Here is a 277,943-nt window from a genome sequence, read left to right as displayed (position 1 = left end):
CGCCAGCCTGCTCCTTCTCACACACACACAACCCCCTCAAATGGATGTCAGGATGAGCACAGATGACCTGTTGACGTTTCCTAAAGCCACCCTCCGAGCTTCCGGGCAGACCCTCCTCCTGCCCACATGGCACCGCTACCCTCCCCCTCAGCCACAGTGGCCTCCTTGCTCTCCTGCAATCCCATGGAACCTGGTCCCTCTCAAGGTCTTGGCTCCAGCTCTCCCTCACCTGGAACGTTCTGCCCACCTCACCCCTGACCATCCCAAAGACAGCGCCCACTTCATCCCAGTATTTGTCAGTAGCCAAAATCTGAAAAAAATCCCGTGTGTTGGTTTTTACCTATTGTCAGCCCCTCTCCTCTAGAATGAGCTCCTTGCCAGCAGGGTCCTTGTCTGTCTTGTTCTTCGGAGATTCCCAGTGTTAGAATGGTGCTGGGCACATAGTAGAGGTCAATAAATACTAAAAGAATACATGTTCCAAGACCTGGTTGGAGACTCCGAATTCAAGCAGCAAGATGACACCCACACACTCTAAATACTGGCTTGCAATCTTGAGGTTGCTGACTTTTTTCCTAAAGCAGATGGGCAGAGCAGAACCCAGACCTGTGAACTGGAGGACATCTGTTTTCTGCTAGCCAGGATATTTCTAGAAATGCATTGAAGACCACTGCCGTCCCCAAACAGAAGGCCACGGGGTCTGGCAAGAGGTGCCTTGAGACTCCATCTCAAGCTTCTCATCCCACAAAGACTAGGGAGACTGGGAGAGCCTCAGCTTCACACAGGTACCCAAGGCTTTCCATTCTTAGTTTTAGAGCCTCCAGTACTCCCAGCCCCCACCCTGCCAGCTTCAGTTTCTTTATCAATAAAGTGGGTTGAAACCTGATGGTTCCTGGGGCCAACCAGCCTCAACACCAGTTTTGGGAAGACCCCAAACAGTAATTCAAATGGAATCAATAATGTATTTTAAGAGAAACGGCTTAAAAATAATAATAAACTCAGCCGGGGGTGGTGGCTCACACTTGTAACCCCAGCACTTTGGGAGGCCAAGGTGGGTGGACCATTAGGTCAGGAGTTTGAGACCAGCCTGGCCACCACAGTGAAACCCCATCTCTACTAAAAATACAAAAATTAGCTGGGTGTGGTGGTGGGCACCTGTAATCTCAGCCACTCAGAAGGCTGAGGCAGAAGAATCACTTGAACCCGGGAGGTACAGGTTGCAGTGAGCCGAGATCACGGCACTGCCCTCCGGCCTGGGCGACAGGGCTACACCACATCTCAATAAACAAACAAACAAACTCTCAGTGAGGATGAGTCTTTGTCCTGTGATATAGTATGTATTTCCTAACGGTTATTAATAACCTACTACTCTCACTCCTACATTTGGCATTGTTTTTAATCCCTCAGGAGAAAAAAATTACCAAAACTTAGGTGGTCACCACTTCCGGTGAAATCAACTACCTGTTTAGTAAAAAGACTCAGAGACATTTGCTGAACACCCATCATATGCCAGGTGTTATGCTGGGTGCCTTAGAAGGAAAGCCTTCCCAACTTCCAGCCAAGTTGGGTGGGCAGACACATGCGTTTAGCTCCACTTCCTTGTTAAGTCCCAAGAAATTATGGGAAAGAATTAAAGGGCACAAGATCACATTAATAAACAGAAAAGGAGATAAGAACATAAGCCTACAGGACAAGTCAGCAAAATTCTGGAATCTGGAAAGCTGATGGGTAATTTATCACTGATGGGAGATAACAGAAGGTGGAAAGGTTGGCGGAAGGGGCACAGCTCAGAAGCAAGTCCACTTGTGCCATGAATGCCCCCTAGGGCTTAGGAAATGGTGGCCCCAGGCATGGCAGAAGCCAAAAAAACAGTAGGGCTAAAACAAGGAGGAATCTTTGAAATATTTTACAAGCGTGGAAAAGGAATTCTACTCCTAGATCCCATCCCTAACCACTGTAAGAAACCAAAAGTTTAACCCAAAAATCTTTGAACTTAGGGACAGCCCAGGGCAGGGTATCATGCTAAAAATTTAGATACAGGTTAAGTATCCCCAGTATGAAAATTCAAAATCCAAAATGCTCCAAAATTCAAAACCTTTTTTGAATGGTGACACAACACTCAAAGGAAAGGCTCATTGAAGCATTTTCAATTTGGGATTTTCAAATTAAGGATGTTCAACTGGGAAGTATAATGCAAATATCCCAAAATCAAAAAAAAAAAAAAATCTGAATTCCAAAATACTTCTGGTCTCAAGCAGAATATGCAAAAAATATAGAACAACAACAAAAAAGAACAAAGCAACAAAGAGCTATAATATCTTCAGTGAACACACACACACACACACACACACACACACATCTTGGAGCAGGTTGCTATAAACAGATTAACTGGAAAAGATGTCTTAAAAATTATAAATATCTCAGCAGAAAAATATCAAAAGAAGGTTGGAAATTAAAGTCAAATAATATTCCCAGAAATAAAAAAAAGAATTGAGAATTAGAATGCCATTCAATTTCTTAAAGGCAACACTAGAAGCTGGAAATCAGTGGAACAATGCTTCCAAAATCCTCAGAATGATTTAAACCGTGTGTTTTATACCCTGTACAACTATCAGTCAAGTGGAAGAGCAGAATGGGACATTTTCAGACATGTAAAATTCTCAGAAAAATTATGTGTCACACACTCCTTGTTTAGAGACCTGCTAAAAGATGTGCTCCCCCAAAATGAGGTAGTAAAACAAGAGAGAGGTAGCTAGAGATCCAGAAAAGAAGGGATCCAATCCAGAAGAGAGCAAAAGGAGTTCTGAAGATGAGCGTGAGTGAAGGTCCTGGGATGAGAGCTGTGCAGTAGGCTTAGACAGCAGTCAGTCCAGAGAGGAGCAGGAGAACAGAGAGCTCCAGGAGTGGTGTAAGAAAACCATAAAAATAAGATTGCCTGACATGTTGTGATTGTGCTAAGGAGATTGATAACTTCTATCAGGATCTGGGCTGAATTCATGATAGATACATAGGAAACTAAGCAAACAAAACGCTAAGATTTAGTAACTCCAGGAAAACAAAGGATTACACATAAAAGGGAAATATAATCATAGCATATCCAAGGTATAGCTATAAATATCTTAGTAGTCTTAATCATGCAAAAATATACTGATGTAGCCAAAAATTATGACATGACTGAAAGGGAGAGAGAAGGAGATCTATGCTTGGGATGTGGTTGGGAGAAAGATTATTAGAGCTAAATCCCTATCTTCCTTAGGAGGAAATCAATAGATAATATACAGAAGTGAAAAATCAAGAAAAAGTAATATAAGCACATTATTAGGAAATGTAGATGTTAATATCAGAAGAAACAGTTCAATGTGCTAAACTGGCTACCTCTGGGAAGAGGCAGCCCAGGGCAATGTGGACCTGCTGCTTTTCATTATAAGCCTGTTATAACTGTTCAGCTTTTTATATTATGCACACAAAATACTTTGGCAAAAAAAAAAAAAACTGAAAACATCACAAAGCCAAACCCAACAACAAAAAAACTTTGAACTTCCCCTCAAATTGCTTTCAATCCAGTAAAGGGCAGACTGTGTTAAGAGAGGTTTCTAATGCTCTGAGAGGCGAGGGTGGTAGAGTGCAGAGGGCTGAGCAGAGCAGCCCAGCCCACTCATGGGAGAACAGGGCAATCAGGAGTCTGAGATTCTGAGAAACAGGAGGAAAAGCAGTGGGAGCATGACAGGGCCATAGCCGTGGGCAGCCAGCCCTTTCTCACACATCAGCTGGATGAATATTCTAGGGTGGTTTTCTTATTACTAATGGAGAATATTTTCTCCAGTGTGGAGGCACTTTTAGGACCAACAATGTGACTGCATGGTGGGGTTAAAATTTAACAGTGGGTCTGGGCTTCACTTAAAAAGCCTCTTGTCTTCCCTACACATTTCTTTGGCATTTTTTGAAGTGGCATAAAGGTACATTTTTCAGAAAGTCCGTAACACTAATTTTGTGTTTCTCCAAATTTGTACTGTTTTCTTCTTTGAAGTGATTTTAGCAAGCATTGCTAACAACAGAGACAAAAGTTCTACTTGGAAAAAAAGAAAACTCTAGACTCTCAAGTGCAATTTCTGAGGGTGTTTTCAGTTTCTAATCAGGCACGTCACTCCCATTACTCCTTGGCAAACGATCAGGTAGCAGGTTTTGTCTCCTAATGCACTAACCAGAGATAATGGCAAACCAGTGTAGTCACTTCTTCAAAACAGCTCCTTGTGGGGCTGTTTAGAAAACTCCTTCATGGTTTGGATTTTAACGCTTTAATAACCACCACCATTTTTCAGTCCCTCTTACAGAAGCTCTCCTTGGTCTGGGATGCTGACATTTGCCTCACCTGCACACTTTGTGAAGGCCATGGTCAAAAGGACCCCAGGAATGGGAGAAGGACATGAGCACAGCCACATGAGAGCAAGTGAGGTGGCTAGCACAGGTCAGGAATCAGATCTAGTAGTTGCCATGAAGGGCTGTTTATTTTCCCCCTGCCCAATCCACTTCTATACACTTTGCTGCAAGCACTTTTCCTGTTAGTAAGACCAGGTAGATTCCTATTTCCACATTCATGACTATGTGCCCTTAGCCTCTTCATTTCTGCGGCTCTGCTGTCGGCCCTTTGCGAGATAAGCCTTTATTCCCCTTGACCTTACTTCACTCTGGGTCTTCATGTGTTTTCAAATGGCCTTTACATCCATCAACAACTGCTCAACCTCATGCAAACAATCAGAAACTAAAAGTAAGACACCATGTGCATTTTACAGGTGAACAAACATCAAAAAGTTAGAGGGCGCAAGGTGCTGGCAAAGAGTAAAGCAGCAGACCCTGCGAGGACTATGAATTGGCACATCCTCTTCGGATGGCAATGTGGAAGCCACCTAACAAAATTTTAAATGCAGGCACCCTTTGACCCAGTCATTTCTCCTCTGGAAATTGATTCAGAGATATTCTTCCTCATTTATAGGAAGATTTGTTGTAGCACTGTCTTCAGCAGCAAGACTAGAAACTGCTTCAACATACCTCAACAGAGTGGTTAAGTAAATTAAGGGCACATCCATTCAGAGGAAAATTATAGAGTCATAAAGAATGATGTGGACTAGCATGAAATGATCTCCAAGATATAGTTCAAAGTCAAAAAAACGAACATGCCCACCAGAGAAGGAAGTGTGTGCTGTTGTAGAAAACACACAGTTGGTCAGGTGCAGTGGCTCACGCCTGTACTCCCAGCAACGCTACAGATGGCTGAGACAGGAGGATGGCTTGGGCCCAGGAGTTTGAGACCAGCCTGGGCAACATAGGGAGACCTCATCTCTACAAACATTAAAGAAGATAATCAGGCATGCTTGTGCATGCCTATGGTCCCAGATACTCGGCAGACTGAGGTGGGAGGATTGCTCGAGCCTGGGAGGTGGAGGCTGCAGTGAGCTGAGATCACACCACTGCACTCCAGCCTGGGTGACAAAGTGACACCCTGTCTCAAAAAGAAAATACAAGGCTGTATGTACACAAACATGTAAGTGCACAGGAGATCTCTGGAAAGAGTCAACACATGGAAAATTCAGAGTATTTCTGGAGGAAGATCAATTTAGGGATGAAGGAAACCTGACTTTGTACTGTGTACCTTTTGGTCTTGTATAAAGTCTTAACATTTGCCCATCTTACTTTTCCAAAAGAAGTTAAAATTGTTTTCTTAATGTTTTAACAAGGTAACACTAAGATGGGGAACTGTCAGGCACTGCTTAAAGGCAGAATCCACCCACCTTTCAAAGCTGGAAGGAATTTACAGAGGTGGGTACTTTTGTAAATCAATGATGACATATGTTTCCCCGCAATAGGAAAACACTGGCATGCAACCTGGTCTCTGTGCTTAAGCTCTCTGGGCAAAAATTTCCTTATCAGTAAAATAAGGACACTGACCTAAGCGATCTCTTAGATCTGTTTTCTGGTGCAAAATATCTATGATTTTAATTTAAACGAATTTCATGTTCCTATGAAGCAGTGAGAGTCGAGCAATGGACTCTCATCCATACTCCAAAGCCTATCTCAATGCAATTAAGCCAGCCATTCAAAATAATTTTACACTGAAGCATCCTTTAAATATATTCAGAGCACAGAATTTATTGAACGTAACATGGAGACAGCTAGTACAAAAGTGTATGCCTTGGCAGGGCAGGCTTCATCAGGCTGATATGGAACATGGGAGAACATGCTGTCAATGGGCTCTTTTGGTCTGGACCCTGGAGAAATACATCTCCTTCCCTCTGGGAAACATCATGTGAGCTGCCAAGCCATGAATTTATTATGTATCAGATAACCAAAATGTGCAATGGTAAAGAGTCCTTTCCTGCATCAACTTTTTAAATGACTTCCATGTCAAAACAAAATACAATGAAAAATACGTAAGGGAAAAATTATGAAAACTAAAGCATTCTAAGACATCTCTTAAGATACTCAATTCCTGAAATGTTAATATACATCCAAGGTGATAAACGCACATATCAGAAACTGCAGGAATCTTTTTTCAACATAGGTAGAAAGATGCAGAACAGGGAGAGAACAGCATGGATTACTGAAACCATTTATTCACTCAAAAAGGAGAGAAAAGGTGAAGGGAACACTGAAACAGATCATTTTTAGTTTCTTATAGGAAGTTCCAAATGACAGCAGTTTATATACAGTCTTTTAAAAGGGAACGACAGCAACAGAAATGAGAACCAAATATATTTTGCATTTTTCTCCCAGTGTGTAAGCCTGCATCATCTTACTTAGGCTACAGGCGAAGGAAAAATATAAAAAGTCACTCCCATTGACTATTTTCTCAGCACCTCATACAGTAGCAAACACAGAAAGGGTACTTATAAAACATTTGTAAGGAGTGAGTGAATGATAAAAAGCAAAAAGCAGTTCTTGTGTGCATAGTCTCGGTATTACAGACAATAAATTCTGACCTTTGAATTCACATAAAAGATGCAATGGAAAAACAATTTAACATGGATGCTGCACTAGAGGCTTAAGAGCTGAATTCAGTTTATTTCTTAAAAAGAAAAGAAAAATGGGAATGCAGGCAGCCAGTTCAGAGAAACAGCCAGGGCTTTTTGGTATGACATGGAAAAACCAGCAAGTCAACGTGTGAAACGTGCACACTAATTTCTCATCTTCTTAAACTCTAAAAAGCCCCGCAATCTTGTTAGCACTAAGCCTGGATGAAATCATGTTAAGATATCTGATTAGTCTCCCTTAGTTGGCATTTTCCAAAGGAAAACGAAAAGTAACCTGTTTTATTTCGGTCAGACACGGCTTTGCGTATCAGAGAAACGCAGCTCTGACAGCAGCTGCACCTGCAGAAGCCCAGACATGCTCCTGCGGCTCATCAGAATGCAAGTGGGAGAGCAGGCCAGCAAGCAAGCATCCTCCTGCACCACATCCATTAGCCAAATGATTACATCTCTGTCAGCCGGGTGGTGTAATAAAGCAATTGTAATAGGGCATTGTTACAGGATCAATGTTTCCTGGCTTAAAAATAAACATCAGCATTTATCTAGCAGCAGAAAGCGATTCTCCCACAGTACTGTTTTATTCAACTGACATCTTTTAATCAAAGCAATCCATATCGTGGCAACATTCCAAGGTATCATAATTGCAAATATTTATGGCAAGTTAGATAATAGCTACATTTTTGTTGCTACACTTTTCTTCCTTTTCTACAGATTTGATGCAGACATTTTCTACTAAGTTAATTCCATTAAAAAGATCTCAAGTAATTATATTCATCAAGACAATCTCTCATCCCTGCCTCCATCGGTTTCCCTTTTAACTATTATCCGTAACTGTTTATGTGAGTTCATGTCTTTTAAATTTTTCAAAATAGCTCTGTAATGAAGATAAATTAAAATGAAGCCCCTATTGTTAAGTGCCACAGATATCGTTAAAAACATGGCATGCAGGGAGGCCCGGGCCCCTCGGCACAGGCATGGGTCAGCTCCTGCACCCCAGCTCATGTTCTTGGTGGCTGAGCCTCGTGCTAAGTATGTGGCTAATGGGATTCAGAGGCTGGAGGAAGAAGTCTGTGAAGCTGGCAGCAGACCCATTCCCACAGCCTCCCAAGCTTGCCTCTCAGCTGATGCTCCTTATCAGGGGCTCCTATTACCTGCTCCCTTGGCTGATTTCCTGGAGAAACGCAGTGCTAATTCAGAGAGAGGCCTGAGACATCAGAAGCTCAGCTGTTTTCAAACCTCAGCAGGCCACTTCTGTAATACCAATTTTAATGAACTGCCCTCATTCACATTTAATTTACAAATTATGTAAAGCCTCCAAGTAAAGTGCTTCCATCATCCCCTTGCTGAGTCAGAATGGTAATATTCTTTCTAAAGCCCCCAAAGTCACTCCCCAGGAGCACTGGGCACAGATCTTCAGGCAATGAGAAAACGGAAAATGCACTTTTTTTCACTGTCTGGAGTGTGTTGTTTCTCAAAGAAAAAGAAACTGAACTACAGTCTGAATTCTACTTACTTTAGTTTGAAAACAACTCGATAAAGTATGGAGGCAGGCATATAAAAGGTGTACAGATGGGCAGAGGAGCTAAGGCAGGAAGGGTTTTTAGACTCAGTTCCCTGGAGCAGATTTTCAGAGCTGAAATGGTGTCTTAGCAATGCAGGCCTTACAGAGACTGATTTAGTTCTTAAAAGTTGCCCAATTTCACCTCCTGAAGCCTTGTATTTCTTCATATGCAAAACAGAGCCATCAACCCCCGCACCCCAAGTCACAGTTGTAAGGATTAAGTTAAATGAGCCAATGTATTGGAAATGTTCTATACAGGTAAGGAAAAAACAGAAACTGTCTTGAAAAGGTTCGTATCAGGACAGATCTGAGGAAGGTGGCTGGTGCCGAGGCTTTCTCCAAATTCAATCAGGTCACAGAAACTTGAGGGACCCAATTTGCGTAGGGCACGCATGATCTCAAAGCTGCTCTTGATGTTCCAGAAGAGTGTGCTGGCCTTATGGGATTTGTGTGTCATGAACTAGTCACCCGTCTGTACTCTGGAGGGGGCTTTCTGAATACAATTCCATTCCTGCTCATCTTTGAGAAGACTCCTACTCAACAACAGCAAACATGGCCCGGAGCTTAATTCAGAGAGGTCTCCTCAGAGTGGTAACTTTTGATTCACTCCATAGTTTAGCTTAGTTCTCCTTCTTCTGGCCAGAGAGCAGGAGCAGGGGCAGGGGAAGCCAGGATGAGAGGCCCTTGAACGAAATGCCATCTCCAGCAGGGAGAAGCAGTTGCCTCTACACTGAGAAGGTCTCGGGTTAAACGTTATTCAAGTGTTCAAAGTGACACTTAGAAGCCCAAGACCGCTATCTCTGGATATACATATTTTCAAACTACAAGAAGAAATGGACCAGTCCTTTAGAGAAGGAGCTGAAAATAACAAATGGCATTGTATTTTGGCATGGATTCTGATTTGCAAATACAAAAATGTGTGTGTGCACAAAATTATAAGCACAATTTGAAAGCTGTCAAGCTACTGACAATACGGCACATATGCTACACATGCATGCACAAACTCACGTGCACACACACAGCCTGTTTTCAAATTAATTTGAAAGGCTCTTCAGCTCTGAGCTCTCACTACATCCAGTTCTATCTGACTCAACACAGCCTGCAAGCCGGGCACTGATAGCTTTTGATAGCAATTCTGTTCCTGGGATTTGTTTGAAAGCGTTTAGGTTTTCACGGATCACCAGAGGCTCTTCATTTTTTCCCCCTTCTGTGTTACGGAGGTATAAGCCATCTCTCTAGGCATAAACTGTCCACTGGTAAAAATCAATTTTGATTTTATCAGTATGTATTGCTGCCGGTGCCAGCAGTTTAAGAGACTAGAGAGGGGAAACATGCAAACTAGGAGGAGAAAAACATTCAAGCCAGTTCCTCACACCTAGAAATAATACAGCCTGCTGCTTTTAAGAGGTATTTTGTATCATGCCAAGGAAGCTTAAATTAGTAATTTAAAAATTCAATCTATAAAAACTTTCAGGATTCTGTCACTGCTTCCGTCTCTTCTGTATTTGTGAGCACTATGGCTGGAATTTCTGAAGCCAGGGCCATCCTCTCTGAGGTGCCATGGAGCCAGTAACTGCAGGAGCAGAGTGGAGGGCAGCCTGGCTGCAGCTCCCCCATGCACACTGCCTGGTGGCACCTGACCCAGCCTCGCTCTTTCCATGTTTCATCCCGATTATCTGACTCTTAACCTCTTGGGGCAGGGAAGGCTTTTGTGACAGGCCCCATATTCACCTTCTCTTTGCCTTCCTCTCTTTTTACTTATGTAATTCTAGGAAAGACACCCTAAATGTGCATGCATCTCCAAGTTCTCCAGAGCCACACCTGCTCCACATTCTTTCTTTTCCTGGCACATTTCTGGCTGCCAGGATGACTGAGAAATAATCAACATTCCCACTACTCACCTGCTTCTCTTCCTGAGGAGTTTCCTTCTGCCATTCAGTCAACAGCCCCACAAACATATTCACCAAGTCCTAACCTCTAGAAGGAGAGAGACTTCAGAGGATGATCAGCCGCAACCAAAATACCCACATCCTCTGAGAAGCTGAACACCTTCTCCTAGATGTACACAGAACTCTTAAATCCTGTTCAAAGGTCTAAAACAGAGTAGTTGCCCAGATAATTCTTTTCAAGAACTGTCACAGACTCAGGCCAAATCCCATGACCTGGCTGTTTTGTGAACAAAGTTTTATCAGAACACATGGCCATATCCTTTAAAAATAAATAGAGCCCTGATCTAGTGTAATGGGGCTGTACTGCACACCTAGGCACTGGCGGGGGCCATCTAAGCACTCTCCTATCAAGGACATGAGGGCCTGGAAGCTACAGAAACACTGAACTGGCTGCAGCACCTCCAATTAGCAAATGTCAGTCCCCTCTGGGAAATTAGGTGGCAGAAGGCGTGTCTTACAGCTCAGTCTTTTCACTCCCATGGGGGCCCACGTGGGAAAAATGCTAGAGATGAATTCATATTGGGGTGTCCTCCTGTCTGCATACTCACCGCAATCCATGGTGACTGGGTAAGAACTAGGTCTGTTCACCACTTCTGTGAGTACCTGGGATTTAACGTTAACTTTTTTCATGAAGACAGGAAGTTACTTAACTCAGACCAACCACAGACGTCCACTTCTCCAGTTTCAAGAGCCTTGACCCAACTTGACAGAGCCAGGCTTAGGAGCAATGTGGCTCGATGTACGTGACTTCTAAGAACTGCCTTCCTTCTGATGTACTTTTCCTCTCAAGCCTGTGCACACAGTAGGACTGTACCCAGCATGCCTGTCACTAGTCTCAGTGGCATGGTTCCCTGACCTAGCAGAGAGGCTTTTTACTGAAGGCCAAAGCAATGGAAGGCCAAGGGTGACCAGGTGCTTAGATATTCAGCAGTTTTATTTTTCATACTGTCAGCTGAAAACAACCAAAAAATACACACACACACACACACACACACACACACACACGCGCGCGCGCGCGCGCAGAGTTAAATCATTAAATAAGTATTTCTCAGTGAAAGGGCTTATTTTAAAATCAACCTTCCAATGGCAAAATAATAAAAACAGTAAAATAATTCCCCCCACACAGCAAATGTGACAAAATGACAAAAGAACTCTTAATTTTGGGGCTTTATTATAATTTTTCTTTTCAAGATACTACATAGTCAAACAGAACTGGATTGGTCTTTTATGGCATAAAATTAATTCACAGTCAAACTCTCAACTAGGTACTAGATGGATTTGCTGAAGAGTCTCTCTCCCACTGCTCCCACCCGCAACTGCTGGTGCCCTCGCTTCTAACTCTCTGCAGCCTGATCCATTCGCCCTGACTCCAAGCTAGGGCCCCAAGGGGAGGTCAGGATCAGACTTGGACCTGGGTGCTGGAAGTTTAAGTAACGGTTGAGAGGTGGTATAGGAACAATCTAGAAGACTTGAGTACTCTTCATTTAAAAAGGTAACCTAGAGTTGACTGTCACTACTGAGAATTTCCCTCCCAATGACAGTTGTTATTTACTGACCCAGAAAAACACTTCCTGGCAGCTCTTCTCCAACATTCCAATAAACCCCACCTCCACATGGCCAGGCTCTCCAGAGACAGAGGAGCCCACAGTCCTCCAGCAGCAATACCAGTTCACCCACCAGAGTTCGGCAGCACGCAGCATTAACTGTACTCTTGTGACAATAAGAAAACATGAGATGAAATACATTAAATAAGTTAAGTATGCATTAAACATCTCTGAATAACAGTATTACTTCACTACATGAACCAATAAAAATTTAGCTTGGTCCCTTTAAGAGAACAAAGCATTGCCATTTATTTCCAAAGCACTGGGTCAATAAGTCAACACACACCTCTCACTCATGATGGGTACATCTGATGCTGCCACAGTGCAATTCCTTTGGGCTTCTGACTCTGTTCATCAGTCCCAAGGAGCTGATAGCTTAGACAGAACTGAAGACACGGAAAGCAGCCTGGGGCAGGAGTGGGCCACGTGGGGACTACTGTGTGGAGCTGACCGCACTCCCCACCACGCTGGGCTCCAGCACTCCACGGGCCAGCACCAACAGGCGAGGAAGAGTGTCTTGTTTTAAGAGAGGTAATCCAGCATCACGTACCAAGGCCTACCAATATTTAAGATGACGTTTACACTATGCCACTGTGGCATTACTCATGATTTCCCTCGTCATTAATAAAGATAATTCTTCCCCCCCAATCATTTACTATACATTTTTAACTTTCTAAAAGATCGTTATATTATATTTGTGTGTGTGTATTTGTGTATGTGTGCGCAGGGAGGGGTAATTTAAAGGCAAGACCTGTGAGATGTCATCATACATTAATTTCTTTTTACACATGGTTATGATAAATTTAAATCCCATGATATGGTGGATCCATCAATCCAATTTACCATCCTGTGCATGCTACCTCTACAAGGCAATCTTCCCAATAATTACACCAACGATAAAGAATAAAACCACCAGAGCCAAGAGCCGGGTGCTAAGGCCTTCTTCCTTCCCAGTTGGGGCTAACACGGAAATGGGGCTGTTGCTCTGCACTGTCTTCCTCATCCGCAGTCCATCTTCTTCCTACAGGAGCAAATGCACATTTCAAAGACAATCCAAGGCACCAGAAAGGGGAGTCAATTATACAGCTTAGCAGGATGGGCTGTTTATGCCCAGTGTTGGAGGACATGATACGGTCCAACCTCATTTTGCAAATGGAGAAACTGCAGGCTACAGAGCAGAAGGGACTAGCCTGAAACCACTGAGAAACAGTCCCGTCTTTTCTTTCATACATTCCACTTGATGCTGCTAGTTATAACACAAATCTAAGCAGGGTGCTCCTTGGTTTCCCATGATTTACAGAAAAAAAGCTTTTAAATGGGTCAACTAGGCCCTTTGCACCCTCAGCCCCATCCACCCTTATGGCCATATCTTCAGATGCTTTTCTTCAACCCCAACCTCTCTGTCCTTCCTGCCTCTAATGAATAGCCTTCCTTGATCAAATCATCAATTTTTAAAATCATAGGCATTTCCAAAGACATAAATATACAAATCATAAGAATCTACAAGTCAGCTGGTTACGATGGCTCATGCCTGTAATCCCAGCACTTTGGGAGGTTGAGGCGGGTAGATCCCCTGAGCTCAAGAGTTCGAGACCAGCCTGGTCAACATGATGAAACCCCACTTTTACTAAAAATACAAAAATCTGCCTGCCTGGGGCAACACAGTGAGATTCCATACCAAGAGAAAAAAAAAAAAGAAAAAAGAAAAAAGAAAAAAAAAAGGAACCTAACAGTGGGACATCTGGAAGCTTTCAAATAAAGAGCTCTGTACTCTATAGCTGGTACTTGATGAGTTACAAACAGACTGCTGGATCAAATGATATTTGGAATATTAAAATGTGGCTGGCCTTGGTACACTCATCTCAAACAGTTTCTACTTAATGCATAGATTTATCATTGAAGAAACAACATTCTTTTTCATACATATAAAGATACTTGACCATATTCCCCACCCTCCCCTTGTCCCCAAACTATATGGATATGTAAGAAATGAAAAATGTTTTCTCCTTCACCTCCACTGCCACAACTGCCTTGCACTTTCCTAAGAATCTGCAAGTTACCATGTAGATCTACGATGCCATTTCCATGCCCTCAAAGCCACGTCCACACCCCTGAAGAGGGACATGCATCAAGGCCATTTCTATTCTGGCCCAGACTTACCATGGCTGCCAGATCTCTTGCTAATCACCTCATCTACTCACCCCTAAACCCCACACACCCACCGTACTTTCTTTTATTTCCTTCCATTCTCTCCCATCCACCCGAATACCTAGCAGGTCCTGAGGCAGATGAGTCCCATGGGGCTGACTCTCCTTGCAATCTGTTGCTCTCTCTGTGGGACATTTATCACACTGGCTAGTAATCATTTCTGTCTATGTCTCTCCCTGCTATCCCATCACCAGAGAGCTCCCCAAGGGCAGGAACTGTTTGTGTTTGAATCCACAGTGCCAGGCACATATTAGACCCTCAGTAAATTTGTTGGAGAGATGACAGAATAAACCAACACAAAACAAAAAGCAGCGTTTGGCAGGATAAAGAATCTTCTAATGTCGAGATTGGTCTGATAACATTTTGAGGATATTCTGCTCTTGGGGCATGGCCAGCATCACTGCACAATGATAAACAACCGGTGGTGTTCGACTGGCTTAAAAAAATGGGCACTGCAAACTACAGCAGTATTTTATTGGGTTTATATAGAAGCTATTTCTACCGATTTATCTCTTTAAACAGCACAGAACTCTGTTTCTAAAGAGAAATACACTCGAGGAGAAGCTTTAGGTATGGCTTAGATTTTTAGCCAAAAAGTAGTGTCAGCTTCACAATTTACTCCACACAAAAGAAGTCACTGATTGAGCCAAATCAAGATCACTGCAAAGGAAGACAATACTCAGTTCTCCTCAATCTATCATTGTCAGAATAAAAGAGAAGGAAAAGTCAAGTTATATGAATTTATTGTATGTACCTGGCTGTACGGTGGTTTAAGAATGAAAGCCTATTACATGCTTGGGTGACATGATCAAGATTAAGGAAACAGGCCTAAAAATATAAGCTGCAACAAAAGTTTCTATCATCTGATGTTCAGAAATGTTCTCTTCAATGCCATGTCTAACACAAACTCATACTTTTAGAGCTGGAAGGGGCCTTAGAGGTGTTTAGCAAACAAAGGCCTAAGAGATGCTGTGACCAGCACAGATTCAGAGCTGTTTCAGATTGGATGAGAGCAACTTCCACACCACCACAGACCTCTAAGCCAAAAGAAGCATCCCCTGCCTCCCTCCACCACTCAGTAGAATTCAACCTTCCATTGCCAATGCCAACTGCCTCGCCAACGAGCTAGAGGCTCAGGTTTTCCTTCCATAATCCCTACCTCCTATCCACTGTGAAGCATCCCACCTCCAATCTCATCATGACACCAATCAACAGTTTGATGAGCCACGACTGCCCAGACCTATTTAGAGTCTTCTAAAATCAGAACTATACCTGCATTAAAACAGAATATAGGTCAGTATTTACCCTCTGAAAAAAAAGAGATTCTGACTCAAGTGAATGGGGATGGCATGGAGTTTTAAAATGCATATTCAAAATAAAAACTGCTATTTTGGTCTCAACATTTATTTTCAATTTCTAATGGAGAGTGTGAGTTTTTTGTTTTGTTTTGTTTTGCTTTGTTTTTTAAAGGGGACAAGGGCTTAAACAGTTGAGAACTTCTGATCAAGGGACAGTGACTCTTAATTTAGGCAGATCCAAGGACCCTTTTGAGAATCTGATGAAAGCTATGGAAATTTCTTCCCGGGGAGGAAAAAAATAGGCAAATGCCAAAAGCAAAAAGAAATCTATATATTCACTGGTTCATCAACTTCCCCACCCAAGGTCCTAGTGAAAATGCCCTTGTTCTCTGTAGATTACCAGAAAATAAACTATTACCTTGAACTGCTTGTTCTCCTCCCGTAGCCTCTGAACTTCGCTTTGCAGCCTCTTACATTCTTCCATAACCTTCTTAACTTCGGCGTCATCCAAAGAAGAACTCAGAGACTTAGACACCGTTGGTGTTTCTGTCTTTGATGCAGTTGTGGATATAATTTTATTTATTTCTACATCATGCTGTTCAAAAATAAATGAAAACCTAAGTGTCACCAACCATGTAATAAAGGACTTTTTTATGCAAAGCAGTTGCATACACCAAATGTGGTAGCATTTCATCCACACTGTAAAATGTCACATTTACTTTTCAAATGGATCACTTTATCTAGTATCTTAATAATCTAAAGCAACTGGGTTCTAGAAATTATGGATAAGGGCAAATAATGAAGTTCGGCTGAGACTAATACTTCAAAGAAAGAGAAAAGGGGCTGTGTATATTGCACTATCAAATTCCTGCCATGCAAAAATTAGCATACTGTAATTGTGTAAGCTCAGGAATTATTAGCCAAAATTATTGTCACCATAAAGATGTGAACATCCCTAAGACTGCCTTGGTGGGGATAGGTGGCTCGGGAGAGCGTTACGCCGAGGGCGATTTATTTTACCAACTTAGCATTTGGAAGCTGGGATTAAGGGGAAACAAGCTCAGTGTCTGCAGTGTTCCATCTTGAAAATGTACACATTCCCCTCGTGCCCCCTGCCAAGACTGAGCTAGGAGCCCCCTCTTGAGATTTACTGGGATGAGAGCCAGTCAGTAGAGGGAGGGCATGGGAACATGCAATTTGTCCAGGAAAGAGTAACTGAGGATCACTGACCTGGGTAGCAAACTGAAAACCAGGAATCTAGCTCTACCCATCATTTTCCAGATGAGAAGAGTGGGCCCTGTAAGGCAAGGCCCCAGGCTACCAAGTCAACCTATCACAGAGCTGAGGCCAGAATACAGGTTTCACAACTTCCAAACTGACCTTCCTATGACAGGATGTACACTGGGAAGAGGGAAAAATGATCACTTAAAGAAATGGGGTAATGATAGTCGTAAATGAGCAGAAAGAAAATACCAGGTAGTTTGACACACATCGACAACACCCCTGCAGATCGACATGGATGCTGTTAACAGAATGGTTTGGGACACTGCTATTCCCAGCTCCAGCTACTAACCTCTAGGGTAGTTTCATATGCTGCATGTTTTCAGTTTTGGTGTTTTTATCACAATTAAAATGTTTCTGACTATGCTGAAGGGAAGCCCAAATGAGCATTTCAGTTACAGTCTCCTTTCTTCAACTGATCACAAGTGAGGACTGGGAAAGAGACCATGGGCAGACAGCCTAGAGGATGGGGCTCCTGCCTCCTCCCAGGTAGGCAACACAGGAGTGGGATCATTCTCAATGGGGGTTGATATTGCGTTCCAGGACACATGTGGTAACATCTGGAGACATTTTTAGTTGTTACAACTTGGGAGTACTCCAGTATCCAGAGGGCAGAAGCCAGGGATACTGCTATTATTAAGAGACCTTGCAGTACATAGTGCAACCTCCACCACCAAGAATTATCCACCCCAAACGTCAACAGTGCTGAGATTGATCCTCACCTAAAAGCAATCTTTGACTGAAGATGTAGATAGGGTAAAAGGGGTAGGGAGGCTGACAGGGCACTCTGTAGAACAAGAGAATATGAGAGTTTCCCACCTGTCCATCAAGCACCACAATAAAGGGCAAATTATTCTCTGTTTGACTTCACCCACTGTTTAACAGCAACCAATACCTTTGCTGGGCCACAGAAGCTCTTTGGGATTTATGACATCGCAATGGCCGTTGGGCTGCACTTTTCAAGGGGAAATACTATGTCAGTCAGTTGTCTTTCTGAGAGTTTTTCAAAGGCTGATTTCCTAAAGGCCCACTTATTTGTTGACTTCAGCTTATTTTTTTCTTCAGACATCAGAGAAAGGAAAATAATTTGTCAACTTAAATCTTGGTTTTTCCAGGAGATGGTATGCAAATAAGTATCAGCTTGCAACATTCAATTATTGTTAGCTATAAACATACTTACTGGTTTATCATTCTCTGCTGGCAATTCAAACACACATCTAAGTTTTGAATCCATAAGGTCTTCCGGTTTTGCCTCCTTCCACTAAAACAATTTAAATTTAATAATCAAGATATTATAAAGCTGCTAGGATAATTTTCTTCCTATGACAACTTCACAAAAATACTCTTAATGAGAAAACCCCAATGTATATCAAACAAAGAACTAAAGTCTACTGAGATTTCAATACTTGTAACATGACAAGACTAAATACAGTTGCCTTCTTGAATATTTATTACACTTCACAAACTCTGAAGACTTGCTGCCTGACTCCTCAAAGTCAACCAATGCTCCCCATGTTGCTACTCTGTGGGAGCGGCCCACCACTGAACCAAAAGGAATCCTCTAAATAATGTCTGACTGACCAGAGGTAACCTTGGTTCTCCTTATGAAAATAAAACTTATTTTAGACTGGGCATGGTGGCTTATGCCTCTAATCCCAGCACTCTGAGAGGCTGAGGTAGGAGGACTGAGGACTGATTGAGCCAGCAGTTTGAGACCAGTCTGAGCAACGTAAGGAGATGCTGTCTCTATAAAAAAATTTAAAACATTAGCTGAGCATGGTGGCACATGCCTGTGGTCCCAGCTACTCAGGAAGCTGAGGTGGGAGCATCGCTTGGGCCTATGAGGTAGAGGCTGCAGTGAGCCATGATCACACCACTGTACTCCAGCCCAGACAACATTGAGAAACTCTGTTTCAAAAATAATAAATTAAATTTAAATGCATATCCTTTTTTTTGTTTGTTTGTTTTTGAGACGGAGTTTCACTCTTGTTACCCAGGCTGGAGTGCAATGGCGCGATCTCGGCTCACCGCAACCTCCGCCTCCTGGATTCAAGCAATTCTCCTGCCTCAGCCTCCTGAGTAGCTGGGATCACAGGCACACGCCACCATGCCCAGCTTATTTTTTGTATTTTTAGTAGAGATGGGGTTTCACCATGTTGACCAGGATGGTCTCGATCTCTTGACCTCGTGATCCACCCGCCTCAGCCTCCCAAATTGCTGCTGGGATTACAGGCTTGAGCCACCGCGCCCAGCCTGCATATCCTTCTTAGAAAGTATAAGCACATACTATCTGGGAGTGGTTTTAGAACCACTCTGCCAACCTCCAGCGGAAAGCAATCATTACCAAATCCCTCCTCTGACACTGTGGCAGTGTCTGGGCTGTATCTACCCCAAGGCCCATCTCCATCCCTCCAGGCTGTAGTGAGAGCATCTTCCTAGCTAAATTCCACGTTCTAAGAGTATGTGCTCCTGATTACTTCTCCTCTTGGCAGCAGAGAATGGGAATTTCAGGGTATTCTAGGATTATACACCAGCGTAGCGGCAACGTTATAGTATAGAAAAAGAAGGCAACTCCCACCCTCCGTGCCTCCAACCCTTCCCAAAACTATGCAAGAGGCAGCTAGTGCAACACAGGTACCAAGAACCAAAAGTGGGGAATGATCTATACATCTGACAATAGGGAATTGCCACAAAAATTATGGCAGATCCGCTAAATGCAATAGCATGCTGCCACTCAAACGATGCAGAAGAGCATTCAGTTAGATGGAGGAAATGTCCAAAATACTAAGTGAAGAAACTGAAAAGAATACTGAAGTCTGCTCCTCCGCACACACACATCTGTACATGTGTGCCTATGCACATGTGTCAAAAGAACATCAGGTAAAGATCATCACTGAATGCTAAAGCCACCAGGTGAAAGACTGCTGGCAAACAGGATATTCATGTGGTCTCAGAGTATCAGATGATTCAAGAGTATTACAGATTACCTATTAACCACAGGGGCATATGTGCTTTGTGCTATGACAGTGGAGAGAGCTGGCAGTCGCCATCTTAACAAAGTGACCAAACAGCATCACCAACAGCAGGACAACCTGGTATGAAATACCAACTATGAAGTATTACCTATGGATTATTCTTGCCAAAACACATTTAACTTTAGTTTAATCATAAAGAAATAATCAAACAAATCCAGAATACAGGACATTCTGTAAGTCGACTGGCCTGGACTCCAAAAAAAAAACAGTTCAAAGTTTGGGCAGAGTGCAGTGGCTCACACCTATAATCCCAGCACTTTGGGAGGCAGCAGCAGGAGGATCACTTGAGCCCAGGAGTTCAAAACCAGCCTGGGCAACATAGTGAGATCCTGACTCTACAGAAAAATAAAAAATTAGCCGGCATGGTGGCATGCTTGTAGAGCTGAGGTGAAAGGATCACTTGAGGCCCGGAGGTCAAACCAAGATGGTGCCCCTGCACTTCAGCCTGGGTGACAGAGCAAGACCTTGTCTTTAAAAAAAAAAAGTTCAAAATCTGCAAAACAAAAAGGCCATTTTTAGAACAACTGGAAAATAATGACTATGAATTTATTATATAATAATACGGAATTAAAGTTAATTTTTTCAGTTATGATTAATAGTACCATGGCTATATAAGAGAGTATCCTTGCTCTGAAGTATTTAAGGGTGAAGTGTCATAAATTCTGCATCTTAAGCAAATGAGAAAGTTTTTGACAGAAAGGAAACAAACATGTTAACAAACGGCAAACCTAGGTAAAAGTTATATGAGTGGTCACCATGCTATTTTTTTAACTTTCTGTATATCACAATAAAAAGAAAAATATTTTAAAATAAAGAAAAAGCAGGCCAGGGGCAGTGGCTCATGCCTGTAATCCTAGCACTTTGGGAGGCTGAGGCGGGCAGATTGCTTCAGTCCAGGAGTTTGAGACCAGCCTGGGTAACATGGAGAAGACCTGTCTCTACAAAAAACACAGAAAATTAACCAGGCACAGTGGTGCGCTCCTGCGGTCCCAGCTACTTGGGAGAATGAGGTGGGAGGATCGCTTGAGCCCAGGAGGTGGAGGCTACAGTGGGCCGAGATCACTCCACTGCATTCCAGCCTGGGTGACACAGTAAGACCCTGTCTAAAATAAAATAAAGGCAGAAGCAGCACAAAGTTCTCATTAATGATGGTTAGGCCTAGTAGAAAAGAACTACAGGTAACTTTAACTTTTTTTCATTTGTATATTTCCAAAATTTCCCACAATGTACATTTTATATATTTAAAAAATTTAAACTGTTATAAAAATCATCATACAAGGAACTAAAATGACCCTTTACTGGATATGTAATGCCTGGCCTACTACACACTCTGATAAGCAAGTGTAAGACACTGGACCAACCAGGCACTTATACAAGGCACACTTCATACTCACCACGTGAGCTGCATTTTTATCCCTATTTTACAAATGACCAAAAACCTCAACAGAGTTAATAAAACCTGCTCCCAGCCAGAACGTTAGTAAAAGGAAGAACTCAGCTCCAAAACACCCAAGCCCATGCTCTTTTCACTAGGCCATGCAGCAAAAGCCAAACAGAACACACCCTTGGATCTTCCATATTTTCTATCTGCCATGTTTTCTTGCTCACACAAATTAACAGAAAGTAATATGTTATGTTGCAGAATATCAAAGAGAATGTTTTCATAAGAATTGTTCTTATGAAAAGAAGACAACCTATTATCATTGACCTCTCTATAACTCAAAAATATCTGGCCTACAAGTGAAGCATCAGTGGAGGTACTTTTTCAGAACTAAAATAAAAGGCTATGTGGCGATAAAGGGCATGCGGTGGGTGTGGCCTGAGCTGCCCTTGGTATGAAACTCAGACAGAGGAGAATTGCAGTATGGTGTGAAGAAAGCTGACTCGGGTGGGCAGACCTGCCTGGGATGACTCGGGGCTCTCTTCTGGGCTGGCCAAAGCTGGAAAGCAATGCAAGTGGTATGAGGCAACCCTATCCTGCTTTCCTGAACTGTAAGGAGAAGTGCATCTGTCCCTGCTGGGGCTATGGGTTGCTAACATTTGGAGATTTCTATTTAACTCCCAGCCCCAGAATGCCTATGGATTTATTAAAATGTACAAAAAGCTCACTTTGGGGGGAATGTCCACTATATTCTCTTTTTTTCCCAGAACCATCACTAATATTTATTTCATTTACAAAAATAGTCATCTTAATTTTAGCAAAATTAAAGTTAAACATATATTTAACAGCGGGGGGAAGACAAATAATAATACTTACTAGAACAACCCCTCCCCCCCACACACACAGTCTAAACAGGTGAGGACATTCAGCATTTGACACTCTCACATGGCTCTGAGTTTGTGGGGGATGAGAAGACAAGGTAAGACACAGGCAGGACAATGAAAATTATCCTTTTCTGTCAGGGCAGAAAGGGGAGGTAAAAGAAGACAATCCCTAACCATTCAAGACACCATCCACCAATGCGAGGAGCTAATGAAGCATACTGAGCTCAGAGAAGTCGGAAAAGAAGAGCCTTCTAGAAAGTCACATAAAATGTTAAAATTATTCCTCAAAGTTTTAGAAAAACCAGAAAGGCAGACAAGGTACAAACCTCCTTACAAAAACTATTCCCTTTTAAACAATTTTGACATATTTTGAAACGCATGCACCCACAGTTCCATATCTATTTGTTTTTTTAAATTATTATTACTGAAAAAAATAAGAAGCATTCAGTACTTACTACTGCTTCCATATCTGAAGTGTCAGTTGGAGCAAACATAGACTGAACCATAAACTTGTGTTTACTTTTCTCATTGGGATCATAATCGAAAGGCTGTAACATCACTGAGAAAGAAAATATTTCATTAGGAGGGTCAGAGCTTGGTTGTCAGTGCCATTTGTTATGCTAATACTTGTACTTTGGTGTAAAGCAATTTACCAGCATTCTCTTATCTCTTAGGATGGACGCCCCTGGTAAAGTGAGCAAGGATGACTAACATCTCCATTTTGCAGGTCGCCAACCTAAGAACCACAAAATCAGGGCATGACAGAGCTGGGAGTAAGTTGAGGACCTGATCTTCTGATTCTTAGTGGAGGGACCTTTCACTACTGCAAGCCTACCATAAATGTCTGCTATAGGCCTTACAGAATCGGGAACCTGGGTAGAAACAGTTTTGCCTGTTTTGCTCAAGAAAACATATCCAAATGATCTTTTTGGGAATTAAACAGAATAATCTAAGATGTTTAAGAACATTTAAGGAAATGTTTTAGCTTCTCTCCAACTCATTTCTCATATAGCTAATCAAGGTAATCCTTGAAATACAACTTTGCCAATAGATTGCTAGAAAACTTTCACAACCAGGACACTCACAGAGCAGGGAAGACAGCGTCAGCTCACACTCCCACTCTTTCCCTAAAAACCTAGAGAAATCTCACACTGAGGATCCTGTGGATAAGTCACACCCAATGCATGGAGGAAGGTGCCTTCCTATCCGACTGGCTACCTTCAGCCTAGTTCGTAGAGTAGGGCTGGGCCTACTATCAAATGATGGCTGCTTTAAAATATGTTGCTTTGCTACAAGGCTTTGGCTAACCCACTCATCTAGTTAAGTTCCCTGAAACAACTTCACATGCAGGGAAAGCCTACTGTGGCCTTGACCACAACAGTGGACATGGACTGAGTGTTTCAACAGTGTGCCAGAAACTAGGCTCTGTCCTTTAGATCTACCATGATCTCATTTAATTCTTAAAAAGTAGGTACTATTGCGGGGGGAGAGGGGTTATTCTGGTGTCTATTTTTCAGATGAAAAGAATGAGCGCAGAGAGATGAAACTACCCAAGGTCACATCTTGGTGGAGTGCAGACTCAAACCCAGGCAGTTGGTATGGAGAGCCTACGCTCAAAGCCACCACAAAAGACTGGTGCCTTATCCTCTGACAGTACAAGTCTTACCCTTCTCACCACAGGGCTTCCACCACCTTTCTGCTGGGCCCTCATCAGCATTCTCTCCCCTTGAAACTCCCACTTAGGGCTTCCCAGGTGACTCATCTAGAGCCACACAGTCAACCACAGCCAGCAGCAGATAGAGAGCAGGGTAGCCCTGGTCTACAAATGAAGAATCTGGGACTCCATAAAGTGAAGTGGCTCCTTCAAAGTCACAATGTTAGGAAGCAGCAACACTGGGACAAAGAGCCAACACATGATGATTCCAAGTACAGTCTAGCATCCCTTTCACCACACTAGTCACTCCAACATGAGCTGGACTTATATCTGGCACCCAGGCCCCATGACCAAGCTAATGGAACCATTCAAAACAGATGACAGAAATACCAACTTCACCCATCCATCTTAGGGATGCAGGGGCACTTTCCATCATGGAACAGAGAAAGTCCATTGAAACTTAACCAAACATTGGATTTAAATGCCCTGGTGTCCCTAGTCACCCAGACAGCTTCACTACCCACAAGGCTTCCTGTGCCCTGAGCTACAGGAAGCCTTGCTGGGAGACTTCTTCAGGACAAAATTCAGTAACTGTTGGAGCGTATATCTTTTATCAACATAACTCTCTCTGGCATCACTGAGCTGGCAAGAGTTGAACTTTCCTATAGACAGACCAGGAACATTTACCTACCTGGGCATGACACTTAACCTCAGGGACAAATGACCAGACTGGCAGGTCAATGCTTCTCTGAAAGTGAAATTCCCAATGTGTTTTTTTTTCTCCCGCCCCCAAGAGCCAATGTCTTCACACGCTCTGTGAACTTTCCTGGACAGGGACTGTCAACCTTCTCTGGAGCTGGGACACACTGGTAGATTAATGTTCACTTTCTGTAACTAAAGTGAATTCAGTTTTAAGAATTTCAGGTCTTGTTTGGCTGTGACAAAATCATGTTTTGGTATTTTTCACTTTAGGAAAGAAGAGAACTTTCACCTGAACTACTTTTAGATTTCTGGCAGGGCACAGGTCTAGTACTAAACACTGCCTCAACCTTGAGCCTCTGTTCTCCCAGCTGTGAACAGCTGTTGCACCACCCCCAAGTCCACCACTCTGGAGAGCTGTGAGGAGGAACAAGGTTTATTTGTAAAGAGCCCTGTCATGCTCATATGATAACAATCCAAGGAAAATGCTAATCTTCAGAGAAGCTATTTAGATGAAAGATGAAAATAATACAATGGGTCCCGAGAAGCGAACACACCCCCAAAAACAGCCCCAGGAAGCTCTACCTGCCCCTTCCCATTGTGCAGCCAAGAGCACAGTGTCCAGAGCTCTGCCTGGGTTCTAAGGAGGCCCCAAGGGAAAAGAGGCCCTTCCTTTCCATTTCTCCATCACCCCTCAGCTTCTTCATCCCCAATACCTTCATGATGCCCCAAGAAGAAAAGAAAGAAATAGAACCTTTACTCGTGCCTACTGTGTAATAGGTGCTATCGAAGGCAAATTCTCCTTAGTTCTCCCATTTAATACAACAATTCATCAAAGCAGTAGATGTCTCCTTTTTCTAGATAAAAAGACCAGGACTGCCAGGTATGGTGGCTCACACCTGTAATCCCAGCACTTTGGTCAGGGCAGGAGGATCACTTGAGTTCAAGACCAACCTGGGCAACAAAGCAAGACCCCATCTCCTACCCCCAAAATATTAGCTGGGCATGGTAGCCTGTAGTCACAGCTACTTGGAAGGCTGAGACTGAGGTGGAAGGATTGCTTGGGCCTGGGAGATGGAGGCTGCAGAGAGCTATAATAGCGCAATTGTACTCCAGCCTGGGTGAGAGAGCAAGATCCACTTTCTATTTTTTCTTTTTCTTTTTTTTTTTTTTTAAAAAAAAAGGTAAGATAAGGACTTAGAAAGGCACTAAGTGGGCTCACCTGGGTCCCACGGCCAGTATATTAAACAAGAATGCCAGGGCTCCAACCTGGCTTTGACTCTATAGAAAAACAATTTACAATAGTTATTACCAATGATAAAATACAGGCTTTCAGGCAAACATTATATTTGTGGAAAACTTTTTTTTTTTTTTTTTTTTTTTTTTTTTTTTTTTTTTTTTTTTTGAGACGGAGTTTCGCTCTTGTTACCCCAGGCTGGAGTGCAATGGCGCGATCTCGGCTCACCGCAACCTCCGCCTCCTGGGTTCAGGCAATTCTCCTGCCTCAGCCTCCTGAGTAGCTGGGATTACAGGCACGTGCCACCATGCCCAGCTAATTTTTTTTTGTATTTTTAGTAGAGACGGGGTTTCACCGTGTTGACCGGGATGGTCTCGATCTCTTGACCTCGTGATCCACCCGCCTCGGCCTCCCAAAGTGCTGGGATTACAGGCTGAGCCACCGCGCCCGGCCGGAAAACTTTTATCTGCCAACAAGAGCTTCATGGTTTTTCAAATACAGACTTTTCCAATGAGATCACCAGGAAGAGAAATGAATGTGATTTTTTTTTTTTTTTTTTTGCTATTATATGATGCAATATGTCAACATTTGGAAGTTCTGCAACATGGTTTCCAAATAACCCATGCATGGTATCACAAAATCCATTCAAAGTACAAGGAGACTGATGTGTTTTAGTGAAACAATGTTCAAAAAGTCACAGACATGGCTTCAGATTCCACATCATACTAATAACCTTGAAGAGAGTAACACTTGTCAAGTTTTGGTGTAGTATCAAAAAAGAATGTTCAGATTTATCTGAAAAAGCAATTAAACATACTCTTCCCTTTTCCAACTACATATCTGTGGTGAAAGCAGTTTTTCTTCACATGCATTCAACAAAAGAACATATCCCTAACAGACTGAATGCAAAAGCAGACATGAGAATCCAGCCTGTCTTCTATAGAAACAGACGTTAAGGAAATTTTCGGTAGGACGCAGTGGCTCACGCCTGTAATCCCAGCACTCTAGGAGGCTGAGGATCACCTGAGGTCAAGAGTTCGAGACCAGCCTCTTCAACATGGTGAAGCCCTTTCTCTACTAAAAATACAAAAATTACCCAGGCACGGCAGTGCACGCCGGTAATCCCAGCTACTTAGGTGGCTGAAGCAGGAGAATTGCTTAAACCTGGGAGGCAGAGGTTGCAGTGAGCCAAGATTGTGCCACTGCACTCCCACGTGGGCAACAGAGCAAGACTCTGTCTCAAAACAAAAAGAAAAAAGAAAAATGAAATTTGCAGGCCAGGCACGGTGGCTCATGCCTGTAATTCCAGCACTTTGGGAGGCCACTGTGGGCAGATCAGCTGAGGTCAGGAGTTCGAGACCAGCCTGGCCAACAGGCAAAACCCTGTCTCTACTGAAAATATAAAAATTAGCTGGGCATGGTGGCAGGCACCTGTAATCGCAGCTATAGTGGCACGATCTTGCCACTGCACTCCAGCCTAAGTGAGAAATAAGTCAATGTAGTTAAGTAATAACACACTGGTGGCTCTGTCAAGTACTCCTCTTGGGATAATCTGCAGTTTAAGAAGAGAAAGGAGATTTACACAAACCAGGTCTTGAGTTTTCGGGACATACCTGGCCCACAGGTGAAAACAGAAGCACACTCACATGCACACACAACCCTTACAGAAGGGCTAGACGTTCCCTGTGCTCTTCTAATCAAATGTCTTTGCAACTGCTTGCTCTACCTCCACAGAAGGGCACTGTCTGAGATACACTGCCTCCTTACTGCAGACCTTACAGATGTCACCAGCACAACTCCAGGCCTAAAACAGCCTACTTACCAAGTCATCACAGTGTAGACATGGAAGGACCATTTCACGGGCAGGGGAGAAGACATCAATAGACATGCAACCACACAAGCCAGTGGGTGTAAGCAATCACTTTAAGGAAGCCCTGGCGACAGTCTGAAGTGGCAGGTCCTACGCCCTTCTGAAAATGCAGAGGACTCAGAAGTTCGATCTATACGCAGATGCCTAAATGCACTGGTGAGTGGAAACATCAACTGGGAGTAAAAACTGTGCCCTATTGGCATGTCAGTTTTCAGGAAGTTCTGGGTATAAGGTAGGTACTTATGGGAGGTTTTTGATCTGATAAAAGTTTCCACTTTGAAAAAAAAGTTTAACAAGCACCATACCATATGATTCACTTTTTTAAGTCTCAGAATCTCATCTTTGAAAAGAAATCTCTCCACATTTTACATGCCTGCAATCTCAGCTCAGGCCCCACAGACTCACTTCTAGATTTCTACCAGCCTAGAACAGCAAATGGGGGTGTTTGCCACCACCAGCTCTCCTTGGCTTGTGGGCTCCCACATCAGTAAGCCACAGTGAGGATCTGGGCCACCCTGACTGTGAAACTTCATCAACTCCTGGAGTATCTTGGTATCCAAACCCTGCTTAACATGGCCCCTCACATCAAAAGTTTGTGTTTCTCAGCTACGAACATCTCACGTCAAATTCAATTTGCTCTATCCTGTTAGTGGGAACTTTATGAGAACATGACAGAATAAATGTCGATAATCTTTTGTTCTTTCAGCTCCATACATGTAAATTGTGACAGAAATTATGTACTTTTTTCCATGACAGGCTATAAAAGAGCTTCCCATTAACTTAATTTATTTCACTTGAATACCAGAGACACTGATGATAAAGCCCTCTTAAATGAACCATCTATCCTACTTTTAAAATGTATCTGCTGATACTACATTAAAAAGAAGCCTGTTACCAGGAGACAGCCTGGAAGCCAGGTCACTACTCATCCACATTAACACTTTGTTACACAATGCCTGTTGTATCACAGATTGCAAACTGGGATCCTGTTGAGAAAGGGCCTTTGGGGCCATAAAACATTGGATCAATAAGATCAGAGTTTCCTCAATAGAGAAGAAACACAGAAAATACGCTCCTTAAAACACACACACACCCCACTTGGAGAAATGACTTAATTAAATGCACCATAAATGCTGCTTCTGAGAACCCAAGCAAATCACAGACCATTTTCATCTGCATCATAATAGTAACAGAGCAAATAAAGTCTAACAAGCACTATGGCACATGCTTCACTTTTTTTTAAATCTCAGAATCTTATCTTTGAAATCTCTCTATATTTTACTTGCCCAAAATCTCAGCTCAGGCCCCACGAATCCTTCTAGATTTCTCCCAACTAAGAGATTTTTCCATGTTTCTTCTAGTTTCTTTCCCATCAAATTACCCTGCCTAGCCCCTACCAACTCCACAAATTTAATCTTACCCTAACGCCCTACTTGTATCACATTAATTCCTCAGATCAAAAACCTCCTCTAAGAGTAACCATTTCCCAAGTAAAAGGCAATCAGTTCAGCTTTTCACAATCTGGCCCTTCTTGAATTTCTTGGTATCTCTTATTGGCAGGCCTCCCTTCTGGTCCAACAGCCATGCACATCACTCAGGCCACACATCATGCCCCTATGTCCTTATACCCAGCGATGTTCCCTTGTCATCATCAAAGTCTCCTCTTACCATGTCAGCCCCGCCTGACACATTTCTTTTGATTCTCCCTTACTCTACTCACATCTCAATATACCCCATCTTCCAGGACTTAATCCACTAACAGAACTCTGTAAGGAATAGCCAGGCATGGTGGTGCATGCCTGTAGTCCCAACTACTTGTGAGGCTAAGGCTGGAGGACTGCTTGAGCCCAGAAGTTTGAGGCTACAGTGAGCTATTAGAGTGCCATGCAAGACCCCAACTCCATAAATAAGTAAATAAGGCCAGGCGCAATGGCTTGCACCTGTAATCCCAGCAGTTTGGGAGGCCGAGGTGGGCAGATCACTTGAGGCCAGGAGTTTGAGACCAGCCTGGCCAACATGGTGAAATCCTGTTCCATCTAAAAATACAAAAAAATTTAGCTGAGTATGGTGGCACACATCTGTAATCCCAACTACTGGGGAGGCTGAGGCATGAGAATCGTTTGAACCCAGGTTGCAGTGAGCTGAGATGGCGCTACTGTACTCCAGCCTGGATGACAGAAAGAGACTTTGTCAAAAATAAATAAATATAAAAATATAATAAAATTTAATTAAGAACTCTAGAAGGAAAAGTTCTCAAACTCCAGGGAGTATGAGAATCAGCAGGAATGGTTGTTACAATACAGATTGGCAGACCCCACCTCCAGAGTTTCTGAGTTAGCAGGGCAGGAGTGAAAATGAATACTTCAGTTTCTAACAGTCCCCAGGTGGGCTGCTGCTGCTGTTGCTAGCCCAGGGCCCACACCTGGAAAATCTGTGCTGTACTACACATCCTAGCACTGCAGTTCCTGCTGAAACACCATCTCACACCCCAGTACCTACTGTGGGCACCTTACTTTATTGGGAGACTGTCGACTCCAAGACTCTTAGGCTCCTTCAGACATATTTGCCTTTCTCCCCAATTAGACTTAGACCAGAACTTAATGTTTTAATAGCTCACATTCTGGGTGCTAATTTGCATTTTTTTCATTAGCTGACAGGTTTGTACCTTCTTCTCTTTTCAACATTCAAAGCATTCCTGAATCATGCTTTCTCTTGAAATAGCCTCAGAGAAGCCCAAAGAGGAAACACTTCTTTACCTACCCTCCACCCGCTGCCCCAACTTGCTGGCTTTTCTTCTGTCCTGCTTCCCAGAGTCACTCCCTCCCTTTCAGGTTGCCAAGATAGGGCTTCCAGCTTCTGATGGCAGTGCCCTCAGCCTCACACTCCCCCTCCTCTCACACAGTCTGCATAGAGAAAGACTGTCCTCTACTATACTGCAATTACAGGGTCAGAATGAAGTCACTGATCTACTTTTTTGAGACTAATCAAAGACAGGGACACATAAATACCAACCAGAGCTCCTGATGAGCTGGAGATAACCCTCATTATCTAAACGAGGTGATATCATTCTAGCCTAAAGCAAAGAAATGTATTTCCTTTAGTGTCCTCAAAATGTTGGAATCATGACCCCCTTGCTGGACCTCTGCCTATTCAGGGGTCCATGGATGGAACTGTGAGTCTAGCAAGTAAATAATGAATGGTATCTATTGATAAATAAGTTAACACTGAAGTGTCTTTGTGTTCTCTACAGGATTTTCTAGTTCATGTATTCTGTCTGAGAAAACAAACTCCTCACAGTCTGATTAATTTATTTGTGCAGAGACTAGTACAAATGTACTGACAGGGAGGTCTCCTTTCTCCAGTATCAGCAGAAGATGACGACTGCCATATACAGGCACTGGCCAAATGACAAGGCTTATTCACTCTTTTTTATAAATATCTTTTAAAATGTAAACCTTTTTCAAAAATCCAACATACTTTTCAGTCTCCTCTAACATTTATAATGGAATACAACATACCTTTTTCTGATTACTTTTATGTTGTGACATGAACCCCCATTATATACCATCTTAGTGAGACCTGCAAGCTGGGTCTCTTGGGGTTAATCACCTAAAACATGGAGAACAGTTCCCCGATGCTTATTCTCCCTGCACTTGCTCTCTGTGGTGTTCTTGCCCAGCCTATCCACTGTCTGCTACGCACTGTCACACCGCTGCTTTCAACATGGCTACCTCTGTACCCCTTTCCTTTTATGCTGGTCTGTGATGAGGTGGCAACCAGAACTGGGTTAATGGTAAGTCTAAAATAAGAGTAAACAAGATTCAAGACTGGAGAGCCCTCAAGTGTGTAACTGTGCAAGAACCTGTAATGAGTAAAAAAAACATCACTTTTGGCTTCTTAAACTTTGCTTAATTTTTGCTTCTCAGTTATTCTGTACAGAGTTGAAGTCACCTTCAGCTAAATGAGGTAGACGAAATGTATTTGGTAAGACCTCTTGATCTTGACATTTGAAAATGTACAGAATAAACTGTGTCATGATCACAAAAAAAAAGGAACATAGAATTCTTCTTTAAAAACCTAAGTATCACAGTAAACTTGTAAAAACCTTTAAAAGAATAATTAGGCCGGGCGCGGTGGCTCAAGCCTGTAATCCCAGCACTTTGGGAGGCTTAGGTGGGTGGATCACGAGGTCAAGAGATCGAGACCATCCTGGTCAACATGGTGAAACCCTGTCTCTACTAAAAATACAAAAACTTAGCTGGGCATGGTGGCGTGTGCCTGTAATCCCAGCTACTCAGGAGGCTGAGGCAGGAGAATTGCCTGAACCCAGGAGGCGGAGGTTGCGGTGAGCCGAGATCGCGCCATTGCACTCCAGCCTGGGCAACAAGAGCAAAACTCCGTCTCAAAAAAAAAAAAAAAAAAGAATAATTAAGTTTAATTTTTGTTGGTAATTTTCTTTTTTCTATTTTTTGTTTAATCTCATCTGGTGAAAAACATTAAAGATATCGTTTAAAGTATGAATGTGAGTTGTTCCTATCTGAGAGTAATAAGCCTGGTTCATGGAAACCATTTATAAAAAAGTTTCGCTTGTCTGAGACTTCCAAAGCAAATGATCAAACGAAGAAGAATGTTGCTGTTAGGAAGCCCAAACTCCCCAAATACAGCTCCCACTATCAGTACTCGACGGATAAATGTTTGGCTTCTTTGTCTGAGGGCTCTGTGCGCTTATATTCTGGTGCTAATCACTTGAAAGGTGGACCCACAGTTGGCTGGTCCAGGGCAACCAAACGGCTACATTAAACTGAGTCAGCAAAATCTTAAAAGGATTAATTATTAATTGCAGTACTACCTATTTAAATTAACTGACCAATGTTTCCATGCAAGAAGAGTTGCTGATGTACATTCTCTGTCCTGAGGATTTTACTGGAAAAACTTTATGCTTTAAATGTGACTGAAAAGAGTGCTGAAAAGGTCTGTACGTCAGAAATGAATACTGCTCCTTAATCCTTTGAATTCTAATTTAAAACACAGATACAGACACCGGGAGTTTTGTGTTTGTTTGTCTTTAATCCATTTTCAATTCCCAAGGTACACTTAGTAAAGTGTATCTGTACCTAAATATTGGTATCTTTAATGACTCTTTCCAATGTGCCCCTCCACACACAGATATTTTGCGTTTCTAATTTGCTTGGTACACAGGCAACCAATGTGCCTAATTGAACTGCAAAATGGAAGCATGCTTGCTACTTTAGTGAAATTAGAATTCAGTGAAGGTTATAAAAATATTAAACTTAATATCATATCACAGGAAGCGTTAAGTACTTTTGATGGGCCCATAATTTTACCACTTCACCTGCTGTATCCGCTGGCAAACATGGTTTGGAATATTAATGGAAAACTCCCTCATTATTAAACTGCAGCATTAAAAAAAAAAAAATCCACAACCACTAACAGCTTACCACAAAGATATTTTCAGAAATTATGTATCTTAAAAATATTTTCCCACCATAAAGTTCAGAAAATAGATTTAATTTTGTAAAGCTAGAACAAATGGGAAGATCCCCCACTGCCTCAAACAATTCCTTAATTCAAAAAGTTATTTATTCCTCACATTTGAAATCTCAGGAGGAAAAAAAATCCAACCTCCTCTTCTCCAATCTCTATTTAAGTGTGCCTATTTTGCTGAGGTCCAGATTAAATAATTCAAAACCATCTCTAGTTGATAGTATGTATCATGGAGCAAGGGGTCAAAATCACAGCATTCTGGGCCAGGGAATGCAAACAGAAAGCCCCCTGCATCCCCTACCTAGATGTTGCCCCATCCAAAAAGCACAAACCCCAGAAGGGGCTACAATAAAAATGAGGTGAGATGAGATGAGCACCTATGGAAAGGACAAAGAAATGATTCAAATCGCAGGTCCAAGGGACCAGATCCTAAAGCAACTCTTTGGGAAAGCCCACACATTATAATCCACTGACAAGAAAAGTTTAGGTCATGCCTGAGTCCAACTGTTACCTTACCACCTAAGTTTTTAAAAGGGAGTTTTTTTCAAGGAACCAATAAGTGATCTGCCATGTTCTGAAGAAAACAGAGCCTAAACTTTTGAAGCATAATGTAAGGTCCCTTGAATATCAGGGTAATGTGAAAAGGTGAGAAGGGCTTCACAGGGTATGCCTGAAAGACAGCTGGCTTTCCATGTCACAATCTGGACTTGTGTGCCTTCAACACCTCGACCTCTCTGGCCAGCACAGGTGCTAGCTCCATGGGCGGACCCCTTCATCGCCATCAACCCTTCCTCTCTTTCCACCTTCCTGTCCCCCTCCTGTCTTTCTTTCCTTCCCCCTCCCTCCCTCCCTTCCTCCTTCCTCTATTGAAAATAATGATCTACGACCTTCCCTAACAGCTAGTGCATCCCAAGGTTTTCAGACATGGGAAAAACGCACTGGTCACGTCCTTCTCAGGTACGCGGTGACACGCCGGGTGGTGGGCAGGGCAATGCTAGTAGCAGTATTTTAAGTTGATTTGGTGGCCACCTTTCTAAAAATTGTATCTGAAAATTTACTGGCAACTTTTCACTATAAAACAAATGAATATTACAGAAGGAAGAAAAAACACAAATTTCTTCCCAAATTAGGAAAGGCCCATAAATAAATAAAATGTAGGGGTGAACTGATTTCTAAACAGTCAATTCAAGTATTATGTGATCCACCTTCTTCAAAAACTAGCCAGTTTTTGTCAAAGGGAGAGGAAGAATAATGTAACGCCACTCTTGTACCATGCTGTTGATCATACAGTATTTGTAAATATTCTGTAAGGTCGATACTCTTCTCCCTACTTTACAAATGAGAAAACAAGAACCTAGAAAGGTTAACAGGTTGGTCAAAATTCAGCCAGCTGGTTAAACAGCATAACTGTCTTCCTGTTCCGTTTTCCTGACCTCAAATCCACTAATCTTTGAAGACAGTGGGTAAAACCAAGCTTGGCCATGTGCGCATCTGGGGAGAAGAGGGTGCTGGCTTTTGGAAAATGTGTACTGCCTGCCCACTGGTATCCTCCTCCTCCTGAGAACTCCATGAACTCACCAAGATGTCATCGTATAGCTGTATTAATACTAAGAGGACCTCTAGACAAGGACAGTACTTTTTTATCCCAAGCTATACATGTCTAATAAATGATGAAGTGGTCCCTCAGCACATACAACTGCAGCAAATGGGGCTAGCTCCTTTGCTGACTTATAAGGCTGTCCTAGAAATGCAATGATATCTGGCTTCACCTTGGTTCCCCTCAAGCACTGAGATAAATACCAAACAGTAACAAAGGAGCCCTTTCTTTTTTTTTTTTTTATTTTTTTTATTTTTTTTATTTTATTTTTTATTTTTTTTAGGAGCCCTTTCTAAGGTGCAGGTATGATCTTGTCTCATTTAGGAAGAAAGTCTACAGATACATGGACATTTTATTCTTCAACTGCTTTTTTCCCTAAATACATTAAACTTTGAGAATGACAGTATTTTTTATATTCATACGTAAGTGGGGTCATCCTCTTACACTGCTGAAGCAGTTTGGTATGATAAAAAGAGCACTGGATCAGGAGCCGAGCCACTACCTTCAAATACCAGTGCTGCCATGACCATCCATGTGACCCTTGATGGTCATGCCATGTGCTTTACTTTCTTATCTGCCAAAGGAAGGCCACAGCCACAAAGTCTTGGTCTTCCTTGAGTGAACAATCATAAATCAGAACAAAGGCAGAGTTCGTTTTTACTTTTTAAAAATTCTTGTGATGGTGAAGAATGGATGTTCCTGAATGTAGACAGACAGAGACACCAGGTACGATGGCTCATGCCTGTAATCCCAGCACTTTGCAGGGGGCCAAGGCAGGCGGATCACTTGAGGTCAAGAGTTCAAGATCAGCCTGGCCAATGTGGTGAAACCCCATCTCTATTAAAAATACAAAAATTAGCCAGGTGTAATGAAATGCGCCTGTAATCCCAGCTACTCAGGAGGCTGAGGCATGAGAATTGCTTGAATCTGAGAGATGGAGGTTGCAGTAAGCCGAGATCACACCAATGCGCTCCAGCCTGGGCAAAAAAGTGATACTCCATCTCAAAAAAAAAAAAGAGAGAGAGAGAGAGACATATACATATACCCACCCATATATATTTATATTTCGTATCAGAAAACACACCAACATTGTACAACTACCTACTGGGATTCTTTTATCCAGAAACCATGCTGCATTCCCTGTTCTTACTATGAAAATTGGTAATCCTCACCTAATGACACACTTGCTCGAATGTGATATGGGCATGGAAACTGGTGGGGGGGGATAGATAAAATAAGAGAATATAAGATTTCAGCTGCCCTTGATATCACCAGAAAAATTTTAACCATACAGATCCAGGGGATATAGAAATGCCAAAATTCTAGTTCCTTCCTTTCTCCAGAGTGCTGCAGTCCAGAGCATGGGCTTCAGAGCCAGTTAGAATGATCCACATCTTGGCTCTGTCAATTGCTAGCTTCATGATCCTATGACCACCAGTCTCCTTAGTAAAATCGAGGTAACAATACATCCCTCACGGGGCAGATAAGAGAAATGACATGAGACAGCATATGTGCAGGTCCAGCATATAGAAGCCCCTCAATCAATGCTGGCTTCCACCCTCCTGACTTCTGGATAATAACCTGATTCGAGAGTCCAGATCAGGTCTTGCAGACTCAAGAGAAGCACAGGGGGAGAGCTGGCATGGGTGCGCCATAATGAGAGAGACCAACAGATGCAGGGAGTAAGAGTTTGCAGAAATGATCGGATAATGAAACACCTTATATCTTTCCAAAGAGGTGAATCATTTTCTTCAAGGTGTCAAATGAATAACCAAATGTACCACAATCAAAATCTATCATGGAAAAAGCCAGATAGGTACTCACATCAAATGAGCAGTAGCTTTTATTGATGCAGAAGCCTCTGAGTCACCTGATATTTACAAGATAAATACACACTCCCCCATAGGTCCTTCTTGGCTGCAGAAGTTCTAATGAGCTCAAAGTTTATCCCATTTCTAAAATACATTTAAACTCCAACCAATCACTGACATCTCCTTAATTCTGAAATTCAATTCTCAATTTGGGCCCTTTACCAGCATTTTTTCAAAAGTTGGACTTTGGAAAATATATGCACTCCCAGACAGAAGGGGAAAAAACTCATCAGACATGCACCAAACTGACACCCTTGAATATATTCCAATTTCCTCAGCCCTCATCTCCCTTAGTGTTTCACAATCAGTAAAGTGCAGTGGCCAATCACTGGAAATGACATGTGCTTAATGTCAGAAATCATTTAGCTTAAATAAGAAAATAACTCCATTTAGCTTTCTCCCACAAAGTAAAATTAAGTTTGTTTAGCCTTTTTCATTTATTGCCAAAGGACAGATTTAATTTCAAGGGAGTGAAAACAAAACTCATTCTGAGGTAAAGTCTAAAGTTACCACTTCGGTTTTGCTCTTTTGAGGTGCAAGGGGGCTGTAAGCACTGAAATAAGGAGGCATTAATTATGGAAAAACAGGCGGCTGGGACCCAGCTTTTTGATCACGGGGAGGAGGGTTGTGGGGGAGGTGGAGAGAAGTCTATCATCTTTTGCTACCCTGCAAATACAAACTTTAAGAAAACCTACTGTCTAGGGGCCTTTTAGCCTGCCCTGCAGGTCTTCAATCTTGGGACTTACCAGATACATTAATTGAGGCCCCTGCATCGATGATCCCGCTGTTGGGCCTCACACAGTACCTACGAGGTGCTGTGGTCTTCACCTTAAAACACACATTTCGGTCTGTCGGGTTGCCAAGCTTTAGGTTGGTGGTGACAACATCGGTAAAGGGACCTGTAGAATGAGACAGAGACTGATTGGGGATTTCATGAGGAAAGTTTAGAAGGCTTATGGAAAGGACAGCTATAAATACAATTAAGGGAAGATTTGAGATCCATGATTATCTCATTAACATGCTAATGAATGGAAGAGATGGGCTGAGGTTAATGCACCAGCAGTAACAGCTAATAATTACCATGTTCCCAGTATTTCACCAGATACCTAGTGTAAGTGTTCTAACATGTGGCATCTCATTGAAATCTCACAACTTTATGATTATTGCTATCTTACAGATGAGAAAACTGAGACTTGAGGAAACAAGTTACTTGTCTAAGTTTTCATGATAGTGGCAGTGAGAATCTGTAACCAAATGGCTTGCATCTAAGGCCAGTTCTTATCCATGCTAAATACTAATTTCCACAATAACAATATGAAATCTAACAGGGAGAGCATAAAGGACTAAACTCAGTCCAAAATCATTATCTAGAGCACAGTGTGTGAAGAGGAGCAGATGGAAGAGAGTTTGAGGTGTTAATGGTCTATAAACACAGAAACTCTCAACATTATAGTGTTGCTGAGGAAAACTTAATATCATCTTAGGCTATAGCAAGAAGTTCAGAGTCCTGCTGGGCAGTCCACACCTAACCATTACAGACAGTATTAACTACTCAGGCTACAGGGAAGACTGAAACAGGCTCAGTGGCCTGAGGATTTTTTTTTTTTTTTCTGAGACAGAGTCTTGCTCTGTCACCCAGGCTGGAGTGCAGTGGTGCGATCTCGGCTCACTGCAACCTCCGCCTCCTGTGTTCAAGCAATTCTTCTGTCTCAGTCTCTAGAATAGCTGGGACTATAGGCGCGCTCATTTCAGCCTCCCAAAGTGCTGGGATTACAGGAGTGAGCCACTGTGCCCAGCCCTAAGGATATTCTTTATTACTATTATTTATTCGCTTCCTACTTTATTAGATTTTTTAATTAAAAAAGTAAAACATGCTTCTTAAAACAAACCAAACAATAAAAGATGTATAAACAGGAAGTTAATAAGCTTTCCCTTATCCCCTGAGGTAACTAATATTAACAATACGGGAGATCTTTCCACATTATCTGTGCTTACACAAACAACACATGCACACATATGCAAGGGATGGGGGCTAACAAATAATGAAATAATACTATTCCTATTACTCTGAAACTTGTTTTTCATTTACCCATCTATGGTGGACATGTGATCTCTGTGTTCATTAGTCAGGTGGGTTAGGCTGAATGACAAAAACACAGGTCCTTTTCAACGCCTTTTCAAATTCACATATTTTTCACCTGTAAATCAGAATTTCTGTTTCCTCTAGGCAAGTTCTTTACTCTTTACAAGGAAGCAGAAGGTGAAGGTAGGGAAATGGAATGTGCTTGTGTGTTCACAAACAAATACATAATGTTGCTTCATTTGTTCCCCAAGAAGACCCAACAAAAACGTTCAAATTTGTGTTTTGAAAATTTTTTCAATGAAACTCTAAGCTCCTGACGGCAAGGATTATACCTTACCCATCTCTGTAGCCCCAGCACTGTGCCTGGCATTGAATGAAGGTCTCAATCTATATATTCACCAAGAAGAAAACTACCTGTGGATTATCTCCAGCAAAATTAAAATCTCAGGCTGGTATCTCTACTCTTGAGGTGCTCAAGGCATGAAAAAAGTCAATCTGATATGGGCTTACCTTAACACAAATTTAAAAATCAAAAACAGTGATAAGGAAGGAAGGAAGTGGTACTCATTCCCCAAATCAAACAACAGCCAGTTCTGCTATGAGGCTTATTTTGAAAACACAAATTTGATCCAATGTGACTGATGTGAATATCAGAGGGAGAATCTGGGCATAAAATAATTTTTGCATTTGTTTCTGCATGATTTTATCTGCTATCAACACTAGGTGAACACAGAAAACTGCTTCTCACTAAACCTAGCTGCAAAGAAATACAGAAAACACACAAGCACACACACCTCAACCACCTACGGGATACCTCAGGTCACCTTGTGGATAATGAGCCACACCTGTCCACACCCGATGTTACAACTTTTCATACAATTTCAGGTGATCCTCCTTACTTCACATCATAGTAACACAAGAAACAACTCTTCTGATGCCCACATCGACAGACAAAATTTGGGTCTTTTTCAAGAAAAGTGCCGTACCTGCTGTAGCATATGTGGTTTTACAAGGACCCTATCTTTGTATATATGTCACCAACAGTCTTTTGAGTACTGTGCCCCTAACCACACTTCCCTCATAAGCCCTGTGGTTTTTACCAAGCTATTCTGTACAGTGTGGTGATTCCAAGAACGCATTACAGCAGAACTGACTATACTACTGTATCATCCATTGCTTTGTGAATTATTAGGCCAAACACTATTCTCATTCCACAAGCAGTGACACTTTCACAGAAGAAACACTCCAAGAGAATTTCTCCATTTGCTTACCTTTCTATCAAAAACAACCCTATCACTACATTCTAAGTCAACTCCCCATGGGAAACTAAGAGTACAGAGTAGGCCAGGTACCTGTGGCCCAAAAGGATTTTCAGCTACAGTAAGGGAGAGCCAGATGCTGACGCCGCTCCATCCTTGCATCAAATTCTTGGCATAAAAGGGAGCAACAGGACACTTGGTGCTGAGGCAGTGCTAGGGAGATTACGGAGGCAGCACTCTCTTTGACTACCCTTTTCCACTCTCCAACACAGTCTGACTCATAATAAAGGTGGAAAAAAAGTCTGACCTCCTAGTAAGTCTCTTTGCTTGCTTAAGGAGTGGATCACTTCAGCACTCACAGGGTGGGGGAAAAAGAATAACTATGTGAGCTCTGATTTTCTAGGGTCAAACACACACACACACAGACAGCCACAAGGGGCACACAAACCTATGCGGGTACAAGCAAATCAGCATATACATGCATTCCCTGACCCTCATCTAAAAACTGCAACTCAGAAGAACTCCACATAAGCACAGCAGCACCACAACACTAGGGGAAGGAAGAAAAAAGTTGACAAAAATACGCATGACATAAAGAGACACCTGAAAAGAGGTGAGCTTTCAAATACAAAGCCTAGGCATGAAAGGTACTCAATGACAGTCTGAATGTGATTCAAAAACTCTCAGGCCACAAAGCGTTCTAAATCTAAGCTTAAAGTTACCAGTTTCAATAAGATTCTGCCTCAAAAATATGCAAGTTTCTTCAGATCAGAATGCCAAGAATTCATAACGGCCCCCAAAACATCCAAAAATACGTAGATCTTTTCTTCTAAGACGTTTTGAAGTACAGTGAGAGTAGAAAAGAGAGATGCTAGCAAGATTTCACTGCGATGAAATGAAGAACACTTGCTAGCTTCCAACTGAGTTTCTAGTGTCTTTTCCTCCCCTCTCTCCCTTATGAAGTTGGGGTGTGGAGATCCCAAATTTAAGTATTTGTTTATTCCTTACACTGACCTCTTCTTCAAGGTACTCTACAAAAATAAACCAAATTTAAATATAAACACTTAACTGTTTTTGAAAATTTCTGGCCCGGGCAAGGTGGCTCACACCTGTAATCCCAGCACTTTGGGAGGCCGAGGCAGGTGGATCACCTGAGGTCAGGAGTTCAAGATCAGCCTGGCCAACATGGTGAAACCCCATCACTTAAAAAAAAAAAAAAAAAAGAAAAGAAAGAAAAAAAAAAAAAGAAAATTTCCACAGGTTAATTTATTACTTAGCAATAACTGCTATTACACAGCAATCTTAATGGTGCTTCAACTTATATAAATCACATAAAAGGAAGTCTAAATTGTTAAAAGACAAGCAATATTTATAATAACAAACAGGATAAAATAAACATCCCAGATTTCTCCCTTCACAATCCTGCATCTTTATGTGCTTGGGATTTCTTGGCCTTTCACAGGCTTTCAATTGTGAAAATGTGGAGGAAGCTATACCTGAAAATATATGCAATGAAACAACATTATTGGTAAAATACCAAAGTCCCAGCAAGGTATTTTGTAAGAGCACACCAGCCCTCCTCTTCCTACTCTGGGTAATTTACTCTAAGAATTTTATTGAAAATAAATTCTATTCGATTTGAGTAATTATAGGAAATAAGCCATGTTGGTGTTCTCTTTTTCCCCTGTATTAAAGGATTAGAATACACAAAACCCTCAATAAAAATGATGTAAAGGCTTATGAGCATCATTCAGATTTTTACTAGTCACTTTCATTTCATAAAACTGCCATTTCCATTAAAGCATTATGTAAAAAATGGGATTTTACTATACCAACATGCATATTTATCACCAATGAATTTAAACATTGCTTATCAAGTACAGAGTCAATTTTACAAATGCAATCTCCTTCTAAACTTAGAATTTTTCCTTTTTAGAGATTAAAAACATGATGTGTCTCTAGAACCACAGCATATACTTTTAATCATTTTTAATCTTCTATTCCTCATTGCAGATCATATCTGTACAAAACTAGGAACTAAACATCTAAAATGTGAAGCGGGAGGTTAAAAAATGAAGAAATATGAAATTGGGAGAAATTGGCAATACTCTTGGAAACTGTTACTCTTTTTAATAACGTAAACAATGCCCTGTATGTCCTAGATTATGCATATATTCATCTGTGAAAATCTTTGTGAGTTTGTTGAAGATGCTTATGAAACATCACTAACTAACTGAAAATGAATTCCCTGACATGCTCTAAAAGGTATTTAGATAAAACTAAACACAGTATAATCTATTTCCTCCGCCTTTCCCCAGGACCCACTGTACTTGGATTTTGGTCATTTTAAACTGTATTTAAGACAGCAAGAGGAGCTAGAATTGACCTGTTTTAGAAAGTAAATAGTACAGTACCAGCAAAAACTTGCACACCATTAAAAGTGAAAGAAGAGGCCGGGCGCGGTGGCTCAAGCTTGTAATCCCAGCACTTTGGGAGGCCGAGGCGGGTGGATCATGAGGTCGAGAGATCGAGACCATCCTGGTCAACATGGTGAAACCCTGTCTCTACTAAAAATACAAAAAATCAGCTGGGCATGGTGGCACGTGCCTGTAATCCCAGCTACTCAGGAGGCTGAGGCAGGAGAATTGCCTGAACCCAGGAGGCGGAGGTTGCGGTGAGCCGAGATCGCGCCATTGCACTCCAGCCTGGGTAACAAGAGTGAAAACTCCGTCTCAAAAAAAAAAAAAAAAGTGAAAGAAGAAACAGTTGCTTTTTACTCTTAGTTACCAAATTTAAGCCTTAAGTTGTAAAGTTCTGGTTTAAATGTCAAAGGAGATAGTCACAATCTAGCACGACATTAAGAGGTCAGGTTCCAGGTGTTGAAAATGTCATTAAAAAAATGGCTGAATAAACTTATCAATCAGGAAACCTAAGAGCATTTTGTGGAATTGGAAAAGGTATTCCATTAAATCTTTAAACAGTCTCCTGATGCACATATGATTTAAATGCTTTTCTGAAATTATTCATTCAAGACCCATGGAAGAAAAAAAAATAAAACTCTTCCTTTCAGGAAATGTATATACTATCTTTACAAAAGAATAAAAATTCATATCCCATCAAATTACAAAAAATAACAGTGAAAATTCCCAGTGAAATCCAAACTCAATGTAGGCCTTACCTATCTGTATTATTTCAAGCATAGCATATCATCCTATCCATTAAATGGCAAGATAGAAGTTTTTAAGGAATAAATATATAATCTTAACTTTTTTTTTTTTTTTTTTTTGAGACAGAGTCTTGCTCTGTCACCCACGCTGGAGTTGAACAGCATGATCTCATCTCACTGCAACCTCCACCTCCCAAGTTCAAGCAATTCTTGTGCCTCAACCTTCCAAGTCAGCTGGGACCACAGGCACAAGCCACCACACCTGGCTAATTTCTGTATTTTTAAAAGAGACAGGGTTCCACTACATTGGCCAGGCTGGTCTCAAACTCCTGACCTCAAGTGATCCACCTGCCTTGGCATCCCTAAGTGCTGGGATTAGAGGTGTGAGCCATCACGCCCAGCCATAATTTTACTTTTAACTCAGCAATTCTACCAGAAAATAACTACTAAAATATACTTAAGACACCAAAGTATAAAACTCCTAGAGGATGACAGAATAAAATTTAGATGACCTTGGATTTGGAGATGACTCTACTTACAATACCAAAACAAAATCCACGAAGAAAAAAAAAAAACCGACAAGCTAGACTTCATTAAAAATAAATCCATCTGCTCTGCAGAAGACAAGTAAGCCACAAGCCAGAAGAAAATATGTGCTAAAAACATACCTGAATAAAATACTGTCAACCAATATATACAAAGAACTCTTAAAACTCAACAGTAAGAACATGAACAACTTGATTTTAAAATGGGCAAAAGATCTGAACAGCCACCTCACCAAAAATGTACAGAGAGAAAATAAACATATGAAAAGCTGTCTAGCTGGGCACAGTGGCTCATGCCTATAATCCTAGCACTTTGGGAGGCCAAGGTGGGTGGATCATCTGAGGTCAGGAATTCGAGACCAGCTTGGCCAACATGGTGAAACCCTGTCTCTACTAAAAATACAAAAATTAGCTGGGTGTGTTGGCCCATACCTGTAGTCCCAGCTACTGGGGAGGCCGAGGCAGGAGGATCACTGGAATCGGAAGGCAGAGGTCGCAGTGAGCCAAGATTGTGCCACTGCACTTCATCCTGGGTGACAGAGTAAGACTCCATCTCAGAAAAGAAAAAAAAAGGAAAAGAAAAGATGTCCAATGAGATACTACTACACACCTATTAGAATGGCCAAATTCTAAAATACTACCAATACCAAGTGTTGGTGAGGACGTGGAACAACAGGAACTCTCATTCACTGCTGGTGGGAATGCGAAATGATGCAGCCACTTGGAAAGACCATTTGGCAGTTTCTTACAAAACTAAACGTAGTCCTACCATACAATCCAGCAATCACCCTCCTTGGTATTTACCCAAATAAGTTGAAAACTTATGTCCACACAAAAACCTGCACATGGATGTTTATTTATTTATTAATTATTATTATTTTTTTTTTTGAGACGGAGTTTCACTCTTGTTACCCAGGCTGGAGTGCAATGGCGCGATCTCGGCTCACCGCAACCTCCATCTCCTGGGTTCAAGCAATTCTCCTGCCTCAGCGTTCTGAGTAGCTGGGATTACAGGCACGTGCCACCATGCCCAGCTAATTTTTGTAGTTTTAGTAGAGACGGGGTTTCACCATGTTGACCAAGATGGTCTTGATCTCTTGACCTCGTGATCCACCCGCCTCGGCCTCCCAAAGTGCTGAGATTACAGGCTTGAGCCACCGCGCCCGGCGCACATGGATGTTTACAGCGGCTTTATTCACAACCAAAATGTAGAAGCAACCATGATGCTCTTCAGTAGATGAGTGGTAAAATAAACTGTGGTATATCCAGACATTGAAATAGTACCCAGTGCTAAAAAGAAATGAGCTATCAAGCCATGAAAAGACATGGTAAGAGCCTTAAATGCACAATCCTAAGTGAAATCAGCAGTCATTATGAAAAGGTAGCATACCATATGACTTAACTCTTTGCCACTCTGGAAAAGGCAAAACTACGGAGACAATAAAAAGATAAGGTGTTGGCTGGGCATGGTGGCTCACACCTGTAAACCAGCACTTTGGGAGGCTGAGGGGGGTGGATCATTTGCGGTAGGTCAGGAGTTCGAGACCAGCATGGCCAATATGGGAAACCCTACCTCTAATAAAGCTACAAAAATTGGCTGGGTATGGTGGCACACACCTGTAATCTCAGCTACTCGGCGGGGCAGAGGCAGGAGATCACCCCACTGTACTTCAGCCCGGGCAATGGAGTGAGACATTGTCTCAGGAAAAAAAAACATCAAGTCTTGATAGAAGTTCAGAGAGGAAACAAACAGGAGGAGCCTGGAGGATTTTTAGGACAGTGAAAATACTCTGATAATATAATGGTGGATACACATCATTATGTATTTGTCAAAACCCACAGAATGTACAACACTAGAAATGAATCCTAATGCAGACTATGGACTCTGGGTAACAATGACTTGTCAATGAAGGTTCACCAATGGTAACCAAGGTACCACTCAGTGTAGGATGTTGCTAGTGGAGTGGGCTATTAGCATGTGTAGGGTAGGAGTTACATGAGAATTCTGTGCATACTTTCTTAGTTTTCTTGTGAACCTAAAACTTCTGGTGAACGTAAAACTGTTCTAAAATATAGTTTATTGTTTTAAAAAAGAGGAAAGGGAAAGGCATTTGGTCTTTTATATTAATTCACTTTTGTTAGTATCCCCCTTAACATTTCTGGTATTATTGAGATCTTGAAAATATAGATCTGTACTGTATCTATATATGTGTATATATATACATGAATAAGATCATTTGTTGTGCAAAGTGATTGCTCCTCTTCTAGAGTTCATGAAATTCTGGTGTCACAAATACACAGCCTTCTTTTGTAATTTATCTTCTGATGTAGCTACAATACTTTGAAACTCAAACTACTTGTGTTACCAAGTAAGTTATAGATCCATTTGATATATAATCTATCAGGTCTCAGCTTTCCAGATATAAGTTTAAAGTTATTAGCTTCACAACAGTTTTTTTCACTCTGCATAAAAAAAGCTATATTATTTTATACTCTTGCAAACACAATTTAGGTACAATATCACTCCTTTTCACAGCCTCTCCAAAAAACGAGTTACCATATTTCACTTCAACTCTAAAAAGATTACCTTCTGTGAAGGTAATAATCTGTCTCCAGAAGCGCACGACTTTTGATGGATTTTGTTAAGACAATAAAAGTGTGCTTGAGGTTTCAATACGGTAGACTCTGTATGTGGGAAAAATACATTAAAATGGAGGGACACAGACCCTCTAAAGTAAAATCTGTTGGATATCTTATAAATATTTTTAAATTTTACCCTTTGACAGTCTATTTTCATTAAAAAGTATCCTATTGCTTTCTGCTTTCCATATCCATCTGCAATGCACCAATCCCCACATTATTGCTTTTCTTATGTAAATCTTCCCCTTCTAGAATGGAAACTCTACCAACACAGATGTTTTTGTCCCTCTTGTTCATTACTGATCAGCACCTAGAACACTTGCAGGCATAGAACAGATGCTCAATATATTTGCTGAATGAATAAATGGCTATGCCATGCTTCCATCTACTTCACACAATGGCTGTATTCTTCCTCCACACACCCCCTGTATGCATGTGCAGGCTCTGGGTGAACGAATTCTGAGACTACTGCTGCTCCCATTCCAGCATCACACCTTTTTCATCTTCTGCACAGGATATATTCTGTTTGTTCCTTTCCTGTTTCCACATGGGGTGGGGGTTGGGGGGTGATCGTCCGATTCATCACCAGATCCTCCGAACTACTAGAACAGTGCCACACACATAGCAAAAATATATGCTGCATGAACATAAGACTTCCTTAGAGGTAACTGTTCTCTGATTCTGCTGCATTTCCTGTAAACAGACACCTACTTCAAAACCTGGATCTGAAATCATTCTAAATCTGTGCTGCTTATATATAGGTTGAAGGTATTAAAAATGCTCAATGTGTCAACAATGCTTTCATCATAATTATTCGATGGTGATTTTTTTTTAAAGCTGCCCCCTCCCTAAAAAATGAAAGATACCATACTAACAGATATTCAAAGAGAGTGAGCTCCTAAATAACCCTGAACTCAAGAATAAAGACACTGGAGAGGTTTTCTTAAAAATCTATTTTCTTGATTGAATTGTTAGCTCACACATTAAATCGATGCTTTAGAAACAAAAACAAAGCTTCACAACCAACGTGTTTTAATGATAGACATTATATTCCAATATTTCAGCAGAGCCTAATCATACAGCTCTTATTTTGAAACAAAAACACAAAGAACCCTACACATAGACACATAACTTTCCTGAAGAACTCTTAGAATGCAAAGTGTTTTAAATTAATAAAGAATCCTCCTGATATCCTCAGGAAACAGCCAGCTGCTGAGAAACATCACACCTGCTATTGCAGCAAGAGAAATCAACACCAAGAACTCTCAGTGATGATACCATCAAAGGCACACCAGAAGCCAGCTTGATTGAAATAGACTATCCCAGCCTTGCAGGCTGCTGACTCAATTCACTAGTTTCCTAGCTCAGAGGAGAAAGAAACAAAACTCAGCCTGCCACCACCTCCACGGGTGGGAAAACTAAACCACAAGGCATTCTACTGTTGTGTAAGAACTCCTAAGATCAAACTCAGGAAAGCTACCTGAAAATATAAGTTACATAATAAGGAACAGTCTAGAAAATAAGATATTTGTAGTTTATATAACAGATAAATGATTAGAATTCAAAATATATAAAGAATTACCCTACAATAAAGATTCTAAAATCTCAAGGAGGAATACTACACAACACTTTAAAAGAATAAACCAGATCTATATTTCAACAATTGATGGGTCTCAAAAACATGTTAAGTCATCCATATACCATGATACTACATTAAGTGATCTAGAAAAAAAAATGGAAATAGTTCACATTAAATTCCTCTGGGGAATTAAAAAACAAGGAGGGAGTATGAATCAGCAGACATGGAGTACAGATGTGTCATAAGTTATTAGTGAAGTGTTACTTGTTTTATTAAAGAAAGCTTTAAAACAAGTCTAACAAATTATTAACATTTAGTTACTCTGTATTGGGATATTTATTATATTATGTGTATTTTTTTGTACTTAAATCTTTTTTCATATATAGAAAGATACCTGTAGTTTATGTGAGATCCAAACAATGTTCTTTTGAAAGAATTTTCTACTTGTTCAAACTCATAAACTTGTTGAAAACTGATAAACCGACATTGAGAGTCAGGCTTACATAATTTACAAAAATCAAGGTTATCACTTAAAACATGTTTAAAGTTGCTGTGATCTCATTAATTCAAGACAAAGTCCCATGTCTACAATTCTGACAAAAGTTGCTATATGAACTTCAAAGACGAAAAGCCATCTAAAGATAAATACTGTCACTACTTTTCTTTAATGCACTAATTTTTTCTTCTAAATAGAAAAATGGCTAAAAGTAGTATATAAGAGCTGAAGCTCTATATCCAGTACTAAGACAGATTACAGTGCAGTTGAAGATTATTCACAGATGAATTTTATATCTGTTCTAAAGGATTTTAGATTTCATAAACTGAATTTTTTCAATGCATTCTTTATCCCATTGACTAACAAAAATCTAGTAATTATTCTCTACTTGAAAGACCAGGCTGGGCGCAGTGGCTCATGCCTGTAATCCAAGCACTTTGGAGGCCAAGGCAGGCAGATCACCTGAGGTCGGGAGTTCAACATCAGCCTGACCAACACGGTGAAACCCTGTTTTTATTAAAAAAAAAAAAAAAAGACCAAAATTTCTGATTATAGTTCTCACAAAAATAAACAAAAAGATAAGCAATATTCTACTCCAAATAAAATTCTATCTAAATAGAAGGGTGGCAAAAAATGATTCACATTTTACACAAAGCAGGATGAGTCAAGACAGATAATATCCCCAAGTTAGGGGTATGAGTAATAAAATAGCATGGGGTCCCAATCTCTCGTGGTTGTAGTTGTTTTAACAGTTCAAGTCAAACACAAAAAGTCAGTATCAATAGAAGCAAAAACTTCCCAAAAGTGTTCCATCTTTAGAGGAGATAACAGCATGTGAAAAATCCTCCACACCAAAATCAACACATCCAATTCACACCAGATACACAGAAGAGCGGAGCAGAACACATTTAGCATTCTGCACCTTGATGATCCAACTGGAATTTTCCATTTGTGAACAATAAGAAACAGCAGAACCTGGTTTATCACTTAGTGCGTAATCTAGTCTGGTTCCTTTTCAATATAGAACCTAAGTGGCTATATCAGTGTTAAGAGATTATCAACCAGGTCAGCAGCTTCTTAAACTCAACAAGAGGCCAGGGGAAAGGCTGAGACCAGGATGAAAAATATCTTCTATTTTCCCCTTTCTCTGCCTTTGGAAATTATGCTCATTCTTCAAAGTTTTGCTCAAACGTCTTCTCTTTTGGAAAGGTTTACCAAATCTCTTCAGTCAGAAGAAATTATTCCTTACTGTTCTATGTCACAACAGCAAGCTGATTGCCAAATTTATATCTGCAGCCTGGCCTTCTCCCATGAGGTCCAGACTCAACTACCTATTTAACATCTCTATTAGCAAGTGTACTGAGCTGCTCAAGTTTCTCATGTCCAAACAGCACTCATGATTCCCACTCTCCTCCCTCAAATTCACTGCTTTTTCCATCTCAGTAATAAAACCACCACTCACCCAACTGCTTAGGCCCAAAGCAGTTATTACCTTTGTTTTCTCTCTCCTCTACATTTAATCTATCAGCAAGTTCTGTTGGTTCTACCATCAAAATATCTGAGCACCTCTCCCCACTTTCTTTCCACCGCCACCACCCTGGTCCACGCCACCATTTCTTTGGCACTCTAGGTCTGGGTACTGTGGCAGTCTTACGGCTCCCACACATACCATACCACCACGCACACATCTCCCGTAGCCTACTCTCTTCACACCAGCCATTGTTTTTAAAAATAGACTCCCGGCCAGGCATGGTGGTTCACGCCTATAATCCCAGCACTTTGGGAAGCTGAGGTGGGTGGATCACTTGAGGTCAGGAGTTCAAGACCAACCTGGCTAACACTGTGAAACCGTCTTCACTAAAGGTACAAAAATTAGCCAGGCGTGGTGGCACACGCCTGTAGTCCCAGCTACTTGGGAGAACTGAGGTAGGAGAATTGCTTGAACAGGGAGTGGGCAGGTTACAATGAGCTGAGATCATGCCACTGCACACTCAAGTCCCAGCTACTTGGGAGGCTGAGGTAGGAGAATTGCTTGAACAAGGAGTGGGTAGGTTATAATGAGCTGAGATCATCTGAGATCACTGCACACTCCAGCCTGGGCAACCGAGCCAGACTCTGTCTCAAAAAAAAAAAAAAAAAAAAAGACTCCTGGCTGGGCACAATGGATCATGCCTGTAATCCTAGCAGTTTGGGAGGCTTGAGCTCACGAGTTCAAGACCAGCCAGGGAAACATGGTGAAACCCTGTCTCTACTAAAAATCCAAAAATTAGCCAGGCATGGTTGTGCGTGCCTGTAACCCAGCTACTCGGGAGGCTGAGGCAGAAGAATTGCTTGAACTTGGGAGACGGAGGTTGCAGTGAACCAAGATTGTTCCACTATACTCCAGCGGGGGCGACAGAGCAAAACTTTGTCTCCAAAAAAAAAAATGTTCCTGCTCAGAATCCTCTGTGGCTTCCCATTTCACAACAAAATCCAAAGTTCCTCTTGTGGCCTGTCTACCAGCAAGGCTCCTGCCCTATTCTTTCAGCTCATCTCCTAGCAGGCCCCTCTTTCACCCTAGTGCAAAAGTAATGACCTTGCTGCTCCTTGAACACACCAAGCTCATCACCACCTCGCATTTGCCCTTCCATCAGTCTGTAATGCTCTTCCCAAATGTCTCCATGGTTCACACATTCATTTTATATAGGTCTCAGTTCGAGTATCACCGTCTCAGTAAAGTGACCTTCCCTAATCACCCTACTTAAAATTGAATCCCTTTATCTTTCATTGTTTTTAGTTTTTTCCCCCCATTTATCACCTACTACCTGAACACATCATATATATTTTCTGTTTTTATTTAATGTACATCTTCCCCACTAGAAGAAGAGCTCCACAGGGTAAAAGTTTTCTGATCTCAGCCTCTCGAGTATCCAGAACAATGCTTGGCATGCTACAGGTACTCAGTAAGTAACTGATGAAGACAATGGTCCAGGTGTTGTGCTAGGCTCTCAAGCTGGAGAGAAAAACAGGGCACTGTGGCTCCCACTCAGAACACACAGAACAATCTTGGGGCCCGCCCATCCAGAATTAATGAATCAGAATGTCTGAGACTAAGCCTCCATAATGATTATATCTTTTTAAGAAATTATCAAATGTGGCATTAGCTCATATTTAACAGTGCCACATCTACTCTAAGCACTTTACATGTGTTAACTTTTATCTTCCTAACATAACCCAAAAGGAGGAATTTGAGGCACAAAGAGGTTAATTCCATCATTGAAGGACACATGACTTTCAGATGACAGATCTAGGGTTCACACTCTTTTTTTTTTTTTTTTTTTTTTTTTTTGGAGACGGAGTTTCCGCTCGTTACCCAGGCTGGAGTGCAATGGCGCGATCTTGGCTCACCGCAACCTCCGCCTCCTGGGTTCGGGCAATTCTCCTGCCTCAGCCTCCTGAGTAGCTGGGATTACAGGCACGCACCACCATGCCCAGCTAATTTTTTGTATTTTTAGTAGAGACAGGGTTTCACCATGTTGACCAGGCTGGTCTCGATCTCTTGACCTCGTGATCCACCCGCCTCAGCCTCCCAAAGTGCTGGGATTACAGGCTTGAGCCACCGCGCCCGGCTGGGTTCACACTCTTAACTGCTGATCAGTATACTGCCTCTCACTGCATTAAACACTGTATGAAAGGTAATCTATAGAGCACCCTATCAAAAGGGGAGGGTGAGGAGCACAGGGAACTGATCACTGAGGCAAGCCCTGGAGTCTGAAAAGCAGGTAACACAAAGTACACTTTGAGCTGTCGAAAGTTTGGGTGAAAGTACAGTGTGATAAAGCCTTGTAAGGGTCTTTTGGGCGCATCACATGGCTGAAGAAGAAGTGGTACGAGTGAGGTAAATGAAGCTGAGGCTAGAAAGACGCAGTGTGGTCTGACTTCGAAGAGCTTTGCTGTTAGCCTAAGAATTTTGGGCATGAACCTGTCCGCAAGATCTAGAGAGCCAATGAATGTTTTAAACCAAGAAACGACATCAAATTTCAATTTTTAGAAAAATCTCTCTGGAAACTGTATAAAGGATAGTTTGAAGGGTAAGGGAAGCAGATAGACAAATTAGAGGCAGAATGTTGAGACACAGTGCTACTACAAGAGTCTGGAAAGGAAAGGACCTACACAGAGGGTACAACAGCGGAATACAAAGCAGCAAAAGGGCACGAGAGATGCTGCGGATTTAAATGGACTGAATAGCTGTGAAAGGTTATGGAAAAGGGGGAGTGAAAGACAAGTTCAGGATTTCCAGCTTGCCAAGTTGGTGCAAGGGCTATTCCCAAGATCCAGAAGCCACAGTCAGCAAGGATAAGAGGGTAAACTATAAAAACAGTATGGAACATGCTGAGTCTGAGGTGTTCTCATGACAACCAGATAGACAGGGATGTCCAGCAGGCTGACAGATCGAAAGATCTGCTTGGAGATATAGATTTGCAAGTTTTCTGTGCAGAAATGGAAGACAAAGGCATTATTAATGAGACAACATTAACAGTGAGAATTGTTAAATTGCAAAGACTCAAGCCAGAACCTGAGAAACATCAATATCCAGTAAGAGATGATAAAGAGGTGAACAGTTCATCAGAAAAATCAAAGACAAGAATCACAGAGAAAAACCTAGGGAACTGAGAAGGGTTTCAACGGAGGGCTGAGGTCTGAAAGAAAGAAGGGTGAAGATATCAGAAACTGTTACTCACTGCTTCCCCAAAATTAGCTGTAATAGAAGACTGGGCATTCGCTTAAGTGGGGAAGATCTAGAAAACAAGATTTATTTTTAGGAAGGGGCAACTTAAGCATGTTTGTCAGCACAAGGAAGGAATCAAGTACAAGAGAAATGTGAGACAGCAGTAATAGGCTGACTAATGATGTGAAATGCTGTGAAGTGATGGGAAAGAAATGGGGTAAAGAACACACGCCTAAGAGGTAGTCCTGACCCTCTAAAATAGAAGAGGAGGTTTCTACAAGAGGGAAAAGCAACGTTATCACGTAGCCAATAACAACATGCTGTAATAAGTATGGGAGCCAGAGGAACAGGCACAATGTGAGTGAAGAATGTCAGGAAAGTGAACTTGAAGAAGTGAAGCCCCTGCTGAGTCTCCAAAGCAAGCAGGGGAAAGTAGGGAAACAAACAAGAGGAAAATGAATCAACTAATTTTTAGTGATGGAAATAGCTAAAAGCTATTATTTTATGACTACATACAAGGTAAGTCATGAAACAGAGTATGCCAAAGCCTCATGGCCAAGGAGAACTAAAAGGCTGGAACACAAACATGAGGAAAGACGCTGCTGGAAAGATGGGCAGGGCAATGTGGGGAGTGCACCAAGTATAAATCATTTTCCAGGTTTTGTTAGAGAATTTACACCTAATTTTTGGCAACAGGAAGACATTTAATGATTGTAAGCAAGCAAGAGATATGCTCAGATTTGCATCTTTGAAAGCCACATCAGGGTGGAAAGAGAGGACTCAGACAGGAAGACCAGTTAAGAGGCTATCACAGTTGTGGGAGAGAATGGGGCAACCATCATAGTGGGAATGGGGAAAAAGGGACAAAATTGATTCACAGGCTCTCTGAGTTGGTCAAATGCATGAATGTAGGTATCATTCAATGAGACAGTAAGAAGGGGAGGTTTGGAGGAAAAAAAGAAAAGGTGGTATGGAATTCAGCTTGGGTCAAACTGTATTTAAAGTGCCTGTGGCCTTTTATATGGGCTTGGGTCAAGCCTGGGGTCATACATAAGTGATGTTAGAAGCTAAGGGTACTGGTAAAAGAGCTACACAAAGGGCAGAAGGGAAGACAGGGACAGAGCAAATTTGAGAGAAAAAGAGGAAGGAGGAGAGGGAGAGAAGGTGAACCTGTAACCCTGAGCATTACTAACAGGACTCCGTGATGAGTGGGCAGAATTGGCCACATGGGCAGAAGAAAAGCAGAGAGAGCAACTAGGGAGGTCAAGAGAAGAGCGTCAATGAGCAGGATGATAACAGGAGTCAAATGGTAGGGAGAGCACACATACGGTGAAGAATGAACATGCAACAGGAGATGGAGTGATGAAGCAATGACTGAGCTCCCGGGCAGTGACTACAAGTGAATGCACAGAAAGAAAAAAGACAGGAAACTATGCTTTCCAGAAGCTTACCATAAGAAAGAGAGTGAAAGGAGTAGCTAGATAGGGCAAAAAGGACTGACAACACAGTTTTTCTTCTTTAAAGGTGGAAAAGACAATACTCAGATGTTTCATAAAGATGACTAATGGTCAAGCACTATTCTCAGTGAGTGCTAGGTATGTAAAGAAAGAATCTTGCTTTGAAAGAGAAAGGCAACTAAAGCATTCATTTAAAAAATAATAATAAATAAGAAGATCCAAATGAGCCAACCAAGTGTTCTCTGGACTTCACTAGATGACTGCCCATGTTTCTTCCACCTTTTGTCTTTCTCTGAGTGAGGTTAGAGGTGAACTATGCACTAAAATGGGACCCTCCTGCCCACAAATTACAGGAAAAGTTTTGATTGTGTGCATTGCATATTCTCTCAAGAGTAAGCCATGGCTCTCCTTCATCCAATTAGTAAAGCACTGCCTGACTTTACAAAGGTCAAAAGCACAAATTTAGATTTTCAGAGGAATCCATCAGGATATATTTATATGCCAACAAATCAATTCAACCAGCAGAATGAGAATTCAAATAAGCTTCCACAGGGACGAACCTTTGGTTTTTCAGCATATTTCTCTCTTTATTATTGTGTATGCTTCTTTTTCAAATAATCATAGCAAAACTGAAAAGATGACCAAGTCCAGGGTTGTATCCCTTCTTTGGGGTACTAGGAAAAGAAAATGATAAGAATAGAAGCTAATCTATTAGTCACCACTCAGCAATACTAAAACAAAAACCTATAGGAGCTTACATTCTAGCAGGGGAGACCAAGCTGTAAGTAAATGAAGCACACGAAGAATAAAACAAAACATGAAAGTGACATACAATTCGTACAATAAGAGGTGATGTAGAAAAAACTGGATCAGATTATCTCCAAGAATACTCAGGAAAGGTTAATAGAAGTAGTGAGCTTTCAAACAGGAACAAGAGGTTTCATTAATTAAATATTCAGGAGCCCATGGGTCCAAAGTACTGGTAGATGCTGTGGAAAATACAAGCTGGTTTCTGTCCTCAAGGGGCTTTCCATCTCTCTTCTTCAGCTAAAATAAACCTGGATCTCAAGTTCTCAAGCTTAGAGCTGGAAGGAACACCTAGAAGTAGTGAGTTCAAGCCTCCTCACAAGATAGAGGAGGAAACCAAAGCTAAGGTTAGCTAAGTGCCTCTAAGTGACAGCAAGGCTAGGAACCACAGACTCCCTCTATAAAGCAAAGCACAGAGGCTTAGGAGGCTGGAAGACCTGGGTACAAATTTACATTCCGCAAAGTCCTCTCGGCAAAGGCCTCTCTTCTCTAAAATGGAGATGGCCATAACACTGACTTCTCGAGTGCATTCCACTCCATATTTTTTCCCTTTTCCTACTATATTGTAAATGCTGAGTGATGGAACTAAAAGACGAAAATAGTACCCAGTTCACCCAGAAATGCATAGTTTGTATGATAGGTGTTGAGGACATGAAAGGCTCGGAGTTGAGAGTAGGGTGGTGGAAGGCAAGGTACAGTTGCATAGTACCGTCGTATTAGCATAGAATTTTCAACCCTAATAAAGAACTAGCTCGCAATAATTGATCGAGTTAAGACAGAAGTTCTTAAGGGAAACAAAATTTGTAGAAGGATTTTTTTTTTTTTTTTTTTTTTTTTTTTTTTTTTTTTGGGAGACAGGGTCTCAACTCTCAGCCTAGGCTGGGGTGTGGTGACGCAATTTCAGCTCACTACAACCTCTGACCTCCTGGGTTCAAGTGATTCTCATGCCTCAGCCTCCCAAGTAGCTGGGATTACAGGCATACATCACCAAGCCCAGCTAAGTTTTATATTTTTAGTAGAGAGGGGTTTCACCATGTTGACCAGGCTGGTCTCAAACTTCTGAGCTCAAGCAATCCACCTGCACTGGCCTCCCAAAGCTGGGATTACAGGCGTGAGCCACCATAGCCAGCAAAAGATTAAAAGTCAGTCACAGTCATTCCAATGTCCCAGAGCAACTGCACTTTACGTAAGAGGTGCCAACGAGACAATTACTAGACTACAATTATAATAAGGCACCTTTCCTTTATTATTTATTTATTTATTTATTTGAGATGGAGTTTCGCTCTTATTTCCTAGGCTGAAGTGCAATGACACGATCTTGGCTCACTGCAACCCCCACGTCCCCAGTTCAAGTGCTTCTCCTGCCTCAGCCTCCCAAGTAGCTGGGATTACAGGCATGCACCACCATGCCCAGCTAATTTTGTATTTTTAGTAGAGATGGGGTTTTATTATGTTGGTCAGGCCTGTCCCGAACTGTTGACCTCAGCTGATCCACCCACCTCAGCCTCCCAAAGTGCTGGGATTACAGGTATGAGCCACTGTGCCCTGCCTTTTCCTTCATTTTTCCATCTCATTTCTCTTTCAAGCCTCTTTCTCTATTCTCACTCCTCCTCTCAATTCGCACTCCTCCTCTCATCTTCCTAACAACATAATAAATAAGAAAGCCAAGGGTAGTCACACCCCCACTTACAAGGGAAGAAATACAGCCAGCATAATAACCAAAAAAAAAAAAAAAAAAAAAGGCCTTTGCAATCAGACAGATCTTGGTTCAAACCCCAGCTCCAACCCTCAGTCAGGTTCATAACTTGGGTTAATAACTTCGGGATTGTAACTGTACCCACTTCCTAGACTTGCATTAAGAATTAATAATAATGATACCTTCCAGAGAATGAAATAAATAAATGAGCACTTAGAAAAATGGTAAGCACACAGTGTAAGCTCACCAAGTCACATATCTCAAATGCCATCTTCCCTGTGAGACTGAACACCCAAAGCAGAATTAACACAGCTTCTTCTACGCTCCCAATAGGGACAGACCATAAATATCTTTTCCCCATTTTCCCTTCTTGTTCCCCAATACCTAGAGGCTGGAAACTTTAAGGGGTAAGCCTTCCTCCCAGGTTCCCAATGCAACCCAGTGCCTGGCCCACAGGAAGCTTTCAGTATGTAATAATAGAACCAAATCTCAATGAAAGTCAGGTTCAATTCCCCCAGAAGGAGTCATCTGTCTATAAAGAAAATTAAACCAATTTTAATTTGGATGATCGAAAAGGATGTGTTAAGGGCAGAAACCAAAAATATCTCTAATTCAGACAATCATCTATTATGTACAGACAATCCCTGATTAATTTGAGATTTTTTTTTCAATTTTAAATAGTGTAAAACCATCACAATTTTGACATATTTTGAATTTTGATCTTTTCCCAGGCTAGTAATGCAGTACATGAGATATTCAATACTTTATCATAAAACGGGCTTTGTGTTAGATGACTTTGTCTAACTGGAGGCTAACTTAAAGGTTCTGAGCATGTTTAAGGCAGATAAAACTATGAGGCTGGGTAGGTTAAGGTGTATTTAATGTTTTCAACTTAATATATTTTCATCTGACAACGGGTTTATGAGGATATAACTCCACTGTAAGTTGAGAAGCATCTGTGCGAGATCATTTCATCCACGCATGTTTCTAAATCCTTTCTGATCCAATTCATATGCCTGGCATATCACCGTCTTGGAGAACAATGACTTCCCAAAGTATATCTCATTCAGAGTAAAACGGCACTTTTTAATCACCTTAAGTTTACCTCTTTCAACAGTTGAGAGAAGTCTCTAGTTTATTAACTCACTCTTATTTGTTTCTTTAGTGCTACAAAACTAAAGGCTTTGTAGCACTACTTATACAGTTTAAGATGGCACTGCTAAAGATCATTTTAGGCATTCCTATCTTAATAAATGCCCTTTACAACTTCCTGAATTCCCACTCTACAAACCTCCAAGCCTATGAAATCTCTACCACACACAAGCTTTGTCCTGCCTTCTAAAGACTAAACAGCAGAATGACAAATTACTCACAAGTTAATGCTTTCTAAATATATAGAATCATGAAACCACTGGAATCTGATATAAAGGTGAATATTCACAAGATAAATCAAAGCATGCTTTGGAGTCATCTGTCTGAATTTTTTTTAAAGTATGGAAAGAAACCCCCTAAAAATTTCACAGAGAATAACTCTTAATGAACTAATGTTCTTAAGAAAATGCCCTGACAGCGATTAATACTTCATTAATAGTTTTTAATTCTCTGCCTCTCTCTCAAGAATAAACCCCTTTATAAGTTAACTCTAATGAGCTGATAGTGGTATAAGGGAAAGTACAAGGGTTGGCCTGTGCCACCATTTACTATTGCAGCCTCAACCAGGGGAAAGTTACCTAGCAATAAGTCATCTCATAGAATTGCTACACAGATTAAACAGTAAGACAAATATGGCAAAGCACCTCTTAAGACAGTTCCTAAACTGTGTGGCCTGTCATCTGGAATCAAAGCATTTATCCTCTGGAAATGTTTGCTCTTTCTTTACCTTCTCTTTACACTCATATCACAAAAGGTATGTCAGCCACTGCTTTTAACTCCAGACCCAACCCAATGGGGTGTTGGGGGGTATTTCACCACTCACAAATATCATCACTCTTAGATCCTTAGGTTCCATTTTCAAGTCCCCTCTATTCTCTGAGCACCCTTCAGCCTTTCAAGACAACCCAAGGAATTAAGAGCTCTAAATCACATCACAAGGAAGTAATTCAAATCTACGTAAATGGTCTAGGGGTACCTCCCACTGTCTTAAAGCACAAAACTAAAAAACGAAAAAAACTGCAGTCTCAATCTACCCTCAAAACATTTATTGCCCTAGCCCCCACTTCCCAGATGGGCAAAGGCTGAAGGAGCCTACTGAAATGCCAACAGTGTAGTAATTCAAACACATTACAGGTATCAGTAGAATGTGCCCCACCGGCAACATGAGACAGGAACACACACACACACACACACACACACACACACACACTCCAAAAGCTTTGTTTTTAACACAATCCTCAGTACAAAGAGATCACCTGACACAGATAAAAATTCTAACATGCTACCCAAAGGTCAACATTAGCCCTTCGGAGAGGATAAAGGAAAACTCCAAGAAAGCATTTCTACAGCTTTACAGTTGTGTGCAATTAATTTTTAAAAAGTTATTAAAACAAAGCATTCCAAGGTTTTCTCATAGGACTATGCCATTTCCTCAACTGCTTTCCCAGCCCAAAACCCCTATACAAGGGGATAAAAACCCTAGAGCACCATAAGACATTGTTTGTAGACATGAACAGCTTGTTAAAAGGATGCACTTAACATTTTGAAAAACATTCTAGAGATATTACTTTACCACAATGGGATGTTTGTTTCTTTACATAATCCTCAAATGACTGGCAAGTTTAGTAACTGTTTCCATAACAAAGCTCTTTAAACAACTCTTCCTTGTGTAAAGCCAGTTGCTTTACACTGTCCATCAGGTAGAATCTTCAAAGAATGCATACACTCACTGAGCAAGGCCAAAACAATCCTGGATATGCCATGCTGATAACAGCCTGAAAGGGGCCTAAAATGATAGAAAAAACAAAGAAGCAAGTCTGGAAACCATAATGCAACTTTGTTTTTAACACAATTCTCAGTGCAAAGTAACTGGACAAAAGGCTTTTATTTTATTAAAGACATTCACGACAACCCTGTCTTGACTAATGGAACTCAGCACTCTGCGTTCATTTTTCTTTTCATCTCGTTGAAAGCTGCGCTCATTTGTCCCAAATCATAGTCATCCTTTAGACAACAAATTTTTCAAAAAAAGGGGGGTATATGGAGATAATTATTTATGTAAAAATTCAAGTTTTCATTCTAAAAATCAAGCCTAGGGGTAGTATTTGAGTGATAACCAATATAATATACTCCCTTGACTCCTCCCATAATTTTCAACTACTTAGTGATAATAACGCAGGGTCAAAGTTCTCAGTATTTTGCCTGCAGCATCTGAAGGAAACATGCATAAAATTCTAATAAATAAAAGATAGTGTTATAATGTTTAAGAGTTCAGCTTTTTAATAAGCATCAATTCAAACTAATTATTTTAATATTTCCACACTTGGATGAAAAGCTCCCAGGTAATTACGAAGATAACCGTGATCTTCATAATTACTTATAACCCCTCACAGTAAGAAAACATCACTGCTTTACAAATATAAGCATATGGTCAAAACTATACATTTTTTCCCCTAAGGAGTTAACTATGAAGAAAAGGGAGTGAATAGGTGAATAAAAGAAAGTTAACTTCTAGTCGACATTCTTCTCCCGGGAACAAGATATCAGAAGTAAATGGTACTATCTATGAAGATTTAAGTTTGACTCAAGTTTAGTAAGTTTAATGCCATTTTTGATAAGCAAGCTACTTTAAAAACTAAATAAAGATAAATCTATTCAGGATGGGTCTAAACCACTATCATGAAGAATCTTCAGCACATGGCTGAGATTTGTTGTGCCATAAAACACAGTCTGCTCTATGTGATCATGAAATGTTAAGAAAATCAGTGCTATGCTAAAGCTAAAGAATTAACATTGTACTTAGCATCTGAAAGATAATTACTGCAGTGAATGAACTATATCCACAGGGTTTGAGATTTTTTAACTTCCTAAACAATCTTAAATTACACATCAACTTGAAGAGCTGAACTCAAGATTCTAAGCCAGCTTTTCCTATACAAAAAACAAACAACAAACAAACAAAAACAGCATCCTAAAACTACCATTTAGAGTGTCCAAGTTTCTATTTTCTCTCAAAAGTGGTACTCAACTACACTGATTCACTGGTACCCTCCCACGGGATACCCCTACTCATTAATGGCAGGACTATCTTTTTTTTTTTGAGACAGAGTTTCGCTCTTGTTACCCAGGCTGGAGTGCAATGGCGCAATCTCGGCTCACCGCAACCTCCGCCTCCTGGGTTCAGGCAATTCTCCTGCCTCAACCTCCTGAGTAGCTGGGATTACAGGCACGCGCCACCATGCCCAGCTAAGTTTTTGTATTTTTAGTAGAGACGGGGTTTCACCATGTAGACCAGGATGGTCTCGATCTCTTGACCTCGTGATCCACCCGCCTTGGCCTCCCAAAGTGCTGGGATTACAGGCTTGAGCCACCGCGCCCGGCTTAATGGCAGGACTATCTTAAGACTTCTTGAAGGCCACTGGTTCGGTCAAGGAATAAAGCAAAAGTAAATGCATCCACAGTAGGTTTAAACCTCAACTTGGTGAGGATGGATGTTCAACAGACCATTTTCATGTGACAGTATCATTGGTAGGGGAATTGGCTAGGACATAAAGAAAGACCTAGAGTCTTGAACAATGACCAAAAAATATTTAAGACATACTATTTACCACAGAGGGACTCTCATGGAAAGGGAAGGAGAAGAGAAAGAAAAAGAGATATATATCAAATGCCCTTGAAAGTAACTCATTTGGAAAGCTCTCTTTGAGCTGGACAACAAGTGGGATCTCAGAATGAGATGGCAAGTAAAGAATTAGGCCCTGGGCCAGGCGCGGTGGCTCAAGCCTGTAATCCCAGCACTTTGGGAGGCCAAGGCGGGTGGATCACGAGGTCAAGAGATCGAGACCATCCTGGTCAGCATGGTGAAACCCTGTCTCTACTAAAGGTGCAAAAAAAAAAAAATTAGCTGGGCATGGCGGTGTGTGCCTGTAATCCCAGCTACTCGGGAGGCTGAGGCAGGAGAATTGCCTGAACCCAGGAGGCACTCCGTCTCAAAAAAAAAAAAAAAAAAAAAGAATTAGGCCCTGGAAGAACTGAGATCAACAGAAAGAGTGACAATTTTAAAAAACTCCTATGACTTAGTGAAAAAAACAAAAAGAAATACAAAAGAAAACACATACTTAGGCTGAGTGCACTGGCTCATGCCTATAATCCCAGTACTTTGGGAGGCTGAGGCGGAAGGATTGCTTGAGGCCAGGAATTCAAGACCAGCATGGGCAACATGGCAAGACTTCATCTCTACAAAAAAATCTAAAAATTAGCCAGGAATGGTGGCACTTGTAGTCCTAGCTACTTGGGAGGCTGAAGCAGGAAGATCACTTGAGCCCAGAAGTTTGAGGCCACAGTGAGCCATGATGGCACCACTGCCCTCCAGCCTGGATGACAGGGCAAGACCCTGCCAAAAACAAAACATTTACTCTCTCAGAAAGATACCCCTAGTCTGAAAGAGTGTAACGTTCACTACCCAGAACTATTTCATGAAAATCAACCTTAAGTCTAGGTAAATCCTCCTGTGTGTATGCTTCTTTCAGGAAGCCACCAGACTTTCTCCTTTTGATAATTATGATGCAGCATAGTACGTCCTATAAAACTGCATAAGGTCATATAAATTTGCGTTCTCTTTTTCTTCTGTAACATCCTTAAATTTAACATACCACACAAAATTCCCAAGATTAAAGATTCTGACAATATATAATCCCATGAGATCATCTTAGGCTGCATTTAAAAGATAATTTTTTCCTTTGAATGGGCATTTTAGTTATGACCTTCTTAAGTTAACTCAGAGGTTCATCTAGGTGAACCACCAGAAATCAGCGTCATCACCTTGAGTAAGCTGGAAGAAACCAGTTAAATGTGGCAGTTCTCATCCTGAAATGAACTATCTCTAAGTTAGGGTATTGAGTTTCTATTGATTGTATTGTCTTAGCACTCAGCTTAAACAGAACACCTCATGACGGCATTTACGAACACTCACAGATGTCTCTTCTAACATTATGAGCCAGTAGCCTTCAACAACTTGGTACCACTTCTCTTGGACCACTTTCCCGGCCAAAATATCCAGTGACTCTGGCCAACCCAGGGCCAGAGCAATCATTCTTCTCTGCAACACCTTTCAGGTAAAGAAGTAACGAAACCACTTCTTTAAGTGGTTAAGTGGTTGTCTAAATACAACTACCAATCTCTGTATAGTACTATGCACTTACAAAGCCACTAACAGCCATGTTATTTATTTTAAACACTTTCTACATGAGGAAAGGTGGACATAAGCACTATCCCCACTGGCCTAAGGTCACACATTGTTCAGTAAAATAACAAAATCTTGAATTTTCTCCAAATGAGTGCCTCTTTCCATAACATCATATTAGACAACAGAGTTTGTACTGGGATTTGGGGTTTCTGGGAGTTAATGCAAGGAAGAACTCCTCAAGAAGAATCAACATAATTGTAACTTGGACACTGGCGGCATCTATGCATAAAGGGACTGAGAAGATCTGACTCTTGTCTACTTACCAGCCTTGTCTCCGATCTTAACAGGCAACCACAAAAAATGTTCTTTGTTGCTGTCATTCAGAACTACTAGTGGTGGCCAGGCGTGATGGCTCACGCCTGTAATCCCAGCACTTTGGGAGGCCAAGGAGGGCGGATCACTTGAGGTCCGGAGTTCGAGACCAGCCTGGCCAACAGGGTGAAACCCAGTCTCTACTAAAAATACAGTTTAGCCAGGTGTGGTGGCACAGGCCTGTATGTAATCCCAGTTACTCAAGAGCTGAGGCAGGAGAATCACTTGAACCTGGGAGGCAGAAGTTGCAGTGAGATGGTGCCTCTGCACTCCAGCTTGGGTGAGTGAGACCTGTATCTCAAAAAAAAAAAAAAAAAAAAAAAAGAACTACCAGTGGCATCCCAAAGGAGCCCAGTCAAGTGTTTGTGCCTCTGTGCATGCAATTTCCTCTGCCTGAAACGTTCCCCAACCCTTTCCTTCTTTGAGCCTTTTTCTACTTCACCTTTTTAACTGAACTCAAATGACACCTCTTTCAGAAGCTGACCTCAATGCTCCCAGAGCACTCTGGATTACCCTATATCACTGACCTGTCCTGGCTGTCACTCTCATCTGCCCCTATTCCCTAAAGTACTGGGAGGAGGTTGAGGGGAAAATGGGAGAGTACAACTGATATGACTTGGCTTCTCCCAGTATCTGACACACAGATCAGGTATTCACTAAATGTTTCTGGACTAACTGAATGAACACGCCAATTCACCGGAGAAGCCAGAACTTCAGACAACTCAAGTGGAAACCATGGCTTACCACATTCACTTTAGCTACCTGGACTTGCTGTCCAGTCTGGCTTCTCCAGAAAGCCAGGAAGAACATCATGAAAGCTCAAGCACTATCCGGGAATTATGATCCAGGTTTTTGCGGGGTTTGTTTTTTTCATTTTAGTTGGAAAACTTTTGGTTCTCTGTAAATTCAGAGTTATTTCACATTGCTAACATGGAAGGCAAAGTGACAGCCACGGTTCTGGAGTATTTCCCAGAGATCAGATAGCATAACAGTTAAGAGCGTGAACTCTGACATCTGGGTTCAAATGTACCATTTGCCAACTGGCTAACTTTCGGTAAGTTACCCTACACTACTTCCCAACGGGACATATAAACTGGAGAGTCTCTGGCCATTCATTCATTCATAACTACCAACTGAGCATCTACTGTGAGCCAGGTGCCAGCGATATAGTGGTAACCTTGCCTTCTTATCTAAAATACGCTTTCATGGAGTCAGACTTTTCCGTTTCCTACACAGCATTTGGCACTATCTGCAATGATCTTATGTGCTGGTTTTTCTGCCCTCGTCGGAAGGTAACTTCTACTAGAGTAGAGGCCCTGTGTGTCTTGTTCATCCATCACCTACCTCCCCAGTACCTTCCACATTACTACACACAAAAAAGAAGGAACGAGCAAGTCAGACAAAAACATTTTGCCTCGTGGTCCTGGTGAAGGTAGGAAAAAAAACAAAAACAACATAGAAAACGTAAGGCACAAATGACAAAGGTAACAGCGTCTGGGAGAAACCAGGGCCATGGCTTCCCACCAACGTAGGTGTTGCTCCAGGCAGCTCTGCCAAGAAAAAAGATCCCAGCACCCTGGCAGCCTCCCTCAGCAGCACCCAGGAGACAGCATGAGGGAGGCAGTGAAAGTAAAGCGGGTTCGATCCCATCGGAAGTCCTTAGGAGGTTCCTTTGTTGGCTCAACAGGTATTTACTGGGCATCTAATGTGTGCTAGGTATAGAGTAGCGAACTGACAAGAGCCTGTCCTCATGGAGTTTCCTTTCTAGTGTTGAAACAGTGATTCTGGGCATGAAAAGTGCCGCGCTGACCACGAAACTGGGTGATGGAACGGGGAACGACAGCAGGTGTGCACGGTGGACTGGCTGGTCACCAGAGGCCTCTCTGAGCAGGTGACATCTCAGCTAAGCCCTGAGGTCAACACTGTCACAGAGAAGGGGAAGAACCTTCCAGGCAGCGGCGGAGGCTCACACTACAGAAGACCACAAACTCGTCAGTAAGTTACAAGGCAAAGTGACAAGTGCCTCGAAGGCAGGTCCCGAGAGGCTGAGCGTCGGGGAGGCGGCGCAAGCCCCGGCTCTGGCACCAGCCCTCTCGGCCGTCTCGGGTCGCGGCAGCTCCAGGCAGACCTGGGGCGCGCCGCGAGCGCCAAGGCCCGGCTGGGCCCCGCCGCCTCCCGCGACAGCGCCGTCAGGGTGGGGACGAGGGCCGACGTCACCCGCCGCGCCCGACTCAGTCCCTTCAGCACTGGGGCGGCGGCCGCGGGCCAAAAGGTGGCGGCCTCCGGGGCTTACCTCGGAATTTGAGCTCGTGCTGCGGCTCGAGGCTCAGGACCTGCTCCACCTTCGCCATGTTCCTCAGCGGCGGAGCACCTTTGGCGGGGAGACCCCTGAGAGGTCACCGGGGAGGGAAGCGTTAATGCTGCGCCCGCTTTCAGTTTTACAAAAAGGCGAGGGCCCGTCGGGGCACGGGAGGGGTCGTCGGCGGGGTGCGCGCGCGGAGCGGGGGGGTCAGTCTACGCGGTGCAGGCGCAGGGGCGGAGGGCGAGGGCGAGGCCGCGGTGCCCGGCGAGCTGACGGCACGCACGCACGCACGCACGCAGAGACGTACACACGCACGCACGCAGCAGGCTGGCCCGCTCGAGGGGCGGGAAGCTGCGCCATGCGCAGCCGGCTCCAGGGGCGGGGACGAAAGCTGCGCGCGTGGAGCACCTCCCGGGACAGTACGCAGGCGCAGCAGAAGCCACAGGGGCGGGACTGCGGAGCAGCAAGGGGCGGGGCTTCGCCCCGCTCAGGAGGCGGGGTCTGCAGTCCAGCTATGATGATAGCCTAGCCGAAGACTATTAAGAGACCAATGGGGTCCAGCCTCGTGTTAAGTGCTTTATTCAATAATAGCAATTAGTAAGAATAAACTTCCACTTTTCTCTTTCTTATGTAGTGCCAGGCACTGTTAGAGACTTAGAATGATAGTGAAAGTACTTAGTATAAACATGATGTTTATAAGTGAGTGATATGTGCTAGGTACTGTGACATCTTGTAAATAACAATTATTTAATAATTATATTAATAATTAACCAATTACTGCCTTTTTAATGTTGTGCCACTCTGCTGAATGCTTTCAATAACAACAGTAACTACAATAAATACAAGCTACTCTACATGAAATGTTTACTATGCAACTGGCACTGTGCTGAATTCTTTACTAATAAATTCGATTTGTTTATGCAACAAATATTTAGAAATACAATGATCAGAGAAGCTAACCTGATTCCAACCCTCTTACAATAGCCTAGTGAAGAGACATCTGTTGAATACGTAACCACACAAGTAAGTTAAATAATTAAAAATTGCTGGGCCGGGCGTGGTGGCTCACGCCTGTAATCCCAGCACTTTGGGAGGCCGAGGCGGGTGGATCACGAGGTCAAGAAATCGAGACCATCCTGGTCAACATGGTGAAACCCCGTCTCTACTAAAAATACAAAAATTAGCTGGGCATGGTGGCGCGTGCCTGTAATCCCAGCTACTCAGGAGGCTGAGGCAGGAAAATTGCCTGAACCCAGGAGGTGGAGGTTGCGGTGAGCCGAGATTGCGCCATTGCACTCCAGCCTGGGTAACAAGAGCGAAACTCCGTCTCAAAAAAAAAAAAAAAAAAAAAAAAAAAAAAAAAAAAATTGCTGGGAAATCCAGATCTGCTTGACCTAAAAGTGGACGCTCTACATCAGGATTACCATTTAAATTGTATTTCCTTATATTATGTATGCTGTGGAAGTAAAACAGGTGTTCTTAATAGTCTCCTATACATACCTATAGAGGTGAAACAAACATGACAAATTGCTAACAATGGCTGACTCTACATCACAGGCATATGGTTTTCTTGTACTATTCCTCCCACTTTTCTGTATACTTGAAATGTGTCATGACAAAAAGATTTCTTAAAAGAACAATCTTAGTATTTTACATGGAGCATTTAGTCCATTTACATTTATTATATTTACTAATATATCTGGAATTATTTCTACCATCTTATTTTGTTATTTCTATTTGTCCTGCCTATTTTTTTTTCTTTCCTTTCTTGCTTCTCTGGGGCTTGTTTTTATTCTCGTCCTGATTTTCTTCACCTGTGTACTGTATTTCTAATGTTTTAGAAATACTTAAATATTTTGAAGAAATGGTTACTTCAAAATCTTGGACATGCGTCCTTATCTTGTGAAACTCCAATATCTTTAAATATTTTTAAAAATGTCTTTACCCTGTTTCCTTAAAATATAAGAACTTTGGAGTACTTTAATCATGCATCCCCTAAATCATATGCCTTAATGTAGTGTATGTTGTTTAATCTTTTCCATCGTAACCCAAGGAGACATTACTAAATTGCTTTATACAGTCAACATCAGTTTAGATTCTGCCATACAATTACCATTTTTATTCATCTTTTCTTCTTGCATCTCAGCTTTCACAAATAAGATCATTCTCCTTTTGCCTGAAGTAAATCCTTTAAATTTTACTTTTTGAAGTTTTGTTGGTGCAAACCCTCTCAGTTTCTGTTCATCTGCAAGTTCATTCATTTTTGCCTTTGTTCTTTTTATTTTGGGTTTTTTTTGTTTGTTTGTTTGTTTTTTAAGAAATGAGGTCTTGCTCTGTTGCCCAGGCTGGAGTGCAGTGGCATGATCATGCCTCACTGCAGCCTCCATCTCCCAGGCTGAAGCAGTCCTCCCACCTCAGACTCCCGTGTAGCTGGGACTACAGGCATGCACCACCACACCTGGCTAATCTTTTTATCTTCTGTAAAGATCTCACCATGTTGCCCAGGCTGGTCTCCAACTCCTGGGCTCAAGTGATGCCCCTGCCTCAGCCTCCAAAGTGCTAGGATTACAGGCATGAGCCACTGCACCTGGCCTTGCCCTTGTTCTTGAAGGATGTTTTGGCTCGCTTGCTGGAATGAAAGCTGTCCTCTGTCAGCACAGTGACAATGCTATCCACTGTTTGCCTGCTCCCCCTCATTGTTCCACAGGAATCCAGTGACGATCTTACATCGTTCCTTCATGGATTGTTGATCTTTTTTCCCTCTCTTCTCACGTTCTGCAGTTTTACCATGCTGTATTTTTCTTTGTTTTTTTTCTGAGATGGCATCTTGTTCTGTCACCCAGTCTGGAGTGCTGTGGCACCATGTCAACTCACTGCAACGTCTGCCTCCCATGTTCAAGCGATTCTCCTGCCTCAGCCTCCCAAGTAGCTGGAATTACAGGCACACACCACCATGCCCGGCTAATTTTTGTGTTTTTGGTAGAGACAGAGTTTCGCCATGTTGGCCAAGTTCATCTCAAACTCCTGATCTCAGGTGATCCACCCGCCTCAGCCTCCCAAAGTGCTGGGATTACAGGCGTGAGTCACCACACCTAGCTCATGCTGTATCTTTTTATTTATCCTGCCTTGAATTCTTTGGGCTTTCTGAATTTGATGATTTGTGTCTTTCATTATTCTTGAAAACTCTCAGACAATACCGTTTTTTCAATTTAATTTTGCTTTTTTGTTGTGGTAAGATACACATAATGTAAAATTTACTATCTACCGTTTTTAAGTATATCGGTATTAAGAACATTCCTACTGTTGTTCAGCCATCACCATCATCCATCTCTAGGACTCCTTTCATTTTGCAAAACTAGAACTCTGTGCCTCTTAAACCGTAATTCCCCGTGCTCCCTCTCTGAAGCCCCTGGCTACCAACATTCTGTGTTCTGCCTCTATGAATTTGACTAGTCTAGGTACTTCGTGTAAATAGAATCATACAATATTTGTCCTTTTGTGACTGGCTTATTTCACCTAGCATAAAGTCCCCAGGGTTCATCCATATTGTATCATATGTGACAATATATCTTTTAAATGTTGTCCCAGATGGGTACAGTGGTTCAAGCCTGTAGTCCCAGCTCTTTGGGAGGCCAAGGCGGGCAGATCGCTTGAATCCGGGGATTCAAGACCAGCTTGGGCAACATGGGTGGGAAAGATGGGGTGAAACCCCATCTCTACAAAAAATGCAAAAAAAAAAAAAAAAAAAAAAAAAATATATATATATATATATATATATATATATATATATATATACACACACATGGTGGTGCATGCCTGTAGTCCCAGTTACTCAGGAGGCTGAGGTGGGAGGATGACCAGCCCGGGAGGTCAAGGCTGCAGTCAACCATGATTATACCACTGCACTCCATCCTGGGGTGACAGAGTAAGATCTTTTCCCAAAAAAAAGGAAAAGAAAAAAAGGATAAATGTTATCTCAACCTCATTCTCTCACCCTTGACATCTTGTAGTGTGATCAGTAGTTATTCAACTAATATTTTTCAGGCTATAGGTTGTTTTCTAACAGTGGCTTATAAAATCAGTGTAGTAGATGGTTACCAGTGTAGAGAAAGAAAGAGAACAGAATATATTGGAGTGTATTGTGTTACGTCATGAAACTTTTGTTTTAGTTGTAGTATTTAACACACACATATTTGTGGAGTGAGTCACGAGTAAAATACACTTATTACTGTGGATTGTGAAAGAGAGAAGTCTCATACCCTTCTTCATGTCTCTTAACCTCTCTGTCACATCTTTTTTTTTTTTTTTTTTTTTTTTTGAGACGGAGTTTCGCTCCTGTTACCCAGGCTGGAGTGCAATAGCGCGATCTCGGCTCACCACAACCTCTGCCTCCTGGGTTCAGGCAATTCTCCTGCCTCAACCTCCTGAGTAGCTGGGATTACAGGCACGTGCCACCACGCCCAGCTGATTTTTTGTATTTTTAGTAGAGACGGGGTTTCACCATGTTGACCAGGATGGTCTCGATCTCTTGACCTCGTGATCCACCCGCCTCGGCCTCCCAAAGTGCTGGGATTACAGACTTTAGCCACCGCACCCGGCCTCTCTGTCACATCTTAATTTGTCATCTTTATGTTCCACGTTCTGGATATTTCTTTTATTTTTTTATTTTTTATTTTTATTTATTTATTTATTTATTTGAGACAGAATTTTGCTCTTGTTGCCCAGGCTGGAGTGCAATGGCGCGATCTCGGCTCACCGCAACCTCCGCCTCCTGGGTTCAGGCAATTCTCCTGCCTCAGCCTCCTGAGTAGCTGGGATTACAGGCACGCGCCACCATGCCCAGCTAATATTTTTGTATTTTTAGTGGAGACGGGGTTTCACCATGTTGACCAGGATGGTCTCGATCTCTTGACCTCGTGATCCACCCACCTCAGCCTCCCAAAGTGCTGGGATTACAGGCTTGAGCCACCGCGCCCGGCCTTATTTTTTTATTTTTAATTTTTTTTAAATGGGATTTCACTGTGTTGGTCAGGCTGGTCTTGAACTCCCGACCTCAGGTGATCTGCCTGCCTTGGCCTCCAAAGTGCTTGGATTACAGGCGTAAGCCACCACACCTGGCCCATTCTGGATATTTCTTCAGAAATTTCTACCAGTCACTAATTATCTCTTAGGATGCTGACAAACCTTTTTCAGGAATTTATCATTTTGTGTATTAAATCTGTAAGTTCTGTTTTGTTCTTTTACATATCCAAGTAGTTATACTTACAGGTTGTGTTTTTTTCCTTTTTTTTTCTTTGAGACAGGGTCTCCCTTTGTCACCCAGGCTGGAGTGCAGTGGTGTAATACTGGCTCACTGCAGCCTCTATCTCCTGAGCTCAAGCCATCCTCCCACCTCAGCCTCCCAAGTAGCTGAGACTACAGGCATGCACCACCGCACCCGGCTAATGTTTGCAGCTTTTTAGAGATGGGGTTTCACTATATTGCCCAGGCTGGTCTTGAGCTCCTGAATTTATACAATCCACTCGCCTCGGCCTCCCAAAGTACTGAGACTAAAGGCATAAGTCATTGCTCCTGGCCACATTTATAGGTTTTTAACACTGGTTCCAAGCTCCTCTGCCTTCCCCAAGGGAATAATGCTATGGGAGCTTTAAAGTTGGTTTCTTCTGCCAGGTCACTTTGGTAAGGGGAAGCCCATGTTCCTAAACCCATACAGAGCCGCCACACCTATCACTGTGGCCACTGTGTAAATAAGCTCACTGAGCAAGCAATAGCACAGCTATGGGAAAGGCTGACTGTCATCTGCAGAGTGTGCCATCTTGTCCACTCGATTAGTAGCCGTGCTGCTGCAGTAGACGGCCTTGGGTGGGCATTCACACGCGACACCATTGTCTTCACACCCATCTGGAAGAGGTATCCACCACCTCCTCCCAGACCTCCTCACCAGACATCCACATCTGCTATCTCCGTCCCTGATCATCCACTGCCCAGGGACCTGTACACCTCTGTGCTCTTGGTCATTTCTCAGCCACGCAAAGTATACAGCCAAACACACTGCTTGGGGTTCTGCTAAATGCATGAATTCTGTTTATGTTGTAATCCTGCAGCCCACCCGATTAAAGCTTGAGTATAATTTTCAGCAAGGTCAAAAAATCTACAACTAGTTTGAGCACATGGTGGCTCACGCCTGTAATCCCAGCACTTTGGGAGGCTGAGGCCGGTGTATCACTTGAGGTTGGGAGTTCAAGACCAGCCTGATCAATATGGAGAAAACCTGCCTCTACTCAAAATACAAAATTAGCTGGGCGTGGTGGCACATACCTTTAATCCCAGCTACTTGGGAGGCAGAGGTTGCAGAGAGACAAGATCGTGCCATTGCACTCTAGCCTGGGCAACAAGAGCGAAACTTGGTCTCAAAAAAAAAAAAAAAAAGAAAAGAAATCTACAAGTAAAAGAAATAAAGGATTATTTTAGGGTTCTGTAGAATATCTCTGGTTCTCTGTGAGTTAAGCTGAGAATTTAGAGATCAGAGCACGTCCCTTTACTTTCCATAATAGCTCCAGTGAACTCAGAAACAGCTATCTCACCCCACGGTCCGGAAGTCATCACTACCATGTAAGTGTGGCAGTCCCGTGGCTCTTCATACCCTTACTTCAGTAGGAACATTGTCACAATCATATGGTATTAGTAGTGATGTCAGTATGAACATTGATTACTTGTAATCACTGGTGTATGGTAAACTGGCTCTCTCAGGAGGAAATAATATCTATCGTTTTTGAAGATTCCTTTTATTTCCTTTTCTTTGGTTTTTTTTGTTTGTTTATTTGGTTGGTTGGTTTTATTTTTTTGAGACAGGGTCACAGAGTGCAGTGATACAATCGTAGCTCACTCTAACCTTGAACTCTCTAGCCTCCCAACGTGCTGAGATTACAGCTGTGAGCCACCATGCCTACCCAGGTTTTGCAGACTTCTATGATATAAACACTCCACCATGACTGATTTTAGGCTGCCAATGGTTTGTCACTGAACACAGAGTTGAAAAGAGGCAAGTATGACTGGCTCTCACTAGCTGGCATTCAGCATCCCTATACTTGTATTCCATATTTCCTTGGCACTGCAGTTAAGCATGAGGATGTGGCCAGTCCAATCCCCAAATCTCTTCTTCAAGGGTCTGTTTCCTGGGACCACTCTTAGTACCAAGTTCTGTGTCCGTCAGGGTCCAGCCAGGAAAGCAGAAATTATGCCAGCGGTTTTAACAAAGATAATTTAGTATAAGGAAATGGTTAAATAGGTAATGGAGAACCATCAAAGCCAAAGGAGGAAGATACTGAGGTATCGCAGGGTAGTTACTGCAGGAAACAACTAGATTCCTCGGGTTGAGGGAACATAGGGAAGATGCTGAGCTTATGGGACCCAAGAAACTTAGGGGGAGGGCTTCATGGAGGTGGCCACAGACTCCTGAGGAGGGAGCACTGGCTGGCCAGGGTTGGGGCCTTTGAGGGGACACACTGAGGCTGCTTCTGGGACTGTCAAAACAACGTGGAGACTGGAACAGCTACTGCCTTCAGGTGAAAGGTCACTGCTGAAGCCACACTGTCAGGAACAAGAGCAGGACAGGAAAGACTGGCCCCTTCTCCTGTCTTCTGATTCCAGGTCTTCCTTGAGTGCCACGCCCAGTGGAGCCAGAGAGAAAACCCGCTGACTGAGGAGAAATGACGTGTCCAGAGAGTCGGCCCCAGTAGGTCAGAGCAGGCTGTAGAGGGTTAATTTGGAGCTGAGGGACAGCAGCTTCACAGCTACCAGTCCCTCTTTCATTTCTGTAAACATAGGAAACACACTGATTTTTTTTTTTTTTTTTTAAGATTCAAGTCAAAATTGTTTATTGTCATTCACATGTTTAATAGAAAAAGAAATGCAGCAAATGGCTCAGGGCTATATTAAAAACAATTCAGGTTTGTGCAGGTTGGTCTGTTTACATCTGGGAGCAGAACTGTCCCCACATCAGGCATAGCAGCTGCTCTTCTCCAATGCCCCTTTGCAGACACAGCCCTGGGCACAGTTGGCACAGCCCACGGGGCAGCAGGAACAGCAGCTCTTCTTGCATGAGGTCCATCGCACTCTTTGCAGCTGCAGGAGCTGGCGCACAAGCAGGAGTCACCAGTGACGCAGGAGCAGTTGGGGTCTGTTTCGAGCCACAGTGAGGCTGGAGATCCCACACGAGAAACTATGAGACTATGAGGCATGTGGAAGGCATGGTGACATAGTGTTTTTTTTTTTTTTTTTTTAGACGGAGTTTCACTCTTGTTACCCAGGCTGTAGTGCAATGGCGCGATCTCGGCTCACCGCAACCTCCACCTCCTGGGTTCAGGCAATTTTCCTGCCTCAGGCTCCTGAGTAGCTGGGATTACAGGCACGCGCCACCATGCCCAGCTAATGTTTTGTATTTTTTTTAGTAGAGACGGGGTTTCACCATGTTGACCGGGATGGTCTCGATCTCTTGACCTCATGATCCGCCCGCCTCGGCCTCCCAAAGTGCTGGGATTACAGGTGTGAGCCACCACGCCCGGCTAACACACTGATTTTTATAGTCTGTTCGGTGCCTGACGTGTGCGGTTCTGATTGTATTGTTTCCACTGGCTTTGGCTCAGCGTGGCCCGTTTCCTTATTTGTTTTATAAACTTTGGCCTTATCTGTGAGAATTCTTGGAGGCCGAGCATTTCGGTCACCTCCAAAACTTAGTGGCCCAAACATCAACAACCATTTAATTATTCTCACTCACACTCGGGGGAGTTGACTGGGCTCTGCTGGGTGATTCTCACTCAGAGCCTCTCATGTGGCTGTCGTAAAACAGCAGCTGGGCCTGTGCAGGAAGTTTAGGGCCAGCTACAAAGTTAAAGGGCGTAGTTCCTAAATCACTGCCCCTCTGAAACCGACTGCAAGTTTGTTGGTGTCTTCCAACCACCCTGCAGTTTGATAATTCACTGGAAAAACCCTCAGAACTCACTGGAAGCTGGTGTACTCCCTGTTACAGTTTATTACGGGGAATGTATACGGATCAAATCAGCCAAGAGAAGAAGAGCACAGGGCAGAGGCCTTCAAATGTGGCGCTTCTGTCATCCTCCCCGGGGGAGTCAGGATGTAATACAGTTTGGCTCTGTGTCTCCACCCAAATCTCACCTTGAATTGTAATAATCCCCACGTGTCGTGGGAGGGACCCAGTGGGAGGTAATTGAATCCTGGGGGTGGGTTTTTCCCCATGCTGGTCACATGGTAGTGAGTTAAGTCTCACGAGATCTGATGGTTTTATAAGGGGATGTTCCCCTGCACAGGCTCCCTTGCCTGTTGCCGTGTAAGACATGCCTTTGTTCTTCCTCATCTTCTGCCGTGACTGGGAGACCTCCCTAGCTATCTGGGACTGTGAGGCCTCCCCAGCCATGTAGAACTGTGAGTCTATTAAACCTCTTTGATTTATAAATTACCCAGTCCCAGGCATGTCTTTATTAACAGCATGAGAACAAACTAATACAGTATGTGTGACTCTTAGTGTCAGTGTGTAACAAAGTGCATGCAGCATTACCGTAGAGGCTTGCCTGAGCTTCAGTGTCCACCGTTTTTACTGAAGCACTATTATGTAGGTATGATTGATTGATTATTCACATGACTGATTTCAGTCTCCAGGTCAACTGATACCCCATGATCCCAAGCCCCCCCGCCAAGCCACACTGTTAGTCTTTGGTAGCCCCTTGCTGTCTGGTCAGTCCCCACCCCAAATCACATTGTTATGATTATCTGGCATGACACAGGCCATCAGATGAACACTCCTATCACTCAAAACATTCTGAGGACCCAGAGGTTACTTCCCAAACACCAGGACAAAGGCCAGATCTGTCTGGGTAAGGCCAAATTCTTCATTATCCAGGCTGGAATCACCGAAAGGTTTGCATGCTCACAGGTCTGGTGCCTGGTTGGAAGGGTTCAGCCAGTGCGAACACCTAAGACTCCGTGGTCATTTCTCTATGACTTACATGTTTTGTCCCTGTGCTGTCTCTCCAGATCAAGGCTTCAAGTAGCAGGACTTTTTATACAGCAGCTCAGGGCTTGCAAGCTAGTGTCAGAGAGAGGGAGGGAGAGAGAGAAAGAGAAAGAGTCCCAGATGGAGACTGTATCACCTTTTCTAACCTAGCCTCAGAAGTCATGTGGGGTTACTTGCTCACTGCATCTTACCCTTTGAGGCAGTCAAGAGACCTGTCCAGGTTGAAAGGGTGGGGATGGAAACTCTGCCTCCTGGTGGGGTATGCCAAATTTCTAGGAGAACACATTGTGTAGGAAATATTGTTGCAACCACCTGCAGAATATACAGTCAGGCACACCTGGGCTGAAGGTGGCTCCTCCAGAAAGAATTTGCCTTCGCCTTGTCTTATTCCAGGCAGAAGTGGTGGGTGAGCACTGACCAGGGTCGCTTTCAGGTCTTAGTTTAAGATTTTTAGACTGGCTGGGTGCAGTGGCTCACGCCTGTATTCCTAGCACTTTGGAAGGCTGAGGCAGGCGGATCACGAGGTCAAGAGTTCGAGACTAGCCCGACCAACATGGTGAAACCCTGTCTCTACTAAAAATACAAAAAATTAGCCAGGCGTGGTTGCACACGCCTGTGATCCCAGCTACTCTGGTGGCTGAGACAGGAGAATTGCTTGAACCCAGGAGACGGAGGTTGCAGTGAGTCAAGATCGTGCACTACACTGTAGCCTGGGCGACAAACTGAGATTTTGTCTCAATAAAAAAAAAAAAAAAGATTTTAGACCACGCAGGTAGTATGAATTTGGGCTGTAAACCTTTAGGAAGGTGACCCAGTGCTCATGATTCTTAGAAGAATTGGCCTTTTCTCCTCGCTGAGTGCCTCCACCTGACATTTTTCCTTTGGGGCTAGGGCAGTGTTTTGGGCTCATTGTACACTGAAGGATCCTGCTAGACTTCCCAACTTAGGTGGGCCCTGAGCTTTGTCTCTTGTCCTATAAAACCAAGGGTACTGAGAAATGAAAGCGCTTGCCCACAGGCTTCCACAGTTCGCCAGTACAAAAACCAGCTTCAGGTCTCAGCTTATCCCCAAGGGCTTAATCTTCCCTTCACTGATTGATTGGCTTCAGAACACTCGTTATGCTGGCTCATCAATGCATTTAAAATGTTTTATCCAGCATGTGAGTTGTTTGGATAGGAAGGGTCACTCAGCATGTCTAATCCTCCATATTGCTGGAAACAGAAGTCGCCAGAGTAGTTTTCGTGTTAAAAATACTTCATTGCATCCAGGCCTCAGATGTTAGTTTCTCATACCATTTCCCCAGAAATGGAAACCAGGACTTTTTGGAAATATGGATGATTCTTGTCCTGAGTGGGGAATATTTGAGGTGAACTTGGAATATCCTGAATGGGTAGAAAGTAAGGAAGTGCTCAAAAACTAAAACAACGGTAACATGTCCAAGGGACACCAGCTGGAAGAGCTCCCAATTGCCAAAGCCGTGACAATTTGAACCAAACTAAATAACATAGTATTGGGTTGTAACTCAAAGTAGAAAATAGTCTGGGTACAGTGGCTCATACCTGTAATCCCAACACTTTAAGAGGTCAAGGCAGGAGGATCGCTTGAGCCCAGAAGTTCGAAACCAGCCTGGGCAATATAACAAGACTTTGTCTCAGCCGGGCACAGTGGCTCACACCTGTAATCCCAGCACTGTGAGAGGCCGAGACAGGCAGATCACCTGAGATCAGAAGTTCCAGACCAGCCTGGCCAACATGGCAAAAAATTAGCCAGGCATGGTGGCACACACCTCCAGGTTGTTGTATTCTCAACCTGGGCAGACCTTTTTGTATTCTACAAAAAATTAGCCAGGCATGGTGGTGGACGCCTGTAATCCCAGCTGCTTGGGAGATGGAGGTAGGAGAATCGCTTGAACCCGGAAGGCAGAGGTTGCAGTGAGCTGAGATCATGCCACTGTACTCCAGCCTGGGAGACAGAGTGAGACTCCATAACAAAACAAAAAAAAAAAAAAAAAGAAAGAAAAAATGACTACTGACCCCAAGAAAATAATTTTTTAAAAAAGAGAGAGACTTTGTCTCTACAAAAATAAATAAATCAAAGTAGAAAATAAATATCCTTGAGTTTATAATGGCATAAATAAATGACTGAATAATAAATAGGGTAAAAGAGTTGTAAATAATTGATGTCAGATATATATATCTCCTCCCTCTAGGGCATGGAACATAACTTCCACCTCTTAATTGAGGGCTATACTTAGTGGCTTTCTTCCAAAGAGCACAGGATGAAAGAGCAGGGAAAGGTAACTTTAATAGTGGAGCCCCTGGGAAGCCATTGGTGAGCCATATGATCCAGGTCAGCATGATCATTGATAAGTCCTGCTGATAGTAGGTTTTCTTGATATAATGTGATGAGACATGCGTTTCACCTTTGCGGTCTTCACCCCCAAAGCCCACCACCCCTGTCTAATCATAAGAAAAACATCAGAAAACCTTAAGCTGAAGGACATTCTAGAAAACACCTGGCTAGTACCTCTAGAGGGCAAGGTCATAAAAAGCAAGGAAAGTGTCAGCAGTTGTCACAGCTCAGAGGAGCCCAAGGTGACATGGCAAGTAAATGTAAGGTGGTCTCCAGGAACAAAGAAAGGACGTTAGAGGAAAAGCAAGGAAATCTGCACGAAATACGGAGTTAACAATAACATATTCATCATATTAACAATGGTTCATTAGTCGTGACAAATTACCACACTAACGTATGTTAAGAATAGGGGAAATTGGGTGTTGTGTATATGGAAACGCTTTTTTATTATCTTTGCCACTTTTCTGTAACTCCAAAAGTATTCTAAATAAAGAAAAAAAAAACCCGCTATTCTAAAATTAAAACTTGTTTAAAATTTTAAAGATTGAGTTTCCAACGTCCTATGTTGGTGTTCTCTGTAGGGCAAGCTGTGATTGTTGCTGTCTGGCACTCGGACCCTTTGATCAACCAGAACACACAATGCTCAACTGTGCTAAGGAAATGAGTGATGTCGTTGTCACCCTCTTCACCCCATTTCCTCCTCTGGAAACACTGACGCCTCTGGCTGTCCAAGTCCCTGATCCTTCATGGCCTCACTCACTTACTCATCACTCTCTTTTTCTCTTTAATGCATTCATTCCTTTAGGTTTTTAATAAAATTTGCAATCAGATTTTAATGGAAGTTATCTATTTATCTATTTATTTATTTATCTTTGAGACAGAGTCTCGTTCTGTCACCAGGCTGGAGTGCAGTGGTGCGATCTGGGCTCACTGCAACCTCCGCCTCCTGGGTTCAAGCTATTCTCCTGTCTCAGCCTCTCAATTAGATGGGACTACAGGCACGCGCCACCACGCCCAGCTAATTTTTGTATCTTTAGTAGAGACATGGTTTCACCATGTTGGCCCAGGCTGGTCTCAAACTCCTGACCTTGTGATCCTCCCGCCTTGGCCTCCCAAAGTTCTGGGATTACAGGCATGAGCCACCGCACCTGGCTGGAATCTATTTATTTACTTATAGCATTTATTTATTTAATTTGTTGTTTATTTTTTGCATTTCCTCCGCATCAAGTGTGTGAGCCTCCAGCATTGGATGCATTTAGACTCACTGTCTAGCGGGGGAATGTTGAAGAAAAATAAAATAATCACAATCTGTGATAAACATGAAAATAGATGAGAAGAAAGCTATGAAGAGACCATTAGCTTTACTCTGGGGACTGAGAAAACTTCAAACCTCAGAGGATATTACAGAACAGTTTTGGAGAAAAAAAATCATAAGAAGGATCTTGCCAGACAGAAAAAAAGGAAGGTTCTCTCAGCCGAAGAGCAACAGCTGCAAGGGTCTTGGCTTCGGTGGGCTGGGTGGGCTTCCAAGGGGAAAGGCAAGAGGGAGGAACAGTCACGCACATTGGCTGAGCTCCGGTTCGCCTGTTCTGGGTCCAGCACCTTATTAGCAGGCGTTTGAGTTTCCTGTGGTTGCTGTAACAAATGATCACAAACAAAGTGACTGAAAACAACACATATTTGTTCTCTTACAGTTCTGGAGGACAGATATCCAAAATGGGGTCCCATAAAGCTAAAATTAGGGTGATGGTAGGGCTGTGTCCTGTCTGGAGGCTCTAGGAAAAACCCATTCCTTGCCTTTTCCAGCTTCTCGAGGTTATGCACAGTCCTTGGCTCATGGCCACCTCCCCCGTCTTCAAATCCAGCAGTGTAGCATCTTTGGTGGGGGTTTTTTGTTTTGTGTTTTCTTTTTTTGAGACAGAGTCTTGCTCTGTAGTCCAGGCTGGAATGCAATTGCTCGATCACAGCTCACGGCAACGTCAGTTGCTCCCAGGCTCAAACAATCCTCCCACCTCAGCCTCCCCATACTACGGGTGTGTGTCAACCCACCTGGCTTTTATTATTATTATTATTATTATTATTATTATTATTATTTTGTAGAGAATGCACTAATAATAACAATTGCAGCTGCCATTGGTCAGGTGCCCATGCCAGGCACTGTTCTAAGAGCTGCATGTGTATTCCTTGTATATTCTCACAACAAAGAGAGTAATATTAGGATGTTCTTTGGTGTACAAATGAGAACACTAAAGCATGAGGTTTGCGAACTTGACCCAGAGCCATGAGAAGCTGGAGATGGAGGACCTGGATGAAATAGACCACGGGGCAGATGAGGGGACGTTGCTCAGAAGTGGGGGCCATGGTGAGAGAGTCAGGGGCATGGGCTTATTTGTTAATTCTTTTACTGTCTGCCTCCCCACTAGAGAGCCCGTTCCGTGGGTAATCCATCTCTGCTGAATACTCTACCTCCAGCACCTGGCAAGGGCTCCAAGCATAACAAAGAATCAATAAATGCAAAAGTGCTTGACCAAATGAAGAAAGGAATGAGTGAATGAATGAATGAAGATTCAGGGTCACCGAGGGTTGAAGTTTCAGGACAAGCTGGCACACAGGATTTGTTAAAAACCTACTCAGAGGCGGGGCACAGTGGCTCACACCTGTAATCCCAGCACTTTGGGAGGCTGAGGCAGGTGGATCACCTGAGGTCAGGAGTTCAAGACCAATCTGGCCAACATAGTGAAACCCTGTTTCTACTAAAAATACAAAAATTAGACTGGCCGGACATGGTGGCTCATACTTGTAATCCCAGTATTTTGGGAGCCCGAGCCAGGTAGATCACTTGAGTTCAGGAGTTTAAGACCAGCCTGGCCAACACGACAAAACTCCATCTCTACTAAAAATACAAAAAAAAATTTAGCTGGGCAAGGCAGCATATGCCTGTATCCCAGTTACTCGGGAGGCTGAGGCAGGAGAACCGCTTGAATCCGGGAGGCGAAGATTTCAGTGAGCTGAGATTGTGCCATTGCACTCCAGCCTGGATGACAGAGCAAGACTCTGTCTAAAAAGCAAAAACAAACAAACAAACAAACAAACAAACAAACCCACTGAGAGACCAGGTGGCTCATGCCTGTAATCCCCAAATTTTGGGAGGCCAAGGTGGGAGAATTGCTTGAGCCCAAGGGTTCAGGAGCAGCCTCGACAACACAGAGAGATCCCATCTCTTAAAAAAAAAAATACAAAAGTCAGCTGGGCATGGTGGCATGCACCTTTGGTCCCAGCTACTCAAGAGGATTGCTTGAGCCAGGGAGGTCGAGGCTGCAGTGAGCTGTGATTGTGCCACCGCACTCCAGCCTGGGCAACAGAGCAAGACTCTGTCTCAAAAACAAAAACAAACAAACCAACAAAAATCCCCACTCAGACCCAGTAGCTCAGAACTAGCCTGGATGGGGGATGGGGTAGTCATAGAACCAGGCACCCCCATATCTTTGCAAAAAGGCATGCAATCATATGGCTAACCCTTGCCCACAGTGAGGAAGACTCCTCCAGACTCAGGCAGGATGATGTGTCGCCTCAGCTGAGGGTCTCAGTGAACTAGGTGGCTGTCAGACAGGATGGATGGAGGAAGGTCTACATTTTCTCTGCCTGTCCCCAAGAAGCAACTCTCTTCCAAGGCCCTGAACACCTTGGTTCTTCATTCCTGACTGTGAGCAACCAGGGAATGGATTCTTGGTCCCAATCTCTGTGCCCGACATATAAAAGGTGCTCAATAAGTGTTTGATGAATGAGTGAAATAATGTAATTGAGAATTGGAGGGGGCACGATTGGGGGAGAGTTTCTTCTCCTTAGGACTTGTCCCCATTCACCCAGAAGGCCACATTTGCATACAAATAATTGATATTCTAATTACAAATCATTTGTATTGATTTATTAAGCAGATCCCCAAAGCGTCTCTAGAAGATAATTAGATTCCTCGCTCCTCAGGGGTAAGAGCTGCATATTTACCTTGTTTCACCCCACCCCCCGCAGTGTGAGGTGGAAGAACTGTTTGATAAATGCTCGATGAGGCAGTGAGTGAGGTGGTCTTAATTGTGGGGAGAGTTTAGAGCATCCCCACAGATCATTCCCAGTGTGTTGAGGCAGTTGGATGGGGGCAGGGGATGCATTTTGTTTGTGTGTGTGTCAAATTTGCAAATCTCTCTTTCCTCCAAGCCCTGGTGATTTTCCACTGCACGGCCTTCATTCATCGAGGAGACATTTGTGGAGGGGCACATGGGCAGAACGCCGAGGACCCAGAGACAAAAGACATGCAGACCCCCGTCTCCCCCCTGTCTAGCTAGAAGACAGAGCAAGACAGAACGTCGGGTGACCCTGCCAAGGACTGGCTGGGGACGAGGGCCTTAGACTTCTCCCTGCGCTTTCTGTCTGCCTATCCCCAGGCCATGCCAAAGAAATGACGATAATACAGATACATTAAAAAAAGATTATGCAATCCGTGAGTGAAAGCGTCATTAGAAAACTTTGTTATTTTCATTGATCTGATTAGAAACTGTGCTTACTCTGCAAACGCAGAGTCACCACTTCCCCTGTCCTCCTGACTAGTCAGCCACCCCAGGGTGTCTGAGAAGAGAAACTGCAGCAGCCTCTGCTTGTCACCATCAGAAAGGAAATTCAGCATCCCTGAAAGCCGGAGCAAGGGAGGGGAGAGAGAGGGATGGGGGAGAGGGGCGGGAGGGAGAGACAGAGATGAAGCAAATGGGGAGAGGGAAGGAGAGAGAGACAGAGAGGGAGGGAGGGAAAGAGGGACGGGAGAGAGAGGGAGGGACAGCTGGGGGAGAGGGAGATATACACACGGAGATAAATATACATGGGGAGGGACGAGAGAAGAGGGAAGAGGGAGGAAGAGAGAGAGGGAAGAGAAAGAGAAAGAGAGGGAGGAAGAGGGAAGAGTAAGGGGGGAGGAGAGAGAGACGGAGGAAGGGAGGGAGATGGAGGAGCAGAGAAGCAGGGAAGAGAGAGGGAGGAGAGAGAGGGCGGGTGAGAGAAATGGGGGAGAGAGGGAGAGAGAGAGGGAGGAAGGAAGGGAGAGAGAGGGAGGGAGGGAAGGAGAAGGAGGGAGGGAGGGAGGGAGGGAGAGAGACAGTCAGAGAGAGCGGTGTGAGGTGGTGATGCAGGGAAGACCACGCTGGGCATTTTAAGTTTTGGTTTCTCCATTTGCATTTTTCTGCTCCCCACTCCCAGGAATGCTTAGAGCCATAGATTCTCAAGTGACGGTCACAACTGTGCTTCTGCATCTGGGGGAAAACCCCAAACAAGAGGGATTACAATAGGTAAAGGCCATGCAGCGCGCTCCTGAAATCCCAATGGTGGCAGCAGGCCGCGTTCTGCGCTGAGAAGGGAAGTTGTCTTTGCTCTGAGCCCTCCCTGTGCAGATCAGGGAGTTGGGAAACTGTGGGCTCTGCAGGCCAATGGCCTGGGTCCCAACTTGCCCTTCGCCGCGGGGCGACTCAGCAGATGTGTGGCCTTAGGCTGCTGGCAATGCCTTCCAGAGACCCTCAGGGGACACATCTGTGGGGGAAGAAGTTCACTGCCTGGGCACTTGGGAGTGTGAGGCAGTTCCCTAATAAGGGTCGGAAGAGACCGGGGGTTGGGGATCCCGTCAGCGATTTCAGGGCAGGGCGGGGGGGAGGGGGGCCGGGAAGTGAGCTTTGCTCTGGGTCAGGTGCTGTCAAAACTTGGGGTCCTGCTGTTCTTGCGTCCACAAGGACTACAGTGACGGCGAAGTCTTGTTCATGTTCTGACCTGTCATGGTCGGAGTGGCCTTGTGTGATGTCGGTGTCCCGTGACCTTGCTGAAATTGTCTTGTGAAATTGCAGCCTTGTGTTGATGTCAGTGTCTCTTTGACAAGAGAGACTATACCAAGCCAGCTGCGAGGGCCAGGCCAGCCTCTGGTGCCAGGGGCTGGTTTTCTCCTCCCTACTGTCTGAGACTTGGCCATTTCATCTGTCCGATGGGAATAATGAAGAGTTCCTGCCTCTTGGATCTGGGGAGGACTCGGTGAACAGATCAAGTAAAGTCCTTGCTGCAGCGATGTTAGCGCTTATCGCAAGGATGGCACACTCGGGATGTCTCTCACCACCAGGGATTTCAACAAGCTCCCCTGGTCTTTCTCTGATGTCGGAATCTGGGGGTTGTGTGGTGTGTGAGCTTGGGAGCTCTTGTGTTTTCTGAGACTGTTGTTGCAGGTGGGTTTGAAGGAAGTAAGTTCATCACGTAGTTCGGTTTGGTAAACCCCTCTTGTACCAAATACCCCAACTACATTCAGGAATGGGGCACTGAACACTGCTTTTTTTTTTTTTTTTTTTTTTTTTTTTTGAGACAGAGTCTCACTCTGTCACTCAGGCTGGAGTGAAGTGGCATGATCTCAGCTCACTACAACCCCCGCCTCCTGGGTTCAAGCAATCCTCCTGCCTCAGCCTCTGGAGTAGCTAGGATTACAGGCATGCACCACAATGCCTGGTTGATTTTTGTATTTTTAGTAGAGACAGCATTTCACCATGTTGGCCAGGCTGGTCTTGAACTCCTGACCTCAAGTGATCCGCCCACCTCAGTCTCCCAAAATGCTGGGATTACAGGCATGAGCCATCCTGCCTGGCCAAAAGCCGGTTCTTTATGATCATTTTGAACTCTGTGAAGATAACCTTTCTCCTCCAATATTTACATGTTTTTAAGTAAAAGCCGATGCTTCTTAATTTGCGGCAACCAGGAAAAGGAAAATGTCGTAAATATCTTCTGCTATTTCCTCCTATGGGAAAGGTATCACCCAAAGAACCATCTCTCCATTTCTTTATTTCTCGGAAGATCAATTAATTCCCGACTGGGGTCCTCATTTATTTGTCTGTGATAGTGCATGGCATGTGGTAGGAGTCCCGAAGCCCTGTCCTGGCTTTTCATTTATTTATTCCTGGGAGTCTGAGATGTAGGACTTTGCAGTGGCAGGAATGTTTTAATGTTTGAGAAAGCAAATAATAAATGAAGATGGCTCAGCCTTTGAAAGTGGGTACCTGGGAGGGCAGGAATACAATCTTTGGCCTCGGCAGCTGCTGTGCTCTCTGCAAGGTCTCCAGGGCGCCCCGCCTCCTTGGCTGTCCTCGAATTCCTTCCCAGCCTCTCTGCTCCCTGTTCTGAGCAACATGTCTCCCGGTGAAACCCCTTCGAACCTACTATTCTCCTGCAGCTGGGGCTACAAAGAACCTTTTGTCTTTTTCTCATTTTACTTTGCAACTTAAGTCATTTATCTTTTCTTCATTTCGTGTTTGTATGTGTATGCCCATGCCTATGTGGGTGTATTATTTTTAAATGACAGTATTATGAAAAGTAAAGACAAGCTTTTATATTTTTTAGGCTTTAATATCAAAACAATAAAGACGTCCCTAGTGGACCCATGGTGAAAAAAGCAGGCACTAAAACGTAGATGGTTTTGTAACAAGCAGTTGTATGCTAAGGCTAATAATGGAATTTGTATGTTTATTATTGGTGCAGTTAATAATACTGATTTATATAGCCCGACTGCTTGCCCTCATTAGCTATTCACAGTAGCCTCATAAAGTTTGCAGCGGTATCCTGTAGCAATTTAAAATCACACACCAACTCACAGAAGATGTAGGCAAGGTTTAAGTACATTCACTTACTCAGGGAAAGACTAAGGAATGTCTTCCATCTGGCTTCGAAGCCCCTTTTGATAAATAAGCCCACCCGTCATTCATTCCAGAGACCATCCCAAGCAAGTGCAGTTTTATTCCACTTTTTGAAATGTTCTCTTCACAATTTCTAGATTTAAACTTAAGCGTACACATCCCTCCACTCCAGGGAACACTGAAGAGTTGTAAAGTTTTTTTTCCCATTCCATGTTGGCAGGGTTCTTCCTTCCATCACGTGCCTGTTTTTTGGGGGGAGACTATGATATACACAATAATCATCTTCATACATGTACTGTAAGAGGCTTCACAGCTTGCTGTCCTTTCAGCACCTACAAGGTCATTCACAGGCCATTTACAAAACTGCCACTTGGCCACCAACATTGCCCTCTCCTGTTACCTTCAGAAGAAGCAATTTAAGAACAGGGAAAGAAACCCATAGGGGTCTCAATTCTCTAATAAGAGGCGTATCATCTTGGAAATAGGAAATATAAAAATAAATTTAAGCATGCAAAATGTTCTTGGTGGGATAGTTTATGTTTCGAGGGCCTGTATATTAGGAACTGACTCAGACAGCAAACCACCTAACTGGCAGAGAGATTTCATGTCACCCAGCCCAGTCTGTTGTCATGTTTGCTTGTGTGTGTGAGTGTTTTAACTGTTAGATGTTCTCATTTATATGCAAACAAGATATGACCTGACCTTATCACTTGAGTGGCTGCTGGCAATTTTAATGTTGATGATAGTATACCACTGGCGTAGATTCTACGCGCTAACGTTGTGCATTAGCCTCTAATTTACATTCACAGCCCCGCAATTTTCTTCTTAAAAATGCCCTTTTCCTAATGGAGTGGAACCTTGTAGCTTTCCTGTTACATTTCCATAGATTTTATTTAAGAGAGGCTTGCAGATTGATTCGGCACAGAATACTAATAAAGAGAAATCTGACCCCCTTGTTCTGTTCCTACCCCGCTAACAGCAGTATCTGACGTTCTGTTACCTTCAAGCACATTTCTCAAAATGTGGTCTCTGGATTTTTAGATTGTTTCCTGGAAGATGCTGAAAAATTGTGTCAAAAAAAAAAAAAAGCAAATAGAAGTCTGATTAAGATCATAATTAACAAGGTGATTCATTTTGACCAGGTGCTAGCTGAAAGCTTTCTTTTTTCCCTTCCTCTCTTTACAAGCTCCACCGGTGTTATAATGAAAAGCGACAATACTCCTGGTGGGTAAATTCTAGAAGGCTGATGATGCTTGGCTTCCCAACCAACACTGACATTTTTAGTGGAGAATCATGTTTATGGCCAGTATTATTATAAGCCAACAACTGACAGATTTAAAAGGCTCTGTGTTTTATAATTTAGTATCTCAGCGGAAATCTGCTTCTTAAATTCTAATGGAAAAAAATCTGCAATAAGCTTGAAGGTTACTTAGAAATCTAGGTCCATAATTTAGTTCTTATAGGTCCAAGGCAAGCAGCCAGTTGCTTGTGGAAAAACAAAGCGAAGTTGTTTTGTGCCTGCGTTTCAAACATCCCTGTTTGTTTTGGTGTGTGCTAATTTGTGTTTTCCTGTTTGGTGCAGCAATTCCCTTTTTCTTGGCATGAACAAATGAGACTGGCTTCTGACATAGTTCTGTTTTGACAGGATACAGACTAATATTCTCTTTTTCTTTCCTGAGTGTGGGCACCTGGATATTCTCCTTCTTAACGGGTATTTATGTATGCTCCCTCTATTCCCTATTGTGCAAGAGGGTTTAGGGCAGCTTGAAAAGATATATATTAGCTTTGCACAGTTGGCAGTATCACAGCCAATGAAGTTTTTCCGAGGCGTGATTATTGCTAATTGAAAACTTTTCCCAATACCCTGCCATGATGACTTGAAATATAGTCAGCTTTGGCAATTTTTGACAGTCTCTACAGAGACTGAAAAAAAACATAAATAAAATAAAAACGATATAAATACCAGAATGAAATGAATGTATGCTATAAAGTTTTACACACTTGCCCCAAATCTGGCCCTAAGGTTTTTACTGACCAAATTGAAGTAAGTGTGTGTGTGTGTGTGTGTGTGTGTGTGTGTGTGTTTAAAAGGGGAAAAATAAGACAAATGCAACTTCAGTGTATTATTGAGCCAATTTTCTTTAATGATTTGAAGAAAGGATCAGGGTGCAAGAGTTCCTGATTTTTTTAAATAAGAAAATAGTCCATATATACTCATGGCAAAAAAATTTAAAAGTACAGAAGTACATCTATAGGAGAAAGTGAAAACCAGGTGATATTCTGTGGCCCAAGCCTCTCTTCTCAGAGGTAAGTTCTGTTAACAGATTGGACTGCAGATTTCCAGACTTTAAAAGCAGAAAAGAATAATGTCAAGTGTTAGCCAGGATGCCGTGCAACTAGAATTCTTGTACACTGGTAAGGGGAGCAATACTGATACACCACTTTATTTTTATTTTTTGAGATGGGGTTTCGCTCTTGTTGCTCAGGCTAGAGTGCAATGTTTGCAGGCTAGTCACTGCAACCTCCACCTCCCAGGTTCAAGTGATTCTCCTGCCTTAGCCTCCCAAGTACCTGGGATTACAGGAGCCCGCCACCATGCCTGGCTAATTTTCGTATTTTTAGTAGAGTCAGAGTTTCACCATGTTGGTCAGGCTGGTCTCAAACTCCTGACCTCAAGTGACCCACCTGCCTCTGCCTCCCAAAGTGTTGGGATTACAGGTGTGAGCCACTATGCCCAGCCAGGTACACCACTTTATAAAACTATCTACAAAAGCAAAAACAATTACAGATGTTGAGAATATGTGTGTGTGTGTGCGTGTGTGTGTGTGTATGTATTTCTCATGACTCCTTAATTTCACTCCCAGGCACATGCCCAGGAGAAACTGTACAAACCTTTATACCAAAGATGTATGTAAGGTTCATTGTGCTACATTTAAATGACAAAAATCTGGAAAAATCCAATGTCTATCAATATAGAATAAATGGTGGTTTATTCACACAGTGAAATCCTATATAGCAGTGAGAACGAATGAGAATATGACATACCATGTTGGATGAAAGAACCAGACCCATATGGAACTATGTGGTATGTATAGAAAGTTGAAACCAGGCAAAACTCATCAGTGATGTTAGAAAAGGAGCACAAGGCAGGGCATGCAAGGTATGGTAGATGTCCCGCTTTGTGATCTGAGGGCTGGTTATGTGGGTAACCTTTGTGAAACTGAATTGAGCTGTACCCAAGATTCATGGCATTTTTTTGTCTGTTGTGCTTAAAAACATGGAAAAAACTAAACAGCAAACCACCAGACTTATATCAAAGTTATTTTAACTGGATCAGAAAAGGATGATCAGAGACAGCTTACAAAAATAAATTATGTGGGAGTGTTTATGCTTTGTTAATGCTGTGTTAAATGACAGATATCAGTATCCCACCAAAATAGCCACATGCGGTAAGCTATTCTCCCTTGGTGAAGACGAAGGAAACACAAGTCAGAGGGGTTAAAGACCTTGTCTAGGGCCACAAGGTCTGGAAAGATGCTCTGATGACACTCAAATCCAAGCGTCTGTCTCAAGCCTTCTCTGCTTTCCCTGGTTCCCTCACTTGAACTTGCAGGTGCTCTTTGGCACAACTACAATCTGCAGGCAAATGTGCTTCTACCTAAAAGGAACAGCAAAGAGAACACGGCTGTGTGTGAGCCAGTGCTCCTGCTGGCAATGAAGACTACTGGGGGTGCAGGGTTCAAGTCAACACTGGGATAGAAAGACTGGCATCTTTGATGAAATCCCCAAAGTAATGGAAGACGAGGGAAGACTATTTGTTCCATAAGGGCATTGCACTGTTCCTTTCTTCCAGGAGCAGCAAACTTCCCTCTGAGTGCTCACCGGTAGCCTTGCTGAGCTGTCTCTAGAACCCCCCGTCTTAACTACTGAAGAGCAAGGAGAGGGAGGAGTTGGGTGAGATAAGGATACGGGAAGCTGGGAAGCTTCAAATACCTTGATACCAATAACTTGCTGCCCACCAGACCTACGGTTGTCAAAATTCTGGTACTTCAGTATCCAAAAGTCATTTGAAAATGACTTCAGAATATTTGGTTAAGAAAAACATATGATGAGTAATATCACAAAGAGAAACCATTTGGAAGGCAAATACATATATTTGTAAACATAGCATTTTATTAACAAAATGTTTACACCTTTCTTACAACAAAACAGTGACTCAGCATGTTATACTCTATAAAAGTGTATTATAGAATATTCAAGCTAAAACAGTATTATTTAAAGGTATGGCAAATCAACTTTCATTTGCAAGCTATCTACTAGGATCATAGGTATGAAAAGAAAAATCTTACAACAAAAAACCAAAGGTCTAGTTTTCTTTTGTCAGCATCTATAAACAATACAGACATCATATGGTTTACATCGACTTAGGTCCAGCCCAAGGTTAAGACTGCAAAAATAAAGTCTTCAAACATCCAGAGAAACTTGGCAAACCACCGCAGCAGCATTCCATTACAGGTAACCAGGCCACGTGTCATGCAGTGAAGCCAAGACCATGCCTTTGGGCTGTTTCTCATAGCGCCACGAAGTGGCCACAACTGTAAGCAACTGAATTTTACTTTCATAAGAGATGCTATTATGAAAAGGCACAAGTATCTTATTCCTTGCATCAGGTCTTGAAAAGGCATGACAGTCTTAGGAGAAACAGAGATTGCTGGTGGGATGGCTTAGCTTTTTTTTTTTTTTTTTTTTTTTTTTTTTTTTTTTTACCGTGTAGGCGCATTGCTGTAGCTGTTTTCTTTAAGACTTGATTTGGACTTTTACACACTTAGCAAATGCTCTGTTACAAATTCAGCAAAGTTCTGACCACTTATGTTAACCATCTTATTACCAATGGCAAGAACAACAACATTTTGTCAACTGGTCATATTCCCACAGTAAGATAGTGCTGCTTTTCTCTTTCTGAAGTACTGGAGTTCTTCACCTAAAATTGGCCTTTGGCTTTCTTATTTTATTTATATTCTGGCCGGTTTTCTTTTCTTTCAAAAATTTTAAATTAAGAGTTGTACATGTTTTTGAGGTACCTGTGATATTTTGATACCTGTAGCAAATGTCTAATGGACTGAATCAGGGTAACGGATTTCCTTCACCTTGCTTATCTTCCTTTGCTTTGGGAACATTCTGATTCTTCTAGCTATTTTCAAATATATAACAAATTATTGTAAAACGTACTTTCCCTGCGGTAATAGCGAATGCTAGAACAATTCCTTCTATCTAATTGTATTTCTGCACCCATTAACCAACTTCTGTTCCCCACAATCCCAGGCCTGTGCATTTCTGACAGTGCTTGTTAGAAAAAGCCCCAGCCGGAGGGAGCGGGCAACCCCTGCTGCTGTGACCATGGAAGGCCGCAGGGAAAGGTGTTATCACATATGCTGAGGAGGTGGCTGGGGCCATGTGTCTCTAAGGGAGAGCCTACAGAAAAATGAGAAGAATACGCGAAATAAGACGAGAAGTCTGCTTCAATCACAGAGACGGTAAGATGTAAATTCTTAAGAAGGTCAGAGGAATGACTGGTGATTATGTGAGTGACTCATAAAGTGAAATGATGGAAAGACTGAACTGCGTAAGAGTTAAAAAAAATCTTTTCCAGGGCAATAGCGCTCTGTCTACACAATACAATAAATGGTTTAAAAATAAAGCTATCTTTCTGAGGAGAAATTCATGCAGAAATAAAAAAAAATAGAGCTACCTCTCAGGAGGCTGAGGCAGAACTACTTGAACCTGGGAGGCAGAGGTTTCAGTGAGCCAAGATTGCGCCATTGTACTTCAGCCTGGGTGACAGAGAGAAACTCCATCTCAAACAAAACAAAACAAAACAAAACAAAACGAGCCACTAATCAGTTGCTCTGACTAGCCAGCTGCTGCTAATTCACCCTGCAATGAACTGACCAGTTGCTCTGATGTCACAAGCATGAGCCACGTTAAGACAGTTTCATAAACTCCAATGTCATAACTTCATATACAAAGTATGTGAATATAAACAAATTCAAGTGCTGGCTTCAAAATTTTTCAGGAGTAAAACTGATTATTCAAGTATAAACTTAATTAAAAAGTAACGGGCAAATGATAGGAGGATTAAGCCCCAAAGCAAAGTCAAGCACCACCATGGGCATGGGCATAGGGACTGCTCATGCCAGTGGACCCCATTCTACTTGAGGGGGCCTGTGAGCTCTAATTGGCCTAGAGGAAGAGGTATGCCCAGCTTTTCTACAACATGACGTTCATGCTGCAGGGATTTCCTTGACAATTTCAGTTCTGAGTCAAAATCATTGGCCCTCTGTACAAAATGCTATTTTAAGGATGATTTCCTCCATAGGACTGCATTAAACAGTTTCCCTAAACAATGAAAAGTTCCTCAATCAAGCAAAAGGTATAATCAGTAAAACTGGGATGTTTTGTTTGTCAGATTATTAATGTCCACAGTTTAAAACTTATAATGTCTTAATGTCAATTAAGAAAAGGTCTTTAAAAAAAATCACTACTGGCTGGGAGCGATGGCTCACATCTGTAATCCCAGCACTTTGGGAGGTCAAGGCGGGTGGATCACCTGAGGTCAGGAGTTTGAGATAAGCCAACATGGCAAAACCCTGTTTCTACTAAAAATACAAATATTGGCTGGGTGTGGTGGTATGTGTCTCTAATCCCAGCTACTCAGGAAGTGGAGGTGGGAGAATTGCTTGAACCCAGGAGACAGGTTGCAATGAGCTGAGACCATGCCAGTGCACTCCAGTCTGGGCGAAAGTACGAGACTCCATCTCAAAAAATGGAAAAAAAAAAAAAAAGGAAAAAAAAAAAGAAAAAAAGCATTACTGCCTTAGGGCTTTTAATTATCTGATAGGACCTGGCACCTGAATTCCTGTTCATGAACAGAATTTTGTTGCTGCAATTATGATGCATTTTGTAGGGCACTGGGCACCATACATATCTAGAAATGAACTTGCAATAAATTAAACTTTTCTTGTTAACTCTGTTAGACACCATGGTTTTAATTTCACCATCTACTAATGATACATCTCAATCTTACGATTCTAAAATGTTCAACACAGTAACAGAAATAGATGGAAGGTTTGAGATTCATTTTTTTTTTTATTAAGCTTATGAATCCTTTTGTTTTGAAGTCAAAAATATCCTGGCCTATACATAATTGATTATACTCTAAAACAAAAGAACACAGATTAGTTATTTCTGACGGTACAGACCATCAAATTAAACTTGATCTATGCTACTGGAAGTCCTTCTAGATTTGGAAAGTAAATCATTTTCCTATATGCTAAGAGAATACTGAAAGACAAAGAGAGAAATATGAAGAGTCTTGGTTCTATTTATTCACTTTCCACATTATGTCTAATGAAACTTCATCACAATAGGGTTCTCACTTATCATTCTCTTAGATTGAAAAAATGGAGGCTCTTGAAAAATGTAATACCCTTTTAATATTTTTTAGACTTTCATTTGAACATAAAACAGGACAAATGCCCCAGAATTCCATTAATGTTTCTTGCAAATCAGATAATCAAATTGCCTGGATTTCTATTACTAGGAGTCAAGACAAGAAACTCCGCTGTCAAGAGACATTTTCAGAGGTTGCTTCTTTTAACTTCTTGGCTAAATTCCACCCCTACTCCCTTTTTTCTAGAACTATAAAGTCTCATGTTTATCTCCTGGATAATTTGTTGTTTAGACTATTTTTTAAAAATCATAGTAAAGCAAGAGTTAAAACAAATAGCCTAAACATTATCTTGAATCATTTAAAAATCCTTTTGATAAATCAAAACTAACTGGAGGCAGTTAGTCAACGGCTTGACCTCTGAAGGTACATTCCATTCTTTCCTTTAAAAAATATGAACTGCTGAGGCAGAAAATCTCTGGGAGTCAAACTTGGTAAAACTGTCCCCTTAAAACAAATGTAAATCGTGATTTTTACAGGTTTGTAAAAATATATATAGTTTGTCATTGTCATTTAACTTTCATTACAGAGTTAGAAGGAATATTTATAGCCCAGTGAGGTTAGAGAGGAGAGCCAGCCTGAGTTTGTGGGCTGTCAATTCCCAAATGTTCTAGAACAAGTACCCAGTATAGCTAAAGAATTTCCAATAATTTTTCCCTGCAAGAGAAGGGTTTTCGCAATTCTTACACAGGTTCCTGCTGAGACATGTGGATGTTTGGTGGGGGGGGTTCATCTGCTATTTAAGTGACATACTGTGCACTTGTATCTTATACTCTAAGGGCCCATGAATCAAGTCCTTGATATATTCTGAAAGAATAAGTGAAAGTACCAAAAAGAATTTTGTAATTCACTCTTAGAATCTAAAAGATGCCTGGACCATGAGCAAACGCCTTTTTGAGCTGGAGACTGACGTGCCAATTAGTGCGGTGTCATCGGAATCTAAATCTCCTATTTTAACACAATGCCCTAAAAATACTGACATTTTGGTTTGACAGCTACAGGAAAGTTAGCTTAAGGATATTTTCATTACTCTATTTCCCAGAGTTTAATTCAGAAGGGCCTCCTAGACCAATTTTCCTCCTTGAGAACAGAAAAAAAGGTACATACAAGACTTAAAGAGAAGTTGTGAAATTAAAGGTGGTTTCCTTTCCCTTTAGATATGTAAGAATAAGAGAAATCAATAACCTCGAGAAGGACATCAGCGCACATAGAGGCGGAGATCAAGCCTTAACACAGACGTTCTGGTCCTTTCAGACATCCAGAAAGTGTGTACACAATGAGGAGCAGGCAATTCAAACAATATTGTAAAAGGGTCACAAGAAAATAAGTTACTTTGAAAAGAACAAAATCTTTCAGCTGCTTTGTGTAGAACTTATCCTGACTGCAGCTGACAAGCAGGTGATGGAGGTTTCATTTGGAACCAGAAGGGCTTGCAGTAGGTACTTCTCCCCAGTCACTTCTTACAGAGAGTTTAAAATGAAGAACACTTAATCATAATCTTACATTATGTTCTTTTAATCACCAGATGATAGTTCATTAATTATCATAGAATCAGAAAAACACTTGTGTGAAAAGAGTTCTGGAGACCACTGGTTTGTAGGATTGGACACCTGCAAAGAGCTTATTTCAATTTCTCTGAAAAGAGTCAACATATACTTGTAGCTAATTAATAATTTTCTCTTCTGTTCAGTTCTGAGCGTTTTAAAAAATGGCCCTGTATTGTAAGCAAACCAAACAATTTTTATAGACGGGCCTACATCTCAATTCCTTTGAATCCAGCCTCTTCTCCAAAAGAAACTGTTCCAAAGAAAGCACGAAATGTGTATTAGGTCACTGCTTACTCAGGTTAATAATCCAAAATGTGTTCAAAATAAAAGACTGCTTCTGACTTTAATATTCATCTTTGCATTTTAGAAACAAACAAAATAAGTAAAAGCATTTTTTCCCTGCTTTCACTAAGGATTATGGATCTGAGACAGCAGTTTGTTGTTGTTGCTAAGCATTAAAAGGATATTACATGAGAAACAGTGCCAAGTCAACTTCTTAGGCACACTGATGAAAATGAGGGAAGGGGCCCAGAAATGCCTAAGTATAAGCTTCATATCACTCATTCTGTTAATAAAACATGTGGCTATAATAAAACAGAATCACGCCCTACATATGGGAGGCAGCGTGAGAAATCATGAAATCAGCAAAGGCCTGACAAGATGGACCCACGTTGGGGTAGGTACAGTAAAACATCACGTTAAGATCAGACGCATCCAGATGCCTCATCAGTTAAGAGGAGGCTCAGAAGACCTTGCCTTTCCCCATGCGTGGAGACACCATGCAATCACCAACCGCTACTGGTGGGTTTGGTGGGAAAAATGTGAAGGTCATATATTTGTACCATCTTTTGGTAAAGTAAGATAGAAGAGGTCACACACGCTTTGTCTCTTCAGTAATGAGTCAAGCAACCTCTGTTTTTATTTTGTTGTCATGGAGATAGAGGCCCAGCAGTGGGAATTCTAGGGACATACTAGGGCGGTAGCCAGATGCCTGTGAACCATCTGGATGTATACAGAAGAAAGTCAAACTACTTTCAAGTGTAAAGGGCCTAGCCCTGGAAATCACTTGGCTTCTCTAGGAGCTTGCTAATTTAGCCCTGGGGAGGAAGCAAGATACAGGGGATGGAGCATCCACATGTTTTTTAAACAAAACAAAGTTAGAATTTTTACTATCTACATTCTTTCTATATAATTTCAGAAGATAGAAAAAAAAAAAACACAATTCCAAATGCTTAAGATATACAACAGGGAAAAGGGAATTGTTTTTTACTTAATCTGAATTATAATTTTCCCATTAAAATTTATCCGTATTAAGTGGGGGGCACACAATAACAATTATTTTTTAAAGTTTCAGCTGTTGAGTTTAAGGATAGCTCTGAAAACACAATTTAGTTTGAAATTCAAGCTGTTTCATTTCCTATTTAATCTTGTAAATTTCCTTCCCTTACAATACTCAGGTTGGAAGGGTGCCAAATTAGACCAGGAACAAATTTTCACCAACTTCACTTCAATGCTTTATTTTTAGATTATATTAAAAATCTCATTAGGCTCCCTGAGGGAAAAGAGTGTTAACCACTAACAGAGGCAGGGGAAAATAAAGGAAACAGAAAGATCAGCTAAATTGTTAACAAGGAAAGCTCTCCTGAAACAGCTGGTCTGAGGCTGCTGTACAAGCTAAGAGAAACTTATTATCAAGACCAGGTAAATGACTTGAAATTGGAGCTTAATCTTTTACCCCCAGGCTCGTAAGGACTAGTCAGGCTTGTCAAAGTGGCATATGTCTTTATTATGATTTACAGACGGGATCTGGCAGGAGGCGGGTGGGTGGCAAGGAAGGCAGAGAAACCTTTAAAGACTGACGCTAAGTGCTCTATGCCTTTATACAATACCAGTGTGCTTGAGTCTCCCGTTAAGAGGCTGAAAACTGGGCGGGCATACGCAAGACTGGGTGCAAGATTCAATGGAATGTCAAATGAAACTTAGAATTTATTAATGTATTTACATAACTTATAATCTTTAAGCAATGGCCTCATAAATATAGGCTACAACTTTACATACGCTAAGCAACAGATACTTGTTTTTCCCCATCAAAATACTTGGGTTAAAAAAAAAATTGACAGCATTTACACCAACTTCTTTACTTCCTCTCTTCTTCCTTTTTAAACAATTGCTAGTCAGTTAGAACACATGAAACTCAATTTATTCCAGGCAGCTTCTCTACCATCACCATCTTGATCATGAGAGCTTATTTTAAAAAGGTGCCAATAACATGTTTGGTGGCACACACATGACGAGGTCAGAAGCAAACCCAGGGTGAGCTAGGGATCTGCTGCTATCATTGCTAATTTACTGTACGTATCCTAGGCTAACATAGGCAATGAAAAGTGCTTTAGAGATGGCAGAGATGAAGTCATTTCCATCAGTCCTATAAATAACCCATTTTAGCTTCAGATAATAATTGTCCTTTCTCCACTTAGACCATCCTACTATAAATGATACAACTCCCTCTAACAGTGGTAACAGAAACCAAGGAAATTATAATCTCCACAAGGTCTTTTTTTTCCCTTAAGAACCACAAAAGTGCTAATTTTCCCTTTACAAATGTTACATAAAATCTTGATTACAAAACTACTCAACAATTTAATCTTACCATCCATACAATTATATGTTCCTTTTCAGCAAAGTCAAAAGCCAGTGATGTAGTCCCTTTGTACACTAGAGATTCTTTACATAATAGAAGTCCACAGACTGAAATATCATTGCTGCAGTCTTTGGAGAAGAGACTGGTCAATATCTATGAATCCTTTTTGCACGGAGAAGACTCAAGACCGGCTAGGTGGAAACTGGTGGCAGGACCCCAGCCCTCCTGCTAACTGTCAGGACCACCAACTTCATCATCAAGTCTGAGAGGCTGAGGTTCGGTCAGCAGCAGCTGCGCTTTGGCTCTGAAGGCTGTCTTCGGAGTTTGAAGCCCTTACCGCCAGATGGCGGGTTGGCGTCAGTGGATGGAATTCTTCGACCTAAAGCAAGATAAGAAGAGGGAAGGGAATGAGATTTAACTTTCTAAATCTGTCCATGCTCAGACACAGCAATTTTACAGATGCAATTTGACAGGTTTCACTGAAGTAAAAAAAAAAAAAAAAAAAAGCCTAATAAAGTTTTTATGCTGGAATAATTTTAGATTTATAGAAAAGTTGCAAAGATGATATAGAGAGATCCTGTGTATCTCCCACCCAGTTTCCCCAGTGTTGATATATTACCATGGGACACTTGTCAAAATGAAGAGTTCAACATTGCCACATCACCATCAACTCTAGACATTTTTCAGATGGCACCAGTTTTTCCGCATGTCCTGTTGCTGCCCCAGCATCCAAACAAGGGTATCACACAGCACTTAGCAAAAGTTTTTTAATTAAAAAAAGCCACACATTAGAACATTTTGTTCTGAGTAGGTAATACATATGATTTATTTTTGAAAAGTTCAGTCAGAACATGGCTGTTCCTCTATCTCATGACCAAGGCCACCACTGCGACCTATTTCTTATGCAGCCTTCCAGAGACATATATGCACAAACACTCACAGGCACACCTATATCCCTACCCACCTTCCCTTTCCAAGGCCAAATGGGGCAATAAATAAAGCAAACTGTATGCACCATTCTCCATCTTGATACTTTCACTCAAAACATCCTGGGGATTGTGGTATCATAGTACTTGGAGAAAGAGTTGCCGACTATTTCTTTTTGAGACAGGGTATCGGTTCTATTGCCTAGGCTGGAGTGCAGTGGCATGATCTCGGCTCACTGCAAACTCAGTTTCCTAGATTCAAGTGATTCTCCCGCCTCAACCTTCTGAGTAGCTGGGACTACAGGTGTGCACTACCATGCCCGTCTAATTTTTATATTTTTAGTAGAGATGGGGTTTTGCCATGCTGGCCAGGCTGGTCTCGAACTCCTGACCTTAGGCAATCTGGCTGCCTCGGCCTCTCAAAGTGCTGGGATCACTGGTGTGAGCCACTGTGCCTGGCCTGCGGCTTTCTTTTTAACAGCTCTAAAATATTGCATTTATAGACGGGCCAGCACTCATTCAACCATTTCTCTATTGCTGGGTATTTAGTTTGTTTCCAATATTTTGATGTTATTAACAAAGATGCAAGAAGCATCTTTGTGAACTTATGAGTATATGTGTAGGACTGATGCCAGGAGTGGAAGAGCTATGTCATGCTATGCTACTCCTGGTACTTGTCTGACACATACACTATATTCCAGTGTCTATCTAGCACAAATGCAGGAAGAATGTGCAATTTAAATTTTGACAGATGCTGCCAAATTATCCTCTGAAAAGGCTGTGTCACTATATTCTCCTACCAACAATGCATGAGAATGAACAGGTTTCACTTTACTGCTCTGTGAAGCATAATGCCAATTTCGAGAGAATCCTTAAATCACCCATCTACCTACCTGGCTGATAACTCAAGGGTTGCTTATTGTACAAAGGCTTTCCTGACACCCTCCCACTTCCTTACTCTCCAGCATCTCAGATACTACAATCAATCAGGACTCCAGAAACAGGTTATTACATATCTCATATCTGTTTACATGACTATTTCCCTCACATTAGACCCTAAGCTCTTTTAGGGAAGAGACCCTATTTGTTCACCTTTATGTTTCTAGTATCTTGTCCATCTTTATGTTTCCAATATCTTAACAGCACAATACCTGACACAGACGTATTTTGTAAACATGGAATAAATGGACATTAACAAAGCTAAGATGGCCCCTCTGCTGACTCTCAGGTTCTTAGCTGTCAAGTCTTGAGCCTCCATCACTTTGAGTTGTCTGCAGATCTGTGTGGGGAGTACGCAGCATAGTTTCCACACTGATAAAGTATTTCCCAGTGTCTTGTAACTACTTTTCAAATGACTAGACACTGCTGTGAATATACTACAAATTTGTTTAAAAGCTTTACTGAAGCTTCTCGTCATTATTCTCAATAAATGGATATTGAAATATACCCGGTATCACAGACATCTATGAAATATGACATCAAAAATTGTGGAACAAATAATATTTTAAGAAGAAAGCAGAGGAGAATATTTTCATGGGCTGGGAATAGGTAATGATTTCTGAAATAGCAACCAAAAAAATGAAAGCAGCTAAACATGAAGGAAAATAAGGATAAATCAGATTATACGAAGATTAAAAACTTAGATTCACTGAAAGAGTTGACTAAAAAAATAAAAGGCAAGCCATACAGTAGAAGATACTTCCAATATACACAGTCAGTAAGTGGCTCATACCCGAAATAAAGAATTATAAACAATTAAGAAGGCAGGTAACCCAATAGGAAAACAGGTAAAAGACTAAACAGGCACTTCACAAAGGAGGATATGTAGATACAATAAACGTGAATAAATATTTGGAAATGTGCTCAACTTCATTAACTGTCATGAAAATGTAGATCACTGCCTACTAACCAGAGACAAAGTGACCCCATTCTCATACACTACTGATATGGGTGTCAACTAATACAACCACCACTCTGAAAACTCGTTGGCAGTAAAGCTACACTGAATGCATGCATACTCAATGATCAGCAATTTTTCTTGTGAGTATAAATATACTTAACAAAAATGTGTACAGATGTTCACCAAAGAATAAGATCAGAATGTTTGGAGCAGTACTGTCTGTAATCACTCTAAACTGGAAACAGCTACCCAAATGTCTATCCACAGCAGAATGGATGTAAATTACTTTGTAGATATTACCCTTACCCCTACAACTCAGACTCTGACACTGACACCCACAAATCAGCCATGAGAATGAAAGACGCCAGACACACAAGAGGAAACAGAGAACGTTTTACAAAATACAAAGTACAAAATTTATGTAAAACAAAAACAGGTAAACCAATCTGAAGAATTAGTATCAGGATGGTTACCCCTGGGTGTAGGAACTGCCATGTCCCAACCAGAGTGCCAAGCACTGGAGTATATTCGATTTGCAAAAATTCGCTGTGCCTTGCACCTCTGATAAGCACACATTTCTGTATGTCCATAACACTTCAATACAAAATCAGTGTGCCAGGCACTGTGCGCATGCAGTTTTACTAAACCAGTGAATAATAAAGTCTATGTACATATCTCTCAATTTTTCTAATCTTTGTGAACATACAGGTTTTATTTTTCACAGTTAAAATCAATATGTACATACTAGTTTTTATATAAGAATTTTCATTTTTGGCATAGATTACTACCTTCCTTTTTTTGTTTGTTTGTTTGAGATGGAGTCTCACTCTTGTTGCCTAGGCTGGAGTGCAATGGTGTGATTTTGGCTAACGGCAATCTCCACCTCCTGGGTTCAAGTGATTTTCCTGCTGCAGCCTCCCAAGTAGCTGGGATTATAGGCATGCACCACCACGCCCGGCTAATTTTGCATTTTTAGTAGAGATGGGGTTTCACCATGTTGGCCAGGCTGATCTCAAACTCCTGACCTCAAGTGATCCACCCACCTCAGCCTCCCAAAGTGCTGGGATTATAGGTGTGAGTCACCACATCTGGCCTACCTTCCTGTTTTTAATACCACTATAGTCAAGAACACAAAAAGACAGTGGTAATTTTAACATACTCATGACGCCACACACTTAGATATCTATTTTAGCTTGAGCTGTGAAAAATTCCCAACTGGCTTTATGTTGCCTTTCAAAAATCCATCTGGGTATCTGTTATTTACATCTAGGACAACAATACACATGATTTTTGTTTTTTAAGAGATAGGGTTTTGCTCTGTCATCTAAGTTGGAGTGCAGTGGTGCGATCACTAGCTGACTACAGCCTCAAATTCCTAAGCTCAAGTCATCCTCCCACCTCAGCTTCCCAAGTGGCTAGGACTATACGCGCACGCCACAACACCCTGTTATTTTTATTTATTTATTTATTTATTTATTTTGAGATGGAGTTTCGCTCTTGTTGCCCAGGCTGGAGTGCGGTGGCGCATTCTCGGCTCACCGCAACCTCTGCCTCCTGGGTTCAAGCAATTCTCCTGTCTCGCCTCCCAAGTAGCTGGGATTACAGGCATGTGCCACCACGTCTGGCTAATTTTTTGCATTTTTAGTAGAGACGGGGTTTCACCATGTTGGCCAAGATGGTCTCCATCTCTTGACCTCGTGATCCACCCTCCTCGGCCTCCCAAAGTGCTGGGATTACAGGCGTGAGCCACCGTGTCTGGCCCTATTTTTATTTTTATTAGACACAGGGTTGTACTATGTTGCCCAGCATGGTCTTGAACTCCTGACCTCAAGTGATAATCCTTCCTCAGCCTCTGGAGTAGCTGGAATTATAGGTGACAACCACCATGCCCAGGCACATCGTGACTTTTTAACATGACTTTGAAATGAAGGGGCTGGCCTAGATGGTGCAATCAGTAGTTCACTGGCCGTATTTGGTGGCAGGTGGGCTCTTTAGGCCTGCAAAGTACTCTGAAAATACTTGAATTATTGCCCAAATCTAAACAATAGGACATGTTTAAAAAAATGTGAAAACCACCTTAGCAACCAGGGGCCCACATTCCAGCGTGGCCCCAACTGATGAAGCTGGGCCTGGCCTGAGCTAGGGTTCCCAGGGCTTCACCTGGGCCTCTCTGCTCATGGGTCGTCCTTGCCTGGTCTTGGTGGGCTCTGGGGTTCATGTGCCTCCTTGACACAATGGCCAAGGACCCTCCCTGCCTCAGTCACCTTGGCTCTCATCTTTATTTTTATTTTTTATTTTTCTGAGACGGAGTTTCACTCTTGTTCCCCTGGCTGGAGTGCAATGGTGCGATCTTGGCTCACCGCAACCTCTGCCTCCTGGGTTCAGGCAATTCTCCTGCCTCAGCCTCCTGAGTAGCTGGGATTACAGGCACACGCCACCACGCCCAGCTAATTTTTTGTATTTTTAGTAGAGATGGGGTTTCACCATGTTGACCAGGATGATCTTGATCTCTTGACCTTGTGATCCGCCCGCCTCGGCCTCCCAAAGTGCTGGGATTACAGGCGTGAGCCACCGCGCCTGGCTGGCTCTCATCTTAATGTGTAAGTCCACCCTGCTCTGATGGCTTTCTGCTTTTTTCCACCTGGAAGTCTGACATGTTCAGTTCATGTGACTCCCCACAGCTCTGCAGGGCCTGCTCAATTGGACCTTAGCTCTGAGTGCCTCCTTAGAGAGGCCTTCTCTGATCACTTGCAGACATTGCTTCACTTCATCCTAAATTATTTTCTTCGAATTCCTTATTATGATCTGAAATGATCCTATTTATTTGGTCTTCACTGTATGTCTCCTGCTGTAGAATGTGCGCTCCAGGAGAGCAGGGGCTGCATCTATCTTCTTCAAGGCTATTTCCCCTGAGCCTGGAGCAGCTCCCAATAAATATTTTGATGAATTTGAATGAAATGAATAAACATAGATACAATCTGCAGAGGATCCCAAAGGCATGCAGCAGCCTCTCGCCCGTCTAGTATCATCATATTAACACTTCAGGAAAGGGAACAGAAAGGGGGAAAACAGGTCTTACCTTTCACTTGCCTAGCATTATTTTTTGAGGGTTTTCTTACAGTGGAATTATACCTGCATTTCATTTCCCTTTATTGAGTTCATTTTCAATCACCTTGGATGACTAACTGAAACACATTTAAATAGACAAAGAAATGGACAGCTTTCATGATCTCTATGCCCTGTACATTATTTATTCAGTAGCAACATTCTTTCTAGAAGGGCAGCAGCTCTTCAGGAACTGTAACATGATAAAAACTGGCCATCACTCTTACCTTCTCCAATCTCATTTCATTGAGCACAGTATCAGAGACTAGATTGCTCTAAGTAAGATAGGAATTCTAACCAGGAAGATCATTCTGTGTTAAGTTGCTTTTACACAGGAAATGGATAAGGCACAGAGATACTCACTAATTTCTATAAAGAGTTCATTTATGTTTATCGCGTTTTTTGCGCTGGTCTCTACAAAAATTGCATGAATAGAGTCGGCGTAGTCCTTTGCATCTCTCTCCATGACTTCTCTGGAAGGCAACAACTGCATATCAGAAATTCTACCCAGGAAGATCTTGGTTTTATCCCCACCTAGCCAGTAGTTAACCAGATTTATGATGACAAAGGATGTCCTGAATGGCTGCCAGATGGGCCCTGAGACATGGTCTTCCCAATTACACCACATCCACGGTTAAACAAAACAAAACACAACTCGCCAAAATTTTCAGAAAGCCCTTGCTTTTGGGACTGATGGAAGTGGCCCAGAGAAACTGTTAATAAATGTGCTTTCTGCATTCAAGTATTCTAAGTTATGGGAGCCTGGCGGCTCCTCTGATTTCAGACAATGTTGGGTGCAATGCAACCAGTGTTTCTGTAAATTGCACTCCTGTCTATATACATAATGAGCTTCAAATGCCTGAAATCTGAATTTTCGTTTGAAACTTCAGGACTCCAACCACATAACCAAAAGGAATTTTTCAATGTCAGAGATAAAAGCAAGATTCTTATACTGGATATTGCTCATTAAGAAAAGGAACGCATAACAGGCATTGTAATCCTTGTTCTAATAACTTACCTTACATCAATAAGATCACACTTATTTCCTGCAATGGCAACTACAATATTAGGTGGGCCATGCTGTCGAAGCTCTTTCACCCAATTCTTTAATGTTGAAAATGTCTCCTGTAACACAAAGGAGAGCAACTGGAGATGTAAGCAACTAAAAGAGAGTTTTCAAAACTGTCTAAAGAAAACTATATAGTCTTACTTCTTTTGTGATATCATAAACGATTATAGCTGCGGCCGACCCTCGATAGTACATTGGTGCTAAGGCACGAAACTGCAGAGGAAGGGGAAAAATAAACAAAATTGGGGAAATTGGTTAAATATGTTTTTTACTAGACTTGTAAGCCCATTATCCCTGCACAAAAGGTAATCTTTCTCTTAAGCCAAAGAAAATGACATGCTGCTTTAAAGCAAATGAACCAGTAATTACCAAAGGCAAAAACTTTTAATGTAACACTGAAATGTCTCTCAGAAGATAGTTTAGAATACAGTTTTATTGAAATTAAATATGGCACTATAAACAATTGTTTTAGCTAAAAAGGCTTTTTAATTGAACTCAATGTTATGATTCCCAAATTCATTTGTTCAACAGTCCTTTCAACTTTGGCTTCCCTAACCACCACGGAGATAAAAACGATGCTGTAAACAGTTCCCCAGAGAAGTGCCTGCATTTGGGTGTCATGAAGAAAACCCTGTAATCTAAACACTGATTGTCCTTCAGAAATGAGTACACATTTACGTCCACTACTTAGATGAGTTTGTGACTTGCTTTTCTGGTATCTCCATGCGTGGCAATTCCCAAATGCTGGGTGCAGATCTCATTTCATTTACATGAATTTAACCCTGTATACACAGCTTCTTCCCACTCATCATCCCAGCGCCTGCACCCCATGACACACAACAGGGAGGAAAGAGAAAGGAGAGGAATAACCATTTAAACAACAAGCGTGACTTAAGAGAGCTATTTCTCTTGATGAGTGTGAGATGGAGACCATGAAGCTCTTTCCTCTGTCAACCTCGGTTCTTGGGCACACGTCTGGTGTGAGCACCTCAGCCACTGAATTTGATGCCAATGTTTAATGACAAGAATTTCGCTTATACTTAATTTTCGTCTTACACCCTGACTCTGAAGCCTGACTCCGACTTATGATCTGATGCCAATGTATTCGCATCCTGTTGTTAATGGTGGTTTACCCTGAACACAGGCAGGCATTAGTACAGGGAAGCATTTGGTGCATATACATAAACCACATACATGCTATGGATTCTGGAACTCCTTATTCACTGAGTTTAACCTTTTGGCTTTTAAAGTTTCATATTAATTTTAGTTTTACAGAAGAAAGTGGAATTCTGACTGTAAGCTCCATGAGGGATGTCAGGATGTCAGCATGTCTGCTGAACACACCATTTTATCTCAGGGCCTAGCATCTGGCACGCTACAGGTTATCAAGAATTGGTGAACAAACGAGTAAGAACTGTGTGAGTGTGGGGAGCTGTCAAACTAAGTGTCAGACCTCAATGTCCATATACAGAAACTGTTACTAGGCTTTGTGAGAGAAATCCCTGCCTCTGGGGTGAAAGCCTACTAACTTCCAATAAAGGAGACATTAAGTTTTAGAGAAAAGAGAACAAAAATAAAGGTTACAAGCAAGAAAGCAGCACAGAAAAGAAAACTATATTATTGAGTAAAAAACATATAAAGTGTTGGGTTGACTTTGACAGTGTAAGAGAAAATGAAACAGAAGTACACAGATGGAATAAAGGTTATGGTATTAGCTTTCATTTTTGATGTACTTATATTGGCAATGTCCTTTACAGGGTTGTGTTTTCTTCCTTCAAATTCGTAAAGTAAAACTCATAATAGAGAAAAGCAAAGATCTTAACAGTACAATCTGATAAACTAACAAATGTATATATCTGTGTGAATGCCATCTACTAAGATGTCAAACAGTTCTATCAACATGGAAAGTTCCTCAATATTCTTATCGTGTCCTCCTTCCACCTTGTTTTCCTGTCGATTTTATGGATATTATATAATCACATGGGTTTCTTTTATTATGTGCATACAATATCCTTTACCATTCTATTATTTCCTAACCTCGTTTTCATATTTATAGTAGTTCTCTTATAACCAGCACATAGTTGGGCCCTGATTTTTGACCTTTGCCTTATAAGTGGACGGTTCAGTTCCTTTACATTTAATGTATTTACTACTACATTTAGATTCAGGTTTACCATTTTATTTAGTATCTGTTCCATTTCTTTTAAAAATTCCTGTTCCTCCTTTCTTTCTCGCTTTTGCACTGCCTGAATTTTTCTGTGTTTATTTTCAGTGTATTAACTTCCTGCTGACTTCTGAGCTCTACTTGCCTGTTTTTTAAGTTGTTGCTTTTGTAACGATAACATATACCGTGTAGTTTTCTTTTCCTTTTTTTTTTTTGAGACAGAGTCTCGCTCTGTCACCCAGGCTAGAGTGCAGTAGCGTGATCTCAGCTCACTGCAACCTCTGCCTGCTGGGTTCAAGCGATTCTTGTGTCTCAGTCGCCCAAGTAGCTGAGATTACAGTTAAGTGCCACCATGGCCAGCTAACTTTTGTTCTTAGTAGATCTGGGGTTCTGTCATGTTGAACAGGCTGATTTTGAATTCCTGGTCTCAAGTGATCCACCTGTCTTGGACTTTCAAAATGCTGGGATAACAGGTGGGAGCCATTGTGCCTGGCCTACTATATGTTTTTCTAGAGTTTAAAATGTACCACTTGATGTAAAGTATCAGAGACTTGCAAAAGTCTAATTTCTGTTATCCTACCATTCTTTGTGCTACCACTATCAAATATTCTGAATATGGCCAGGCGTAGTGACTTACACCTGTAATCCCAGCACTTTGGGAGGCCGAGGTGGGTGGAACACCTGAGGTTAAGAGTTCAAGACCAACCTGACCAACATGGAGAAACCCCGTCTCTACTAAAAATACAAAAATTGGCTGGGTATGGTGGTGCATGCCTGTAATCCCAGCTACCTGGGAGGCTGAGGCAGGAGAATCGCTTGAATTTGAGACGCGGAGGTTGTGGTGAGCCAAGATTGTGCCATTGCACTCTAGCCTGGGCAACAAGAGTGAAACTCTGTCTCAAAAAAAAAAAAAAAAAAAAAAATTCTAAATCTACATATACTATACAATCCAATGTTATAATTTTTGAATGAAATAGCCAGTTATCTTTTGCATAACTTAAGAAAAACAGATGTTTCTATTTGCCATTTCTAGTGGTTATTATTTCATCTGAATTACCATTTGGTGTCATTTCCCTTTAGTGTGAAAAACTTTCTGGGACATCTGCTGTTGATTTCTGTTTCTGTTTTTCTTTTTTTTTTTGAGACAGAGTTTCGCTCTTGTTACCCAGCCTGGAGTGCAATGGCGCGATCTCGGCTCACCGCAACCTCCGCCTCCTGGGTTCAAGCAATTCTCCTGTCTCAGCCTCCTGAGTAGCTGGGACTACAGGCACGCACCACCATGCCCAGCTAATTTTTGTATTTTTAGTAGAGATGGGGTTTCACCTTGTTGACCAGGATGGTCTCGATCTCTTGACCTCGTGATCCACCTGCCTCGGCCTTCCAAAGTGGTGGGATTACAGGCGTGAGCCACTGCACCCGGCCTTCTGTTTCTGTTTTTCTAAAAATGTTTTTACTTTGATTTTATATTTGAAAAGTAATTTTGGCGAATTAATAGGTTTTTGCTCTTAGCACGTTAAAGATCCTGTTCCACTGGCTTCTGGTCTCCATTGTTTCTGTGTCAAGTTAGCCATCATTCATACTGTTATTCTCCTGTTTATGTGTCTTTTACCTCTGGCTGCATTCAAGACTTTCTCTTTGCCTTTGGCTTTCAGCAGTCTATGATTTACCTAGGTATGGTTTTCTTTGCAATTAGAGATTTGTTGAACTTCTTGGATTTGTGAGTTTTGATGTTTCACCAAATTTGGGAAATTTTCAGCCATTATTTCTCGAAATCTTTTTTTCTGTTCCCATCTCTCTCTTTGCTCCTCCTGGCTCTCCCACCACACGTTAGACTGTTTGAATTTGTCCCTATGATACTGAGACTCTGTCCATATTTTTCTACTGTTTTTCTATTCTTCTGATTCATTTGTTCTGCCTCCAATGAATTTTTCATCTTAGATATTACAGCTTTCAGTTTTAGCATTTTAATGTGATTCTTCATTAGTTTCCATTCTGTGAGAGAGTCCTCATCTGCAGTTAAGTCATTAACACTCTTTTTTTTTTTTTTCCTTAAGATATGGGCTTTTGCCATATTGTCCAGGCTGGTCTGGAACTCCTCGACTCAAGCGATATGCCTGTCTTGGCCTCCTAAAGTGCTGAGATTATAGGTGTGAGCCACTGTGCTTGGCCTACTTTTCTTTGAACCTCTGAACATATGTAAAATATGTGCTTTAAATTCTGTGTCTGCAAATTCCAAGAAAAGGGTCACTTTAGGATTTGCTGCTACTCACTGGGTCATGCCTTCCTGTTTCTTCATATGTGCAGCAGTGCTGATTGTCCATGGGACAGTGTGGATGATGCACTGTAGACTCTTGGTTTTTATCTCCTCTGCAGAGTATTAAGTCACTGGTGACTCATCTGAGACTTTTTTTTCTTTTGAGACGGAGTCTAGCTCTGTTGCCCACACTGAAGTGCAGTGGCGTGATTTCAGCTCACTGCAACCTCCGCCTCATGGGTTCAAGTGATCCTCCTGTCTCAGCCTCCCCAGTAGCTGGGATTACAGGGGCCTGCCACCACGCCCAGTTAATTTTTGTATTTTTAGTACAGATGAGGTTTCACTGTGTTGGCCAGGCTGGTCTTGAACTCCTGACCTCATGATCTGCCTGCCTTGGCTTCCCAAAGTGTTGAGATTATAGGCATGGGCTACTGCACCTGGCCCTGAGATTGGTTTTACACGTTGGTGGGGGGTGGGGGAGGGGTGTCTATTTGGGTCTGCCCTCAGTCCTAGGACACGATTTCTACTCCTAGAGCGTGGCCCTTCTGAAGTTTCATTGGAATGCCCAAGGTGTTTAGAAATCCTCTCTAACACAGTAGGATTGGACTCAAACTCTGAAGTCTGTCCCTGAGGAGCAGCTGAAATCTCTGCTGTCTTGTCACCCTTTCCAGCTACTGGTTTCTGCTGCATTTTACAATGTCTCTCTTGTGAATTCACAACTTGGGGGTCAAAACAACTTCAGGGAAATTTATAAACCGATTTTAGGGGGTCCCTCCTTGTTAGATCCCCCTTTTCTGCGATCTGCCTCCTTTTTCTGGCTATTCTAGCAGTCCTAAACTCTGTGCTCAACACAAGCTTTCTGTGTGAGCTAGATATCCAGTGCCACACGAACTGGGAAACGTCCACTGGGAAAAGGCTGTCAAAATGTGGCTCTCACACCAGAAAGCTCTCCAAATGCAGTCTCTGACTGCATTTGGTTGCTCTGCAGTGCCTTCAAACAGTTGTTTTTCAAGTGTTTTGTCCAGAGTTAACATAAAATTGTTATCTGTGGGAGGGCCAGCCATTCTACTACTGCTGACATTGAAACTTTCATGTCCTTCTGATGCAAATAAAGAAGGTGGAAGCAGGTAAGAGACTCAAGAGATGTCAGCACATCTCTGCTTCAAACCTGGCTCTAGATCAAGGGATGGCAAACTTTTTCTGATAAAGGCCAGGTAGGAAATATTTTGGCTTTATGGGTTGCTTAACCTCTGCTGCAACTACTCAACTCTACTATTGTAGAGTGAAGGTAGCCACAGATCAAGCTTGTCTAACCTGCGGCCCGTTATGTGGCCCAGGATGGATTTGAATGTGGTCCAACACAAACCCATAAACTTTCTTAAAACATTGAGATGTTTTTTCAATTTCTTTTTTTAAAAGTTCATCAGCTATCGTCAATGTTAGTGTATTTTATATGTGGCCTGAGACAATTCTTCCAGTGTGGCCCAGGGAAGCCAAAAGTTTGGACATCCCTGCCACAGACGATAAAGAAGCAAGCATGGCCATGTTCCCAGGAAAGCTTTATTTACCAAAAATTGGCAACAGGTTGGATTTGGCCCAAATATATATGTGTAAATTCTATGTCTGCAAATTCTAATAATGGGATTGTTTTTGGGTTTCCTTCTACTCATGGAGTCGGGTCTTCTTGTCTCTTCGTGTGGATGGTAACTGCACTGGACAGTGTGGACGATGCACTGTAGACTCTGGTTTCTGGGACTGTCTGCCTCAACTCTAGATGATACTAAGCCACTACGCTTGTTCCTGATTCTAAACAAAACAACTCCTTACATGACTATTGTGACAATAAATAAGTCTGAGCCTTCCTAATGTTCTGGTCTCTGTAAAAACAGTCATTGGGAGAAACTACATTATGAATGCAGAAATGCAAATCTTTAAAGACTGGATGCAATGTCTATTAGATTCTGCTTAAGAAGCCTTTTTTTTTTTTTCTTTTTTTTTCAGATGGAGTCTTGCTCTGTAGCCCAGGCTGGAGTGCAGTGGTGTGTTCTCAGCTAAATGTAATCTCTGCCTCCCGGGATCAAGTGATTCTCCTGGCTCAGCCTCCCACGTAGCTGGGACCACAGGTGTGTGCCAACACTGTGGGCTAATTTTTGTATTTTTAGTAGAGATGGGGTTTTACCATGTTGGCCAGGCTTGTCTTGACCTCCTGACCTTAGGCAATCCGCCTGCCTTGGCCTCCCAAAGTGCTGGGATTACAGGGGTGAGCCACCCTGCCTGGCCAAGAAGCTATCTTTTATATAATCACACACAGATGGCAAGTATTTGACATGTTCTTGCTACATGTATGGTATATTTATGATGCTTTTTAATGTATGTGCTGTGTCTGTCTCTATACTACCACCGGAGTCTTTGTTAATGAAGGATAATTGGTGGAAAAAGGTGACTTAAAATGCATTCTTTCAAGATAGCAAATAAAAAGACAAAATGGTCTCACAAAAGCTCTATCTTAAGGAGATAAATTTAAAATTGTAAAATCAAGTCTCATTTTATGTGGTATTTGAAAAAACTTAGGTTTATTATTGCAGCCAGGAGCTAATTTTCTGGATGAACACTGAGTCGAACTTGATTGATAACTTGGCTATGAATCTTCTGATAAAACTCTATGCTAGCACAATATGATATCCTTCATTTCACGTGTGACTTTATAGTCTTATCATAAAAACGGCAATTTTTAGAAAAGTATTTGAGGGCTTCATCAATTTTCCCTAGGCCCCTCTTAACCCTTTGATACACAAACCATTATCTTCTGAAGCACTTGTATCATCATCCTGATAAGTATTTTTCCTCTTCATTTAAGTTAACAAGATCCCTACCCTCGAGGGCTTCACATGACATTTGAGAAATTCTCCAAAATCACTTTCATTGACTTAATGAAATCACTTTGCAATCAAATGTAGCTGGACCATCAGAAAGACAACACATCTGTCAAAACTATGCGCAGTACGAGATGTCAAATGGGGAGCATGTTTGAATGGTCAATTCATCAAAAGGGTTTTCATTTTATGACAATTCTGGTTCCATAATAAATCTCCTAACTACAGAGAGTAATAAACATACAACGCCAGAAATTTAAAATTTCAGTCATGCACTACTCACATGGTAAAAGTAGGTAGAGGAGCTGTCCTTATCTGTGCCTAAGTAGGGCTGGCAAACAGGAGACAAAAACCTATGGGCACCAATACCATGTGCCAGGGGCTGAGAGCAGAGATACGAAGGCAGTTCCTGACCTTGAGGAGCTTACAGTATAATGAAAGGCAGACAGGTAAGGAAACAGGTGACAATCCCATGGATGAGTGCAATAAAAGGCTTCAGCATACAAACGAATACTCCAAAGAGTTTATTTGCTGATTCATCCAACCAACCAATATCTGAACACCAGCTCTAGGTTAGGCACCAGGCTAGGCTCTGGGAATACAGCAGTGAAAAAGACATGTGGTCCCAGCTCTTGAGTTACAGTCTGATGGGAGACTCTGTCAATTAAGGTGAGTAGACAGGTATCTAAGGACAATTTTTAATGCATGTTCTGAGGAAAATGAGTAAGGGCAGTAATGAAGAACAAAGTTGGGACCCTGCTTAGGTGCAGGGGGTTTAGAGAAAACTCTGAGGATGTGACATTTAACTTGAGACCAAAAGACGGGAATGGAGCCAGCTGGGTTCCAGGGAAGGGAACAGAGTGTTTCGGTGAGAAGGAACAGTGTGTCCAGAGGCATGAGGCCAAGGAGTGCTGGAGGCCCTGAGAAGAGAGGCGCCCAGGGGGAGGCTCGAGCAAGTCTCAAAAGGCTTGGGAGGTCTCTGTTCAGAGTGTGACTGTTAATGAGGGGTGCAGTGGGAAGTCGCTGAAGGATAACAAGCAGGGCAAAAACGGGCTGATTTCTGTTTCCAGAAGATTCCTCTGGGTCCTATGAGGACATGTCATAGACAGAGGGAAAGCAGGGGACCCATGAAAAGGCTAAAGGAATACTCAGTGAATGGCTAAGGTGGCTGAGAGCAGGGTGCTGGGAGTGGAGATGGAGAAGTGAATCTATTTGCGATACATTTAGAGAATGAAGTTGTCAGGATGCCCAGATGGAGCAGGTGTGCAGCGCTGAGGGTGAGGGAGGAACCCAGGATGACCTCCAGATGTGGTTTGAGCAACACGGGAGTGTGGCGATATGATTACTCATCTGAGAGCAGGGATGGCAGGAAAGCCTCCTTTAGGTGATGTCAGAGGTAGGTTCTGAAGGCTGAATAGAGTTTTCTAGGCAAAAGGTGGAAGGGCATGAAACTATGGCATGCCGGAGAACTGCACGCAGTCTATACTAGAGGACAGATTGGTGGGAGGAGGTGAAAATAGAGCCTGGCTGTGGATGGCACATTCTGGACCTTCAGTGCATATCCCAGGATAAAGTGGCAGTCCTTGACCCAGACAGGCTCACAAGACGTGTCTTGTGCGATCATCCCAGCATTTCTAACAATTTGTCGGTAGCTGCCAGATGTGTGGCTTTCCTTAGCACTGTGCTGTGGCAACCCTGGACATGTGCTCATGCCCAGCAACCACTGGCTGGAGTGAGTGCTCATCAGCTGGTGCTCCTCTCCTGTTTTCTCTATGCAGGGCCTCCTGGTCAGTCCCCTGGCCTGTGGCCTGGCCCCATGAGCATCTCCTGTGCAGCTCTGGGCTGCATGATGGTGCATCAGGCAGGCCAGAGGCAGGTTTGCATCTCAGAGCAACTACTCTTATTGCAGAACCAATTAGAAAAGGGAAAGTCAGAGGCAGGAAAACCAGCAAAGTCTAAAACTTCACAGACTTCTGTTACCATGCTGGCAGAAAGGGAGAGAGGCAAACACCCTTGTGTTATTCTTCATGTTCCAGAAAAAAAGAGACGTTATATATCACTGTGTATACCAGGACAGGCTCTGATTCAAAGCATAATGGAATCTGTATTATAGCATGATTCTTTATGATGAGGACTCTGCTGTATCATCAAACATATGTGAGGGGTAATTGAACCTTGGGATTTAGTGGAGGGTACATATATTACTAGCAGGAAGAGCCACACGGGTTCATGGATAGGACAGATCCCAGGGCTGTGTCTATATATTCAGTAGAACTCTGGTAAGCAACTCACTTCTAAAGCACAGAAGGGGGATGGTTAGCAAAGGTCCAGTTGTCCTAAATGCTCCATTCTAGATGTACAACACGAACAAAGGAGAAGAAATGGGGAGTGGAAGACGGTAAGCAGAAATATCTCACATGAGTAATGGGACAGGGGCACGACATCCAGTGTTAAAAACAGAAGAAACCAAACGGAGCAAACTTAAGACATTAAATCTGTAAAAATGCATGGAGTCTATGTCTAGGACAACAGAAATGGCTTGTTTTGTTTTCCTCCATTTGTCTGTGATGATTCTTGTCAGATTTTATACTATACACAGTATCTATGGTGTCTTAGATAAGGCCGTGATGACATACTATTTTTCCTGATTACTTCTGGTACACTTTCAGGAGCTTAAGATAGCACCGTGCATCCATCAGATGTGCTGTTTGGATTGTACTGTTTGAAAACAAAATTAAACGGCAGCTGAATAATGGGGTGGCTGCCAGAGACACCTTGGCAGGGAAATTGGACTTAGTACCCAGAGGAAAGATCAGGCAGCAGGCAAGCGTCTGTCTCCATCCCTGCCTTCCCACCCCTGTCCGATTTGGGTGGGCTTCCCTAGATCCCATTAGACCCTCTGCTGCTATGGCCAGGCCCCGCTTCCAGTTCAGATGGTTATCTATTAAGCAGATAACCATCGTGGCCAATTTTGTCACCAGGCATTTATTAAGCATCTATTGCAAGGCACTGCATTAGCTCATCCTTTTCACTTAAATCTCACACTTTATGTGCTGTAAAGTTCCCTCTTTAGCTTTTAAAAGGCAGTGATAAATGAGTTGTACTTAACTCACCCTTTCTACCACTAATTGTTTTGTATCTCTTTACTAGAGGAGGGAGCTCTAAATGACATACAGTGCTCTGAGTGGGATTTTGTCAGGCCTGTTGGTCAGCATTACCTTAAGACACTAAACGGTATAAAGAGACCCTCAGTGCCCATTATCACTTTCTCCATCGGTGGACTCTGTGGCTCTAATTGAAAAGGAAAGGGGAAAGGCTGGCCTACGCAAATGGAAAGAAATGTGTCTCCGGTGCATGGAAGAGAAGTGAGTAACATGAGATGACAGAGATGCTGACAGTTTAGTTGGAGCTTTCATTTGGGCCTCAGAAAAACAGAGTAAATTAAAGAGTGACTTACTCGTTCTTGTCCAGCTGTATCCCAGATTAGGAATTTATGTAGCTCATTTTGGTACTGGACAGTCTTGGTCATAAAAGATGCCCTATAAAGAGAGACCTAAATGATCAGAATACATTACATAAAGCACGTTTCCAGCCCCAGTTGGAAACATCACTTAGACTCAACCAATGCTCAATCTCCCAGCTCCACACTACACCCTAATTGTGTTCCTCTCTGGAGTATGCGTGGGATGCTTAGATGCTGACTGCATATCCTTTGTCAAAACAAAGCATTAGGCATACCTGCCCAACATGAAGAAAGAAGAGTTCTAAGCTCTGTATCAAAAGAATCAAGAGATAGTTTGGCAATACAGACATTAGCCTCCCTTGTAAAACATAGAACCTGTTACTTAAAAAGATGTTATCATGGGAAAACATTCCCAAAAAACTACGTCCAGGAACGTATACATTAGTTAAAAAAAAAAAAAAAAAAAAAAATTAGGATCTCGCTTTGTCCCCCCGCAATTCCCAAACCACATGCCCAGGTAAACAGGTGAGTGAGAGCTAGTGTTAACATGAGAATTAGTAATATTAAGATGTCAAACGAGGAGCAGGAACATGGCTGGAGAAGTAATGGCTGCACCGAGGTGACTGGGTTCATCATCAGTACCCCGATGAACACCTGTGTTTCATCAACAAAATGGGTTTCTAAGCTGAAGTTCAACATCAGACCGTGGAGCCTCATTCAGCCCCAAATGGGAGAAGGAATCATGGTTTGAGGGAGTTACTCTGCCCAGGGCACTTTGATGGTAGGGTTCCTATCATTTTGTGTGGTCTACACTTTTTGGAGGATCCTGAGTGAGATCCCAAAGTCTGTGTATGCTCTGAAAGCCATGGTGGCCCAGAGGACATGCCTGGACAGCTGGGGGACTCCAGGAGACAGGTTTAGGATTCTTGCCCTGGGATTGGGCTCAGCTCCAATACTACCTTCCAATTCCTTCCTCACCCAAAGGGCAGCCTGCCTCCAGGAAGTCCTTTGTCTCCCAGTCTCCTCACAGCATCCCAGTCTGGCCAGTAGAGCCCAGAGGTAAGTGTGTCTTCTTTTCTATTGAATAATAAGCCTTCTGGAACTAAGCACCAAGTTATCTTTTTTTTTTTTTCTTTTTCTTTTTTTTTTTTGCCAAATTGTACTCTTGGTTGTTTTTTGCCAAGTTGTATCCAAATCACTCCAATCAGGACAATGAACTCAATGGCTGGCATTTTCAAATATGCTCAGGCCTTGAAACATTTTTCTTGAGAGTCAAGTAACAGTCTTCAAGAAAAGTACAGGTTGAAATAGGATGACTTTCTGATGAATTATGAGCTTAGACAAGTATCAGAATCCTTAGTTTTAAAACTTCAACTCTGACACAATGAATTCCTGGCAATATTTATATAAATTTACGGGATGGCAAGAGGTCTCCAAAGCAGTGACTGTGACTAGGAAGGGAAGGTAAATTATTTACTGATAGGTCTACTTACTGGGTATTTGTTTTCTGAAAATCTACCCCTTGGTATCCTTAGTAAAGTGCTTTGTGCATAGAAGGTACTCAATAAATGGTTATTGTATCAAGAACTTTTGGTGACTCACTATGATTAAATCAGGATGTGCAACATGATTTTTCACTTAGGAAAGATCTAAGCATTGAAAAAGCATTGTTTATTGTGAAGATTGAATGAGGTGATGTATGTGAAGTGCTCTTTAAATTGTAAAGCACTATATCTATACAAGATATTATTATTATTATTTAAGGGTAGCTGCAGGAAATGTTTTAGTTTAGACTTTGCAATTAGTCCTAAAAGCTTGCAACTCAACTCTCCATCAATTATGGCTGTGGTGTTACATTTATGAGTGACAACAGGCATCCAACAGAAGCCTACCAAGAGAGCCAGCACATCCAACACTTCCATTTTGGCTGCTCAAAGGACAAAAGAGCTCATTTCAAGTAGACAAAAAGGTGAGAAAGCTATACACAATAATTATTACAGGATCAGAACTCAATGAAGTTTAACCCACCTGCCAAGCATTTCCCTTTAATGAAAACATGACTTATTACTGACTTAATTACTGAGTCAGTTAAAAGACAAAATGGCAGCTATGATGTAATCAAAGTGCCCTAAAGCATTAAATGTACCTCCCTGTCTGACCCCGGACCACCATTCTACCCTTCCACCTCATCACTTTCACCAGGCCTCCTTCCTGTCTACCCTGAGGTTCTCCTGTGCCCCAAGCTCCCTTCTGGGGTCTAAATCTCTGTCTGTTGGCTTCTTGTTCTTTGATCACCAGCATCACTTGCCCACACCACCAGTTCTTTAGCTTCCTTGCCTGTCTTGTCTCAACTACCCAGAAAAGCCCCAAAAGCCTCTCCACCTGCTTCCTCTATCCAATGGTTGGGTGGCAGTCTCGCCAGAGGAAAAATGACAACGTGGATGGCATGAAGATTCTACGCTTTGTCTGCTGGGCATGTCTCTTAGGCCTTCTCCCATTCGACACAGCAATTATCCCACATTCTCTCTCCTCCTCTCCAGTTCTCCACCACTTCCAGCTACCTGCCTCTTGTTTCAGCTTTCTCAGAGAAAACAGGTTATAAGACCCAAGACTCTCAACAAGCTCCCCAGTCAACACTTCCAACTGAGAACAGATGAATTTTCACTCATACTTGCAGTGAGTTCCATTTTCCTGATTTTTCGCTGAGTCAGAGATGTCTTTTCTTTGGCTCATGTATCAGTGTTGTCCTGGTTCATGACCCCAGCGCATTCTGCCTGGGCCACTGCAGTCATCAAACTGGTCTCCTCCTTAAGTCTCAAATCTTTTCTTTTCTTTTTTTTTCTTAGAGACGGAGTTTCGCTCTCGTTACCCAGGCTGGAGTGCAATGGCGCAATCTCGGCTCACCGCAACCTCCACCTCCTGGGTTCAGGCAATTCTCCTGCCTCAGCCTCCTGAGTAGCTGGGATTACAGGCACGCGCCACCATGTCCAGCTAATTTTTTGTATTTTTAGTAGAGACGGGGTTTCACCATGTTGACCAGGATGGTCTCGATCTTTTGACCTCGTGATCCACCCGCCTTGGCCTCCCAAAGTGCTGGGATTACAGGCGTAAGCCACCGTGCCCAGCGTCTCAAATCTTTTCAATTGTCTCTGTGTTCACCTTCCCATTGACCACTGACTGCTCCTCTTCTTTGAAGGCTTTCCCATTGGCTCTGTCCTGGCCAGATGTCCCCAACCCCTTGGGTCTCAGCTCAAATGTTAATGATCATAGACCCCTGTGCTAACTACCCAACTAGGCAGCCTCCCACCAACTCATCACTGCACTTTGTCTTCAGGGCACCTTTCACAACATCTGATTAGTTCATTTATGTTTTTTTCTTTTTAAAATTTGCCTGTTCAATGTCTGACTCACCCATGAGAATTTTAAGTTCTTTGTGTAGGGACCTCACTGTAACTCTGTAATAGGGGTATCTTCCTCACCTCCTCATCTCCTTGCCATCCTAGAACTCCAACAAAACATTTATCATGTAGCCTACAAACTATTTGGCTGTCTATTATGCCAACAGATTTAGGGTGCCTTGGTCAAGCACTTCCTGAAGCATGAAGTGAGAAGTACTATTGAAATGCAGGTAAAAAGTTGAGATTATGCAGACTCGGGCTCTGTAACCAGAGCAAGGTGTGTGACCTTTAGGGTATGTGGGAAGTAGTTCAATTAGTACAGGGCTGAATACGCCCAAGCAATGTCCTTCCTGCCTTCTCCTTCCAAGCCACCAGCTCTAACTCCTACTAGCTCACAGGTGATCAGCAAATCCAGGAGTTACAGCAAAGAGTCACTGTGTCCCTCTATCACTCACAGCTCTGGAATTCTACTAAGAAAGAAGTCACAGCACTTTTCAGAGGGAGAGGGGGTGTCTGTTTCCTGCTCATTCATGTCTGAATCAGGAGCTCTTTCCTACCTCCACGTCACAGCTCAGGTGGCAACTTTTCTCCCCTTGACCCCACGATGCATCTCTGTTGATTTTCTGAGAGGCTGAAATCTTGGCTTATCACATCTGTAAGAACCACTGGATTCTTTTCCTTAGTGGTAACTTTTGGATTCAGGGTGAGACACAGGAGGGGGTGGTTGCCTGTTGCTCCTCCCGAGCTTTGGGCCAGCCCCAGGCAGAAGGCCTCCTGCAGGACCCAACAATGGATTCCTTCCTATGGTCAGGTCTTTATCTGTTTAGGGCAGCACTTTTCCAAATCTGCTTGATTTTAGTTTAACTACATCACCTAGATACTTCATCACCCTTCCTGCCTAACATGGTGAAAATAGGGCTTTCTTTACACTCTACCCCCACAAATCACCCCAAATTTCAAGATCCCAATCACAGAATGTTATGTCTGTCTTCCACAGAACAGAAATGAGTCTGCAACTATTCTTCATCCTTGTTCCTTGCAACCAGTTTTGAAGTAGAGCTGTCTGGTTCTTCATTTTATATTTAAACTTCACTTGAACCTCAACCCCTGAAATAAATTCATAAATTGGACCCTAATTTTTGAGTAGGACTACTACAGTTTTTCCCTCCCATTGTCACTAGAACTCTAGGATCACTTCTTTGGCGTTCAAGTTAAATGATGCAGAGGGTATGATAACTTCAGTATCTTGCTTTTTGAAAAACAGGCAATGGCTCCCTGCCATTGAAATGATACATTTTTATTTTCCAGCCTGCCATTTACTTGTCTGATAACCTTATTTTTCACTACTAAACTGTCTCTCTTCACTCTGCCTAGGCAGATCTTATTACCTCTTTAATCTAAAATCCCTACTAGCATTATTTCCTAAAGCTAGAATGCCTTTCATATACTTCTCCATTTTTCATGACATTCTAAAAATATGACTTTCACGCACACCAAGTAGTCACGATCTTTGGTCAGAGTACGTGCTCTCAATGAAAATACTTGCTGCAAGGTATCTGAAACATTTCTTTTCTTTAACTGCAGTAGACTTGTTTAGCTCTCCCGGAACATAGGTGTGCTCTGACATCACATTCCAGCACCTCTCTTTACTGCACCCTTTTCTTTGGGATGTTGTCATCCCCATAATGGCATATATCGCCTCCTGAGGATGAACAATCCAGCACATTTTACAATTAACAAAGGAATCTCACTCCTCAACATGAGAAATCTCATGCAAACAATCCTTGGATCTCTGTATACTGATGGAAACACCACTGAATACCAAGACTGAGACATAAAAAGACCAAAGGCACATGACATCTAGAAGTTCCTCTAACAAAGGTATCAAGGGACCTTCACAAAGTTATCTGTTAGAATGGTGCAAAGAACTTGTGGGGTTCTTTGGCCCGGCATGGTGGCTCACGCCTGTAATTCCAGCACTTTGGGAGGCTGAGGTGGGCAGATCGTGAGGTCAAGAGATAGAGAACATCCTGGCCAACATGGTGAAACCCTGTCTCTACTAAAAAATATAAAAACTAGCTGGGTGTGGCGGGGCATGCCTGTAGTCCCAGCTATTTGGGAGGCTGAGGCAGGAGAATCGCTTGAACCCAGGAAGCGAAGGTTGCAGTGAGCTGAGATCACACCATTGCACTGCCTCCTGGTGACAGACTAAGACTCCTTCTCAAAAAAAAAAAAAAAAAAAAAAAAAAAAAATAGAACTTGTGGGTTCTCGGTGAGGGTTAACCAAATTTAAAAGGCACGTTTGGGTTATACTAGGATGGCTTCAAAGCCATAAATCTCAAGTGTATCCATAAAGTCAATGAAATATCATGTGCATTCCAGAGTCACACGTACCTTTCATCTTTCCTTTAATCTCTACCATCTCTTAGGCTAATGAGATCTAAGGATTAACTCTGCATAGTAACTTCTACTTAAAGCAGAGGGGTGCACAACAGACTGTTCCACAGATTCACGGTCATTCTAAGCAAATCCTTTATCACTTTCTATGCATTTATCATACAGTCTGAAAACTTTGAAAAATATTTAAAATCTAGAAAAATATTTCTCTAAATATAAACAGGCTGGGCGTGGTGGCTCACGCCTATAATCCCGGCACTTTGGGAGGCTGAGGCGGGCTGATCATTTGAGATCAGGAGTTCAAGACCAGCCTGACCAACGTGGTGAAACCCCATCTCCACTAAAAATACAAAAATTAGCTGCGCGTGGTGGCACACACCGGTAATCCCAGCTACTCAGGAGGCTGAGGCAGGAGAATCACTTGAATCTGGGAGGTGGAGGTTGCAGTGAGCCAAGATCGTGCCATTGCACTCCAGCCTGGGCAACAGAGCAAGACTCCGTCTCAAAAATAAATAAATAAATAATAAACAAACAACTAAATAGCAAAAGCCTATCCTTTCCTAAACTTGTCAATAATAATTTATATAACATATACCATAAACAAAATCAACAACAATGACAAAACTGTCTTGACTAAGGGTTCATTCTTGTTAGGCACTCTTCTAATGATTTCACATGTGACCCAACTGAACCCCTACTCTGGGTTCTAGGTTGGGTTTGGTTCTTCATCACCATTTTGCAGATGGGACACAGAGGGGACAGAGCTGGTGAGAGGTGCATCTAAGATCCACAGCCAGGCAGGCAAGTCTCAAGTCTGTGCTCTGAACAACAGTGCCATTTGTACTGGGCAATCTATCACTCCTTCAAACACCCTCCTACCATGTGGCAGGAACACCAGGCAGGCAAGATGACAAAGACCCCATCAGAGCCCTCAAGTAGCTTACACTGAGGGTACTGGTCAGGTAAAGATAATTACCAGCCAAATATCCTATGAGGTAAGTGAAGAATGGACAGAATGTGAGCAGAATGGTGATGGCAGGCATGGGAGGGTGAGTAATGTCCTCCCCTCCCCATATCTATACCCTAACCTCAGAAGCCTTGAATAGATTCCCTTACACGGTAAATGAGACCTGCCTGATGTGATTAAATTACAGATCTTGTGATGGGGACAGGAGCCTGTATTATTCAGGTGGGACCAGGTGGAGTGAGAACCAGAAGAGAAGGTGATGTGAAGATGGAAATGGAGAAAAGTCAGGGGCCTTGAAGTTGAGAGAAGGGGCCACAAGCCAAGGCAGCTGCCAGAAGCTGAAAAAGGTGAGGAAATGAATTTTCCCCTCAGAAATTCCAGAAGGACCACCTCTGTCAATACCTTGACTTTAATTCTGTGAAACTGGCTTGGGAATTCTCACCTCCAAAACTATAAAAGAGGAAGTGTGTGTTTTTTAAAGACACTCAGTTTGCTGTAATTCAGTAAAGCAGGAAGAGGAAATAAAACCATCAGGGAAGACTTCAGAGAAGAGGTGAGTATGGGCTAAGTCAGCAAGTTGAGCGGGGAGATGGATGAAGACCCCCAGGGGGGTCCCATTCCATGAAGAGCAACAGCAGGAATCCAAGTAGAGAATCGTGAATGCCAACAAGCAGCCTGGCTGCTCTGCAGGGTTGGACCAGGAGGGTGGGGTGGGCAGAGTGTGCAGTCAGGTGACCACAGGAGGATCCAGGCGGGTGAAGGCTGGCAACAAGCGTCTCCTTGGTGTGAAGCCCTGCTCCTTGTGAACCACACCTCGTAGAGGCCAGAGCTCTGCCACCCCATTTATGCTGCCCCATTTGTATTGCTCGTGAATATTTCAGAAATACTCTAAAAATATTTCAGAAAAATCTCTTTTTAAACTGAGCCTTGCCTGAGCAACAATATTAGTAAAATTAAACTAGTGAACTAGTTTTATTTTTCCCAACTGACAATACTTAATATAAATTAAAAAGTGTTTATCTCTGTGCCATCTAAAATCATCTCATATATGATGTTTTGGAAGACGGTTAAAGTGAAGGAGAGCCACTGAGGGTGGGGAGGATGGGTTGATGCTATCAGACCTATTTCAGAAGGTCAACTCTGGAAGCAGGCAACACACCTGTGGAGACTTTCTCCCAGAAACTAGGCCCTTAATAAATAACCCATGGATGAGATGGATCTCTATTTTTTTCTTTTCTTCTCCTTCCCCCCAGATTCCAGGTGGCATCCTTTAAGTCTCTACTTTTAAGGATCTTCTAGGACAGAAGTAGAGACAGATAATATAGGCAAAAATTGGGGATAGTAAGCCCTGTGAGGGCACAGACAAGACAAAGGGAAGTGGATCGAAAAGAACAGCAAGGCTGACGTTTTGGGCTGCATGATTGGAAAAAAAAACCAAACAGTGGCTGGGCGCAGTGGCTCACACCTGTAATCCCAGCCCTTTGGGAGGCTGAAGCAGTGGATCACTTGAGGTCACAGCCTGGCCAACACGGTGAAACCCCGTCTCCACTAAAAATGCAAAAAAATTAGCTAGGAGTGGTGGCGCGCACCTGTAATCCCAGCTACTCAGGAAGCTGAGGCAGGAGAATTGCTTGAACCTGGGAGACAGAGGTTTCAGTGAGCTACTGTGCCACTGCACTCCAGCCTGGACGACAGAGCATGACTCTCTTAAAAATAAACAAAGAAACAAACAAACGGCAAAGAAGGAGAGCAAGCTAAGTGGCCCCTGGAAACGATCCTGGACAAAGATGGGATAAGCAGAAAGGACAAAAGGGACAATTTAAGACTAACACACAAAACCCACGTATCAACTGGGATGAGGGAAAGGGAGCATTCTCAGCAAGTCTACGTAGCAGGCGTCTGTCAGTTCAGGCAACCCTGTGTGTGATGAACTATTTCAGTTATTTCCAAACTGTATTCTTTAACTTTTTAAATAGGTAATACATTCATACGTTTCAATATTCAAAATGTACAAAATAAGGATAGACCCAAACATCTCCCACCTTCCTTTTCCAGCCATTGAATTCCTCTACCTGGAAGCCTGATCTTACAGCTTCTTAGACCTTTCAGAAATACATTAGGTTTATATGAAAAACATGCATATATAGTTTCTCCTGCACACTCTTTTATTTATTTTTAAACACAGATGGTAACACATACCACATACCTTTGATTTTTTTTCTCTATCCTCACCTAGGAGATCATCCAACATAAGTAGATAAAAGTTTTCTCAAGATGGCTTTTTTCCTTTACTGTATTATATTGAGTACTTACACTATGACTGATATAATAAGATCCCCACTAATCAACAATGCTGCAAATGTTAACCTTGGACAATTTTTAATGGTTTAGAAATTATGTGAGTTTATCTGTAGGACAAAGACCTAGAAGTAGAATTGTTGAGCCAAAGGGTATGAGGCAACAGCATACCAAGAGTGTAGACTTTTAATTCTTGTCCCTACCCCACATGAGCCATTTTTGACTTCTACTTCACAGATGAAGTTTAACTGTCCTTGGATTTCATATAAACGGAATCATAAAATATGTACTCTATTGTGCCTAGCTTCTTTTGTTTAACAACGTTTTTGAAACCTGTCTCCATTGTTTGGTAACTCATTCTCTTTTATTGCTGGATGGTATTCAATTGTGTGACTGTATCACACTTTGCCCAGTCTTATGCTGAGGAATTGAAGTTGTTTCAAGTTTTTGGCTATAATGAACAAGGCTGCTATAAACATTTTTGTATAAGTGTTTTTATAAACACAAAAAGAGTACTCCAAAGTAGTCAAACCATTTATACTTTTATTAGAAATTTATGGAGTTCTAGTTATTCCATATTCTTGCTGACATTTGGTTGTTACTCTTTTAATTTAGCTATTAGCTAAGAACAAGGCATGGATGTCTACTCATACACTTCTATTCAGCATTGGACTACAGGGTCTAGCCAATACAATAAAGCCCCCCCGACAAAAAGTACAAGGTTGGTAAACACAGTAAAAATTGTCAGATATTATATTCATAAACATATATTTGATATCATGGAGTCCATAAAAATATTCTTGTGTAATTACTGCTGAAAATAAGATGTACATTTCCAATTACCAGAAGGTTTCCTCATACCCATTTCCAGTTAACTCTTGTCCCTATTCCAGGCAAAACATGAAGTCTATAATCAAAAAAAAAAAAAAAAAAAAAAAAGCTCAAAATAAGAAAACTTACAGTCAGTGTAATTATCGATATGGCAGGTTTAATGTTTCCCATTTTGGTATTTGTTTCTCTGCTCTTCTTTTTCTGTCTTCTTTGGATAGATCACATTTGGAGTTTCACTCTTGTTGCCTAGGCTCACTGCAACTCCCCCCTCCTGGGTTCAAGTGATTCTCATGCCTCAGCCTCCCAAGTAGCTGGGATTACGGGGCCTGCTACCATGCCCAGCTAATGTTTTTTGTATTTTTAGTAGAGACAGGGTTTGGCCAGGCTAGCCATGTTGGCCAGGCTAGTCTTAACTTCTGACCTCAGGTGGTCCACCTGCCTTGGCCTCCCAAAGTGCTGGGATTACAGGCAGGAGACGCTGTGTCTGGTCCCCCCCAACAAAAAAAAATTTTTTTTTTTTTTAAAGTACAATGGCACAATAATGGCTCACTATAGCCTTGAACTCCTGCCTCAGCCTCCAAGTAGCTAGGACTATAGGCGTGGCTCATAACATCCAGCTAATTTTTTCATTTTCTTGTAGAGACAGGGTCTCGCTATGCTGCCCACCCTGGTCTTAGACCCCTGGTCTCAAGGAATCATTCCTTACCTTGGCCTCCCAAAGCACTGGGATTACGGGTTAAGTCACGGCGTTGGGCCCTTGATTTTATTTCTTGTATCGGATTTTTAGCTATACCTCTCTGTTTGGTTCTGTTTTTTCAATGGTTTCTCTAGAGGTTACACTATGTATCTTTACATTTCAATCTACTTCCAAATGATATATTATTTCATGAACATGTAAGACTCTGCCAGCCTAATTCCACATCTTCATATATTCCCCTCGCATCCACTGTGCTCCTGTTGCCCGATACTTTACTTCTTCAGATGTTACAAACAAACAATATAATTGTTATAGATATATTTAAAGCCAATAGTGTTTTTAGCTGGATGAAATAGACTTCTGTTAATATATCTTGATATGGGCCTACTAAAGAGAAATTCAGCTTCTATCTGAAAATGTCTTCATTTCTCCTTTATTTTTGAAGAAAGTTTTTGGTGGATACAGAATTATTAGTTGACAGGTTTACTTATTTATTTATTGCTAGATACAGAATTATTAGCTGGCAAGATTTATTTATTTATTTATGAATGATGGAGTCTCACTCTGTTGCCCAAGCTAGAGTGCAATGGCGTGATCTTGGCTCACTGAAGCCTCTGCTTCTGGGTTCAAGTGATTCTCCTGCCTCAGCCTCCCAAGGAGCTGGGATTACAGGTGCTCACAACCAAGCCCTGCTAATTTTTGTATCCTTATTAGATATGGGGTTTCACCATATTGGCCAGGCTGGTCTTGAACTCCCGACCTCAGGTGACTCACTCGCCTTGGCTTCACCAAGTGCTGGGATTACAGGTGTGAGCTACCATACTCTGCCTATTTTTTTTTTTTTAATTTAACTATGTTAAAGATGCTGTATACTCTGACTTCCACTGTTTGTGCTGAAAAGTCAAGGATAATTCTTATCACTGTCCTTCTGTATAAAACGTGTTTTTACCCCTCTTCTGATTGCTTTTAAGATCTCTTTATTTCTAGTAGTCAGCAGTTAAGACTATGATATACCTAGGTTGTGGAGCTGTGGTTTGTTTTGTATTTATCCTGACAGTTTTCAGAAATTCTGAGATTTACACATTGATCACTTCCATCAATTGTGTAAAGCTCCTACCCTTTATCTCTTGAATTATTTTCTTTTCCATTCTCCTTCTCCTTTCTTTCAGGGAAGCCAATTGTGAGACTGACAGCATCTTACAGATCTTGTATGTCTTAATAAAAAACTTTCTCTTTCCTTTGTGTTTCAGTTTGGATACTTTCTACTTACCTGACTTTAAATGGACATTATGTACGATAACTGGACACATGAGAGGAGACAGTCAGTGAGTGAATTGGATCAAAATTTTCAAGAAATCCTTTTGCTTTGTAGCTTCACCCATGGATTCCAGCAAAGGTAGAAATTCCTGCAGAGAGTTTGCTCTGAGCTCATCTGCCCCACTTCAAGTCTCCGCAGTTGATAGCCCAATTGTTCCCATCTATGGCAGTTTCCCTGTCCCTCTGTTTCAACAGAGTATGAGAGGAGCTATGGCTCTCTTGTGAATGGTCTATCACTTTCTGAAGTTTAGTTTATTTCGGTTTCTTTGTGTGCTCAGTTGCCTAATGGGCTTTAAAAAACTTATCTTGCTTGTTTTGGTTGTTTGGGTGAGAATGATGGTCTCCTGTGACTTTTTATATGAGCTGCAAAGCACAGTGGGTTCTTTAAAGGACTGAATTACTACATTAAAAAAAAAAATAACATGCCCATCATTATTAGTACTACTTAAATTTGATAATTTTTGTCAAGTTGTTCTTTATAGTGGTTGTACCAAGGACTTGTTAAATTCTCTCTTACTAACAAGGCAGAACAAGGTCCTTGGGGATGACCGGGTAGAGAGAGGAGTTCAGTGGTAGATACGCGGAGTCCAAGGAGCTTCTACTTAAATACCAGTCAACTGGAGGCACTGGAGAAAGGTGGCCAACAAAGCTGTGAGTGTGAATGAGATCACCTAGGAAGACACATAGACTGCAAGAAATTCTCGCTGTTGTGACATTTTAGAGGTGAACACTGAGGCCAAGAAACACAAGGAGGAGGAAGCCCCAAGAGGTAGAAAGGAACTGTATCTCAGGAAACAAAAGGATTTAAAAAAAAATCAAGACAATACCAAATACTTCTAGAGGATAAACACACTAAAAAGCGACTTATATTTGTGGTTTATATTTAGTCATTCATGAGTTGATTTCAAATTCTACAGCAACGGTGTTTCAATGGAATAATGGGGACAAAAGCTGATAAAAGAACAGTCAGTGAGACTGGTAAATAGAGAATAAATTATACAATTATGAAAATCGTAATTTTTTAATTGAGGGTCTGTTGTGGGCTGAGGATACAGCTGTCTGTGATCATTTCAGATAAGGCTCCTATTCTCATAGAGCTTATATTTAAGGGGTAGGAATTGACAAAAAAGTAGACAGATGATTATAGATATTAATATTTACTATGAAGATAAAAAAACGCTGTGTGGTGGTAGTCACTGGAGTGGTAATTTGACATAGGATGATAGCAAAAACTTGGATGAACCCTAAAAGGTAAGAAGATCTAACTATTCCAATATTTAGAAGGGAGAGAACATTTCACAAAGAGGATAACAGTAAATGCAAAGACCCTGAGTTGGGAGAGACTATCAAGTGTTTGAAAAGAAGGGCCATGTGGCCGAAATATAGTAAGAGAGGAAGAAAGTGATAAAAAAAACAAGGTGAGGATAAACCATCAGCTGAATGGAAGTAACAGAGGATGACGTTCAGGGCTGCCAGTCCCTGTGGCTGGAAATAGAGAAGGGATGTCCTAGGAAAGAAGCAGCTGCAAATCTGTACAGACTCCTCTCAGAGCCATAGCTGACTCCTATAATTTCACATGCAACTGGGGAGATGCCAACGAGTCTAATGGACAGCAACAGCTGGAAGGCTGAAAGAAAGCTGGGCAGAGATTTTAGCTGTTTCCAACTGAAGGCGAGAAAATTTGGGAGTTTAAATCTGGCCAATCCAGAGGCTCACTGACAGCTTGAATGACAATGAGATAGGCCATATCTTAGAAGCAAAGATAGTGTCCCACGAATAAGGATTTGCAATAAGACAACACCCCAACACAACTGTCTGAACAAAGTGTAAGATGAAGCTTCCGTAAGTTCAGGATGATCAGCCCATAATTTAACATTCTGTTAAAACAAAACAGTGCTCTTCAGTGGAAGATAAGAAAATCTAAAACCTTTGCAGCACATCTTCTGCAGTGTCCAGTATAAAATAAAAAACCACTAGACAACGAAAGAAAATGTGACCCAAGGGTCAAGAGAAAAGAACCAGTAGATGGTAACAGATCCTGAGATGATCCAGATGCTGGAATGAGCAGATACAGATGTTAAAAACAGCTACTATAAATATAATCTAGACTTAAGGAAAGTGATATTGAGTGAGCAGATGGGGGAACTATGCATGTAAAATATATAAAAGAACCAAATGAAAATTCTAGAATTAAAGACAGTATCTAAATAGTGGGGGAAAAATACTAGATATATTGAACAGAATAGTCATCCTTCAGTATCCACAGGAGACTGACTGTTTTCAGGACTCCCTCCATGAATAAAAATCTGCAAATACTCACCACTGTTAAAATACAATGATATAGCATTTGCATATAACCTACATATATCCTCTCAGATACTTTAAGTCATCTCTAGATTACTTAAAATACCCAATACACTGTAAATGCTATGTTGTTACACTGTATCATTTAGTGAATCATGACAAGAAAAGAAGAAGTCTGCATATGTTTAGTACAGACGCAACCATTCCTTTACCCCCCAGATACTTTCTTTTTTTTTGTTTTTTGTTTTAAGACAGGGTTTCACCACGTTGGTCAGGCTGGTCTTGAACTCCCGACCTCAGGTGATCCGCCTGCCTTGGCCTCCAAAGTGCTTGGATTACAGGCATGAGTCACCACACCCAGCCCCCCCAGATACTTTCAATCTGTGGAACTCATGGATGTGAAACCCATGACGAAGGAGGGTCAACAGCTTTGGAGACACTGTAGAGGAATCAACTGAAGATAAAGATAGATCAAGAGAAATATGTGATCCTAAGAAGAGAGAGAAAAAGATGGAGGTGGGGAAAAGAACAGAAACTCAAAGCCTCCACGACCTGTGGTACAATATCCAGCAGTTTAACATATATACAATTAGACTCCCAAAATGGGACCAAGAGAATGGTACAGAGCAGATACTTACTATGGCTGCAAACGTCCCAAATTTTGTAAAAATAATCAAATCTCAGATCCAAGAAACTCGGTAAACTCAAACGAGTATATTACACATTTAGCATTTTAAAGTAAATTACTGAAAATGAAAGAGAAAGAACCGGTCTTAAGAGCCGCGGGAGAATGCAGACATTACATACAGGGTAACAACATGAAGGAGGATGATGGGCCACTCAACAGAAACAATGAAGGCCAAGAGAGAACAGAATGACACAGGAAAGTGCTGGAAAAAAAAAAAATCTGAAATCTACATCTAGCAAAACATACCTCAAAAGTGAGCATGCAATGCAGACATTACTCTAGATAAACAAATACTGAGGCAATCCCATCACCAGCCCTGAATACGTGAAATGCTCAAAGAAATTCTTAGACTGTCCGTAAATGTCATCAGATGAAAACTCAATTCTACAGGAAGGAATGAACAGCAATGGTAATGCTAATATGTATATAAAATAAAATGACGTCTGCTCTACCTCCTTTCTTCCTGGTCTGAACAATTATTTAGTCCAAAAGTTGCTAGCACGTAGGCCATGCAGGTAGGTATTCTTGAGGATGGAGGGTAGAAGGGAGTCAGGGGTGCCCAGAGTGGTGTATCAAAGCCTGATCAAAGTAAAGAGTACCTATGTAGGGAGAAAAAGAGGGCTGGGGCTGGTTCAGTAAATCCTAGATCCTGTGAAAAGGGCATCCACAACAAAACGTTACAATTTTATTTTATTTTATTTTATTTTTTGAGACGGAGTTTTGCCCTTGTTACCCAGGCTGGAGTGCGATGGCGTGATCTTGGCTCACCGCAACCTCTGTCTCCTGGGTTCAAGCAATTCTCCTGCCTCAGCCTCCCGAGAAGCTGGGCCTACAGGCATGCGCCACCATGCCCAGCTCATTTTTGTATTTTTAGTAGAGACAGGGTTTCACCATGTTGACCAGGATGGTCTCGATCTCTTGACCTCGTGATCCACCGTGCCCGGCCCTACAATTTTTTTTTAAACCTGGTGTGTTGGTGTGCACCTGTGGTCTCAGCTACTTGGGAGGGTAGGGTGGGAGGATCGCTTGAGCCTGAGAGATTGAAGCTGCAGTGAGCTGTGATCACTGCACTCCAGCCTGGGCAACAAAGTGAGACCTTGTCTCCAAAAATATACATATATTTTTTTTCTCAAGCAGTTGAGAAAAGTTGCAGGTAAAGGATTTATCCACTTGATAGTAAGTAGCCTCACTGCCTTTGAATATTAGTGTTGTTAATTACAAGCAAGATTATTTTCTTATGTAAGCAGAGTAAGATTCTCAAAACTGTGAACTTAACACTGACATATTACTACCATCTATTCTTCAGAACCCATTTGAATTCTGCCAATTGTCCTGATAATATTCCTTTGGCAAAATATCCAGTTCAAAACACATGTTGCATTTAATTGTTATGACTCTTTATAGTTTCCTTCTTTCTGGATCAGTTTCTCAGTCTCTCTTTGACTTTTTAGACCTTGAGACTTTTGAAGATTATAAGCCAGTTGTTTTGTCAAATGTTTATCAATGAGAGTTTGTCTGATGTTTACTCATGATTAGATACAGCTAATGCTATAAGATAAATTAAACTTTTGAAATTCAATTAATGTAATTCACTCTTTTTTTTTTTGGTAGTCTTACTTTCAAGTATGGAGCTTATTCCCTACTCCCTTGAGTTTGGGATTGGTTTAGTAACTCTTTTCTGAACAGAGGCCATGGTAGGTGATTCCCAAAACTAGGTTATAAATGGCATAGCAGATTCTTCCTTGCTCTTTCTTTGGAATCATTTGCTCTGGGGAATGTTAACTGCTTTGTTGTGAGAATACTCAAGCATTCCCTATGGAGAGGCTCACAGGGCAAAGAACTGTGGAACTGAGGCCTTCAGCCAACAGCCATGTGAGTGAGCCTTGCTGGAAGCGGATCCTTTAGATAGCTGCAGCTCTTCCTGACATCTTGATTGCAACACCATCAGAATGGGCCAGAACCATATAAGCTAGGCCACTTGGATTCCTGATACACAGAAAATGTGAGACAATAAATGCTTCTTGTTTCAGGCAGTTAATATTGGGACAATTTGTTACTCAGCAATATTTAACACAGTAACCCACCATATTAACGTAAGAGAAAAACAGCATCATGTAAATAGATGCAAAAAATATCTAGACAAAATTCAAGACTCATTCTATTTTTTATTTTTATTCTTTTGGAGACAAGGTCTCACTATACTGCTCACATTGGTCTCAAGCATTCCTCCCACATTGGCCTTCTAGAGTGTTAGGATATAAAGTATAAGCCACTGTGTCCAGCCACAGATTCATTCTTGAAAAAAACTCTGAGCAAAACAGAAACAGAAGAAAACTTCCTCATCCCAAAAATGGGCAACCTATAACTAACATCAAACTTATTAGGTACAATACTGAATGTTTTCCCCTAACACTGGGAAAAGGCAGGATGTTGGCTCTCACCACTTATTCAGTATGGTGCCAGAGGTCCTAGCCAGTACAACAAGGCATGGAACAAACTAGAAGGAAAGGAAGAAGTAAATCAGTCTTTATTTTCATATAACATGATTATGTATATAAATAATACAAGATAGCTACTAGAATAATAAATTTAATAGGATTAAAGTATACAAGGTTAATAAACAAAAACCAGTGGTATTTCTGTACATGGGTAACAATTATAATTAAAAATGAAAAAATACAATTCAATTTATAATAGCTAAGAAAATATGAAATATTTAGAAAAAATTTAAAAAATATACTTTCTTTTTTTGAGATGGAGTTTCACTCTTGTTGCCCAGGCTGGAGTACAATGGTACAATCGTGGCTCACCGCAACCTCTACCTCCCAGGTTCAAGTGATTCTCCTGCCTCAGCCTCCTGAGTAGCTGGGATTACAGGCATGTGCCACCACGCCCGGCTAATTTTGTATGTTTAGTAGAGATGGGGTTTCTCCATATTGGTCCGGCTGGTCTTGAACTCCCAACCTTAGGTAATCCGCCCACCTTGGCCTCCCAAAATGCTGGGATTACAGGCGTAAGCCACTCCGCCCGGCCAACAAATATACTCTTAACACTTCAACATTAAAAACTACACAACAATGCAGAGTGAAATTTAAAAAGTTCTAAGTAAATGAAGAGATATACTATGCTCATGGATCAAAGTCACAATATTAAGTATTTTTTTAATTTCAATTTTTGAGACAGGGTTTCATTATGTTGCCTAGTTTGGCCTCAACTCCTGGGCTCAAGCGATCCTCCCTTCTCAGCTTCCCAAAGTGCTGGGATTACAGATGTGAGCCACCATGCCTGGCATCAATATTATAATTTTTGACTAAAGTGTCAAGGCTATTCAATAGGGAAAGTTTTTTTTTTTAAACAAATAATGCTAAGATAACTGGAAAAACATGGGAAAATAACGAACCTTACCTCTACCTCCTATAATACAGAAAAGTTAATTTGAGATGGTTTAAATAATTACATACAAAATGAAAATAATGACTATTATAGAAGAAAATGCAGGAGAATATATTTGAGGCCTCAGGGCAGACAGAAACTACTTAGGGACAAGAAAAAAGGCGTGAATCCAAGAAAAAATAACATGAGCTTCATTAACATTAAAACTTTATCAGAAGACATCACTAAGAAAATGAAAAGGTAAGCCACAAAATGGAGAAAATATTCACAATAAATATATTTAACAAGAGTATATAAAGAATATATTAAAAATTTATATTCAGCAAGAGATAAGAAAAAAAAAATTAAAAATGAGCAAAAGACTTGAATGGTACCTTCCTAAAAGACATTCAAAAGATAAATAAGCACCTATAAAGATGCTTAAAATTAGTTATCTGAGAAACGCAAAGTAAAACCACAGTAAGATACCATTTTATACACACTAGAATGACTAAAAAGGCAGTACCAAATATTGGTGGGGACTAGAGCATTTGAAACTCTACACACTGTTGGTGGGAGGGTAAATGACACAATCAATTTGAACAATTGTTTGGTAACCTCATATTAAGTTATATAAGCATCTACCCTACCAACTAGCAATTCTACTCCTAGTTCCCAAAGGAAATAAAAACCTATGTCCACAAAAAAAGTTGTAAAAGAATGTTCATAACATGTATATTCACAATAGCCAAAAACTTGCATGTCCCCAACCAGGAGGAAGAATAGACAATTCATGGTCTATCTATATAAGAAAATATCACTCCCAGTTTAATTAAAAAACAAAACAAAACTCTGGTACACGCAATAAAGTTAAATCTGCAAAACATCATTTCATGAAAAAGAAATCAAGACACCAAAGATTATATACTGTATTACTGCATTTATGTAAAATTCAAGAATAGGGAAATTTATCTACATTGATTAAAATCAACAATTTTAATCATTGATTCACAGAGGGAACTGTATGATTCACAAAGGGAACTTTCAGAGGTAATGGAAATTTCTGCACTTTGATTAGGGTGGGTGATGGTTATATGGAATCTATTTTATCACAATCAAATCATAAGCTGCTTACAAGAGCCCTACCTTAAATATAAACATATAGAAAGTTTTTTAAAAATGGGAAAAAGATCCACCACGCAAATGCTGACCAAGGCAAAACATATTCCTAGAACTAAAGAATATATTTCACAATGTTACAAGGTTTGCTTTATTAGTAAGATAAAAAATTCTAACTCTGTATGTATGGAATGTAGCTGCAAAATAAAGCAAGTGACAGAATGAAAAGGAAAAATAAATTTACAATCATGGTGACAGATTTTAACTCATTCCTCCTAGTAACTTATAAAGGCAGGTAGATCAAAAACCCAGCAAGGATAACAGAAAAAATGAACATGATTAGTAAACTTGACCCAATTCCATTCAGAGAATACAGCTCTAACAGTCATAGAGTATACAACCTTTTCAAATAAACACGCAACATTTACCAAAATTGACCATATGCTGGTCCACAGAGCAAACAGTACCAGATTTCCAAGGATTTAAATCATACAAAATATGTTCCCTTACCTCAAAACAATTATGCCAGTAATCATTAACAAAAAGTTAACTAGAAGATACCCCTGTCTGGAAACTGAGAAACACACATTGAAATGACATTTAGATCAAGGATAAAATCAAAATAGAAACTGGAAAATATTCAGAACTGAAAGATGATGAAATGATCTACAAAAACTGGGAGGCCAAGGCGGGTGGATCACGAGGTCAAGAGATCGAGACCATCCTGGTCAACATGGTGAAACCCTGTCTCTACTAAAAATACAAAAAAATTAGCTGGGCATGGTGGTGCATGCCTGTAATCCCAGCTACTCAGGAGGCTGAGGCAGGAGAATTGCCTGAACCCAGGAGGCGGAGGTTGCGGTGAGCCGAGATCGCGCCATTGCACTCCAGCCTGGGTAACAAGAGCGAAACTCCGTCTCAAAAAAAAAAACAAAAAAAACTTGTTGGATCCAGCAAAAGCCACAGTTAAAGTTTTAAGATATAAAGAATACAACTGAGAAAGAGGACTGAAAATCAGTGACAACCGTCTATCTCAAGAAGTTGGAAAAGGAACAGCATATCAAACAAGGACAAACATAATAAAGAATTAGAAATTAGTGAAATGAGGAACAGACATACCATAGTTAATCAAAGGCAAAACTAATATCAGAAATGAAAAAGGGATCTCAGTCTAGAATCTTAACAACTTTATGTCAATAAATTGGAAAAAGGATATGAAAGAGTCGAAATTCTTAAAAAAAACAACAAAAACCCAATGTATTAAAACCAATACAAGAACAAACAGAAAATCTGAGTATCAATAATCTTACAACCATGAAACAAACTGACTCCTTAATCAAACTCTATTAGGCAAGAACAACTCGAAGCCCAGATGGCAACACTGATGCATTTTGCTCATCACTTAAGGGAGGAGTAAGAGCAATTTTATATAATCTCTTCCACAGAAGAGTTTCTCAACCAGTTTTATCAGGCAAGCATAGTCTTGATACCAAACCTGACATGCACATGATAGAAAGTATTTATATGGGATGGTCTCATTTATAAACATACAGAAAAATCTTAAAAATAATAACCAATTAAAGCCAGTAATATGTATTTAATAAAAATAACATGTCCTGACCTAAGTGGATTTATTCCATGAACACTTAATGATGGAATAATTTACCACATTAACATAAAAGAGAATAATTATGTGATCAGCCAAATACATGTAGAAAAATATTTAGATAAAGTCAATATTAACGATGTTAAAAAAAAAAAATCAAAGATCCCAGCAAACAAAATAAGGGTGCTTCTTCTGGGCATGGTGGTGTGTACCTACAGTCCTCCCAGCTGCTCTGGAGGCTGTGGCAGGAGGATGACTTTAGCCAAGGTGTTCAAGTCCTACCCTGAACAATGTGACATTTTGTCTCTTAAAAACAAAAAGAAAAAAAGGGCACTTTTGTAATGTGATAGGGATATGTACAAAAAACCTATAGCAAACATAATGGTATGATGGTAGAGGCTACTCCCTAAGATTAGGATAATCCTAGTATCACCATTTCTTTTTCTTTCTTTTTTTTTTTTTTTGGAGACAGAGTTTTGCTCTTGTTACCCAGGCTGGAGTGCAATGACGCGATCTCGGCTCACCGCAACCTCCGCCTCCTGGGTTCAGGCGATTCTCCTGCCTCAGCCTCCTGAGTAGCTGGGATTACAGGCATGCACCACCATGCCCAGCTATTTTTTTGTATTTTTAGTAGAGACGGGGTTTCACCATGTTGACCAGGATGGTCTCGATCCCTTGACCTCGTGATCCAACCGCCTCGGCCTCCCAAAATGCTGGGATTACAGGCGTGAGCCACCGCGCCCGGCCAGTATCACCATTTCTATTCAGCATTGTACTGGAGATCCTACCTGATCTCATAGAATAAGATAGTAAAAAGTTTATTAATTAGAAGGTTAAAATAACTCATTCCCAGGTGATATAAAAGCATACAGAGAACACATTAAAAAATCTATAGATACAAGCTCTATAAATCAATGAATAAATTCAGCAAGGTTACTGAATATAACATCAATTTTTAAAAGTCACATTTCTATATATAATCAGCAAATTTAAAAAAATGAAAATTTAATTTACCATTATTAACAACATAAAAAACTGCACTAAACACATCAAAACCCCTTGGAAAGATGTCCAAGTCTGCAACATAGAGAAGTAGAAAAAACATTGAGAGAAACTAAAGAATCTTAATATAAATAAAAGGATAATCTATGTTCACACATTAGAAGATTCAGTATTATAAACATGTCACTTCTCTCTAGATCAATTTATAAATTCAATGCGAAGCCAATCAAAAACACAGCAGGGATTAGCATGTTGGTGTGTGTGAAAAAGGACAACATAATTTTAATGTTTATATTCAAATAGGTCAAGAACAGCCAAGACATTCCTGAAGAACAACACAGAAAATTCATACCACTGGACAGTAAGAATTAGTATGATATGAAATTAGAAATCATGATATTGACACAAGGATAGAACAAAAAGACAAATGGTCTCTTTAAAAGATCATTAATGCAAAAAAAATAAGTGTGTCGTGGATTTCATAACTTGTAGAAGTAAAACATGACATGAGCAGCACAAAGCCTGGGAGAAGAGAAATGGAAGGACACTCTCGCCAGGTTCTTATATGTGAAACTGTATATGATTTGAACACATACTGATATATCAAAGAAGATATTACAAACTCCAGCAAATCATTAAAATAATAAAAACAAAGAGGTAGAGTAAACAAGATAACAGTTGAAATAAAATGGAATCATTAATATGGGGCAGAGAAAAATAAAGCAAGATGGTAGATTTAAACCAAATGTATTGACAGTTAAGTAAAAATAATCTAAATCAGTGCTATGGAAGAGAAATTTCTGTTATGAGAGCTGAAACAGTAGCTAATATGACTGAAGATTTGATTTTCTAATTTTAACATGTGGCCAGTAGCAACCGTATTAGACAGTGGAGGTCTAAATACTCAATTAAAAGGCAGACTGTCAGATTAGACATAAAAGCAGAACCTATAATTCTGTCTACCAGAAAGCCACTTGAAAAATACAGCTATAAATGGGTTAAATGTAAATGCATGGGAAGAGATATTCAAATAGAATGTTGAATAGCTTAAATTAATATCAGACAAAGGAGAATTCAGAATGGCATTCTTACTAGGGACAAAAGAGAGACATTTTATGATGGTAAAAGGATCATCAAGAAAACATAACATTGTGGCCTAGTGCGGTGGCTTATGCCTTTAATCCCATGGCAGGAGAATGGCTTGAGCCCAGGAGTCTGAGACCAGCCTGGGCAGCAAAGTGACCCCAGCTCTACAAATAATAAAAAAATTAGCTAGATATGGTGAAGTACAACTATAATCCTACTACTCAAGAGGCTGAGTGAGGTAGGAGGATAATTTGAGCCTGGGAAGTTGAGGCTTCAGTGAGCTGTGATCACATCACAGTGCTCTGTCTTGGCAGATGGAGCAAGACTTTGTCTCTATTTATATATGTAACACACACACACACATATACGAGATATATAATTCATGTATATAATATATAATACACATATAAGATACATACATGATATTAATTTGTGTATCTTATATATTGATATGTATTTTATATGTTAATAATATATAAAAAAGAATGCTACATGAATATACACTCAGTAACAAAAGCTTCAAAACATGAAGCAAAAACTGATTAAAAAGAGAAATAGACAAATTCTTAAATAGGGATTCTTCAAATACTCTTTTATTGCAAATAAGAGAAAAGACTAGTAAAAACACAGGAGATATGAGCAGTGCTATTAAACATGCTAATTAACTTTTACAGAATACCCCACACATCAGTAGCAGAATGCACATTCTTTATTAGTGCACATGGAACATTCACAAAGAACACATCTTAGGCTAGGAAACAAATGTCTGATGTAAAAGATTTGAAATACTGAATAATACTGAGTACGTTCTCTGACCACAATAGGTTTTTTTGTTCTGATATGGAGTTCTCACTCCGTCGCCTAGGCCGGAGTGCTGTGGTTCGATTTCGGCTCACTGTAACTCCCGCCTCCTGGGTTCAACAATTCTCTTGCCTCAGCCTCCCTAGTAGCTGGGATTACAGGTGTCTACCACCATGCCCGGCTAATTTTTGTATTTTTTAGCAGAGATGGGTTTTCGCCATGTCGGACAGGCTGCTCTTGAACTTCTGACCTCAAGTGATCCACCCGCTTTGGCTTCCCAAAGTGCTAGGATTACAGGCATGAGCCACCGTGCCTGGATCCACAATAGATTTAAACTAGAAATCAATAATTGAAACATTTCTGGAAAATGCTCAAATAATTGGAAATTAGAAAATGTATTTCTAAGCAACCAATGGTCAAAGAAGTCACAAGAGAAATGACAGGTGCAACTAAATGAAAATGAAAGCATATCAAAATCTGTGAAATTTACTTAAACCAGCACTTTAAAGGGAAATTTATACTTCTGAATGCTCTGATAGCAAAAACTGGTTCTTTGAGAAGACCAGTAAAATTGATAAACTTGTAACTGGATAGTTCAGAAAAAGAAGTGAGAAGACTCAAATTAGCACTATCAAAAATGGAAGGAGGGCTATTGATGCAGATCCCAAGGCATTAAAAAGATAAGAGGTGGATATTATAAACAACTTTATGCCAATAAATTAAAAAAAAAAACACAGAAATACAATGAAGAAATTCCTTGCTTGAAGGACACAAATTACCAAAGCTTACTCAAGAAGAAATAGATACCTGAACAGGCCTTTACATCTACTTAAGAACTGAATCTGTAGTTAAAAATTTTCAGACAAAGATAACTCCCTGCTCAGATGGTTTCATTTGTGAATTCCACCAAACCTTTAAGGAAGACAAAACACCAATTCTACACAAAATCTTCCAAAGAAGTAGAAAAAGAGAAGATATTTCTCAACTCATTTGATGAGGTCTTGATACCAAAACTAGAGAAAGATTATTACAGAAAACTACGAGGAGATAAAAATCCTCAACAAAATTTTAGTAGATCAAATCCAGCAATATATAAAAAAGAATAATGTATTATTATGACAAAGAGAAATTTATCTTAGGAGTGCAAGATTGGTTTAATAGTTCAGTATTACACTATCGATGGTTATAATGCACCATTTTTAACAGACAGAAAAAGACTATGAACAGCTCAAAACATGTAAAATATCATCTAATAAAATTCAACAGAATTCATGATTAAAAAAAAAATCTCATTAATTCAGGGATAGAAGGGAACATCCTCAACCTGATAATGGACATCTATAAAAAACCTAGAGACAGCCATTAAATTGAATGGCAAAAGACTGAGTTATTTTCCCTAAGATCAGGAATAAGGCAAGGATTTCAGTTCTCACCACTTTTCAACACAGTATTGGAGGTCCAATTTAACTAGTATAATAAGGCATGTAAAAAAAAGGCTTAAAGATTGGGGAGGAAGAAGTAAAATTGCCTACTCATAGGCCACATGACTGTTTACCTAAGAAAATCCTAAGTAATCTACAAAAAAGCCGCTTGAGCTAGTTGAACTCAGCTGTTACAGGATACAAGGTCAATATGTAAAACTCAATTTTATGTCCATGCATTAGTAACAGACAACTGGAAGTTAAAATAAGAAATACCATTTATAATAGCATCAAAACCATGAAATATTCTGAGATATACTTAACAAAATACGTGGAAGGCCTATACAGTGACAACTAAAAAACTCTGATTAAAAAGCATCAAAGACCTAAATTAATAGAGAATATATCATGTTGCTGGATCAAAGAAGGAATATTAACATGTCAATTCTTCCCAAATGAGTTAAAAGATTCAATGTGTTCCCAATCAAGATCTCACCTGGCTCTTCTGAACTGGTCACCATGATTCTAAAATTTATAAAGAAATCAAAAGACCCAGAGGAGCCAGATATGAAAAACAAGAATAGAACTGGATGACATACATACACTATCTGATTTCAAGACTTTCTATACATCTACAGCAATCAACACAATACTGTACTGGCATAAGGACAAATAGACCAATGGAACAGAAAAGGGAATCAGAAAATAAACCCATACACATATATCAATTTATAGGTGCCAAAGTTATTTAATTCAACAAATGCTGAATTCAACATTAACATATGCTTCTAGTATGATTAGACTGACATGTGAAAAAAAAAAATGATCCTTGACCCTTATCTCACAAAGTAAGCAAGAATGAGTAGAAATAGGTAACAGACCAAAATATAAGCAATAAAACTATAAAGGCTGTAGAAGAAAACACAGGTGAAAATCATTGCATCATTGGATGTATAGGACACACACTCAAAAAAGCATAAAAAGAATTAAGCTGTAGTCGATCAAAATTAAACACTTTTGCTCTTCAAAAGATACCGTTAAGAAAATAAAATGCTATAGATTGGGAGAAATGAGACAAACAATGCAATTAGAAATAGGCAAAAATTTGAATAGACACAAATAAGCACACAAAAAGATGAGCAATATCAGTCATTAGGAAAATTAAAATTAAAACAAGTGAGACATCACTACACGTCCAATTGAATGGCTAAAATGAAAGACTGACAATACAAAGTGTTGAAAAGGATGTGGACAACTGCGGCTTTCAAATACTGCTGGACAGAACGTAAAATAGTACAACTATGTTGGAAAATGATTTGACAAGTTTCTCATAGAGTTAAACCCATACTTTCTACATAAACCAGCAATTCCACTCCTAGGTATACATCCCAAAGTAAAAAAAAAAAACCCACACAAAGAATGTTCATGAATATTTATAACAGCTTTATTCACAATGGTAAAAATTTTGTAAACAACTCAAATTTTATCAATTGGTGAATGAATAAACAAATTTTGGTATATCCCATACAATGGACTATTAGTAATAAAAGGAATGAACTAGTGATGCATGCAATCTACATTGCATTATCAAAACATATTATCTGGATACAGAAAAGTGTATAAATGGTAGTCACAATCATATGAAGCTTTAGAAAAGACAAATATAATCTAAAGTAATGGGAAACTTATCAGTGGTTCCTGGAGCCAAGGGTAGAGTAAGGCTGAAATGGACGGAACAAAAAAGAACCTATTGTAGTGATCGAAATATTCTACGTGTTGATCATGGTAGTGATGTCACAGATGCAGAAATTTGTAAAATTCATCAAAACATTGGCTTAAAATGGGTGCATTATATTGTATGTAAACTATATCTCAGTAAAGTCAATTAAAAACATACACTGATGAAATAGAAGAACCATATACAGAGCCTTATAAATACAGATGCTTAATTTGGGACAATAATGGCTCAGTTTAGAGCAGTAGTTTATGGATAGTCTTAAAAAAAAAAAAAAAATCCAGGCTGAGCAACATGACAAAACCCTGCCTCTAACAAAAAATACAAAAATTAGCTGGGTGAGGTAGTACATGCCTGTAGTCCCAGATACTTGGGAGGCCAAGGTAGGAGGATCACCTGAGCCTGGGGAGGTTGAGGCTGCTGGGGAGGTCTAGCCTGGGTGACAGAGCAAGACCCTGTCTCAAAAATAAAATAAAATAAAAATGGGGGCAGGACTATTGAATATCCCTATTGGAATTAAAAAACAAAACAAAACAAAACAAAACCCAAAACTTAATCTCTACACTTCACCCAGAAATTATTTACAGGTGAATTTCTGATCTACATCTGAAAAGCAAAACAAAGTTTCTATAAGATAATAGGAAAATATGACCTTGGTAAATCGGTTTTTTGAACAGGACATAAAAAGTACTAATCATAAAGGAAAAGACTGGTTAAATAGACTACATTAAAAGTAACTTCTGTCCCTACTATCCAAAGCAATCTACAGATTCAACACAATCCCTATAAAAATACCAATCACATTCTTCCCAGAAATAGGAAAAAAAATCCTAAAATTTCTAAGGAACCACAGAAGACCCTGAACAGCCAAAGCAATCCTGAGCAAAAAAGAACAAAGATGGAGACATCACACTATCAAGACTTCAAATATACTACAAAGCTGGAGTAACCAAAACATCATGGTACTGGCATAAAGAGAGACACACAGACCAATGAAACAGAATAGAACCCAGAAATTAATCCATACATCGTCAGCCAACTGATTTTTGACAAAAGTGTTAAGAACACTCACTGAGGAAAGGCCAGCGTCTTCAATAAATGGTACTAGGAAAACTGGATATGCATATGTGGACGAATAAAGCTAGACTCTTGCCTCTCATCCTACACAAAAATCAACTTGAATCAAAGATCTATAGGTAAGACCCAAAACGATGACTAATGAAAGAAAACATAGGCGAAATGCTTCAGGACACTGGTCTGGAAAAAGATCTTATGGATTAGACCTAAAAAGCACAGGTAACAAAAGCAATAATGAACAAATGGTATCATACCAAGCTAAAAGCTTCTGCACAGCAAAGATAACAATCAACAGAGTGAAAAGACAACCTACAAAATGGGAGACAATACTTGCTTTTATTGTATGTTTTATCTTTTGAGACAGGGTCTCATTCAGTCACCCAGGCTGGAGTGAAGGGGTGTGATCTTGGCTGATTGCAACCTCTGCCTCCTGGGTTCAAGCGATTCTCATGCCTCAGCATCCCAAGTAGTTGGGATTACAGGTATGTGCCACCATGCCTGGCTAATTTGTGTATTTTTTGTAGAGATGGGGTTTCACCATGTTGGCCAGGCTGGTCTTGAACTCGTGGCCTCAAGTGATCCACCTGCCTTGGCCTCCCAAAGTGCTGGGATTACAGGCGTGAGCCACTGCACCCAGCCTAGAATGGGAGAAAAATTTACAAACTATTCATCCAACAGGGGAATAGTAACCAGAATATCCAAGGAACTCGAACATCTCAACAGCAAAATAACCAAAACAATTTAAAAAAATAGACAAATGAACAGACATTTCTCAAAAGACAAAAAACATACGTCTAGCAGGTATATGAAAAAATGCTCAACAGCACGAATCATCAGGGAAATGCAAATCAAAACCACAATGAGGCATCATCACACCCTAGTTAGGATGGTTATTATTAAAAAGACAAAAAATGACTAATGCTAGTGAGGATGCAGAGAGAAGAGAACTCTTATCTGCTGTTGGTGGAAATGTAAACTAGTACAGCCACGGTGGAGAACAGAATAGAAGTTCTTTAAAAAGTAACAAATAGAACTATTATAGATCCAGTACTTCCACTAGTGGGCATTTATCCAATGAAAACGAAGTAAGTATATTGAAGAGACATCTGCACCCCCATGTTATGGCAGCACTCTTCACTAAAATAGCCAAGACAAAAGAATGAATCCTGTTATTTGCAGCAACATGGATGGAACTGGAGGACATTATGTTAAGTGAAATAAGCCAGGGGGAGAAAGTTAAACACTTAAGTGTTCTCATTCATTTGCAGAAGCTCAAAAAGTTGATTTTAGAGAAGTAAAAGGTAGAACAGAAGAACAGAGGCTGGAAAGTATAGGGGGAAAGGAGTGATAGGGAGAGAGATTTGTTTAAAGAATATAAAATTACAGCTAAAAAGGAGGAATAAGTTCTAGTGTTCTGTACCACTGTTGGAGGACTACAGTTAACAATAATATTTAGTTTTAAATAGTTAGGAGAAAGATATTCAATATTCCCAACACAAACAACGTTTGAGACAGATATGATAATTACTCTGATCTGATCATTATGCATTATTTATATATAAACATCACTATATACCCTGTAAATATGCACGATTATTATGTGTCAGTTAAAAAAATGTAAGAAGCCCTTGAGGATAAAAATTAGAATACGGGGAAAAAAAACCCTTGTGTTCGTTAAAAGATTCCTTCAGAATAGGAAAAGGTTAGTCACAAATGAGAGAAATATCTGCAATACACAGAACTAACAAATGACTAGTGTCCAGAGGATATATATATATATAAAATGTTTACAAATCAACAAAACTGACAATCCAATAGAAAAGTGAGCAAGACTCTTAAACCCTTTAGAAAAGTTAATATACAAATGGCCAATTAACATATGAAAAAGTGCTATAGCTTTAGTCATCAGAAATAGAAATCCAAACCAAAATGGACGTACTAGAACACACCCTCTACAACAGCTAAAATTAAAGACTGATAATACCAAATGCTTCTTAGAAGAGAGGAGACAACTGGAGCTCCGTACACTGTTGGTGGGAGTGAAAACTGATGCCATACTTCAGGAGCTATCTCACAGAGGTGAAGATGCATCTCCTTAGTGCCCTAGCAATGCCACTGCCATATATATTAATAAATGTCTCCCTAGCAATGCCACTGCCATATATATTAATATACATCCCCCATTCTCATAGATATGGCACAAAAGACATGAGAATGTTCGTAGCAGTTACATATAATAGCCCCAAACTTCTAAACAGGAAACAAAATGTCCAAGAGTAAAATCAATAAACTGGGGTATACGCATCCACTGGGACACATACCACATAGTGATGAAAACAAACTATTATATGAAATAATATAGATGAATCTCACAATGTTTCTAAGAAGCACACTACATGTATGTGTGTGTATATATACTAATTGCCTTTATATAACAATAAAAAACATAGTGTGAGGTTATTAAAAAATAACCTTTTTAAATTAATTTTGTCATTTGCTAAGAAATAACAAATGCTTTTCATATGGCATACCCCATTCTAAGCAATTTTTATGTGTTTGAATTCAATTTCACAACACCCTATAAGTTAGATGCTACGGAGGATTCCCAAATGTGCAAATGTAGCCACAAAGAAGTTAACTTGTCCAATGCCCCAGATCAACCTAAGTGCTAGAGCTGGGAGGTGAAGGGAGGCAGGCTGGCTCGAGTGTCTGTATTCCAAACACTATGGTACATTGACTCCCAATGAGAGAACTTTAATGGAAAGATGGAGGGAGGGCAAATATGCAGAAGGAGGTGGGAGGAGGAGGATGGCAAAATTCCCATCTTCCAAAGAAAAATAATCAGTAGATAATGCCTTAAACAGGAGACAGGGAGGAGAGAGGAATCAAGAACTATCAGTACAGGTTGAGTATCCCTTATCTGAAATGCTAACCAGAGTGTTTCCGATTCTGGGGAGGGAAATTAAAAAAAAGAAGTGTTTCCAATTTTGGAATTTTTCAGAATTTGGAATATTTGCATTATACTAGTTCAGCATTCCAAAACCAAAAATCCAAAATCCAAAATCCAAAATACTCAATATGTGAGTGTCATATTGTTGCTCAAAAAGTTTCAGATTTTGGAGCATTTTGTATTTGGGGTACTCAACCTGTATATGCAGGTTATGAAAAAATTTGGAGAAAAGATCAGAAAAAATAGCTAAATGCCAAGGTAACAGTAAACTTCCAGTGAATGGGTCAGAGTAGAGCACTATTATTTATACTACACTTATGAGCCTCGTTAACACTATTTCAAGTTAAAAAAACCATATACACACTGCTTTGATACAAATGATTTTAAAATTTTAAAAAGATTTAAACATTTACAAAAGAACAGGCCAAATGCTGTGGTTTATGCCTAATCCTAGCACTTTCGGAAGCCAAGGCAGGAGGACTTCTTGAGGCCAAGAGTTCAAGATCAGCCTGGGCAATGCAGTGAGACCCCATCTCTACCAAAAAAAAAAAAAAAAAAAAAAAAATTAGCAAGGCATGATGTTGCATACTGCTCATGCTTTGTTGTCCTAGCTACTCAGGAGGCTGAGCAGGAGGATTGCTTCGGCTCAGGAGTTTGAGGCTGCAGTGAGCTCAAAGTGTCCCTCCATTTCAGACTGGGTGACCAAGCAAGACCTTGTCTCTAAAAAATAAAAATTGTAAAATAACTACCATTTATTGAGCTCCAGTGTCCCTGGCACTTTCCTAAGCATTTTAAATACACCTCTCCTGGAATTCTCCTAACAATATGGGGCCAGTCCTATCATTATCCTTAAGCACTTATGAAGAAACAGATCAGAGATTAAACGGCCTAGGGTTGGCCAGGTGCTGTGGCTCACACCTGTAATCTCAGCACTTTGGGAGGCCAAGGCAGATGGATCACCCGAGGTTAGGAGTCTGAGACCAGCCTGGCCAACATGGTGAAACCCGTCTCTACTAAAAACACAAAAATTAGCTGGGCATGGTAGCGGGCACCTGTAATCCCAACTACATGGGAGGCTGAGGCAGTGAGCCGAGATTGTGCCACTATGATAGAGCCTGGACAAGTGAGAGAGACTCAGTCTCCAAAAAAAAAGAATTAATAAATTGGCTGGGTATGGTGGCTCACGCCTGTAATCCCAGCACTTTGGGAGGCCAAGGTGGGAAGATCAGGAGGTCAGGAGATCAAGACCATCCTGGCCAACATGGTCAAAGCCTGTCTCTACTAAAATACAAAAAATTAGAGTCGCCTGGAAGCCTCCGTCCGAGGTTGCGGACCACCTGGGGAATCCGCAGCGCGCCAGGCCCTTCCGGGCGCCGCACGCAGTAGGTGCCAGCCTCCTGAGTTCGGAACGAAGGCGCGTAGCAGCGAGATCGACAGAGCCCCGCCGGTAGCCGCCGCGCCGCCGCCCCGGCCGGCGAACGCCACACCCCAGCGCGTTTCCGGCCGGGCCACGTGACCGCGCGCGCACGTGTTCCCCCCTCTCCGCGGCGCGGCTGCTAGCCTCCTCCTGGTTGCCCCCGCATTGGTCAGCCTGGAGCCGGCATGGGCCGGGCCCTGGAGGCGGTGGCCCGGGGAGCCGCTGAGACGCGGGCGCGGAGCATCACGGGGGAGCAGGCCTGGGCCGGTGGGCGGCAGCCTCCGACATGAACCCCAGGGGCCTGTTCCAGGACTTCAACCCCAGTAAGTTCCTCATCTAGTCCTGCCTGCTTCTCTTCTCAGTGCTGCTGCCCCTCCGCCTGGACGGCATCATCCAGTGGAGCTACTGGGCCGTCTTCACCCCCATATGGCTGTGGAAGCTTCTGGTCATCGCGGGCGCCTCCCTGGGCGCGGGCGTTTGGGCCCGCAACCCTCGCTACCGCACCGAGGGGGAGGCCTGCGTGGAGTTCAAAGCCATGCTGATCGCTGTGGGCATCCACCTGCTCCTACTCATGTTCGAAGTCCTGGTCTGCGACAGGGTGGAGAGGGGCACCCACTTCTGGCTGCTGGTCTTCATGCCTCTCTTCTTTGTGTCCCTCATGTCCGTGGCTGCCTGCGTCTGGGGCCTTCGACAGGACAGATCGCTGGAGCTGGAGATCCTGTGCTCTGTCAACATCCTGCAGTTCATCTTCATCGCCCTGAGGCTGGACAGGATTATTCACTGGCCGTGGCTGGTGGTGTTTGTGCCTCTGTGGATTCTCATGTCGTTCCTTTGCCTGGTCGTCCTCTATTACATCGTCTGGTCCCTTCTGTTCCTGCGGTCCCTGGATGTGGTTGCCGAGCAGCGAAGAACACACGTGACCATGGCCATCAGCTGGATAACCATTGTCGTGCCCCTGCTCACTTTTGAGGTCCTGCTGGTTCACAGATTGGATGGCCACAATACGTTCTCCTTCATCTCCATATTTGTCCCCCTTTGGCTTTCCTTGCTAACTGTAATGGCCGCAACATTTAGACGAAAGGGTGGCAATCATTGGTGGTTTGGCATTCGCAGAGACTTCTGTCAGTTTCTCCTTGAAATTTTCCCATTTTTAAGAGAATATGGAAACATTTCATATGATCTCCATCACGAAGATAGTGAAGATGCTGAAGAAACATCCGTTCCAGAAGCTCCGAAAATCGCTCCAATATTTGGAAAGAAGGCCAGGGTAGTTATAACCCAGAGCCCTGGGAAATACGTTCCCCCACTTCCCAAGTTAAATATTGATATGCCAGATTAAGCTCCCAGAGAGGACCCAAGCACACATAGACTCCACCTTGCCTTTGCCTCTTGTTCATTCATCCCAAACCTGGAAATGGAAGCAGGCTCCAAACAGTGTCGTCTCACGCCCTGTTTGAGGTCGCTGCCTCATCAGTATGCATCATAGATGGAGTTATTTCCATATGTGGGTGTATGTGTTGTGTACCTGGGTAAGAGAACTTGGCTTTCCAGGTTTGCACTCTCAGATGTAGCTGGGGCAGTAAGCTGAATTGTTTTAGTAGGTCCTTAAAAGGAATAACTACACAGCTGGTTTTTTTTTTTTTTTAAGTGCTACTGTACCTATCAAAAATATTGTTTAAAAAGTATTTTTGTACACTGCTAATCTAAAATTGTATTTCAGATTGTGCCTGTTATGACATAATAGCAAATGTAAAGAATTCTCTTTCCCACCACTTGTTTATAAACCTCATAGTCGTTATTTTTAGTGTTCCTATTGTTAAAATACTTTCTCCTTGGGCTTTGCTGATACTGGTCTTTGATATTCTAACAGATGATTTTTTTCTAATGGAATGAATCCATGCATATGTAGTATTTATATGAACATTTTAGCAGTGTAATATGTTGAATTCTAGTTCTCTGCAGTACAATGTATTATGTTAAAGTATATTTTAAAGCTTACATGTGAAGATACACGTCTATTGCAGATGTCCTTGAAGACTGCATAAAACAGTATGTGCCTGGTGTGGCTTTCACCAAAGTACTAGGCACGAATATAGAGACTGCAAATCCCGTGAGTCTTAACATTTAGGTGTTAGTAACCAAGGTCTGTGCTGTGTAAAGGTCTCTGGTAGTACCCGTTAGTAGAGGAAGAAGCCACTGCACTTGGGAACTTGTGACATGCTCCAGTGTGGTACCAGGCCATAAAGTGACACGGTTGCTTAGCACCTTGAATTTTTCCACACAAGTCGTAACTCTGTGGAAATAAGCAGCAAGTGGTTTGTCCATTTCTAAGCATCTTAGACTATTAGTTGGCTGTACTGTAAAGCATTACTTGTCATCGGAAGGCTGGAGAGAGTGGCCTTACCCAGAAGTGCCAACAGAAGCAGGTATCATTTTAAGGTCCAAACTTTTGCATCTGTCAGCAATAAGGAAACAGCAGTTCCAGTTCTCTGTGTAGAGAAGTAAGTACAGTGTTTCTTTAGGTGCCGGTAGCACACCAGGGAATCGGCAGAAGCTGGATCCTGCAAGAGTTACGTTTGTCTGACTGAGAACAAATAAATACTTTCAAAAGGAGGTTAAAAAAAAAAATACAAAAAATTAGCCAGGCATGGTGGCAGGCGCCTGTAGTTCCAGCTACTCAGGAGGCTGAGGCAGGGGAATGGCTTGAACCCAGAAGTCAGAGATTGCAGTGAGCCAAGATCCTGCCACTACACTCCAGCTGGGCAACAGAGCAAGACTCTGTCTCAAAAAAAAAAGAAAAAAAGAATAAATCATTTCTTGCATATTAGTCATAATGTAGCTCCTCCTTGTAGGTAAGGTCTACAAGGACAGAAGTCCATTTCATCTAAATCAGGGGTCAGCAAACTTGTTCTGAAAAGTACCAGACAGCAAATACTTTTGGGTTTGTGGGTCATCAAGTCTTAGTTGCAACTATTCAAGTTGGTCATTATAGCCCCAAAGCAGCAAGACAATAAGTAAATAAATGGGTGTGACTGTTTCAGTAACTCTTTAAAAAGACAGGAGGCGGGCGAAACGGCCACAGTTTGCCGACCCCTGGTCTAGCACCCAGTCTATCGCCTGGCATGTAGTAGGTACTCCATGATGAAGAAAAGGCCACTGACTTTGGCTATTAGATGGAAACTGGTACTAAGGGAAGATGGTTTCAGTGGCATGCTGGGGTGGAACTGAGATGACAGAGGGCTGGGGTGTGAGCAGCAGTTGAGGAAGTGGTAACTTCTCTTTCAGGAGTTCTACCGTCTGAGCAGCAGGTTGGGGAACGGTGCTTTTGTAGTGGAGTGGGGTGGATCAGGAACCTGTGTGCAGGCATAGGGCTGAGGAAGAAACAGGGTAACTGACGGTGAGGTGGGGCTCCAGAGCTCAGGGGTATGTTTGGGGGTTGGTCACAAAGGAGGAAGCCACCTTCTAAAGCTGAGGAAAAACAAACAAACGAACGAAAGAAAAGCCGAAAAAAGAAACGAGGAGAAAGCCTTGCATGTTTTTTTTCTGTGAAAATGTGAGCCAAATCTCCGGGTGCAGAGTGGACTAGAGGCAGCTCAGGAGCCCCAGGCATCTGGCAGACTGGGAGCCACTGGCAAAAAAGGGAACAGTGGGCATTTAAGACAGGGCCATGGGCCTCACCAAAATGCATGAAGCTACACCCTTCACTTTTCTCTCATTTGAGAGAGCACTTCTAGCCGAGGTGGTGTCTGGGTGTCTTGTGGGTTCTGGGTTTTCAGCTCTGACTCAGTGTGAAGTGTGTCACTTGCTGAACTACCAGTGGTACTGGTCACTTCCCAACACTTTCCCATGCAGGTAGCGACAGGCAGGCCCTCAGGAGGATAGGGTCATGTTTTACATGTGGTCACAGCTAGCTCTTAAAGAATCCTGAAAGCATTTTAATTGCAGAAATTTATTGGTGAATTTCATCCCCATGCTTTCAGATGTGTAGGGCACCCACAAGGTTTAAGAAAGCAGATAGGTTGGGTGTGGTGGCTCATATTTATAATTCTAACACTTTGGGAGGCTGAGGTGGGTGGATCACTTGAGTCCAGGAGTTCCAGACCAGCCTGGGTAACAAAGTGAAACTCCATCTCTACTAAAAATACAAAAAATAAGCCAGGTGTGGCAGTGTGCATCCGTGTCTCAGCTACCTGAGGTGGGAGGATGACTTGAGCCCAGGAGTTTGAGGCTACTGTGAGCCATGATTCTCCCACTGTACTCCAGCCTGGGTGAAAAAAAAAAAAAGCAGATAAAAAATACTGAACCCATATGCCTGGCATGGTGGCTCACATGTGTAATCCCAGCACTTTGGGAGGCTGAGGCAGGCAGATCACCTGAGGTCAGGAGTTCGAGACCAGCCTGGCCAACATGGTGAAACACCATCTCTACTAAAATTACAAAATTAGCCAGGTGTGGTGGTGCGTGCCTGTAATCCCAGCTACCTGGGAGGCTGAGGCATGAGAATCGCTTGAACCCGGGGTGGGCGGGGGTTGCAGTGAGCCATTGCACTCCAGCCTGGGCAACAAGAGCAAGAGTCTGTCTCAAAAAAACAAAAAGAAATTGAACACATAACCTGACAACAGTAGCTTATAATTTCTCAGGGGATAATCTTGTGGTAGTTTCTCTCCTGGGCTGTTCTCTACTAGGCAAGAATGACCTGTATAGAGCACAAAGGCCAATTTTATCCTAATGATGGATAATACAGAACTTTTGTTTTAAATGTTGGAAACCATGTGATTGAGGGTTTGACAATAAAACTAGAACACAGCACCTATTTAGTTTTAGAATCCTAACAGAGTCCTAAAGCCTATAAAACACAACTTCTTATGTAGTCAAAGGATTAGTACTATGACATGAAAAGTTTTCTTATAGAATCAAAAACATAGGAACAATCAACCTCACTTACCATGGAACCAGAGACCTGAAGAAACCTTCCATTTCAATATGAACTTGTTAATTCATTATTACTACCAATACAGGGATGTGTAAGGGTTCAGATCTCATCCTACTACTTTCAGGAAGGACAAAATCATCTAAATGTCTTTTACTTGATATGCCTGGAAGAACAGCACCGGATCTTTTTTCATCTGCCTTATTTCAAGGTGTAATCGTTGTGGGTATTTATAGACTGAAGCTTCTGTGTCTATTCTAATAATTAGTAAAACTCCAATTCATATTTGCATTTTGACGTTTTCACCCCCCACAAGTCTGAAGATAATTTTGCTAAAATACACAGATCCTCATTGGACTGTTTCAAATCCTTCCGGAGACAATGCGAACCAGCGACTCAGAATTCAATGACTACAAAGCGCCGGGCCTACACCTGTAACCCACTATTTATATGGAAGGGTTTTCAATGCACCTTCAGATGCGTATCAAATAAAAATCTCTTACCCTATTGTTGGGTTGATGTTTGGATCAAAACTGTCTTCCACAAACCGCCACACAATACTCGATTTACCTACACCTGTATCCTGAAAGAGAACGAGATGAGTGACTGAGAAAAAGTTTACCTTCTTGCAGACACCAAAAACTAGTTTGTGGCCTAAGTTCAGGATTTTAAAAAATCGCCCTACATGTGTAATTTTATAAATTGAGGAACACAAAAGCGGTTGTCATGACAATTCAGTGCAGTAATTAGGAGATTCTAAATGTACTAAAAGGGAGACGTTTTTGCAGTTTTTAATTCAGATTAGGATCTTTTGAAAGACCCAAAGTTTCTGCTTCGTAAAAAGTAACAAGTCTACTTGCTTTTTGACATATGTTAGTAAACTTTGAACTCCTGAGTAATTACCTCTGAGTAATCCCTGATGAGTCCTAGCCGCACTCTATTTGGGGGCAATAAAGATTAGTTATTGGAGTTCCTGCCGATCTTTAAGGCAGAAACTCTGAAACGCCAGCATCAATCTCTGAAAGAAGTCTTTGAAATGGCCAACACCTTGTCTTTCCTGACAAGACAGGAAGCTGAAGCTTCAAACTAGTCTTTGGGGCTTCCTGAGTTGAATACCCCTTTTCTACACAGAAGAGTTACTCGATAAAGTAACTCTTTGGAGAATCGGCAGGGGTATCCTACAAATTCAAAAACACCCAGGAGACAAAGTAGGCTAATTCCGCTTGTAAAACCTAAAGACCGGTTCTTGGTTTTACCTTGGAAGACTCGGCCAACTCCCAACCAATACCTTGGTAAGTTGGAGAAAACTATTTAAGAGCCTCTCTTAACCCAGATGCAATGGAGAGGCAGGCGGGGGGGGAGGGGGGTCTGTTTGCTCTTTGGGGGGCGGGAAGAGTCCACCGGCTCCCGGGCGGGGAAGTGGGAGGGTCCCTGCGGCCTCCGGGACCTTCTGGAGGGTGCTAGAGGAGGGCGGGACGGCTCCCGACCTGGACGGAGGGTCCCCGGAGCCGGCAGACAGCATCTCGGACGGAGGCGGGGGAAGGGGTGAGGGGACGTGGGGGATCCGGGGTCCTCGTCCGCCCAGCCTCCCGTGGCCCTCCCGGCTGGACCCGCCGCCACTCACCCCCAGCAGACACACTTTGAGCTCCCTCAGCGCCATGGCCCGGGAGCCAGGGGCGCGGGCCCGCCGCCGCCCTAAGTTGAGGGAGAGGCCGGGCCCAGCAAGAGCATCCCCTGGCGCCACCGCCGCCTCACGGCCCAGGCTTGGTCCGCGCAGAGGCGGCTGCCGCCAGTCCTCCAGCACTAGGTCCGACCTGTCCGCTGCCAGCCGCCTGGGGCCCGCCTTAGCAGCCGGGACGCCGCCGCGGCCTTCCGGGCGCCGCCGCTGCCGCCATCTTGGGACGCCGGCCGGGTCACCTGACCTCCACGCCCACCTCGGCAGCCACCTTTGCTGTGAGGGCGGGGCCGGCCGGCAGGCGCGGAAGGGGGCGGGGTCTGAAGCGGATGGCCCCGCCCCCCGTCCACAGGCCCCCCCCTCCCCCTCTCCCCCTCCTCGCCCCCCCCTCCCCCTCTCCCCCTCCTCGCCCCCCCCCCGCCGCTCCTGCCGGTCCCTCCTTCAGGCCCATCCCAAGATGGCGGGTGAGTGGGGCTGGGTTCCCGGGACACCCGGGCTGCTCCCCTCCCTCTCGCCCCGTGACCGCTCCGCGAGGCCGGGGGCCTCCTACCCAACCCCGCCGCGACCCCTCCCGCCGCAGCCCCCTGGTAACTCCTTGTGTGTTTCTTGGTTTTCAGAAATCCCCTTGTACTTTGTGGACTTGCAAGACGACTGTAAGTAAGAGTTGGGACACTCCCACCCCTCCCTGGGACCCTCAAAGAACTCAGTGTGCACGAAGCGCGGACGGGGGAGCCTCCGGCCAGGCCGTCGTCGGGACCAGCATAGCGGGACCCCCAACTGCCTAGATCCACTTGGGGCCGTCCGTCCTCCGTGTGCGGGGCGGGCTGAGGGTGGGAGCGCTTCCATCGAGGGAAGGATTTTTGTTGTTGGGGAAACTTTTGACTTCCTGTCACTTTCTTTTCTACCTGCGCCTGCAGCTGCCCCGGGATGGGTCGAGGGGGTAGTCCCAAGTCACAGTCGACTCAGGGAGGACGGGGGGCCTGCCACTTCGGAGGTGGGTGACTTCCATCTCAGGGCCTCTCCCTTTTCCTGGGGACTTTTAGGAGTGCAGGGGGCGGGGGGGGGGGGGGGGGAAGGTCCCGCTTTGGGTGTGGCACGGACTTCTCAAGTGCTTTGGCCACAGCGCAGCTCTTATCCCATGGAGCCCATTGGCCCCGCATTTCTTGGGTGGGTTCCTCATCCCTTCTTGCCCTCTTCTTTGGAATCATGTTAAGGGCTGGTAGCTGGGAGAGGTGTCATCTTGGAAATCCAAGTTCGCATTTGTGGTGAAGGAAGGAAGCATTTTCTCTTCTTTCAAGAAACATTTCTTGAGCAGCTACTTGCTCTGGGCCAGGCCCCATGTTGGGCTCCGGACCCGCAAGGATGTGTTGAAAACAGCTCTATGCTCAGAGAGCTCACAGGCTCTGAGGAGAGCCTACTTGTAAACAGAAAATGACCAAGCACTGCAGTGCTTGCTGGTGAAGAAGCCCTATATAAATCGTCCAAATAGCTAACATTAGTGGGGGGCCTACTGTATGCCAGTCAGATACAGCACTTCCTCTCTTCTTCCTTCCACATCTGCAGGTTTCCTAATAGTAAGAGTCGGTGTTTACTTAAAACTTACCATACACCAGGCAGCGTTAAACTCTTTACACACATTAACTCAGACGGTGCAGTTTCAGCTGGGCATGGTGGCTCACGGCCAGCATTTTGGGAGGCAGAGGTGGGCAGATCACTTGAGGTCAGGAGTTTGAGACCAGCCTGGCCAACATGGTGAAACCCCATCTCCACTAAAATTACAAAAATTAGCCGGGTGTGGTGGTGCACACCTGTAATCCTAGCTACTTGGGATGCTGAGGTAAGAGAATTGCTTAAACCTGGGCGGATCACTGCACTCCAGCCTGGGCAACAGAGCGAGACTCCATCTCAAAAAACAAACAAACAAACAAACAAAAACCCAAAAACAGAGCAAAAGAAGGGGCAGTTTTGTTAAAGTAGCGTCACACTTTTGAAGGGGCAAAATAAGCTGAGAGTTAAGAGCTTCGTGTCTGTGGTGTCCAGTGGCCAAGAGTGAAATCCCATGTCACTGTTTACTAGCAGTGTGATCCCAGGCAAGTCACTGTATCACTCTACTCCTCAGTGACCTCATCTGTAAAGTGGGTATTATGGTATCCCACCTTGAAAGGCTTTTTGTAAGGGATTAAATGAATAAAGAATTTAGTCCAATGTCTAGTGTGTAATAAACACTTGGTAAATATTGGCTGCTGTTACTGTTAACACTGTTTAGCCCGGTACAATATAGATCCAAGTTTACGGTATAGATCCAGGTTTACGGTATAGATCCAGGTTTACTGAGCTGAATGTTTAGCCAACGGGTGTGCTCAGATTGAAGGAGTTGTATCATTTCCATTGATAAACAATCTTTAGCTGCCATCATGGTGCTTCTCATTCATAGATTTGGCATTTGGTCTGGCTGGAAAGCTATTTTCTGGCTGTTTTAGTTACCTAACCACCCTAAAACTCAACGGCTTAAACCAGCAGCATTTGATTTCTCACAAATCTGGGTAGACTGGGTGGCACTCCTGCTTCGTGTGGTTTCAGTTGGGAAAGTCTGAAATGGTGTCACTCGTGTGGGTGGCATAGATCCTGCCTGTTGGCTAGGAGATCTGCCAGGACTATTGCCAGGACCTCAGTTCTTTGCCAGGTGCCCTTTTCACTTGGCTAGGTCAGCCCTCTCACGGTGTAGTGGCCACAGGGCAGTCATACCTCTTTTCTGATGGCTGGCTTCCGTCAGTCCTTTTTCACCTGATGTATGTACAAAAAAGGAAGTAAGGGATTATCTAGGAAAAAATGACAATCTTACTTTGGACAAATATTTGAACAAATGTTAGATGTTTGAGGCTTGTGATGAAAAAGGCTTAAGAACTCTTTAGCAGACAGCTAAAGACTTGCCCCAAGAAGGAGGGAAACCACCATTATGGCTCTGAGTGTAACCACACCTCAGGTAGAACAACTCTGGGGGCCTCCTGTTTGAGCAAGGATAGGAGCTGTGGAATGCTATAACTTAGGAGTTGATAGCACAATTGATCTGTACGGGAGGGCCTGCTAATTCGGGCTGCTCTGCTTCTACCCGTACACCTCCCCATAGTAGTATTGGGAGGTATTACCATACTATGGTTGGGAGAAAGATCTCTGAAGTCCTCTACATCCTGGCTCTCTCACACTTGTAGCTGTGTTATGTTGGGTGGACCACTCACCCGTTCTGTTCAATTCTTTGGAAAGTGGCATGAGAATGGGAGCTGCCTCATAGGACTGGTGTGAGGGTTAGATGAGATAGACAGAAAACATTCCAGTCTAGTGCTTTGTAAAGTATTCAGTGGCTTTATCATCATCATCATCTTTGCCGGATTTTTGTATAAGAGCTTATGATTCAGTGTTAACAGGCGCTGCTCTGTGAGGTAGGTGGGATCATTCCTCTTACAGATGAGAAAACTGAGAATCAGGTCCAGAAACTTATCCATTGTGGCACAGCTCATGAATGGTAGAATTCACGGTCAAATATGGTGCTTCTCTTTTCTGTTCTTTTTTTTTTTTTGAGATGGAGTCTCTCTCTGTATGCCAGGCTGGAATACAGTGGCGTGATCTCAGCTCACTACAACTTCCACCTCCCGGGTCCTGGTTTAACCAATTCTCTTGCCTCAGTTTCCCGAGTAGCTGGGATTACAGGCACACGCCATCATGCCCAGCTAATTTTTGCACTGTTAGTAGAGATGGGAGAGAATGGCGAGGAACAAAAGAGTTAGAGTGGTGGAGCCAGAATCTACTTTGTTTCCCTTCCCATCATTGTAATGTGTTTGACTTTTGTTGCTCTGTATTTTCATTATGTTTGCCAGGCTGGTCTTGAACTCTGGACCTTGTGATCAGCCCTTCTCGGCCTCCCAAAGTGCTGGGATTACAGGCATGAGCCACCGCATCCGGCTGCCCCTTCTTTGTATTCCAGCACAGGGATCAACCTCATAAATGTTCTTAACCTACGGGGTGAGAAATGGATGTCAGTTTGGGTAATACTGTGACTGTTGCCCTCCTTGGTCATTTGTATCTGAATGACGTGATGCCCCTCTATTTAGACAGTAGGTTCCTTGGGGCAGGGACACTGGCCATCCTTTCTGTAACCCAATGTCCTGCATGATCTAGGTGCCCAATTAATGTTCTTACTGTAAACGATAATGAATTACAAGGCTTTTGTCTGATTTACTTTGTGATTCTTGATTATGTTTGGCTAATTTCAAAAGGGAGCCATAATGAATGGATGTTTATTTTTTAAATCATTCAGAGTCTTTAGGCCATTACAGCACAGAAGAGATTTAATTTCAGAGAATTGGCTTAGTGAAGCAGTCTAAATTTCTTCTCTTGAGAGCAGAAAGTATGTGGGATTGCGTGGCATATTGGTATTCACATTGAATTGCATGGGGAAGGTGGAGCTGTATGTCTGTGCCTAGGCATCTACAGGCCTATGAATGTCTGGTTTTGCTTATAGCCTATGGAGGCTGAAGAGGTGTTATTGTTGGTAAGGTTTGCTTGGCTAATTAGAATTTAAATGTGTGTCAGTGGTGGTTGAATAAAAAATCTGGGGAGCCTATTGCAAATATAGAGACCTGAGAGACCTACCAACAAAATACAATATGTAGTCATATTTGGATCTATTTTTTTGAGACCAAGTCTTGCTCTGTCGCCAGGCATCAGGCTGGAGTGCAGTGTGGTGCGATCTTGGCTCACTGCAACCTCCGCCTCCTGGGTTCAAGCAATTCTCCTGCCTCAGCCTCCTAAGTAGCTGGGGCTACAGGTGTGCACCACCACGCACAGCTAATTTTTAATATTTTTTAGTAGAGACGGGGTTTCACCATGTTGGCCAGGGTGGTCTTGATCTCTTGACCTTGTGATCCACCCGCCTCAGCCTGCCAAAGTGCTAGGATTACAGGAGTGAGCCACTGCACCCAGCTGGATCTTTAATTGAACAAATCAACTATAAAAATACATTATTGAGACAGGGAAAATTGAGTTTGGACTGGGTATTAGATAATATTAAGAATTATTAATTTTGTTGGATGTGATAATAGTGTCATGGTTTTGTTCAAAGGAAAAGGGCCTCATCTAACAGAAACAGGCATTCATGGGTGAAATGATTTGATGTGTGAAGTCTGCTATCAAATACTGCAACAAACAGTAAACAAAAAGTCAGGAGAGGGAAAAACAAATGGCAGAATGTTGATACTTATTGAATCTGGTTGCTGGGGACTAGTCTCTCTATTTTTGCCTATGTTTGAAAATTTCCATAGTAAAAGGTTTCAAAAAATGAGGTGAAGGTATCACGTATGGTCAAACATCTGCAGGAAGAGTTGGAAGGCTGGATTTCAATTCTGAAGCCACTGTAGAGTCCTTGTAAGATACATTTAGCTTCAAAAGATTGACTCGTAAAATACATTAGTGTTTTGGGGGCAGTGTATTTCTTTTCAAATGTTTAGCTTTCAAGCGGTATCTAAGAAAGAATTTGGAAGAGGATATGCTTCTATTTATGAGAAAAGCTAGGTGCCAACAAATGATATCTGGACCTTTGGTGAAAACAGGATTAGCAAAGCCAATGGAATATAGATAGAGTCTTGAAATCTTAATGCTAGAAGGAGCAGTGTATGTTCAACCTTGAATAAAAGACATTTTCCAGAGCAGAAAGCATTCCAGGTCACCTGCCCACTTTGTTCTACGTTTGTAAAAATGTTCTTCTCAAGAACAACAACCAAGTCCCCCAAACAGAGAAACTATATTAATCTGAGTCCTCAACCAAACCATTGAACTTTTTCTCTGAATTATGATAGAAACTTGAATCAAAGATTTTCAATTTTTAAAATAAAAATCTCCCTGTCAACTGAAATAATTTGAGCAGCAGTATTCTAATATTGGAAAAGCGAACAAAACCAAGAGATCCAACTGTTCTCTAAATCAGAGATGGGCAGTTTTTTTCTGGAAGGATCAGATATTTAAGGGCTTGCTGGCCAGAAGGTCCCTGCCCTGCTATTGTAGCCTGAAAGCAGCCATAAACAGCATATAAATGAGTAGGCATGGCTGTGTCCTAATAAAAGTTTATTTAAAAATACAGGTAGTGGGTTAAATTTGGCCTAGGGGAGGTGGTTTGCTGACTTCTTCTCTATCTCAACTTGATTTTATTCCATTAGAGCCCCTAGGTCTGTTGATTAGTTGAGCCAGCCGGATCAGTGTCTTTCCCGCTAGGTTTAGTTAGAAGGGCTGAGCTTTGTTGAAAAACCTCTGCTTGGTTGAATTAACCCCTGGCAAGTTGCTCAAACTTCATGTCTCATTTTTCCCATTGGTGTGTTGGGGATAAAAACATATCTTTTTCCTCCCGGCAGGATGAGAATGGGAACAAAAGAGTCAGAGTGGTGGAAGCAGCATCCACCTTGTTTCCCTTCCCATCATCTCAATGCATTTGACTTTTGTTGCTCTGTATTTTCTGTTTCCTGTGAGGCAAACAGATGAACATCAGCAATTCCCAGAAATTGTCTCTGTTTAAAAAGAAGAATTTTAAATGGCTTTCTGCATCACAGAATAAGCTCTTGTAAACAAATTTTGCAACAAAACGTAGCTAACAAAAGGGAAGGTAGTGTTGACCTTCAAAATACCAGTTAGTTTATCCCTGATGGGAAAGAAATAAGAGATGAAGGCAGGTGGTTAGTTTCCATGTTTGGAAAGTCATTCATGCGCAGAACATGTTTCTCCATGTCTTCCAAGGTATTAGCCCTCCTAAAGCTGTTGAGGATAGTGATGTGGAGAAGCCTGGGGCTCAGCTCCTGACATACCCAACATCCTGGCAGGGAGGTGCCTACAGTATCTCAAGGGCCCAGGCAGAAGAGGGAACACAGATCTGGGGCAGTAAGAAGACAGGGCGGGGCTAGGCATGGTGGCTCACGCCTGTAATCCCAGCACTTTGGGAGGCCATGGTGGGCAGATCACCCGGGGTCAAGAGTTTGAGACCGGCCTGGCCAACATGGCGAAACCCCATCTCCACTAAAAATATAAAAATTAGCCAGGTGTGGGGGTGCACACCTGTAATCCCAGCTACTAGGGTGGCTGAGGTGGGAAGATAGCTGGAACCTGGGAGATGGAGGCTGCAGTGAGCCAAGATTGTGCTACTGCACTCCAGCCTGGGCAATAGAATAAGACTCCGTCTCAAAAAAAGAAAAAAAAAAAAAAAAAAAAAAAGAAGACAGGGCAGGGGTGGGAGGGGAAGGGTTCTGAGGGGAGGTGGCGTTTGAGTTGGGGAGGTAGAGGAAGGCAATGCACATTTGGGGCCGTGTGTACAAAGGCAGAGTGTTGCCTGATGCTGGTCTGCTTGGGACCTGGTGAGAAAGAAGGGCGGAGACTTGGGAACAAGTCTTGTGTGTGAGGGCAGGAGTGGGAGAGACTGGGAGGTAGCATTGGGGGCTGTCAGTGAACAATCTGCTTCACCAGCCCAGGGTTTAGGCTTAACGTGGGTGGCAGTGGGGCATCCCTAAAGATTGTAGTCCATTTTCTATCTTAGGAATACAACCCAGGTAGTGGTACAAACTTTGCTGCTTACTTAGGATGAAGAGTATATTAAGCTCAGCTCTGACATGTTACTGTTGTAACTCAAGTACAAAAGCCCCCAGGGCAGTTATTTTTATTACTGCAGGGTTCACGGGGGGCACAGAAAGGCTAAATAACTTGCCCAAAATAACACAGCTAATAAGTGGCAGAGGTGGAATTTAAACCAGGAAGTCTGGCTGCAGAATTTATCTTAACCAGTTTGCTTTGGAGGACTCATCATTCACTGGTTCATTCATTCATTTATGCATTCAACTAAAATTTATTAAGGGCCTATTGAGTCTCAGGTACTATGTTAGGCATTGCAGACACAGAGGTGACTGAAACAAACAGTTTTTGCTCATATGAAGCTTTCAATCTAGCAGCAGAAACAGACACTAAAAAGGTAAAGCAGAAGTGAGTGTGATATAGCAGGTGAGTGTGATCGAAGGTGCCAGCACAATGTGGTTGGATGCATATAGGTGCTGCTTACATCCAGTGGCCAGAGAAGGCATCTCCAGAGCCCTGAGAGGTGCGTCTGAGTTGAGATTTGAGTAACAAGCTGGAGATATTCACATGAAAAGCCAGAGAAAACCTCCTGAGATATTCACATGAAGAGCCAGAGTACCCAGAGCCTCCTGGGTACTACTCTTCCTTGTCAAGCACTAGCAGGAAGGCCTGGATGTCTGGGCTTGTGTGTCTGGAACAGTGAATGACAGACACAGGAGGTGAGAGGAGGAGGTGGGGGCCAGGCCACCCATGGCCCTTAAGTCCAGTGTAAAGTAAAGTGATGGCCTTTTATCCGTGGAGTCATGGGGAGCCACTGGAGAAACTGAACCAGGGGAGTGACTAGATGCGCTCTGTGCTTTAAAGAAAGGAAGGACTGGTGGAGGAAAAGCTGGGGTGGGATGCCCAGTGTATTCCTGGGGTCCAGGTGAGGGGAGTGGGGTCTCAATCAAGGAGATGGGCATGGGAGTGGGGAATAGGGTTGAGGGAAGGGTCAACTCAGAGACAGGTCTTCAGGTCTTGTGGAGAACTTTTCTGACACCTCCACTCCCTTCCACCCAGACTGGGCTAGACAGTCCTTTGTATTTCCTGAGCCCTGTATTTTCCTGTGGCAGCATTTACTAATTGACTAATAGATTGACCATTAGAATGGGTCTGATCCTTTTTTGGGTCCCTGTGGTCTAACACAGTGAATGGCACTGGACAGCACATGAGAAATGATGCCACAGATCCTGTTGGCATTGTCAAGGCCACCAGAAAGCCCCCTTAAAGGGTTCTGGAGCGCAGTTAGGACTGGAGAGTAGACGTGAGAGTCATCAGTGGTGGGTGGTAGCTGGAGCCATGGGTGCAGGATGAGAGGGGAATGTTGGAGAAGAAGGTGAAGGGTGCACTCTCTGGGCAGCAGAAGCTTCTAGAAATTAGCCATGGAGGTAAGAAACCAGGAGATCCTTGGAGCCAGGGTTTTGTTGGGATAATCATTTATTTATGTCACTTGTCCTAGAAGGCTCAGGTAAGATGAGGACTGAAGACAGGCCATGGAGTTTGGCAGTTAGGGGGTCTTCATTGACCTTAGTGAGAAGTGGTTCAGCACAGCCAAGAAGCGGAAGCCAGATTGGAATTAATTGAGAAGGTTTTTTTTTTTTAAATTTTTTAAATTTATTTTTAAAACCAGAACATTTATTGTGTGACTAATCGGTGAAATTCTTAAGATGAACTGGATGCTGCAACAGCTGCCCTCTTGGGTTTAGGTGGTGTTCCTTCACGGAATCCATGCCTGAATCTGCGGTATACAATTTTTTAGGTGCCTCATTTGACCAGTCCTGGTGGTAGTTCGTCTTTTAGCCTTGGCACTCCAGTTATACTTTCTCTTGCGCTTGGCAGGGTAGCCACATTTGCCGCCGGTCGACTTCTGAAGGTGGTAGGCCTTAGAGCCACAGCGGCGGCACAACGTGTGCGTCTTATTACGACGCTTCCCAAACGTTGACGTTCCCTTCATCATCCTGCTTCTGCGACCTGGACCAGAAAGCTAATTGGGAAGGTTTTGGAAGTTGAGGCAGTGTGGCCTGGAGTCTAGTAGCTCAGTGGTCAAAGTGCCTTGTAGCCAAGGTGCAGAATTAGAGCAAGCCATGGCTAGGCATTGGGCACTTTGAGGAATGCTCACTGCGTTTTGGGCTCACAGCCCAGCAGGAGAAAGCAGAGCCTTTCAAGAAGCAGCAGCTGGAAGGATTCAAGGGGCTTTTCTTCAGGGATGGAAGATTCCAGCACACATTTGAATGATTTATGTCTACTCTGAAAACCTTAAAAAAAGAATTTGAATAACCCAACAATTCTCCTGTTATATGCGCAACCAAGCATAGACATACATTCTCAAAAAACATGTTTGTAAAAGCATGTCTATAAACCTGTTTTTTTGAGAATATAAGTCTATGCTTGGTTGGACATATAACCAGGAGAATCATGCTACTATGTGTAGTTACACATAGTAGCATGATTCTTCTTCTTTTTTTTTTTTTGAGACAGACTCTCACTCTGTCACTCAGGCTGTAGTACAATGGTGCATTCTCCACTCCAAACTCCGCCTCCATGGTTCAAGCGATTCTTCTGCCTCAGCCTCCCAAGTAGCTGGGATTACAGGCGCCTGCCACTGGGCCCGGCTAATTTTTTGTATTTTTAGTAGAGATGGGGTTTCAACATCTTGGCTAGGCTGGTCTTGAACTCCTGACCTCTTGATCTGCCCACCTCGGTCCCCCAAAGTGTTGGGATTACAGACGTAAGCCATGGCACTCGACCACAGCATGATTCTTAAAAGTCAGGAACTACAGCGGACACCAGTACTCCAAGATGGTGTCAGTCATACCATTGAAGGACAGGAAGCTTCTGGAGGTCAAACTAGGAGAGCTGCCAAGCTGGATCTTGATGCGGGACTTCAGCCCTAGTGGCATTGTCGGAGCGTTTCGAAGAGGTTACTACCGGTACTGTAACAAATATATCGACGTGAAGAAGGGGAGCATCGTGGGGCTTACCATGGTGCTGGCATGCTGCATAGTCTTCAACTACATCGTTTCCTACAAGGAGCTCAAGCACGAGCGGCTTCACAAGTACCACTGAGGACAAGCTCTGCACTCCCGTCCATGACCTTCTTGGTTTGAGCCCGTCCATAAGGAACACAGTCTCGATTATTGCTGAATCCTTTCATATCCTAATGGAATTAACCTCCAAATAAAAGATGACTGGTAAAAAAAAAAAAAAAAAGAAGTCAGGAACTGCAATCTACTCAAATATCCATCATGACTACAAAGGATTAAACGTCGTGGTATGTTCACACAGTGGAATACTGTGCAGCTATGAGACTGCTCTACAGCTCCACTCAGTAATGTGGATGATTCCACAAACATCTGAAAAGCCAGACACAAAAGGGTACATACTACATGGTTCTATTTGTACAAACTATAAAACCATGCAGAGCGAATCTAGGCTGTTAGAAGGCTGGAGAGCTGTTACCCATTGTGGGAGGTAGCAAGTGGAAGGGAGCACGAGATGGTTTTGGAGATGCTGGTAAAGTTATCTTGCTTGATCTGAGTGTATTGCTTGATTGTTTTAACTATTTCAGTTAAAACAGTAGGAAAACAGGACTCTATACCCCAACACTCACCCCGAAGGCTTTGACTTTCTTCTGTAACCATTTTTTTCTTTTGCGTCTACCTCAAGGCTGACTAGAGAACTCACTGCATTTGCAAATAATATTGTTCCATTCATTCATTAATGCCATATAGACTTTACCACTGTCATCTTCTCCAATTCAGTCCCTCAAGTGGGTGAGTTGGCGGGAAAATGGAGACGGATAACATCAAAATGCAGCGTATGAACTGCTTTGAGCTGCAGAGTTCTTTCCTATCAGGTAATCTGAGTAAATGTTTCCCATTGACTGTCAGCTTAAAAGTCACAGTTGCCGGGCGCGGTGGCTCACGCCTGTAATCCCAGCACTTTGGGAGGCCGAGGCGGGTGGATCACGAGGTCAAGAGATCGAGACCATCCTGGTCAACATGGTGAAACCCCGTCTCTACTAAAAATACAAAAAATTAGCTGGGCGTGGTGGTGCGTGCCTGTAATCCCAGCTACTCAGGAGGCTGAGGCAGGAGAATCACCTGAACCCAGGAGGCGGAGGTTGCGGTGAGCCGAGATCGTGCCATTGCGCTCCAGCCTGGTTAACAAGAGCGAAACTCCGTCTCAAAAAAAAAAAAAAAAAAAAAAAAAAAAAAAAAAAAAAAAGTCACAGTTGGCTGGACATGGTGGCTTATGCCTGTAATCCCAGCACTTTGGGAGGCCGAGGCAGGTGGATCACCTGAGGTCAAAGTTTGTGACCAGCTTGGTTTCACCGACACGGTGAAAGAAACCCTGTCTCTATTAAAAATACAAAACAAAAGAAAAAAAAATGAGCCAGGCATGCACTAGCATGCCGGTAATCCCAGCTACTCAGGAGGTTGAGGCAGGAGAATCACTTGAACTCGGGAGGTGGAGGTTGCTGTGAGCTGAGATTGTACAGTTGCACTCTGGCCTGAGCAACAAGAGCGAAACTCCATCTCAAAATAAAAATAAATAAAAGTCATAAATAATGATGGGTTTTAGAAGCCATGATTAAAGCTACAAATCAGAGAGGAATTTCCATGCCTGCATGGCGCAGAAGGGATGGCCGTTCATGAATTAGGCTGGTCTTTCCAGCCAGCCCATTGCGTCGTGCTAGTAACAACCATCAGTAGCCCTCAAAGATTTGCAATATAAAACATTATGCATTGGATGGATCTGCTCATCTGAGAGCTAATAAATCAGTGTGGGTCTTGTTAGAGAATGACATTTATATAGAGAAAGTTTGCTTGCGCGACTTGCTGTTTAAATGTAGTTAAGTCAACAAGGACCTGAAGTGTGCAGCGGTCACTTCCCCACCAAAAGCCAGTAAAGAATCAAGAGTGTTCTTTATCTGTCAGACACATCAAGCTTGTCTAGTCTCGCTATTAGCAATAGTCCCAATTCAGGAATCTGTATTAGCCTGTTAGTGAGAAGATCAAAACTACTTTAAATAACACATTATGGGAGTGGTGTGTTCTAATTTTCCCAAGATCACCTAAGGCCTTGCAAAGATTTAGTTGTTAATTGAAGAGTGGCTAACACGACCGTATAAAAAAATTAATGTTTATTTATGTAAGTCCTACATGAATACATTCTCTGTTCTTCTTCTTTTTTTTTTTTAACTCCAAATTTTGCAAATAAGGCTTAAACTCCTTGGCCACTGTTAACCAATCTTCTAATATTTTGAATCAGACATGGACATGGTCGACTACGTCTATCATGTTCCCTGTTCAGTGTCCTTTAGTGCTATGTCAGAATCAGAATACTAGATTGTCTGGATAATTGGTCTGGCCCAGGGTGGCATAGCTCATGTAGAGTTATAATGACAGGGTGACATGTTGAATGGAGAATCGTAAATATTGGGAATGGCGGGAGAACAGGATCTTAATGAAAATGCTTGCTGGGGTAGACAGGCCGTAACATTCTGCCTCCAGCTCCAGCTCTGCTTATGTCTGGGCCAGAAAAGGGATCTCACTGGGTATGTTTTATTTTTATTTTTTCCCCCTTTTCCACTTAAAGCCAATTGTAGTCAGGGCTTGGGGGCTTTGTGTGAAATGGCTCAGTGCCCCTGAACCACTTGAAGGTGGCAGACAGTGTACTTTGCTGTGCTTGCCCCTTCATCTGGAATGTTCTTTTTTTCTTTCCCAGATTCTCTCTCTTCCCACGTGGCAGATTTCTTTTCGGTCTTCCAGGCCCGACTCACATACCACCTATGTTCTAGGGAAGCTGTCTCCCGTCTCTTCCACTCTCTTCCAAGTGGAGCTGTGTCCCTCCTGTTTGTCTGTGCTTATGTCCCATGCTGCTCGCCACCATGGCATTGTGGGTTGTGATGTACATGATGATCTTTGTTCCTGTGGGAACTTTCGGTGTCCAGGGACCACTACTCTGTTGAATTAGGTTTACTGTTGTTGCCTGCAGTGAACCATGAGGGAGGAGGGGACGTTCGAGGTGAGTCTGTTGTCAGCATGTGTTCTGTTGCTGTATTGATCTTCTGATCCTTTATTTATTTTTTTGCTGCAAAATGACCTGTAAAGTTTTTTTTTCTATTTATTGGATTATATCTGCTGTAATTGAATCTGAAATGCACATTCACCTAATGTTATACTTAAGATATTAATCCATACTTAGCCTGCTTTAAGACAGATTGGTATCTGGTGAGAAGCATTGACACATAGGTGAGGACCCAAGGGCCTGTGGTGAGTTTCACTATAGCATCCTCATCTGATTTCCCTTACGCCCCAGCATATGTTAAGTGATAGAGATACCGACAGGGTTGGACAACCCTTGAATAACTAGTTAGCACAGAGGAGGGCAAATCCTTTTTTCTCAAGGTTGTAGTTTCCGGAAATATTTTTCTCTGGTGGGCCTTTTAGTCGGAGAGGAGATCTTTTTTTTTTTTTTTTTTTTTTTAATGTAGTCACCTAGCATCGGAGGCAAAGGATAATAAATCCTTTTATTCTTTGCAAAGTGATTAGGACCTTTCTGAAGAGGAACTGATCTTATTTTAGGTTATGTGCGCTCAGAACCACAGTGGCCAACTTAGCAGTGGCTAGAAATGTAAATTCTGGACAATTATTATTACTGTTTTTGAGACAGGGTCTCACTCTGTCTCCCAGGCAGGAGAGCAGTGGCACAATCACGGCTCACTGCAGCCTTGGCCTACCCAGGTTCCAGCAATCCCCTCACCTCAGCCTCCCTGATAGCTGAGGCTGTCAGTAGAGGTGAGCTGTCTGTGTCTTAGCTATGGAAGTGGATGGTAGAGGTGAGTTATGTCCTAGCTCTTGAAGTGGTTTGTATGGTAGAGGTGAACTGTCTGTGTCTTAGCTATTAAAGCGGATTTTTAAACTGTACTTTTCCCTGGAGGGCAAAGAGCAGCCACAGCTGCCAACTGTGGTATAACAGAGCTGCAGGGGTGTTGGGCACACAGTTCAGGGTGGCTCATGTGTGCAGAGCCAGGGGATGGGGGCTGAGCATACGGGACAGGAGGAGAGGCCGCTGGCCCCGGTGAATCACGCTGGCCCTTCTCCAGGTCCTTTTTCTACTCTGCTTTGCTAGCTTCAAATATTCATCATTTTTGTTAAAGAGTCAGTAGTGTCCCGTGTCAACTTGTCAGTAAACCTAGAAATTTAGAAAGTGGCAGAAGCATAGAAAGCAGCTGCGGCTTAAAAGCTTATTATAGTGTAGATGACACCTGAAGTCAAAACATGATCAATACTCTTTTGTTTCTTATTTTACATTGGGCCAAGACAGCTTGAAATTATTGTTAGAAACTGTTTTGTTCAGAAAGCTTTGTTCTTCTGCATCATACGAAGCTTTTATAAATGGAGTTGGCAGCTTTTCTTTGTTTTTCAAATGTAAAAATATACGGTGAAAAAATTTGACTGGGAATTATTTATGTGAGACTTCATATTTCATTTCTAACTTGAATGCTTAAGATTCCTGATGTTAATGTGTGGTCTGGATTGTTGGGTCCCAGAGTAATTGACTGTAAGATCACATGGTAGACCTTAGCCCCTCGTTTCTGCCAGCAGCTGACAGACAACATGCTAACTTAGCAGTGGCTAGAAATGTAAATTCTTTTTTTTTTTTTTTTTTTTTTTTTTTGAGACGGAGTCTCACTCTGTTGCCCAGGTTGGAATGCAGTGGCACAATCTTGGTTCAAGCGATTCTCCTGCCTCAGCCTACCGAGTAGCTGGGATTACAAGCATGTACCACCATGCCTGGCTAATTTTTATATTTTTGGTAGAGACAATATTTCACCATGTTGGCCAGGTTGGTCTCAAACTCCTGACCTCAAGTGATCCACTCGCCTTGGCCTCCCAAAGTGCTGGGACTATAGGTGTGAGCTGCTGCACCCAGCCTTAGAAATGTAAATTCTAGAAAATTATTATTATTTTGAGACAGGGCCTCACCCTGTCTCCAGGCTGGAGTGCAGTGGCATAGTCATGGCTCACTGCAGCCTTGGCCTCCCAGGCTCAAGTGATCCTCTGATTTCAGCCTCCCCGCTAGCTGAGATTACAAGTGTATACCAACACGCCCTGCTAAGTTTTTCTATTTTTTTTGTTGAGATGGGGTTTTCCTAGGTTGGCCAGGCTAGTCTCAAGCAAACCTTCTATCTTGGCCTTCCAAAGTGCTGGGATTATAGGCATGAACCACCACACTGGCCTCTAGAACGTTCTTTTTGAGACCAAGAATCATTCTATGTTCTACTCCCATTGTTAAGGGATGTAGCAAACTAGCTTGGTGGATCTTTACTATGCATTCATTCATTCATTCAGCAACTTTTATTGAATACTTGAGGTGGCCTAGACATGTCAATGAGCCAATCAAAGATTCTTACCGTAAGTGTACAAGTGGAAGAAGTGGACACAGCTGACAAGCAGTAAACACAGGAAGTAAATGTTTTATGTGTCAGAAGGCAGTGAGTTCTCTGGAAAAATGGGTAAGTAGATCAGGATAAGGGGGCTACAGATAGGGTACTTGCAATTTTAAAATAAGGTGGTCAGGAAAGACCTCATCGAGAGGATGATGAATGAGCAAAGACTTTTAAGAGAAGGAATTCTTTGTAGAGGGATTAGCCAGTGAAAAGGCCCTTTGCCAGGAAGTGACTTGAGTGTCTGGGAAATAGCTACCCGGCCTTTGGCTGGAGGCAGAGAGGGAGAGAAGTGGGAGATGAGGCGGAAAAGTGAGGTGGGCCAGATCTTTTCGCCTGGCTGGACAACCCGCAGGTAACACAGCCTGGCCTGTCTTTCTCTTTTACAGTGTTTCTTAACTGGGTGCTTCCCCCAACCCCAGTGGACATCTGACAATGGCTAGAGATGGTTTTGATCATCACAACCTGGTGGAGGTACTCCTGGCATCTAGTGGATAGAGGCCAAGCATCTTGCTAAACTTCTCACAGTGCACAGCCCGCAAAGAATGTTGATAGTGCTGAGGTTGAGGAATCCTGCTGTGTTATCTTTATATAGTTCATCAGTTGTTGATTGATTTCGTTTTTTTTTTTTTTTTTTTTTTTGAGACGGAGTTTCGTTCTTGTTACCCAGGCTGGAGTGCAATGGCGCGATCTCGGCTCACCGCAACCTCCGCCTCCTGAGTTCAAGCAATTCTCCTGCCTCAGCCTCCTGAGTAGCTGGGACTACAGGCACGGATTTAATAAAGGAAAAACCCATAAAAACATCATGGGAAGAGGTTATTCATCACGTTACCTGGTCAGAATGCCTTCCCAGTTGACATTGAAGTGAACACTGGCCATTTTCATTCACTTTGAGGAAAGGAGAGCCAAATCTTGTTTCCATGTATATTTTAATAAGCCCTGGTGCATTGAAGGATTAGATTAAAAAAAAATATACAGCATTACAGCATTCACAGGACAATAGTAATACTTTTACTGATAATCTTATTAATTTGGGCTCAAGTAGCATTTCTTAATTTTGAGGAAGTCCAGACTGTTGATCCACACTAGGGAAAATGTTTGTGGATGTGGGGAAAGAAGTGATCGTCAGTACTTGGAATAAAAGATACTGTTTTTTACATATGAATATGATGGTATTAGTAGAAATATTTTCCTTGGATTTTGCTAATCCATTATTTTTTAGACATTAGTCATTTGTGTGCCACTTTTTAAATTTTTACTTTATTTTCATAATTCCACTTGGATTTTTCTTCATGTCAAATAACTTATTGAAACACATTTTAGAAAACTTATATCAGTTGCTTGAAATGAAACTTAACTAAAATATAAAACAGAAATAAAATAACATTATTAAATGCTATATATCTATAGACACAGTGCCTGCAAAAGATTCTGAGCTGAGACCTGCTTTGTATTAAAAGGAGGATTACCAGTCTTAGGGAAGTGTTCAAGACATACTCACACAAAAGGAAACTTTCCTTGATTTAATTGGAAAATGAAGAAGGGAATAACTTTTCCACTGTGTGATTTAATGACATTCAGTGTACCTTCCATGTGTCACAGTTGGGGATTGCTGTCTGAAGCTGACCACACTCTGTGGCCAGGTGACCAGGCTGTACACTTGCAGCATGGCTGGCTGAGCTCAAAGCTGTGCCTGATAGTATAGAACCAACCAGTGAGAGAATGGGGGCGGGATCTCGTATGCTGTGATTGGCCACCGATGGCTTATTAACGCAGTACTATCCCAGGGTGGTAGCAGCTCGACAGCCTGCTTCTTTGTTCTTTGTAGGAATAAAATTGTAATTCCATTGCTTAAAACACAAACCTATGTTATTTATATTTCTTATTTCTGATGAATTTGAAACATCTTTCCTCTCTCTGCCTCTCCTTATATACTTAATATGAATTACCAAAATTTGTTCTGCTAAATTCATCAATATGATGATTGAATACTTTTGATTAATTCATGTACATTATATTGATTGTGAATTCATTAATTTCACTTTAGCAGTTAGTTTTTGCCCTATTTTTTTTGGAGACTCAAATATCTCATTTTGTAAGCGGAAGAAAATTAATTAATGTCTTTGGCTGCCTTCTAACTCACATTGTAGGTACACATACCGGTGGTTTCAGGTGAGGTGCTGCATCTCAGGTTTGGTTTTGTGAAAGCTGGATTTTCTCAGCTTTCTCAGGGCTGATAGGCTTTCATGAATTGAATCCTGGTAATCAAAGTCTTGGGAGAGTGATTTCTGTAGAAACCAGTGTGTATTAAGTGTCTGTGCTATGTGTGAGGCATTATGTGACATGGTCCCACTGTTTAAAGGACCTCCAGGTCTAGCACTAGAGATGGAAACAGTCTACTGATAACCCAGGTCTGGTGGTATGTGCCTGTAGTCCTAGCTACTTGGGAGGCTGAAGCAGGAGGATCTCAGGAGTTCAAATGTAGCCTAGGCAACAAAGCAAGACCCTGTCTCTACAAAAATAAACAAAATTGCAAAAGAAAGTCTACTTAGAGCTAATATTGTACCCCTTTATATAAAATGTTGAAGCCTGACAACTGCATAGTTCCCTTGACTGCCCCCTCTTTATGTTACAGTTTAAAATATATAGAACCTCTATATATGTTATAAATTCTGTGTACAAGGTTTTAATTTTTACTTTAAACTATCATATGCGTTTTCTAAATTAAGACGAATAAATTTTTAAATATTTGCCATTTCTAATGCTCTTGATTCCTTTTGAAAATACAAGTTTCCAAATGGTTTCATTCCACTTCAGCCTACAGAACTTCTTTTAATATTTCTTTAGTCTGTGTTGGCTGGCTATGTTAAAAAGGTGTGTTAGAAACAAAGTTTTAGGAATTTTTAAAAATTGGACGGTGTGAGATTCCTAAAGGCACTGGATAGCACTTAACTTGACCGGGGTCAAACTGTGGATAATATTCCAAATCTTGATTCAATTATTTTAGCCTTAGTTGTGCTGATTGGAATTTGTCACACAAATCCTTGGTTTAGGGCTCAAGCCAGGGTTTGGGCAGAGTTTAATACAGAGACTTCACCTCTCGGACTTTCCTTCCTGGGAATTCCGCCTCTTTGCTCTACCCCACACTGTCTAGTGTCTGTGGTTGCCCTGAACTCTGGAGATACAAACATAAGCAGTATTAGTAATAAAATCAGCTAATGATTCAGTGATAATAACACCAGCAGCTGATCTTTTCAAAGCACTTAGGTGTGTCAGATGCTTTTATATCTGTCTATGTATCTATTATTTATTTATTTATTTTTGGTGACAGACTTTGATACCGTCATCCAGGCTGGAATGTAGTGGTGTGATCATGGCCCACTGCAGCCCCAACCTCACGGACTCAAGCAATCCTCTTATCTTAGCCTCCTGATTAGCTGGGATCACCGGCATGCACCACCATGGATAGCTTTTAAAAATTTTTTTGTAGAGACGAGGTCTCACTATGTTGCCCAGATTGATCTCGAACTCTTGGGCTCAAGTGAGCCTCCTGCCTTGGCCTCCCAAAGTGCTGGGATTACAGACGTGAGCCACCACACCTGATCTCTCTTATATCATTTAGTTTACACTAATCATCCATTGTAGGCATTGTTATACCCATTTTAAGCTGAGGAAATTGAGAGTCAAAGAGGTAAGATGTTTATCCAAGATTATTTACCTAATAAGAGGTAGGAGTATAGTTCAGAATCAGGTATTCTGATTCAAGGTCCCACACACCTATGAATTATACAGTTATGCCTCTAACATCTTTTCAGTGGGAAATCTGGGACTTTATCTTTAAATTTCCAGTTTTCTTTGCCTTTGGTATTCAGCAGTACATCTACATATGGATTTCTTATTAATTATTTTATTAGGAGTTGTACTTCTTCAAATTGAATATTCATCTTTTTTTCAGTTCTGGAAAATTATTAAATATTATTTCTTTAAATATTGTCCCCTCCTATTTTCACAGATCTCCCCTTCTGGAATTCCAGTTCAATTTTTTTTTTTTTTTTTTTGTTAGTTCATGTCTTTTATTAACTCAGTTACTTGTCTTCTGGTTTGTTGAAGCAGTAAGTCAGACAACATTTGCCACAATAATGTCTGTCAAAGTGGCTTGCCATAAACACTCCAGCACCACGTTCATCAGAAGGGCACTCTCGACGAAGGCGACTAATTTTGCCATTCTCATCCACCTTATAATATTTCAGAACTGCCAGCTTAACCTTCTTTCTCTTGTGCTTATTCTTCTTGGGAGTGGTGTAAGACTTCTTCTTCCTTTTCTTAGCACCACCATGAAGTCTCGTGTAACACAAGATGAAGAGTAGACTCCTTCTGAATGTTGTAGTCAGACAAAGTACGTCCATCTTCCAGTTGCTTGCCAGCAAAGATCAGTCTTTGCTGCTCAGGAGGAATTCCTTCCTTATCCTGGATCTTGGCCTTTACATTTTCTATCGTATCCGAGGGTTCAACCTCGAGGGTGATGGTCTTCCCCGTAAGGGTTTTCACGAAAATCTGCATTTTGGTGGCAGCCCCACCTGAGGCACAGATGGCGGATCAAAAAGGAAGAACGCCATTCCTGTTCAATTTAAGTTAGACTTGGTATTCCGTTTTTCATGTGTTCTAATTGCTGTCCTATGTTTTCCATCTCTTTATTTCTCTGTGCAGCACTCTGGGCAATTTGTCAGATGAGTCTTCCAGCTCACTAACTCTCTCTTGAGCTGTATCTAAACCGCTATTTAAGCCGGTTACTGAAATCTTAATTACGTTATCTCTGTTTTTCATTTCCACTTCTTTTTTCAAACATGCTTGACCCACCGCCACACTTTCCTCCTTTTATTATAATGTCTATATTAAAAATCTTATTCTAGGCATAATTATTTGATAATGTATTTTAGGTTTTTCTAATGTTTCTAATCTTGGGTGCAATTGCCTCGTTTTGTCTACTAAACTCTTCAGATGATAGTTTGCAGCCATGTGTAGTTTGAAATTTTTATCATCTGTTTGTCTTCAGGGGTTGTTTTATGACATTTCATGGGCCTTAGGTTGTGACAGTGTTTCTTTAGAACAGTTCCTTGTTTGCTTCTTTCAGGATGCCTGGAATTTCAATGAATCTTGATGGCGATCCTCTTCGTAGCTCGGCTTGGCGCTCCTGCGCTTTGGGTGTAGTGGAAATTTGGGCTCTACGCTCACAGGCTGTGCAGGCCTGTGGTTTTGATTTCTCATGAGTGACCACCCTCCTCCTACTCCCATCCTCACTGTAGTTCCCTTTTCACACCTGTCTTAAACTGGGCCCTTGATTTCAAATCACTCTCTGTAGCTATTCTCTCCATGTGAGCATCAGGAATCCAGTTATACAGACCTGCACCTAGGTCTTCAGTGTCAGTGACAGAGTGTCAGTCAACCTTTGTGGACTGATATTGCTTTGATTTCTGTTTTCTTTTCTGGTCCTGGGAATGTTCTTCCTTCCTCTTGCCTTCCTGCTTTTCTATGTATTAAATTTTGTTGAAATTGTATGCATGTATGTGTGTGTGTGTGTGTGTGTGTGTGTGTGTGTGTGTGTGTATAAGCGAGAGAGAGAGAGAGAGAGAGAGAGAGAGAGAGAGAGAGAAAGAGGAACAGAGTTCCATTTTCTTGAGCTCCACTGTCACATTCTTGGAAATCGCAGCCCCTGGGACTTGAACCTAGTTGTGTAAAGTCCATGTTCCTCCGGGATACTACACTGGCTTAGGGCAGTGACAATAGGGATGGAAACGGTACTGATGTTAGACTAGAAATCAGAATGTCAATTTATTATTTGCTACAGTTGGGATGAATATTTGCCTGGAAGGCTGATGTTGAGGTTCATAGGTCAGCAGCATCCCACGGGACAAAGTCTGGAGTAGGAACTTGACAGTGCTTTCCCAGCACTGGTGAGGGGCAAATAGGACCTTAGTGACAAATATAAATCCTCTGGCAGTTTTAAGGTATTTTCTTGCACATCTTTACAGTGAAATGAAGGTGTCCCTAAAGGCTATGCAGCTCCCTGTAGTTTCATCACTGTTGTTAAGAGTTATGAGTTATCTAATGTACTCTGGATCTTAATTGAAATTTTCAAGGAAATTAAGATCGTAAGGTTACTTCATAAATATTCGATCAGAGCAAAGGGAGTTTGATATTCTTAAGGGCCGATTTTATCACAGCAGTGCGAGCAACTTGCCAAGTAGATTCACCGTAGCCTCCACAAAACCCAGCTCAGAAGATGTAGAAGAATGGACAGCTGGCATGGCTTCTGCTCATCTTAATTTTTTTTTAAGTCACTTTTATTGGTGTATAATTTGCATACAATGAAATTCACCGGTTTAATTTGTTAAGATGAGTCTTAACAAATAGAGTTGTGTGACCATAACCATGCAACCATAATCAGGGTGAAATACTTTCCCAGCCCCTCCAAAACGTTTCTTGTGCCCCTTTGCCAGCACACATTCCCCTAAGCCCAGCAAACCACTGACCTGCTAAATGTACTGTATTTTTGTCTTTTCTCGGATATAGTAGAATATCAGTAGAATTATGCAGTATGAAATCTTTTATGTCAAGTTTCTTCCATTTGGCATGATGTGTTTGAGATACACCCATGTTGTTAGATATTAGTAATTCATTCCTTTTTATTGCTGAGAAGCATTGCATTATATGGATATATAACAATTTGTTTATCCATTCAACAGTTGATGGGCATTTTGTTTATTTCCAGTTTTTTGCTATTACAAATAAAGCTGCTATGAACATCAAGTACAAATCCTTGTGTAAACATATGTTTTCATTTCTCTTGGGTAAATACCTAAGGAGTGTGGGATTTACTGGGCCACATGTAAGTATATTTATTTTTTAAAGAAACTGGCAAACTGTTTTAGTGGCTATACTGTTTTGCACTTCCCCTAGCAACATATGAGACATCCAGTTGCTCCATATTCTTGCTGATATAGTTGATATAGTCAGTTAAAAAAAAAATTTCAGCCTTCCTACTGGGTGTGTAGTATTATCTCATTGTGGTTTTGACATTTGCTTAATTACTAATGATGTTGTCCATCTTTTCCTGTGCTTAATGACACACTTGTATATCTTCTTTGGTCTGAGATGGCACAGGGCCCTGGGGCCCCTGGGGCCACAGGGCCTCTCACCGCCCCAAGGCAGCCAGGAGGTGGCCTTACCTCTTCTGGAAGGAAGGAGAGGCTGTAGGGAGCCCGGCCTCCTGGGGTGTGGGGAGGGCACTTTGGGCACTGACACCCAAGCTCAGGTGAGAGGGAGGGTGTGAGAAGTGAGTCCTAGGCCATGAGTAACAGGTACAGAGTGATCAAGATGAAGTCCCAGGCAATGGACAGCAGGTACAAAGTCATCGAGGTGAAGGATCTTGGTGCATTTGAGGAACTCAGGGAAGGACCCTGCACCTGAGGCTTGGAGTGGAAGGTGGGAGGGGTTTCTTAGAAAATTAAAACTGAAGTGTAGGTTTCCTCTCTAGCAGTATAGATCATTGCAGTTTCTGGAGTCTGACCGAGTTCAAATTCTGACTCTGCCACTCTGTGAGCAAAAATTTTCTTAATTTCTCTGAGCTTCTTTTGCTTTTTAAGAAAAATTTTTGAGACAGGGTGTCTGTCACCCAGACTGGAATGCAGTGGTGTGATCATAGTTCACTGCAGCCTCAACCTCCTGGGCTCAAATGATCCTCCTGCCTCAGCCTCCTGAGTGGCTGGGACCACAGGCACACACCATCACAAGCACTAAGTTTTTATATTTTTCTTGGAGGCAAAGTCTCACTTTCTTCCCCAGGATGATCTCGAAATTCTGGGCCAAGCAATCCTCCCACCTCAGCCTTCCAGAGTGCTGGGATTACAGGTGTGAGCCACCTTACCTGGCCTGTTGTTTTTTTCTTAATGGGATTGATATGGTTTTTATCAAGATTTAACAAACAACTCCTACTACACAGAAAGCTCTTAGCACAGTTTCTGGTTTATAGAAGTGACCAAGAAGGATAAATGATTATTCATTATTGTATGGCTTATACATAGCTTTTATTTCGTTGTTGATAGTGAAGTTTTATATAGTTAATGTGGTAGGATCATTAATGTTCTCCAGTAACATCTATTCTTTGGTGGAACTAATTGCTAAGTTTGTTAGTTGTCTGACTAAATACAGTTTTTGGAAGAGTGGGTATTTTTTGTTACTTTAGAACACCATGTACTTAACCATAAAGTACACAGTGGTCCTCAGAAGATCTTTTGAAATCCCTGATCCTGTATGGAAAGTACTGGGTGTGTATGACTATAGATATCTTCAGGTTCCAAAACTACTACTCCAAAGGTTAGGAACTGCTGCTTTAAATGGTATTTTCAAGTACATTGCAGCCTGGGCCTGCAGATGCTGTGTAACTGTCTGTGGGATTGGGGCTGCCTGTTCCTTCTGGGCTCTGAAGTACGTTGAGAATAGCTTGTACACAGTGACTGTGGTGATTGGGCTTGGCTGTGACCTGGCTGTGACCTGCTCGTCCAGGGCAGCCACCATGCAGAGAAATGGCATATTTGATTATATCATTGCATATTTTTTCTATAACTGTATAATTCTTTATTAAAATACTCTGAGTAGCTGTTATACAGCATAAAATTTTAATAAGCTCATATTATTAGACTAAAAGAATTAGTTGAGGAAAAATGTGGTTCATGTTCAAAGAAAGCTAAGTACCTAGGCATAAATTTGTCATCTCTATATTGAGCTCTTTTCCATTGCTGCCCGCATTAACTTGGTTTTTCTACCTTTCTGGTAGGACTCCTGTACTTTTTCACACCGGGGCTACTCACCTAGCTGTCTAGTTTCCAGGACGAGGGGTAGGAGGGTTGCATTTCCACCTCTAGAGCAGGTGCCAATTAATCTTCCTGGAACTAACTATTGAGGCTGTTCTTTTGCCAAAACTAGCCTTAGGGAAGTCCTCAGAAGCCAATTTCTTTATCTTTATTTTCCTATGTCAGTAATGGAAAGACTAGGTGGGGGAGTGGGAAAGTGGAGGGCCCTGCCAGCTATAGTTCTCTTTACTGGGCACAAACTCTGCCAGGCTGTCTTTGAAATAGCAAGAGTCCTCTTGATAATTAGCTCTCAATTCTAGGCAGTTCCCTGCCTGCCTTATCCTTTCAGTGATGCCCTCATTTCTAGTAGGAATGGAAGGAGAAGATGACTGCTTAATAGAAAAAGTTGGTCATAGCAGGGATTCTTCAAAAAAGATGGTTACATCTCTTATTTTTTGAGACAGAATCTTGCTGTGTCACCCAGGCTGGAGTACAGTGGCGTGATCTCGGATCACTGCAACCTCCACCTCCCAGGTTCAAGCGATTCTCCTGCCTCGGCCTCCTGAGTAGCTGGGTTTATAGGCCTGTGCCACCATGCTGGCTAATTTTTGTATTTTAGTAGAGACAGGGTTTTACCATGTTGGCCATGCCGGTCTTGAACACCTGGCCTCAAGTGATCCACCCACCTCAGTCTTCTAAAGTGCTGGGATTACAGGTGTGAACCACTGCACCTGGCCAAGATGGCCACATTTTTAAAGCTTCTCATTTTAACTGAAAATGCATATTCATAGGCTGACCATGTGATCTGAGCCAAGGCATTGCCTTGCTTGACACATGGACTCTGTCCCTTTGTCTGCAGATCACACTCGTAAGGCCTTGTCCACATTTCCAGGTTCAGTGTCTTATGTGGTGTGAGAAGACTTGTATGTCAGGCAGTGCAAATGTAAACCCTGTCATTTTTCACACTGCATTTACAGTATTTTCCACTTGTTTCGTCTACTCCTAATTTGATAGCTGTGTTTTAATAACTCATTTTTATTAAATCTTTCTGAAGAATTCAAACTAACATTCAGAAATAACAGCACAGGACATGACTCTTAGTAAGAGGATAACTTGTGGTGGGAATAGCTGTGCATGAGCCTCCTTCTGGTTAGAGCAGATTAGATGAGTGACTGAGGGAAAGTTGCCTCACTTCTCTAGGTATTGGTTTGCTCATCGGTAAAATGAGGATAAGAATAGTTCTTACTTGGCTGAGTTGATGTGGGAATTGAATCACATGTGAAACCTACTTCCCTGTCCCTGGCCTATTATAAGAGCTCAAAAAAATGTAGCCATTATTTTTATTTTTATCACCATCCCAACAACTCCCCTTACTACTGTTATTCCTAGAAAGTAGCCCCTTCAATATGAGTGTTCATTGTGCCCTGGGATTAGTCAGTGTGTTTTATAGAGTGGATAGAAAAATTAAGTTAATTCAGTGGTTGGTTAAGAGCTTCCACTGTTTTGTTGGAGACCATACTTGGTAAAATGCATAGTCTTAAAGTGAATTTACTCATTAGGTGTTTAATAATGTGCCGGGGCACATAGTAGATGCTCATTAAGCAAATTCACTTGAAGACTATGCATTTTACCAAGGCGATGTGCTAGGCTTGGAGAATCCAACAATAATGACACAGTTCTGCCCTCAGGAGTGTCTATAGCAGGTGTCCCCAAACTACGGCCCGCGGGCCGCATACGGCCCCCTGAGGCCATTTATTCGGCCCCCCGCCACACTTTTGGAAGGGGCACCTCTTTCATTGGTGGTCAGTGAGAGGAGCACAGTATGTGGCGGCCCTCCAACGGTCTGAGGGACAGTGAACTGGCCCCCTGTGTAAAAAGTTTGGGGACACCTGGTCTATAGTGTAAGAGCTTCTTGCAGATAAGCAGTGAACATCATGTTGCAGGAGGTTGGCACAGGTTGCCGTCACCAGGAGCACTTGAGGTGTGAGGAGAGTGGGCAGGCAAGGCATTCTAAAGAGGCTTCACCCTAGCTGAGACCTTAAGGCCAAATGGGAGAGGTAGGGAACAGCATCTTCAGAACGCTGTCGGAGTGTGAAGCATGGAACACATAAAGGGAGGTGAACAATGTCAGGGTCGGCCAGCTCCTGCACGTCTTCCCATGCACAGACCCACTTACTCCTGCATCCTGATAGCGCAAGGGAGGCGTCTCATCCGCACCCTCAAGATGAGAACATGGAAGTAGAGACAGGTGAAGTGACAAACTCTGGCCACACAGCAGCGAGTAGTAGTTGGGAAATTCATCCCATTCCAGTTGTGTTTAGCTCCAGAGCCCATGAATTCAGCTACGCCATTGCACAGGAGGGAAAAGAGCAGGTTTAAAGAGAAAGAGGTGCTGGGCACGATGGCTCATGCCTTTAATTCCAGCACTTTGGTAGGCCAAGGCAGGTAGATCACCTGAGGTCAGGAGTTTGAGACCAGCCTGGCCAACATGATAAAACCCTGTCCCTACTAAAAATACAAAAAATTAGCTGGTTGTGGTGGTGCATGCCTGTAATCCCAGGTACTCAGGGAGACTGAGGCAAGAGGATCACTTGAACCCTGGAGATGGAGTTTGCAGTGAGCCGAGATTGTACCACCGCACTCCAGCATGGGCAGCAAAGTGAGACTCAGTCTCGGGGAGAAAAAAAAAAAAATGGAGAAGAAGGATGCTAATTGGCTCAGTTTTGGCCAGAATAAGTTGGAGGAACAGGTGTGGTTGGGTGTTGTAGGACCACAGATATGGATGGATGGGACTGTATGTCATGGCATCTATGAGGTTACATAAGTACGTTTAGAACAGACTAGATGTGGAGTGGACTTTCTGTCAGTGTCTTGGCTAACCAGGCCAAACTGATTTGTTTTTCCTTTGACTGCTTTAACCTGTTTGCACAGCCCCACGTGGCTGTTTTTCTTAGAGGTGAGCATCTGCTAACTTGCTGAGTTCTCTCGTAGAGGAGTGGTTCCCTTCGCCCATGCATTAGACAGCCTGCACTAAAAGAAAGGCATCTGGCTCTTCTCTGTGACTCTCGTACCTATTACTATTCTTTCGGGGTTCTTCAACTGACCATTTCATTTTGGCTGAATTCTCCACTTTGTGATTCTGAGAGACTTCAGCTGTGAAAGGGCTTCTTGTGAAGGTAGAAAGCATGCCACAAGGCCATGTCTTGACCCAAGTGTGCCTTGTCACAGTTGATGTGCACTTTTGAGTTGTTTTTCTTCCCCCACTCTTCCTCTTTAGATGGATTTGAAGACTATGGTCCAGATTGCAACAACATGAGAGTAACAGCCTTCATGGACGTTCCAGGCCAGGATAACCTGCCTCCGCTTACTCGCCTGGAGAAGTATGCCTTCAGCGAGAACACCTTCAACCGGTAAGTCCAACTAGTCCTGCGCAGTGTGCAGTGTGTTGACAACTGTGTTGTGTGCTTTAAGCTGATAGTTGGGGCCACTTCTCTGTGACAGGTTTGAGGAGACTTGATAGATGTTGAGGTAGGTGGGATACAGATGGTCACCAGGATGCTGGGGTTGTGTCTGAATGGTACCATCTTATTAGGCTTTTTCATTATTTTTGTTACTGTTTTACTGACCACCTGGTAAGCCAGGAAGGAAATGGTGATGAATTTCATGGTGTTTAAGTGATTAGGATTGCTAACTGAGTTTCTTTCACATACGCAATACTCAGAAAAGTCATGCATTCCTTAATTGAGAAGCACCAAGAAGCATCAGTTGGAAGCATCGTCTGCCCGCTTTGTTTTTTGACTGCAATGTGCATCAGGGACCTCGGTGGCAGTGTGTCATGCCATGCTCCATTGTCACTGTGTGTGGTGTTGGCAGTGTTCGACTCCAGGCTCACATTGGCTCGGCAGATGACGATTCTTAATTTCCTCAAGAAAGCAGAAACTAAGGCTTCTCTTTCCATTTACATTCTACCCAAACTTCTGTGAATCTGAAAGCATTCTCCCCTCCTTTCTCAGCTGAAAGTCTGTCTCCTCCTGTTCTGCCCTTTAACAGGCCGTCTGCCCTGGATCCCTCGTCTCCCTCAGGTTTGCCCTCTGTCCTCTCTTGTCCTTGGCTGTTACAGGTGCCTTTTCACACCACTTGCAACGTTGGCTTGTCTCCTTCTAAACTGTCCTCTGAGCTTCCCTACTTTGTCCCTCCCCATGTATCCCTAACTATACCACTCTCTCCTTAACTTCACTGACTCTGAATTTTAAAAATTACATTCTATTAAAAAGAAAAAGAAACAAGAAAAATTACATTCCATGCCAAATATAGGCTAAGCCCTTTCATCTATTACATCATAGCAAGCTTACAAGGATGTTACTGGATGAATCCATTTAATGTTGCAGGTGAGTCCAGTATTATTCTCCTTTTTTGCTAGGGAATGATGATATCCTGAATGATGTCTCTTTTTCTTTTTTGTCTTTCTAGTTTTGGCACCTATCTACCGCCAAATAATGTAATTTAATTTTGTTGTTTCTGGACTTTATATATGTGAAATCATGTAGAATATGTTACTTTTATAGATTTTGCATATATTAATAGTTTGAATTTGTTCTTTTTGTAATAGCGTTCTTGAATATACTGACATTTATCCAACTACTATTGTTAAAGAACTGAAAGCTTTTTGACTATTACAAACAGTTTTCCTGTGAACAGTCTTGTAGCTGTATCTGGGGACACACAAGTATGCATTTCTATAGGACACGTACTCAGGAAAGAACTACCGTGTGACGGTGCATGCTTCTCTTTTACTTTAGTAGACAATGCCAGTTTTCCAAAGTGGTTATATCAATTTATACTCCTACCTTTGCCCTACTATTTTTTTTTTTTTTTGATATGGAATCTTGCTTCTTCGCCCAGGCTGGAGTACAGTGGCTTACTGCAATCTCTGCCTCCTGGGTTCAAGCGATTCTCTTGCCATAGCCTCTCAAGTAGCTGGGAATACAGGTGCCCACCACCATGCCCTGCCAAGTTTTGTAGTTTTAGTAGAGATGAGGTTTTACTGTGTTGCCCAAGCTGGTCTCAAACTCCCGACCTTGGTTGATCCACCTGCCTCGGCCTCCCAGAGTGCTGGGATTACAGATTTGAGCCACCATGCCCACCAGCCTTACCTTTGCCCTACATTTTATCTGCCAACTGGTATTGCCAGATTTTTGTATTTTAGCCAATCCGGTAGTTTGGTAGTGTATATAACGATATCACTTTGTGATCTGAATTTTTGTTTTCCTTACTATGAGTTTAAACACCTTTTCACATGTTTGTTGAACATTCGTATTTCTTTTTTGTGAAGTGCCTGTTCAAATCTTTGGTTGAATTGGTAGGGAGAAGATGGGTTGTCTTTTTATTATTGATTTGTGGAAATTCTGTGTGTATTCTAGATTTCAAACCTTTGTTAATTATGTATGATAAACATCTTTCAACTGGTGGCTTGTGTTTAAACTCCCTTTGTGGTATTCTTTTGGTGACCAGAAGCTATTCATTTTTTTTTTTTTTTTTGAGACTTTGGGTAGCAAGGTAACAAGTCTTGCTCTGTTACCCAGCTAGAGTGCAGTGGTGCAATTCACAGCTGGAGCTTCAAACTCCTGGGCTCAAGAGATCCTCCTGCTTCAGCCTCCTGAGTAGCTGTGACTACAGGCACATGCCCAGTGACTTTATTTTGCATAGAAACAGGGTCTCACCATGTTGTCTAGGCTGGTTTCAAAGTCCTGGCCTCAACGATATGAGCACTGTGCCTGCCGCACAAGCTATTCACTTTAATGTAGTTAAATTTATTGACATTTTCCTTTATACTTAGTGCATTGAGAAGCTTTTTTCTCTAGTTCTTTGTATTGCTTTAAAGGCTTTATTTTTTTTCCTTTGAAAGAGATATGCTATAGTTCTGTAATCTGCCTGAACTTAATTTTTCTTTATCATTTGAAAAATGACTCTAGCTTCATTTTTCTAATGTCACAGTGTCATTTATCCAAAATGTGTTCTTTCCTCACTGCTCTGGAGTGCCACCTCTGTTATAGTCCAGCCTCTGTTTACAGTCTTTGTCTGGACTCTCTCTTCTCTTCCAGTGGTTCCCTCAGCCAATACTGCCTTGTTTTGGTTACTGTAGATTTATAGTAAGTCTTGATATTTGATATAACAAGTCTTCCCATCTTGTTTTTCTTCTTTGGCATGACTTGCTATTCTTGGTCCTTTGTATTACCTTACAAATTTTAAATCCAGCTCACCAGATTCTAACAAAATAAAACAAAACAGAACATCTATTAGGATTTTGATTGGGTTTGCATTGAATCTATAAGTCAATTTGGAGAGTATTGCCCTTTTAGCAATATGTAGATTTCTAGTCCATAAACATTGTATATCTTTTCATTTATCTAGGTTTTCTTTAGTTTCCCAATACAGTCTGGTCATTTTCTCTGCAGAAGTTTTGTGCTTTTTTTTTTGGTTGGGCATTTTAAAGGAAATTTGAGACATCATATTTTATCCAGTTAAGAACTTAGAGCAAATCTGACTGTAATATCATCACATTTAACAAAATCAACAACAATGCTTTCCAGCTTACCATTCTATGTCCTTAGGTACTTAAGAGGAAACCGTACAATATAAAATGCAGATGTTACAAAAGAAAAGCCAAAAAAGACAAAGAAACTGAACCAAGTTTTCCTGACTATCTCAAAAATACCTTTTATGGCTGATTTGTTTGAATCATGATCCAAATAAGGTCTACACATTTCATTAGGTAAATGTGTCTCTTAAATCTGTTTTTGTTTATAGTTTTTTTTTTCCTTTTGATCTCAAACTCCTTTTAATCTCCAATGGTTCTCTCTTTCATCTTTCTCTATATCATCTATTCGTTGAAGGAATTATTAGCTTAGAGAATTTTCCACATTCTGTAGTTGGTGGTCATCATTCTTGTGGTATCATTTGCCCTGTCTTTTCTGTAAACTGAAAACTACATTTGGAGAATTGATTATATGCCGCTTCAATTTCTTTTTAAAGCAAAACCTCATATGTTTTGTCAAGTTCATATTACAAAACATCAGGAAACAATGTCTAGTTGTCACACTTTTAGAGATTTCATATTGAGCAGTGGGCTCAGGTGTTTTGTTTTTTCATTATTAAATTCCTCACCAATCTTTCTTCTGGTGATTTCAGAGTTCACAAATAATCATTGCTTAAATCTGTTACTTCATTCTGAGTTGAAAAATGGCAATTTCTTTCTTTGTTTTTTTTTTTTTTTTATTGTCTGCGAGATCTGTAGTGTGGCCCCATTTCCATCCCGTTATTTGTTATTTGTGCCTTCTTTCTTTTTTTCCCCCTAGATAATTCTTACCAGAAGGTTATGAATTTCATTAGTTATTTCAAAGAATCAAGTTTTGGCTTTGTTTCCTGTGGCGTATTTCTTTTCTATAAGAGTTCACTAATATCTGCTCTAATCTGTATTTTTTTTCCCCCTCAGGTTTGTTTTTTTTTTTTTTTTACTTTTGGGATTTAATTGCTTTTCTTTTTCTTACTTGAAGGATACTTAGTTTAATTTTTTTGTTTTTTTTGGCTTTTCTTTTGTAACATCCGCATTTAATATTGTACAGTTTCCTCTTAGGTATTATCTTAGCTGCATCCTCAAGTTTTGATATATAACATTTTCAGTATTTCTCAGCACAAGTATTTTTAATGTTAATAATGATTTCTCCTTTGATCATTTAGTAATTCAGAAGTGTGTTGTTGTATTTCCAGGTATTTGAGGATTTTCCAGATAATCTTTCTGTTATTCATTTGTAATTTAATTCTTTTGTGGTCAGAGAACATACTTTGTGTTTTTTCCCTTTTAAATTTGTTGAGATTTACTTTATGGCTCCGAATGTGTTCTATCTTAGTAAACTTTTCTGTATCCACTTGAAAGGAATGTGCAGTGCAATGCACTGCAGTTTTTGGGTATCTTATAAATTAGGTTAAGGGTTAATACATGCTTACATATTTTCTGTTTTACTTGTTCTGTCAATTACTAACAGAAATGTTGTCACCTGTAACCACAATTGTGGATTTTCCTTTTGATTTTTGTTTTACTTATTTTGAAGTTTTGATGTTGGGCACATACACATTTAGTATTGTTTTGGTTTGTTGAATAAATTGATTTCTTTTTTTTTTTGGAGACAGAGTCTTGCTCTATACCCCAGGCTGGAGTGCAGTGGTGTGATCTTGGCTCACTGCAACCTCTGCTTCCCAGGTTCAAGCGAATCTCATGCCTCAGCCTCCTGAGTAGCTGGGATTACAGGTGAGCGCCACCATGCCTGCCTAATTTTTATATTTTTAGTAGAGACGGGGTTTCACCATGTTGACCATGTTGGTCTCCAGACTGGTGTCAAACTCCTGACCTCAGTTGATCCACCCACCTCAGCCTCCCAAAGTGCTAGAATACAGGTGTGAGGCACTACGCCGGGCCTGATTTCTTAACACTGGATCATGTCCCTTTTTTTTCCCTAGCAATATTCTCCTTTACTGAAGCTTACTGTGTCTGATATTAATATATACACTCCAGCTTTCTTTTGATTAATGTTTGTGTGGTGTATTTTTATTCATACTTTTATTTTTAACTTATCTATCTTTAAAGTGTGTTTATTATAAAAGGCATATAATTAGGTCTTGCTTTTTTATCTAACTGAATAATCTCTGCCTCTTAATTTGAATGTTTAAATCATTTCCATTTGATGTTACTATTGATGTGGTTTGTTTAAATCTACCATCTTACTATTTATTTTTTATTTATCTCAACTGTTCTTGTTTTCTGTTTTTCCTGCCTTAAAAAAAATCATTTTTCCCCACTTTTGGCTTATTTGTTATACAGTACCTCTTCTTAAAAATTTTAATTGATTGTTCTAGGAATTACAGTATAATTTTTTCATTCATCATGACATATGTTCAAATAAAATGATACCACTTTGCATACCATATAATTGGAGATGTTGCATAAGAACCTCACAGCAGTGTTCTTCTGCTTCTCCTCCTCTGTCTTTTGTGCTGTTATTTTCCTACGTTTTACTTCTACACAATTCATATGTTTCAGAATACTGTTTACAGCGTGTGCTTCATATAGCAGTGATCTTAAGGCAATTACAAATAAGAAATAGATTTTTAAATATTTGCCATCTTTTTTTTTTTAACCATTTTCGATGTGTTTTGTTTTTTTTTGGTAACCTGCCAATTTCTATTAGGAATCCTTTCTGCCTTAAGACCTTCTTTTAACAATTTTTGTTTTGTACAAGACTGTTGTCAGTGAATTTTCTCAGCTTTTGTTTGTCTGAAAGAGTATTTCATTCCCATTCTTTCTTTAATTAACAGGGTTTATTTTTGAGGGCATTTTAGATTTACAGAAAAGTCAAGTGGAAGAGACGGAAAGTTCCCACGTTCCTTAGCTGCCCAGTGTGTCCAGCGTTTCCTCCAGACCTTTCCATACTGTTCGCGCTTATCTCAAAGTCCTTGTCTCATCATTCCAGCAGCCAGGGTCTCGGCAGAGCTTCTCATCGTCACACTCCTCATCTCTCTGGCTAGCCTCTTTGTGTTCTTCTGTGTTTCTGTCATATTCTGTGAGCGCTCTCTGTGGGACCTGTTCCTGCTGGTCTTCATAATTTTCTTGTCTACCTCCGGGCCTAGTTCGTAAAGCTCCTAAGAGCAGGGCCTGGACCTTGCTCGTCCTGGCATTCCAAGCTTCTCACACTGAGTCTAGAGCTGGTTGGGCTAAACACATGATTGTAACTGAATGATTGGGGAAAGAAGGAACAAAGACATGGAGGGCTAATCCATGATTGGATTTTCCGGGGAACATTGGTTATGTTGCCATGAAAAATTAAGCCATCCTTTTTTTTTTTTTTTTTTTTGAGATGGAGTCTTGCTCTGTTGCCCAAGCTGGAGTTCAGTGTCATGATCTTGGCTCACTGCAACCTCTGCCTCCTAGGTTCCAGTGATTCTTGTGCCTCAGCCTCCCGAGTAGCTAGGATTACAGGCACATACTACAATGTCCAGCTAAATTTTGTAGTGTTAGTAGAGATGGGGTTTCACCGTGTTGGCCATGCTGGTCTTGAACTTGTGATCTCAGGTGATCTGCCTGCCTTGGTCTTCCTGGCCATCCTCTTTATATTTAAAAAAAAAATCACAAACATAATACATGCCCATTGAAATATTTAACAACTTCAGGAATTTAAATAGAGTTTCCCTCCCTCCTCTAGTACAACCTTGTGAAGTTTGATGAATATCCTTCTAGATTATTTCCTAAATAAGTATATATATATATATATGAATGTATTTATGTGTACATGTATTGCACGTGTATACCTAAATGTAATTTGTATTAAGAAATAGGCTCATGCCATATGCAAAATTTTTCACCTCTTTTCATTTAATGTATCATGGACATCTTTCTAACTTAGTACATATCTAGAGATACTAAGACCATACAAATGGTTACATGGTATGCCAGGATGTAGATAGATCATAATTTATGTAAACTTCTCTCTGTTCATTTGTTGTTGGCAGCTTCTTGCTTGTCTTGCAATCCTAGTGGCTGGCACCATGGAGTACTTACGGTGTGCCGCTACCCTGCTTTGTGTTTGCTACATGTCATCTCGCTGGGTTTCCCTGCACTCTTCCGAGTACAGGCATGGTTTGTCTCTCCAGAGGGCCACTTTCTTCTTTCATCTTATTAAAGCTAGCAAACAAGTGAGAAGTGTTGAGGCGAGGCTTCTGGACTCTGCTCATCCACTGCGGGCTCTCCAGGTCATTGCAATGTACAGCAGCCAGATTTTTCCAAGGTAGTGGTTCCAAAGCACCAATTTGTTGGAGTCTTTAGCTCTCTCCTATTCTGTAGTAGAGTTGTCTCTGCTTCAGGTGTCCTCTCTTATCCCTTTCCTCGCTTTCTTTAAGAGGGCAGGTCCCTTGCGATCATTTGAGGCTGGATGCAAATTTGCCTATCTGTTCTATGGCCCTAGAAGCAGATTGGGGAATCTTAGTTGCCTGATTTCCCAAGGGAAGCTGAATGAATGTGGTCCGGTGAAATGTAATTAGTGACTTTCTTTGCAGTGTCTATTTTGACTTTCCCAAACCTCTTGGCTTCCAGATCTCGATCTTTCATCCCAAGGGCGATGTAAATCTCTCTGGGTACAGGCTTGAGTTGATGGATTTCTTCCGATGGTATCCTGGGCCAAAGGACTGAACCTTTAAATTCTACATTTTTAGTCTTTTTTTTTTTTTTTTTTTCCTGCAAGTCAGGGTGGGTTTTCAAAGTGAATTCTTCTGATGCATGCATGGCCAGAAATGACATGCATTATTCCTGGAGGGTCAGTTGCTCAGAGAAGTGGACAGAGGCAGTCGGGTCTCTTTCTACTTGATCAGAGAAAGCCCTCAGTAGCTCCAGTTCTTCTGCTTGAACACAGTGGCCTCCAGATCACCCCAGGGCACTGCTGTTGGCCCTGACTCTTTTCCTTCTCAGCGTCTTTGTTTAAAGAATTTTTATTGAGGTATACTTTACATGCGTTAAGCTTCACTCACTTTAATCGTTCACTTGGATGAATTTGGTAAATGTATACAGTCATCCAACCATTGTCACAGTGGAGTTCAAAAGTTTCAAGCACTTGACAAGTGCCTTTATTTGCCCTTTTGCTGTCTGGCAGTCCCTCCCTCCCTGACCACCATGGGCCCAGGCAAATATTGACCTTGTTTCTGATGTTTTCAAAATATTTTGCCTTTTCTAGAATTTCCTATACATTCAGTCCTGTGGGATATAATCTTACATGTCTGGCTTCTCTTCCTTAGCAAAATGCATTAGAAATTCATCCCTGTTGTTATCAATAGCTAATTCCTTTTTACTGCTGAGTATGCACAGATATCCTGTGTTTTGTATTGTATTTACCAGTTCAGGGAACACTGGGAGTTTTCCACTTCATGGCTGTTGTGAATGATGCCTGTATGAACATTTTCATTCCACTTTGTGTGGACGTAGGTTTTCATCTCATATGGGCAAATGCCTAAGAGTGAAATTGTTGGGTTGACTGGTCAGTGTATGTTTTAACTTTCAGAGGAATTGCCACACTGTTTTCCAAATTGCTTGTACTATTTCGTACTTCCACAAATGTCTGTGGATTCTTATTTTATCTCTTTGCTAGCACTTGGTATTGTCATGATAATTTTAGTTCTTCCAATAGTTGTAGTGTTACCTCATTGTAGCTTTTGCATTTTTGGCCTTGTGTTTTATTTTGTCTTTACGTTTTTTATTTTGAAAGAATTTTAGGTTTACAGAAGTGTTGCAGAGATAGTACTGAGGGTTAGTTCCGTAATACCTTTTGCCCAGCTTCTAATGCAGTGGCTTTCAATTATGGGTAATTTTGTCCCCAAAGGATCTTAGACGATGTCTAGATATATTTTTGGTTGTCACATCTTGGGGCACCAGGGGTTCTACTAACTTCTGTGGGTAGAGGCCAGGGATGCTATTCAACATCCTGCAATGCACCAGACAGCCCCTTGCCCCCAACAAAGACTTACCCACTCCAAAATATCAGTAGTGCCGAGGTCAGGAAACTGCTCTAACGTTTACGGCTTAAATAAGCATGACACATTTATCATAACTAAGAAGGTAACATTGGCATTGGTACACTGTTAAATAACTTACAGATTTCACTTGGAGTCTACATTTTCTCATTAATGTTCTTTTTCTGCTCGGGGATCCCATGTGCTACATTACATTTACAGTTGCTATGTCTCCTTAGGCCCCTCCATCTGTGATGGAACGTTCTATCCTTCTCTTTCATGATCTTGACTGTTTTTTTTTTGTGACAGGGTCTCGCTTTGTCACCCAGGTTGGAGTGAAGTGGTGCAATTTCAGGTGTCTGCAACCTTTACCTCCTGGGTTCAAGTGATCCTCCCACCTCAGCCTCCTGAGTAGCTGGGACTGCAGGTGCATGCCACCATGCCTTGCTAAGTTTTGCATTTTTTGTAGAGACGGGGTTTCAACATGTTGCTTAGTTTGGTCTCAAACTCATGGATTCAAGCAATCTACCTGCCTTGGCCTCCCAAAGTGCTGGGATCACAGGTGTTAGCCATCGTGCTTGGCCAATTTGTAGTTTTCTGAAGACTTGTGATGTTGAGAATTTTTTCTTGTATTTCTTGGCTGTTTGTACATTTTCTTTTGTGAAGTTGTTAAAATCTTTTGCTTTTTAAACGAATAAAACAACTTTATTGAGATTTAGTTTGCATAGGGTCATACATTTCACTGTTTTAAAGTGTATAAGTTGATGGTTTTTAGTATATTCAGAGTTTTGCAACATTGCCACAATGAATTTGAAAACATTTTTATCACCTCAGTAAGAAATCTGGTTCCCATTAGCAACCACTACCCATTCCTCTCCAATCTGCCACTGCTAGGCAACCACTCATCTACTTTGTGTCTTCACTGATTTGCCTAGTCCAGGCATTTTATAGAAATGTAATCATATAGTATGTCCTCTTTTGTGACTGACTTCTTTCACTTAGCACGCTGTTTTCAGTATTCATCCATGGTTTACTTGAGCCCAGGAGTTCAAGGCTGCAGTGAGCTAAGACTGTGTCACTGCATTCTAGCCTGGATGACAGAGTGAGACCCTGTGTTTCAAAAAAAAAAAAAAAGGCAACATCATTTTGTAGTATGCATCAGTACCTCATTCCTTTAATAATGTTCCATTGAATGGATACATAGTATTATGATTATTCATTCATCAGTTGATATTTAGGTTGTTTCCACCTTTCAGTTACTAGTATTAATAATGCCCTGGGATCATTTATGAACACATATTATTTTAATTGGGATGTTTGTCTGCTTATTATTGAGTTATGAGAGTATAAGGATTATTTATATACTCTGGATACCAGTTTTGGTCAGATATTTTCTCCATTCTGTGGCTCATCATTTTTATTTTCTCAGTGGTGTGATTTAGGGAGCAAAGTTTTAAATTTTGATAAAGTCAAATTTATCAGTTTTTTTCTTTTATGGTTTATGTTCTTTGGCTCCTGAGAAATCTTTGTCTAACCTAACTAAGGTCACAAAGATTTTTTTTTCTTTTCAAGAAATTTTATGTTTTTGTTCTTACATTAGATAAATAGTTTTTTGAATGAATTGTGGTGTCTGGTGTGAAATGAGTCAGTGTTCTTTTTTTTCGTCCCCCAATATGACTATTTATTCTAGCACCACTTTTTGAAGACGTTCGCTGTTCAACTTTAAAAAAAAAATCACTTGATATATGTGTGGGTTTGTTTCTGGACTTCGATATTGACTTGTGTCTATTTCTCCTTGCAGTTGTATTGTTTTTTGCTGCATGTATTTTGAAGTTCTATTATCAGGCATATATACATTTGAGATAATTATGTCTTCTTCATGAGTTTACCCCTTTATCATTATGAAATGACCTTTTTTTCCTTGGTTATAATCTTTGGTCCAAAATCTATTTTATCTGATATTAGCATACTCCAGCTTTCTTTGGACTATTGTTATCATAATATATTTTTAAATTATTTATTTGCATCTGTATATTTAAAGTGTGTTTCTTATAAGTAATATGTAGCTGGGTCTTGTTTTTTATCCATTTTGTTAATCTTTTTCTAATTGGAATGTTTAGACCATTTACATTTAATGTAATTATTGGTGTAGTTAGGCTTAAGTCTATCATCTTGCTGTTTGTTTTCTATTTGTCACATCTGTTTTGTTCCCTTTTTGTTCTTTATCTGCTTTCTCTTGAGTTAATTGAACTTTTTTGTGGTTTTAGGTTGATTTTTAAATAGTTTATTAGTTATAATTCATTGTTTTTTTCATTTTAGTGGTTGCCTTAGCATTTATGGTATGTATATTTAACTTGCCATGGTCTACCTTCCAGTGGTATTTTACCACTTAATGTATAGTATAAAGACCTTATCATAGTATGCCTTTGTTTCCCCTCTCCTGGTCTTTATGTTATTTTTGTCGTGTATTTTATTATATATGTGTTATAAATCCACAGTAATAAAATACTATTTTTAACTTAGTAGATTATTTCTTAAAGAGATTTAAATAATAAAAGTTTTATATATATATATATATATATATATATATATATATATATATATATGTGTAGTTTTCACTTCTGGTGCTCTTTATTCCTTTCTGTATATTCAGATTTCCATCTGGTGTCATTTTCTTTCTGCCTGAAGGGTTTTCTTTATCATGTCTTATAGTTCAGTCTGCTGGTCATAGATTTTTTTGGATGTCTAAAAGAATTTTTTATTCATTTTTAATTTTCTGTCTTTGGGTGGTCCAGAGCTAGCCACAGTTCACAGTGGCCTCCTGGGCATGTGGGTACACTCTTAGGGAAGGCCCCACACCTTAGGGTGTCCCCCACCCCTGCCCTGCTTCATTGATCAGTATATTGATGGAATTAGCTGTTGGAGAGATTTTGACGTTTCTTCTCAGTAGGCCATCTGTAGCTCTGGCTCAGAGCATGCTTATGATGGGGCATGGTCACTTGGTCCTGCAATGACAGTCACATTGTCTCCCCCCATGGTCAGAGCTTGCTCTGTATAGAACAGCGTAATGCCCGTCATACCTCTGTTGCTTGCTGTCTTGTGGTAGGACTTTCCTGAGTTGAGTCTCGGCCTGCTACTCAACCTCAGGCTGACTTAACTGTTCTCCTGTGCATTGCTCAGGCTGGTGGACTGTGGTGGTTTCGCTATCCTTTTGGTAGCTGCCACTTCTCACTCTATCTTGGTTCTCTTGACCAGTTCTGCTATAGTGGGATGCAGTCTCTCCAGCTCCTTCTTTCCTTATTCCCATCAAAATAAACATCTATAGGTCCTTCTTGTTTTATAGGTTTTATGGTTAATCAGCACAGGGAGGTAAGAAAGTAAAAATAATAAATGTAGAGAAATGTCTGAGTTTAAAAAACTCTCTCAAGGCTTTCTGAGAGAATTTCTGCAGAATTTCTAGTCTGCACTTCCTCATTCAGTCACTAAGAGGCCATCAGATGCCTCTTTGGGCCTTTCTCTTCTGCATTTATTCATCCGTTAGTTCCCTTTAACTGTCTTGGGCTTTTCTTCCAAGCCTATGTAGGCCTGAGGAATCAGTCAGAAAATAAGAAAAGGGTTTTCCCTCATTCTCAAGTGGACATTTTCAAGCTCTGATGACTGCCAGGCTACAAGATGGGGGCCTCCTTCCCTGTAGGACTCTGGCCTGCACTGGAACAGTCGAATTTGGGTATTCCCAGGTAGTCTCCGTCCTCCTGGACACAGGTTGCTCAGTTTGTCTTGTGTCAAGGTGTGTTTACCTGCTCTTAGCACAATGCCTGGAACCTTGTGGTCCCTCAGTCAGTATGGCCCAAATAACCACATGCATTGTTCTTGTCTCCATAGGCAGATCATTGCCAGAGGGCTGCTTGATATCTTCCGGGACTTCAGTAACAATGAAGAGGACTTCCTAACAGTAATGGAGATCGTGGTCAGATTGTCAGAAGATGCAGGTTTGTATAAGTATTGTATAATTTTATTTTTTACTTACGAATTTTAAAGAAATTATATATAACCAATAATAGCCATTTAAAAAAAAAACTGTTTATTAATCGATAAACAGTTATAATTAATAACCTTTAAGCTATTTCTAACCACGAATGGATTTTGTCATGAAGAATGGGTGTCTTACTTGAATTCTGACTGAAATTTTCTTACATTTAGAAAGTTAGAATGATTAATGGCTGTGAATACTGTTTGCCTTGGCATTTAGACCTTTTGTATTTCTTGAGTTTTGCCAGACTACTGGTTGCTAAGAAATGCCAAATCGAAAGAAGCCTCTTGGGTTAGAAAATCCGAGTCATTAGTTTCCCTCAATGGGAATCTTGAGTTTCCTTTCTTATTCTACCTCTCCATGGTTGGTGTTCTGGAAGAAAAGCACGTTGCTGTACTGCAGACACGATGATGGTGTCTTTCCTCCGCCCCAGTAGAGATGAGTTAGATGGGTAAGTGGTGGGGCTGCTGGTACTGAGAGCTGTGCTGCAGCCCCCTCCTCCCTACAGAATGAATGATGAGAACTTCAGAAAGTTTCAGGACTCGCAGGCTTTAGAATTTGATCATTTTAACTTTGAAAATAGAAAAATAAGACTTCTGTATTAGCTACCATATTAGTTTAAAATATTCATATGAATATAACACAATGCTTTTAAAAAGGCCCAAGTGGATGTTTTGCATCTTTAAATGGATTCTCTTTGTAAATGAGTCACCATTTACAGTGCTGTAGCAATTATATATTTGTGTTAAATTTAATGTGGTATATTGGAGCTAGAGAGCCGCTCTTTTGTTTAATGCTTTGCCTTAGAAATAATTGGGATGCGTGGATTGTGGGGGAGTGCATTTATGAAAAAATTATTTATAATGTATACATTCTGGCTAGAATTTAAATAAGCACAACCCATAGGTCTGGCATATAAGCCATTAGTTGTAATGGCTTTTGGACGCTGGCCCAGCCTGCAGACTTCTTGCTCCTTCCTCAATTTATATATGGCTTGTTATAATAGAGTTGTCATTCTCTCTTCTTTTTATGTTTTTATATTGCTGTATAGCTCATTAGCTTTTTAAGCCTGTCTGTAGCATAAATACTCTAAATGGGAAATGATTTTTAAACTGCATTTGTCTAATTTCTTTGATGAAGTATTTTAGTAAGAAAAGCTAGAAACTATCAGTATATACTATGTAAGATGCTTGGCTTATTCTTTAATTTTTCTAAATTTTTTATTACTGCAGAGCCCACAGTGCGGACTGAGCTGATGGAACAGATTCCTCCTATTGCCATTTTTTTACAAGAAAACAGATCAAATTTTCCAGTGGTGCTCTCTGAATATCTCATACCTATTGTGGTGAGGTACCTCACAGATCCAAACCATCAGGTTTGAAAAATTATAACCTTAAGATCTCTTTAGCAAATGCTTTTTAGTCTTGTTTTAGCTGATATTCATAATTCAAAAAACAGCTTCTTAGAGTTAAGTGATTTGAGAACAAAGATCTATCTGTGTATGGTTCCTCTAGTCATGTAGGAAGATAGCATTCTTTCTTATCATGAAATCTTTCTTCTTTTCCTTTAACATTTTACTATGGAAATTTTCAAACACACACAACAGCAGAGAGAATATGAAAATGAATGCCTGTGTGCCCGACACCTAGCATCAACCATCATTAACATTTGACCTGGCCGGGCGCAATGGCATACACCTGTAATCCCAGCACTTTGGGATGCTGAAGCAGGTGGATCACCTGAGGTCAGGAGTTCAAGACCAGCCTGGCCAACATGGTGAAACCCTGTCTCTACTAAAAATACAAAAATCAGCTGGGCATGGTGGCATGTGCCTGTAGTCCCAGCCACTCGGGAGGCTGAGGCAGGAGCATTGCTTGAACCTGGGATGCAGAGATTGCAGTGAGCCAAGATCATGTCACTGCACTCCAGCCTGGGTGATGCAGTGAGACTCTGTCTCAAAAAAATAATAAAAAAAGCATTTGATCAAGCTTTTTTCATTTATCTTGCCCGGATAAAATCCAATCCAGACAAAAGAATTTGCAGACACCATCTCATTTCAGCTGTAAATACTTTTTAGTATTATTCTCTACGAAATAGACTCTTTTTAAAAAACATAATGATAATATCATTAATGCAAATATAAAAATTGTCAGTAGTTATCTAACATCATCTAATGTCTAGTCATTGGTCCAATTTCCCAGTTTTCTCATAGATGTTTTTTTTGCACAGAAGCCGTTGAAACTAGAATACAAACAAGGTCCACACATTGAATCTAGGTGATATAGGTCTCTTAGATTTTTTAAAATTTATAATGTTTTCCCTCCCCACTTTTTTCCCTTGCTATTTGTTGAGGAAGCCAGGTCATTCGTTTTATTGCCTGTATTTGGGATGTGGTTCATTGCATCTCTGTAGTGTTCAGACGTTGCCCTACTCCAGGCGTTCCTTATAAACTAAGTAGCTAAGTTGGAAGCTCAGCTAGACTCAGGTTTTCTAGTTTAGAGAGAATACTTTGTAGATAGTTAGTGTTTTCCTGCTACATCGAATCAGGGGGCACAAAAGCTCTGGATGGTTATCTTTTCCTAATGCTGAATTTGGCCACCTTTTCTGTAAAGTTCCCCATCACTGTATGAGCAACCATTGGTGATAGCTGCCCTGATCCAGTATCCCATTAGAGACTGTAAATTCTGACATACTAATTCCAACATTTCTTTTTAGTTTAATAGCTGGAGTTCCTCTGTAAAAACTTCCTCTATCAACTATTTGATAGCCCTGAAAACCTATTTGAGTAGGAAAGACAGCGTAAATGCTTTATTTTATCCGTTTATTTACTAGTTTCCAGAATCATCGTTGGCATTTTAATAATCTACAAAGGTTGCCAGTTAGGTTTTAAAACTTTGTTTGCGTATTGTTAGGAACTCCTGCATTTTAGCATAGTAGATATGTTTCAATCTGTTGTAGTACTTATTCTTTTTGATGATCAAGTTGTCCCAGCTTTGACCAGTTGTACCCCTTCAAATTATTTACAGAATCTTTTTAAACATGACCCAGTACACTGTGATACTGCATCTCTCCGAGGGATCAACCATTTCTCCAAGAACCCAGGTTCCTTTATGAGGCAAATGATAAGAAATAATAAGAAAATGGCCGTGCCCCTTTCTCGGGTGGTGCGGGGAGCTCCCTCTCCCTGCCTCCCTGTGCCGAGTGCTCTGAGCACTCCGAGAGCAGGCGCCGCCGGCATCTGCAGCGTCCTCACTCCTCTCCTGGCAGTTCCCCACTGGGGGAGCAGAGCAGAGCTTACTGGCTATTTCCAGACTTTTGGCCCTTTAAAATGGCTGCAGTGAATAGACTTGCATCATTTCTATTTGGGCAAGCGTATTTGGGGATGGCTTTCCACAAAGGGTAAATTTATTTTTAATGATATACCATGTTTTCACTATCATTATTTTCAAGAGATTTTAAAATTTATTTCTCCCTTGATCCAAGCATTTTCAAAGGAACAAGTATTCATTTTTAACTGGTTAGCAGTGTGACAGCATTAAGTGGAATTTTCAAATAAGGAAAAAAGTCCTCCTGTTTCTGCTGTTCTAACACTTGGTATTTTGATTATTTTTGCAGTTTCCTCTCTAGGTGCCAGCGTTCTTTTCCACGTAGGTCTAAACATAACGTGATACAATTTCTCCATTCATTCATTTATTCAGACAGTTTCTTAGTGCCCATTATGAGCCAAGCGCAATGCTTCATGCCTGGGGATAGGGAGCTGAGCAGTACGGATTTTCTGCCCTCAGAAAGCTGCGTCATAGATGCAGTGAAACACTGTTTCCTCATCGTCATATTTTTAATTTTGTTGAATACTTATATTTTATCCACGTTGTGTGTGTGTGTGTGTGTGTGTGTGTGTGTGTGTGTGTGTGTACTGTAGATACATTGAGATTGAGCATCGGAAGGGATGTGGTTTTGTTCTTTTATTGACTTTTCCTTTGGATTCATCTTGAAAATGAGAGTACACTGGGTCAGGAGGTTTGACATTTCTTGACCTTTATCCAATAGCACTGCCGTATCTTCTCTTCCAGAAGGGCAGAGGCGGGAAGCTGGTTTTGACCCCAGGATCTAGCGTGGTGCCTGACATCCATTCTGTGTTTGCTGAAGAGTCTTATTCATGGCCTCACCAGGCATGCCCGTGGTCAGCCCAAGCTGTGTCCGCACCCAGCCTCCCCCACACCTGAGTTGCTGCCCCCCTCCCAGTGCTTCCAGATCTGCCGCACCTCTGCACACTTCCACTCCAACCACAGCCTGCCCTCCTTTCTTTGCTCCCCCGCCCTGGGCCTTCCTGCTCCAGCAGCCTCTGGCTCTGCAGCCACTATTGCCTGCCTGCATTTACTTCCTGTTGTTCTTCAGCGGCTCCCTCTCTTGTCCCACCCTTTCAAGCCCATCCATGCCATCACCCTCTATTTACTTGTCCTTTTGATACTGCTTCTGCCACATTGGCTCTGCCTGTCCTCCCCAGCCCCTCGGCCTCCTCCACTGCTGGTAGCCGAGCTTGGCAGAGGGAGTCCCGTCATGCATTGATTGGTGCTGTTGCAAATTTATGGGCTCCAGTCGCGGCTGGGCTTGCAGCGTTGCTTGGCAGTCCTTCCCCTTGTCCCTCATCAGCTGCATTTCTCATTATCCCTGGCAGTTCTCTTAGACCTTTGCCACTTTCATCAGGCCTCTTCCCTTCTCCCTTCCTCGTGCCAAGCAGGTGACCTTGCCTTTTACATCGCAAACTAGAGACCTTCAATCTTCATCCCCTTCTCCATGCAGGTAACCACCACCTACTTCGCGCACTCCTCAGAGCCGCCACACAGGAACTGACAAGTCCTTTCCCTTCACCTCCTCCATCTGGTTAGAGCCAGCCCTGTCTCCTTTGTTTCCATCAAAAGAACCTAACCCCTTGAGGGAATCACTCCTATTCATTCCCACCATTTGTAAACAGAAAAGTGCAGAAATTCTTTCTCACTGAATTCTGGTTCTCTGAGGCACAGCCTAGACTTCTTCCCTGGCAATTGTCCCTTTCTGCCTTTGACTCTGCTGGCATATGCCTGTTCCTTCTGTTCTTATGATTCTTACCATCTCGCCCTTCCCAAATGCCCCCTCCTCTCTTCTGTCAGTCTCTGTCTTCCTTTAACAGATGTGGACTCTTGGACATCCACAGCGGGGGCCCCTGAGAACACTTAAAGGTCCCTAATTAGGATTCTTAATTCAGCAAAGACGAAGATTCTTGTGCCTGTGGGGATGGGATGGGTGTGCTAGGTCCTAGCCAGCATCTGCCTCAGTAGGCCAGCTGGCCCTACTCTGTTTATCAGCAAGTACTTTTCATGGTCACTGAACATGTGAGGCATGAAATTCACAATGTTGGGGGTAATATCGATGCTATTGCCGGACTACTGCCACCGATACAGCTCCCATTTCTTGAGTTGTCTCTGTGCTCTAGGGCTGTGCTTCAGGACTAGCTTGGCTTATCTCTTTTCCTCTTCTTCACCCCCCTGTGAAGTATGGGTGAATTGCTAGTTAAGTGGAGGGGTGTGGTTGTGGGTGCTGAGCAGCATCTGGGCTGGAGAAGGCAGGAGGCTGGATGTCTGGTTTCATGAGGCCGTCTGCTGTGTGCTGTGGGACTGGGGGCTCTTCTAAATGTTGTAAGCCGAAGTGTCTCTTGCCTTCTTGAGTGAGAGCCCAGGATTGTATTTTATCGGCTTTGGTGACCTAGCACAGGATCTGGCACCTGGTAGTTTTTTTTTTTTTTCAGTAAAGATTTGTAGAACTGAATTAGCTGCACATGCTGTTTGATAACGAAGCCAGATTTCTTCAGTGCTCCTGAGCTCCTCCCCTCTGTCTCCAGTTGACTCGAAACGCTACTGCCAGGATGATCTTTCTGAAATACTGTTTTCATCTGTTGCCTGGTCAGAAGTGTTAATGTCATATTGCCTCTGTGGCTTGAGTCTTTTATAACCTTTGATAACCTGCTGTCGACTGATCATCTGTGACTCATCTATACACTTCTGGCTCCCATTATTATTTTTCTGCCTTTTAATCACTGTGGTGAATTGCATATTTCATTATTTTATCTATAAATTGGAATTTTATGTGCTTTCATTACCCCAAAAATGTCTCTTAAGCTTCTTTGGACCCCTCTGAGTTCCAGTGCTTGCTCATCCCCATGCAGACTGCAAAGAACAAGAGCTCCTCAGCCTTCTTCTTCTGCGGACTGGGGAGCCTTTGTTTTCTGTGGGAGCGTCCCCCTTTGTCCGTGGCTCTTGCTTGGGCTCCTTCCCTGTGTTCTGTTGTATCAGACATAATTCCCATCGCATGTGTGGCATTGCCAGGGTTTACAAAGTCTGCAGAAGATGCTGCAGTGTTTTCCTGTCTCTTTGCCTACAAAGGAGAAAAGGCAAGAAGTCATCTATTCATTCAACAGATCCTTACAGAATGCAAAATTTTGTGCCACAGGCTACAAGGTCCTGAGGGTGCACTGGAGGACAAAGGACAAATCAGATGTGGTACCTGCCTTCTGAGTTCACTCTCTGCAACAGGAGAGACAGGTGGCAATTATGAAATCACACAGAAAAAAAAGCCTCTATATGTTTGTACTGTATCTATGTAAATGCAGAAATCTGGAACAAGAGCTGTGGAGGAGAAAGTCCAGGGCACTAGTCAAGTGTTGTTTGGGGATCTGCTCAAACAGCGTCCAGGAGCAGAAGGGCTTTGGGCTGGAGCAGAGGAATGGTAGCCAGTCAGGTAGAGGGAGTGGCCTATTCAAAGGCTTCAGGCAGGAGGGGCAACAGAAGGCAGGAAGATCCAGTGCCCTTCAATGTGTTTAGCTGGGGAGGTAGGCAGGGGCTGGCTGGGCCACACCTGCTCAGTGGGGTTGGTCTTGATCCTGAGGGCACTCCTGCTCACTTGTGCTTCATCTTCTGCTGTTTTTTCCCTTCTAGGTTAGAAAATCAACTCAGGAAGTACTCTTGATTCTTCTGGAACAAGACCTTATTTTCCAGCATGATGTTGAAAACACAGTATGTCCCATTTTGCTGCAGCTCTCTGCCCTGGACAGTGATGATGAATATAAAGCAGAAGCCGTGAGCGTAAGTGTGTCCAGGGAATGACTGCCCAGCACCTGTGGGCACTGTCCCATAAGTTCATTTATACCTGACTTGAAGTGTTACATGTGTTTGATTTTGGTCAGCACTGTTCTCATGAACAGGGTAGCCAGTTATTCGACCTAGGTTGGAGGAAGCTCACAGTTCAGCTCTGAGCATGTTTTGGAAGTGAGCATCCTTATAGTACCAATTGTTTTAAGAAGAAAAGGCTTGAGAAATCAGAGTGATATGGGCTTAGCAGCAGTAGCTGGCTTAGATTTCTGTTGGACAAGATGCTGAGATTTATAGGGAAATCCTTGAACCTGCACCATGGGCTTTCTTTCTCAAAGAAGGAACCCCAGTATGGCATGTGAGATAATTTGAGATAGTACTTAGACAATTAAGAAGAAAATTTAGTAGACTTGTATGTCTGTAGATTAGGAGAAGACTAAGATAGGTATGAAAGCAAGTTAAGAAGAGTCACTGCGAAGAATGCAGGTGCGGCCAAACCTTTCCAGGTGTTTGGGAGATGCTGTGTTAAAGTTATTTGTGCTTCTGTCAGTCAGAGCTGTTCAGGGAAAGGAATGGCATAAATGCTCAGCGTCTTCTCGTTAATAGTGTGGTATCCTTAAGTTTGCAAGATTCTGTGCCCATGGTTAAATGATTATACCGTGGGGACTTTCTACTCACTTCTGGAGCCCTTGTTCACAAACCAACGGTTGAGGAGCCAGTGCTGGCTTTTCCTGCCTCAGGTCCAGATGCCTCCCTTTGTCCGCCATCCTTTCCTTTGTGGCTCAAGGGGAGGTCACCATGGGCCATCTTGTTTTATCTGGCTGTTGCTCCTCTACTGACCCATGCAAATGATGCTGTATGGCATGACCTTTTCTGTTTGCCTTATAGAAGTAAATAGCTCCAGGATGATTTCAGCATTTTGGGAAATTTTTGTCCATAAAGGATGTAAAAACTCATAAGCATTCATTATGAGTATAATATAATACATAGACGATCGTTGTTTTCTTGTTTGGGAAACAGTGACATTAGAGAAAGGAATTACTTTCTTTTTTAAAGTGCAGAGACATTATACGCCATGGAACTAAAAAATTGTATTACAGCATCAGAACATTTGGCAATTATTCTTCATTTATGTAAAAGTTTTCTTCAACTATGCTTTAAAGGTCTGGCTTTTGAAACTAATTTAATTTTTTTGCATATTCCATATGTTTATAAGATGAATCAGGCTGAAGAATAATTGATTATTAAGATTCAAATTCTCCAGGGTTCTTTTATAAATTTCAAGTTCCTTTATAAGAAATTAAATTTATTTTGCAAAATGAACCTGGATAATATCATTTAGTTGGGTATTTGGCAGTTGAGCAGTGAACTTTGCCAACTAGATCTTCTTTTTCATTTGGAAACTGGTTAGGCGAGTTTCCAAGGTTACGACTGACAACCAAATATCTTATCCCTAAAGACTGATAATACCATGAAAAATAACGCTAACGGCATTTTTGCATGATTTTTATTTTGTTTTCTTTCCAAAGACTCCATTCTTGTCAGCAATATTCTTCTTTTTCTTCTTCATTTTTTTGGTAGAAATATTTGGAAAATGTAACAAGCCTTCAAAAAGCTATCTCCACAAATCACTTGCAGAACAAATTAGTTCACAGAAATTGTATTTTTCATTCCAAGTGAGATGCTGGTGTCATTACTTGAATGGATACTATTTGAACTGTGGCTGTAATAACAGAAGTGATCTTGAGCCTCCCACCCACCATGGCCCAGGCTGAGTGCTTGTCTGTTTCTTCTCGGTGTTCCTGCAGGACCTCTGCTTCTCTTCCTGTAAACATCTGATGGGAGTGAATGTGGGATGTCTTGTTGGGCCCACGTGTGCTTTGCTCCAGTTATTTCCCCAGACCCTGGAGGCCAAGGGGCCTTGTAGAGGGACTTGACCCTTGAGTGCCAGAGAGCTGCGGAACACAAGTCTCTTCTTTTTAGGTAGTAAATGATGATGGGGGTGGAGTAAATTACAGTGTGGGTGTCATCCAAAGAAGAGAAGGCATCTACCTGTGTGCATTGTAGAGCTCCCCTAGGAAGGCAGGGTTTTGATTTAGCTGGTCTGTGGGTGAATCCCCAAACATTGCAAGTGCCAGTGTGTTATCTATTAGGAGGTGATTTGGGGAGCTGTCAGCTAAAAGGGTGATAGATGAGGAAAGAAGCAAATTGGGCTGCTCGGATGTCCTCTGTGTTTTGGGGCTCTCTTTGCAGCCAGATGGTGTGAATATTGCTACATCTATACTGTACGTAAACACACGCCTACTCAGAGCAGTGCCATTTTGAAGGAAGTGCCTCTATTCCCAAAGAGACTGCACGTCTTCATGGACAAAATACATCTGTTCATTTGACTTCACTCTCGTTAGAACTTACAGTTAGTTGATTCTGATGCTAACAGCTCTAGTGCATGTGTGTGATTGGGAAAATCAAAGATAACCTACTGCATGTATCTTGGGCATTTTAAAGTGAGTTATGCAGGACAGCTTACATCTTGGGACATGGGTATATGGAATCCTGGGAAGGGAAATGTATGTGCATTTTCCTTTGTGAGGTCTTTCTAGAAACTCTGTGCAATGTTAGTGACTCTGTCCTTGATACAGTCAGAATGGTTGACTCTGTCTTCTGTCACTTAGCAGTTGTGTTGTGAAGTTCTGTTTGTTTGTTTATGTCTCCCTCAAGACGGTGAGCTTCTAAAACACCAGGCTGCGGTATCTTTGCACCGTTGGCAGCCAGCACAGTGCCAGGCCCAGAGTCAGTACTAAATAAATGTTAGTTGTTAGATGAATGAATCGGTAAAAACTGCAAGAGCTGTATCTTGTAATTATATCTAGACAGGATAAACAGGCCACCGGAGACCAATTATAACTCCTCTTGCTTGCAGGGACACCATTAGCATTCCGAGATTATAACTCATTGTCAGAAGCCTATTTTTCTCTCTCAACACGTTTTCACATTAAGGCTTCCTCATTTTTTGTCATCATTTCTATTTTTAAGCTCATTTTTATTTGTGCATTTATTTAAGAAGAATGTTGTAATTATGTGCTATAAAGCATAGTTGGCTCCAAGCAACTAAGTGAAGATCGTCATTCCATACAAGTGGTTCCCAGGGCCACGGGAATAGCATTTCTTGTCACTTGGTGTGCTGACACTTAATGATTCTGGATTTGTTTTATGCTGTATAGTAATAAGGTCATGTGGGTGTGGCAGATGGAGAGGGGTGGATGGAGATACTAGGGGTGCTTTAGTTGCCTGTCACCCTGGATACAGAAACCTCACATCCTCATTTATTGTGGCTGTCACTTTGTGCAACTCCACTAGGCATCACATCAGAAACATGTGTCCTCTATGTTCTGAGGACAGAAACTTTTCTTATTTGTGTTATGGGCTGGTTTCCCCTTTGACCCGCCCTGTTAGGTTTTCTTTTTCCTCTTCTTGTGTGCGAATTCCAAATAGAGTGGTGGGTGGATTACTACCCCAGGACCTTTTTCTACTCTAACTCGGCAGTGCTGTGTATATAGTGAGAAGGACAGACTTCAGAGACAGGAAGTCCTTCTTCCCCCCATCCCTGCTCTTCTCCATCCCTTCCTTTCTTTTCTCCCCATTTCTACCCTTCGATCGCCTGCCTCACCCTCTTCCTTCCCTCCCTCCCTCCCTCCCTCCCTCCCTTCCTTTCTTCCTTCCTTCCTTCCTTCCTTCTTTTATTCTTTCCTCCCTTTCTTTTTACTTTGTTGGGGGAATGGAATAGTTCTTCTAGTTTTGTTTTTGGCAACTTTTCATTTTGTTTTAATTTCAAACTTGCAGGAAAGTTGCAAGAATAGTAATAGGAATTTCCATATACCTCTCTCTGGCTTCTGTAGTAATTTATATTTAGCTCCATTTGTTTTATCATATTTTTTTCTTCCTCTCCTCCATCTTCCCCTCTCTCCACACACACAGACAGATGCCTATTTACTGTATTCTTTTATGAGACATTTGAGACTCAATTGGAGGCATTGTCCCTCTTTACATCTAAATACTTCATGTTTTTAATTTAATTTTTTATTGTATTAAGGACAAACAGTGGCATGTATCTAAATACTTCAATGTGTATATCCTAAAAGCAAGGAAATTCTCTTACATAACCGTAGTACAGTGATCAAAATAGGAAAATTAACACCGATACAATGCAGATGTAACCACAGTTCATATGCAAACATCATCATTTGTCCAGGGTCACTTGCTGCACCAAGCTGTCATGTCTCTTTGGTTTCTGTTAATCTGAAACATTTCCTGAGTCTGTCTTTGAATTTTGTAACACTTACATGTTCAAGAGTACTGGCCACATTTTTTTGCATAGTGTCTTCCTGTTTGGCTTTGCCTGATATTTCCCTGTGATTGGATTCAGACTCTGTCTTTCTGGCAGGATTATCACGGGAGTGATGTGTTCCAGTGTGTCATGGCAGGAGGCACAAGACTTCATCTTATCCTAATATTGGTGATGTTAACTTTGATGACTTAATAGATAGACATAGGATCTGCCGAATTTCTCCGATGTGCTCTTTGTTCCCTCTGGAAGTAATGAGGAGAGTTACCCTGAGACTGTTTAAGTATACTCTTCTCTGTCAGACCCTCACCCACTAGCGTTTCTGTCTGTTGATGATTCTGGTTGGCATTCTACTGTGCTCCCTTCTCCATAATTTCCTACCATTTTGTTGAGGATTTTCATATCTATGTTTAAGAGGACAATTTTATTTTCCTATTATGCCTTTGACAGGTTTTAGAATCAGAATTTTTCTAGCTTCAAAAAATGAGTTAGGAAGTATTCCCTCCTTTTCTATTTTCTGAAAGGTTTTGTTCAAGATTGGAATTATTTTTTTCCTTAAACATTTGTTAGAGTTCACCAGTAAAACCTCTAGTCCTAGAGTTCTCTTCGTGAGATGGTTTTTCATAACAGATTTAATTCAGATACAGTGCTATTCAGATTTCTTCATCTGTGTTACTGGGTAAGTTGTACATTTCAGGGAATTTATTAATTTCATGTAAGTTGTCAAATTTGTTGGGTTAGAGTTGTTCACGATATTCTTTTATTATTTTTTTAATGTCTGTAAGATCTGTAGTGTTATCCCCTTTCAGTTATGATCTTGGTAATTTCTGTGTTTTTTTTCTTCTCTCTTGATCAGTCTTGCCTAGGAGCTTTTCAATTTTATTTATGTTTTCAAATCAGTTTTTGGCATTGTTGGTTTTATCACTTACTTCTTTTTCATTAATTTCTACTTTTTATTATTTCCACCCTTCTCTTTTCTTGAGCTCAGTTTGCTTGTACTTTTTTTTAGCTTTTTAAAGAGGAAATATTTTTAAGCCTGCTTTTTCCATTTGAAGCACTTAAGGCTACACATTTAATGTTAATACCTATGTGGTATATTAACTCTTACATCATTAAGAAATGTCTTTGACAGCAGTACATATTTTACAATCAACTATGATTGTAATATAACCACTCAAGCATTTTTATGCTTACTGCTTATTATAGTATATTTGTTTATACTTTTTTACTCTCACCTTATATGTCTTTAAAGTGTTTCTGCTTTTGTTAGCATCTAGTTGGGTCCTGCTTTTATATCTAGTCCAATTGTTTCTGCTCTTTAATTAGTGTGTTTAGCTCATTTATATTTAATGTAATTATTGATATGTTTGATTTTATTTCTGCCATTTCTGTTTGTTTTCATTTGTCTCACCTTTTTTTTTTTTTTTTTGTTAATTCTTTTCTGTTTTCTTTTGAACTAGCAAATGTTTTTTAGCTTTGCACTTTAATTCCTCTATTAGGATTTTCCGAAAATATGTCACCTTGCAACAGCGTATTTCATTCACTTGCTTAGGTTACTGTTTCTCTATGAACTGCATCATCTTCCCTGCGCATTTACAGTTCAGAGATCAGCCAAGGATTAGGGTAGGCTTTCATCACAGGTTTTGGAGCTTTCCTTTCTTTGGCTTCCTTCTTCCTTCATAGTAAAACTGTAGCTTTAAAAAATTCGTATATGTATGTATGTATTTGTTTCAATAGCTTTAGGGCCACAGTGGTTTTTGGCAACATGGATGAATTGTATATTGGTGAAGTCTAGGATATTAGTGTACACATCACCTGAGTAGTGTACACTGAACACCAATAGGTAGTTTTTCATCCATCACCCCACTCCGACCCTCTCCCCTTCTGTCTTCAGTGTCCATTATATGACTGTGTTTGCCTTTGCATACCCATAGCTTACCTTGCACTTATAAGTGAGACTATGGGGCATTTGGTTTTCAATTCCTGAGTTACTTTACTGAGAATAATGGCCTGCAGTATCATCCAAGTTACTGCAAAAGACATTATTTTGTTCCTTTTTATGGCTGAGTAGTATTCCATGGAATATATATACCATATTAAAAATATATGTATATATATTTTTCCTTTCTTTTGAGATAGCATCTTTCAGCCTGTTGCCCAGGCTGGAGTGTAGTGGTACAGTCTTGGTTTACTGCAGCCTTGATCTCCTGGGCTCACGTGATCCTTCCACCTCAGACTCCCAGGTAGCTAGCTGGGACTTCAGGCATGTATCACTACACCCAGCTAGTTTTGTTTACTTTTTGTAGAGACACATCTCACTGTGTTGCCCAGACTACCACATTTTCTTTGTCTTTTAATCAGTTGATGGGCACTTAAGTTGATTCCATATCTTTGCAATTGTGAATTGTGTTATAATAAACATATCCATCCATACAAGTGTCTTTTTGATAGAATGATTTCTTTTCCTTTGGGTAGACACCCAGTAGTGGGATCGCTGGATCAAATGGTAGACCTACTTTTAGTTCTTTGAGAAATCTCCATAATGTTTCTCATAGAAGTTGTGCTAATTTACATTCCCACTAGTAGTATATAAACATTCCCTTTTCACCATATTCATGCCAACATCTATTGTTTTTTGACTTTTTAATAATGACCATTCTGGCTAGGATAACATGATATATCATTGCAGTTTTAGCTTGCATTTGTCTGATAATTAGTGATGTTGAATTTTTTTTTTATATGCTTATTGGCCATTTGTATATCTTCTTTTGAGAAATGTCTATTCATGTCATTGACCCACTTTTTAGTGTGATTATTATTATTATTTTTTTCTTTCTGATTTGTTTGAGTTCCTTGTAGATTCTGGATATCAGTTCTTTGTTGGATGCATACTTTGCAAATATTTTCTCCCATTCTGTGGGTTGTCTGTTTACTCTGATCGTTATTTCTTTTGCTGTGCAGAAGCTTTTTAGTTTCATTAGGTCCTATATATTTATATTTGTTTTTGTTTCATTTGCTTTTGGGGTCTTAGTCATAAATTCTTTGCCTACACCAGTATCCAGAAGAGTTTTTCTTAGATTTTCTTCTAAAATTGTTTATGGTTTCAGGTCTTAGATTTAAAATCTTCAGTTGATTTTTGTATAAAGTGAGAGATAAGGATCCAGTTTCATTCTTCTCCATGTAGCTAGCCAGTTTTCCCAGCACCATTTATTGAATAGGGCATCCTTTCCCCAGTATATGTTTTTGTAGGCATTGTCAAAGATCAGTTGTTTTTAAGTATTTGGCTTCTGGATTCTCCATCCCATTGCAATTGCATTGTTCTGCTTTGATACTATTACCATGCTATTTTAGTTACTATAGCCTTGTACTATAAGTTGGGTAGTGTAATGCCTCCAGATTTGTTCTTTTAACTTAGTATAGCTTTGGCTATTCTGACTCTTGCGGTTCCATATGAATTTTAGGATTTTTTTTTTCTAATTCTATGAAGAATGAATTGGTATTTCAATAAGAATTGTGTTAAAGCTGTAGATTACTTTGGGCAATGTGGTCATTTTTATGATACTGATTCTCTAATCCATGAACATGGGATGTATTTACGTTTGTTTGTGTCATCTGTGATTCCTTTGAGCAGTGTTTCGTAGTTCTCTTTGTAGAGCTCTTTTGCCTCCTTACGTATTTTATTTTTATTTTTTTGTAGCTATTGAGTTCTTGATTTGATTCTCACCTTGCTCATTGTTGGTATAAAGCAGTGCTACTAATTTGTATACGTTGGTTTTGTAACCCAAGACTTTACTGAATTCATTTATCAAATCTAGGAGTCTTTTGGAGGAGTCATTAGGGTTTTCTAGGTATGAGATCATACTGTCAGCAAACAGAGATAGTTTGACTTCCTTTTTTCTGGTTGGGATGCCATCTTTTATTTCTCTTGCCTGATTGCTGTGGCTAGGACTTCTACCTGTAGCTTTTGCTTGAGGTCCAGCTACCCTTCATAGCCATGTAGAATGGGAAGTACCCTCAGACAAAAAGCAGCATAAATACAAAATTTAATCAATTTCTTTTTCTTGTAAGGGTCTATTCTTTAGTTTCTCCAGAATTTGGTCATTTTCCAGTGCTTACCATGTCCTGCTGTCACTGGATGGCTCACCTCCCCACTGTTTGTGTTTAGTCATGTTGTTTAACCTCTTGCAGCATTTCCTTCTCTGGAAACATGAGGATAAATAGTACCCATGTCATAGGATTCTTGGGACGGTAAAATGAGTCAATGCACATAAAGTTGGAATGTTTGTGTATTGGGCACAAGGTGGGGGCCTGGCAGATGGTCACTCTTGAGCTTCAGACAAACCCTTATCCAAGTCAAACAGCAATGTTGGGCCTGCTGTTGATCTTATAACCTGACAAAACTCAAAAGTAGGTGTTTTTTATTTTTCCTTCTTAGGTATTTTGGGAATATTTTGAATATTGGCTTTTGGAATATATCTTTAATGCTACATGTGACTTATATGTTTTGGTATTTTAAGTGATTTGAAATTTTTTTGTGTTATTTATAGATAATCTGCAAAATGGCTTCCATGCTGAGTAAGAGTACAGTTGAACACCTGCTACTTCCTCGATTCTGTGAACTGTGTGGTGACAGGAAGCTCTTTCAAGTTCGGAAGGTAGGAATGTAAGAATTCCAAAACTCCTAAAGTTAAACAATTGAAAATTGATTTCTCTGAAGTTTTTGGACTTCTTCAGTAGACATAGTCTGGGGGATAAGTATGGTCAGTGTGAACTATGTAAGGAAAATAGCTGAGCCATGTTGCCAGGTTTTACTGCAATTAGGAAGTGCATAGAGACCTGGAGATAAGCGTCTGTGTGAGTAGACCTGTTGCTCTCAGGCACCGGGTGAGAGTTAGGGGATCTTGCTGGATATGATTAGATGCCCAGGCTTGCAGGGTCTTTGATTATCTGTCGTGATTTGATCCAGAACCCTCTTATCTTTACTGTACCTTCCAACCCCAAAATCCCTTTTAGTCACTTTTCACTTGGTTGTCAAATTCTTCCTTTTGAAGCCTGTTACCACCCCTCCCTCAACAGCCTCCTCCTCCACCTTGCCGTGTAACTGGCCATCACCCCTCTGGTCTCTGTTCCTGATATACAGGCAAGACAACAGGTCTCCTTTACCATGCAGGGAATGTAAAAGGCCTCTTTTGCCTTATTGCTAACCAAATGCATTATGTATCAAGATAAATTAGGAGCCAGAAAATCCTAGAATTTGGCACCTTATTGTCAATCTGTTTTTGATGCAGTGGAGGCACTTAGTGTGGTGCTGTGTGGGCGATGGGCTTGGTAAGGGCTTGTTAGCTGCCTGACTGGAGGGATAATTGCTCTCAAGTTTCCTGCTTGTTAGTTTTTACAATTTGTTAAGACAAAAAGAAAGATAAGAATAATGGATATGCCTTTTGCCCTTTTAAGGTTTGTGCTGCAAATTTTGGTGATATTTGTCATGCTGTTGGACAAGAAGCCACTGAGAAATTTTTGGTATGTGACATTTTGGCCAAATGTAATTGTTGATTTGCTTCTTAATGCACTTTCAAAATCGCTTAAATTTTATGAGTCTGTTACTATGGAATGGCAGCTCAATTTTGCATTTGTTAATTTCAAATTTCTTGACTTCTAAAGCTAACATTTTCCTAAGCATTAGGTAGCTGGTCTGTGGCATGGGCTGGAAGCAACTCCGTCTTCTTTCCGGTGGGCTTCTTTCCTGTCACCTCCTTAGAGGTCATTTTTCCCTGGTTTCTTCTCACTGTGCAAGCTGCTCTCCCTGTTCTCTCTCTGCTGCTCTTTCTAGAACACTACTTTGCCACTTCACAACTGGGCCTCAAAACAATTGGGATTTTTTCTTGGTTTACAGGTTAAAATCTAGAGCCTTCTGGGCCTTCCAGGTAAACTGTAGGTGCCTTTTCTGCCTGGCCTCCAGTCCTCTTTCTCAATTGTGAACACTCCTCTGGCCTTGGGGGCGGGGTCTCACCTCTGGCCATGTATCTGAAGCCTGGGGAAGGCCCAGGCCTCTGCATTTTTGATAAAGTCCAATATGATTCTGATGCACAGCAGGGGAGAGATCCACTTCCCAGACAGCCAGGTGTCTTCAGCGTCCTTGAGGCTTCCTGCTCTTTGATATGTCTGGGCCTCTGCTCGCTAAGAACATCTTCCCTACCTGATGGGACCTTCCTCACACTTCCAGCCCAGCTTGAATTGCCTCTGTGAAGTTCTTTTCCTGCGGTGCCAGAGAGTCATCTTTTCGCTTCTCAGTATCCTAGTAGCATTTGTTCAGAGGAGCTGATCATACTTTTTTGATGAGGCGCGTCTTAAGGACAGGGACCTCATTGTGTTTGACCTTGTTTCCTCCGTGCCTACCCTGTCAGTACCTGGCACCTAGGAAACTGTGCTCAGGAAGCATTTACCTCTTTTATTTGACAGAAGATACTCATTCTGTGGGTGAGATTTTGACCTCAAAAAGTTTTAATCTTTAAATTGATTTTTAAATTTAACTTCAGAAGCTCATTTTAGTTTATTCTAAGCATAAGCCATGCCAACACAGTTCTAACCCAAGAAAATTTTTAATGGGCTGTTGCTTTGAATATACAGTGAATGTTATCTTCTACTTAATATATCTGAATGAAGAATGGCAGTGAATAACATGCTAATCATTTGTAGGTAGAGATTGCCATGATTATATTATACTCCCATTTGCGAAGCATTGTAAGCTAATTATTTTATTTTAGGATATTAAAAACAAAGTCTTTTTAAAGGATAAATTTAGAAAGGGGATGTAATTATGACCTTTATAGAGATATGACATGATCATGTTTCAAAGATTTTATTTAAGTCATTTTTTAATGAGGAAAACCTGTAAGATACTACAGCCAGTTTCACAGAGAACTCAAAGGACTACACGTTTATAGTCAGACCAAGGAATACTGACGTGGACTTACAAATGCATTCAAAATTGGTCAGTACCCAGGTTGATAATTGATTACATTTCACCGGACACAATTTGCATTTCTGTTGGCAGGAATTATTTGCATTACTATCAGGTTTTATCAACTTCTGTCACTTTAGAGTTGTAAAATAGCATAGTCAAAGACAGTGATAGCTGGATGGGTGAGCTAGTTGGAACATCCACTGTTTCAGAGTCTTTCACAATCTTCTTTACAATTTTCATAACAAATATCAGTCATCCTTCCCTTTCTGGGATTTTCACTATTATCTGTGAAAGGTAACCCCAAGTCAGTTACTAAAATTAGGAGGTAAAGGAATTGTTTATTTCTTTCACTTTTCGTCATTTCTGTTTGTTTCAGAGGATCCTTTTCGACCAGTATATAGTTCCCTTTTCTTTCTCATTAATTTCTGGATATGCCTTCATGACTTCATTAAAACAGGTTCCAGCACTTTGGGAGGCTGAGGCAGGCAGATCACTTGAGGCCAGGAGTTCGAGACCAGCCTGGCCAACGTGGCAAAACCCCATCTCTACCAAATGTACAAAAAAATTAGCCTGGTGTGGTGGCATGTGCCTGTAATCCCAGCTACTTGGGAGGCTGAGGCAGGAGAATTGCTTGAACCTGGGAGGCGGAGGTTGCGGGGAGCCGAGATCACGCCACTGCACTCCAACCTGGCGACAGAGCAAGACTGTCTCACAAAAATAAATAAGTAAAATTAAAAAAAAATTACAAAACAGGTTCTGCCCTTCCTCAGGGCCTCCACTTGGAGTAGCACTCTTTTGCTTGTTTTGGCAGATCCCAAAATTCTTTGAGCTCTGCTCAGATGCTGTGTGGGGCATGCGGAAAGCCTGCGCCGAATGCTTCACGGCTGTGTCGCACAGCTCCTCCCCTGAGGTCCGCAGAACCCAGCTCTCCCCGCTCTTCATCAGACTCGTCAGCGACCCCTGCCGATGGGTGAGTGCCAGCAGCACTGACCGGACCCTGGCCTCCGTTGCCCAACTGTCCACCCACATCTGGCTTCTGGGCTGGGATTCCTTCTGCACTTGTAACTTTTTATTTTGTCCCTTCAGTTAACTGATTGGTATAATCAGATTTACACCTTGTGAGGTCTTGGGAAAACCAAAATCTCAGAAGCTTTGGGGTGAATTAAGATGGTGATGTACACCATAACATAGCAAGTGAATGTCATGAAAATCTTAATTGAGAAAGAGAAAACTATGTAACTGAACTGTTGCCTTTTCTGTTGCTATCATAAACATGTCTGTAATGATTAATAAGGTCTGTTCAAATACTTTATGAAAGGTATTACTCATATAAAATTAATATTCTGGAAGAATGAAAGCAGTATAATGGGGCTAAATTTTTCCTTACTTTCTGTTGAATAACAGTTTATTTGGAATTTAGGGAGTGATTTAGACAGCAGTAAATCTCCATAGATGTACCTGTGTGGTGTCCAGCCATCTGTTGCAGCCTGGGATCAGGCCTGGCCGCCACTGCTGGCTGATGCTGTGTTCGTTCACCGCACTGTTCTCTCTGGTTCCAGGTGCGCCAGGCTGCCTTCCAGTCCCTCGGCCCCTTCATTTCCACCTTTGCAAACCCTTCCAGGGCTGACCTTTATCTTGGAGAGGATGGCGCCCTGAGCATCTGGCCACTCACCCAGGATGTGGACTCTGGTTTTGCCTCTGGCTCACCCACTCCCAGCAGTGGTGGTAGCACTTCCTCTGCCAGGTATGCTGTGGCTAGGTGACCACCAGGGCCCTCAGTGCACCTTAAGCACCCACCTAAAATTTCAGCAATTATCGATCTTGTCTTGAGTTTTAGTAACAGTGACCTTCTGGGTAGGATAGACTGTTAGGGCTTTAATTATGTAAAGAAGCAAAAAGTAATTGTAATAATGATTTTGAAACATGACTACTGGCTTATAAATAATGAAGCTTCTGTGTCTCCTAAATTTAGATAAAATATTCATTGAGATTAGTGATTAAATAACCTATAAAGAAAATTTTCTTTTACTTTTTGATTAATGAAGTTCTCTGGGCAATTTACATAGGGAAAAATGTGAAGCTTCCCAAATGTAGTTTTTTGGACAGGTGGGTTACATGCACATGAAGGCGACACCCCTGACCAACAGTGGTAGACCCTCCAGTGTTTGTCTAGTATTGCTCTTGATCTGGGCTTTTTCTTGTCTTTTCTCTGAGGCTGATGGGTATACACTACCCATCCTATTTGAGGTCATTTGTAAACATCTCTCCATTGTTGCTAGTATGTAGGAGTATAAGAGTGGGTAACTGATGCCTCACAGAATACAGATCCTTCCGAGGCTGGCCCACCCTCCCTCCATCCCTCTTCCATCAGAGTTCATTGAGCTCCTTCTGTATGGCGGGCCATGGGCAGTGTCTTCCTCAGGACCTCAAAGTGGTGAACAAATAGCCAGCTCTTACCCGTTTCAGCACCTTTAATTTTCTAATGCCTGCCCCCCGGTGGAGGTACTCCCCAGCAGGAAGTGGATGAAATCTGCCGCAGGTGCTTCAGCGGAAGTCGGGGCTGCTTCTGCCCTGGGATATAGTGGAGGCACTGGCTGAACTTTCAGGTGGTGTTGGCAGTGCCCTTCATACTCCCAGTGGGGCAACGGGGGTTGACTAAACCTCCTGTCCTCGTGAGATTTTAGTCTGCTGACATCAGGAGACACAGGAGGGGCAAGTAGTCAGCCAGGAAGTGGAGGACTAGGTGAGGATGTGGGTCTCATGTGTTTCCCTGTGACTTTCAGTGTATTACACAGTGCTAAAAGCTTGCTTCTCTCAGTTTAACTAGTTCAACAAAGCCTGTGCAGATGGAGCCAGAGCTACCTGAGGAAGGGACCTCAGCGAAAACCAGTAACTTGTCGCCTGTCAGTAGCTCTGATGGCCTAATGGAAAACCCCGTGGAAAGCTCAGTGTTGGCTGGGGCTGAGTTGACCAGGCTTTCCCCAGAGGCCAGCGCCTTCTCAAAGCTTTCCGATATTCATGACCTTCCCGTCAGCAGCCACCCTGGATCAGATTCCTGGGCCTGCCCAGGGAATGCTGAGGATTTGTTCAGTGATTTTCTTTATTGGCGAACTCCTCTCCCTGACATAAGCGAGGACTTAGAGCTGTTTCTGAGTGAGGCTGGGCCTCAAGAGGATGACTGCGGCAGACCCAAGACTGTGCACAACAGCTGTGTGGCCCGGAGTGAGATCCAGAAAGTCCTTGAGAGTTTGCAGGAGCATATGCTGAATGATCCAGATGTTCAAGGTAAACGTTGTTGATTGTCGCTAAAGAGAAGATGGGATGTTTCTGTGCTGTTTGTTGCATTTTGCCACTTCCTTCTTCTCCTGCCCTGCGTGCTGATGCATGTGCATGTGCACCTATGTTCATTTATCCTGTGCATGCATTGAGGGGAGAGAGTTGCTTAGTCTCAGCACAGCTCGAAACGTCAGCGATGCCTCTGTGTAGGTACCTCTGCAAGGATTTTGCTTCCTAATTTTGCAGATGGACCTGCACACAGTCTGCAAACAGTTCTAATAGAAGAGTGGATAGTTCGTGAGCATCTCTGTAGCAGGGGAAATTTTATTAGCTCCTTGGACACAGTGTTACATCATCTCCCACGTAGGATGCCCTTTCTAGTTGTGAACAGCCAAGGATGGCGTTCCTTCTGGAGCCTATTAACGCAGCCCTTAGCTAAACTTAAAGGTTCTTGTCTTTGTACAGGAAGGAAAAGTACAACTGCTTCTTTGGGGCATTTTTCACTTGATGACTAGTGCTCCCACTGAGCATCTGCTCAGGGAGCCGGACCTTGCAATCCATATCCATTATCGGGAGTCTTCTCTCTCTGAACAGTGCTATATTTGTATTCTTCCCTGAGTTGGAGAAATTGGAAAAAAAACAACACTTGCTGCTGTTGCTGGGCAAAGATTTGTGAAGCTTTCGGGAAGGGAAATGTGAAAATTCAGTTAGCCCTGTGATTATTCTTTGTCCTTAAATTTATGAAGGAAATTAAATCAATGTTTACTGAAGGAATGGGCACACGTAACCTATCACTTCTAATAGCTATAGACAAAGGTCTGTTTTCGGACAACACAGTACGAAGCTGCCTTAATCCCCAGTGCTAAGACCTGGGTTGGGGGCTGGGCAGTGATGACTGGCCCCTGAGGCCTTTGTGAGCTGGTTAAGGGGATTGTGTAGGCAGCCACCTGGTAGGGCATGGCGAGGGCTGGGGATGGAGGGGATGCGATGTGCAGAGGAAATGTCTGGGAGAGACCCTCACGTAGCCGGTGACATTTGGCCTGGGCTTTAGAGATTGGCTGAGAGCCCACCATTCAGAAAGAAGTCAGGGGATGAGTTTCAGAGGGTTCTTTGAGTTCCCTGAACTCATTATTTGTAAAATCTTGCATGTATGTGCATACTTAATTTCTTTGTAAGAAAAGGCCTGTAGCTTTCTTCAGAGCTCAGAGGGATCCATGATCCCAGAAGATTCAGAAATAAATGATGCATTTTATTTGTGAAGTGGATATGGCAGGCAGGAGATGTCACTCAGGCCATGGAGAAGGGCCTGGTGTGTAGCACTGGCGAGGTGGGGCCTGTCCTGGGCACAACACAGAGCCAGCTACAAGCTCCCACTGTTTTGATGAATCTTGGAGTCTACCAAATTGAACTATCAGAAGCAGGATGTAGGAAGTAATGTGTGTGTGTGTGTGTGTGTGTGTGTGTGTCTTTAGGGGGGTTGGGGACATTAAAACATCCAGTTTATTTTTACAGAAAGGTATGTGAAATATTTTATCTTCACTGTTCAGAGAATCTCAAACAGTCATGCTCTGGACAGAATGGGCAGCCTTTGGGGCTGAGGGAGAGCGTTACTCATCTGAATGTCAGTGGATGTCTTCATCATGTGTGTGTGGGTATGTGAGAAAGTAGCTATCCTGCTTTATAAATCGGGGAGCAGGATACCCTTCACTGAGCGGGCGGACCTCCCAGTCATCCTTGTTCAGTGACATCATGCTTTCTTTCTGTGAAACACGGTGGAGTCAAACTCGGAGTTTTCCTAGTTGAGACTTTTCAGGTTCAGGTTTGATGTTCTGTACATGGCTGGCATTTAGTTGAGATAGTTATTATTAATGGCCAGAAATATCACCACCTTGCTGAGAACTTGTCTTGAGACTCCAGAGCACCGTCACTCCAGAACACATCTGTGTCAGCATAGCATACCGCTACCGGGTAGCTTAGTGCAGATTATGTTGTTTTCAAGACTTCTATGAAGTAAATTCCCACAAACCAAATAAAGTTGTTAAAATTCTTGAAACTTCTCTTCCTACAGCTCAAGTTCAGGTATTATCAGCCGCACTGAGAGCTGCACAGCTTGATTCCGTGAATGAAACCGAGAGCAAGCCGACAGCAGGTCTAAATGAAGTGTCCATTTCAGATCCCAGTTCTGCCTCTGACAATCAGATCACTCTGTCGGCTTCATCATCTCACAATGAGCTCTCCGTGGCCAGGATATTACAAAGCACAGTAAGCGTTTGCTCTATCCCTCAGCCCCCGACGATGTGACAGAAATCACAAAGCTGCATTTTCTCTTATTAATATATCCCAGCAGAGATGATAAATGGCGAATTTCATTTGATTCTTAAGGTCATGTTTTGGATAACCAGACAACCAATCAATCAGGTGATTGATAGTGCTGATGCGCTCCCACGAAAATGGGGTGGTCACCAGAAAGTACCTTCCCTCTTCTCCAGAGATGACAAGAACTTGTTCTTTGGGGAGATTAACCATGTAAATGCTCTGTGTCACTGCTAACATACAATGACATGTTTTAATAATAGTGGAGGGTGAATTCAGGCAGTTCCTGGAATTTCAAGGGGACGAGGCCTCCGAGAGTGGCCGTCGCACCAGCCCCCTGTTTGCTAGGAGCTCTGACATACATGGGTGCTCCAGTGCTGCTCCTGGCATACTGTTTCTCAGAGGAGAGATTTTGAAAAAGCACCAGTGACCCCCCTTCCTCCTGTGGGTGGAACCAACTCCTTGTGAGACCAGGGCCCCAAAGCTGGAGTGAGGAGGGGCCCACGGTTTCTTATTTCAGGTTTCTCCAGAAGTTTGGGGGAGCCTCTTGTAGCTGGAGGCTCCTGAGCCATCCTAGTTTCTACTAAGCTTCCACTTGGACCAGTGTAATTTGGGGTCTTCCACACTTAGGGTTCAGAATAGAGGATTAAAATGAAGGAGGGGGCTGTCGCCATAAAGTCATTGAGATAGCACCCCGCCGTTATCATGTGCTATGATGGATAATCTCTTCAAATTCATGGTCTCCAGGGCCCCAATACCAATTGTTTCTCTATTCATACAGTTTATAATTTGATTTCAGTGATTTAACTTATTACCTCCTTCACCCCTTAGGCCTGCACTAATAAAGCAAAATAAAGCGTTTTAAAACTCAAACATGAAATGTGTAAGAGTTGGTTAAGATTATCTGTGATTAGTAAGAAATGAGATGATACCCTCTTCTGCGGGTTTGTTGCTAAAACATTAGTAAGAAAACTCACTGTTGTCAACCTCTTTACCTAGGGTGCAAAAATTGCAAGTGTTAAGTAGAAGGGTGCGACCACATTTGTCTTGGTGGCGATGTGATATGGGACTTCTTTATCATAGACAGAGGTTAAAAAAAAAAAAAAAAGAGAACAGATTCCTCCCTGTTGGGTCTGGTCGGGTCTTTTGGGTTGAGGCTTTGAAAGGGTTTGTGTAATGGGGCCTTTGTTTTATGGTGTGGGAGGGCAGAGCCCTTGAATTTGCCTCCAGGGTCTTAGTGGGATTAGTTAGGATGCTTCCTGTTGCAAAAGAAGGGAAAGAAACAAAAAACTCCAAGAACCACGAGGAAGATGTTCACTTGCACAAGACAACAGGGAGGAGCGCCGTGGCTGAGAGGCTTCTGGGCTGGTGGACTCCACACCTTTGATGTCCCTCTTGGGCTTTTTTGGGGAAATGGACTCACAATACCTTTTAGGGGTGCCATGACTTGTGGTGCTTTGCTTAAGCCTTGATTTGGCTCCTGGAGTAAGTGCTGCACATACGATTGCCCTGAAGACTTTGGAATAAAATTAATTTCTAAAGGGATAATAGTGATTCTAATGACACATCTTGTTACTATATGTGAACTTATTAACTTGGAGAATTGAGGCCTTAGGTTATGATACCAAAATACTTCTGTTTTATCATGTCCTCTGTTAAAATAAACAGTACATACTGGTGAAAACCTTGGGAATTGAAGGTTCTGGTGGTGTGCCTCAGAGCAAGCCAAGCGTTTATTGGTGTATTAATCGACTTTTCTGGATCATATATTGAGCTGATTTGTCAGAATCCGTTAAGCTGGTAGACAGTATGACATTTCAAGTGCAAGTTGGAAATCCATGTATGGTTGAAGGAGAAGGTCAGGTCCATCCCAGTTAATGTTAATCAATGATCAGAAACCAATATGTCACCATTGAATGTTCTTGTTCATTTTAATTGTTAACCTAATGTACAGGTTCATTAGCGAACATTAGGAGTGTTTGTACATGTGAAAATCTAGGACCATTTTCTGAGTAAATACTCCTGTATCAGCCACATCTGTTCTCTCAGATTCATTGGGTTCTCCAGTCTCCATCCTCTCTGAGGCCAACCATTGCCGCAATCCCTGATTCCCAAGAAATGCTGGAGGCGCTGGTTCTACCATTTCTTGCAGACCTCACTCTTCCTTCCTTAAACATGTGAATATTACTTAAAGGTGTTGGTTGGCCACAACAGGGAGTCACTAGGCCTAAGGAATAGTAGATGCCAACTCGCAGGGTTGCTCCTCACCGCTTTCACTTTAGCCTTTGTCTTTCTGTAAGGACCTCTAGCAGTCTTGAAATTAAAATGTATTAAATCAATTTTCCTTAGCACTTGCAAGAACTGATTTATACAATATCTTATGTAACTGTGCGAATGTAGTTTTTAACATCTGGAAAGATACCATTGACTTCCAGGAAAGCTCTTGCCTTGGCTTACAGAAGTAATTTCTGGCATTGAAAAAGGACTCTGAAGGGGAAGTGACAGGACAGTTGATTCCTTTGGAGCAAATTGGTTAACATGTCCAATCACCTCTGCAGGATCCAGGTGAACCAAGAAATGGAACCAGTGACCATCTGGAGATGGCCCAGAGGCAGGATCCCACCCCACTTGAAGAGAATAAATCAAAATTACAGGTTTGTTTCTTGGGGGAAAAAAAAAAAAGGCAACTGAAACTGTGTATTTTCTGAAAGTTAACTTTAAGAATGGCTGTTGGAACCAAATATTTTTTCTTCCATCAGTATTGATTACATATTTTAGCTCATATTTCATGTTGCTTATATTTTCTAACTTAAAAAAAATAATTATAAGGTACTGTTTAAGTCTTCTGAACAACCTTTAATAGTCTTTTTAATAAAGCAAACTAATATGAGAAAAAATAGGACATCTAACAATGATATTCAGTATCTGTTTATTGAAGCTGTTGTGTTTTTTTGTTTGAAAAGTTTGAGGCAGCTTCTTTTCTTGGACGGTTTGATTGAATTCTGTCTTGTAGGTTGGCTTCTTGTGCCACTGTAAGTTTCCTTGAATGTATGAAATCACTGGGACCCATTGCTCTCACTGAGATAAACATAAATGGGGGGATGTCACATGGTGGCCATATCCCATCAGTTGGAAAAACATAGATGTGAGTATCAGAGTATAAGATCTCAAGTGCTGGGTTCTCAGGGCAGTTTAAGAAAAGAGAAGCAAGGCTCCATACTCAAGAGCTGGCTGTACCAGCCTAAGCAGACATTGCTGTCTAGACTGTTCTCCATGACATCAAATATTGTGCCAATCTGAAAAAGATGAGTTCTGGGTGTTGCTTTCACTTCCATCAAAATTGAAAACCCACTCCCTGGAGAAAACAGTGTTGGCAATCTGAAGCCCTTTGGCTTTAGGAAGGTCTCCTGTTCCTCTCACATTTCTGCTTTGTTTTCACCTCTCAATTCCAAACTCCTTGTTTTTCATGAGTATGTTTCTGCACATTTGATGGCCTCCTTTTCTCTGTCATTTCCCAGGATATAATACCTCAGCCGCTGCTAGATCAGTATGTGTCCATGACTGACCCAGCTCGAGCCCAGACTGTCGATACCGACATAGCCACACACTGTGCCTACAGCCTCCCAGGGGTGGCGCTGACCCTGGGCAGGCAGAATTGGCATTGCCTGAAAGATACATATGAAACACTGGCTTCTGATGTACAGGTAAAGCCTTTTCAGAGGCATGTGCAGAAAGAGGTGGGTCACCTCATTAGGGAGAAGAGGGAAGCTGCAGCAAGGCTCATTGACCTGAATTTTATGTGGATACTAAATTGGCATATTTACTGGTCTGTGATGAAGCTTTAAGTGGCTAACACCTGGCAGTATTCATTTTGCTCCCAAAATGCCACGTAAGATGTGGAAGAGGTTGAATTGCACTGGCTTGTCGTGATTCGTGTGTCTGCTGTGCGCCCCTAGTGGAAGGTGCGGCGAACCCTCGCCTTCTCCATTCATGAGCTGGCTGTGATTCTCGGGGATCAGTTAACAGCAGCTGACCTGGTGCCCATCTTCAATGGATTTTTAAAGGATCTGGATGAAGTGCGCATAGGAGTTCTGAAACACCTGTATGATTTTCTAAAGGTAGGAAGAAGGGTTAAAAGCAAAAAACAAGCCTCCCCTCTCCCAAGCAAATGTGTGAAGCCCTGGATGTGTATCGTGTCAGTGAAAAAAGCAGTGTGGTTGTTTAGCTTTTTCTTTAGCTGAAATATACCACCCAGAATCTGAAAGTGGGTGTTCTTTCAGTGATGGGTAAATATTTTTAATTTTTTTCTCCTAATTTTCCTGTCCTTGTGGAAGATGGTAGACACATAGCCTGGCATACTCTTTGCAAAAGAAGAAAGCAAGGCCCCCGGGTAGTGACCTGACTTGCCCAGAAGTCACCCAGGGGAAGAGCCTGGGCCGAAGTTCCAACCTCTGTTCTACACGAAGCACTTTTTCTGCAAGTTGCTGCTCCTTCCCTTCTGGCTCCCCCTCATCCCCCTGCAAAGGAATGATGAATGTAAAAATGAGAGTTTAGAAATGGCCTAGAGAAACTAATTACTCTCATCCACATGACCACGAGCTGCCCTTAGCGGACTCTGGTGTGTGCTGCTGCAGCCGAGGCTCTCCCCTCCTGGGGCACAACAGCAGTCTCACTCCCTGGAAGCGGCACTGGCACGCTGTCTTCCCAACACATACAGACTGGATTTTTGTTTGTTTGTTTTTGTTTTTAGGAAATTACAAAAGCAGGAAGACCTCAGGGGCATTCAGAAATACATAATAAGCACATGTCCTAGCCAGGGGAAAAGGCTGGAGGCGTTGAGGGATGCATTTGATGTCAGTGCACTGCAATGTTCATTCACAGACACGCTGGGTAATAGACTACGAGGTGCAGGGGAGATGCAAAAGTTCTTGCCAGTGTCAAATGTCTAAGCGAAGCAGAATAAAGGCGGGCATTTGGGGTCATTTTGAAGGATTATACATGTTTGTTTATATATACATTCTTAAAAAATAGTTGCTTCATGAAGACAAGAGGAGAGACTATCTTTACCAGCTTCAAGAATTTGTAGTGACTGATAACAGCAGGAATTGGAGGTTTCGATATGAACTGGCAGAGTAAGTAAAAACATATTTGGGGATATGAGAAAGCAGACTAGATGGAATAAATCTTAATTTTCTTACCGTATAATTGATTTCTACAGCAGCAGTAATGGTGTTCTTTTAGATAAAGAGATTATGTTTTTATTAAGGTATAAACAGAATTCCAAAAACCCTAAGTTACAAATACCACAGTCTCCGGGGAGACATTCATTTTCAGATGAAGACAGGGCTCGAGTCACTTTGGAATTAGAGTGTTCTGCTGTTCTAGAAGGCAATTTACTTGAACCAAGTAAAAGATGAATCACCCACTCTTCAATATTGTTCTATTAATCGGAGCGGTTTTTGCCAGCTTTCCGGAACATTCTGAGTGTGGTCCTCTCTGTAGGGTGCAGCCTGCCTGATGCCCTTCAGCTACCGTGGGAGACAGGAAGGGTCTAACCCAGATGAGACGATTACGAAATAAAAAGGTCCCCCAAGGTGCCTGCTAGCTGCACATTATTTTGTTCGTGAAGGAGTTATTTAATTCTGTCTTGTGCCGGCAAAAGGAATGTTCCAGGCCTTAGTGATGATGAAGGGGTGGAAGCATCAGTTTAAATAACTCCCCTTCCGAAGGTATATAATGTGCCTTTCATGGTGTGGAGGGAATTTGGGATTTAGTTTTCACCTTAATTGAGAATTCATTTCTGTATCTTTAGTTTTTGTTTTTCTCATCTACAACTAGAAATCTCTCAAATAATTGTCTTCCCCAGAGAAATTCATCAGGCTTTTGCAGCTATTCAGGATATGATTTGGCTGATGCCAGGGGCAAACCGAAAGCCTTTCACTTTGCTGTGGTCTTTAATCATTCTGCTTAATTTGAGAGATTGAGGGTGCAATCATTGTGCTGTGTTCCAGAGTCCTGTTCTGAGCCGAGAAAAACAGGCCCATGTTTTCCATGAAAGCAGTGCGACCTCTAGCGGCGGTGCGCGGGAAGTGGGCGCGCTCGGTGCCGGGCGAGGCTGCTCCGGGAGGCAGCGCGGCGCCAGCGCCGGACCGCGTTATCTCCCCCCGCGCGCCCTATCTCCCATCTCCCGGCTTATTGAAGCCACGGCGACTGATATGAATTCCGTGCTCCCGTGCCCATGATATTGGTATCTTTTTTTTTTTTTTTTTTTTTTGGAAAACGGTGCTTTTTGATATGAAAGTATTTACCAGCACTCCTGGCTTCTGGTTCTAACTCCCTCCTCATCTCTTTTTCATTTCCTTTCGTTGCCTGGGTGAAAATAATGCCATTTATTTTCATGCCCTCCTCCCTATCCCCATTAAGAAAGTAGTGAAAGCTTTGGTAGTGGGTTTTTGCAGCCAGCTGTCTCCTGGATGCTTTTGTCTTTTGGAGTAAGGAGCACGCGCTCCCAGTTCTCTCCAAGCGGACCTCGCTGCAGTGAAACCGTCTCGTGCTGCCGAGAGCCGCGAGCCGCGAGCAGGAGCATCCGGTTCGGTTTGCAGACGCGGGAGCGCTGGGGCGGCCGTGCAGTCTCGCAGTGTTCGTTTGATCTGTTGACCTCTTCGACTTTCTGGCTATTTTTATGTTATCTGATTTTAGAAGTTTTATGTGCTTTTCAACTGATAACCTAAAATTGAAATATTAAATCTGTATTCATAAATTTTACAGAGTTTATTTCCTTTTTGTTTGATTTGTATGTTTGTGAGATACATTTTACTGAAGACCGAAGTCTTGCTAGGTCTCTTGCTGTTTATTTCCCAGCCTGGCTATTTTTATCTATAAGATGAACGGACAGTAAAAAGAAATCAATTTTTTTTTTGCCCAAAAATAATTTTTTTTTTTTTTTTTAAATTTCAGACAGCTGATACTGATTCTGGACCTCTATAGTCCCAATGATGTTTATGATTACTTAATGCACATTGCCTTAAAGTTGTGTGCAGATAAAGTTTCTGAAGTTCGGTGGATCTCCTTCAAACTAGTAAGGAATCAGGGCGTTTGCTCTGTGATTTTTACAAATAGGAATGTTTATGTATCTTCCATTTTAACTATTTAATTTTTTCTGGGCTTAATTTGTCAGCTTACCTATGAAACTAACTTTAAAATTTTCAAATTAGGAACTATATTATAGTTTTATGAATTTGTAGGATAGCTTTTTTGTTAAGTTATATGTTTCAGTGAGGGAAATTGTGGATTAATTATTTTATATATGAAACCCTTTAAGTAATAGCTTAGTGTTTTTTAAAATACAGGTTGATTTACAGCTTGGTTTTGTAGAAAAATATTTAGTGAGCAATGACTCTGCTATAGAAAAGCTGATTCTGTTTTTTCTGTGGGTTTTATACCAGCTGGATACTCATGAAAAAAAAATCACATTTGAAAATACTGATTTTAAAATACTCTGATGGTATTAAAACTTTATAAAAATGACATATTCTGAAAGATAATGGTTTAGTTATTATTAAGCAAGGGGACATGCTCTAAAATTTGGAACCTTAAGATTAATAATATATTTTTCTAATGTCAGTCTCTTTTTAAGTTTCATTTCTATGAAGGGTTTTATGTATGTGTATGTGCTGCCATATATTTAAACATCTTTTTTTCTCTGTGTTCTAATGATGACCTTGACAAAAATTACTTTCTCCTGTGCTTATAAATTCATTTTAAAGGTGGAAAGGCACATAAAAATGTCTAGTTTCCATGTAGAGTAGTATTCATAATTCAAATAGATGGCAGCATTTTAAGTTTGCTCTTCTGATATTTTTCACAGGTCGTGGCAATTCTGCAGAAGTTCTATTCCAACAGTGAAAGTGCATTGGGGTTAAATTTCATCAATGAACTCATCATAAGGTTCCGGCACTGTTCTAAGTGGGTTGGAAGGCAAGCTTTCGCTTTCATCTGTCAGGTTAGCAAGACCCGAGCAGGGATCTGCTCTGGGTATAACTCTTGCCACGTTATGAAATCAAGTTTACCAGACAGAGAATCTCAGCTCTGGAGCACTAGCCAGGAACTGAGGAATTATTCACCGAGCCCTCTCATGTCGCAGGACACTGGGACCAACCCGGTGTGGTGAAGGGCTGTGCCCAGGATTACCCCCCGCTCTCCCCACTGGTGAATGAGTACCCCAGGCGTACTCACTCACCACGTAGATACTGATTGAATACCTGCCGTGGCCCAGATAGCTTCTAGATGCTAAAGACAGAGTGGACAAGCCCCTGTTCTCCCCATTTCCATCCAGTAAGGGAACGGTCAGGCCCACACCACTGCGCCTCACCTTAGCCGGGGGCCCTGGAGGGATGGCGGGATGCATTGGGCAGTGGGTTGGGGCAGACACTTGAACCTCTTTAGAGTAAATACATGGAGTTCGTATCATCTTGTCCAGCTCCCCAGATTGCCCTCTCTACTCAGCCTCTTGGAAATGAGGGTGTGATTCATGTTTGCCTAGGGGCAAAGGTAGTGATCATGGCTGCCATTTCTTGAATACCTCTCGTGTGCCAGGCATCATACCACACATTTAATGCTCTAATAAAAGGTAATGTGTTATGGTGGGTGCCTTTAATCTCAGCTACTTGGGAGGCTGAGGCAGGAGAATCGCTAATCGCTTGAACCCGGGAGGTGGAGGTTGCAGTGAGCTGAGATTGCACCACTCCATTCCAGCCTGGGCAGCAGAGCGAGACTCTATCTCAAAAAAAAAAAAAAAAAAAAAAAAAAAGTACTGTGTATTGAGCACAGCATACCTGTCTACCTTTAGACCAGCTCTTTTAGGTGTGAAACATTTGAAGCCCAGAGAGGTTAAGTCAGTTGTTCCAGATCACACAGGAAGTGTAAACCCATAATTTTTTTTTTCTGCTAAAGTATTGTTTTAAACATTTTAACTTTATTATGCACGTTTTCAAGCATATACAAAGGTAGAGGGAATGGTGTAGTGAATCTCTGTGAACCTGCCACCCAGCTCTGTTGATAGTACGGTAAGGCTGGGTTGGGACGCCATCAGACCCCAGAGCAAAGCTTCCTTTTTGTCCCTGATGACCACGGGCACCAGAGGACTCATCAGCGCCCCCTGTTGGGCCAGTGGGACATTACAGGGGTGCCATAGCAGTCTGCTCTGAGCTCAGTGGATGGCGGAGTGAACAGCAAACTCAAAACCACAGACTTGACAGCGCGGCCGTCTGTAAAGGAAAAGGCAGTGTTCCAAGTCAATTTGCAGAGAAAGCTTAAAGGAAATACTTTTTGCTTTCATTGTTAAATTATTTTTCTGAGATTAGAAAATCTGAAATGACTCTTGCAACTCAGGGGGAAGGGTGGGAGGGGTGAGGGGTAAAAGACTCCACACTGGGTGCCATGTGCACTGCTTAAAGGGGGCCGGGAATATGTGCCTGCCTTCTAGTGTTGTTATGGGCTTCCGTGGGCTGACAGATCTAAGCTACCTAGTGTGGCGCCTGGCACCTGGGGAACATTGGCACTGGCCATCACAGTGCCTATTCACCACGACGCAAATTACCCTGTACTGGAAGAGCCACAGGACTTAGAATCCACACTTTGGCTTGCAGTCCCCACCCTGCTGCCCCTTGGTGGTTATGAGATCTTTGGCTGTCACCACCACATTGGAAATGAATTGTTTTCACCTGTAAAACCAGGCTGCTGTTGAATTCCAAGGCTAGTCTTGAGAATTAAGTGAGAGGATACCTGTAAAGTCTTGTAAGTGGAGAAGCTGTGTGCACATGCTGAGGATTACTACAGCACTGTGTTTAGTGATTGTTTACAGAGGTCTGGGCGTTGGGTTATGGTTTGAGATTTGACTGTCATTTGGCAGCATGGCCACTGTGAGTGACAGAGGTGAGGGTTCTTGATCCTTACTGGTCAGCTGTGTACAGCATGGTGGCATGGTCCTAGGTGCCTTGCATGACAGACCAGTCATCGTACACATGAGGAAACAGGCTCGTAAATGTTAAGCCACTTAACCTAAAGCCACGTAGCTACTAAGACCAAGTTAGGTTTTGAACCTAGACCTTCCTGACTCCGTAGCCCATCAGATCTTAACCTACTTGGAACCCAGTGCTTGGTAGTGAATTATAATAAAATATTAACTGTGTTTCTAACCAAATGCAGTGCTTGAGATTAAAAAATTCACACACACGCCTCAAACCTACAGATTCTGAAATGACTTCTTTGGGATTAAAGAAGTGTATGTTTCTAGAAGACTGCTGGAAAACATCACTTCTTTGGCTGTGACTTTCTTGGAGCAGGCAGTGGTGAGCAAGGAGTGCATCCCCGTGGACCAGTTCGTGGAGCACCTGCTTCCCAGCCTTCTGAGCCTCGCGTCAGATCCTGTGCCCAATGTGAGGGTTCTGCTAGCCAAGGCCCTAAGGCAGGTGCTGTTGGAAAAGGGTAGGTGGAGCACTTTTCGGAACTCCCGCATTTCAGGCACCCTCCATCAGTTGTTAAAGGCCACAACTAGATTTCTTCTAGGAAATTAAGGCAGGTTGTGTGACACCACATTTAAGGCTTATTTCGTAAATGAATATATTAACTTTTATGCATCATTTTATGTTATTTGTAAAATGACTAAGGAAATGAATGTAATTCAGTCTTCACATTTAATAAACATATGCTAAAATGCAAAATATTACTTTATAGCTTTCCAAAGCTATAAAGCTTCATTATAGCTTTCCAAAAATGAGGGAATCTTAAAAATTTTGAGTTATGACATGAAAGATTATGAAAGGTAGCAAACGTAAGCTTTCACTGCTATTATGTTTTAATGGTATTATTCTGTGGTCAGTTAGAAAACATTTGTAACCCAACTAGTTGGTTATTTACACCTGGACAGGACCTAATCAAAGCTTTGTGTTTCTTGGATAGTTTATTTCTACACCACACATATAAGAAAAATATCTTGATCTCTACCCTCCACGTACATTTTCTTGCCACTTTACCCCCTGCCCCACCCTCCCTGCAGCCTACTCCTGCTCCACACGTTGCCATTTCTTCTGTGTTGGCAGGAAAAAAAAGATAGTGTAATTTTTAAAATATACATAACTGTTAGGAGTCCATCTTTAACATTTTATAAATATTCTTTGATTAAGGCAGTTTATCATTTGAAAGCACTTAAAAATGATTTATTGTCCCGACATGTGGCTAACAAAAAACCAAAATTAAAGTGTGTTTTGAACACAGTTCATGGCACACATGATTCAGACTCATGGTTTCTCTCTTTAGCGTATTTTAGAAATGCCGGTAACCCTCATCTTGAAGTCGTTGAAGAGACCATCTTGGCTTTGCAGTCAGACCGGGACCAAGATGTTTCCTTTTTTGCAACCCTAGAACCAAAGCGGCGGAATATCATAGACACTACTGTACTAGAAAAACAGAATTAACTACTCTATGATGAATTGCAGTCTGGCTGTTTCATGCTTGGCACATATGGCTTATCATAACTGGAAGGGGAACTGATTATATTATACCAGCTGGGGGAGATTTCGGAACCTTTCATACTATGTACTCAAAGACTGAATGATTGACCCCTCTCCCATCTGTACCCCGAAAGGACGGAAGCTGATTCAGGCATTTTCTGGATGGCTGAGTCATCCTGATCAAGCCTGATCAGTAAGTCTGCGGAAAGGCTGCAGACCAGGTGGCTAACTGGGCACTGGAGCCGCTGAACCATCAGGCTGCCTGCCGTCATGTTATTTTCTCCGTGGCAGACTATGATCTGAAGTCCCCCCACCCTTGCCGAGTAGTTTATTAGAAGCTCTTAAGTCTTTTATAGACCTGCATATTTCCTTCCCTAATGATTTCCTATAAAATATAGCTTATGGCATTATATTTTATTTTTAAATGAATTACTGTACATATATAAATAACTCTTGACAGGAAGAAAATATATTAATGTAGTATTTGCCCCCATCAGTGAGCTGAACAAATATATCATTTAAATCTATGCTCCACTTTGAGTTGCTACAAATATAGTTCAGTTTATTTACTTGCAAAAAATGTGATAAAGAAATCTAAAGAATGATTGATGGCAGTCTTTCTAATATTGTGCCTTTGTTACAAACTCTACTTGGAACTTTTCCTCAGGCCCGTACTCCTCCCGTCTTGACAGGAACTATTTCCCTAAAGATGTGTGCTGGCCTTTGATAGAGGCATAAAGCTGAAAGATTTTTCATTTTTACATGGATATGCTATCATATGTTTAAGAATTTGGGAGGGAGATTGATAACAGATTTTTTCATTTTTATGTGGATGTTTTATGTTAAAGAACCTGGGAGGGAAATTGACAACCGAGATGCATGGATATTGACTTTGTATCTAATGCTTTAGAATCCTAACCAAAAAAAGGAAACCCTGGTTCTGATCAGAACCTGCCCACGAGTTCTATGCACCTGTGATTTTGGGGTCACATGAAATACTCTTAGAGTTCATGCATTTAAAATTTTGACTAAGAAAGATGCTCTAGAATTGCACCAGGTTTTTAAAATTAATAGTTTAAGATTTTCTAACCATTTGAATAAATTTCACACACATGTCATTCTTCTTGTTTCTATTTTTATGTTCTCAGAGGTAGAATAAGGGAAGAGAGGAGCAAACAGCCCATTTGGGGCTTCAGCACTAGCTCTGCTAGGGGTTTGTAAGCTATTTTTAGTCTTTGATCTTTTTCTTGTTTGTATTGTCTTTATTTTTTAATGAAATTTTTGAAGCTATGTATTGAATTTCCTAGTATACAGGATGTTACCCCCACCTCCAAATTCTATTTAAGTAATTATTTTAAAAGAAAGATGGGAGTATATACACCATGCTAAAAAAAAAAAATAATAGTAAGGTTCGTGTGTGAGACTTGCAAATCATACCCCAGGGTAGCATTTAGGCAATGTCTAAAAGTGAGTTAATAAGTGAGTTAATACATTGGAAGCTACATATTAAAAAAAAAATCGGTCAGTTTGTCTTGTGTTTAATACTTGCCTGAAGTAAGTGGGGATATTGTTTTGCTTTGGTAAGTAGCAATTTTTAATTTTTTTATTGCCTACAAATTGAGAGTGTTTTTAAAAAATCTGTGGATCTAGCAGCAAGTAGAATTATTCAACTGGAATCTTGTATTCTATACAGAGCCTAATTTCCATTAAGGAAAAAAAATGAGCTTCAGTTTGTGCTGTGATGTGTATAATTTGCATGCTGAATCACAACATGCTTGGAGAGATTGTAGACTCTTTGGTAAATAATCTAACCTTTACAATTTCAGTTTCTATGTTAACATTTTTCTATAATATGAGTTCCTTTCCAATGCAAGGATATTTTTCATGGCAGTAATTTCTCTGTAAAAATAATTTTTAAGCTTACATTTTACTCATTTTTGCAACAACTGAAATTTTTCCAAGACTGTTCTGTTTCCTTCTGCCCTCTTAGCTGCCACCCCCATCACTTCAGCACTTGTATTTTCTTATTATTTATGGGTACCATGTTGAGTGTTTGTAATTTGACCACCACAGGTAAGCTTCCTGTTTACTTGAACACGCAGCCTCCTCTGGGGTGAATGAATGGAAAATCACAGATGAGTTTCTTCCAGGCAGAGCTGACTCCAAAGGTATCTTAACAATAGAACCATCCCAGCCTTTCTAGAGTGGACATTACCCCACTTTCATGCTAGAAGTATTTTTATAACGAAAGCCTGCACTTTACGACTCTGTAGGCCATGCATGCAATGGACTGAGAGCCTTGTTCACGTGTAATCCTCCAGGTGACTCATCCCAATTTATGCAAAGATCGTATTTTAAACAGGCGGAGAAGTGATAGCTTTTCCTAACAGCAGCAAGAATGCCCCTTCGTTTGCCTGGTGAAAAGAACTGACATTAACAGCAGCTTGGAGGCTGCAAGGAGGTGGGGACATGGCTTGAGCTCCGGCCAGGGGCCCAGTGTAGGTCATCGGAGCGTGGCCGCTTGGCGATGTCTCTCTATTTATCAATAAATCTCCCAGTTGTTTTGAGCACCTGTGACCTGTTCCATTATTTAAAAACCGTCTCCCGCGGCCACGTGTAACCCTGCCTTTGTTCATCGCGGGGGCGGGAAAGGACTGCAGGGCCCTTGGGCGCTGCCCGCCCGTCGGTCCCCTTGGGGGCTCGGGTGGCGGGCAGGGAGGGGCCTCGCCGTGGGTCTGCAGGGGGCGGCCTCGGCCGGGCCTGGACGTCACAGTGGAACGGGGGGCGCGCGGGGCGTCAGGGCGGGGGCGGTGATGACGCGTGGCCGCAGCACTCGAGCCGAGGATGACGAGCGGCCGCGGTACGGCCATGCAGCGGGCGGCGGCGGGGGCGGGCGGAGCGCGGGCGGTGGGGCCGCTGCGGGGCGCCCCTCGCCTGGACCCCAATGCGGGACGCAGGGGCGGTGCGGGAGCCGGGGTGCAGGGACACGGCAGGCTCTGGGTGGGCTCGGCGGGCTCGCGGCCCCTCCCCACGCAGCCCCCGGCCCGGGCTCGCGGCTTGAGCCAACGGCTCGTCGGTGACCCGAAGGCCTCGAGCGCGTCGCCCGACTTGGCACCTGATGTCTTCGTCCTCCGGGTGCGCCTGGAGGAGACGGGGGAGATGTTCCGAGTGGCAAACTGCCGCGGCGACATGACCGTGCGGGAGCTCAAAGAAGAGCTGGACCTGATGGTCGGCATCCCCTTCAACCTCCAGCGGCTCCAGTACCTCGACGAAGGTGACTCCTGCCCTGACCCCTTCCCTGGCCACACGCAAGGGAACCCAGTACACTTCTGAAGCTGGATTCCCAAAAGGAAGTCCGCTTATGTGAGGACCTCCAGATGTCAAAGTAAACCCCAGCCTCCTTGAAACCCAGATGGAAGGGCCACTTAGGGTCCTGGCCACAGAGGGACTTCCCAATCTGAGACACACAGGTTCACATTGGACTCCCAATCAAGGCAAACCTTGTCCACAGCAGGACCCTAATCCCCAAGCAGGTCCTGCCTGGATGGGCTGCATCTGCCAACCCTGAGCGAATCCTGTCCATGCCAGGATCCCCCCGGAGGCCAGACCCTCAGGCTCCCCATGTCTTCATAAGAGACCCGGGTCCCAAAGTCAACTCTGTTCATGTAAGACTTGTCTGAAACAAAGCCTGTCCTCAGCAGGACCCCCAAACCCAGGAGAAGCCTGCCCATGTCAGGACCCCAAACTCAGAGCAAACCCCAAATCCTCCTCCATGCTGGTCTTGAGAACATCAGAAACCCATATCCTTTAGCCAACCATATGCATGCAAGCATGCCAAACCTGCAACAAATCCTACTGACCTCAGGACTCAAAAACCCAGAATTGTCTAACACCGAAATCCAAATCTCTAGGCTAACCGTGACTATCTCATAACCCCAAATCCTCCAGCAACCACATCCCCCAGGATGCCAGGGCTTGAACAAACCTTGACCACCCCCAAATCCAGAGCAAACATGCCCAACTGATCCCCAAATCTCCAGGCTACCCATGACTACCTCAGAACCCCAAAATTTCCAGCCAGTTTGGTCTTGCAGGGATGACAAATCAAAACAAACCCTGTCCATCTCAGGACCCCCAAATCAAGAACAAACCTACCCAAGACTGAACCCCAAATATCCAGGCTAACCATGACTACCTCAGAACCCCCAATCCTCCGGCAACTGTGTCCATGCAAAGAGGTCAAAGTGGAAACAAACTCTGTCCACGTTAGTACCCCAAAACCAAGAACAAACCCGGCTAAATCTGAAATCCCAAATTGCCAGACTAACCATGTAACTATTAGGACCCCAAATCCGCCACAACCATGTCCACACAAGGTTGCTAAAGTCTGAAGCAAACCCTGCCCACCTCAAGACCCCATGTCTATGTGCAAAGTCTGCCCGTGTTTAAGCCTCAAATCCTGAAGCTGTGACTGGCTGTAAGAGAACCCTAAAAGCCAGAGCAGACTTTCCCCACATCATGACCCTCAACTGCTCAATTCTGGACCCCCAGTCTTCAACTAACCATTTGTGCATCTGGACCCCAGTCTATTAGCCACTTCTGTCTACATAAGGATGACAGCACCCAAAATGGACCCTGCCCACATATGGACCCCAAAATTAAAAGCCAGCTCTGCTTACATCTGAAAGGCAGTCACCGAGCTCACCATGACTATACCAGAACCCAAATCCACGCAAAGTGTCTTCATAAGGGCTCCAAAGAATGAAACAAACTCTGCCCACAACAGGATCCCAAAGCTCAAGTCAAATCGACCCATATATGAATCCCCAGATATGAAACTGTGTCTACCTCAGCACTCCAAGGTTGAAGCCAGCCATGTCCGTGTAAGGAAGTCAAGGTTAAAACCAAACCCTGCCTCCCTGAGGACCTCAAAGCTCAAAGCAAACTTTTCTTGTATTTGTAACCCAAATCTTTCAGCCAACCTTAATTATACCAGAACCCCAAATTACACACCAAATCTTGCATATAGCAGGACTCCAAATTTTGAAGCAGATTTTATCACCATGAAGACCCCCAAATCTCAGGGCAGATGTGGTCGATTCCTACTCTCCAAATGCCACACTACTCAGGACTACCTCAGATTTCCACATTCCAAAACAAGTCCTGCCCCTACAAGGACTCCAAATCCCAGAACAGACCTTTTCATATCAGGTCCCCAAATGACAGCGAACCTTACTTTAATCAGAACCCCTAATCCAGAATACACTGCCCTCACAGGACCCCGAGTCTCAAAGCAAATGCTGCTATCCACGTTTGAACCCCAAATACTGGCACTAACTCGGTCCATATCAGAACCCCAAATTCCAAGCCGTGTCCTTGTTCACATCGGGAGCTCAAAGCTAGTCCAGCTGGAATCACAACCTAGAGCTGAAAGTTTCCCATGACCGAATTAGGACCCCAAGGGCCCGGCTCCAGAGAAGTCCCCTGTGACAGGCACCCTAGAATCCATCCCTTGTTCCATCAATCTCCTTCCCTGACCTGAAGACGTGGCTTTCCCTATCCCGATTCCCTACAGTATTTAGGATATGAGAACAGCATCAAAGCCCCTGGGCTCCATCATCTCCCCACCCATTTGAAATCAACGCAAAACACTTCAAGAAAATGAAGATATAAAAAAAAAAAAATCTCTGAGCTGCTGCACAGAGAATGTGAACAGCTGATATTGCAGAGAGACTGCAGCTGTACTGCAGGGGCTGGGGAGCAGAGACAAACAGGTCTGAGAGCAGCCTGCCTCCACGGGCTTGGTGCTGCCAGACACTGCCCTGCGGGGCTCAGGTTCCTGATCTGTCACACAGAGCCACCAGCTCTAGAATCCTTAGAGCCGTTTCCCCGCTACGGACAGAAAAGACTCGGGAAACTCAAAATGCACAGCGAAAGCCAAAATGTCTTCCTTTGCTCTCTTCAAAAGAGGTTGAGCATTGTTTGGGACACATTTATTTTCCTATAGGAGTATTTGGAAGATGCTCTTGGCATTTTTGGAGCTTTCTTCGGAAAGGAATGAGCCTTGTCTGTATTTAACATATTAAAAGTGAGGAGAGTTATTGAAGGACTTAGTAAGAGTTCCCAAAGAAGTAATTTGAAAATTATCCTTAACTCAAATGCCTCGCACCCTTTCTGTTCATTTATTTTCCCTGATGAGCTATGCTGAGCTATAAATTCAAGAAAGCTAAGAGGAAATGAGAGAGAGGCGGTGACTTAACACCGATGTCACAGGACTATCACTCAGCAGGCACTTAGCAACTGTTAGAGGCTCGACCTCTCTCTGCTGTTGCAGTCCTTGCTGTGGGGGGCAAACAAGAAAGACAGAAGGTGCTACTTGTTATTAGGAGAACTTTGAGCTACTGCCTGTAAATAATCCTCTGAGGCATCTCCTACCTACCTCAAAGTTTGGGCAGGGGGTTGGGGGAGATCAAATGAGATCATGTGTGTGAAAACTTTGAGATACACAAATCTAAATGGGGTGAGCAAATCCATAGGCTAGGATTGCCCTTACACGTCTGTTGTCGACTTTGATAATTTATTTGGCTGGTGATAATTAGTATTTGTCTAAGCCCAAGGCCGTGGCTGCCTGACTGTAGAAAGAGGATGTGCTCGGATTTCTGGAGGAGCTGTGCAGCAGGTGGGATTTGTACTCTGGCACGTCTCAGGGAAACACGGCTCTACTCAATATTCTCAAAGTTGTAGGGAGTCGTCGTCTTACTCTGACTAATTGTAGGTTATCTTCTGCATCTGAACCACAAATAGGACACTAATTAACAGATTTGCTAATCCCCATTCTGGGTTTACAGCTGCCATCCTGAGTTTCTGCTAGCAAATTGGTGCCCATAGAGCCAAGAGGGAGAAGCCAGTGGCCCTGGAGGGAGCAGGTCCGGTGCCAGCACTGGCATCGTTGTTTACAGGCTATGTGAGCCTCGGTTTGCTTATCAGCAGATGGAGATAACAACCTACCTTGGAGGGCTGTCCTAAGATGAAAGAATAGAGGTGCTCGGTCTGGGCACCAAGTCATCACTAAGTCCCTAGTACACGGCGCAGAGCAGTCCATCACGACCCCAGAAAACTCACGAATCCCAGTCACTTGGAGTATCGGACCGTCTCACCTGGGCAGAGCTGAAAATGGTGTCGTTGCTCATGAAGGAAGCATGAGGTGAAAGACGCTCTGGCACCCCGAGTGCAAACGAGGTGGATGTCAGCATCAGCTCCTCACATCACATCGGCTCTCAGCTGGGGGAGTTTTGCCCCCAGAGCCCATCTGGCAATATTTAGAGACTTTTTTCTTTTTTAAGACAGGGTTTCATTCTATTGCCGTCTGGAATGCAGTGGTGCAATCTTGGCTCACTGTAACCTCTGCCTCCGAGCTCAGGTGATCCTCCCACCTCAGCCTCCTGAGTAGCTGGGACCACAGGTGTGAGCCATCAGGCCCAGAAAATGTTTGTATTTTGGAGAGACAGGTGTTTACCATGTTGCCCAGGCTAGTCTCAAACTTCTGGACTCAAGCAATCTGCCCACTTCAGCCTCCCAAAGTGCTGAGATGACAGGAGCGAGCCACCGTGCCGGGCCTGGAGACATTTTTGATTGCCTTAATTTGGTGAACATGCTGCTAGCATCTAGTGGGTAGAGGCCAGGAAGCTGGTGAACACCCAGCAACGATGGGGGGACCCTGCCACGAGCTACCCAGTCTAAACTCTCACCCGAGAGAGTGAGAGTGAAGCTTGGGGTGGACAAACCCCACCCAAGCTTCAATTTGAAAGATCCAACAATTTTTTGGTCATTGTTACCTCCTTAGCCAACTAATGACATTATCCAACAGTCAGTATTTTGGTTTACCCCATATGACTTGTATAACCACATCGTGCTGTGTCTAATGTCTGGTTACTTCAAGTTTAAGTCATTCTATTTGTAGAGGTTGCCTTATAAAATGACTTTACTGACTCATGTACTTTTTCACAATAGGACAAGTTATAATTACAGAATTTTATAAATTGTTGGCATCGTTATGTTGTTCGGCTTCTGAGCTGAGCCAAATTAATTTTCTAAAAAGCATTACCGACAACAGACAGACCCATGCGGCATCAGCAAATGAGATTCTTATTTGGTATTTCTAAAATTATCTTTGTGGCACCCAAGGTCAGATAATCTCTTAACCAGTGTAGTAGTTTATCTTTAATACCCAATTTTTTAAAAGAAAAAACCAACGGTTCTCTGCAGGAGTTTTGATGGATGAGGCTACCCTGACGTTCCACGATGTTGTTCCTGGCGGGATGATTTCATTGTGTGTCTGGCATCATGACGGATGGACACAGCTTGTTTTGGCGGCTGTGGAAGGGGATCCCAGCAAGGTGTCTTCATGCTTCTTTACATGGATATTATGTGTCATGAAGCAACCATAAATTGTGGGGGGAAAATTAGTCTTTAATATGGGTATTTGAGTAACAGTTTCAGAGCAAAAAGAACGATGGCCGTGTCATAATTATGAAACACCACACCAAGGGTTTTCCTTCACTCCTTGGGTTTACCATTTCGCTGGGTTTATCGATTTGTGATTTATAACCCACTCGCCACCCGGCCCCGCAAAAGAGTTGAGGCAGCACGTTTCTGTTCATGTGTATAAATGATAAGGTTGGAAATCTAATTTAACACTGAGAGGAGAACTCCAGATAACAGGGAAACGTGCAGCCCAGAGATCAGGGCTGTGATGCAGGCCCCGGCCAGATGTTGCCTGGTACAGGGGGAGAGGCCCCATGTTCCTCTAGGCTTCCTCCTGGCCTCTCAGCTGGGCTCTAGGGGTGGGCAGTGGGGGCCAGAAAGATAGAAACCAGGTGTATACCCAACAGGGAAGGTGAATCACTGCGACAAGAGGGGCGATGGATGCTATATTCTTTCTAGAAAAGAAATTCGGTTGGAAAGCTATGTGCTCCTGGAGAAGAGGAGACAGTTTCTTTGCTGAGAAAGGGGTCAGGGCAAGCTGGGTGTAGCAGGGGCTGGGACTGGCTCTCAGAAGAGTGAGTGGGCTTGGGGCAAACGGGGCGGGAGGCAGCCTTGGTGGGGACAGTGAGGAGGGTGGGGGCCCCGTCCCAGCCCTGACGTAGCTCCTCCCAGTCCTCCCGCTTCTCCTCCTCTGCACTCTCCTCTGTCCCCTCTGCCTCCCTTCCCTTTGTCACCAGCAGTGTGGTCTGTGCTTGGTTTTCCGGCTCTTGCTCTGGCCGTGGGGGTCACCTCCCTGCTGTCTGAGGTTGTCACAATTGCCATCATCCTTGTCTTGATTCTGTTCCTCCTGCCCCCCACCCCAGTCCTGACTCCCACATCAGGGAAGAGTGTCCTCCCTGGGGGGACCTGTAGACTTCTCCCAGGCTCAAAGACTTAATTCGCCACGAGGTGGTTACACGACCGAGCTCTTCACCTGTGCATGTTCGGCTTGCTCTGAAACCTAACAAATACAGTGGGCACACAAATAGATGGGAAGGTTAGAGCCCACCTTGGTCTCCAGAGACGCCTGTCACCCTCTGGGAGGCCATTGGTATTGGCCGGTGTCTTCCTTCGTGGCTTCAGCCACCTTCTTGTGGACACTGGGCAAAGCTATTTTCTCTCTTCAGAACATTGACAGGAAGACCTCCTTGTGTTCCGAGCCTGACTAACGGTGAATTTGCATTTCCTGAACATATATAATGCGTTAAATCATGGCCTCCCCACCCTGCCCTGGGTGTTTCCCAGCTTCTCAGGGAGGGTTTGCACCTCTCTTTTCCCATCATGAGCCTTAATTTGGCATCAAGCAAGCCTTCCCCCAAGCATGCCCAACCAGCCGTCCAGCAAAATGTAGCCACACTTTTGAGAATAACTCACACTACTCTTATCTTGCCCAGCTGTCTTGTCTTGGGGTTACTGAAGATTCCTTCTACCGAACTGCAAATTCAGAACATTTTGAGGGTGAGAAGTGGAAGCAGTGGACGTCTCAGCGGGCGTTTGTGGCGCTGTATGTGGCCTCGCACAGAGGTCACGTTGACGCCGTGCAGTACCTTCTAGAACACGGTAATTCTGGTAGAATGCTTGCTATGTTCAAGAGCTGGGATTTTTTGCAGGTGGAGAGGACAGAGTATCTTGTCTTCCTGATCCCTCCAGCAGTGGTTTTCTGGACCTGTGTCTTGTCAGCCACCAATCAGGGTCCCCATCGGGGCATTCACTCCCTGTCTAGGCAAGTGTCTTAGGGCACACCAGTCAGAGGCTGCCCTCCTTCTCTTCACCAGGTTTCAAGAAGACTCTTTCTGCTTCAGCAAGGCAGACATTTTGGGGCCCAAGATGCAGGGAGCGGCCACAAAGGTTTCCTGGTTTATTTTCCACCAGACACATTGCTGGGAATATTTCCATGCTGTCTGCATGATTTCCACCCTCATGTGAAATTAGGATGCTGCAATGGTCCAAAATGGTCTAGCCTCTGGCTGGGTGTGGTGGCTCACACCTGTCATCTCAGCACTTTGGAAGGCCAAGGTGAGCAGATCACCTGAGGTCAGGAGTTCGAGACCAACCTGGCCAACATGGTGAAACCCTGTCTCTACTAAAAATACAAAAATTAGCTGGACGTGGTGGCATGTGCCTGTACTCCCAGCTACTCAGCAGGCTGAGACAGGAGAATTATATATATATATATATATATATATATATATATATATATATACATACATATACACACAAAAAAAACAAACAAAAAAGCCCAAGATAGTTCACCCTCCAGCTGGCACAGCTCTGTGGTGGATGGCAGACTCATCATTCTCCCTTCCCCAAGCCTTGTTATTATTTTCTCACAAGACGTTCATGCGGAACTCTTTTTTCAACCCACCTCCACTTAAGGACCTTCTTCCTCTCTCTCTCTCTCTCTCTCTCTCTCTTTCTCTTTTTCTCTGGCTCACTTGATGGGTAGAAACAGAAGTCTTAGCCAACATTGTCTCCAAGTTAAAGAACTTTACACGATGTTCCATAGGTGTACACTCTGTCCTCCCTGGATGTGGGGTATTTTTGGGAACAGATGCCCACTGATGGCAATGTGGACCATTCAAGAACAATGAATAATAGCTGATAATAGCTGTAGCAGTGCAGACCACCAACTGCCTTGGAAAAAGGAAGAACATGATACGTGGTTGGTCAGTGGTTTGGGCTCTGGAGGGGCCTTTCTGAAGGGTCTCCCCTATTAACTTGCCTCCAAAGTAGACCCCTTTTTCCCCATCCACAGCCTTGGCTCCAGCCTCTGGCAGCTCTGCCATAGCTATTTTTGCCACTTACACCAGGCAAGGTGGGTAACATCTGGGATTTCTTGGGCTGGATGTTTGGGCCATGCATCAGGTGTATAAACCTATGTGATCGGTGAGGTTACCTCCACGATATTCTCCTTCCTTCCTTCACTGACTTTCTGTACTTTGCTTGTTGTAAAATGAAGTATGAGCTTTGCACAGCCCAGCAGTCCTTTAAGCTCATAAAAAGTCATTTTCACTCTGATGGAACTGTGATGTATTTGAAGGCACCAGTTAAAAAATTACAGCCAGCTTTGCAAAGTTTTCTGTCCTCCGCAGACAGCTGCTGGGAGGAGGCACCGTGGTTGACACTGGTATTCTAAGAGCCTATTTGAAACGTTACCTCATCAACCAGCCAGAGCTCATAAAAACTGGCTCCCGAAATGTCTGCTGAATTTAATTGAATTGCCTTATTTTCTGTGTCATGATATTTGTTACCCAGAGTTTGATTCAATTCCACAAGTCCAGATTGGACACCTGTCATTAGTCCATCCATCTGCAGGACGCGGTGAGGAATTCAATCGAAGTAAAATCTGTCTATGAGTCAGACTGCCTGTTGCCTGTCATTTCCTGAGCACCTGTCTCCTGCAGGCCCTGAGCTACGTGCTGGGGATGAGAACAGCAGCAAGCCAAACGTGTGTGTTTTCTGCCCTCGTGGAATTTCTGAGGGGAAGTCAGTAGATTATCACAAATAATTCATGGTCAATGGTGTATACATGGTGTTTTGAAGATGCAGCGTATTTATTGAGCTTATATAGGAGGTTTCATGGCGTGGGAAAACTGAGGAAGATTTTCCTGAGGAAGGAAATGAAACCTAAAGAAAGGTCAGAGTTAGCCCAGCAGAAAATGGGTGAGAGTGTTGGACAATGGGCCTGGGCAGGATGTAGAGAGCAGGGTGTGTTTTAGGGATGAAGGTGGAAGGTAGGTATAATCGGAGCCTTGATGATGGGGTGAGGGAGGAGAGCATGGCAGGAGGGAACGCTGGAGCAGCAGTGGCAAGGTGGGGTGACAGTGAGCGGGAGAGACCTAGATGATCCCTCCACAGGTGGTGGGAGGCAGTGAAGGATCTGAGCGGGAGTGTGATACGGGCATTCTGGAAAGATCGTTGGCTGCTGCCAGGGGAATGGACTGGAGGCAGGGCAGCGCTGGAGCTGGGCCAGGCAGCAGCACCTCCCTGAGGAGCACTCCCTTCACGGCCCGGGACCCCTCCTGTGCTTTCCCTCTGCACGTGTCTTCCTTTTGACCAATGCTCTTATTTTACAGGAGCCAGCTGCCTCAGCAGATCGCCCCTGGGCAGGACACCTCTGCATGTGGCTGCAGCCATGGGCCAGTTGGACTGTATAAGCCTCCTGGTCCGGCACGGGGCCTCCATCCATGACAGAGATGCCAAGGGGGAGACCCCCATCTCCATTGCACACCGCCTGAACCAGATACAGAGCGAGCGGCAGTTGTATCTGCTCCACCGGAGAGCAAAGTCAGGGATAAGGGATCCAAGCGACTTGGTCATGCAGAAAGCTTTGCAGAGGGTCAAGTTTGGGTCTGGGTCTAAGAAGATGATGATGACCCCTCATTAGTTCCCACTGGGAATGTTTGCCTGTGGACGACTTTGCAGAGTTCAATCCCATGGGGGCCCCTGGTGTGCAGCGAGGCAGGAAAACAGGGCAATTAACCTGAATCACATACGAAATTATCTGTCCTGTTTGCAAATGATTTTGGGAGGGTGTTGATGGAAGTAGGTAAGTCTGTGTTCATTTAGTAATCCATTATAGACCGAACAGGCTCTGACGCCAGCCTTTAATTTTAAGCTATTTGTGCATTGTACCCAATAGCGCTGCTTGGGGTGATGGGATCCAATTACCTTCTCTCCCTTCTGGGGACTGTCTAATGCACGGGGTAATAGGAGTAATAGCAATAATGATAATAGCACTATTGTTATTGCACAAAACAAGTGCCAGCGAATGTCAGGAGGCTGTGTGTAGTGTGGGCTGTGAATTTCAGTTTGTAAAGCCCGTGGAACTAAATGCTCCCACAGCTAATGTTTCAGAAGGTTTCCTGAGCCCTCTTTGGGGTCTCCTTCTTGAGTGAGGGGCAGAAGGGAAGCTAGGTGAGCTTGACTCTCCAGACACGTTCTCCAGAAGGGACGCCTTATTACTCTTGTTGAAAAGCTTTCTAGAGTTGGCGTTAGATGGAGTGGAAACAGTGTAAAAGAAGATGGGAATCGGGCTGGCCACATCTTCCCTCTGACCCCTCCCCAGTGGTCCAGGCAGTCTCCTCTTGCCAGCGTCCTCCCTTTCTTGCCAGCACGGGGATAGCCCTGCCTTCTTTCCTTTGTGGAGACCACCTTGGAGTGTCTGTGTTCAACTCTCAGGTTTCTGCACTACAAAACCTTATACCGGCCAGGCGCGGTGGCTCACGCCTATAATCCCAGCACTTTGGGAGGCCGAGGCGGGTGGATCACGAGGTCAAGAGATTGAGACCATCCTGGTCAACATGGTGAAACCCCGTCTCTACTAAAAATACAAAAAATTAGCTGGACATGGTGGTGTGCGCCTGTAGTCCCAGCTACTCGGGAGGCTGAGGCAGGAGAATCGTTTGGACCTAGGAGGCAGAGGTTGCCATGAGCCGAGATTGTACCGCTGCACTCCAGCCTGGGTAACAAGAGCGAAACTCCGTCTCAAAAAAACAAAACAAAACAAAACAAAACCTTATACCGCGTTGCAGGATGTGTCTGGTGTGCCCGCAGGGGCCCAGCCTTCGGACTACACGAGTGAGCTGGGCATGGGAAACGAAGGAAAGACGGCAATGGGGCCAGCTGTCTAAAGAGGGCACCAAGACGCGACTCCTGCAGAAATGAAAGGCAGAGGCTGCTAGAGCTGTCTAGGGCTCTCCAGACCTAGAAATCGGCTTTTTGAAAGGATCTCTCTTGATTTTTTTTTTTTTTTTTGAGATAGAGTTTTGCTCTATTGCCCAGGTTGGAATGCAATGGCGCCATCTTGGCTCACTGCAACCTCTGCCTCCCAGGTTCAAGTGATTCTCCTGCCTTGGCCTCCTGAGTAGCTGGGATTACAGGCACCCGCCACTATGCCCAGCTAATTTTTATTTTTAGTAGAGATGAGGTTTCACCATGTTGGCCAGGCTGGTCTTGAACTCCTGACCTCATGATCTGCCTACCTTAGCCTCCCAAAGTGCTGGAATTACAGGCATGAGCCACCGTGCCTGGCCAGATCTCCTGATTTTTAAAATTTGGCTTGAATTTTTGAAGAGCGTGGTCTGCTACAAAAGGAGTGAGAAGACGGGGGGGCACACGCATGTGACTGCCTCTTGTTGTCAGACTCTAATTCCTTTCATGGAGAAATGTGGTGGAAACAACCTAAGTCTCTCTAGAACAACCCCAGACTCTGACGCCACAGCAAGAGAGCGGCCACGGGTCTTGCTGGCTGGCATGTGGGGTTCACTCTCCCACCTCCCACAGGCCATTTATGTTTCTCTAAAGCCCTACCTTCTAAGCTACTTCTGGAATCAAAATGTGTGGCAGTGGTTTCGTGACCATTGCAGTTTTTCTGGGTCTGGGAAACAGCCGCCCTTTCCCACTTCCATCCGGAGAACTGGAGTCAGCTTTTAAATTAATTGGCTGCACTTCCTGCTGTTATAGCAAGTAAGATCTGTGTTGATGATGTGGTTTTACACTCAGTGTACGTGGCTGTACCCAGCTCAGCACTCTGTTTGACAAATAATAGTCAAGGAAAAAATAGCTCAGCATCAACTATGTCAAAACTGAGGTCTTGTTCTTGGCAGACGTTCTGCAAAGTCAATAGGCAGATATTAAGCAACCCCAACCCAATAGGGCAATCCATTTAGCTAATGAGGTGTTGAGGGGGGTGATGCGGGCACTGTTATAACTTAACAAGTGGCATTATTCAAAGTCGTGCATTTGCCAGGAGCTCTGCCCAGCTGCCTCCATTGTTTGGGGAGCCAGCTGCTTGACTCCTGTATCTAAAATTCTGGGGGCAAACCCTCTATCTTCATCTACCTCCAATTTAATTAAGAACTTGGCCAGATATAGGGCAAGCCCCAAACTCTTCGTGGTGACATTTTGCTCAGTCTGTGGTAGGGTCATCTGAACACTCAGGTAGGTCCTGGGGAGCACTTCATTTTAGACAACCCTCACATCCTGTTTACATTGAAACAAGTCTGTGTCATTTACGAAATAAAATATATCCAGAGTCACAGAAGGGTTGAGTTGCCATTGGGTGATATGTTACATTTTGTAGATACTTCATTAGACATTTATTTTGAAGGTTTTTTGTTTTTTTTTTCCCACATTTTGGGCGCCAACAAAAAGTCTTTTTTTTTTGAGTGTGTGTGTGTGAGGTCAATCTCAAACATTTTTGTTGGACCCTGGGGGTGGTCTGGCATGGTGGTCAGGCAGGTTTCTGCTCTTGGTAAAGTGGACAGGAGCTTCCTCTTGGAAAGGAGCTCCAGATGGTCTTTCAGGTCATGACATCCAGTTCCTTCGCCTCCTCTGGCATCCCCAGGTACGGGGAAGAGCTGCCTGTGCAGAGTGGGGGATGCAGGCTTTGGGGTCAGCACAGATCTCAGCTTGCATCTTACTGGCTCTTCCATGTGGCCTTGGGTGAATTCCCCGCTGCTCTGAGCCAATAATCCTCTGTAGAGGAGAAAGGAAGGTAATTCTGGTCACCGAGCTTGCCGGGAGGGCCTGGAAAGTGGGAAGCCTCAGTATATGCCAACTGCTATAGTCTCAAAGATCGGCTGGAAAATCTTGCTGAAGTCATGGGTGAAACTATTGATATTGTCGAGAGGGGAGAGAGGAAACCCATTTGGTGCCTTTCCTGAGCTCCCAAGTGTTGATCACCAAAAAACCCCTGATGAGCTGACCCTTTGAGCTTGGTGGTCCCATGGAAATGCCACTGTGTATCCTTGGATTTCTTGGAGGCCAAATAAACATGGAGTCTTCCTCCTACCCTCGTTACTGTCGGGGACATTTCTTACCCATGAGCCTTACGACAGCCTGTCAGGCTGGAGCCCGCTGGAGGAACGGACACACTTGCTATGAGCAGATGATGACGGCAGCCGAGTCAGCCATCATGTTTCCACTTGCCTTGGCTGCTAGGGGGCTCAGAGCCAAGGTTAATGCCCACCTGGGGCAAATATCCAATGCCCTCGCCGCCTTGCCTTTTATCTTCCCTTGAATGAGTTATTTTCCCTTCTAAAATGATAACTGCCTCATACAGGTGTTGAATTGTAAGTTGCTTCCTTTCTGGAAGTCAATGCAGTAGAAATTTTGAGAGATAACATCAACTCTGGTGTTGGAGGGTGACTTGAACGTCTCGCCCAGGACTGGCTTAGTGGACCCAGCTACCTGGCCATCCAGCCTTTCAGGTGGTGAAACAAAGGTGCTGAGCTTTTCTTCTGTACCCCATGCTATTGGCAATCTCCAGCAGCCTCCGCCACCAGGAGGCGGGTGTCGAGGATGCCCCTCTGGGCTTCTGCACTTTCTGGGTCTGCTGGGCTCTGCCCCAGTCCTCAGTGCTTTGCTTTCTCTCTCTGAAGATGACTCCAGGAGGCCTTCAGTGGCATGCTGTGCTGCTGCCATGGTCTTCTCCCTCCGTCTCAGATGTGGGACACTCCCTTGCCTGAAGCATATTCACCAACCCAGGGATTCCCAGAGAGCAGCGAGGGCATCTCACTGGTGGCGCCTCAGGGGACTTCAGGTGGTCCCTGACACTGTACGAAGAGACACCGAGACACTGGGTGGGAAAAGCAATCCATGCGCACATTGCTCTCGAGCCTCTCAGTATCCACGAGGAGAAAGTTTCCTTTTTCTGCTAGTGTATCTTCAGCAACTCCCTGACCCTTGCTAGTCTCCCTCTTAAAAACATCTACAGTATTCCATGGTGTATATGTGCCACAACAATGAGAATGCATGGACCCAGGGAGGGGAGCGCTACACACTGGGGTCTGTTGGGGGGAAATAGGGGGAGGGACGGCGGGGGGGGGGAGTTGAGAAGAGATAGCATGGGGTGAAATGCCAGATATAGGTGATAGGGAGGAAGGCAGCAAATCACACTGCCATGTGTGCACCTATGCAACAATCTTGCATGTTCTTCACATGTACCCCTAAACCTAAAATGCAATAAAAACAAACAAACAAAAAAACAACAGAGTGCAGTGTTCCGTAGGTAACAGCATTTTGCTAGGATTTAATAGCTCTGTCTTGTTTTCAGTGCGCTGCAGGCCAGGGTTCTACTCCTTTCTCTTCTCCTTACTAGTTGTGTGACCTTAGGCCAAATGGTCACCTCCCAAGAGCCTTGGAGTCTTTATCCATCACATGGGCCTCATCACCAGCATCCCAACCTGGTTTGCATTGGTGAAACCAGATGGCCAATGTGGATTGTGCCTTCAAGACCCAATGCCTTGTCAGCGTGACCCCCAAGTGCAGTGGGAGGGGTCTGGGCTTGCCGTCTGGCAGATCCGGTGTAGAATTTTCCTCCACCACGAGTTGTGTGGCACCGGGCCAAGCAATGGCACCTCTTAGAGCCTCAGTTTCCTCTTCTGTAATAATCGGGTAATAAAACCCGCCCCTGTCACTGGAGGGATTTAATGCCTGGCACAGAGCAGACGCTTGAAAAATGGTAGTCATTATTATTATTATTGCTACCACCACTTAATTTGCTTAAGATGTTTACTCACTGGGAATCAATACACCCCCGGTCTCCAGATAGCCTCATACATTTCCAGCAAACCTTATACAATAAACATCTCTGTCCAGAACTAATAATCCCCAAAGTGGGAGATAAAGAATTTCCCTTAAACTTGCTGATTTGGGTGTTAAATAGAGGGCTTTCTCAGCAACTTGCAAAAAGTGCGTTCTGAACTCGAAACTCCAGGGCCGGTTCTGCAGAAGAAGAAAACAGTTCTCAGGCGAGAGGAAAATTCCAGTCACCGGGCTCTGCCTCCGCAGCGTCGCACTGACTACAGATGCTTCCAGCAGAGGGCACAGAAACCCATTAACATTTAGACAAACACCCGTGTTTGTGTTCATCGGAAATGTCAGAGACGCCGCAGTCTGCGCCACTTTGAAAACTCAAGAGCAGGGCTCAGCAACAGGGCCTCATAGAGGGGCTTTTCTGCCTGAACCCCTGGAATTGTCTGCAAAATGTGCCTATCTGTACACATTTTCTAGGGGGAAACTTCATAGCTCTCATTATATCCTGAAAGGGTCTGTGGACAACTCCCTTCCCCAAGGTACAAAACCTCATCACATAACAAGGAACTCAACCATACCAATTGTCAAAGTAATAAACGAAAGCATTGGTACAATGTCACCCTTTACCCATTTGGTTGGCTTGCATTATCAACTCACAACTGGAAAAATGATAAATACTGATAACATCTGGGCCTGCAGGGTGTGTGTGTGTGTGTGTGTGTGCGTGTGTGTGCGTGTGTGTGTGTGTGTGCCCGGGGAAATGCAGAGGGGAGCTTGTCGATTTCCATCTTCCGGCAGAATTGATTGCTATCTGACAATACGTATTCAGAATGCCCACGACTTAGCACAGCTGCCTCGCTTCTGCAAATCCATCCTACAGAGAGAAAACCCCCGTGCAAAATGAGACCTGTTTGCGAATGTTCGTGACCACTGTTTATAGTGCAGGTGCCTGGAAGCACTCCACATGCCCACAAGGGGGAGGGATGGTGGCACATTTTGCAGCTATGAAAACATGACTTCATCTGTATGTATAGGCCAGGGAACAGTCATGACGGGTATCTGGGATGTGTCATTAAGTGAAAAACAGCAAGTTGCCCAAGAAATGTGTATGAGCACAATTTTAAAACGAGGTAAATCCAGTAAGTGTCTCTCTAGGTTTATCTGAGCACAAAGAATGATGTCAAAGGTACACCCCCGAACTCTTAGCATTGCTTGCTTCAGGGTGGTAGAACCGTTTTACACAACCCTAACTTGTTACAACCGGCAAGTCTCCTTTTTTAAGGCAGGGTCTCACTCCATCATCTAGGCTGGAGTGCAGTGGTACAATCAAGGCTCACTGCAGCCTTGACCTTCTGGGCTCAAATGATCCTCCCATCTCAGCCTCCTGAGTAGCTGGGACTACAGGAGTGCCCTACCATGCCTGGCTAATTATATACATATATATTGTAGGGACAGGGTTTCACCATTTTGCCCACACTGATCTCGAATTCCTGGGCTCAAACGATCTGTCTGCCTCAGCCTCCTCCCTAAGTGCTGGGATTATAGGAATGAGCCATAGTACCTGGCTCTCCTTTTCTTTTCTTTTTTTTCTTTTTCTTTTTTTTAAAAAAATTTTTAAATTGCATTTTAGGTTTTGGGGTACATGTGAAGAACATGCAAGATTGTTGCATAGGTACACACATGGCAGTGTGATTTGCTGCCTTCCGTCCCCTCACCTGTATCTGTCATTTCTCCCCATGCTATCTCTCCCCACCTCCCCACCCCGTCCCTCCCCCATCCTTTTATTTTTTATTGTGGTGAAAGACACATAACATTTATCCTAGTGACATTTAGTACATTCACAATGTCATGCAACCATCACACCATTTCCAGAACATTTCATCATTGCCAAAGAAAACCCCATACCCCTTCACATTCACCCCAGACACTTCTGCCTCAAGCCCTAGACCACCACCTATCTACTTTCTGTCTGTACATTTGCATATTGAATATTTCATAAAATAGGATCATATAATATGTATTTTTTTTTGAGACAGAGTCTCGCTCTGTCACCCAGGCTGGAGTGCAGAGGCATGATCTCGGCTCACTGCAGCCTCCGCTTCCAGGTTCAAGCGATTCTCCAGTTTCAACCTCCAGAGTAGCTGGGACTATAGGTGCTACCACTGTGTCTGGCTAAGTTTTGTATTTTTTAGTAGAGATTGGGTTTCATCATGTTGGCCAGGCTGGTTTCAAACTCCTGACCTCAGGTGATCCACCCACCTTGGCCTTCCGAAGTCCTGGGACTACCAGTGTGAGACTTTTGGATCTGGTTTTTAGCATGTTTTTGAGGTTCACCCATATTGTGGTATGTTTTAGTATTTCATTCTTTTATGGATGAATGACATTCCATTGTATGAATGTATCACATTTTGTTTATCCATTTATTAGCTGGTAGAAGGGTTGCTTCCACCTTTTGGTTACCATGAATAGTTCTGCTATGAACATTGGTGTATAAGGATTTGTTTGAATTCCTGCGTTCAACTTTTGTGTGTACCTTAGGAGGGGAATTGCTGGGTCACATGGTAATTCTGTGTTTAACAGCATGTCTTACTTTTGAATTAAAAAAAAAAAAAAAGGCTGTGGAGGCTCATGCCTGTAATCCCAACACTTTGGGAAGCCGAGGTGGGAAGATTGCTTGAGTCCAGGAGTTCGAGACCAGCCTGTGCAACATAGTGAGACCCCATCTCTACAAAAAATAAAAATAATTTAGCTGGTGGCATGTACCCATAGTCCCAACTACTCAGGAGGCAAGAGGATGGCTTGAGCCAGGGAGGTCGAGGCTGTAGTGAGCTGTGATCACATTACTGCCGTCCAGCCTAGGTGACGAAGTGAGATCCCGTATTTTTATTTTTTATTTAAAAAAAATATATAAAAACGGAAGGAAAAGAGAAAACGCCCCTTGCCCCCGCCCAAGCTCTCTAGAGTTGGAGAATTACTACAGTCATATGTGAGTATCTTCCAGGCACCCTGCACACATGATCTCATTTGGTCTTTTCGGTGACCCTGGGAGGCGGAGATTCTCAATCAGCATTACAGTCTCATGGGGGCCTTGTTAAAACATAGATTGCAGGACCCACCTCCCAAGGAAGCGAGACTCAGTGTTTGGGACAGAGCCTGAGACTCTGCATTTCTGACAAACTTCCCGGGAAGGTGGAGCTGAGCAGCAGGGAACACGTTCTCTTGCATGCCTATTTGGTACGGAGGACATGAAGGCTCAGAGAAGGCAGCAACTCGCGCAGTGAGGATGCCCGCCCCTCGGCCGTAGCTTCAGGTGTCTGCAGGGATGAAGCCTGCCAGCTCACAGAATGTGCCTGCTTTGTACAGCAATGGCAAAGGTTTCACCCACATTTGGGAGGCAGGTGGGGAGAATTTTGGTTCTGGAGTCAGCTTGCCCGGGAGGCCTTCCCGGAGGCTGCGACCTTGGTTACTTCTCCAACGCCCCACTTTCCCTGCTTGTCAAGGCAGAAAAGGCCAGCGCTCCTTCTCAAAGCACCGACGGCTCTGCGCAGCCAGAGTCCAGCTGGGACAGGCGCACTGGACTGCGCAGGGCGCGGCAGTGCAGAGGGCAGGACGGATGGGCAGGTGCGCGCAGCCCACGGACACTCCCTCCTGGGCACACCCCAGCCCCAGCGGCCCACGGGACACACCCCAGAGGGTCCTGAGCGCTTCCATCCCCTTTGGTCTTAGATTCAGAAAGAAAATCTTCCCCCGGCCGGCCGGGGCCTGCTCCCGCCAAGTGGCGCTGTCGCACGCGGTAGCCGCAGGTGCGCGGCCACGGCGGCCTGTAGGTGTCACTGCGAGACCGCAGATCAAGTCCTGGCGCGGAGCCTCGCGCGGATCCAGTGGGCTGCCCGTCCGCGCCCTTCCGCGCCCATCCGTGCCATCCGCGCCCATCCGTGCCATCCGCGCCCATCCGCGCCCATCCGCGCCCATCCGCCCCCATCCGCCCCCATCCGCCCCACCCGAATTGCAGATCCTGCTGGATTCCCCAATTTTGTCCGTTCCCGTTAGGCCGTTACCCCAAAGATTTTCCACTCTTGGTTATTTTTGTGCTCTGTTGTTGCTCTTTGCACAGCAGGGACTATTTTGAAAAATATGGATAGGATTTTCACGTGCCACTCATAGTGTAAGAAATTAGAAACACCGCCCTCCAGTGCAGAGAGTCTTCCCTGGGGGGTTTACGAACTATGTTTTTAGGGTCAGGGGTAAGAGCCAGCCAGCTTTACAGACAAATTCCATTTTTTAAAACCCATCCTCCTAAAGGGAAGAAAAGTCTAGGACCTTTCTTTCAATCCCAGTGAACATGGTAATTCATATTTACCCAGGAGGAGATGCAACAAGAAAAGCGAGAAGGAATTAGGCTAGCCTGGGTATTTCCAAGCCGAGGACCCTCAACAACATTCTACCCAAGCAAGGTACCAGTTGTGTCTCTGAAAAGGGGTGCATTCCGAGAAATGTGTCCTTGGGTGAATTTGCCATTGTGCAAACATCCCAGAGTGTACTTGCACAACCCAGACGGTAGAGCCCACTCACACCTAGCATGCGGGGCACAGCCGACTGCGCCTGTGCCTGTTACTTAACCCGTGCAGCACGCTGCTGTACTCAATGCTGCAGGCCAGGGTCTCCAACCCCTGGCTACAGAGGGGGATTGGTCGGTGGGAGGAGCAGGTGAGCGGCAGGCTAGCAAAGGAGGCTTCATCTGTATTTACAGACGCTCCCCATAGCTTGTGTTAGGGCCTGAGCCCCGCCTCCTGGCAGATCAGCAGCGGCGCTGGATTCTCACAGGAGCGGCACCCCTGTTGTGAGGGTTCTAGGTTGCGCGCTCCATATGAGAATCTAATGACCGACAATTTGTCACTGTCTCCCATCGTCACCCCCAGAAGGGACCGTCTAGTTGCAGGAAACAAGCTCAGGGCTCCCACTGATTGCACATTATGGTGAGTTGTGTAATTATTTCATTATATACAACAATGTAATAATAATAGAAATGAGGTACAGAATAAATGTCATGTGCTTGACCCATTCCGAAACCATCACTCCCCTCTGGTCCGTGGAAAAGCTGACATCCACGAAAGGGGTCCCTGAGGCCAAAAAAGTTGGGGACCACTGCTGTGGGTGGTCGTAACACAATGGTAAGTCTTTGTATATCTAAACACAGAGAAGGTACAGTAAAAATACAATATGATAGTTACGGAATGTACACCCGTGCAGGGCACGTACATGAATGGAGTTTGCAGGACGGGAGTTTGTTCTGGGTGAGTCGGTGAGAGGGTGGTGAGTGAATCTGAAGGCCAAGGATACACTGCAGTAGGCAGGCTTTATAAACACTGCACACTTAGGTCACATTCCAGTTTTTTAGAAAGTAACTGCAGTACAACTGTCTGATGGGTAGGGACACAGGACTCTTGAGTTCTGTTATAATCTTATAGGACCACTGTCATGTATGTGGTCTGCTGTGGACTGAAAGGTCGTTATAAGTGCATAATCCATGGCATGTAGAGAAGGGCTGAGATATAAAACGAGTGAGCACATGTTGGAATTACTATTTTTTACCAAAGTATACTATCAAAGAAGTTCATGATTTAGTTCTAACTTTCACCAAACTGCAGTGTGTGTATGTGTGTATATATATATATATATATATATATATATATAATTTTTTAAATTTTTTTTTTAGACAGTCTCACTCTGCTGCCCAGGCTGGAGTGCAATGGTGCAATCTCAGCTCATTGCAACCTCCACCTCCCAGGTTCAAGTGATTCTCCTGCCTCAGCATCCCTAGCAGCTAGGATTACGGCCACGCGCCACCATGCCTGGCTAATTTTTGTGTTTTTGCAAATAGAGACGTAGAGACGAGGTTTCACCATGTTGGCCAGGCTGATCTGAAATTCCTGACCTCAGGTGATCCACCCACCTCGACATCTCAAAGTGCTGGGATTACAGGTGTGAGCCGCCTGCCCGGCCTGCGGTGTATTTTATACCTGGTTCGTCTCACACATGGTTTAAGAATCATATTTAAATAATGAAAAAATTCATCAGTCTGTTTTTGCTCAGTGCTATAAAGTATTGCATTTCATTCTTGTAATGACCCAGTGAGGTATTATTTTTCCCACTCCACAGGTAGAGACAAAGGCTTGCAGAATCAAGACTCCTGGCTTAGATGAGAAATGAATCCCTGCTCTGTGGCGTAGAGCTGGACCAGAGGGAGAGACAAACAGGTGTCCTCAAAACGCCGTGAGAAGCCCGTCTCACGCCCACACAGTCACTCAGCAAGCGAACTGCTGCAGACCTCACACGCCAGTCGGCTCCCCTGGGCCATCAGAAAATGATCTCATTGTTCCCGCCACCGCCCTGCACACCTGTTCTGATGTTTCTGTTCCCTGCCTTGGGTAGGGCCATTGGCAAGTGCTCACCAACAGTCATCTTTTGTGGATCTGAAAAAACATCCAGCCTGCTCCAAACAAAAGCTGTATTTGCTCTTCCAAAGTGGCCCTCTTCCCTCAGCTCAGGACCAGGCTGCGCATGGCAGCGGGGCTGGCACGTCTCCATTTGCCCAGCTCCTCAGGGTGGGCCTGGGATTCGGGAAGAAGGTGGGTGGCCGAAGGGTGTTAGCTGAGTGGGTGCTGAACGTGGCTGTCCCCTGACCATCCAAGGCTTCTGTTGGGGGAACTCAGGTACTTGGTGGGTATCTGGACACTGCCATTGGGGACGCCCACACTGGTGACTCCCTGTGAAGGTCCCTTGGGTCAGGGGAGGCTGTCCCTTCAGGACTGTGCCTGCCACCTAGCCCTGCCTTCCATGTGCCCATTTAGTCCATGAAAAAACTGTCCTTGTCCTTGTCCTGTGGAATTCCTGAAGCATGATCTGCTCCCTTGAACCTGACCTGGAACCCACTCAGCAAACCCACCCTGGGTGATGGTGAGATGCTGGGCTTTCCTGGATAGCCCCAGTCCCTGTGAGAGGGGCTCTGATGGCCTTTGCTTGGCTTTTGGCGCTGGTTGTGGGAGGGTGAGGAAATGTGCAGAGATTCCTGCAGGATGCCAACCCTCTCCTAAGAAACCCTCACTCCCTTCACTGAGTTTCTAACCTTCTAGAAAGTAGTGGCTGGCTGAGGGAGGGAAGGAAGCGTGGGACTCAGAGTGGCCTGGTCTCTCTTGGCAAGTGGGGTTGCTCTGGTAAAGTGTGTCTCTTTGGAGTCAAGGATAGTTCTCAGCTGTGGGCTTCAGCTGAAATACCAGAAAACAGGTGACGTTCCACTTGACCTCTGCAGAGATAATCCTGCCCTCACAAAGCTGCTGGGTTAGGGGAATGACGGGACAGCTTGAGAGGAGACAGCACAGCTGGGCTGTGTCCAGAAGGAATCCACAGAGTGATGTGGCTGAGGGTGGCCGAGGGGGGTTGGGGGTGGTGCAGTACTGGAGTGGCTGCTCAGAGGAGGCAAGACGACACCGAGACTTGAGGAACAGGGAAAATCTGGCAGGTTTAGAACCTTCCAGAAGCTGTTGACATTAGAGGAAGGTCACCAAAGAGGGTCATGGGAGTAAAAGATGGGGTTAGAACGGTGGGCAGAGGCCGGTCAGGCAGTGCCTCAGGGGCTCTGTGGCCAGCGAGTTAACCACAGCCCTGCTGTGTAAACAAAACTGAACGTTTTCACTCACAGGCCAGCAGGTCTCCAGGGGCCGAGAGGTCCAGGCTGGGAACAGCTGGGCAGCTCTGCTGCAGGTGCCTCTCATGGTCCTGGCACTGCAGGTCAGCCGGAACGCGGGCTCCACAAGCCGGGACATGGGAAACGTCTTCAGGTGTGGGCACTGATGTGGGAATCGGGGATGTGAGAAGCATCTTCAAGTGTGGGCGGGGATGTGGGAAGCGTCTTCAGGTGTGGGCGCAGACCTGTTATGCCGTCACTTCAGGCTGTAGGTGGGAAGCCAACCAAGTCCAGTGGCCAAACCCAAAGTCAAGGGGCGAAAAGGAGCAATGCCTCCGTGAAATGAGACCACAGCAAGGGGCAGATGCAGAGAGGGTGATGGATTGGAACCATGTCCTAATCTCAGAGAGGTCCTAGAAACGAGCTTAGATTTTTGTTCCAGGAGCAGTGGAGAGTGATTGGCTGGCTTAGCAAGGAAATGCTGTGATTCTCTCCATGTTTTGAAGGGAGTCGTTGGCGGGAGGCAAGAGTAGGGTCATTAGAGCAGTCAGGGGCCAGTGCTGCTGTCCAGGTGAGAGTGGCTGGCCAGGCCAGAGGGACTGCCAAGGTAGACGGACCCCAGGGGGCAGACCCCAGAAAAATGGGTATGGGATTGGTGCAAAGTGGGGATCCTAGCAGGCACCCTGTTCTGTGGATGGAGCAACCAGGGGGAGGGTGGTGGTTTGTTTAGCAAGGAGGAGACGCTGGGGCAGAGCAGACTCATGCTGGAGTTCAAGGGGCCTCGTGAGTCATGGTATGAGCTTCTTGTGGCTGCTGTCACAAATTACTGCAAACTTAATGACTTAAAAACTCAGGAGGCTGAGGCAAGAGAATTGCCTGAACCCAGGAGGTGGAGGTTGCGGTGAGCCAAGATCTTGCCATTGCACTCCAGCCTGGGTAACAAGTGCGAAACTTCGTCTCAAAAAAAAAAAACAAAACCAAAAACAACAACAACAACAACAACAACAAAAAACAGTTCTGGAGGTTAGAAGACTGCTATCCAGGTGTCGGCAGAGGTTGGATGGACTCACAGTTCCACACGGCTGGGGAGGCCTCATGGTCATGGCTGAAGGCTAAGGAGGAGCAAAGTCACATTTTCCATGGCGGCAGGCAAGAGGGCAGAGGAACCGCCCTTTATAAAACCATCTGATCTCGTGAGACTTATTCACTACCGTGAGAGCAGTACGGGGGAAAAACCCGCCCCCATGATTCAATTATCTCCCACTGGCTCCCTCCCATAACACATGGGGATTATGGGAGCTGCAATTCAAGGTGAGATTTGGGTGGGGACACAGCCAAACCCTATCAACTACGTCTTCTCAGATCAGGGCGTTCTCCCACTAAACACTATCGAGTTAACAGCAACTCTCAGAGAGCACCTGTATTGGTGTCTTATGGCTGCTGCCCCAAATCACCGGAGATTTAGTGGCTTAAACCGGCATGGATGTGTCATCCAACAGCTCTGAGGGTCAGAGCTGAAATAGATCTCCCTGGGCTAAGCCTAGAAGGGCTAATTCCTGGGAGGCTCTAGGGGGAACTATTTCCTGGTCTTTGCCGGCGGTGTCTGGAAGCAGCCCCGTTTTTGGGCTCTGGTCCTGCCCAGTCTTCCACCGTCAAAGTCAGCAGCGTCACACCTATCTGACTTTGTTGCTGGTACCACCTCTCCTCTCCTCCACGAATTTTCCTTGATTAGATTGGGCAGGGATCATCTCCCCAGCTCCAGGTCCTTCATCACTCCTGCCAAGTCCTGCCTGTGCCCTACAAGGTGGCATGTTCACAGGTTCTGGGGGTTAGAACACTGGCTTCTTTGAGGGGCCATTGTCAGCCTTCCACAGCTTCTGCTACCTGGTCTGCAGTCTGCGCTCACCAGGCCTCCTCAGACGCCGGTGAAGCCAGCTGATTCACACTGGCTGCCCTCATTTAGCTGTTGCATTTGGTTGTACTGGCTCTTGATCCTCTTTCAACAGGAACGGCGACTCACAGCATGACATGGCCTGTTGAGAAGGCCAGCCCGCCTGGGTGTCAGGTGGCAGACCCTGCGTCCTGAGTGCCACTGATTCACGTGGGGCCCTTCCACTTGTCCCTTGTCCCCTGGTTTCCTAGGAAACCGGGGAGTGGGTTCTCTAAGAGGGATTGGATTCAGATGGACCGTCCTTCACCAGACCACTCCGTGAGTGACACCATGCATGTCACAGGGTTTCCCCACAGGGGGCAGACAACAGGGGTCCTGCTGCCAGCCCACTGAGCCTGAGGCCCCGAGAGCGGCTCCTACCTGGGGAAGACCTTCCTTGGGATGCAGCAAGTAATTCTGGATGATTCTTTCTCACCCTGTGAGTATCCTCTTTCTCATCTATCTTTTTTTAGTATTATGGTAAACATATAACATAACATTTACGATTTAACTATTTTAACAGTACAATTCCATGGCATTAAGTATATTCACACTGTCGTGCAAACATCACCGTCATCCATCCACATAACTTCATCTTCTCTTTTCCTTCCTTCCTTCCTTTCTTCTCTTTTCTTTTTTCTTTTCTTTCTTTCTTTCACATCAGTTCCCCACCCCCACCTCCCTGTCCCTGCAGCCACCATTCTGTCTGTTTCTATAAATCCGACTACTCCAGGGATCTCCTGTAAGTGCCACCATCCAATGCTCATCCTCCTGGCTGCCTTTAAAAAATAGCTTTATTCAGGCTGGGTGTGGTGTCTCAGGTCTGTAATCACAGCACTTTGGGAGGCTGAGGCGGGTGGATCACCTGAGGTTAGGAGTTCAAGACCAGCCTAGCCAACATGATGAAGCTCCATTTCTACTAAAAATACAAAAAAATCAGCCGGGCATGGTGGTGTGTGCCTGTAATCCCAGCTACTTCAGAAGCTGAAGTGGCAGAATCGCTTGAACTGGGGAGGTGGAGGCTGCAGTGAGCTGAGATTGTGTCACTCCAGCCTGAGTGACAGAACAAGAATCCGTCTCAAAAAAAAAAAAAAAAGCTTTATTGGGATGTAATTCACATACTACACAGGTTACCCATTAAAAGTATGCAGTTCAGTAGTTTCCAGGATGTTGTACAGCATCACCTCTCTCTGTAATTCCAACAGACTTGCATCATTCCCAGACATCTCCCCGCCCCTGTCTCCCTCTACCTCCTGGCAGCCACCGAATTGCTTCCTGTCGCCATGGAATGACCCACTGTGGACACTTCATATAAATGGGATTATACAGGGAGTCACGCTTTGTGTCTGGCTTCTTTCACTCAGCATCATGTTTTCGAAGCTGTCCAGGCTCTAGCAGAGATCAACACTTCATCTCTTTTTGTGGGTTGTTAAGATGCCCTCATGTGAATGGACTACTTTCCGTCTGTTCGTCAGTTGATGGTCATTTGTCTCCCTGCCCCTACTTTTTGGCTACATGAACAATGCTGCTGTGAACACATATGTACAAGTTTTTGTGGGAACACGTGTTTTCAGTTCTTTTGGGTAACACGTAGGGGTGGAACTGCTGGGTCACACGAGAACTCTGTGCAGGCTTCGGAGAAACTGCCAGGCTGTCTTCTGAAGACAGCCGCACCTTCTACATTCCCATCCGCAGCGCACGAGGGTTCAGATTTCTCGACATCCCCCGCAGCCCATGTCGTTGTCTGTCTTCGGTTAGAGCATCCCAGTGTGTGGGAATTGGTGTCTCATTGTGGTCTGCCTCCATCCACCCTTGATCAAATTGATACTCCTGACTGAGCCGATTATTTCACAGACGTTGCAAATTGGTGATTTTAGAACTCTGTCACTCCTTCCGCATTTCATTAGCTGGCATTCTTTGTAAAAAAGAGCTTTACTTCATCCTCTGGAGCTATTTGGTTTCCCTGAAAGGCAGTTCCAACTGAAGGGGCAGGAAGATGCTCAATTCTTGATCATTACGGGTGCTCAGATACTTATGCTTTCAGTGTGTTTCCACCATTACAGTAGTTGTTATTATTGTTATTTTATGCTTAGGTCATTCCAAATTTGGCCAATGGGATGTGACCTATTGTAAATGTAAAAAAAACTTACAGACTTGTGCAACCATCACCACAATCCCACTTGAGAACATGGGACTCACATTTTAAAATGGTAATTTTGTGTGTTTTTTTAGTTAATGTTAGTCTCAAGGTAGAGAATACACCAGAAGCCCCCACTGGACTGGTGTTTACTCTCTGGGCTGCACTCGTGCCTGGTGGGTGATCTGCTGGGATTCTGCTGGTACATTCCGGATCCTTCTTTCACAGCTTCTAGCACCTCAGTTCTCAAAATGAGTCCCCAGACCAGAAGCCCTGCTTTACCCAGGAGCCTGTTAGAATGTACCTCACTGAACTCTGGGAGGCCGAGTCAGGTGGATCACTTGAGGTCAGGAGTTCAAGACCAGTCTGGCCAACATGGTGAAACTCCATCTCTACTAAAAATTAGTTGGGCACGGTGGCGGACACCTGCCACTCGGAGGTAATCCCAGCCACTCAGAGACAGAGGCAGGAGAATCGCTTGAACCCAGGAGGCAGAGGTGGCAGTGAGTCGAGATCGTGCCACTGCACCCCAGCCTGGGCAACAGAGTGAGGAAGCTCCACCCCCATCAGATCTTCCCCAGCTCTGAGCTCCCTGAGTTCTCACCTCTTTCCTAAGAAGGAGACTTTTGAAGCCCAAAAGCCAAGAACCGACTTCGGTTTTCCTCTGCTTCCTGGAGCCTGCCTCCTTCCCAGAGCAGTGGCACCATGGCTTGACTTCCACACGAGGTGAGGCATGGGAAGGGAAAAGGAAGATGGGAAAGTATGACTTTGATGCAAATGTAATATGGCTCAGAGCCTTGTGCTTCTGGGCTGCAGTAAGCCGAGCTTTGGTCAGTCTTGTGAAGGGTGGGATTGTCGTTATGGATCAGCTATCGGTGGTCTCAGCACACTGGGTACATGGCCTGATAGCACGGGATCTAGGTACTCATTCTGGGGTCACAAGCCTTTGGGAAGGCCAAGAACCCTGACATCTGGAGTTCCCCTTCCCCGGCAATGATTTCCAGGGGTGGGGGCAATCATCGTGAATGCATATGTACAAGTTTTTGTGGGAATGCATATGTACAAGTTTTGTGTTTTCAATTCTCTTGGGTAACACCTAGGAGTGGAACTATGGGTCACCCGAGAACTCTGTGCAGGCTTTGGGGGAACTGCTAGACTGTTTTCCGAAGCAGCTGCCCCTTTACATTCCCACCCACAGTGCACGAGGGTTTGTGTAGCTGCCCCCTTCCTGAGTTTGCCCCAGGCCCCTCTCCTTCTGGTCTCTTCTGCTCAGCTCTGGACCCTTTTACAGAATGTACCTGGTCCCTGAGGCATTGGACACCACATCAGTGTTTAGGCTTTTCCTCCTGACTACAAAGAGAAGGGGAAGTGAAGAACGTGGAGACACCAAATAATTTCACATTTCAATAATTCCTGTTGCCATGAGTCCCCGGTGATTTATTTTGAGAATGGCTGTAGATGGAGCGGGTCCCCTGCTGTGTCCCCTGGGAAGCTTAGAATTAGAAACAGAGGACATTGTTCTATTGAACTTTTGCCAGAACACGTTCAAGAGGAAAGACGTTGACCTTTTATATTTAGTTTCAGACCCCACGATCCTCCTTTGGGAAGGAAAAAGTCTTGTCTGGCATCTTTTGTGCTATATATATGCATACATATATATGGTTTTTTTTTAGTAGAAGTTTGCTAAGTCCTTGGGGATAAGAAACCTCAACATCCTGTTTTTATGTGTCCAGAATGAAAGATAAGGATCTGATTTAGACCCTGCCCTTGGTGAAATAAGACACAGTTCATACAGGGCGAGCACGTCTTCCTTCTCCCCAGAGCCTACAGCCCAGATTCACGCTGAGCCTTCGAGGTTTCTGGAACTTTCCTTTCCCAGGGACCCCTGAGATCAGGGCTGGCCCAGGGTATTCCAGAGCAAGGATTGCAGGACCCTTGGGGCAGCAAGGGGAGCCTGAGGCCTCTAGGAGGGTCTGTGGCTGGGCCATTTGGAAGCTGATGCAAGTTCTCCCTGGAGCTAAGGCAGACCCATCAATTTGGGGGGCCTGGCTTGGCGGAGGAGAGGACTCTCGAATCACCCCAGGAGTGTCTGCATCCATAAATCAGATGTCCCTGCGGGGTGGAATCCCAGCCAGTATTGATTGAGTCGAGCTCTGGTAATAAATTGGGTAGATAAATCAGTTGGGAATTAAAGCAGGCACAGGGTACACTGGTTATAGAAAACATTTAAGTTTAATGCATTGACTGTGAGTGGAGCATAATTTCACGACGGCGCCAGTTTGCTGATGACATAAAATAGCAAGGTGGCAGACGAACGGAGGAGCAGCCAGAGACATTCTAAATGATACGGGCAACGTAGAGGGGCTGATGAGAGGTCCGTGCAGACTCATCAGGGAGCTGCCTTAAGTGATGAGGTTGGGACCTGAAAGTCACCACCTGCTCTGGCACCACATCGTGCAGAATACTGATCAGAGGGTATCCATGCACCGTGTGCCCCTGGGCTGCCGTGGCTCTGTCCCACCCCATTCAGAATGGTGCCTCACCCACTCCTTCCTCTCTCTCATCCCTGCAGGTCAAGATGGACACACAGCTCCCAGCCGCCTTCCCTTCTCCCTCCCACCAGCAGGGTGATCTTTCTAAAAACGTTTATGATCCCATCACCCCTCTGTTTCAGACTTCCCATTGCTGTTCAGTTAACACCAAAACCCCTGATGGAAGGGTCAAGGCTCCCACCATCCGCTGGCTTCTGTGCAGATCTCATTCCGGGCCACGCTCCTTTCCTCTGGGTCTCCGGCATGCGGCTCCCTTCTGTTTCCTTCCCATATTAGTCCCTTTTCTCATGCTGTTCCCCAACCCAGTGCTCTCCTGCCTCTCCCTGCTGTCCCCAACCCACCCTTTCATCCTGCAGCCCTGCTGCCTTCCCAGTCCACTCCCGTCATTTGCCCTGAGCCGTTCTTCAGAGCCCTCCGAGCCCCCTAGAGGTCTCCTGCAGATGATTTGTGTCATGTCTGAGTTGTTCCCTGGCTGGGTGAGAGCAGAGCCAGCTGTCACCCTGTTTTCCCTTTCATGGGTGGGATCTAACAGGCAGACCCCTCAAGCACGGCATCAGAGCTAGAATAAGCCGTCATGAAGGATCGCATTTTGCACGTCTCCATTTACGCTAAGTGCCCAGCAACGGCAAATCCGTGTGGACAGAAAATCTGTTTGTGGTTGCTTAGGGCTGGGGGGAATGGGGAGTGTCTTCTTGGGGTGATGAAAATAGTCTAACATGAGATAATGGTGATGGTTGCATACTTTTGTAAAAATACTCAAACTCATTGATTGATTGATTGATTTTTTTGAGACAGGATTGCTTCATCGCCCAGGCTGGAATGCAGTGGTGCGATCTCAGCTCACTGCCTTCTGGGCTCAAGTGATTCTGTCACCTCAGCCTCCTGAGTAGCTGGGCCTACAGGCACATGCCACTATGCCTGGGCTGATTTTTGAATTGTTGGTAGAGATGAGGTTTCACCATGTTGTCCAGGCTGGTCTTGAACTCCTGAGCTCAGGTGATCCACCTGCCTTGGCTTCCCAAAGTGCTGGGATTACAGGTATGAGCCACCGCGTCTGGCCAAACCCAGTGAATTTTTACATTGAATTTTATAGTCATTGAATGTGAGAGATGGGAAGGTTCTTCAAAGTTTATATCTTAGACTACATTATAAGGAGTTACAGTCTCTTGCTCTATGGTCATTATCCACTATCAGCATAAACATATACCCATGTATATATATTCTCTATATCAGCTACGCCTTACATCAGCTACCGTGACTCACTCTGGTGAGTCTGAACAGAACTGGGCAAGTTCCAAACTCTGGTACATGACATTTCTTACTTGGAAACCCTCCTGACTAGCTTCCTCTTCTTCCTTGTCTTCGTTCCCCCTTATCTATTCGGGAAATTTTCAAGGTTCAAGCATAGGATGTGAAGTCGCGTTCTGGCCAGTGGAAACTGGACAGAGCAGCAGGGTGATTGCATCAGGTTATGAAAGTTCTAACTGTCCCTGTCCCCTTGTTCAGGTGTGCTGTCATGGCAAGACTGCCGGCAAGTCGCATCCTTCCCGCAGGAAATAAACTAGCCTTGCTGAGGGATCCATTGTCTCCGTGAGGATGCTTCCCAACCTTGGAAACCCATTTCCAACACTGAATTTTTCACTTTAAATGGGTGATCTTCATGGTGTGTGAATTATATTTTAATAAACCTGTTTTTTTTAAAAGACACCCACAGATATTGAACAGATGAAAGGTGGTAGACGTAAAGAGAAAGGCGGATCTCCTTTGTGGAAAATCAGCCTCATGAATCATGAATGCTCAGGACAATGTGCTGGTGGGAACAGGATCAGTGTCACAGAAGAGTGCCCGGCTCTATCCTTGGAGATCTGTGGACCCAGCAAGGAGGAAAGAAGTAAGAGAGAGGCAAAGGGCCAGAGGAGGTGGCCGGGTGACAGGGTGAAGTGGGAGAGGTGGAGGGCCACAAGAGGTGGCTGGGTGACGGGGCAGTGGTAAGATGGCTGGGCTGGCTGGGCTAGAGGTGAAGGTGACAGCTCAGCCTGACTGTGCTAAGCTTCAGGCAAGCAGGATGCTCCAGAGGCAGCACAAAGGGTCAGGGCTAGAAACCTAGGGTTAGGAAAAAGGTGAGTGAGTGTGCGTGAGTGTGTGTGTGTGTGTGTGTGTGTGTGTGTGTGTATCAGCCACAGGTGTGGATGAGGAGTCACAGAGAAATCTGGTGGCACGAGAGGAGAAGGTCAAGGAGAGAACCCAAGGGGGCATGCTGGAGAGCCCGGTGGGGAAGAGGTGCTGGGTGTCTGGGTCCTCGGAGAAGTAGACATCCATGCAAGAGTATGGATGAGTAAGTAAGAGTAAGTAAGGGGGAGGAGACAGGGACGCTGGAAGAACGCTGTAAGGAGGGAGCGAAGGAAGGGAACAGATGTATTTTCGAATGCACCGCAGGGCAGTATCTTGCAGAAGGGATCTGTCTTGGCATCTTGAACATGCCCGTCATGGACAGAGCATGCCTTAGGCATGAAGGCTAAGATGTATTTCAAAGTGAGGCAGCTGGGGACACCCAAGGCCAGTTCTACTCCCTGCAGGCAGTGAGAGGTCTTCAGGGACATCCATGGCTGCTGCCAAGATGCCCCAGAAGGAGAAGTGGCAGTCCAAGCAGAGATGGTGCAGGATTTATGCTATCCACTTGTTCATTTACCCACTCACCAAACATCCTTGAGCACCTACTATGTGGCAGGTACTATTCTGGACAGACGCAGCAGTGAACAAAATAGACAACGTCCCTTCCTTTGTGTGGTTTACACAGTAGCATGGCGTGCCAAATCTAAGAGGGAGAGAATAGCAAGGATTTCCAGACAGGGGTGGTACCCGGGGCCGGGGACATAGGATAAGGACTGGAAGTGAGTGGGGTTGGCTTCGGGCAGCCACAGCAGGTTTCCCCAGATGGATTCAGAGGAGTTGAGAGGAGGTAGAGGTGGAGGGGATGGGAAAGTGGGTGGGTATGTGGGCATGGAGAAGCTGAGGCAGGAAGTCGAGACTCATTATTTTTTTAATCTCAGGACCTTGGTTGGGAAGAGGACGATAAAAGTTATAATATTAATTCGTAATAAACCAAACGATACAGACATGGACCACATAAAAAGTGGAGATTCCACTTCCTTTGACCCACTGGAGGTAATCAGCACAAACAGTCTGGGCTTGGGGCAGATTTGGCAGATCGGCTGGCCTCCAACCAGCTCCCAACCTCCTCCTCCATCGCCTGATTTCACTGTACAGGTGGAAATAAACCTATCTCCCTAGCCTCTCTTGTATCTGGCAGTGGCCATGTGACAACTTCTGGCCAGTGAGAAGTCCGCCAGGGCTGCTGAGAAAGCTTTTGCTTACCTAATAAAAGGAAGGGCATGGCTAGATTGTTTCTTCCTCCTGGCCTTGAATTCAGATGTGATGACTGGGGATGAGGCAGCCATTTTGTCATGAGTAAGACCAAGAAAATTGCAAAGACTGCCTGTTACCCACAGAGCTGCTGAGTCAGGGCTGGAGGCTGCCGCCCACCTTTTTCTAGTGTGAGAAGACAAACTCTTAATTTTTAAAGTCACATTAGTAGATTCTTTGTTATTTCCAGCTAAGAGCTTTCTCACAGATACAGTCTATGCTTTTCCAGGTGGTTTTCTGTCATCTATCAACCAATCAAAATTATACTATACATTCTGTGCTACAATTTTTATGGTGTGCATATTTTTACATGAATATTTTATTCTTTTTAATGAACTAATTTTTTCAACAGTTTTATTTTGGGTTACATTATTTGGGTTAAATAAATTATTTTGGTTAAATAAATTATAGTTTGTGAGCACAATAAATTTTTTTTAAAAATTAAAAAATTTTTTAAAAAAAATTTATTGTGCTCACAAACTATAATTTATTTAACCAACCGCTTACTAATAATTGGGCTGTTTTCAAATGTGTTGTTATTGGGAGGCACAGCCTGTTGCACTGCTGTGACCTGTAGGGAATCAGCCTGATGAACGGGAGGCCCTGGAGAGAGGCCTGGGCTAGGGACACAGCTGGGGAGTCGCCATCGTGGGTGTGGAGGAGATGGCTGGCTCCAGCAATTCTTCTCCCCGTGTCCACCCCCTTTGGTAACTGGAGGACACGGGGACATGATGAACGGAGTGGTGTATATTTTCTCCCACGAACAGAACGGTGTATATTTTCCAGCTTCTTGACTTTGGGTTTTGCCATGTGACTTGCTTTGGCCCCTAGACCAAGGCGGAAAAGATAACACGCCTGTTCCAAGCCTAGGCCTTAAGGAGCCGCTCACATTTCCACTCCTTCTCTTGTGTTTTTGCCATTGCCATGAGAAGAACCCACCTCACCTCTTCTGCTCATCCACGGAGGAAGTTGAGAGGCACACGGAGCAGACTGCCACAGCCAGACCTCGCTGTGAGCAGGACCCTCAGTGACCCATAAGTGCATGAACTACAGATGTGCTTACAGCCGTCTGCCACTGAGACCCTGCAGTTTGTTACGCAGCACGATGTGTCAGTAGCTGACCGATACAATAACCCAAGAAAGGGAGTGCAGCAAGGAGAGAAGAGGGCCTGTGATGGAGTCCAGAGAACTCCGGGATTTTAAGCAAAAGCAATTGAGAATTGGACGTTTCCAGGTCTAACTTAGGAAGCAGTTCAGCAGTGCACAAAAGAGTCCAGAGGGTTCCTGGGAGTAAGGGGCCATTACTGGACGGGAAGAATCTGGCTGGGCAGAGGAGGGACGGGAGGGGCTCCAGGCACGTGTGTAGCACGCCTGCAGCACGGAGAGGGGCTGGCTCCTCACACTCCATGGGGACCAAGTTCTTCCCCTCTGGACTTGTCCCTGAGGTGGGGCTGCACCTCTGCTTCTGCTCTGCCCAGAGGACAGGTGCTCACAGACTCAGGTAGGGTGCTCGAGGGCCCCCGGGCCAGCAAAGGAATCGAATTCCTGGCTTTGTGTCTGACAGTAACTGAGCAGAGGCCAGGTGGCCTGGTGGTGGGAGGCCCAGTCTCTGAAGTGTGGAGCCTGGCTAGGACCCAGTAGCAGGGTGCATTCTCAGGCTGGGCTAGGGCACGCCTCACTTTTCCTTGCCATACCTCCTTCCTCTGGGGACATCTTCGGCAGACTCTGAGGCTTCCAGTCACACTCAGGTGTGAAGATGTCTGTGACTAGAACTCAAAGCATAAAGCTCACGTCCCGCTCACAGCTTCTGGGAGAGGGTCCCCAGCCCAGGCCAACTAGACGCCGGCGTCCCGCCATGGGGACGATGGCCTGTCGCCCACCCTCCTTGCTCTGCTCCCTTCTCTGCCTGTGCTCCTGGTCTGGCGGGGTCAGGGCTGGGTGGGGTGAGAAGATCTGGCGGGGTGAGAAGGAACGGGGCCAAGGTATTTTCATGTGGCTGGAGGCACGTGTGGCTCTCCTGCGGCTGTTGGGCATGGAATGCTGTTCCTGCATGGGGCACACTCATGGGATTTCCTGTGAACCTCCACTCCCAACCTCATTCCTTCTTAGGTCCAGTTTTTTTTCCCCCTCTGCAAGGAGGAATGATGAATGCCACTGATGGGATCTGCACTTTGCACTTTTTGCACCAACCAGTGGGTACAAATGGGGCCACACTGATATTCCAGATGTCACCCAGTCTTGTCCTGGTCATTACTCTGCTGGGGTCCCAGAAAAACTCCCATGTCCTCTCCACCCCAGGCATTTCTAGTGGGTTTCCTGGCTGTCACACAAGTGCTCCCAAGTGGGTCTGTTGGTCACCACTGCCCTCTGCCGGTGTCCCTGAGCACTGCCGCAGTGGCCCCGTCCCTGGGCTGCAGGGGAGGGGTGAGCAAGACTCCAACTTCCGCGATATGCTGTCAGGGTCTCCAGCAGGGTCGACTGCTGACTCTTATGGAGTGTTTAGGACGGGTCCCATTTCCCAGGTAACCTGCTCTCTTGGATTCAGACATGACTTTTTCCTTATTATTAATGACGGGGTCTACTTCTAGCATCATGCCCAGCTTGGGCTAAAACTTTCACATCCATCTTCACTGAGTGCTCACACACCTGCGAGGGGGACCACCATGTCCACGCTTTACAGGAAGAGACCCTGAGGATCCTGGGAGCTCAGGAAAGCCAGGATTTGAATCTGATTTGTCCAATGCATCCAGATATGGCTGAATCGTGGTTGGGGCCAAGCGGGGGCCGCAGTACCGTTACCCCAAGGCTGACAGTCAGACGCTGGTGCTATAGGGTCCCCTTTCTCTAGGGTCAGCCTCTCCTCTCTGTTTCTCTTGCATGCAGCACCTCCTCGAGTGACCCCCCGACTGCGTGCACATCTGCGTGCCTGTGCCCTCATGTGTGCCAGGGTGTGTTTCCGCATGTGTCTGTGTGCATATCTCCATGTGTTGATGTGTGCATGCGTGTGAGTCTGAGTGCATGCATGTATGTGTGTGCCGGGATGTGCTTCTGGGCGTGTGTGCGTGTTGATGTGTGCATGTGTGTGTGTGTGCCTGTGGATGTACTCTTTCACCCACAGAGTGGTATCAGTGAAGACTTTTGAACTTCGAGGAGCTGTTGCTGGATCTCATGGTCACTTTCTGGGTGAACATCCCCTGAGTTCTGCGGCTGGGGTTGGGATTCCGTTTGCACACTTGCACACTCCCTTGAAGCCCCCGGTTTCTCCTTTTGGCACCCGTCACTCCTGTCTCTGACTGACGCTCTGTGCAACCATTTGTCTAATAGCTGTGGCCTCTGCTCAATTCTGCTGGCTGTGGATCAGGGACTGTCTTTGTTGTCTGAGTGAGTGAATGACTGACAGAAATTCTCTGTATTACTCAGGACATTTCTGGGTGTAACTGACAGAAAATCAACTCAAACTGGCTTAAGTCCAAAGAGGGCACTGCTGGCTTGAGACCCTGTAAAAGTTCATGGGTCCCCTGGGTTTAAGGGCTCCAGGGAGTCAGATGATAGAATCAAGTTGTTCTCTCTCTTTCTCTCTTATCTCCACTGCCTCTGCATTTATCTGTGTCTTTCTCTTTGCCTGCAAACGGATCCCTCCATGTGTAAGGGAACAATGGAGGCAGGAGTTCTAGCTTATGTGGTCTTCATAGCGTAAGACCCTAGAGAGAAGGAGAAACTCTCTCTCCTGGCATCAAATCTCAGGGAAGTCCTTGATGAGCCAGTTTGGGTCATATACACATCTTGGAACCAATCGCTGTGGCTCAGTAGGGTGGAGGATTCTAACGGACCAGTCTGCTCCTTGGCATGTGCGTGTGTTGGGGGTGGAGTACCATGACTGAACGTGATTGCAGCAATGGGGTTGACTGGAGTTGGAAAGGTGGTTTTCTGAAGGAAAGCATCGAGCAGACAGCATGTGTACTTCTTCTCATTACAGTATTTTATAATTAAAACGGCAACATCTTTTTCTTTTCCTAGATGGACTTAGTTTGGAAACCAAACTTAACGTGTAGCTTTTATCTAACTTTGAGACCTTTTGGTAGTAGATGAAACTTAAAACAAAAGGGTAAAATTTGACAGTAATTTTGCAGCCACTGCATTTTAGCTTTTAGCTGTCCGTGCATGAAATGAGTATATATCATTAACTCAAAGTGTGGCCCCCAAATGGGCTTTCTCTCCATTAAGACCTGAGAGTTAGGTTCAGGGAACACATTACCCCAGATATCATTTTGGGGGAGAGTAAGTGGACAAGACGCTTTTCCCAGGAGGTTGGGGGATGAGAAGGGTATTGCTGGTCATTAAAAGCCTTAATCTGAGGATTTTTTTTTCCCATTAACACAACAAATTGTTCTGAAAGCCAAGTTATTATCTCTGGGAGGTGAGGAGTTTCAAGCAGGTGTTGGGGAAGAGGTGTGAATTTTAGCACAAAAGGTGGGAAGTTTGCTAGGAGTCTAGGTGGAAGGGGACTTGCTGCCTGTGGCCACTTGGGATTCCAGTGGAGAGGTCTTGGCTAACTGCCAGGCTCTGCAATGCCCAGGGCTACCTCGATTTCCCTGTTGTCTGCTGGTTCTCCTTGTCTGGGAAATTTCTTCTCTCCGTGTTTGCCTAATGTAGTCTTGAAAGGATATCTTTGAGTTGGAGGTAATTGCTCTGTGTCCTGGCTCCACCACTTGCAAGTCTGTGACTCTACCCCCATCTGGGAAACAGATGTCCCTGAATCCATTACAGCAAATACCATTTGAATATATGGGGGGACCTGAAACAGACTCTCCCCAATTTTCTAAAAAGATCTAAAAACAAAGAGAGGTGTAGATGCCAAATGCCTAATTATAACGTTTATTTAGCTAGTTACATGCAAACATTTTGAGAGAGAAAAATAAATCTTGGGGCCCCAAAATCACCAAGCTAAAGGGAAAAGTGAAGCTGGGAACTGTGCAGGGCAAACCTGCCTCCCATGCTATCCAAAGTCAGCCCTTTGCTCACGGAGATAAATGCATATCTCATTGCCCCATTTGAAGAGGCTAATCAGAAACTCGAAAGAACGCAGCCATGTGTCTCCCATCTACCTATGACCTGGACGTTCCCCTGCTTCGAGTTGTCCCACCTCCATCTGGTGTTGTTCCACCTTTTTGGACTGAACCAATGTACATCTCATGCACATTTATTGATGTCTCCTGTCTCCCTCAGATATATAAAACCAAGCGGAGCCCCAAGCACCTTGGGAACATATTGTCAGGACCTCCTGAGACTGTGTCATGGGCACACATCCTCAACCCTGGCAAAATAAACTTTTGAATTAACAGACTGTCTCAGATTTTCAGGGTTCACAATCTAAAAATCACACATTACATGACAAGTGGCGTGAATCAAAAAATATGGCCAGTTCCCCCTGGAGCATCTCATGAGTGAGTTTCATGTCAACTCTTCAGTGGGGCCTCCTCCAAGCCTCCTGGTCACCACCAGCCCCTGGATGTCTGAGTGACGCTTTCCACAGCCCAGTGTCTTCACTCCCACCCAAGTATGGGACACACAGCACTTTCCAAATTCCCTCCACAAGGCTGCCACTCCCCATCTCATCGTAAGGCACTTTGGGATCATATCAGGACGGCTCTTCCCATTCGTCCTGTAGGTGTGAGTCGGTGATCTCAGTGTAATCACTTGCTTTATTGCATTTTAAAGAGATTTTAATAGGCTCATTATATTCGTTTTCTATTGTCGTGTAACAAATTAGCACAAAATTAGTGGCTTAACACAATACTTATTTATTCTCTCCCAGTTCTTAGGTCAGAAGTCTGGGCACAGCTGATCTGGGTTCTGTTCTAGGGTCTCACAGACTGACACAAAGTGTCAGAAGAGCTGTGTTCTCATCTGGAGGGAAGAACTGGCTGCCAAGCTCCCGCAAGCTGTTGACAGAATCCATTTCCCTGTGGCTGAAGAATTCACCACAAGGCAGCTTGCTTCTACGAGGCCAGGAGGAGAGACAGAGCGAGGGGCAAGAGAGAGACTCTCACTTCCCAGCTTCTTTTAAAGAACTCACCACATTGGGTCAAGCCCATGAAGGATAATCTCCTTTTTGAGTAACTCTAAGTCAACTGATGAGGGACCTTAATGATATCTGCAAATTTCTTTCACCTTTGCCACATAGTTTAACATAATCATGGGCGTGTAGCTCTCATCTCTGCCTTGTTCCATCAGTTAGGAGCGAGTCAGTTTCCACTCACATTCCAGGGAAAGGACCATACAAAGGCAAGGGCATCAGGGGCAGGAATCATGGGGTCACCTTAGCATTCGTCCTAACACAGCTGTTTACAAGGAGAAGCAGTAATTGCTATGTGAAGATACTCTCCAGATAATGGCAAAATCGATGAACTTCTTTCTCTTTTCTTGTTGACATCACGGCGAGCCTCCCAAAGTAGAATTTGTTGAAACACCCTTCTCCTTTTTAAGATGATATGCCTTTCTCAAACACAACTTTGCTGTCAGAATTTTGTTATTTTTTGAGAGAGAGTCTTGCTCTGTCGCTCAGGCTGGAGTGTAGTGATGCGATCTCCGCTCCTATAATCTCTGCTTCCTGGGTTCAAGCGATTCTCCTGCCTCAGCCACCTGAGTAGCTGGGACTACAGGCGTGAGCCACCACTCCTGGCTAATTATTGTATTTTCGGTAGAGATGGGGTTTCACCATGTTGGCCAGGCTGCTCTCGAACTCTTGACCTCAGGTGATCTGCCTGCCTCAGCCTCCCAAAGTGCTGGGGTTACAGGCATGAGCCACCGCTCCCAGCCATGTTGTTAAAATGCTTTTTAGGGCATCTGATTTTATGAGAAACTTTATAAAGGGCTTCAATACAATTTTTTCCCCTGGGGAATGAATTTCTCTAGGTTCTCCTCCTCCTACAGGAAAGACCAACTCAGGAGAAGCCCAGGAAGGTTGGCGATGTCTGAAAAAGGGGGAGGCTGGCTTCTCTTTCCCCAGTTGGACGTTTATTCAGCTCTGTTCCCTTGTGGAGGTGAGCGTGCTGGGGACAAATGTCCTGGTGTGACCAATATTGCCACCCCTCAGTGCTCATAGTCCTGAGGAAAATGGGGAATAGAGCCCACTCATCTTGCATGCCCCAGAGCTGCGTCACGGGAGGGCAATGGGGTGGGGGATTTTACCCTACCAGGCATCCCTGCACTGCGGCGCAGAAGCCTGTGTGTCGGGGTGTGTGGCAAGGTGCTACTAGCTGGAATGACTGAAAGAAAAGCTGTGGGGCTGACCACCGCCACCAAGATGAGGAGGGGCTCCCCCGCCTTCCCCTCACTAATGACATCTGGCTCTGAGGTCAGAAGGATGAGAGAGCGTGGACAAGACGGGCTGGCCCTGCCCTCCTTCCACTCTCCCAGACCCCAAGTTGGCATTTGCTTGGAAGAAGGACTTTGGAAGGAATAGTCATTAATTTATTCTGTGCTTACCGTGTGCGGGCACTGTTTAAATGAAATACCATTTAGAACCAAATGGGACTAGCTCTTATTTATAAATGTGTTTTAATCAAAGTAATTACTATGCTTAGAGCCAGATATTTCCATAAAGGTTGTTAGGAGGGGGAAAAAAAAGGTTGAATCCATTGCACCTGCCTGACCGGGGAGACCCTGAGCTGTGACCTGATTATCTCAGCTGATTTTTCTTTGCACCTAAACCACAGGCTTGGCCTGCGCCTCCTGGATGGAGCAGCTGCAGGAATTGCCTGCAAACTTCCTACCTTGGAAACAAGGGCTTCCCTCTTTCCTTACACACGTGCTTGCCACCCAGGCCCACTCTCCCTTCTGAGCCATGTGACATGAGAGAAAGTTGCCTACATCAATATTCCATGTTTCCAATATTATAACTTTGTAAATGTACTGGGCCGTGTAATAAACTTTGAAATTCTTGCTTTTCTACCCAACTTTATTTTCCCTGGGGTTGATAACTACAATTTTTCTTGCTTACTTGGTTTTTTTTAAGTGTCGTTATGACCTCCACGCTATCCAACACATCAGTGACTCAATAGATTTTTGCCTTCATGAAGAAGTTCCACAGCTTTCTGAACTGGTTGCCGTCTGCTGCCCAGCCACCGTCTTTTATTTTTTTATATATATTTATTTATTTATTTAGAGACAGAGTCTCACTCTGTTGCCCAGGCTGGAGTGCAGTGGTGCAATCTGGGCTCACTGCAACCTCCGCCTCCCAGGATCAAGCGATTCTCCTGCCTCAGCTTCCCAAGTAGCTGGGATTACAGGTACACGCCACAATGCCCAGCTAATTTTTGTGTTTTTAGTAGAGACGAGGTTACACCATGTTGGCCAGGATGGTCTCGATCTTTTGACCTCATGATCTGCTTGCCTCAGCCTCCCAAAGTGCTGGGATTATAAGTGTGAGCCACTGTACCTGGCCTCTCTTTTATTTTTTTGTTTTTGTAGAGATGGGGTCTCGCTATGTTGCCCAGGCTGGTCTTGAACTGACCTCAAGCAATCCTCCCATTTTGAGCCACCATGCTGGCTTCAGCTATCCTTTTAGTTCTCCCTTTACCACCTCCTGGGTCCCATCCTGCCTGGATGGGAAACCTCATTTCCAGGGCTTTCTCGGGAGGTGGGCGGTGAGGGGAGCAGTTGGCCCTGAGGCTGCCCCTCGACACTGATCTTCTCTCTCCTCCATGGCCCCTCTAGATGCCCTACCTCTGGCCTGCACTTCTGCTGGTCCGAGCGGCTTGCCTGGTGGGGCGGCCTGGACCCTCCTCCTGGGGGTCTGAGCTCCTGGTACCATGTCCTTAGCAAGCCTTGGCTGCTGTCTTTGTCATTTATAGTGTTGACTGGGCATGGGAGCACTGAAGGCTGCCTCAGCGGATCCCCTGGGTACCAGGCACATTCCTCCCTGCCACCACCTGGGGACCACATCCCTACCTCCTGTGCACTGGCAAGGTGGTAGTGGGCGACCTGGGTCTGGGACACCCACTCACACACTCACGCACAATGTGTGCCCCCTGATCTGGCATGTGCCCAATTCTGGGGGTATCTCTCTCACCCTACAATGGGATGCTGCTTGCCCACCAGCCCTTACAACTTGGCAGGTCTGGGTTACCAGCTGGCTGCAGGCATTTGTGGCTGTGTGGTTTCCTCATGTCCCATGGTCAGATGTTCAGGTCTCCCCAGAGGCATCGGCTCACCAGGAGCGGCTCTTCCAAGGCTCTTCCTGCTGCCAAGGACAGGACCTTGCCCTGGAAGCTGGAGGGCTGCCTTGCCACTCTGCTGCTGGTACCTGCCACAGATAATACGCAGCATTTTCTCCACTATGTAGTCACCGTGGAACCTCTGGGTCCCCTGGCTGAGCAGCAGAGTTGCCTGAACTCCAGCCCTTTCTGGGTCTGGGCCCCCCTTTGTCACCTAAGGGAGTGGTATCGGCATTCGAAGTTACAGAACGTGTGGCCTCGAAAACTCGGAGAGGCCTTTCTAGCTTGTGCTTTTTCCCTGGAGGCAGAAGCTGTGGGTGCAGCCACTTGTCCTGTACGCTGACCTGCCCTTCACTGTTCAGCACCTGGCCCGGTATGGCCCAGATCATGGGGCCTCGATGCCTTCACCAGTGCAGCAGGCACTGAGTCCTTGTTGCACTTACCTGCTGTCCTCTGCGGCCCACAGGTGTGGGCTGCCACCCAAAGCACCCATGTCTGTGCCACGTCTTGCTCTTAAGGGCTAGTCAATGCGACATCCTCCATCTGACGGGCCAGTGTGGCTCCTTTTTGGCACTCCTCTGCCTCCCCCCACAATTCAGCTGTTTGGCAGAACCAGACAGAAGCGTTTTGTCCTTGAGTCATTATCTGGGTGGTGAAGGGTGGAAGGCGGAGGGTCCTTGCCCCCTCCCGCTACGGCTGTTCTTTCTCTAAAGGCCGAGGAGTATGTGCGAGGTTCTGCTGATGACAGAAGGTACCTCTACTCAATCACACATTCGGGGACTAGCGGATGGAGCCCAAGGACCCACTGTGAGACGGGTGTGGGCCAAGGCTCTGCTCATCCTTCACTCTCGATGCCCATCAAGGGGCCATGGTAGGATCGGCAGCAACTCAGCTCGAGCAAAGCAGTATTCTCCTTTCCCCAGCACATGGGGACTTGACTACAGGGACTTGGCTTCCCCCATGGGGAAGGACTGAGGGAACCAGGACGGTGCACTGGCTGTGCTGTGGGCTCCTTCCTCATGGGGCCCAGGTTCTTCCTCAGCTAGTGAGTTCTGGGTCTGAGAACTGGCTCACATTTAAATCCTGGGCCAGGAATCCCAGGGCCTTCTCCTGAGGTCCTTGTTAGGGGTCAAGTCCTGTGCCATGGGGGGTGACCCCTGACACCCCTGGCTTTCTCCT

At 43.1% G+C, this 277,943-nt stretch overlaps 5 protein-coding genes, 1 non-coding gene and 4 pseudogenes across 13 annotated transcripts; 5 read left to right on the top strand and 5 right to left on the bottom strand.

Moving 5' to 3' along the window:
- Positions 1-11,681: 11,681 nt before the first annotated feature.
- VAPB (VAMP associated protein B and C) lies at positions 11,682-66,410 on the bottom strand. 2 transcript variants are annotated; one of them, XM_003932627.4, is made up of 6 exons: positions 66,092-66,406; positions 37,400-37,552; positions 22,676-22,779; positions 18,101-18,181; positions 16,058-16,234; positions 11,682-13,154 (listed from the first exon to the last, which is right to left on the bottom strand). In XM_003932627.4, the coding sequence occupies exons 1-6, from the start codon at positions 66,147-66,149 to the stop codon at positions 12,996-12,998; spliced, it is 732 nt and encodes a 243-aa protein (XP_003932676.1). In that variant the 5' UTR covers positions 66,150-66,406; the 3' UTR covers positions 11,682-12,995. The 2 variants fall into 2 exon arrangements, with proteins under 2 accessions (XP_003932676.1, XP_010341450.1); XM_010343148.3 differs by lacking the exons at positions 16,058-16,234; positions 18,101-18,181; positions 22,676-22,779 and having other exon boundaries at positions 66,092-66,410.
- A 7,642-nt stretch (positions 66,411-74,052) lies between these two features.
- LOC120367867 (metallothionein-I, hippocampal-like) lies at positions 74,053-74,340 on the bottom strand (annotated as a pseudogene).
- Positions 74,341-87,957: 13,617 nt separating this feature from the next.
- On the top strand, positions 87,958-88,099 carry LOC120368035 (U4 spliceosomal RNA). Its single transcript, XR_005582257.1, has one exon. It is a non-coding gene; the product is annotated as a U4 spliceosomal RNA (small nuclear RNA).
- A 2,228-nt stretch (positions 88,100-90,327) lies between these two features.
- On the bottom strand, positions 90,328-154,969 carry RAB22A (RAB22A, member RAS oncogene family). 3 transcript variants are annotated; one of them, XM_039479404.2, is made up of 7 exons: positions 154,663-154,969; positions 153,542-153,621; positions 115,620-115,701; positions 105,013-105,084; positions 104,821-104,927; positions 104,166-104,275; positions 90,328-98,250 (listed from the first exon to the last, which is right to left on the bottom strand). In XM_039479404.2, the coding sequence occupies exons 1-7, from the start codon at positions 154,696-154,698 to the stop codon at positions 98,153-98,155; spliced, it is 585 nt and encodes a 194-aa protein (XP_039335338.1). In that variant the 5' UTR covers positions 154,699-154,969; the 3' UTR covers positions 90,328-98,152. The 3 variants fall into 3 exon arrangements, with proteins under 3 accessions (XP_039335338.1, XP_074262805.1, XP_039335339.1); XM_074406704.1 differs by lacking the exon at positions 154,663-154,969 and adding an exon at positions 150,513-150,669 and having other exon boundaries at positions 153,542-153,622; XM_039479405.2 differs by lacking the exon at positions 154,663-154,969 and adding an exon at positions 150,513-150,597 and having other exon boundaries at positions 153,542-153,622.
- On the top strand, positions 148,391-149,532 carry LOC101038771 (transmembrane protein 185B). The gene is given in 1 exon segment (XM_010343147.3): positions 148,391-149,532. A coding segment is annotated over 1 exon segment (1,053 nt). The 5' UTR covers positions 148,391-148,394; the 3' UTR covers positions 149,448-149,532.
- LOC101042189 (serine/threonine-protein phosphatase 4 regulatory subunit 1-like) lies at positions 154,315-234,325 on the top strand. Of its 5 annotated transcripts, none has more exons than XM_074406702.1 (20): positions 154,315-154,330; positions 155,331-155,366; positions 182,933-183,065; positions 196,084-196,190; positions 197,464-197,606; positions 203,200-203,346; positions 212,242-212,349; positions 213,149-213,214; positions 215,470-215,628; positions 216,218-216,402; positions 217,477-217,943; positions 220,003-220,196; positions 222,806-222,901; positions 223,766-223,951; positions 224,204-224,365; positions 225,279-225,379; positions 227,205-227,325; positions 228,115-228,249; positions 230,591-230,732; positions 231,564-234,325. In XM_074406702.1, the coding sequence occupies exons 3-20, from the start codon at positions 182,968-182,970 to the stop codon at positions 231,719-231,721; spliced, it is 2,775 nt and encodes a 924-aa protein (XP_074262803.1). In that variant the 5' UTR covers positions 154,315-154,330; positions 155,331-155,366; positions 182,933-182,967; the 3' UTR covers positions 231,722-234,325. The 5 variants fall into 5 exon arrangements, with proteins under 5 accessions (XP_074262803.1, XP_074262802.1, XP_039335336.1 ...); XM_074406701.1 differs by lacking the exon at positions 154,315-154,330 and adding an exon at positions 154,549-154,583; XM_039479402.2 differs by lacking the exon at positions 154,315-154,330 and adding an exon at positions 155,133-155,177.
- On the bottom strand, positions 163,973-164,308 carry LOC120367875 (large ribosomal subunit protein eL37 pseudogene; annotated as a pseudogene).
- On the top strand, positions 164,838-165,566 carry LOC101038140 (ATP synthase F(0) complex subunit f, mitochondrial pseudogene; annotated as a pseudogene).
- Positions 174,846-175,395, bottom strand: LOC101037824 (ubiquitin-ribosomal protein eS31 fusion protein-like; annotated as a pseudogene).
- A 276-nt stretch (positions 234,326-234,601) lies between the features above and the next one.
- ANKRD60 (ankyrin repeat domain 60) lies at positions 234,602-244,667 on the top strand. The gene is made up of 4 exons (XM_003932705.4): positions 234,602-235,031; positions 240,023-240,153; positions 241,675-241,840; positions 244,357-244,667. Exons 1-4 carry the CDS (start codon positions 234,602-234,604, stop codon positions 244,665-244,667), a joined length of 1,038 nt encoding a protein of 345 aa, XP_003932754.3.
- Positions 244,668-277,943: the final 33,276 nt, after the last annotated feature.

Source organism: Saimiri boliviensis, chromosome 9, assembly GCF_048565385.1.
Source record: "Saimiri boliviensis isolate mSaiBol1 chromosome 9, mSaiBol1.pri, whole genome shotgun sequence".
Taxonomy (NCBI): Eukaryota; Metazoa; Chordata; class Mammalia; order Primates; family Cebidae; genus Saimiri; species Saimiri boliviensis.
This window is presented reverse-complemented; position numbering and strand designations above follow the sequence as displayed.

Coding starts and splice junctions, on each gene's coding strand:
- VAPB (XM_003932627.4), bottom strand. CDS start 66,149: ATGGCGAAGGTGGAGCAGGTCCTGAGCCTCGAGCCGCAGCACGAGCTC. Junction 37,553..66,091: donor GCACGAGCTCAAATTCCGAG/GTAAGCCCCGGA, acceptor CTCATTCTACAG/GTCCCTTTACCGATGTTGTC. Junction 13,155..16,057: donor AGGAGAACAAGCAGTTCAAG/GTAATAGTTTAT, acceptor TTGCTCCTGTAG/GAAGAAGATGGACTGCGGAT.
- RAB22A (XM_039479404.2), bottom strand. CDS start 154,698: ATGGCGCTGAGGGAGCTCAAAGTGTGTCTGCTGGGG. Junction 115,702..153,541: donor AACATCAACCCAACAATAGG/GTAAGAGATTTT, acceptor CTCTCTTTATAG/GGCATCTTTTATGACCAAGA. Junction 104,928..105,012: donor TTTATGATATCACAAAAGAA/GTAAGACTATAT, acceptor TTTGTGTTACAG/GAGACATTTTCAACATTAAA.
- LOC101042189 (XM_039479402.2), top strand. Junction 196,191..197,463: donor CAGATTGTCAGAAGATGCAG/GTTTGTATAAGT, acceptor TTATTACTGCAG/AGCCCACAGTGCGGACTGAG. Junction 216,403..217,476: donor GGTAGCACTTCCTCTGCCAG/GTATGCTGTGGC, acceptor TGCTTCTCTCAG/TTTAACTAGTTCAACAAAGC.
- ANKRD60 (XM_003932705.4), top strand. CDS start 234,602: ATGACGAGCGGCCGCGGTACGGCCATGCAGCGGGCGGCGGCGGGGGCG. Junction 235,032..240,022: donor GCTCCAGTACCTCGACGAAG/GTGACTCCTGCC, acceptor GGTTCTCTGCAG/GAGTTTTGATGGATGAGGCT. Junction 240,154..241,674: donor TGGAAGGGGATCCCAGCAAG/GTGTCTTCATGC, acceptor TATCTTGCCCAG/CTGTCTTGTCTTGGGGTTAC.